Source organism: Felis catus, chromosome C2 (assembly GCF_018350175.1).
Source record: "Felis catus isolate Fca126 chromosome C2, F.catus_Fca126_mat1.0, whole genome shotgun sequence".
Lineage (NCBI taxonomy): Eukaryota > Metazoa > Chordata > Mammalia > Carnivora > Felidae > Felis > Felis catus.
This window is the reverse complement of record NC_058376.1, coordinates 39,622,442-39,887,303: the sequence shown is the minus strand read 5'-3', so window position 1 is coordinate 39,887,303 and position 264,862 is coordinate 39,622,442. Positions and strand designations below refer to the sequence as shown.

General features: G+C 36.5%; 1 protein-coding gene and 3 long non-coding RNA genes across 10 annotated transcripts; 3 read left to right on the top strand and 1 right to left on the bottom strand.

The window, feature by feature from the left end:
* Positions 1–22,194: 22,194 nt before the first annotated feature.
* On the bottom strand, positions 22,195–163,036 carry LOC111556365. Of its 3 annotated transcripts, none has more exons than XR_002735842.2 (6): positions 162,703–163,036; positions 101,536–101,614; positions 88,559–88,713; positions 64,596–64,728; positions 59,663–59,831; positions 22,195–24,971 (listed from the first exon to the last, which is right to left on the bottom strand). It is a non-coding gene; the product is annotated as an uncharacterized LOC111556365 (long non-coding RNA). The 3 variants fall into 3 exon arrangements; XR_006584955.1 differs by lacking the exon at positions 162,703–163,036 and adding an exon at positions 107,328–107,872; XR_006584956.1 differs by lacking the exons at positions 59,663–59,831; positions 162,703–163,036 and adding an exon at positions 107,328–107,869.
* Positions 95,298–103,206, top strand: LOC123379915. Its single transcript, XR_006584957.1, has 3 exons — positions 95,298–95,454; positions 98,700–98,804; positions 102,720–103,206. It is a non-coding gene; the product is annotated as an uncharacterized LOC123379915 (long non-coding RNA).
* An 8,099-nt stretch (positions 163,037–171,135) lies between the features above and the next one.
* Positions 171,136–183,229, top strand: LOC123379916. The gene is made up of 2 exons (XR_006584958.1): positions 171,136–171,171; positions 182,598–183,229. It is a non-coding gene; the product is annotated as an uncharacterized LOC123379916 (long non-coding RNA).
* A 20,448-nt stretch (positions 183,230–203,677) lies between these two features.
* VGLL3 (vestigial like family member 3) lies at positions 203,678–252,325 on the top strand. Of its 5 annotated transcripts, XR_006584954.1 has the most exons (5): positions 203,678–204,178; positions 217,747–218,032; positions 226,580–227,113; positions 234,661–234,776; positions 246,226–252,325. XR_006584954.1 is itself a non-coding variant. In XM_045036762.1 (4 exons), the coding sequence occupies exons 1-4, from the start codon at positions 204,053–204,055 to the stop codon at positions 246,267–246,269; spliced, it is 987 nt and encodes a 328-aa protein (XP_044892697.1). In that variant the 5' UTR covers positions 203,682–204,052; the 3' UTR covers positions 246,270–252,325. The 5 variants fall into 5 exon arrangements, 4 of the variants coding, with proteins under 4 accessions (XP_044892697.1, XP_023094635.2, XP_044892699.1 ...); XM_045036762.1 differs by lacking the exon at positions 234,661–234,776 and having other exon boundaries at positions 203,682–204,178; positions 217,750–218,032; XM_023238867.2 differs by lacking the exon at positions 234,661–234,776 and having other exon boundaries at positions 203,683–204,178.
* The last annotated feature ends 12,537 nt before the right edge of the window (positions 252,326–264,862 follow it).

The window sequence follows — 264,862 nt, the reverse complement described above, 5'->3', positions numbered from 1 at the left end:
TCAACTTAATATATTATTTTACTGTTTAGAATATTAATTTTGCTGTGAACTTTTTTCCTTCCAGTCTGTTAGTGCTTTAAGCAACACTGCCTTCCATAGGATAAAAATGATAGTAGCCTTTGTTTCATGTCAATTCTGTCAGGGAAAACACTCCAGGAATAGTGTCAATACTATTAGTCATCTCTGGATTTATGAATCATGTCTCAAGGATTTTTAAGTGTTTGTGGGAGTCAGACTTCACTTCCCCATTTTTTTCTCTCTCATATCAAAATCCTCAGTGCCACTGAGAATCCTGCTGTTGTTGCTAAAATTTAGCTAAGAGACTGCTCAAGAAACTTTCTCAGAATGGCATGGTAATATGCAAACTGTAATTGTCTTACTCCTTCAAATTATTCTAGATTTTATAGGAAAATGGAGAAGTAAGGAAACGGGGAAAAAATGTAAACAAGAACACTTAGTCCCTGCGCCCAAAGCCTGGCCTTTCTGGTGTAAACTCTGTGGCAAAAGGCAGTTTACCCTGGCTGCCTGTTGTAATGAATGGCATTGAGCTGTGCTTGAATGCATGAGGCAATAAGCTGTTATGTGTGTAGTAATCGTACTCCTCCCTGCTGCAGTCACCCTTGTTTTATTACTCCTATACAATCCCCCCCACTGACCCAATTGTAACAGTTGGGAAAATGCCAAAATACTTAGCAGCAACCATATGGAAGATCCTCCAAAAGTGCACAGCAGGAGCTAAAGACAGGGCTTGTTCATTACAATAAAGACAAAATAAAAATATGTAGTATTTAAACTCACCACTCTAATAGCTTGATTCTCCCATAGTTTGAGCAGGCAGATATTTAGCTGATACACACCAGACTGGCTGGCATCCATTCTGATTAGTTGGTGACCAAACTGTACCAGTATGTTTTGTATTTGCTCCTTATTTAAAGGGAATGTACACTTATATATAGCTGAGAAGCTGAGATACCAAGGAGCTAAAAAACTAGAATACATAGGTATTTTCCATTTATTTAAAACCACTATCATGAAAAAACACACCATCGTCATAAACAAACTCACTGAATCGGTAAGACACATATATAAGCATGGTGGATAGAGGAAACATTTTAATTTGATTCTTTTGAAATCTCATTAAGAAATGATGAACTAATACCCTATGGTCATATCATTATGACCCAATGCTCTTCTTCCAAATTGCCCAGATAGCAAAGAATATTTATTACAAACCTAATGCCACATACCATGCTTGAAGTGAAGAAACAAATACAGTTCCTCCCCACTTTTCTTTATCCACCTTCCTACCAGGTTTTTCATCTTTTTTCATTCAGTTGTAACAATTCTGACACTAATTCCAATGTGTGTGTATTTTTCCCCCACACCAAGCAATTCTCAGACACCACCTAGGTGTTCTATAATTCAACTCAGTTCTGATACTATTTGGAGATAGTGATACTATTTGGAGATTCCACAGGTTAAAGGTTCAGTCTTGTAGATTGCCCCCACTTCAGATGGCAACCATAAGTCCAGGTTGTTACTTGTTCTCCTGACTGAGAAGCTGTAAATCAGAGATTCCCATCCTCCCCACCCTCCTCCTTGGGTTTGATTAATTTGCTAGATAGGCTCATAGAACTCAGGAACACTGTTTATTCACTAGATTGTTGGTTTATTGCAAAATATATTAAAGGATACAAATCAACAGCCAGAAGAAGATATAACCAGGGCAAGGCTCTGAATGCAGGAGTTTCTGTTCCCTTTGGAGTTTGAAACCCGGGGCACAGCGGCACATAGAGGCATTCTGATACACCAGCCCAGAAGCTCCCTCAACCTTGTCCTTTTGGGTTTTCACAGATGCTTCATTACATTGCATGATTAATTAAATCACCAGCCAGTGGTGACTGAACTCCAGCTCCAACCCCTCTCTACTCCCCAGAGGTTGCAGGGATGGGACTGAAAGTTCCAACACCCAAACTACAATATTGGTTTCCCTAGTGACCATCCCCACCCTTAAGTGCTTTCCAAAAGTCACCTCATTAACATAAAGTCAGGTGGGTTTAAAAAGGCTTTGTCATGAATATCAAGATACCTTATCTCACTCTTATCCCTTAGAAAAATCCAAGGGTTTTAGGAGCTCTATGCCAAAAACAGGATGAAGATCAAATATATATATTTCTTATTATAAAACACACTATCACATTTGTTCATCATGGAGAAGTAGGCTTTGGCTCCTTGTAAGAAAAAGAGTGCTTAAAACCAGAGCTATTCCAAAATGGGTGCTGTGTGAGTTAGTAAATTCCTCGTCAAGGAAGTGTTCAAGGAGCAGGAGCATGTTGTAGACAGGATTCCTTTAAAGAATCAAAGTCTTGATTAGAAAGTTTCTAAGGTTTCTTTAAAATCTGGAATTTTATTTGAATAACATATAGCTCGGGCCAAAGTACCTTGGCATATGATGTTTCACACCCTGCAGATAATACTACCAAACTACCAAATCCTATTGGCTTCACCTTTAAAGTTATGCTAAAGCCAAAAAGACATAGTATTTCATCATTTTGAATCATCCCGATTCAGGTAACCTCTATCTCTCATCTGGATCATTACTGCCTATGTTATTTCCTTGCATCTATCCTTACGTCACTCCATTTTTGTCACAGCCGAGCAGACAGAGTGGTCCTGTTAAAACGTGGATCAGATCATGCTGGCCTGTTTCTCAAAAAGAGATCAACATACTCCCAATACTTAGTCTGGAACACACATGCATGTGGGCACACACATGCACACACACATCTGTTCTACAGACTAAACTTCCGTTGTTTATTCATTAAGCATCCAAATTTTTACCATCCAGGTTGCTCTCCTATTTCCCTTCATTATGTGTCACTCAGGTGGAACATAACTGTTTAGAAGTGATCTTAGAATTATACCATCCATTCATTACCTCTGTTGTTCTGATACCATATTTCTGATAGCGCTCCCCTTGAGTGCATTAGCATTTTTGACTACCATTCTTTGAATCATATCAAACTTTTAGTTAAGTAAAGCTTTTGCACTTTTTTAAAAATATAAATTCCTACTTAGTCCTCCCCATCCTGTATTTGATTGATGGATAATTTTAACCTAAAAACCCCAAAACGAAACTTTTCATGCGTCACTAAAGACATCCACTCATCTTTGTATTTATTCACTTACAAGCACTTTTGAGGCATTGTAGTTATGTCTGAATCCATTTATACTAAACCATCAAGATTTTATTTAACTTTCAGTTTTAAGATGATTTTGAAGATTTTTGTGATTTTTAATAAGACAGAAAGACATTTCTGCTAAAATCAAGGTACATTATACCTGTCTTATTTATATTCATGCTTTATAGTTACAGTAACCATAAAGGTAAAAGAGATGAGTTTGGCATAATTCATACCCGAGGATTAAAATACTCACTTCAATGATTAAAATACTCAAATCAATGATTTCTTTTCCAAATATTAACAAAACATAATTTAATAATCTGTTTAATATTGTTTTTTTACAGTATTTCATAAAATAGTTTCCTCTTCTTTGAAAATCGGATATTTGCCATTACTGGCTTTTTGTATCTTAGGTTATAATTTGAATGGATGCCCACTTCTACTCTGTTGGCTCTTGAGGTGTACAATGTCAAGGTTGAGGGTGCTGACTCTGGACACAAACTACCTGGGTCTGTAACCAACTGTGCCATTTTCCAGCTAGTAGACCTGGGGCAAATCACTGAACCTCTCCATGTCCATTTCATGCATATAGAATCAGGATAATATCACCTTAATTTGGCTGTGGAAAGAATTAAATGAGCCAATACATATAAAACACCCAGAATAGGCCTAAACACATAATAAGCAGTAACAAGGTATTGCTTACCTATATTATTGTTCCCAGCTAACCTTTCCATTTTCTCGAGTAATGTCTTTACTTTGAAATTCACTCAATCCTAGATACCTTCACTCTATCAACCTCCCCACCTTTAGTCTATTTCTTTATCCTTACTCTAAAAAAGAAATCTGTTTTTCTTGTCCTTGATTCCATTATTTTTATAACAGACTTGTTATAGGAATGTGTATCTAACATTGGTTTTTATTATCTAAGAAGATACCTTGCAGGTTTCTTTGTGCAACAGATCCTAAGCTCCTTGGGTTCAGAAAGGATGTGTTGTCATACTCTTCAATCATTTCCCTATTGAAAGATACATATATTTTTTAAACTTGACAATGCAATAACATCTTTATATTATTCTATATTTTAATATTTTTAATGCCAAAGTGACATGTGTATTTAGTATATTTGTACTGACTTGACATACTCAATTTCAAGCCCCCCTATATGTGAAGGGCACCCAACATTATCTATCTCCATAAACAACATACACGTAAAGAGCCTGGTTCAAAACCAATAAATAATTCTATCTTAGGTCTAAGTAAGGATTTTGTGTGGATATCCCCATTTTTGTTTCTTGTTACACTTTGGTTTAAATTGGGGCATACTGCATGATATTTTGCCATTTCATTCTCTACCTTACACTTTATTTTGTTTTACATTCAATAATGCTACAGTACAAAGTATGACTACTTATAAACAAAATTATAAGTAACATGCCAACTTAGGTGGCATTTAAAAATTTAGAGACATAAGTGTAGGACAGAAATAATCATTGGCAAAGTCTAAAAATCTCCTATTTCATATAAAAGGTAGATAACCAACAGAGAAATGAAATGGATTTTCAAAATCCTTTAGTTAGTAAGATATTGAGCCAGAATATATAAGGACAGACTCTTTTAGCGTGCTTAAACTTTATAGGCAATGCTGTAGGGTCTGCTTGTCAATTCCCTTGTGACCGTGACTAGACAGGTTGTATGAGCTCAGGGGGCAGGATAGCCAAGAGCGTGGACTGTCTAAGGTTGCTCTTTCCAACATTTACTCACAGAGGAATATAAGGTTTGATCAGAGAAGGGTAAGCTACAGAAGGATCTCCTGTTGTACTTCCCTTCCTGGCTCCCATCTCTTTTCAGTGTTCAACATCCCCACAAGGATCCCCATCTATCAACTTCTCCAAATTCACAGCAGTTAGGCAGCTTCTTCTACTTGACTAAACAACAACACTCAAATGAGAGTATCTCAAAACATATGGATAAGCTTTGTACATTTATAGCCAAACAATACGTGCAACAATTCCCTATGTTTCAGAGTGTTCGCTATGTTTTAACGTTAAAATGTAGAATTTTTTCTATAATTTCTGAACCCATGCTTTATAGTTCCAGAAATTCACCTCATTTCTCTCTTTGTCAAATCTTGCTTTTAAAAATATATGCCATAAAGAATGAGTCAGACTAGTCAGACATTTAGTCAATGAAAAAGCTAAATGAGTACCCTAAATGTGTATGGCTGCACATCATTGGTTTTATAGTCTAAGAGAGTTCATGTGTTATTTGGAATATGTAACAACATGATCTTTTTTGAAAAATAAAATAAACTTTGCCCTGAATTCCTCACAATGTTAATAGTAGTTGCACATGAGTAAATCAAGACAGAATTTGTGCCCCCTGGCACAACAGAACATATGTATATATTTGCTCTTCAATCCAATAAGGACTCTAGAGTGCAGAACTACTACCAAGCAAAATAGAAATGAACTTCAATATAGGGGTAATGGGTTTGGTTCTTCAATAAAATAAACCTTAATAGCTATTTCACTTTCTATTTCAAATGGATAGAAATTAAGAGAGGTTCTGGATGTTAGAATTTGGTAAATTAGTAAGTATAAATAATTTACTAAAACAAAGGCATTGTGTTTTCTATACAAACAAGGTGGCCTTTTTGTAAGGCCTATTTCAAGCTACATTTAAGTGGCCTTCTCTTCATTGTTTTATTCAGTCTTGAAAAAAACACCTCTAGAGCAGTTACTATATAAAATACGTAATGCTGGTGAGTAACTCTGAGGGATGTGAAAATAAAGTAGACATGAATTTTGTTCTAACGAAGTTATAAGTCCAATAAAGATATTAGAGGTACATCAAGAATTAGATGACAATGAACAATGTGTGGCTGAAAAACTTTGGGCCACTAATAAAATTATGTAATTAATTGAATTTATGACTGTAAATTTATGCTTGGTAATCTTTCGGAAAGCTGGAATATAATTAATATATTGAATTTAGAAATTTATCTTCATTGGGGCACCTGGGTGGCTCAGCTCAGCTGAGCTTCCGACTTCAGCTCAGGTCATGATCTCACAGTTCGTGAGGTCGAGCCCCACATTGGGCTCTGTGCTGATGGCTCAGAGCCTGGAGCCTGCTTTGGATTCTGTGTCTCCCTCTCTCTCTGCCCCTCCCCAACTTGTGCTTTGTCTCTCTCTGTCTCTCAAAAATAAATAAATGTAAAAAAAAATTTTTTTAAGAAATTTATCTTCATTTAAAAATATGTTACATATATATTAAAATACATATCTCCTTATACATCTGTTTCTCTTATGTTCAAGGAGGTAATTTGGAAGTTCAAAGATGCCTAAAAGCAGATGAAATATTAAAACAATTTTGAAAATAATTTTAGACATTTCTGATGCAAAGACGTACAAGAATGTCCAAACTGTCTGAGTCTGAACTTATTGATAGACACAACAGAAATGATACACAGTACCCGAATATACATAATGTTCAGACTCCTAGAGAATACTATATTGTTTTTATATGGTTTAATAGGAGAATTGCTAATCCTCGCCTTCTCTACTTCTACTGTAATTGTGAGAATTACAATTTAGGTTACAAGCCACTATTTCAAAACATGAAATAAAAATAAAAATTTTAATATTATGTTTATATTGTAAAATTTTAAAATAACCATTCATAAACAAAGACCTGGACATCGTTTGATGAAATCTTCTTAATATGTATCCACACCCAGTTTGGGGATTACTCTCTACCTAAGACTATTATGAGGTTCTTATGATAACACAATCAATAATCATATTTAGTGATGGCCTACTCTATATACAGCATAAAGAGATATAAAGAAGTATTAAAATGGGGTCTCTGCCTAATTAAGAATAATCTATTTTGGATGATGACAACTAACCCCACAAGCAAAGTCACTAGTACTAAGAGGGTTAAGGCACATTGGTTTGTCACATCAGAAGAGACTTTATAGGTTACAACAGTTTTTATGATAATAGTTGTTGCCTCTGGAGATGCAGAGTCTCATGTACTATGCAGAGATTAGTGGGCACAAGCTATTGTCTTATAAGGGAGCCTGTTCAGAAGCTATTTTCTCCTCATCTCTCTACTGAATGCTTACCTTTGGTTTTACTATCAGAAGGATGCGTATGAGTTTGCCTTTGTTGCTGTCATGAATTATCACAAATTTAGTGGCTTAAAACAGCTCAAATGTATTATTGTATAGTTATGGAGGCAAGAAGTCCGAAATGATCTCACTGGACTAAAATCAAAGTTTGATCAGGGCTGTGTTCCTTCTGGAAGCTCAAGGGGCAAATCTGCCTCCTGCCTTCCCAATTTTTAGAGGCTGCTTGAATTCTTTGGCTACTTGCCCCTTCCTCCATCTTCAAAGCCAGCAGGGTAGCATCTTTAAATCTGTCTCTGACTCTGACTCTTCTGCCCTTCTTCCACATTTAAGGTCACTTGTGATTACATTGGGCCCACCCAGATATTCCCAAATTGTGTCCTTATTTTATTTTATTTTATTTTATTTTATTTTATTTTATTTTATTTTATTTTTAATATTTTATTTATTTTTGAGACAGAGAGAGACAGAGCATGACCAGGGGAGGGGCAGAGAGAGAGAGAGAGAGAGAGAGAGAGAGAGACACAGAATCTGAAGCAGGCTCCAGGCTCTGAGCTGTCAGCACAGAGCCCGACGCGGGGCTCGAACTCATGAACCGCGAGATCATGACCTGAGCTGAAGTTGGACGTTCAAGCGACTGAGCCACCCAGTTGCCCCAGTCTCCTTATTTTAAAGTCAGTTAATTAGCAAACTTAATTCCATCTGCAACTTTAATTCCCCCTCGCTATTTAACAACACATAGTCACAGGTTCTAGGCAGTAGGATGTGGACATCTTGAAGGGACAGCATTTTACTTACCAAAGGTGAGACTAATTTTTAAATCAAGTATGAATCATTGGTTCCACATAACGTTGTTGGGCTATTCTAGTTGGAGACTGTTTTTTCAATGGTACCTCCCTAACACCTCTAACATTATAAAGAGCACTGTTGACCTTACTGATATGAATGTGCTATGCTCTTCCTTGTTATTACTATGTCATGGTTAGATGTGTACAAAATGTTAATCTATCTAGCCTTCATCTGGCAGGAGTATTTTTGATGCTTTCTCATATCAGCCCTGGCAGATTCCTAGGAGAGGCAGTAAAAGATATCTGGACAAATTCTGACATGAAATTTCTCATTGAAACAGACCTGGTTTAATACTTTGTTCTAAATTCTGCCCTAGGGATATAGCACATTAGTATTTAATCAAAGTTTTATGTAATTGATATTTAATTTTGGACTCAAGCTGCATCCATAGTATTAACCACTGACATATTTAAATGTTTAAGTAACAGATTGCGTTTTCTTTTATCTTTCATATATCTAGCACATATGGGTCCAATAAATATTGCAATATTGAGTCAACAATATCCAATCAAAAGTTAGCTTACAATGAAATACATTTTAAAAATGCATATTTAAATATATCACCCAATTTTATTGTAAGAAAGATAAACTAGGTGGAACTAGATCAAAATGTTCAAGAAGTTTATTCTGTCATTCATTTCTTCACTTGTTCATTCACTTATGCTCAAATTTTATTTTTATTAAGTGTTTATTTTTGAGACAGTGAGAGAGTACACATGCACGCGTGGGGGAAAGACAGAGAGGGGGAGACAGAGGATCTGAAGCGGGATCTGCACTGACAGCAGAGAGCCCAATGCAGGGCTCAAAATCATGAACCACGAGAGATCATGACCTCAGCTGAAGTCAGATACCTAACTGACTGAGCCACCCAGGCTTCCCTATGCTAAAATTTTAGAGGCAAAAGAGATCTTATAGGTCTATTATCAGCTCTTCACTTTGCAAATAAATATATCAAGACCCATAGCAAAGAATTGCTGAACTTCACTGTTGGCCAGTGAAAGGTCTACAGTGAGAAACTCAGATAACCCAACTCTCAAGCCAATACTTGACCTGTCTCATAGATTTGTCTTAATAAGGAAGCAAAGAATATACAAGAAGAGAGAAGATCTGGAAGGTAGTCTCTGAGAAATCTGCAGTAGTTGTTGATACATTTAAATATCTTAACTTATAAAGAAATGACAGGATGTTCCCACCACCTTCAGTGCCCAGGATATAATTTATGTTCATTGAAGCTGGTTGTGTAGATATGAGGAGCCAGCCCTTAAGGTAAACTTCTCATTCTCTTAAGTATTTTGAGCTAGGAATTTTTTTTTCTTTCAAAGAATAATCTCTGCTATTCAATATAGAGATTCGGTAGAGTACTCATTAATATTTTTATAGAGACACTCTAATTTTCATGAAGACAAAATTATTCTAGGTCAGAAGCATAAATGGGCAGAGATTAGATTATTCCCTAAAAGGAATGATGCAGAAATGGGATTGGGATTATGGAGATGGGATTTTTTGAAGCTCTATTCACAATCTGCTAAGGAGATTAGAAAGTGATGAAGACAATTCCCATGAACAAGTCAGGATATAAACTTGTACCCAGATCATCATTAATGTCTAAGCCATCAGAGACTGTTCTTAATTCTCACATTTTTCTCAAACCCAGCCTAAGGTTATCCTGGTTGAGGAGTTGGGGTAAGGGTTGAGCGAAAGTACTAGTATTTCCATGGGACATATTCTGCATTGCAGAAGCAAAAAGCACAGAAATAAAAAGGGTAGACATTATAACTCAACATTACAAAGATTCAGTATATTCTGAGTATGTTTTTACCCTGGAAAAATAAATTACAACAGGTTTTATGTCAAGAGAATGCCTAATGATAAACTAGACTTTTCCAAGATAGAATAAGAAATGTTGATCAGTTATATTAAAACAAATATAAATTATGGTTAATATTAGTCATTTAGTAATATCTGACATTACAAGAGAGGGCAGTTTCTTTTTCTACATTTCGCTCATAATCCATTACATAGTAAAGCAGATCTAAGCACAGGATTGTGTTACCAAAGGAGGTTGGAGACTCTCTCCTTGGGGGTCATAAATATAGTTTTCCATCTGCTGGAGACTGTTTAGGTGAAACATGCCTGAAGTCAGGGGCTGGATCAGATGATCTCTGGGGGTCTCTTCTAGCCTTTTGAGTCTTTGAGAGAAATTTCTAATCAGCATGTTAATGAGTACTTTAAATTTGTATTCTGGTTTCCTTGAAGATAATTACCAGAAATGCTAAGTGGAGAACAGCATTTCTAAATGCCCGTTTAAAAGAAGAAGACAGAAAGAAAGAAAGAAAAAACAAAACAAAACAAAACACAGCATTCTGCTTAAAAAGAAAAAAAAAAAGAGGTAATGTGACCCGCTTGATATCAAAGAAGGCAATTACCTGAGAAGGTAGTATGGTTCAGCGGTCTTGGTAACGTCTGAAAAAGTCCAAGGCTACTGGATCTTTTCCCCATTCTTATGATGTCTTGCTGTGTGACCCAGGGCAAGTCACTTGACCTTAGTTTCCTCATCTGAAAACACAAGACCCCAGGAGTTGTGCTTGATTACCTGACTAATATCAAGCTACAGGAATTAAATGAAGAATGGAATTTCATTTTGGGCTTCGTCACCGCTGTGGCGATGACAGATGGGAATCATATGAATTAGGTTAGCCCCTGCGCTTCATTAACCGACAGAAAGAGAGTCTGAATGACATGGAATAGATGGTAAACTTAACTTTGAAAACCCTTTAAGAAACCTTAAGTTAGATATTATATAGGTGATAGATACAGCAAAGATTTATTTCTATTTCTGCATTATGGAAAATCAATTGTAATATTATCCTATGTGTTTCGTTAATCTAGTTACTCCAAAACTGGCTCTGGGAAAAACATGTACTAGGTTAGCCCAATATCTCTTCTTTTTGTACTTAGTTTTTCAAGAGGAAAACAATTTTTTTGATTAATATTGACATACAGCTTCTTTAGAAGTAAAACAAAAGTGTAAGTCCAAATTATTTTTCTCCCTCTGTCCTTTCCTTCTCTACCTACCTATAGTAAAATAAGTTTAATCTGAATTTTTAGATTTCTTGTCATAAAATATGATTTTCTCTGGGTCACTAAACTGGTAGTCTTCCAAAACTGGCACATAGGGTTAAAGACTTAGCCGTGTGCTATTTTCTTTCAGCTTCTTTTTTTTTTTTTCTACCAGAGATCACTGCTTGTTTTAATAAACATACCCTAAAGAAGAAATCAAATAAGGTAAGAATTAAACAAACATATGCTTGACACACTCTTTAGAGAAGACAAATAACAAATTAAAAAAAACAAAAAACAAACCTAAGATGATATAAAGATGAATTGATGTTATATTTGTGACCAAGTTTGGAAAACTGAAACATTTATACAAGATTAGATGCCTGAGTACCACTGATAGCCATGATCTACATTTCCATAAACTATATATTTCCATTAAAGTGAAAGAGCCAGATCCATCCTGAAAAAGTAGTTGGCATTTTGTTAGAGACTGCAATTATATGCAGCCTTTTGTTCACAAACACTAAAGAGAGGGCAGGGATAGCACTGGAAATACTGCTCTACATAAAGGTTTAGGGAATCATAAATTCTGGTTCCGACTCTGCTATTCAGCTTTTAGATGGCATTATACCTTAGTCCCACCATCTGTACAGTATGAATAATCATATTTTGCTAACTCACAGGTGTGTTGTAAAATATAGACAATAAAAAGTAACTCTGAACATACAACCATTCTCAGAGCCCTCATAATAAGGAAAACAAATGGTTAAGAGATACAAAACAAATGGGTTGAACTTTACAATAAAATTCTGAGAATCACATTTAACTTGATATAAAAAAATTATCTAACAATGTTTACCTACCAAAATTCTCATATAACTTAACTTTATTTGCAAAATATACATGATTTGGACTTTGGAATGAAATTCCAAATAAAGTGAAATTCCAAATCCAAATCATGTATACTTTGTGAATAAAATTTTATTCCAAAGTCTTTAAGGGACAGGAAAGGAGAAAACACATCCTGAACCTACAGAGTTGTTTTTTTTTTTTTTTTTTTAATCTCTCTGTTGAGGGATCAGCTAATGGTAGATTCTCACTATAGGTCTATGCAGTATTTAATATGAAATTATACCTTTAACTGAAAAACTGAACAGTATACTTTATCAGAAGAGCATGGACCAGGGCAACTATTAAGAGTAGAAGGAACACAGGGTGCCTGAGTGACTCAGTCTGTTAAGCATCTGACTTCAGCTCAGGTCATGATCTCATGGTTTGTGGGTTCAGGTTCAAGTCCCACATCGAGCTCTGTGGTGACAGCTCGGAGCCTGGAGCCTGCTTTGGATTCTGTGTCTCCCTCTCTCTCTGCCCCTCCCCTTCTCATGCTCTGTCTCTCTCTGTCTCTCAAAAATAACATAAAAAAAAATAAATAAATAAAACAAAATAAAAAAAGAAGAAGAGTAGAAGGAACACATTTTCATTCCAGGTGTTGACATTTATTACAACACACAGGTAAAATGCCCAGACAGCCTTTGTGTCTCTCCCTTCTAAATTTTGAATTCCAAGGATACCAAATCTACATGCCCAATTTGATCAGCTAACCCCAGATATTCAGAGTACACATATGTTCCCTAAGCTCCCACTTTTGCTTATTAATGGCCTATTCCCAAAATAGGAAAAATTATTGTGAACCAGGAAATCACCCCAGGTGGTGACTTTTAAAAAGCAGAGGGGAAGTTAGGGCGCCTGGGTGGCTTAGTCAGTTAAGCGTCTGACTTAGGCTCAGGTCATGATCTCATGGGTTGTGAGTTTGAGCCCCGCGTCGGGCTCTGTGCTGACAGCTTGGAGCCTGGAGCCTGCTTCGGATTCTGTGTCTCCTTCTCTCTCCACCCCTCCCCAACTTGTGCTCTGTCTCTCTATGTCTCTCAAAACATAAATAAATGTTAAAAAAAGAAAAATTTTAAAAGCAGAGGGGAGGTGGGTGGGGGGATGAGTTAAATTGGTGAGGGGGATTAAGGAGTGCACTTGTCATGAGCACCGAGTGTTGTATGGAAGTGTTAAATCATTGTACTGTACACCTGAAATGAATATCACACTGTATATTAACTAACTGGAATTTATTTTTTTTTAATTTTAATGTGTATTTATTTTTGAGAGAGAGAGTGAGAGACAGAGTGTGAGTGGGGAATGGCAGACAGAGAAGGAGACAAAGAATCTGAGGCAGGCTCTAGGCTCTGAGCTGTCATCACAGAGCTCCACACGGGGTTTGAATCCACAAACTGGGAGATCATGACCTGAGCCGAAGTTGAACACTCAACCAACTGAGTCACCCAGGTGCCCCACTAACCGGAATTTAAATGAAAACTTTAGGGGAGCCTGGGTGTCTCAGTTGGTTAAGCGACCAATCCTTGGTTTTGGTTCAGGTCATGATCTCAGATTTCATGAGTTTAAGCCCTGAGTCAGGCTCTGTACCAGCAGCACGGTTCCTGTTTGGGATTCTCTCTCTCCCTCTCTCTCTGCCCCTCCCCCACTTGCTCTGTCTCTGTCTCTCTCAAAATAAATAAATAAACTTAAAAATCCTTTAAAAAAAAAAGCATATTACTGAATGTTAGTAAGCCTTTGGTATATGGGAGAAAGACAACACTCTCACTTCCTTTTCTTCATGCTTGAGAGGACATTTGCCACCATCTGTAGCCCAACAATTTTTGCCTTAACCCCTTTACCCTCCATGGGAGAAAATCAGAGTTAAGACATGCAGAGATGAAAGTTGTGTTTACAAATCCCTTTCCTTATATGACTTTCTGGGAGGATTTTGCCCTCAATATACCTCTTTCTTTTACCAACCTCCCTTGGCTTCTTCCTTTTGTGAAATTTGCACTTGTCTTTTTTACCTTTATTTTATTTTTTAATTTGTGAGAGACAGGGAGAGAGAGAGAGGTACAGGGAAAGAGAGAATCCGTTTTTCTTTTTTAAGGAGGGTGTCACATCTCTCCCCTGTTTTATTATCATTTTTATTATTATTTATTTTGAGAGAGAGTGAAACAGAGCACATGAGCGGGGGAGGCACAGAGAGAGGGAGAGAGAGAGAGAATCCCAAGCAGGCTCCTCACTGTCAGCACAGAGCCTGAGGTGGGGCTCGATTTCATGAACTGTGAAATTATGACCTCAGCTGAAGAGCTGGACACTTAACTGACCAAGCCACTCAGGTGTCCCTGAGAAGGAGAGAATCTTAAGCAGGCTTGACATTCAGCGTGGAGCAACCTGGGGCTTGATCCCACAACACTGGGATCCTGACCTGAGCCCAAATCAAGAATCAGACACACAACCAACTGAGCCATCCAGGTGCCCTGAAATTTGAGCTTCTTAAAAGAAAAATGAGATAAGTAACACAATTAAATATGTTGAAAAACCCTGCTTTAAGTGTTAGGAAAGTAGGAAGAAAAGATAATGTCAAGTATGGGTAGTCAAAATTGTGAAAATCATGAATAGTGAATGAAAAGCATGGGTCAGAGAAAAGGGCCATTTTGTTTTGTGATTCCCATCAGTGACCTTCCCACCTGCCATTTCATTAGTGTAGTGCAGAAGGTCACAGTACTTTGAGGTAAAGAGCAAGTGATGGTGAGAAAGAAAGCAAAGTCAGCAGGTATAAAATACACTTCAAAATTTTGAGAGTTCTCCAAGTAGGGTAGGAAGTGATGTCATCTATTGAGAAAGAAGTAAATGGATAGAATTGTGAGTGGAGAAAAAAAACAGAGAAGTTCTAGAAGGGTCACTGTGCTGAGTTCCCTTGGAATCAACAATATTTTGTTGTTTATAAGGAACAAATTTTTTCCCTAACATTTTAACAACTGATGGCAACTAAGCATCACTGCTGGCTCAGTCTTGATGTAACTGCTGTTTCTAGCACATATGGGAACTCCATCATGGCTATTCATATTGTCACTTAAATTGAGTTATGTGCATTGCTGAAAATGTCATCAAAAAGATTACTTACTTTGTGATTCAGTATTGAAACAATAAGTTATTTTGTACTCAGAAAGGCATGTACTCAGAGCAGTGGAGCATGAATTAGATATTAATGAAGCAAATATTCATGGGGGGGGGGGAAGATGAACACAACTCTATAAATTTCTTGTAAAGAACAACCAAAAGCTCTAATGAGATCCAAGAATGTAAGACACATATATTTATTACCGAGTTGTTTATAAAAAGGTTGGCTGTCGCACACCAAGCAACACAACTGAAGGAAAGGAAAATTGCATACACCTCAGAACAGATGAATGCACTTTTACATCAATGAGAAATTGGTGTGACCAATCCAATTGTAGCCCAGGATTATCTTTAAGGTCCTTCACATCCGCTGGTCAGAAACTTCCAGCTAATTGCTGGTCAGTTCACTTCCAGCAACATGTGATTCAACTGAAGAAAACTGAATAAATATATGTTGAGTCAAATAGGATAAGCTGATGAATACTGGAGCTCTTTGACATGCTGTAAAATTATAGTGTCAATACCAAAGCACTAAATGAAGGTCGTGAGCATTGATAAAGAAAGGCAATGTATCACCATGACGCTGTGCATAACTGCCAATGACCAAATGTTTCCTCCATGGTGAATTTTAACTTCAAGCTATTTCTGAAAAATATCTCCTCAAAAATGCTACTCTGTATTTGCAAACATATGCATGGGTACACACTTGTGCACACGCACGCACACATGCAGATGGCTGGTGAATGGCTAAGCTGATAAACGAGATAAATGCTTTCTGAAAGAGGTAACTAGGAAGCTTTCTTCACAAGTGTTAATATTTTATTTCATTTATATATTTTTTAATGTTTGTTTATTTTTGAGAGAGAGAGAGAGACAGAGCATGAGCAGGGGTGGGGCAGACAGAGAGGGAGACACAGAATCCGAAGCAGGCTCCAGGCTCTGAGCTGCTAGAACAAAGCCCAACGCGGGGCTGGGACTCACAAACCATGAGATCATGACCTCAGCCGAAGTCAGATGTTTAACCGACTGAGCCACCCAGGCACCCCAATATTTTATTTCTTGATTTTAGTTTGTTAGTGTACATCCACTGGACTAGTTTAAAAATAAGCTTACTGAAACTATAATGACTTGTCATTATTCCTGCCAATGTGAGTGAACAACCGCAACCTCATGATTTTCAATCAGCTAACCATGTAGTCACCATCTGAAGCAGGTCCTTGTTTTGAAAGAAAACTCTCTATTAACACATTGTAGTAAGACTTATAAAGTGTCAGATATCAAAAACTGCCAAATGGGGAATACCAGAGGGGCTCAGTCGGTTGAGCGTCCAGCTTTGGCTCAGGTCATGATCTTACAGTTTCTGAGTTTGAGCCCTGCATCAGGCTCTGTGTTAATAGCTCTGAGCCTGCAGCCTGCTTCGGATTCTGTGTCTCCCTCTCTCTCTGCCCCTCTCCTGCTCGCACTCTGTCTCTCTCTCTCTCTTTCAAAATATGAATAAACATTAAAAAAATGTAGAAGAACTGCCAAAAGGAAGTCAAGAGTCTAGATGAAAATTTTGAAGAAAATAGTGAAGATGGAAGAAGTAACTTCATCCACAACATACTTAGCAGCCCAGGGAATGACAATTGGTATGAAAACATGCTCATTGATGAATAAGTCAAAAAGAGATTCAAAAGAGTGGAATCTGAAAGCGAATATACTTTAGAAATTCCAAAAGCAATTGGGATTGAGATTCAGAAAAGTTATATAACCTGCCCAAAACGATACAGTTTGCTTATAAATTACATTTCAAAACTTTTGCACATCTAAATAAGCCTAAAATAGCTCATGCGATAACTATAAAATTTTTGAAAATAAAAGTTTCAAGAAGGTATTACATCACAGCTTAATTGGCTGAATTGCTTCCTTCTCAATTGCAAATAAAATAACGGCACTTCTAAGAATTGATGGCATCTTAAATGAAGTAGTGTAACAGGAATTTTTGTGATGTTATTTGCCATTTTTCTATGTACTCTCATTCATTGATCTGTGCAACCCATAATAAGTAGCAACTTTGTTCTAGGAATTCCACTAAAAACTAAGGATAAAAAGGCTAATGAGGCATAGTCTTTTGATGCATGTGTTCTCAGTCTAGCATAAATAACTATAAGGTGATAAGGTGTATGTAATAATGCTATTATTGGAGTGTTTATAAGGAAGTCACTGGCTCTCTGCCTGGGAGATTTTGAGAAAATTTAACAGAAGAGAAAATAGAGATTAAATCATGAATAAGAGTTCATTGGACAAATAATAATAAAAAAAACAAGGAACTTATATTGAGCAGAGAGAACAATATATGCCAAAGGCCCAGTGGTAGTAAAGGGTCCTAGGATGTTCAACAGGTAGGGTGAAGATAACAATCACAGAAACATTAGCAGCAACTTACAGGGGTAAATTGGAACCAGGTTTTGAAATATCCTCTGTAGTAATGGGAAATACTAAAGAATTTTTCCCAGCATTTTATTTTTATTTTTTTTTTATTGCGGTAAAATATACATGACAAAATATATAGCATTTTAACTACTCTTTTTTTTTTTCAACGTTTATTTATTTTTGGGACAGAGAGAGACAGAGCATGAACGGGGGAGGGGCAGAGAGAGAGTGAGACACAGAATCGGAAACAGGCTCCAGGCTCTGAGCCATCAGCCCAGAGCCTGACGCGGGGCTCGAACTCACGGACCGTGAGATCGTGACCTGGCTGAAGTCGGACGCTTAACCGACTGTGCCACCCAGGTGCCCCGCATTTTAACTACTCTTAAGTGTACAGTTCAGTACTGTTACATATGTTTACATGGTGGTGCTGACATTTGATGTTTCAGATAATTTTGTGGTGGATGAACTGTAAATTCAAAGCCAATAAATAAAAGATGAATTCAACATTTCAATTGAGATATGATCGGATTGAAGTTAGAATTGGAGACTACTGTTAAGAGGGAGACAATTAAAACAAAGTTTGCAGGAAGAGGATTATTTGAGGGGAATACCAATGAGTTCCATTGCAGACATTTTATTTTGATATGTCTATGAAACATCTGTGGGAAGCCCTTCAGTATACAATTGGAAGTAAAGTTTCAGAGGTCGGGGAAGATGTGGAACTAGAGTCATTAGCCTTGTTGAAATGAATTATCTTAAGGAACCTGCATGAAAGTGAAGGAAATAAAATCAAGGATGAAATCTTGATGAAACTCAGCCTTTAAGAGCTCACTAAGAATAAGGAGTCAATAAGGGATACTGTGTGGGAATAGCAGAGAAAAGAACTAAGAAAGACATTGTAAACCTCAAATAAGGAAAGTATTTCAAGTGGCAAAGGCATCTAAGAAGCATCATATATTAACATTCCAAGAGAATAAAGCTTTTATTTTTTTTAATTTTTTTTAGCGTTTATTTATTTTTGAGACAGAGAGAGGCAGAGCATGAAGGGGGAAGGGGCAGAGAGAGAAGGAGACACAGATTCGGAAGCAGGCTCCAGGCTCTGAGCCATCAGCCCAGAGCCTGACGCGGGGCTGGAACTCACGGACCACAAGATCGTGACCTGAGCTGAGGTCGGACGCTTAACCGACTGCGCCACCCAGGCGCCCCGAGAATAAAGCTTTTAAAATTGTTCATTGGATTTGACAATTGAGAGGTCATTGATGCCTCTGGCCAGGAAGAGGTTATGGGCAGAAGTGGACAGAAGAACAATAACAGAAATAATAGGAATAAAAATATAAAAGCACATGAATAATAATAGGTAATATTTATGGAACATTTACACATAACACTTATATAGTGCCAGGCATTGTACAAATGTTATATAACATTATGCCTTTCAATTCCTCTACCAACTTTTTCATGGTAGGTATGAAAATTGTATAGGCTTAGAAGAATTCTATAACTTGCCCAAAGACAGATAGCTTTCTACAAATACTAATGCTGAGTTTACACTAGTATATACACCATCGACAAGGAATAAATGGAAACTTTGGATATTTACAAAAGTAAGTATAAAGCATTCTTTCGAGACATTTGACCACAAATGGAGGAAGGGAGATAAGTCAGTACCTCCTGGAAGAGGGAGTAATATTGAGGCAAATTATGGGGGCGGCGAGGGTTGAGTTTTTGTTCTTTTGTTTTTGTTTTTGTTTTTTTGGAGGGGTGGTAGGAGGCAGAGTTGTTTTTAGGTTGAAGAAGACTTAAACTATTTGAATTAGATAAGTGAAACAGAATTTCAATAATGCAAAAGAGAAAGAGAATAATTAGTGAAATGAGAGCCCAAAGAAGGAAAGAAAATAAACTTTTTAGTTCATGGGTCAAAGGCTTACTCTCTGAGAATAGGATAAATCTGATCTTAGACACAGAAGAAAAGGAAAAAGGAATGGGTGGCATTACATATAGATAACTGAATATGGTAGTGAAGTTATGGAGTTTTTTACTGAGATTCATCCTTTCTAACTGTGGAGTATGGTTGGGGATTTAAAGAGTGTAGTAAATATTTATAATAAATGTCTCAAAGAATTGGAAAAGAAGAATTTCTTTGAATTCTTTGAATATTATAATTTTGTTGAATTATAATAGCAAGCACGTTAATGGTTCAATTTAAAGTAGAAACCATAACTTTGTGTGAATATCAATAAACATCGCTATGTGGTTCACCTTTCCCAGTGTGTAAGGCATTGATGATAAAAGAGAATAGAAGCTGGTACTTGTATTGATCCATGGACAGTGATTGGTTCAGAGAATGTACTAGAGAGATGAGAAAGGGAGAGTGTTCAGGAAAGTGGTGAAAATATCATAATGGGGAAATATACCAGTATGAGACTGCTAAGCAGGGTGGGGTTGACTACAGAACGGCTGGTTGGGATCAAAGAAGAAATGTGGCCTAGGGAAAGAGACTCAGAGAGAGGAGGTGAGCAATGGGTGTTTGAGAACACCAGAATTTCAGAATTTAAGCTTACAGAAGTACTCCTGAGAGTTGACTAGTTCACATGTTCCATCTTTTGCTAAAGAAGGAGGGATGAGAGATCCCCCAATTAAAATCATGTCCAGAAAATGTAATTTAAAAGTAAATAAGAGTTTGGGGGCACCTGGTTGGCTTAGTCTGTTGAGCTTCCGACTCTCAATTTCAGCTCAGATCATAGTCCCAGGCGTGTGTTACTGAGCCCTGTGTGGCTCCACACTGAGGATGAAACCTGCTTGGGAATCTCTCTCTCCCTCTTTCCTTCTGTCTCTCTCTGCTCATGCTCATGCTCATGCTCATGCTCATGCTCTTGCTCTGTCTCTATCTCTTTCTCATACATACATACATACATACATACATACATAAATGTAAGTAGGGGTTTTAAATAATTTGAAATTTTACTCCTGGTTGAGTGATTCAATGTTATTATTCAACAGTAGTTTTGACAGAGAAAATTCTCAAGCATACAATTCCAACAAAAATATAGAAATTCCTAGGCCTAACTGCTAAGTTTGTGAAAACTGATCCTTTTCCTCACCACACTCAGAAACAGACGCTCTGTGAGTACACAGGGCAGTTCCTTTTTGACCCTCAGTCCTGGTTAAATGTGGCTACTACTGCTATTCTATTTCTAGAAGCCAGCATTTCCCTCAAGGTTAAAACTTGGACCTGTGAGAACAGAACCATTATTCTTCCTCAAGGGTTAGTTTTTGTGTTGTAATCAGTCACTGATGATTGGCAATCCTTTTTGAGGAAATTTACTCGTGTTTTCACATCTCTTTATCACTAAGACTGTTCTCAAGTACTTGCATAGTATCGATTTGCATAATGTACTCCATCAGCATTTATGTGACATTTTATTATTTCATCTTTTCTATTGCTTTTATACCCTTTGCCCTTAGCTGTTATATGATTAAGAAGAAGAAGAAGAAGAAGAAGAAGAAGAAGAAGAAGAAGAAGAAGAAGAAGAAGAAGAAGAAGAAGAAATTCTTTTAATGACAAAGGCATCCAAAGATGGAGCATAAACAAGTATCTATGCCTATTATTTTATTATTTTACTTTAGAGATCATTTTTTTTTTAATTTTTTTTTTAACGTTTATTTATTTTTGGGACAGAGAGAGACAGAGCATGAACGGGGGAGGGGCAGAGAGAGGGGGAGACACAGAATCGGAAACAGGCTCCAGGCTCCGAGCCATCAGCCCAGAGCCCGACGTGGGGCTCGAACCCACGGACCGCGAGATCGCGACCTGGCTGAAGTCGGACGCTTAACCGACTGCGCCACCCAGGCGCCCCATTTAGAGATCATTTTTAATAGTAAATTAGGCAAGGGACTTCTTGCTGAGTTGCGCTTTACCCATGATTACCTTGTTTTTTCAAGAATATAGAAGCTATCTGAAACTGAAATCTATACACAATTAGCCAACCTGTATTTACATCTTTTCTTTAAAGCTAACTTACTTTTCAATAATTAGTATGTGGCAAAATGGGCTCTTACATGCTACCTGATCTTGTTCAAATGCCATTTGTCATAAAATCTTTCCTGATTTCTCCAGGCACAGTTAATTACTTCCTTATCCGTGTTCTCAGGAACTCTGCTCATATATGTCATTTATCACTTATCGCATTGCATTGTGCAATCTGCTTACACATATAAATCTTTCTTTAGACTTTGACCCATTTGAGGGTTGGGGCTATCTTATTTATCTTTGAATCCACAAAAGCAATAAATGTGTGATTTGAATTCTATGTAATTCAAAACAAAATTTTAAATGTTTTTGTTGTAGTATCAACTATACGAAGAAAGTTATACAAATCCTAAGTGCACAACTTGATGAATCATAATGTGTATTCAACTTTGGTCATAAAATGATCCCCTCAGGGACACCTGGGTGGCTCAGTAGGTTAAGTGTCAGACTTTGGCTCGGGTCATGATCTTGTGGTTCATGAGTTCGAGCCCCACATCAGGCTCTGTACTGACAGCCTGCTTCAGTTAGCATCTCCCTGTCTCTTTGCCCCTCCCCATACTCTGTCTCTCTCTTTCAAAAATAAATAAACATTTAAGAAAATTATAAATAAATAAATAAATAAATAAATAAATAAATAATCCCCCTAGAATCACTCTCAGTCACTCCTCACTCAGGGGGACTTCTCAGACCTACCCTTCTACACCCCCTTAGAGTCACTATCCCTTCCCCTTGTCCCAAAGTAACCACATCCAGTCATTTCACGTCATAGATTAGTTTTATAATAAATAGTAAGAAGCTGTTTTACATAGTTTTTGTGATGCCATGTGATTTTTGGGTAAATGAATTTGTACCTTTTCTTTTTATCTCTTTATTTTATGTACACATGAATAAAACACAAACTGATGACAGGTTCAAGACCCAGAATAATTCAGATTTAACTATACCAATAAAAGTGTCAGCTAGTATTGATAATGTGCATCTAATTTGAACATAGTGCATGTGTGTACAAATATACTAAAAAGTAACTGACAGTAATCATTTCTCTGACTTTCCAGGAAAAGAGAAACAGATACTTTTTACTTCTTATCTCAACAAACATGTCATTTCTAAGCTAGGAATTTAATTGTTGTTATGGACTGAATGTTTATGTTCTCCTAAAATTCATATACTGAAGTTCTACCCTCCAGGGTGACGGCATTTAGAGATGGGGCCTTCAGGAGGTAGTAAGGTTTAGATGAGATCTGAAGGATTCATTTCTCACATGGGATTAGTGCCCTGACAGGAAGAGACACCAGCAAACTCGCTTTCTCTTTCACCTTGAACACACAAAGAAGTCATGTAAGTACACACCAAGAAAGCAGCCATCCACAAGCTGGGGAAAGAGCTTTCATCAGAACTGTAAGGCTGCGCTCAGACTTACAGCCTCTATAACGATGAGAAATACATTTCGGTTGTTTAAGCCACCATGTCTATGGTATTTTGCTACAGCAGCCCAAGCAGACGAAGACAGTGGTATTTATCAATTTTAGTATTTGGTATTTGGATCCCAAACTTCTCATCTATTTGTAACAATATTTCATTTTCCCAGGAAGTATATAGGAAATATAGGTGAAGCCCAGCTGTGTCTTATTTCAGCTAGTATGTGTATTATCTTCTTAAAACAAATTGAATTTTGCGAGTGAGAATTTGATGATAGCTTCTTTTCCCATGTTAATGTTGTAATAAAACATTGCCGGATTTCGACTAGGTCTTCCACTTAAGAGGGATTGTGATCATTGAACAGTTTGTTACAACGAAGCATTGTACCCCTCTGTCAATAATGCCAAGGTTGAAAACAACTGAATTAAAAGAAATGTCCATAGATTCTTGTTATTCGTTAGATATTTTGCTGCCTAAGCTTTAATAAATTTTGAGTTACATGCTTGTGTCATTTTTGTTTTGCTCTGCATTGTTAATTTCCAAATTATTAATATCAATTTAAGGGAAATTAAGCTAGAAATGCTAGGAGAAATATACGTACTAAAAATGTTCGAATATCACTTCTGGTACATTCTGTCTTACATGTTTCAAGAAAAGAAAAGGCTGCCTTGGTTTAAATGTGCTTTGGACCATACTCAGTTCCAGGCGGACATTATTATTTACATTAATAATTACTGGTACTCTGAATCATCCAGATACATTCTTCAACTCTTGTTAACACTACTGCATTTTATTTCATGAATTATTCGATACTAGTTCTAAGCAATTATTTTCTTCAACTTGACTAAATTCGCATTCCTCATTTGTGAAAATTAGCAACATGTGAAAACTTTTCTAGTGCAAATACTAGATACAGTTGACTTTCTAGAGCATGGGTCATGGAAAATTTCTATGCTTGAATGTTGTGTTTGGCTTTTTAAAAATGGTTACATTTAAGCAGTGATTCTTTATATGACTTTGCCGAAGGTAAAACTCCAACTAATGGTGTCACTTCAGTAGAAAAATGCAGCTGTTTACTTACCGTGCTTTATAATAAGCCATGTATATTAGTAAAGAAGGAGAGGAGGAGAGAGGCAAAGAGCAGCAGAGGAGACAGATTACAGGGGGCTGTATATATTATCACCCCGAAGTCAGTAGGGAAGGCTGCTAAATGCTCTTACAACTCTAATAGCCTATCTCATGTTAATTCTAGCCTGAAGCTTCCTGACACTTCTTGTTCAGAGATAATGGGGACAAACTACTCTTTTTTTTTTTTTTTTTCCTGGTTGAGCAGATTTTTTTTTTTTTTTCCCAAGGACATCAAATAAATTAAGCAGTCTTTGCAAACAGCAATACAAAAGCCTTTTGCTTTGTAGGAATTCCCAGTAATAACATGCAAGAGTTATTACCCTTGATACTTGGTAGATTTTTTAATGGCTAGCAATAATCGTTTTGATTGAATATTGGCTTATAATAGGCTTGTAAAGGAATTCAAGCACCCTTAACTGCTTTCAACCTTAGCTTCATGTGCCTCGGGAAAATCTCTCAAACAATAGATCTTGGAGTCATTAACGTGGACATATTTTATAAAAATGAAAGTTAATACCTATTAACCTCAAAATTGAAGCCAATTAAAATTGACTCTTTATATTAATTTTTAATAATTCAATATATTATTCATTGTCTTCTTTGAAAGAGGAGATTATTTTATGGCAACTTGCAGTTTAATTTCCTTAGACATTCAACTTTCTTTTAAGCCAAGACGTTTCATAGTTTTCATCATTCCTGGTAGGCAAATCAAGTGGAACTCTCTGTACTGAATGCTTCATCTAAATATTCCAGTTTCTCCAACCAGCTGGGGAAAAAAAAAGGATTTTTTTTGTTTGTTATAAGGAATATAAGAAAACACATTGTTTGAAATACCGGAAATCAAGGTTGTTTTAATATTTTGTTTGATATTTATGTCTCCTCAGTGAGAATGCTTCTAGGCTATACTGTTTTACTAGACTTTGAGAGTAAGAAAGAAATACTCCAGAGGCTAATCTGCTGAAAAATATGTGAAGTGATTCCACTCTGAGCCTGTGGAATCCACTAAAAACTCAGCTTCCACAGCATGAAGGACTGCAAGAGAAGCAGGTTTGAAGGCTAAATTGGACTCCGAAGGATTATGAAAAATGATTTCTTACTTGTTGTTTTATCACTTCCTGGCTATCAAGACAGGGTAGTATCAGTAATTGAAAAACACACCAGTGGAGACTTTGGAGTATTTCTGCCCAAAGGACACTACAGCATAGAGCTATGGGGGAGATGGTTACACATTGAAAGGTCTGCATCAACCACTCTTTTTCTCCTTTGAAGCCATCAGTGGTAAAAATGACAGAATCTCATAGATTGCCAAGGAATTTCCACTACTATCAGCTTTTTTTCAGCCACCAAATAAAGCATTTCTGGACTTCTCTTGCTATTTCCCCACATAGATTTTAATATTTCTTTAGCTTTCATTGGTTGATGATTTTGCTTCAATTCTGTATGTGGAGTATTGAAATGTTTATTATGCCTTTACTACACGGAAAGAGTCCATTGCCTTCTTGAATATATGCAATTTCACCACTCCCTAAGCGTCATTAGGTTGGGAACCCATATAATAGGCCTTCATTTAATAGTTACTGAATTAGTAATGTTATGCTCACATATTCTTACACATTTAAAAGACCACTTGACTGAAACAGTACTGGAAAAGAAATTGATTAAAAACCAATTGGTCATAATTTTAGGATATACTTTTTGACTTATATGCACAGAATTAATGGTGATGACCCATAGTCAGTAGAATACATTTGTTAAATGATGCCCCAGTACTGGTGTTGGGTTATGCCAATTCCTCTACTGATCACAAGGGCATATTTGTAATATTGACTTCTAGGGCTGATGATAGGAGCTGTCACCTTAAAATATAACCAATGGGGGTAGGGAAAATTAACTGTTCATGGTATAATTGAAACATATGACTTTAGATTAAATTAGTATCATATTCTAAGCAGGCATTTAAATATAACAGTAAACTCTGGATTATTCACAACATTCACATTAATGAGTAATCATCTGTCTTAACGTTTCTCCCTCACCAGTTTTGGTTCCCCCACCCCTCCTCGGTATCTTTTTCCTACCACTCTATAACTATCTTGGGACTACAAGCCTCCCTTCTCCCCTCCACACACCCCCTACAATGATGTCTCAGGCCAGACTCTTTGCTGACACCTGCACTAATAGCAGGGTAGATTATCTACTGTTCTTAATTATCTCTCCCACAGCTTGCCTCCATTAGCTTGGATAATTGACTGTATATATAACATTCATAAGCAGAACAATGTGCTATAGAAAAAAATTAAGGGAGAGAAAAACTGAATCTTCAGTTTATATAAGATTAGCTATGTGTGGTGTCAGACGTTGTATAGCATCTGGAGTTTTGGGGGCTACATCTGGTTTTCTTTTGTTGGGAAAGTCATTAAGACTTTGGAATGTGCTTTTCAAAGGGTAGGAGGAAGTGCTGTATAAATTCTTCATTGAGAAGGTATTCAAGAAAGAGAATTTCAAGAGAGAAAGTCACACTCTCACTCATAAGAGGACTGGAAACAGAAAATGATGAGAGCTGATGAAGAAGAAACAGATTGGCCATGAGTTACAGTGCTGTTTCTGAGGCCTAGAGGGGGTGAGGATATGAGTTCAGTGGAAATTGGTCATCAACAGAATTATAGAGGAAGAAGAAAAATATATTTCCTTTATTCTTTGAGTCAGTCCTATTGATTGCCCTGTAATTTGTGTCTCTGTGAAATGGGTAGTGATCCCTACTACATGACTAGTAAATTCAAGTGTTGAATAGATTTAACAATCTTCCCAAGTTGACAAATGACGACACTGGCATTTAAACTCAGAGAGTATGATGCTTGAGGACGCACTGTGATGCAGCATGCTATTTGTACCATTTGTACTATTTCAAAAATTATAACTCAAAGTTGTATTGCTTTAAAAGCAAACAAATGGCAACACAAATAAAAATAATGTGGAATTATTACTACGAGTCTACATTGCCTTAAATTTGTAAATAGTAAATGTACGTAGGGAGAGTGAGAATGAAAATAAATTTGTGATTTAGTTGTCAGAGTACTTCCTTAAAAGAAAGGAATCTCAGGAATTTTAGATAAAAGCAGGATTAGAGAATTGTTCACCAGGAAAGTAATAATTCAACATTTCATCTCTCTTTGTGTTAGATTAAATAATAATGCAAAGTTCTTTAATTTTACACATTTTAAAATTAATTTTCATAATAAAAATAAAGGTCATTTATATACTTATCTGTTATAGGCACTTTAGATTACCTACTATGACTTCCTGATACATCATTATTGAGGTTCCAGGGGAAAAAAAGACAGAGGGGCGCCTGGGTGGCTCAGTCGGTTAAGCGGCCTCACGATCTCGCGGTCCATGAGTTCAAGCCCCGCGTCGGGCTCTGGGCTGATGGCTCACAGTCTGGAGCCTGCTTCCGATTCTGTGTCTCCCTCTCCCTCTGCCCCTCCCCTGTTCATGCTCTGTCTCTCTCTGTCTCAAAAATAAATAAAATGTTAAAAAAAAAAAAAAAGACAGAATTTTGCTCTCATGTCTCTTATGGGTTTGAGTGTGCAGAAGAGGAAATGTACTTTGAAGGGATTTGTTCTTAGGTCTGGTGTGAGGTATAGTTGCTTAAAGCTTCTTCTCCTTCTTTTTTTTTAATGCAGATTTCATCTTGCTTTGTTTTACATGCTGCTAGAAGTGTTTGAAGCTGAAAGGTTTCCATTTGTGTTTCTGCTGACTTGCACATTTCACACAATAGGCCTTGTTATTAAGGGTCTTATCATGGTCAGTGCAATTTGCAGTGTTAGCTAATTTTTGAAACTAGTAGTGAATTTGAAATTAATTCCAGACTATTTTGGGTTCATTAGTGTCCATGAAGTGTTTTATGCCTGTTTGTTGGTTTTTAATTGATTAAAAGGGACAAAAACAACAAATGCTGTTTTTGCCCGTATGCAGAAAAGAAGTGGTGAAATCTTCAACTGAAACCGTGAGGGTAGTAGCAGCAGAGACAATATAATCAACTGATTTGGCAATAAGAGAACATACGCATCTATCCTATCTGCCATTTGTGCATCCCAAAGCACGGAATAAGAGGGACAGTGTTAAAATAATTAAGTGACAAAAACCAAGAAAACAACACAAGTTTTGCAATTTCATGCATATTTACCAAAAGGGGTCAAAGTGCTAAGCATTCCATATAATCAAATAATTTATTAGGTTTGTGAGGGTAACTGCTTACAGCTAAACAACTTGTAGCTTAATTGCTTCTCATACTAGAGTAGAGTTAGAAATGTCTTTCTGCCCCCTATCCCCAAAGCAGGAAACCTAGCCTCAGGCACTGAAAGTGCTATACAGGAAACAGTAGGTAGCATAATTCAGCCATGTCAAATTAATGTTGCTATCCTGGGAACATAGATAGCATAATGAAGGAAGAATAAGGACATTTAGGAGAAAGAGTCCTTCAGTAGGACATCCCTTCTGGTTTCCATTTATGTGCATAAAATAATGATTTATATCTCATTATAAATAACATTCTGGAAATTAATTTTAAGAGACTAGATATACAGTTTAGATTCATCCATTCATTTGTCTTCTTCTTTTTAATATTTGGTAATTCTCTATCATAACTATCAAAGTCTCTAGAAGGGATAGGGAGTGGAGCATTGTGTAAAACTTGAGAAGAAAATACTGAATTGAATGTATTTTTGTGTGTGTTCTATGTATAAATCTCCTTGTAAGCCAAGTCCATGACTGCTCTTTGCTCCTGTGGTTTAAAGTCATCCTCGCTCTTGTTAGATGATAGATTATCAGCAAAGAGAAACAGCAGGTTTGAATTCACAATGATAGATAATGGGCTGAAAAAAAGTGTGTTCTTGAACTTGGTTGAACAGCCAGCCTCATCACTTGAGACATTTAAAAATACACTGGATAAAGGAAAAGAAAATGCCCTTCAGGGAAAATCATTTTCTATATGCATAGATAATCTGTCTTTTCAAGATTTTGTTCTCTATGAAAAGTGGAACTAATGATATACCAACAGGAGTCTGAGAAATCTCCTTGAAACTCACACGCACACACACAAAAGCTGACAACTGCTATGTGAGGGTGGCAAAAAGGCAGCTTGTCCTCTAACACTGGGTGAAGGGTGACACATCTGGGATGGGTTCTGCTCTGCCCATTGTGTACCCCTGAGCTGAGCCTCTAGTTCCATGCTCTAGGCCATCCTTTAAATACCGTTTGTGTAATTCACAGAGAAAGAACAGGGGGGAACAAGGAGTCATTCATACAAGTGATTAGAAAATTATGTAAGACGGTTTGCACTTTTCCGTAACTCAAGAGGTCGTATTTTGGCGCATTATGATGACCTGTGTAGAAATTACCTCCTTGGAATATTCAACAAAATACACAAAGTACCAATACAGGAGAGTTCTTAAATCATCACTAGAAAAAAATGCTCAAAGACACAGTTCTCACACTAAGTTCTAATGATGAATACAATTTAGAAAATTATATCTATTCAAGGATTAAAGTATTAGCTTTATTTCCAAAACAATCTTGGACGCAAGTGCAGTGGTGATTAAAAAAAGAGAGAGAGAAAGACAGAGAGAGACTGAAAGTCATCTTACTCCATTATTTGTTTTAATCAGCAATAGCAAATGAGATATGACCTGTTCCAGATATCTGGATTTCTTAATGTGTTGTAGTAAATAGATTGTTATTCATATTATAATAGATTGGACTCATTGCCTGGGGAGTGGCACTGCATTATAATTAAAATGTTACCAGAGGGGTTACCAGTGAATATTTCCCAGGTTCTAAACTCCTTTAACCAGAGAATTCATTGTGTTTTATAAACACTTATGTGTTACCATTGAGTAAACTTCCCAGGTTTTGATTTTTATTGCTCTGAGAGAAGCATGAAGGAGTTTTATGTTATCTCTTCAAATACATAGTCCATCTGTGGCTAAGAGGAGGTTAGTTTTAGAAAGAACCAAATACTGCAAAGCTAGGTTATCAGATTTTTATGTATTTCTCAACACTGCAGATAAAAATGTGCTCTAGAAAGCTTTCCAATCAGTTTCTAGGAAAGAAAGTTTGCATAAAGAAAAGTTGTGTTATCTTTTTGTGATCCCCAAGCGTCCTTTATTTCCCATTTTAATTTTTCACAATACTAATTCCGGTTTCTTCGCCAGGGGCAAGGAATGTTTACCCAGGGCAAGGATCACCTTGCTGTTTTCCCTTTATCCCCAATTCATCCCTGGGCTGCTCTGTTCCCTTTATGGGTTACTGACTAGAACCAGGGAGATGTGAGAAATAGGAAAAGAGCTTTTTGATAGGCACAGTAGGACTCCAAGAACCTTGCTCTGTGAATGTGGTCGTTTTGCCAATACGGATACTCCCTGGTGGATAGTTTCCTGGGTTTCTCAGGTACAGACCTTGCTGGGGACCTCTGACTGAAGTGCTTCTGAGGTGGGCAATACTGATCTCAGATAGTCCATTCTACTGATGATCCCTCTTTCAGACCCCTCTGGGGCATCCAGAGGTCCATCCTTCTGCCCAAGTCACAGCAACCTACCTACCAGGCAGTCATTTACATGACATTTAAAAAGGGCTTCAGCCTGCACGTGGTACACATCTTGTCCGCAAGTCAGAATATAACACATACCTTTCTTCTGCTTTCAGTGAAATTTGCTTCTGTTGTGGCCTCTTTACTCTGCTAACCAGTAATTTTTTTTTTTTTTCAATTCTCAAAGTCCTTTATTTTACAATGTCATCCATTTGGGGGAAGGGCACCGAAGGACTAACGGGTAAACGGCGGAGTAGATAAATATTTATAAACAAGAAAGCATACATTAATTACATAAAAATAGTTTTCGAGAGTAGCTTAACTCAATATGTTGTCATCAGTGGCAGCAAAGGAGGAAACCCCAACAGTGATCAAACACTTAGCCTCCACGGACATTTTAAGATAAAGTTCTGGTATCCCTTTCTGTGACTAACAAATTTCAAGGGCCAAGTGTTTCTCTACATGATCCTTACACTTGGTTTAGATCAAGAGAGGGAAAATTACCTTTCCTTCAGCCAATGTTTGGACGTGCATGCGCAGGAGGAGGGTGGATATTAAAGCACTCCAGAATTTTCTCAACAACGTCAGCCTGGAAGTGGGTAATAGGTTAAGAGTTGCAAATCAGGTTTTGCCACTCTCTTAGTAACTCTACCTACAAAGTGCATTACCTCATTTGAGGAATGTGGCAACATACAGCACCTATTGTTTTGTTCTTGACCTTGTGGTTAATTAGTTAATTGAATAAGTTAAAATCCTTTTTTATGTAGATGTGAGTTTGAATTTTATTCTGAAGGCCACACAGAGTCATGATATAATTTTAGGGGAATGAAATAAGTAAATTATATTGTAGGGACTTTGTTTCAGCAGCAGGATAGGCAACAGATGCGAGGAAATGAAATGTATTTTAAGGAGATGTGTAGTAATCTAAATAAAACTTAAAGGAAATAGAATCTGTATGACTTGATTATTCATTACAGACAGGGAGTGAGAATGAGAGGAGACATCAAGCAAGGTATCTGGCTTAAAAAAGAAAAAAACAGAAAGAAATGGGTCAGTTATGTAACAGCAGCTGTGTGTTTTCACACGTATATGCATGTTATCTGTGCTAACATTAATGTATACCATGTGCATTCTTCTCCATGAATCCTTTTGCCACCTTTATTTAAAAATTCACGTTGGAAGGCTCAGAAAGATTCAGGTGACCTCCACTGTAAGCTTCAGGCAAGATTCTGGTGCTTGGGACAGCAAAACAAATAATAAGCATCATTTGTTATGTTTCCACAGGCATGATTAGAGCCCTTTAGATTATACATACATACTTTCAGCTAGAGATCATAGGCATGTAACTGAAATACTAACTTTACACTACACTATTATGCTGGAGTTTGGGAGGCCAATTCAGGAAGGTTTTTGTTTTTGTTTTTGTTTTTCAATGAATAAAAACTTTGTTTACTTCTGCAATGGCTACTCCCATTCCCCCAGTTTAAAGTAAAGAAAGAATAGGGATTTGACTTGCTCACATGGAATCAAGGAGCTTTAGCCTGGAAATGTTTTCTTGTGAATCAACAATCAAATAAGTTAGCTGAGTGATGGATAAAATATCTCAGGGCTTTCTGAAGCCAAGTGGACTGGCTGCTCTTTTCATGCTTCCACCTCCTTGCTGACAGTATTTAGAGAAGACCTCAAAACCCAAAAACAAAGTCAGTTTGTCAATTATAGGGCTCATGACGTGCACCCTGTACTTAGATTAGGCCTCAGCTCAGTTAAAAAACATAACTTATTTCTAAATCAGCCACAGTGACTGTGGTAAATTACAGATGTGGCCATAATTCCTTTCAGTTACTCTTTGTTAAGAAGTGGAGTCTTTTCCTCCATTCCTTGATTCTGGGCTGGTCTTATAACTTGCTTCGGCCAACAGAATTTGGCAGAAGTGATGTACTGATTCTGAGCCCAAGCATCAAGAGGACTATGTTATTTCCTCACTTTCTCACTCTTGACAGCTTTGTGAAGAAGCCTAGATTTAACTGCTGCATGACGAGAGAATGATGCAGTTATCTTTGTTGTCCCCAGACATCAGTTGACCAATACCCAAACATGAGTGCCAGGCTGTCCCAGATGGCCAGTACCCACCTATCCCACCAGCTGAGTGCAGATATATGGATGGACCCACCTAAGATCAACCCAGTCTGCCCCAGCTCAGTCTGACCCATAAATGGTTGTTGTTTTGAGCTCCTGAATTTTGGGGTTGTTTGTGACCTAGGAAAAGCTAACTGATAGAGAAGCTACTCTTAATAAATTATTGACAAGCTCAATTTGCTCAAATCGCCTACTTTCTGAGATGTTTACTAAAGTCTGACTGAAGGTATTTAGTGGCAGCCTGACAAGCCAGTTACCAAAATAGGAACAAAGTACCAGTTGTCACTCACATAAACAAAATATCCACATTTTGATGATAACTATAGCTTTTCATTTGTGTTTTATTTATATTTATTATACACTATGTAACTACAACATTGATTGAGGTGTTATTTTCTAACTTTCAAATTCCAGATTATTCAACTATTAAGGAATATTAGTGGTATTAATATTTTTAAAACAGGAAACAAGTTAGTTTCCTTCATTTCTTGCCTTTTATTTAGAATTTATATCAAAAATAGACAAGAGGTAAGTACTTTTATGTCCCTACTCCATCATTATTTTACTGCTAATTAACAGCATTAGGATAAAATCTTCTATCCTAGAATTAAAGATGTTCTGACCAAGATACAGGAAAACATTTATGTATTTTAAAAACACATTTTAAAAAAGGAAGATGTCAGCAAATAGACAGTAATAGGGCCACTATTTACTCTCAGGTCATACTGTCCATCATTAGTGGTTTAGATTTAGTTAATTTCTATTGGGATCTGCAAAGAGCACACTGTGACTAATTATCTCATCTATACCTCCAGGGTTTTAGTTATGTTCTCTTGTTCAGCTAAAAATACTCACATGCAATACAAGATTTTCTGTAGCTTTTAAAAAGAATTTTTGGTACATTGACTAGTAAGCACCGTTGGCTATTATATTAATTGACATTAGTCTTATTTGGAACACTTCCAACAAGCAATGGTCAGTATGAAAATAGATACCCTATTTTTCAAATGGAAACATATTTTATTCATAATAAGTGTGGATAGAAGTCAACTGAATTCATTCTATCATGATATTACTGATATTTAATAAGATTATCTTTAAAAGAATAACATGAGAACAATAAGAATTCTGTGATTAATTAGCCACAAGCACATTTTTGAGCTTCGTTCATAGTTTCAACATTAAAATGAACAAAGATGAGATAAGCATAGAGTGTTTATTTTTTCTTTATCCATTTAACAACCACATATAATTTAGTCTGTGGCAGACATTGTTATAAGTGTTTATGAATATTAGCATAATAATCCTCATAACAACCCTAGAGATACAATTATTTTGCTCATTTTACTAATGGAAAAATTGAGACAAAGAGAAAAATTGAGGCAAAGAGAGGTAAAGAAACTTGATCAAGGTTACATGGCTAATAAAGAGCTGATTATGGATTTCAACCCAGGGAGTCTGATTCTTAGCATCCATGTTTTAATGACTATACTATAAAGTTTGTTTCCTGAGTTCATCACATTCATATCATTAAATAGTTGGTCTTGTGTTCCCAAAAAAGCACAATATTTCTTTTCTTAACATGAGAAAATTTCCCTGGTACGGACTATGTTCAGCTATCCTATGTAATCTTTTATATGATATTGCACTCATAATGCTCAGAGTTGATTTTACCATTTTTTCAAGATCTAAAGTGATGTTAGATATCTAGATGAAGGTTGAAGATGTTTTTCAAATATCTGACATGTAGTCTAACCAATGCTAGATAGAGAAAAGTTCTTGAGTCCTTGAGTCACTAATATTATTAATTGTATTATATAATCTTCTACACTTACCTGTATGTATATATTTAAAACTAAAATTCATAGCACCGAGAAACATTCTAAATACTCAATATTTTAGTTGCCTAAAACCCAAAGTGAAGCAACAGATGGAGGGGAGGATACAGAGAGTTGCCAGGGGTGATTGCTAATTATCATGTACTACTGTAGGCACCAGAACTGTATGTAAATTGTCAGTTGTATGTTATATTTATCACCAATGTCATCGTTTATCTGCAGGCTATTTTCAGAAGCTAAGTACTCTGCCCAAACTATTAACCACTTCATTTAGTCCAAAGTGGAAAGGGGGCTTTTATGAGTAGGAATGTATGGAGGTAGCAGTCGAATTCATAATTTAGTAATGCATCATGAATCCTTAACTTTCCCATTTAAATATTCTACTATGTGGGCAAATATAGATGCTCTTTCAACAGTATGGCCATAAAATATTATCTCCAGGAAATAAAAAATTATTCTAATGTGGCATAACACCAAGATATTATTTCTCAGTCAACTTTTAGCTATATTATTCCTTAGGGCAACATTTAATGCTACCATTATAAAATATTTTGACAGAACATAATTTCTGTAAACCTAAATGCTGCAAGGGATTTTTTTTTGAGATAAACTCAACCTTATTGTGGAAAAATTAGATAAGCTTTTTTAAACATGGGAGGTTATGTTCTACAGAAGGAAATATGACTAATATCTAGACAAGACAATACAATGTCAGTTGAAACAATATGACACCTGCAATAATCTATTAAGAATGCATCCAAATTTTATATGTTAAAGTGAAAAATGTAAATGGATGATGACTAGAAATTTAAGTGTAGGCATCACTTAGAAACAATTTTTAGAGCTAAGAGAATGCAATTAGATAGCAAAAGAGTCTTATAAAATAGCAGGTATCCTGACAAGTGTTTGAAGACCCAAATGGCTAAAAGAGCACTAAGAAGCAAATTTGGGGGACACAATAACAGTGAGTGAAGGTATCCATGTCTATCCTGTGTCTTTTCCTGTGACTTTTCTCCTGACTTACACCTTTGAGAACAGAATGAGGAAAAAAAATGTGAAAAGAAGCTTACCTTGAGGTAAACATTAGGGAGGTTATGTATTACAAACTCTCAGAGAGAAGTTAAACAGATCATTAGTGTTTCAAGACAGTTTCTTTTCCTGAAACTGTCTGTAGGGCACACATGGATCAACTCTGGCATATATGAAGTCAGGTAGACTTATTCTGAGGGCTTATGAGCTTAAAGTCTGCCCGAACAGTTGATAACGAGTAACATAAATTTGCATCAGCATGCTGGAAAGAAAATGAAAAGCAAAGTTGTGTTATTGTCAACATTTCAAGTGAAAATGTGAAGAGATTTTGAATTGGACAATTAGGAAAAGTGAAAGACAAAAAAATTAAAATGAGAAGATCATAAGAGGGAAAATACTAATAATGATCCAAATAAATGCAAGTTTTTTAAAAAGTTTTTATTATTTACTTTTGAGAGCGAGAGGGAGAAAGAGAGGTAGAGAGAGGGAGAGAGAGAATCCCAAGCAAGTCTCCCGTGCTGTCAGCACAGAGCCCAATGTGGGGCTTGATCTCATGAACTGTGAGATCATGATCTGAGCTGAAATCAAAAGTCAGACACTTAATGAGACACTCAGGTTCCCCCAAATGGATGTGAATTAAAACAAGAATGATGTATTATTGTTTGTCCATCAACATGAAAGGATTTTTAAATGATAAATTAAAATACTAAGCACACCGTAGTACAGTGGTTCTCAAAGAGTTATTATCTAGGCACCCCAGGAATCAGCATGGACTCTTCACAGAAACCACATTCTCAAAAGTATTTTCATAACACCATGACATCATTTGTCTTTTTCACTCTCAGTCCCTCACAGGAGTACTGTAGAGTTTTCTAGAGCTTATTGAATGTGTGATGAGTCATCACTCTGATAGCTAATGAAATGTTTATGTGTTTACAATTTTTTTCTAATTTTCATGTCCAATATGGTAAGTACAGATAGCACTGAATCACATAAATGAAAGCTCTTTGGGATCTTCAATAAGTTTTCAGAATCTAAATGGGTCCCAAGAGGGGCATCTGGGTGGCTCAGTTGGTTAAGCATCTGACTTCAGCTCAGGTCATGATCTCATGGCTCATGAGTTCAAGGCCCGCATCGGGCTCTATGCTGACAGCTCAGAGCCTGGAGTCTGCTTCAAATTCTATTTTCGTATCTTTCTGCTCTCTCTCAAATATAAATAAACATTAAAAAAAAATTAAAGGAGTCCCAACACCAAAAAGATCAAGGGCTGCTTATGCAGTTGTAATGAGCCCATCAGCAATCTTTCAGAGGGTAGAAACTACTTAGTTTGAATCAGGAAACTTATAAATAATAATTTCTTTGATCTAGTACTTCAACTGATAGCAATCAAATCTCAAGTAATCATCAGAATGCAGACCACATATCGTTTCTAATGATAAAATCAAATTAATTTAACAACATATTAGAATCACCCAAAAAAAATGGAAATGTTTTAGTAAATGCTACTAAATCCAGGAAATCAAACACTTAGAGATTTAAGAAATGGATTACAAACAAAAGTGGTTTTAAAATAATAAATCCTAATAAAATGATGGTTTATCTGCCTTTTAGGGGGCAGAATTGTGTGGTGGTTAGAAGTATGCCCGCTATTGGCAACGTGCCTGGGAGCCTGCCACAGCTTAAACTGTTGTCTATTATGTGAAATTTTACAGGCCACATCGTCTGTTTCAAGTTCAGACTCCAGATTTGCCAACTGAACACTATGGTGGTTCCTCCAAACACAGTTGTTGTATTAAATGAGATGTTGTATGGAACATTTAGCATGAAGCTTGGCATATTGATCAATACATGTTAGCTATTAAAAATAACTATGTAGAATACTGAAAATCACGTTAAAATATTTTTATTTAACAAAATGTTTGCTAAACACCAACCATATACCCTGCACTGTTCTAGGCACTTGGGTCAGATTGGTGAAAAAACAAACAAAAAAACCCCAAAATGCCATTGTGGAACACACATTACAGATGGTTCTCTTTGGATGGTAGGGTTGTAAGTAATTTCTTCCTGTAGATGTTATCATATTTTTCCAAATTTTCTATCATGAACATATTAATTTTAGCAAAAACTAGAAACATATGTTAAACACAGAAGAAGTAAACAATTTCTATGCTTGATGGATTTTTCCACTTTTATTAAATTTAGAAAAACTTAAATTTGCAAAGAAATTACGTGATTTATTTTAGGAAAAAGAAAACACATTTTCCAAGGAACTATAATTAGCAATAACCCAATCTCTAGCTAATTTTTACACCAGCGGAATTAAAATAATTGTACAATATCTAACAAACAGAATTTAAAGATAGGTTAAATATATTAAATGAAGGTCAAATAATTAATGGTCAATCAATAAGTAACAAGATGTTTCAAGCTTTCTGAAAAAAAATTCAATACTCATACAATATCAGGAATGTTTATCACCTCTGATAAAGTAATTCCATTTCTAGGAATCTATGACAAATAAATTATCAGAAAAATCTGAAAAAAACTTAGGTGAAATGATATTTATCAAGGCACTGACTTCTATACAGAAAAAAAAAAGAAAGAGAAAAAGGAAGAAAAAGAAAGAAAAAGGAAAGAACTTAAATATTAAAAGAGAGGGAAAAAGTTAAATTAAGCCAGACAGTTAGGAAATAGAATCCAATATAGCCATTAAAAATGAACTTCAATGACTCTGAGGAACAATTTCTAATGATGGTGTTATGGACTGAATGCCATGTCCCCCCAAATTCATATGTTGAAATCCTAATCCCCACCATATGATGGTGTTAGGAAGTAGGCACTTTAGGAAGTAATTAGGTTATGAAGGTAGAGCCCTCAGAAATGGGATTAGTGCCCTTTTAATTCTCTGGGAGACTCTAGAGAGTTCCCTCACTCTATTAACCATGCACAGACAGAAAGAGAAGATGGCTATCTATGAACCAGGAAGCAAGCTTTCACCAAACGCTAAATCTGCTGACTTTGGACTTTCTAGCCTGCCGAACTGTAAAAAATAAATGTTTGTTGTTTAAGCTACCCAGTCTATGACATTTTTGTTATAGCAGCTCAAACAGATGAAAACAGATGGGAAAATGTCCATGATATAATATTAAATGGAAACTCAGGCTGCAGCATGGTATGAAAGTTGGGTCTTCACCATTCAGCCATAAACATACACATTCACTCACTGCTCCTCCCCATATTCTCAGAAAAAGAGCCTGAAAGGAAATACTCTCAAATATCACATCAGTTATATCTGAAAATATAATTGTATAAAATATAATGTATTTTTATTTTTATAATCTGAATAAATAGGCATAAGAATGAAATAGGCATAAGAATGAATATACTATGAATATACCACTTATCCTGAAGACTATTCCTTTTTCTGATTTTAAAAATAAGACCATGCAATGATCTCAGACCCTTTGAAACAAAAACACTATTGGGGTACTAGTTTCTATGACAAAGCTGTTGTCTTCAGACCCTCTTTGATCCTAGGCATCCATAGTCAACATGTCACCAAGTCCTGTCATAACTTACAAATATCTTTAAATAGAGCCCCAACTTGGTTCCCTCCCTACCCTATCTTCTCCTGTTTATCATACATCTAAATCCTCAAACTTCTTTACCTGTTGTATTGCCCCTGACTGCTCACCTTACCACTTTCTCACCCTCCACAGACTTCCCAGGTGACCCTTCTAAAAGAACTATCCAGTCAGATCACTTCCCTGCCTAAAATCTTACAAAGATTATGTTGTTCATATAAAAAACAAGGCTCTCATAATCTGATCCCTGATTACTTTTCCAGCTTCATGTTTTACCAATCCTACCTGCAGCCTACCAAATCATTTGCTTTTCCAAACAACCTCCATATTCTTTCACACTTCCATGCCTTTATACTGATTATTAACCCTCTTGGAATGTACATCACCATCTATGACTCAATTAATTATATTAAATTTCCAATATTTAGGTAAAAACTCTCCTTTCCATTAATCCTTCTCTGACATCTCCTACAAGAACTTTGGGTGTTCTTTTTCTATGCTCCTGGGGAACACCTAACTTTTTCCCTGTGGATTGTGACTGTTAACTTAGCAATCTCCCTTACAGCACATTTAAACTTGTTCATCCCCAGAAGTTGGAAAAGTATCTGGTACTTTGATGGTTCTCATAAAATATTTTGCCTTCATAAACATATCCCTTCTCTCAACTTCATTTCTCTTCTGAATTTCTCCCTCTGCACAGGTATCTCTTTCAGAATGCACCAAGAGTGGGGTTTTACGGTTAAACAAGGGAGCTTCCTTTAAATATCAGTACTGCTTGGGAAGGGCCTTAGTAACCTAATCTCCTGATTGCCATTTCCATTGGACTGTTAAACAAATTGTTAACCTAGTATTACTTAAAGTAGTCCACGAATCTCTAGGTTCACAGGGAAAAAAAAAGAAAAGAAAAGAGGACCTTCTGTGGTCAATGTGTATAGTCAATATACTGAATATCCTGTTGTCTCTTTGGAGAATGACAATGCATAGAAGTTTGCAAAAAGTGTTAAGAAGTCCTGTAGGAAAGAAACATTTAGTTTTAACTCAGGATTTCCCAAAATCATTTACCATGGATTTCCCTTCTAATTCAGAAAGAAATGAAATGGAGCAGGATAGGATAGGATGGGATGGGATGGGATGGGATGGGATGGGATGGAGTGGAGTGGAAGGGAAGGGAAGGGAAGGGAAGGGAAGGGAAGGGAAGGGAAGGGAAGGGAAGGGAAGGGAAGGGAAGGGAAAGGAAGGGAAGGGAAGGGAAGGGAAGGAAATAAAATAGCACCCATGAACATTTCAGGGAACTACTGTTCTGAAGAATAGTGAAATTTCCTTTAGGCTCCAGATACTGACAATGCCTTATAGATTTCCAAAGTTTTCCAGGATATTTTTGAAAAGAGCTCATCCCCAAAATAATAGAGTTTATTGTAGAGAAAGGTCAAATTCTCCTTTCAAAGGATTAGATACTTTTTACAAAGTACTTAGCACAGTGCCCGATACACAGAAAGGACTTAGTAGAACTTAGCTGTTGTTATTACATGTGTTATTGTGTATAGCTTACCATAAACCTATTGATAGCACCATCAGCTTAAAATAATTTTGTTCATAAATCCTGTTTTTAGGGGCATCTGGGTGGCCAAGTCAGTTAAGCATCCAACTCTTGATTTCTGCTCAGGTCATATTCTCATGTTTTGTGAGTTCGAGTCCCACGTCTGTCAGTGCAGAGCCTGCTTGGATTTTCTCTCTTTCTTTCTCTCTCTGCCCCTCCCCTGTTTGTCCTCTTTCTCTCAAAATAAAAAATAAACATTAAAAAATGCTGGTTTTTCTTCCAAATTATTTTTGGCTGTAACATTTGAACTACATATTTTATTTATTAATAATTTATGTATTGCTTATGTTATAATGCCAGAACTTGACATTTTATCATTGAACTATATTATTTTTAAAAATAATGGGTTTATCATTAAAAATGTTATATTTTATAAATGGCATTAAGTAAAATATCATGTTATATGGTTTTAAAACTGTTTTATATACATTAAGCTTTAAATGTATAACAATCGAATTAGAGAAGTCTACACTAAAGAGGCAACTTCTACATACAGAATAATATTTATAGGACATATGATGAAGATTTAATGTATTTGATTTTAAAAGTACATACACCTTAGAAGAATATAGAACAGCAAGGTCCTAATAAGTGGTAAATGCCATGACAATTTGCATAGGAGAAAATGAATTGCTAAACATATGGAAATATGTGGACCCTAACTAGTAATAAAAAAAATACGAAATTTTAAAAATAATACATTTTTGGTAATACAAAAAAAATATAAAATAATTAAAATGCTCTTTGCTCACGAGAATAGTTTGGAATTTTTAAGTAATGCATTTGAAATTAATAGAAACTTTTGGCAAAGCAGTTTAGTTTTGTGTTTAAATTTTTTTTTTTTTAATTTTTTTTTCAACTTTTTATTTTTTTATTTTTGGGACAGAGAGAGAGAGAGAGCATGAACGAGGGAGGGGCAGAGAGAGAGGGAGACACAGAATCGGAAGCAGGCTCCAGGCTCTGAGCCATCAGCCCAGAGCCTGACGCGGGGCTCGAACTCACAGACCGCCAGATCGTGACCTGGCTGAAGTCGGAGGCTTAACGGACTGCGCCACCCAGGCGCCCCTGTGTTTAAATTTTTTAAAGAAATTTTACTCTTTTTATCCCATATTCTTAATCTTTACAAATTTCTTGCTTGAGAAGGAAAAAAACAAATGAATTTCAATATACATATATTAAGCACTCTAATTAAAGATGCTTAGAGCAATTATGCATTTTGCATAGGTCAAATGGCAAGAGAACATTCTATTTCAGCCTGTTTTACTCATTTAACTTGTAACTATTTCAAGTTAATATTCAAGTCAATTAATTTAGCTTTTCCAATAAATTGAAGATGAAAATGATAATTATATTCATTTTTTGGTTTTAAAAATACACAAATTTCAATTTGAAGACTACACTATTATTATCTGAATTTCTTTTTTGTGGCTTTTTCTTTTAAATCCTCAGACTTGCATTTCCAGACTAGATTGTGAACTCATTGCCAGATATACTTCCTGGAGGACAGGGGTTCTCACTTATCCTTAAACCCTCTGTGACTAGCTGGATATCTGACATGGAGAACACATTTAATACGTGTTTGTTGACTGAATGTATAAAGGAACAACTTCTAAATATTATCTCTCCTATTTGGAAGCTTTGCTTTCTATTTTCTTCAAGGATGTCTTCTTTGTAGTTTAGATTGGTTGTTTCTATTTAAATATATTCAGACCCTAAGGGATTGTCTCCATCTAATTTTATTCAGATGGTTCCAATCTTAAAAACAAACACAATCTTTCAAATCATCTACCGTTACTAATTTTTGGCCATTTTCCATATTTCCTTTCCTTTGTCTCAACTTCTGGGATATTTTATGGCCTAATTTTTTAAAGCTAAGCCATAGTGTTTGTGGTAGAATGAAGAGTTGTAAAGGGTTTTAGAGACCTAGTGATCCAAACTTAGAGATGTAATAACTGGGTTTCAAATAATTTGCTATTATAAAAATAACTAATGGCAAAGTCAGCACTAGAACCCAGATCCAGATTGCACTGCCCAGGCTTCTTTCAATTATAATCCTAAATTTTAAGTTTTCTCTTTCTCTGATATTGTTTTCTTTTGAGTTTTCATTCATTCAAAAACAATATATTGAAGGCATACTTTTTCCAGGCCCTGGGAGGGTCATCATTAGTCCTCAAGAACAAGTGGAAAGGTCATCATTTGATATGAATACGTGCACTTGGCAGTTAGGGATGTGGAAATGGTCTCTCCCTCATGTATAATACTTCTACAGTTTTTTCAGTCTGTTGTTTTGTGTCTTAAACAAGCTGATTCAGCCTTGTGCTTAACACTGAATTTCTTTACTACTTTTTAAATTATAGCCTTCCCTTGAGAAACTTGATTAATTCATATTGCTGAAATTATCACTTTAGTGCAAATGACATATGGTTTCATTCTGTTTCTAGTCTCTCTGGTTTGGAACACATTTTTGAAACACTAATAGATTTCTTATCCTGGAATCCTCTTAATGCTTTGACATTAAACATAGGCATTAAAAAATGTAGCAGTGTTAATTGAGAATGGTAATCAGGATGTGACCACTGGGTCCTATTTCGTGTGAGTTAATGTAACTCAATTATGTCTGGTATCCTTAGCATGGAACTTTAACAATGAGCTATTGTTTTAATTTTATATTATTCTATATAGAACTGTGCTCTTTCTAAAATAACAGTATTTAAAGTTTTCAAAGTATAAGAAATACTTAATTGCTACTATAGTTAATGCTAGTGTTTACCAACATTCTTGAGGTCCCTTTGTTCAAGTTCAGTCTTTTGAAAAGGATATTTTGATATTTTAAATGTACACATTCCTTATAATACTAGTAGTTTTCTATTATTTTTTAAAAAGCCTCCTGTCCTTAAGTTTGAGAATTCAATTAAATATTGAAAAAATATTGCCATCCAGGAGGAATAAGCCATGATAATAACAGCTGGCTATCCTAAAATGTCTATTTTAAAATTGAGATTTAAATCCAAGACTTTTCTATACCAAATTCATTTTTTCCTGCCCTACACTGACTCTACCTTCGTATTAATATCTCCCAGAGCATAAAACGAGCCCAGTGGAGAAACAGAAGAGCAGTGCAAGGGCTGTTCACAGGAGATAATGAATTCATTGTAATGAAAATTATCAAGATCAATGCTATTTGACTCTGACTGGATACTCTACGACCCCTACCTTTAAAACCAATATAGACAAACAGAAATGGTGGGCACTAAATCTGCTCCGGAAATTCTGGGAAAAGTAAATTTTATTCCCAAAAATATTTTGGGAAGGCAACTTGCTGGCTGACTCTAGTTCTTTCCCTTATACTTTTGTTTTGTTTTGTTTTTAGAGAACTTTCACATCTCATGCTGGGCTTTTTTATCGGCCATTTTCTTTGTATCCTTTCAATGCTACTCTTCTATCTGTTACAATTTGGATTCCATCTCTCTCTTCACCTGCCCTATCCCAACCTAGACAATACTCTTTGACTATGTCTCTTCAAAGGCCTGTCTTATGTACTAAAATTAGCCTACACGACAGATACTTTGATTCAGCTCTTGGTCTGTGTAACGAGTTGGCAAATTTTAACTACAAATTATAGAACAAACCAAATTTATAATAGCTTACACATTAAAGAGTCAAGAAATGATTTCGCATAACTGCAGTCTGTTAACAGAACAGGTTGTAGAATAGTCTGACCAGATGCTAAATAATGTCATCAGGGACCCATGCTTCCCACACCATTGTCATCCTCGGTCAACTGCACACTGAGCTATGTTGCTTTGTGCTCACATTATGAAAGGGAAGGATCATAATTTTTTTGGAAAGAAAAACTTTTTCAAATGTCCTCAGCTGAGGACATATCTCACAAATCTATATTGGACATGAGATTTGCACAATTGGTTTAGAAACCCATTTGGGCATCAACTACTAGTATATGGACTCTGTGAGAATAGACACCAACTAGTTCGTGACTATTCCCAGTGCCTAGATATTTTCTGGCATGTAATAGAATTTCACCTTACAATCTTGAGTAGATACCAAAACCCCCATGACTACTCCATGTGGTAGGTGACTACAAGACTTATAGATGAGAATGCTGCCAGGAAGTCAGCTGAATGACCTTCTGTCCATTAAGCTCACTGTGCTTTCCTCAGCTCTTTCAGATCCCTCTCCATGTAATCAACCCTGCCTTAACTCCTAGAACAATCTTGACTTAAGAGTTTAAGCCAGACTCTTTTTTGCCTTTAATTCCTTTATCACCATAATGGAATTAATGCTGCCTACCTTAAAGAGTGGTATGCAAAGCATCTGATACTGGGCCAGACATATAGAAGGAATCTGATAAATGGTAGCATCTTTTTCTGGTGTCTTGATTAGCACTAAACTAATCCAGATCACAATGTGGGATCTGTACTGTGCCACTAGTCATATTTGTGGCAAATCTGACCTGAGACCTTGGGTCACAGGTGGTTGACCCTTGAGCCTCACAGTTTTGAACCCTCTCTGGTGTCCTCACTTTGAAAATGTTTTTGATACCAGAATGTCTGTGCTCAAAGTCCTAACTGTGCTTTTCACTGGCCTCAGCTTCCGATTTGGTTTCCACTTTAATTCATGTTCTCATTGCCTGTCTAATCCCTTAGTTGTCCCTGGGATGAGTGAACCTTGCTTTGCTCTGATTTACTCCCTTATGTGGGAGCCGGGACTACCTCAGAATTCAGTTGGTGACTTAGAGTCCCATATCCAAAGACTGAGTTCCTCAAAGCCAGTGTCTTCCTGCTGAAGTGGATATCCATGGGTCATCTAACTACATTGTCCATGTTTATGCTTATCTGTCTTACTGATGCACCTTACTTTAAAGCTTCAAACCTAAAACCCAGGTCTTTACTAAAAACCATCACACTTTGTAACTCTATGACTATGTACCCTGCAGAATGGCTAGTAACAGCCAAAACCACTTATAACAACCATTCTGCTATCTGGGATAATTTATTTTTGTTTATTTTTTTAAATATTTATTTATGTATCTTGAGAGAGAGAGGGAGAGAGAGAGAGAGGTAGAGAAAGGAAAGAGAGAGAATTCCAAGCTGGCCTGGCTCCTTGCTGTCAGCACAAAGCCTGACAGAGAGCTCGGTCTCATAAATTGTGAGTTCATGACCTAAGCCTAATTCAAGAGTTAGATGCTTAACTGACTGAGCCACCCAGGTGCCCCTGGAATATTTTAAGTGTCAGTCTTTGGTTTCTATTTCCACACGGGCTATTAGTCGGTCGTTCATAGTCTTGTCTTCTTCCCAACTTTACACTTGACCCACTGTCTTCTCAAATACACACAGATTTAAGGAGTTATAGAATTTTCTTCTCATTGCTTATTGTTTAAGAAAAAACGTAAGACTGGGTGTGGAAGAAAGATATATTGGAAGTGATAGAGGAAGGAGAAGGAAGGAGGAAAAGAGAAGAAACTTATTAAAGCACAGTTTTTAATATCAACAATCATAATTGCTAATTTCTTACTTAAAAGAGTTGTTTTTTTAATTTTTTTTAAGTTTTTGTTTAAACTCCAGTTAGTTAACATGCAGCATAGTATTAGTTTCAGGTATACAACACAATGATTCAGCACTTCCATACAATACCCAGAGCTTATCACAAGTGCCCTCTTTAATCTCCATCACCTATGTAACACAAGTCCTTACCCACCTCCCCTCTGGTAATGATCAGTTTGTTCTCTATAGTTAAGAGTCTGTTTCTTGGTTTCCTTCTCTTTCTTTCCCCTCTATGTTCAATTGTCAACATGGTTTTTAATTATTCCTTTCATCAGTGCTCATCTTGCAGATTTTTTTTTTTTTTGGAAGGGAAGACAATGGTGAAAGAAAGTCTCTGCTTATCTTAATTAATCCCAAATAGGTGAGCTCTTCCAAATGAGCAAATTTAGAGTATGTCCAGTGGTGAATATCTGATAACTAAATGGCACATCATCAGCTACAGTACTTTCTACAGTAGCTCAGGGAGCTACGCTCAGTCCTGACAATGGGAACAATTTATACATTATCCCCACTCATGGTAGGTAATGATGTACTGATTTACATTTTTTGTACCCTTCTCCATCTACTTTTATTTTTCTTCATCATTTTGTGAGGCATTTATTTCTGTGGCCCAGCTCAAATTATTTTTTTGTATTGAAATGTGTTATAAGGGTTATGGGTAAGTTTTAGAAAAATCCTCTACATATGTTATGAGAAGATTTTCTATGCCTATACCATGCTTTTTCCTTATTATGGAAAGCAGATTAAATTGACAAGCCAAAACTCTGTTCTCAAACAAAATACCCTGAAGTCTGGATGGATTCTATGTAGAAGCCATACATGTCTGTTAGGATAGCTGCATGTATGCATATATGTAAATGAGTTTATTTTGAATTGGTATGTGTGTGTGTGTGTGTGTGTGTGTGTGTGTATCATATAAATGTTAGTTCTCCAAGGAGGACACTTGTGTTGAGTACTGGGTGTTGTATATAAGTGATGAATCACTGAATTCTACTTCTGAAACCAATATTGCACTGTGTATTAACTAAAATTTAAATTAAAAAAGTTGAAAAAATGCTATTTCTCTATTTAGATATCCTTATATATTTATATATCCATATTCATATCTAATTCTAAATTTATATCATCTTTGATGCTTTATGGAGGTGCTTTATGGAGACCAAGGAGTCTTTCTGTATTTGCTGATTAATGAATCCCAAATACCTAGATAAGGGACTGTTTTGAATGAAGGAAGGAATGTTGTTAAAATATGTTTTGTAAAGTATTGGGAAAGCTTGTCCATCAGTGTTCTAATATTAAAAAAAAAAAAAGGAGATTTTGATTGATATATTTGTACCCTTAGTGAAATAGTAATTGTGTTTAGAACATCTCCTCTAGCCTGGAGATCCAAGTTTGCCTATAGAGGCTTAGCTATAAGTCTAGGAAAAACCCACTGCTGTCCACCTTCAGTGCTCTTTAAACCCCCTAGGATCAAGGATCCTGCGATTCTTTGAAAAGCGACTGACTCTTATTTTCAGAGAGAAATCTGACAGCAGTGTGGGCACATGAGACAGTCCCAGTGTTGTTAAATTTATCAAGAAATAAACTAGCGTATAAAAACAAAAGGTCTCCATTTTTGAGTGGGTGATAGAGTATCCATGTATTTCCTAACAATGGCTCTAGGCTTTAGAATATACCAGGTCTAATTGTGAGAAAAAATGAAATAAAATAAAATCCATGTCAAAAGTCTAAGAACATTAGTAAAGCACAGTTAACAAAAATCCTAAATGCAAGAAGTTCCTGGGGCTTCTGTGTCAGTTGAAAAGACAAGTGGGTAAACATATGGTTGGTATAGTTGGCTGCTTTTTATTCAATATTATCTTTAAAAAAACTTTAATATACAAATGTATTTCAATCAGACTACAGAATTAAAGGGTTTGATTTTGTAGTTGAGACATTTTAGGTCACTCCCATTGGTGGGAATTTAATTGATAATCTCATGTCTACTTTTTCATCCTTAGTATAGGAATCCGGACTACATAAATAACCCCTGTCCTTGCACCACATTGCTGTTATTAATTTTATTTGCAGAAATCAATCCATTTCTGGTTCTGGAGATAGCAAATGGTACACAGCACTGCCTGCACGCCTACATTCCTGACATGTAGTGACTGCACCCTCTTCCTTTCACAGATGAGGACATCCCTGGCATTCTACAAAAATTTCAACTGGAATCAATCCTCAGTTGGCTCTCTATACTCCACTTTAGTAATACACCCTGATTTCAAAGAAATGCTGACATGTGGAAGATTAGCATGAAGGTGAGAGGGAGGAAAGAAATCATGCCAGTAAGCCCTAAACTTATGTATGTGTTGAATATTTCATGGGTAACTGCATATGGGATTGTGTTTTTTTTAAGTATGTGTAACATCTGGTTCTTTTTTTCACTGAAATCGTGTGCAGTGCTTTTTTTTCTACTTAAGAGCAGATTTTCTATTGTTTCATAAATAATTTTGCTATTGTACCAAAGGCATTTGTATTAATTCAATATGGTGCATTAGAAGTGTTGTGTGGAATGGATCTGACCATATTGTTTATTGATCTCTCCACTTACTGGCTTTATGTTCATCTTCAGCCTGCTATCACATCATCTGGATGTGATATTCATCTATGATCGGTATTCATCTGGATGCAGAAATTAGATATAGAAGGAAATCTTTCCTCCTTTCTTTCTTTTCTTTTTCTTTCTTTCTTTCTTTCTTTCTTTCTCTCTCTCTCCTTCCTTCCTTCCTTCCTTCCTTCCTTCCTTCCTTCCTTCCTTCCTTCCCTTTCCATCCTTCCTTCTTTTCCTTTTTTTGGAAGGCTGGAGGGGACGGGAAATAAAGATTTTAAGGCTGCTACATTCTGCAAGAAAGAAATATTTATATGTAAATTTTCTGCTGCTGCTCTCCACTTAACAAAGTAACAGCATTGGTGTGAGGATCTGAGACTTGCCAGTAAGTTCCACTGTGGTTTGCATTTTGCCACACAGATAGACGTAAAACACACCTGAAATCTTTCTGAGCATGTGGGAAGAAAAGCAGATTTAAAGCTCAACTTGTCAGTTTTACAAACCAGAAAGATCTAAAATTTTCTTCAATTTTGTGATAACTGTGACTTCTTTTTATAATCCCAGTCTTAACCTCCATTATGATGCAGGATGAAGACCTCACACCATGCTCAATGATCAAGCTGAAGGCACCCAGGAGATACCATTCTCTCTCTACCTGTAGGTGGAGACTGGAATGTGTCAGTCTTATATGCCAACCTTTATGCTAAATTTCTGTCTTGCCCCACTGTTAACTCAAAATAAGCATGCCTAAGGGCACCGGGGTGGCTCAATTGGTTGGGTATCTGATTCTTGATTTCAGCATGATCTCTCAGTTCATGAGATCGAGCCCCATGTTGGGCCCTGTGCTGATAGCGTGAAGACTGTTTGGAATTCTCTCTCTCTGCCCTTCCCCTGCATATTTGCTTCCTCTCTCTCTCTCTTTCTCAAAATAAATAAACATTAAAAAAAAAGCATGCCCAAAACTGAAATTAATGGGCGTCCCCCCCCCCCCACTAAAGTAGTATTTTCTTCAGCCTCTCTTTAACAATGGACCCATCATTTCAATATTTCTGCTGCCACCACACTTTGTCTAAAGCACACGCCTTATAGTTTGACAGATTCAATAGTTTCTTCATTGATCTGCCTGCTCATGTCTTCTAATTGGATCTGATAACTGGTATATTGACTGTGAGATTTTAATATATAGTATCTGCATATATATTTTTTATACACATTTTGCCTCCTTAATTTTTTTCAGTGATTCTTTGTCTCTTGGAGGATGATGCATAAACCTTTAAGCCTGGCATGAATAGTCCTACCCAATCCAGGCATAATGTACCCAATAGCACACCTGCTACCACTATAAAGTGGTTTTATAGAAGCTTCATGGTTGTGAAAGCAATTGCCACATTTGAGTTAAGTGATAGTCTAGTCTCTTCCAAATTTATGACCCTATAATTCACAACTCTTTGTCTTTAATTCTCACTTAGTCCCACTATTCTTGACACAAACCTTGTGTCTGTTTAATTATGCATGTTGGAGATAACAAATCTTTGGGGGTGTATTTTGTACATATCCAAGATCAGCTCACCAATTAAAGACCATTTTAAATTCCACCTCATGCATGCATTCCTTCTTGGCCAGCTAATCCCACTCTTCTGACTTTATGTTACACTTGCTGTCAGAATCTCTTATTTAGCATTATAATCTGTTGGGATGGATTGCTATTTATTTTTCTATTGATGTGTTTCTTATTAGATTGTGAAACCCTGAGTAAAAAGTGTGTATCTTATATTACTTTGTTTCCCCACATCTTGTACAATCACATTGCACTGTGCATATTACAGACACCCACTGAATATTAGTCGATGGTGTTAATGATCCTTTACCCAGGACTCCAAGTCAGTGCCCAGCTCCAATTTGCCTGCTGCACCAAACCTCACCTGACTATGAAGCCAAAGTCAGTATTACAATTTCTGAGAGTTCTTTCATACTTTTAGCCAGTTTCTCCTTTTCCTATCACCAAAATTAGGCTTATAAACAATCTTCTCTTTCTTCCCCACCCACTCCCTCTCCTCTTCGTTTAAAGATTCTGGGCACATAGTAAGCTCTTATGATAAATACTTATGATTGACCAGTAACTCCTCTGAAAACACCTGAAGCTTTTTCCAATTCACAGATCTGTAGACTTATATAAAAGTGTTAGGCTGTTATACAACTGGATCATCAGTATACCTGGAACTTAACAGGAGTGTATATACAACCACAAAGTATTGTCTCTATCTTCCAACAAAGTATATGTGCATAAAAAGCCAAGCTAAAGGACTATGGGAATAGCTCAATGAGAATTTGCTGGCCAGATGGCAGCTTGGGGTGACTTCTATGCATTTTAGTACACTACTTCATACACTCTGCTCTTAAATGCACTGCTTCTGTGCATATAAAGTTTAGCATACATTTATCAGGCCAGCCAAAAACCTGTATAGAGAGGAGATAATTCAGAAACCATAGGACACACTGCCAGATTAGCTGTCTCCATTATCACAGTCCCAGGCATCCCCAATGACTAGCCACACATTTTTGCATGACTTCATTCAGTGGTTTGTGCCAAAGACAGACAACAGAAGGGAAAGGCCGGTGTAGACAGCTATGCCAAATGGAAATGGCGCCACCATACCCAGGAGTGTCAGCCTTAGTAAACCAGGGCTGAGGAGACAGCCAAGGGGTGGGGCAGCCCAATATAAATATAGATAATATTTGTGGTTTAACTCCCACACAGTTATGCAGAAGACATTATGGATTGGCTTACAATTTGATCTGGTATTTTTAAAAACACTAAGGCATAAATAAAAACATGAGCTAAATGCATAAATAGGGGTCTCTGTCTACCATGTGCTAGAAAAATATGTCAGGGTCTTAGGACTAAAATAAACATGATTTCTACCATGTGCTAAAGCTATTAAATTTTTCCCAATTCAGAATGAAGCAAAACATGAGTATTAAGTAGGAAAATTAACTTTTCCTCTCTTTCTCATTATAACTATAGGCAAAGACAGGAAAAATGAGCAATTATACAGTGCTTTGAATTGGTACATAAAGCCTATCAAGATAACTCATTATAGAAAACAAACTTCTCTCTTCTGCCCTGTACTTTTATGTTGAAGGAGTTTGTATATTGGGGATAATCACTTGAACTTTCCTTTATTTTTATTCTATAAAATCAAATCACCAGGCTTTCTTATTGTTTTAAGTACAAAAAAAAATGTTAAATAGAGGAAAAACAAGAAAAACAACTGTTTAAGAAAACAAAAATTCAACCAAATAAATTTGAAGATCGAATTGTCTTTGTGAAGCCATTTATAAATAGGGCAGCAAGTAGAGTAAAGTTCCTCTGAGAAGCTGTCCAGTAAATGGGAGGTTTTTATAGGAAGGAGGGTGGGGCAAGAAGTTATTAGCAAAAGAAGAAAAAGAATTGTTTCAGGTAAGGTCACCTTCCCTTAGGGAGAAAAACAGGAAGTCTTACTGGGTGGAGCACTTCATCTTCCTTTGGGAGGAGTGAAGAAGGCCCAAGTGACAGATTACCTCATTGGTGCTAAACAGAAAATTCCAGACTGATTGGCTTAAAATTCCACCCTGGAGAAGTTGGAACTGCAATTAAGTCTTGTTTTGCTGTCCTGGAGGCAAATGACTCCATCTTGGGCTTGTGGCTTTCTTTTTAACAGAACAAATGTTTCCATGTAGGAACCGATTTCAAAAATTTTAAGTCTTATTATTGTTTAAATGACCACGACTATTTTTTTTTTCCAAAAGAGAAACTAAGAATAAAAAATGGAATAAATTGAGGGATGAGTCATAGGTATTACTTCAGTATGGTTTTCCAATAGACTAAAGATAAGGATATCAGTATTTTTGAGTTTGTTTTGCTCAGAGGGAGTGAATAAATTCCTTTTCAGCAGGGAGAAATTCAAATTATATATGTGATTTCTCTAAAACAAAGTTACCTTTTCCTACAACATGTGTAAGTACTTGGATCGTGTATAATATGTCCATGGTTATTATTTTTCTAAATGAATCCTCATATTTAGATCTTTTCTACCTTAAAGAGATACCACTGTTTCTTTTGTGGTAACTAGTCTTCACACCTTATCTTTTCTAGGGCCTGAAACAGCACAGCTAATGTTGGTATTTTCATGTAACAGATTAATCACTTACCGCAAAATTGGTATAGTGAAAAAAGAACATGCTTTGCACCACAACAGATAAGAGTTCAAATTCAAACCGTATGCTGTACCTGTTGGCTATACTTCATTATGCTGCATTATATTTTCTTTCTAATATACACTTTACATTGAGACAGGGAAACTAAAGGGACCCCATGGAAAAAAACCACTTTTTTGCTCCTTTTCCTGCTTCTATTCTTGCTAGGAACCTGCATCGCCACCTTACACATGGCTTATAATTCAGATAATGTATGTCCTCCTTATACAGGTCAAGGAGTTAATGATTTCTTTGGAGTCTTCCAGGAGCACAATAGATAACATCTAGGGAGTGACCGGATGGGGTCATCGTGAATGTTTTCCAAGCCCACTGACTCACCAAGAACCCTAGCTCCAGGGAATAAGTGACTTATGGAGGACATCTAAACACTCATCTTTGTTCCTGGATGCCTGAGAAGATGCATGCACAGGACCACAATCCTCAGTAAAAACCCCAGACCCCAAGCAAAGATGAGACTCATTCTTCTTACCGTTCCATGTCTTCTAGACGCTCTGTCTGTATCTTCATTCTCTCTGTACGTTCAGTAAACCTTGTTCTCACTTCCTCTTGGCTTGAGTTTGATTTCTGTCCTACACGAAGCCAAGGACCCTCTTGGCAGGTCCTGTGGGATTCCCCACTGGGTCCTTGGACTCAGCCAGCTTGCATCAATATGACTTCATTAATTTCGTCATTTGTAGAATAATGATAATTTGTAGTTTTGTTGAGATGATTTGTAAAGTGCCTGGCACATGGTAGTCCTAAATAACTATGAACTCTTATAATGGCCTTTTAACCAAAGTAACCTTAGTAAAATAACAACAACCCTAATTTCAGTTTTTACAACAACAACAAGAACAGAAAGATATTAATAACACCTGGAATACAAAGCTAATTGTAGCAATTCAGTAGGATTATGTTCAAATTCCCTGGCAAATAATCTTATTAATAATATCCAAAAAGGGAAAGGAAGCTAAATGACAAAAGTAGAAAGAGTAAGAAATCAATTATTAAGTTTAAGGCTAAGAATGCATTCTAGGGAGGGAGTAACCCAGTTTTTATATAATGTAATTGAAATATTGCAGAAAAGCGATCCACTTTTTTCTTCCTTGACTTTTCTACTGGTCTAAGATTCTCTCCTCATTTCTTAAGAAAAACAAAGGTGGGGGGGCAGAGATTAGGATCATGATTATATAAGCAATGCTTGAGAACATTCCTTTCAGAAAAGAAGCAAAGTTTACATCATTGAGAGGAAAAGATGAAGCAGTTTATTTTAAAAAACAATTTTTTTTAATGTTTATTTATTTCTGAGACACAGAGAGACCCAGCATGCGTGGGGGAGGGGCAGAGAGAGGGAGACACAGAATCTGAAGCAAGCTCCAGGCTCTGAGCTGTCAGCGCAGAGCCCGACGCGGGGCCGCGACTCACAAACCTTGAGATCATGACCTGAGCCGAAGTCGGTTGCTCAACCGACTGAGCCACCCAGGCGCCCCAAGATGAAGCAGTTTAGACTATCTGTATTGATTAGGGAGGTTTGGGTTTGCAACATGCTTCACCAAAATAAATTTAGAACCACAAAATCTAAGAGATCCTTATTTGCAGTTTCAGAACCAAAATCCCACAAGCAAAACATTAGAAATACAGGCTTCTCTTTCAAGATGAAAAAGATGACTTGCTTTCCTTTTTTCCCTCCCATTTTTCTCCACCAGATCCTGCCAGTATTTCTCTACTTTTATGTTTTGAAAATAGATTTCCATTGAGGCACACATGAGAAAAAGTCACTTGGTAACAATATTCCTTCTCTGTGTTCAGATAACATGGGGAGAAATATATGAAAATACGGAAAGTGTTCCTAGACTTACAGAGATAAACGGATTGGAACAGTATCCACCCAGCACGAAAGCGCCTCTTAAGCTGAACAGATCATCTTCTAAGGGTGCCTGAGGGAATTCATTCTCCTCAGGACTCAGGCATGCTCTCATACCAATTAAGATGATGGACTGTTTATTTAATAAATTTTCCGATTGTAAAAGAAAGTATATATTATGAGACAACAAATTGCTAGGGCATGTTTTTATTATATTATAAAAACCTTTAAAACACTTAGTGACAATAGGAAATGGCTTTTTGCCATAATTATTTTGAAGTTGTGCTTACTTTATTCTTCTGGCTGGCACACTGCAGTATTTATAAGAGACTTGCCTTAACCTGTGGGCAATTTATCAGCAGGAAGGGGCTTACAACAACAAGTGAGTGCAGCCTTTTACAGGAAGAGATTACCAGCATCATTATTAGCAATACTTACAATATTACTTAGTGTAATAAATACGCTTATTTCCAAACTGATGTGAGCAAAGACAATCCCTGTGCTGAGGATTCAGAGGTAGGATGCTGTTATTCGTTAGAGATCACATTTGCATGTGGTTTGGGCCAAGTCATGCAAATACTTCTTTGCTCATCTTTCTGGTTTTAAGTATTTGGTAGCCAATTACTTGACTGAAGTGAACAAAATCCACTCTTTCTGAATTACCCAAACTCAATAAGAATGAGGGCTAATTCTGATTGTTTCTGAATTACCATAGTTAACCACTCTCTGAAAATTAACCATATGGTTCTTTGTCCAATCGAGGATAATGTTGAGAATGCCTGGGGACCTCAGACAGAATTAACCTGGGAGAACTAAAAGTCAGACTATTTCATGCAAACTAGGCCTTGTCCTTTTTTTTTTTTTTTTTTAATTTGAGAGAGAAAGACAGTGCATGAGAGGTGGGGAGGAGTAGAGGGAAAGAGAGAGAGAATCTTAGGCAGGCTCCACGCTGAGCTTGGAGCTTGATCCCACCACCCTGGGATGATGACCTGAACCGAAATCAAGAGTAGTCCGTTCAACCGACTGAGCCACCCAGGTGCCCCTAGGTCTTTTGTTACTTTTGTTATGTGTGAAGCAACTTCACTTATATTTCCTTAACTGCCTCCTCTACTAGTTGATCATGTGAATAAAAATTAGGAACTTTCATCTCTATCACTTACTGTTTGTGCAACATTAGGCTCTCAAGTCCTCTAAGCATCTCTTTCCTCATCTTTAAAGTGGCCATAGTTTGGGGCGCCTGGGTGGCGCAGTCGGTTGAGCGTCCGACTTCAGCCAGGTCACGATCTCGGTCCGTGAGTTCGAGCCCCGCGTCGGGCTCTGGGCTGATGGCTCAGAGCCTGGAGCCTGTTTCCGATTCTGTGTCTCCCTCTCTCTCTGCCCCTCCCCCGTTCATGCTCTGTCTCTCTCTGTCTCCCAAAAAATAAATAAACGTTGAAAAAAAAATTTTTTAAAGTGGCCATAGTAACACAGTGGGTGTCATATAGAAAGGTCTGCTTGGGGTACCTGGGAAATTGCAAGTACTCTACTGATGACAGAGACTATTATCATCATTTACCTTGAGCATCTTCAATTTGGAGCTGTTGGTGATCTCATTGAGCAAACTAGTTTATGAAGGTTGCAGTCATAGCAGTTGGCAAAAAGGTAGGAGGTAAAATGTGGATTGTGTTACCATAGGAAATGTTCTTATTTTTGTGTAACATTAAAATACTAGAGAAATTAAAAAGAAGAAAACCCTATCGATGCAAATAAAACACTGGGAAATTCCCATTGCTTTTCTTCACAGGCTTACTATCGATGTATTTCCAATACCTGTAGAGAGATGGCCCTTGATAACACAGCAAGACAAGGCAATGCTTCACCATCACCAATACTAACATCTTTTCCCCCACTCCCAGGTGCTCAGCTTAGAGCCTCACTTCAGCCTGCCCTTCTCTTCTGTTCTGAAATTTTTTTATACATTGGCAGTTTTGAATATCACCTTCTATTTTATATATGCTTTTCTTACATTTCCAGCCTCCAACATTGCCAGCTCTAAGGCCATGGACCTTAATATCCCTTCCCTACACCCCGCAAAACAAAAAACAAACAAAACAAAACAAAAGTTCTATTTTAGACTTTTTCTCATTTCTACCCTTTCCTGCTACTTCTACAGTAACAGAAAAATCTGTCAGAAGCAATAGCTTCATGGTTAAGAGCATGACCTCTGGAATCAGAGAGACCTGATTGTTATCTGAATCTAACATAGTCCATATGGTGATGTGGAAATTTATTTAACTCAAGTCTTATTTCTATCCATAAAATGGAGGTGGTTAAAGTGCTTCATGATTAAGTAGAAAATGCATGACTTAACAAAATATGTAGTGTATAATAAATGCTCAGAAAATATTAGCTATTTTTATTGTACCTGCTTTATGCTTTAGCCTACTCGGTTCTCTGCTTAACAAAATGATGCCTATTATATTTCACATAATCAAAGATTCCACCAATTTCAAGATATATCATTACATTATATACTACTGAAGTGAAAAACACTTTCGTTATCTGAAATATGAGACATTATAGATTATAATACATAACCTAATTTTAAAGATGTTAAAATATAATTAAAAATGTACATTTTAGAATCAGTAAATCTAAGGCAAACATGTTCAATGTTTAGATGCGTTAATGGAAGCAAAGTAAAATATCCTTTCTTAAACTTTGACATGCATAAGAATCATTTTAGAATCTTTTTAAAATGCAGATTATGATTCAGAGAAATTAATTTCTGAATTAGATTCTCACTCTTTGATTGAGCCTGGGATTTTACACTTTTAACAAGCGGCCAGGTAATGCTGACGAAACTGGTTTAGGGTCCACACTTGAACAACAAAGAAGTAAAATTCTGGCGTCCTAGCTAAAGGTCATTTTCTGAAGATAATGTTTTCAATCAGAATGATTAAGAAAAGTATTTCCAAACTACTTGCGCCCCATACCAGAAACTTCCCTCATTTTCTACTACTCATTTCTCTTTGTCTGTCTGTCTGTCTGTCTGCCTCTCTCTCTCTCTCTCTCACACACACACACACACACACACACACACACACACATTCATACATGTGAAAACACAGTGAACCACTGTTAACTTTAGTTACAAGATGAACTGTTTTTGTAGATCTCTTGATTTGTGTCAGGGTGCAAACATTCTCCCTTTCTTAGAACACACCGGGAAGGAACAATGCACAGAACAGAAAGGAGAAGTTTATTTGAACAATAGCCTCTTGTTTGGTATTCTAACAGAATGCGAGGTTTATCTGGAACTAGTCCAGTGAGGGTTAGCAAGAGTCCTTAGTGTTTGGGGGAAGATTTTGCTGCTGGTGTTTTATTTGACCAACAGATGGCAGTAGTGGTCTCTCTCTCTCTCTCTCTCTCTCTCTCTCTCTCTCTCTCTCTCTCTTTTATTCCTTGTTGCAGTAATCAGAAAATTGAAGCTAACTTGCTCATAAGATCCTTCTAAGAGCACTCATCAACTTTTTCTAGGTTCCTTGCGTTCTTGGCTGATTTCAAAATGTTATCTCACTTTTTGAGCACTGGACCACTTAATCACTCTTATAAAATGTAACCCTATTTTCAGGAGACATGCTACCTACCAAATCCATATTTGCCTAATTCAAATGGAAAACCAGGAGACCGTGACTGTCTCATTTCCAATATGCATAATTTTTTATTTTACGCATCTGGATATTTTGGCTACACTAAAAATGCATTTATTTAAATTAAAAAAAAGAACTCAGAGTTTTGAAAATTACTTATGTTTGCAAATGAGCCAGAGTAAATCATCTTACCCATCTTCATCAAGATCCAATTTTTAAAGCCGTGCAGTTGTACATGTCAAGGATATCCAACATGTTTCTATCTATAGTGTCACTGAGAATATTTATTTGGTTAGTAAATTTTGACATGATGTGTATCTGCCGAAGCCTGCTCAATACTCCTTTTTACAAACCTTCTATGTACTATTTGGCAGAACTATATTTGAGTATCTTTCTATGGAATTTCAGTTAAAGGATGTGAAAGAAAAATCCCTTGATCCTCATTGTTCTGTAAGAGGGTAAATGTGAAAAAAATTATAGTTTGCTTAGTATTCTTCTTTTTGCTTTTAAAGATTTGATTTTTAAGTAGTCTCTATACCCAACGTGGGGCTTGAACTCACGACCCTGAGACAAAGTCGCCTGCTCTTCTGACTGAGCCAGCCAGGTGTCCCAAGCATTCTAAAATTATAAACATTTATGTATGCATAACTATTTTCTATTTAACAGCTACCATTTAACTACCACATGTCTAGTCATCATAATTTACAGGTTAACCTTAAGTTTAAACTCAGAATATCATTAATACACTTAGATGCATTTTTATCTCTCCCATAAGTAATCAAATGAATCTTTATAATTCACCTTGATACCTTTGCTCCTTGTTACTTGCTGTAATTCCTGGTCAGAATTCAGAGTTAGAAGAATTTTCTTTCTTACATTTTCTATGGGTTCATTTCAGTCATCTGTTTTGCAGTCACATTTGCTTTTAGACTTAACTCAGAAATGCAGATAACAACATAATATTCATAGCCTGTAAATATTTAAAAATGGATGAATTGAAAAACTTAATACTCTTCCCGAAGTTATGACCTGGACAGAATCATGACAGGGGAGGGTGTTGTTACTCATCATTTCTCAATCAGAAAGCTGGTGATTCTGCTAATAGACAGTTTAGAGTTCCTACAGATCTGAAGATTGGATTGCCACTGATGGGGATAGAAAGGTCATTTATCAGCAGCTGTCACTAGAGGCCTCTGTAGTCACTTACAGGGCACCTTCTGGGCACCACACTTTGGAACAGTTCTTCAAGAATGGATCCTCGGCATGTGTGAGCTGAACCTAGCAGACTCTACACTTGTCCCTTCCCTCCTAAGTTTCCCCAAATACGCAATCACACAAAAGGCTTATTCTCTTATTTTCTCCTTCAACAAGGTTAGGTGACCCATAAAGAAGAGCTCTTTTGTTTATCAAATGTAAGCATTCAGTAATCCAAAGCTCTGTATTTAAAAACACAGCTGACTTTTGGTCAAGATGAGGACCAAGAACACAGGAGAAATCTCCTTTCCATTCCTACTCACATATAAAATTGCTAGATGTTAAAAACATTTACAAACTATACAGCAAAACAGTGTGGGGCAGTATTTTCACTTTAAGTTTAATTGCTTTTATATCAAGAAAAAATATGCTAATAGTAATTGGAATGTAAGAAATAACTGCTAAATAAACTTAGATAAGAGGAACAGCCTCCAAAAAGTATATCTATATTAAGTTCCTTTTACAAAGATATCAGACTATTTATTTATTGTTTTAAAAAATTTTTAATGTTTACTTTTGAGAGAGAGAGAGAGACAGACAGAGTGTGAGTGGAGAAGGGGTAGAGAGAGAGAGACACACACAGAATCCAAAGCAGGCTCCAGGCTCTAAGCTGTCAGCACAGACCGCGATGTGGGGCTCGAACTCAAAATCACAAACCCTGAGATCATGACCTGAGCTGAAGTCGGATGCTGAACCAACTGAGCCACCCAGGTGCCCCAGATAGCAGACATTTATTAAGCATTATCATATTGATGTTGTGAACATGCCAAGAAATAAGTATAGAGTAACTCATAGTCAATATAAAGTAACATAAGGAAAAAAAGTTTCTTCAACAAAAAATATCTCTCTACTATCCTGTACCTCTTCTGACAATTTTATCATTCAGTTTATTAGTGTTAACTGTAGCACTGTGTCCTCCCCAAGAAAGTAATGTTCTCAGAAATGTTACTTGTCCCCTAAGTAGCTATCACTTGGGAAGGGTATAAACCAGTATAAACCAGCAATTAATAAGTATTCTCAGAAGAATACTTCTGTATAATAAAAAGAGTAGAATCTTAGAGAAATGATTCATAGGACAGGTAAGTTTGATTCAGAGAAGGAACTAAAAACCATCCATAAAGCAGAAGTGGAATGAACCAATGTGAAGACTTCAGATCTTTGATTCTTAAAATATTTTCCTCGGCTCAAAAAGTTTAAATCTTTTATTTGATTCAGATAGGCCAATAGAGAGAAATTCTATAGAATTGCATTTGTTTGCACTACTAAGGGCAACATAGTTAACTACTCTTAGGGACAATTAAAGGAGACCTGTTCAACTCAACAGAATAATTGCTAGTCTTGAAGGTAGGGTTACCAAATCATTTTGCAAAATGCCTATTACAGATACTCACAGATCTTTGGAATTATTGGTTTTCTAGAACTATACTTTGTCTCATGAATTATTTTGATCTTTAGTTGGCTAGGGTTCCTAATTTCTTATAGTTGTGTGTGTGTGTGTGTGTGTGTGTGTGTGTGTGTGTGTGTGTGATGACATAGACTATTGTAGATTGTTTTAATTTTAACAGTAGAGGGTAAGAGCTGCATAGTAATTAAAATTTAGGACATATACCTTATAGTTAAAATATAAAACATTCATATATCTACTGCTAGGACAAATATATACATCATGTCTTCTTTCCCTACCTCTCTGAATTTGAGTCACTTAACTAAAAATATACTATAAAGCTAGCCAGAATAAAATTCTTGAGTTATTTAAAAAATGTATACAGAACTTCATTTCAAAAAATGAAACCATGTTTGCAAACCCCAATTTTTCCCTTGTAAATTGAATAATTAACTTATTGCAACTTCTTTATTTTTAATTTTATTTTTTCCTGGAAAATGAGAACATGTAGGGTAGACTGATCTCAGGGCCCTTTACTCTCCTTTGTTGAGTGGTGGTCAATCCTTCTGAGACCCCTCCGGTCCCAGGAAACCAGGCAGCAGAACAAAGGTATAAAGACTCAGAGAAATGAAAGACGTCCAAGAGGAAAGTGTGAACACAGTGCAGAAGGAAGGATTACCTAAGGCAAATATGGGTAATCTTCTAATCAGATATGGGGTGACTATGTTCCCCTCATTCTAAAATTTCATAAATTTGTTAGAATCTACATTTCGATTTTATTTAATGTTGCGCTTATGCTTTAGAGTGTCAGATTATCTGTGGATTTAGAGAAAGGAGATTTACAGTTTAGGTCAGGAAAGTTAAAATGGACTTCGATGAAGAGGATGCTGTAAAACACATTTGGGATTGAACTACACAATAACATTAAAAAAAAAAAACTCTGTGCACATATATGTAGGTAGTTCTAAAGCTTTATTTGTATACAGAGAGATGAACAGAATGGATGTTATTGAATGTTTAATTACTAGTTCTAAGAAATGCAGCACATTCTATCTCTGCGTGCATAAGGAAACTGAAGCCAGAAACTACAACATGACTGTTATTGACACCATCAATCCCAGAACTGTATTGCTCAGGGCCACTAAGGACCTCCAGTTCTCAAGTATATTTTACATATAGTTTGACATTTATCTCCCATGGATAGTGAATCCCTTGGGCATGGATTGAGAAAGGAAGCATATGAAGCAAGGATTTTTCTTGTAAAATTCCCATTTGTCAAAGACAGAAACAACTGTGTGTTGTAAAATTTACTTTGCTTTAGAAACTAGTCAACAATGCTCTCATATAAGCATTTTAATATCTGCTGAGTGAAAATATAAGGCTTATTACCTTAATGAACAAGATTCAAAAAAAATCTCTTTAAGTAAACGCTTATAGTATCGAGAAGCTTCTTGCTACAAATAGACTTGAACTTCAAGGCTTCAGCTATAACAAAGAATTTGCAAGAACAGTGCATTTTATTGATGATGTGAGAATTTAACTTTAATGTCAACTTAACATCTATCGTGGTAATTAGAAAATACAAAATGAAGGTAATTATGGAGAAAAAGGCCACACAGAGAAGTGGGTAGGCTGAGGTGAAATTAAATCTTTCCCTGTCATTTTCTACCTTTTTTTTCTTTTTGGGGTAGCGAAAGTGATAGAAAGGAGAAAAGAAAAATTGCAACTCCTTATTCACTGACAGCTAATAGGTACTTTTATTCTAATTGCACATAAACCCAATTAATCTGGAAATATTAAAAGGTTTTTCATTTGTTAGGAGAATTCTAAAACTAAATGATTTCAGAAGAGCAGTTCTTTCAGAAGAACTTGTGTAACAGTTCATTAGGGTTATTATTTGGAAAGGAAGGACTGAAGGGAGGGAAGAAAGGAGAGAAGGAGGGGAGGAGAGGTATGTCTAGTAGGAGACTAGGTGAGTGTGACAGCTTTCCCTGGAGTATTGTTTTCTCTCAGGCATAAATCTCCAGGACTAGAAGTGTGATTTTACACTATTTTGAACATACTACTGAAAAGACTCTCTCTGCATCACAAAATCAGTAAGAGCCAACTTCGAGTAAAGAGCAGGTGAGAGCGTTGTTTAAGGATTTATCTTCAAGAGTGCAGTGCGAAACTGTATTGAGATAGGGGCTTTTATTGTGAGAGTATCTTATCAAAGGGATGTCCTGTTGGAAAGTAATTGATTTTCTCTTCCTCAGGGAAAGAGCACCCTCAGCATGAGCCCAAATGCTTCACCTTTGAGCAGATTATTATGGCCCTTATTAATTATGCCCATCTAGACAGGCAAACTTGCCCTAGAGTAAATTCGTAAAAGGATCTTTTGTTTGCCTTAGCAAACCAGCCTGAAATTATGGTAGTCAGAGCCTTGGGGACGAGGGCACTCAGCTGATATGAGGAACATGAAGATGGGTCCTCCCTCCTTCCCTCTTCCCCATCTCCATGCCCCTCCCCCCATAAACACCCAAAGAAGGCTGAGGGAGATGAGACTTGAGGCTTGGCCCTAGCACCAAATCAGAAGAGGCAGAAGCATGGACTGAACCCTCCTGATACCAGCCTGAATCCCAGAAGTAGCAGGGGCTGGTACCAAAAGTGTTCCTCTTCAGAAAGTTGCACACACAAAGGTGATTCATGACTTCAAGAGTCTTGAGCCAGCTTGACCTAACATAACTTACACACGTTAGCCTCTTTAATGACTACTGCAGCCTGACAAGGGTCTGCCCCTACCCCTCAGGTAGCTCAGACCACACAAGTGTGAGCAGTGGAATAAAAAGGCTTAGAGGACCCTGGCCTCTGGGTGGGAGAGCTCTCCCCACAGAGAGTAGACACAGGGAGCATGCAAGTTCCCCTAGATGGTGTGCTTTTAGGGCCAACATTTTGCCCCGGCCTCTGTACACTGGGAACAGGTTATAAAGAAGAGTGTGATGCTTTACATACCAAACTTAGAGAGAATTTATATCCATTTAGTTAACGTAACTAGAAAAGGCTGGATTGTACTTAGGAGCAACAAGAGATGGAATTGAAAGCCCTTGGGGCTCTGACCTTTCTGCCTCCAGCTCTGCTGCTTCTGTGCGACGGCTTCAGCCTCACTCTCTCCCATGAGGCAGTTCCTTTATTCCATTTTCCAAGCTTTGTCACACAGGGAAACTGAACATCATTCTCCCATCTTTAAAATCTAAAAGACAAATTCAAAACTCTTTTTTTTTTTTGTACGTTAATTTTCCTTTGCTTCATTTAACTCCCTGTTAAATTCAAAACTCTTAAGAAAGAGCTCTGACTGACCTTGCTTGATTTGCTTGATTTGTCCTTGACCTAGGCACGCTGACGTTCTGGGCCAGCAAATGGTGTATTGTAGATAGTTGTCCTGTGTATTCTATGAAGGTCTACCAACTAGGTATCAATAGCACCCCCTGTCCCTGTCCCCCAAATAGGCTGTGCAAACAAAAATGTCTCTAATATCACCAAATGCCCTCTGGTAGACATAAGTGTCCCCAGATTGAGAACCATTGCTTTAATCACCGTGGTCAGAAATATAGGATCACATTATATCAGAGTAAAGCAGTGAGGTAGGGTTGCGAGGGAATATCAAATCCTTGATTTATTGTAAACTAGGCGCCACTCCAATTTGAGTCTCTTGTATACCTCAAGCATCGTTGCCCTGCTTTTATCACGTAGCTTCCTCTGAGCTCCTGTACTAATACATTCCCTAGTCTTTGCTGTCCCTTGGTTATCTCATTACCATGGGCGGCTTTAAAAAATTTGGGTGGAGTGAACACTAACAACTAGGACTAGGCAACAATTTTCATAATATTTACTCAAATTGAAACACGATAGCATGCAAATTCAAGCAATTTATTTCAAATGTAACATACGAAAAATCATTAGCCATAACTGGATTTATGTTTTAATGTTTTCCTTTGATAAGAGGAAGAACAAATTATTCATTGTTTTTCTATTTTCTTTATATCAAGGAAAATAAATTTTTCATTGGTTTAAAAGGGGAGCTTCATAAAGCCTACTACTTCTTATAAATGTGAAGGCTAAGTAAATAATTGTGAATGTTTCATAGAATAAATAACGATATGGGTATCTATAACTAACTAAACATGCTCACATATAGTTTATATGTTATTTTACACATTAGGACATATTTATTAAGTACATTTGCAATATTCTACCTGATTTCTTATTCACAGACACTACAATTGAATCTTAGGAGTCTACACCATATCATTTCACAGTGTCTATTCATTAGGCCTTGTGACTGTGAACATGATAAGGTATAGGACAAGGTAAGCATGAAAAGTCGGGATCACTGACTTTATAGAATCAAAGGGAAAAAAAAAATCTAACCCACCCGAGAAGGACTCAAAAAATGATCAGAGCATGTATTTTGTCCTTGAAATTTCTGCTATTCTTTTGATTTATAAGCAGTCCGAAGAAGAATCCTATAAATTAAAACATATACTCCTGCATCTTAATTTTCATACACACCCCAGAGGGAGATTTACAGTCAGTCAAGACCTACTCCATCATAATTAAATTGTACTTGTCAGCTTTTTATTGCTATTCTTGGAGATAAATCCTTATCTTAGAGGTTCCCACAGTGATTATCATCATGGCCTCTTGCTTTTACCGTGGAGAGGGGATTCTGACAGGACCGTAACTCCTGGAGATTTTGTATGACTTACCTTCAGTTTCATCTCTTCATCACAAGACACTAGTGTTTCATTAACTAAAAAATAATCTGATTGCTTTGGTTCTCCAGAGTTTTTTTTTTTTTTTTCTCACTCTCTTTCCATCCCTCCCTCCCATTCATATTTCTCTCCTTCTTTGTAAGCAATAAAAATCACTGTTATTTCTTTCTTAAAAATAACTTAAGTATAGGGGCGCCTGGGTGGCGCAGTCAGTTAAGCATCCGACTTCAGCCGGGTCACGATCTTGCAGTCCGTGAGTTCGAGCCCCGCGTCAGGCTCTGGGCTGATGGCTCAGAGCCTGGAGCCTGTTTCCGATTCTGTGTCTCCCTCTCTCTCTGCCCCTCCCCCGTTCATGCTTGGTCTCTCTCTGTCCCAAAAATAAATAAACGTTGAAAAAAAATTAAAAAAAATAACTTAAGTATTATTGACCTTGTTTATAATCACATGGCTTCCTGTTCTACTGGAAGTTTAATGGAAGTTTGCCCCCATCTAACCTTATTTGAAAGTAATAAATATTCTTGCTATAAATGTGATGGTCTACAGGGAGGGAAAGCATCCTCAAATCTAACCTGCCCTTCACAGGAATAAAACTACCAATGCAATCCCTTAATTCTCTTGTTTCTCCCAACAGATTGTTCTTTTTAAACATAATTTAGATATAATTTCTTAGAGAATCTCATGAGAGAATTATCAAATGATCCTAATCCCAAAAAAGCTCATGTTCATAGATCCCACGAACGAGGACTTCAGCCTATCTTTTGGGTGGACACAATTTAACCCATAACAAATGTTATCTCATGCTGATAATTTAATAAGGGCTTTCTGTAAATCTCCTTAGCAATACTCTTTCTTCTACTAATTTCTTGTGGGAATCCAGCTTGAGGAAAACAGAAATGTAAATTAAAGTTATTTGCAACATTATTAAAAGGATTATTTAGAAGGGACCTAAAAGTTAAAAAAAAAAAATGAGGACTGATTAAGTACTTTTGGTATTTCCCTAGGATGGAATATTATAAAGTCACTAAAAATGATATTTACCATTTTAAAATGTTCAGAATCATAAAGAGGTTGGGGAACACTAACAAATAGTAATTAGGTTACGTTTTCTACTATGAAATTAGCCCCAAATAAAAGAAAAAAAAACAAACAAACACAAACTGTCAAAAACAAAGCACCATGGTGAGTAAATGAGGAAATGGGCTTTACGCTGCTGAGAAGAATGTCAGGTGCTAAAAAGCTTCATGGAAGGTCACTTGGCAATACATGTTGATGCTCTAGCAATATTCCTGTCTTCAGTTTATCAATTCCATTTCTAAGAATTTATTTTACAGAAATAATCTTGGGTACTCACAAAAAGTTATGCATGAGACTATCTACTGGAGTTAATTGTATTGAAAAATTATGATCTAAATATTTAGCAGCAGGAGATAGGATAAATAAGTAATAAGACATCCAGATAACAAAATACTATGTACTCAATGACATGGGGAGATGTGAGGCATACAATTTGAAGAGAGAAAGAAGCAAATTACATTTCTATAACTGTAAATCCCACCTACAAGGGTCAAAAGGGCTATAAGCTCATCAAGCAAGTATTAAGAGTGGTGATATTGTAGGGCCTACTCAGTGCCCTTGTGGATTAAATAAATTAAAACAACTTTCTGGGCACTTGGGTGGCCCATTTGGGTAAGTGACCGACTTCAGCTCAGGTCATGATCTCACAGTATATGGGTTCGAGCCCTGCATCAAGCTCTGTGCTGATAGCTCAGAGCCTGGAGCCTACCTCTGTTTGTGTGTCTCCCTCTCTCTCTGTCCCACCCCTGCTTGTGCTCTGTCTCTCTGTCTCTCAAAAATAATAAACATTAAAAAAATTAAAAATAAATACAAATAAAAAAGAAAACAACTTTCAGAAGTATATCATTTGCTTTCTTGAAGTAGTTCACTGACTCAAAATGGATCTTGTCACCATTTTAATGTTGGAGATATTTTTAGCATTGGAATAAATACTTGAAATATGTTGATACTCAGAAGTGTGGAGGACCTAGAAGGAAACTTTATTTTCTTTATTTTCTCCTGTGCTCTAAAAGACACATGGAATTCAGTCAGGAAATCAGAAATAGGATTTTTATCAGTTTAGTCTTTACACATAAAAATATATATAATAATACAATTCCAGCTGGCATTTAAAAAAAAAAAAAGAGATTGTTCAGTTGCTAAATATCTGAAAGCGTGAAAAAGGTGTTTTATAAAATAAATGGAATCCGTAACAAAGTAAAAAAAAATTATATTTAAAATATGTGAGTTTAAAAATTGCAAAGGGTTTAGGGTTTGGAGTTTACTTGAGTAAAAAGTTGGTGACATGTGAAAACTGTTAGGATATTTTTCTTAGAAATAACCACAAATTGGGTACTGTGCAATATCATCACAATGTTGGAACTTCTTTTCTTGCTCTGTTGAATTTGTGACTCAATTATTATAATTCCCAATATTCTCTACTTTATTTTTATTCTACAGCCTTTTCTGTGTGGTCACGGTCTTAACACTGCTCTCTCATTCGAAGGCACGTGAGTGCCAAATGAACTTCAAGAACTCCTAAGAAGACACTGTTACACTCTTATTCTCTGTTCCTTGCTCTTAACTAACGCAACCCTTTGTATAAAATCAGGAAGCTGGCCATATATATTTCAGGACAAGCCAGAAAAGATCTCAGCAGATCCCTAATAGATTTTCACACTCACAAAGGTTTATCTTATTTTTTCCAACAATTTTTTTTGTGGGCATTTGCTGTACATTTAATGTGTTTTTTTTTTTTTTTTCATTTGTACATCTCCTTTCATAAAATAAGAACTAGAGGTGAGCCGTTCTCATCGAGCTTGTTAACACTGATTCCTGGCTTAAACTGTCCAGTGAGATTTTTATGCTTACAAGAGGCTTATCGCATTTCTCCCAACCATTTGTCTTATGGCAGTTGGTTCTTTGCCACATGGGCCTTTCCATAGGCTGCCTCACATCACGGCAGATGTGTGCTTCTGAGGTAAAGCAATCCCAAAGAGAAAGTGGGGAGAAACGTTCCAAGGTAGGAGCCACGGTCTTATCATAACTTCATCTCAGAAGTGACATCCCATCACTTCTGCCATTTTCTGTTCATTAGAAGTAAAGCAGCAAGTCCAGCCAACAGTCAATAAGAAGGAATTATACAAATGCGTGAATTCTGGGAGAAAAGAATCATTGGGGCCTGCCTAAAACACCATCCAAAGTTTGAGAGCACTGTTGGGTGGTGTGCAAAAATCAAACAGTCCAGGTAAGTCTCTAAGGAGATATTTATGTGGAAGTATATTTCACTGGATATATGTTAAGACCCAGGTGGGGGACTGGCCCAAACCAAGTGTAACTGGTCACAGAATGGGCATTGGGAAGAAAGGCTCCTGTGTCTGGATGACTAGACGAACACTAAAGAAAATACAAACCTAAGCCCAGGCCTAGAACCAGGCACAGAGAGGAGAAGCTGTGACCCAGAAGCCAGCTTAGAGTCCATTTGGATCTGCAAGGTAATCTTTGTTTTTTGGGGTTTTTTTTTGTTTGTTTTTTTAACGTTTATTTATTGTTGAGACAGAGAGAGACAGAGCATGAATGGGCGAGGGTCAGAGAGAGAGGGAGACATAGAATCTGAAGCAGGCTTCAGGCTCTGAGCTGTCAGCACAGAGCCTGACGCAGGGCTCGAACTCACAGACTGTGAGATCATGATCTGAGCCGAAGTCGGAAGCCCAACCAACTGAGCCACCCAGGCGCTCCTGCAAGGTAATCTTTCTTAAACTCCATTGCTTTAGTTCAGGAGATGAGTGAAAAAGGAGACATGAATCTGGGAAACTTCATGGGCTCAGCTCCGAGAACTAGAAAAAAGCAGGGCTGAAATAAACCACAGAACAGTGGTTCTCAAACTTTGTTTGGTATCACAATCACTTGGTAACTTCACAAAAATGCAAAGACCCAGGCCTGTGTTACTTTAATAAGCCTAGCCTTTGTATTTCCCTTTAATACTCTAGATCCTTCTGGTACATACCAAAGTTTGAGAGCCGCTGCCTTAGAAGGACTACTTGTGTTCCCCAAGGAGTGTGCCATTTACTTATTCATGCTAATTAATTCACTAAATTAACAGACTAGCATTACACTCTGACACAGTTCATGGTGAAAATATGAATGTGCATCCTTGTAGGCAGAAACAGAGAAAAAAGATGGTTATAAATAAAAGCATTCCAAGGAAAAGGCCTGTACTTTTATGCTGGAGGAACAAATCATGGCTGGCACTGATTAATAGATTCTGCTCTCTCAGGCTGACAAAATGCAAAAGAATTTTCTTTGCCAGAAATAACAAAATGGACACCAAAGCCAGCATCTGGAAGTCATTCTTAAAGAAATATGGTACTAGCTAAAATTGGACTGGCGGGTCAATTTCTATTTACCCATTTCACTGGTCCATGCCGACTAAAGGTTAATGCAACCTACACTAAAATCTTTATCCTGTTTTTCTTTCTCTTCCTTTTTCTTGTTACATCATGTTTATTTCCAAATTTGTCTGGCAAACCTATATTGGTGACAGCCTGCAAAGACTTAGATGGACTGTGGACCCCAATTATTCTTTTACGAAATAGTCTTAACTGAAAGTTAAGTGTATATATAATCTTTAAATTTGGAGAGATCTGGTTTTAAATCCAGGTGATGCCATTGACCGGCTATGAAAACTTAAGCAAATGACTTATCTTCTCTGAGGTTCTTTATGTGTACATATATGGATCACATAATAACTTAGAACGATATTGTTAGAAGTGATGTAGGTAAAATGCTCAACCCATAGTAGGTGATCAGTAAACTGAACCACTATTACTATCAATGATTGATACTCTCTAACTCTGTAAATATCAAAAGCATTAGAAAGACAATTTGTCAGGATCACATGCAGTGTGTGCCCATCAAGCTGCATTTCTGATTTTCTGTTTTTAAGTAAAAAACTGCAGTGTAGTAATTAACACAGATTCTGGATTCAGCCTACCAAGTTCAAATCTAGCTTTGAAGTTCACGAGCGATATATCCTTGGATGATTTACTAGAATTCACTTAACCTCTCTCTGCCTTGCTCTCTTCTTCTTTAAAATGTGCACAATCGTGATGCACCAACTGCATAGGAATTTGTAAGGATTAAATCAATATTTATAAAGCACTACAAGAAAAAGCACTGTGTGTGTTAATTATTGTTAATCATAATTCCTTTTTTAAAAAGTCCATTCTTTGTTCCGTTCTTTTTACCGTATCTATCAATTATGGATGTTGTTTATCAAAGAAAATAATGGATTGAATTGCATTTTTGTGCAAGTTTTCTCTTTTTGATGGGTTGATGATACCATATCTCTCTAGAGTTGTTAATAGGCCTTGATTATAGGATCCAGCTCCTACGAGAATGTGCACCGCTCATTAGGTGACAGTTACTTTTGGGAATTGCAATTAATCATCTGAGTTAAGGGAGCTCCATTCATAGAAATACTTTGCTGTCAGTAAGCTAATTAGTATCCATGTGATCTGAACCTGTGAAGGCACTATCCAAAATGCCTGACTGGCTCTCAGGAAGTAGCATTCCTTTCTTTTAAAGATTTTTTTTTTTAATTTTTAAGTGATCTCCACACCCAATATGGGCCTCAAACTCACAACATGAGACCAACAGTCACACGTTTTACCAACTAAACCAGCCAGGTGCTCCAGGAAATAGCATTCCTTATGAGAACTTTGCTCAGAGTTGAAGTAATGGGAGAGTGATGCAATTGTATTTTTCTCTCGATGGTGGCACATAGCAGAATGTTTTGTGCAATGGATCACCAACATATGCTATTAATGATAATAGTAAAAATAGAGCAATATTTTCCCATATGTATAAGAATTTCATATGAACTCACTTTTTTTTCATGTTGTTTAATAGAAGTGTTTAAAGATTGCCTTCTTCTTACAATGAAAGTTGTTATACACATATTGATGGGGAGAAAAGCTTATGGGATAATGACATTTGTTGCCATGGACATTTGGGGAAAAAAAATCTCCTCAGGTGACCTCAGGAGTGTGATTTTTCCTGAGTATACTATTGCTGATGTTCATCCATTCTCTATGCTAGTGGACAAAGAATCTATGCTGCCTTGGGAAATTTCCCTGTGAAGGATTTTCGCCCTGTGTGTTTTTTGAGCATCCACTTCCTGAAACTTTTTAAAGACTCACGTGTAGCACAAATCCAGTTGATATTAAATATCAAAGTTTTTCTGATGTCTGCATAGCCTTAGGGATAGAGAGCCACTTTGATTTCATCTTGTAGCTGTGACCTGAGCATTTCCAATGAACACAGAAGGAAAGTATCATGTATAGAGAATTGTTTGGATTCCCAGGGAGAGGGCAGTTGTATTCTTGGTGGCTCTCAGAATTCAGAGACTTCTTTCCATGAACACGGTTTCCTAAGGTTGAGAACCTCCTGCAACGCACAGTATGAGAAAGTCTGAGCAAGGAAGTTGAACTGTGTGGGACACATAAGTCACCGAGTGGGAACAATACCTGGAGGTTTGCCTACTGGGGGGCACGTGGCCACAGAGAGTGAGGCGTGAGTTAGGGCACAAGGAGGTCAAAGAAAAGTGATGACAGTGTGACAGAGACCAAATATGTGGAAAGAGAAGCTCAAAAGAGAGAAGCAGTAGAAATGTATCACACTGTCCAGATGTGCAGCTGCAGAGAACAGAAACTATAAAAACAAAGGGAAGAGCAAGACACGAAAGTGTAGAACAAGGGAAGAAGCTTCTCTGGATTCACCTCCCAAACTGCAGGACCCTGGTGATATCCTCACTGGATTTTGAGGAAATACAGTGGATTCTTAATTCTCTGGGGCGGGGCGGGGTGGGGGGGCACATGCACAGATTCAATAGGGAAGGAGAGTAGAAGACAGTGTTTCAAAAGCAGGAATGACATGTTGATTGGCGTCATCTCTGGCTAGACAAATATTTACAAGCTCTCTCTGTAAAGCCTTAGTGTTCAAAGCTAAATTCATACTTGCCAGATAGGCTTATAATTATATTTAAATCTTATGTAAAGTAAGTCAACGGTTTATCTTTAGTATATAATTGTCACTTTTTAACAAATCCCGTTTGTTTTAAAGGTCAAATAAACTACTTTATACAAAATGTGTGTCTAATACACCTTGTCTCTTTGTTAGTATGCTTGACCTGGTGGTTGTCAAATGTGCCTATGGTGTGACTAAATGTTAAAGTGTTAGGGTTTGCATGCATCAATCAGCATGAAATATCTGCATTTTTTAAACTTCTGAGGGGAAGTATTTTGAGGTAGAGCTGCTCAATATTACCACAACTGTGGGGGGAAAAATCATCTAGTACACTTAGCACACGGTATTAAATTGGCTATAGAAGACCTTTGGATTATTTGTAGGTTTCCTTTTAATGATTCATCACATCATTTGCATATTGTGAAAAAAGTCCCTACAAAATGTATTATATTCACTATAGAGTCCGTTTTTGAGAGAATATTATTTATGACATTATACACATTCTATTTATTGGAAACATTTTTCTCAGTACCTGGAAAAGTACTGAGCAACCTGTTCAATTCTATCGTGTGGACGTTGAAATCTCATCATTTATTATGTTTCTCCCTTTTCTCGGCTTCTAGAGAGATTTAAGAGGCAAAATTGTGGTTCATCTAGATTAAATTCCCCAAATCCTACTGCGCATATTTCACATACTAACCTCATCTCTGGTTTCACTTTTTTCTGTCCTCATTTTTTTCTTTCTTCTAATTTCCTCTAATTAAAAAAAAAATTGGGGGCGCCTGGGTGGCTCAGTCAGTTAAGCGTCCGACTTCAGCTCAGGTCACGATCTCGCGGTCCGTGAGTTCCAGCCCGGAGTCAGGCTCTGGGCTGATGGCTCAGAGCCTGGAGCCTGCTTCCTATTCTGTGTCTCCCTCTCTCTCTGCCCCGCCCCCGTTCATGCTCTGTCTCTCTCTGTCTCAAAAATAAATAAACGTTAAAAAAAATTAAAAAAAAATTAAAATAAAAAAAAATTTGTTGGGGACCTGTAATTCTTCTTTGAAAGTAAGGTAGGCAATAAAAGGAATTGGTAGATGTTTTTAAGAAGTATTTAATATGCAGGATGCCTGGGTGGCTCAGTCAGGTTGAGCATTGGACTCTTGATTTCAGTAGAGGTCATGAACTCATGGTCTTGTGATCAAGCTCCACTTTAGGTTCCTCTTTAGGCTCAGCGTGGAGCCTACTTAAGATTCTCCCTCTCTCTCTCTCTCTCTCTCTCTCTCTGTCTCTCTGTCTCTGTCTCTGTCTCTGTCTCTCTCTCCCTGTGCCCCTCTTCCCTGCATGCTTTCTCTCTCCTTCTCTAAAAAAAATAAGATAAAATAAAACAAAATGAAATGAAATGAAATGAAATGAAATGAAATGAAATGAAATGAAATGAAATGAAATAAAACAGTATTTCCAATGCTTATTAAAGTCTACATGGGGCCTACCATCCTACCTGAAGGTTTCCTGGTATAGCAGAAGGTAAGGGTTAGGAGCTCAAAAGGGTCAGATCCACACAAATTCTAGTTGTTTTTAGAGCAAATTTTGCTGCTCTCTGGTTACTAGGAGATTGTGCTTCTTTCTAAAGTGAAATATAAGTGTGTTTTGATTAGAGAGGCCCTTGATTTCATAGGCATTTGTTTGTGGAAGAGTTATGAAAAAAAATGAATGCTTCTCTACCCCCATCCTCACAATATATTTAAATACTACCAATGTGAAGTAAGCTTTCTTTTATTGATCAAACCTGAGCATTTAAATTTACCTAAATAGATGTGGATTTGACTTATGTCTTAAGTGAGGAAAAAGCAAAGATTCCTGGGCTTATAGAATAGGTAACTGGAAAAAAATATATCTATATATAGCAATAAAATCTACTGGGTGAAGTTGTCCACAGCAAATTAAATTAATAATATGGAGTTTAGGTACACATAGTTCAGCAAAAGAAAGTTTTACTTAACAGTAATAGATTTAATGGTAGAATTATTCTGAGAACCAAACAAAACTAGGTTGCTAAAGTATATATTTTTAAAGAAAAACAGAATTTCAATGTGTTCAATTTTACCCTACAGAACACTTTTAGGATACTAAGAAAACATGTGCATATGTGTTTCCAGTTCTGGCCTACCACTGAAACTCTACCCTTTTATTTCTAAGACAAGATACAACTTTCTCAATATTAAAATGTGCCTGATGGATTCAAGTCCATGTAGTTTTCTCTTGACAAGAAAAATCCTCTCCAGTTCCTTGAGGATACTTTTGTTGTCTACCGTGGAGGATAGAAAAGATTGAACTGCAAACACACTCACATTTGGGACAGTACTTCCAGTGGCTTTATCAACAGATGTCTATTGTGTCTCTCAATCAAGTTACTCCCCCATGTTTTCTTTCAGCGCCATCTGAAACAGAGAGGCTTTTCTGATCTGGCCATTAACAGCCAGGTAGTTGGGAGCTAGATAAGTAAGTTTTTGTTGAAAGTCTAAGGAAGCAACTTGACACTTATACTCTGATAAGTGTAGACAGGGACATTTTTAATATGGAGTCATAATCACTGATAGAAAAATGCTGGAGTAACAGGGATTGACTTAGGAATTCAGCAAGCTCGACATGAATTTAAGTTTCATATTTGAAAATATCTTTAAATACCAAATAAAACAAAATTCAAAAGTACTGGAAAATCTGGGGTTTTTTTACATCCATGGAAAGAGAGGCAATCTTTGTGGAAAGGAGGAAGAGGAACTTTATCTGAGCCATGTCCAAGTACAAGAATGATGAAGAAATGAAAGTACAAAGCTATTCAAAACTTGGACAAAGCTATTTTTTTTTTTTTTTCAAATTCAAAAACTATCAGGAATCTGATGGAATCTCCTCTGGAGATTTTTTCAGGTTTAATTCTGAGGCCAAGAAAAAAGCATGGATTAAAACCGCCATCTCTTCCCAAAAGCTATGTCCTGCAATAGATATACAGCAGAGGGATTCAGGCCTGGCCTGGATACAGACAGAGATGTCACAGGACAAATCTAAAACCAGGACAGATGTTAGAACCCTTCTTGATTTGATTGAAACTGGGATAAGAGAAAATAAGAACAGAGAAATTACAAGGGAAGGTGTGTATACAAGGAAGTTTGGGATGGTACCAGATTTATTCACTTGTTTTCCCTGGGGCCAATCCATCTTTATTAATTCAACAAATATTTATTGAACCAATACTATATGTCAGGCACAGTTGTAGGTACTTGTATACAACAAGAAAAACAGACTAAGTATCTCCTCTGATGCTGCTTATATGCCAGAAGGGGAGACAAACAATACACAAATAAATGTTATGAAGAAAAACAAAGCAGAGAGGTAGATAGAAAATGAGGCAGTTAAAGTGGGTGTGGCAAGAAAATCTCTAATCAAGTAACTTCTGAGAAGAAATCAAAAGAAGGATCACACCTTGGGGATATGTGGTAGCAAGAATGTCTCAAGTGGGGAGCACGTTACTATCAGGGCACTATCAATCTTTCAGTAAAAACTGAGCACGGAGGTTTTGTTTGTTTGGGTTTTGTTTGTTTGTTCTTTCCTGTGGGATCATATATGGTCATACAGGTGACAAAACAAAACAAAGCAAAACAAAAATCTGAGAAATCTTGCACATATACATATTTGTATAGATTGTCAATCAAAAAATACAGTCAATTTGTTTTGTTTCTTTTTTAAGTGTATTTGTTTGAGTGTGTGTGTGTGTGTGTGTGTGTGTGTGTGTGTGTGTTCATGAGCAGGGGAGGGGCAGAGAGGGAGAGAGTGAATCCTATGCAGGCTCCATACTGTCAGCACAGAGCCTGGTGCAGGGCTCGATCTCACAAACTGTGAGATCATGACCTACCAAGATTGAGAGTTGGATGCTTAACCAACTGAGCCAACCAGGTGCCCCAGCCAATTTGTTTTAAAAATAAAATTTCTTGAAAGACAATCTTATCTAAGATGCCATTTTATCTCTCCAATCAGCCTTTTTAGGTCCTGCATTTCCAAATGTATGAAGTGATAACACAATTTACAAAGATAGGAGCAGTAGGAAAGGAGAACTAGTAAATGCGATATTCATGATTGAACATTCCCATTTTCAAATTCTGAATAAAATTAAAATTCTGAATAAAATTGAAATTCCAAATAGCAACATCACATAATCTCAAAAGTAATCTTCAACTATCTTCATGAACATCAACTCTTTCAGTTGATCCTGGGGAATAGAACAAAGGCCCTATTTTCTTTCAGTGACAATGAACATGCAGAGCAAAGTCACACTGTACATGTTGTATAGAATAATGTAAAATGCAATTCGGTAAATCTAGAATTTATTTCTACAACTCATCTGATTCTTCCATTCTTCTTAAACCTAACTAGTTGAATGGGATTATCTGCAGGGGCAATGCATATATTATAGTTTGCACAGTGCATGCCTGGGGATAGGAAGAGGAAACCAAGCAACAGATATCCTTGTGTCATAACTTACTGACTTTGTTTTTCTGTTTCCAGGAAGACTGATGGCCATGTCTCTTTCATTCCTGAAAGTGGGGCTCCCACATTTCAACAAATCGGATATCCATCTGTCAAACTGAGTTGAAGCAGATTTCCATGATGTGGAAAAAAAAATGCTCAAGAGAATTGTAGATGAAGCCATCAAAATTACGTTCCACCTGTGGCCATAGCCAAGCAAAACCTGCCAATTTTATCCCATGGCAGATCTAGTGACAGCTCTCATCACTTGGCTTCGCCTGCTTAGTTCTGCCTTACTAAATTTCACTCCAAGCTAAGTTTCCTTCAAGACCTTATAGGCTCAAACTTCAGGTGAATCCAAATGATGGGAAATTCACTGAAAATAATCTGAGCCTATTTCACATGCATAATTCACATTTGTGATGGTTTCATTCAAGTGGCTTATTGAATTCTTCTTTTAAATATTTTAGGGTTTTTGTGTGTGCATGCCTTGACAAAATGGATTTATCTTACACTACATAAATACTCTGGATAACTACCAAAAATTGTCTCAAATTGACAAAAATGATTTCTAAAAGATATACTGTTAAGTATTGAGAGAATATAAAATTTTCAACTTGTGAATTTTTCTCTTTAATTTTATCTTTCTAGAGTAAATTTAGAGGTTTCATACTTTTTCTTTCTATCTCTCATACTATATTAATAACAACAGAAAGGTAAGAAAGTTCACTATAGTTGTTTTATAATGTATTGAAAATTATAAGGATTCCAAAACTCTAAGGTTGGAAAATTAATTCAAATGCAGAACTCTTTTTATTAATGAAAGTATGTTATTTTATGTATATGTATTATATACAGAGATAAACATATACTCATATATATATGTATAATGTATATATATTTATGTGTGTGTGTGTGTGTGTGTGTGTGTGTGTGTGTGTGTGTGTGTGAGGTCAGTTTGGTTTGGCATGTGAAAAGGAGACAGACATCTTATCAGTATTTAATTCCATTTCTGTCTTTAACACTAAGCTTGCTATTGACATACCTTAACTGTCAATGCCTTATGTTCTTATTTTGTAAACCAGAAGTAAAGAAATGGAGTGCTATTGTAGGGGACTTAGTAATTTTACATAGGCATAAAAGTTGATAAATATAGATGGGATATTTTACTCACTATATTATTATGTATGAAGTGCCTATTGATTATTCTACTGGTATGAGGCTGAATCTTAAAACTCCCAAGTTGAAGAAAATCCAAATGTCATCATTTGTTATCTTTAGGTAAGCTTCAGCTCACTAATATTGACAGATGCAATCTTAAACTCTGCTGGAACAAGGAAGAAAATAAATAAACACATTCACAGATAGAGATCTTACTGAACTTAAATGAATTTCAGGCAAGAGGCCAACTTGGGAATTGGACTGGAATTGACAATATGTCCCTGATAATGTTAATAACTAACATTTATTGAGCTCTTACTATGTGCCAGACACTGTTCTAAATGCCGCATCATGTTAATTCATTTAATCCAAATAAAAATGCCTATCCCTATTTTATAAATGAAGAAAGTATGGACTTGAGAGATTATGTAACCTAAGTTTGCCTTCCTAGAAAATAGCAGAGCTTGGGTTTAGAACTAGGGAGTCTGGGGCACCTGGGTGGCTCAGTCAGTTAAATGTCTGACTCTTGATTTGTCATGATCTCACAGTTTGCGAGTTTGCCCCCCACATTCTACATCCCTTTTGCTGCCAGCGCAGAGCCTGCTTGGGATTCTCTCTCCCTCTCTCTCTGCTTCCCCTGTTCTCTGTATCTCTCAAAATTAAATAAAAAATAAAAACATTTTAGAACTAGAGAGTCTGAGTTCTAAGTACTATTCCTACTTCCAGGCTAGGTCATCATCTACGGCTAGATTTTAAATCTATATTTTTCTCTGTACTTCTAAGATGTTATACTTTTAGTCAAGCAGTTTGGCATCTAACTCTGAACTGAGTATGAAGATTTTGTGTAATATCCCTGAGGGCATATACTTTTGTTGCTTTTATTTTAACTCTTAAATTTTCAAGGACTGGTGCATAATCAATGCATACTACAATATTTGTCTTATAAAAAGCTACTCACTGTAGTCATGTTTTCTATGCATAAGCTACAGTGTCTGGGTTCTAATCCTGAGCTTACAGCTTATTATACACACAGCCCTGCACAAATCACTTAATCTCTTTAACTTCGTTTTTCTTATCCATAAAATGGAAGGAAATCACAAGTCTTCTCTAAGATTTGAAAGAGATAATAAAGATTTAGGATTCTAAGGATTAAATAATACTTACAACCACTTAGCACAGGAAAAACAGTTTGAAAAATTCCTAATATACGCTTACCATATGACCCGATGATCTCATTTTATGTATTTACCCAAGAGAAATGAAAATATAGCTTAACACAAAAACCTTACCCCAATAAGTGCTTTATTCGTAATCATTTAAAACTGGAAATAACCCAAAAGTGAATTGACAGGTAAATAGAGAAATCATACTATAGTAGTTCTTGTCAGTGAAAGGAACAAGCTATTGATAAATGCACTGATATGGAAGACAATCAAAACTGTTGCATTAAAAGAATTCTGACAGAAAGGCTCCATATGTTGCAGAAAAGTTACACATGCATGAAATTCTAGAAAAACAAAAACCAGTAAGTACAAAAGTCAGATCACTGCTTGCCAGGGTCCAGGTCTATGGTTTGGGGGAGGGAATTGATTACAAATGGGCACAAAGAAGTTTTCTGGTGTGATGGAAATATTCTATACCTTAATTTTAGTGGTGGTAACATGACTATATATATTTCTCAAAACTTAGAACTTTATACCCAAACAGGTTGACTAATGCTCTATATAAATTAAAACTGAGGTTAAAAGAGAATATTTAGCAAAATTCTTAGTATATAATAAGTACAAATATAAATATATATTAATTAGTTTTCTTTTATATTTGACCCTTCTTTTAAAAAATAATATACAAAGACTGGGTCTAACCAGAGTAAAACTGTTTTTTTTTAATGAGTAGCTTTTAAATGGCAATACTTTCTACAGCACTTAGTATACTTTCAACAAGCACAAATTTACTTCTGACTTGATTTCTTGGGAGTTCGGGGCCTTCCCTCAGAATTTTTAACTGTATTGAATGGTCTCATTGCCTGATTTTTATCTTCAAATGATGAAGATGAGTGTTTTCTCAGACTGCACAACACATTGATATTCTTCAGAAAATCCGTCTTAATATTTCATTGAAATACATCTCTCTGTATTCTCTACTTGCTGCCATTGAGATTTTATTAATTCTCACCCATCTTTCAGACCTCCTGTATCAGTCCAGGGACTGGAGAAACTGCTTAGAGCATATAATACAAGGGGAGTAACAGTGGAACAGGACCATCATCACTGCTAGTTTTGAAGGGAGAGGGAGAAAAGTTAGTTCCTGGAACTCAGGGAGGATAGCCTAAGAGCAAATAGCTTGATTGGAGGGAATCTTTGGAAGAATTTCATAGCCATGCCAAATGACCCTGCAAGAAGGGAACTAGGGAACAAATATCTGACCTCACACTCCTTCTTCCTTCTGGTGACTTTTATTGCCAGAGGAAAGAGAACCTGTTGGTGCGATGTATACAGGTAAGCATCCAGGACACAGGGTGAATATAAGTGGAGAATGGAACCAGAAGGGCAAGGGTAGTTAGTGCATCACTCTTCAAATATTCAGAACCAGAAAATTCCTCTTTTTCCAAGGATTCTCTGTTTTGCAGATTAATTCCTCCCACTCCTATACTGTATGTTTCTGAGATTTCTCATTCTCCTTACTGTCTCTCATCAGATCCCTTTGCCAGTCTAAAAATGCAACTTTCTTGCCTAGCTGGCCTAGTCCAGGGCCTTTTCACTTTGGTCAAATGGCCTTAACCAAAGTACAGGTGGATCTAGAATGTTGTATGAGGCTGGCCATGGATTAAACAAGGAGGTTGGCCCTTGGAAAAAGGCACAGGACTTAGAATGAGGTGAATAGGACAAGAGAAGTGGAAATCTATGATGCTGAGAGAAACTAGAGCTTCTGGAGAGGTGGGGAACTGTTTGTCATAGTGGAAAATTTGGGGACTTGGAGTAAACTATGTGGGCTTTGTTCTGCCTTGACAAAGATTTACTATATGGCTTTGTACAAGTTATTTTAACCCAGTGGTCCTTGGCTCTCTTATCTACAAAAGGAGAACTACCCAATGCTCTATAGGGAGACAGTACAGTGTAGAGATTCAGCATGTGTGTACAAAAGACAGTCTGCCTGGATTTAAATCTTGATTCTACAACTTACTAGTCCTGTGACCTTGTGCAAATTACTTAACCTCTCTAAATGTAAGTTGTTATCATAACATATCTATTTTCCATATGGAAAGTACTTTAATAAAGGTGAGTTGTTAATGTTGTAGGCTTAGAGTCCAGTTACAATCATTCTAATCCTTCAAATAATCACCAGCAACATAACTTAGACCAAAAATGCTCAACTACAAGTATTTGGTAAATTACCCTTAAAATTTGGTTATGAACTGTGTTCTACTATAGAGTATTTCTTACAAATAGGATAAAAATTTTCAAATATTCATGCGCTTAGCAATGGGAATTTCTGATCAAATGATGGCCTTTAATCTAAGAAAAAATATTTCCAACTGTCAAGGTTTGAGTGTGCTGTGGCTATTCTGTGAGATCTCTATTAGCAGTGAAGTATTTCCCTTTTATAATGGCATAAAATATTTGCAAATGACTTGCCATGTTTCTCACATATATTATAATAAAAAAGGAATTTATTACAGTACCTGTTTTTCTGAGATGCTAAAGAGCTGAAAAACATGAACGAAGTCAAGAATATATGTTTATAATCTTTATTTTAGGACTTTGTTCCCCCTTAGAAATATGGTCCATAAAAATATCTAAATTATGCTTTAAAAATTTGTATGGTTCATTATATAACTTTTGAATTTCATTTTAGTACTACTTACGTAATTGGCTGTTAACTTTGCTAATTATTAAATTATTAAAGTCTTTAAGTTATTAATTATATACATTCATTTTAAATGACTTAGAAAATTGTTGAAATATTTCCTCTGCTTCTAAATTAAATTATAGGTTAAACTATATTTTATGGAGTTGGCTACATTTGTTTTTTTTAATTAATTAACTAATTAATTAATGATGGAAACAATTCCAATGCACTTATCAGGAAGCATGAGTAAAGTATTTATTTAAAAAAAATTTTTTTTATGCCTATTTATTCTTGAGCGAGAGAGAGTGTGAGTGGGAGAGGGGCAGAGAGAGAGGGAGACACAGATTCTGAAGCAGTCTCCAAGCCCCAAGCCGTCAGCACAAAGCCCTACGTGGGGCTCAAACTCATCAACTGTGAGATCATGACCTGAGCTGAAGTCGGATGCTTAACTGACTGAGTTACCCAGGTGCCCCATGAGTAAAATATTTCTAAGTTTCTTCTTTAACAAAGAAAAATGACTCCTTCTTGAATATCTTCTTACATTTCTCTCAAAATATTTATGGACCAACAAGATCTTCTTTACACATGGGATTGTAAGAGATGCAAAAATTAATCCAGTTAGTATTATACTTTATGGAATTATTATTTATTGGTGCACTTGAATTCCTGGAAGTATTTATTGTTGGTGGTGGTGGTCTTTTTTTAGTTTGACAATTTTAAATTTAGCAATGGGAAGAATCAACAAAACAAAGTAAATCCCATAATTGTCATCTACTAATTTATAGAACAAAAGTTTTTTTGCAAAATCTGATTTCAAAAGAAATATTATGTATTTGTCTTGAATAACAGTCTGAGTATATCTGACTATAAACATTTTTGAATTAACAAGTTTACTTTATTTGTTCTTCTCTTAATACACTAGCCACTGGAGTTTATTATTTTGAAGTTATGATATTAATTTAAAAGACTTTAATGTAGTATTTATAAATACCAATATTTATTTTATTTACATTGGAAATTAAGTTCATTTTGCATGTGTTTTCTAAAATATACACTCAAAAATGTGTTTATAAGTTTCTTTAAATGACAACAGATGATCCACACCTGTTTTGCATTCTCTAAAACAAATTCCAAAAACAAAACAATAAAACTGTCTTTAGAAAACATCTATCTTGTTTTCTGGGTGCAGAAAAAAAAAGATGCAATTTCACATCAAAGATTAGTAAGTGAGATCATACATAAGTTAGAATATCACTTTATTTTTAAAGTAAACTGTTTATTGTAGTGTTTCATGGAATTGTTTCAATTTCATTTATCAGAGTTTAACAACTTTGTTAATTATGAGGAAGAAAAATTTTTAAGCCAATTTATTAATGAACTGAGAATAAAAATATCCATTTGTTCATTCCTTTATTCATTCAATAGGCTTTTTTTTTTTTTTGAGCACCCATTAAATGCCAAATGTTGTGTTAGGCACCGAGGTAAGGAGATGAATGACCTCATACTTGAAGTGTCCATAGTCTAGCGAAGGAGACAGACAAAAATACAGATAGAGCTGTGAACAGGATCATAAGGTTCTCTAAGAAAGGGCATTTATTTCAAACAAAGGAGTTAAGAACTGAGCCAGAATCTTGAAGTATAAAAAGGAAGATATAGTCCAAGAAATGAAACTTAGTATATTTTAGGAACTAGAAATGGGTTTTTCTTTTCTTTCCTTTCCTTCCTTTTTCTTTCTTTCTTTCCTTCCTTTCTTTCTTTCTTTCTTTCTTTCTTTCTTTCTTTCTTTCTTTCTTTCTTTCTTTCTTTTCTTTCTTTTCTTTTCTTTTCTTTCTTCTTTCTTTCTTTCTTTCTTTCTTTCTTTCTTTCTTTCTTTCTTTCTTTCTTTCTTTCTTTCTCTCTTTCTTTCTTTTTTTTCCTACCAAAGTACCTTGTAATGCTCCTTAGCCCAAATACTGAATTCTAGCAACTGCTGTATGGTGTCCCATCTGATTTTCTAAACCCTGCCTTAAGGTTTAATGGCTTTTAACCCAGTCAGCCAAGATGGCCAAGTAGGATAAAAAGCCTTCATCTGGTTCCAGTATATTACCAACAATTAACCTAAAACAGAATTCCTATGAATCTTATGTATCATGTTGACTTCTCAGTATATGATTACAAAACCCCTGATCTTTTCTTTTAGTGTAAATGTTATAGCAAATAACGCCAAAAGCAATTAATGTGAAAGTAACACCTTAATATAAATATTAAAACATATGCCTAATTAATATAAAATCAGTGTGTCAATAAATTAAACGTTATCTCCTTAATCTCATTAAAAATTCAGATATTTGTTCTTTTGCAGGAAAGCTTTCCTCCAAAATATAATGATACCACATTTAAAAATCTGATGCATATTGTATATTGATTGTTAAAAGTAAAATTATCTTTAATAAAATATTTGTATTAGTAATATCACTTAAAGATTATAAGTTGCATATACATATACAGTATTTTTGTTTAGATAGTTGATTCAGCACCCTAAGTGTTAAAGTAAAATAATGTCAAATAAATAGGACACACTATATTCGCGCAAAAAAGTCACCCTACTAAGAAATAATAAAAGCAGTCCCTGACATCTAGGAACCAGTCTGACACTCATAGCAAGTCCTCTGTGTTCTTAGAAGCTGATCTGGCCTGCACAGCTGGGCCATGTTGTTCTCCTTTTGGACATAAACAAATCTCACAGTACACCAACATGAGACAAGTTCACTCTGAAACCATGATAAACTGAGACAAAAACAAGACCATTTCATAATTTTGTCTAAATGCCAACAAAAACGAGGTCATTGTGCAAACCACAAAATACCAAGCGTCTCTCTCTCCTGACTAACTTGAGTGACTGATACTTCTTTGCCAATTACAGCTTTATCATCACTCTAATCTGCACTTCTTATGTATAGGCTTTTTTGACTTACCCAATCATCGATTTGCTCCTGCTTTCTGACAGCATCTAATCTAGAACAAATCCCCACTTCCTTAAGCCATCCTCAAAGTCACCCCACCAAAGCCCAAACACTAAGGCTATTTCTAAAACTCTCTTACAGAGACACCTCATGTTTCCGTGTTACATGTTCTTTAACAGTGCAATGTGTAACATACTCAGCTTCTTCAAGTATAGGTATATTCCTGGTGGTTTTTGGCTGGAGGAAATTGACACTGCTTAAAATTCTGCCCTAAATTCCATTGCAGGGTAACATGACCTTATTACTAGTAACTGAGATACTGTGTCTAAGTACAGGACTTTGTGAGCAACTTTTATATTTAAGAGTATGAACTTTGGATTCATATTCCCTAGGGTCAAGTCACCAGTTATGTGATTCTTAGCAAATTCTTAATCTCTGAATCCTTTCTCTAGTGATAAGTTTACAAAGTTGGAATAATAATTTTATTTATCTTACAGACTTGTTTAGGATTGACAATTTCTGGAACATTGTAAATGCTTAATAAATGGTAGCCATCATTATTTGAAGTGATCATTAATAAAAAAGAGAAAAATTTTTACCTAAAATTCAAATGTTGCAGTAATGGAAATAATGTGAAAACTGATTTACAAACATATTTTTATTAACATATGATCATGAAGATGAAACTCAATGTAGTTGATTATTGTGTATAATAATCTTAGAGACACTGAATGAAATTAGATGTTGACTATCAAATTGGGTCCCGAATCTCTAAATTCTTTAAATTTAAGTATTTTTTACATGTAGTTTCCCTCTGGATTTCCATAGAAAGTTTTAATTTGAGGTCTGGTAACTTATTTTCAAAGGCCCCCAATGAGACATGCCTCCTACAATTTGGGCCATTGTGTGGTTTCTTCCTCTCAAATTTAAGCTCACATTGTGGCTTACTTTTTGAACCAAAGAATATGACAGAAGTGATACCACATGACTTCTGATTTTGGGTCATAAGAAATTTTGTCTCTTATTGTCTGAGTATCATGGGACACTGCTCTTTGGATATTCCATCTTAAAACCAATCTACCAGGCATGAGAAACCCAAATCACATGGAGAGGTGGGTTGGGTCTAAGTGCTAATGTTTACAGTTCCAGCTGAGCTCCCAGCCAACAACTTTCATCAACTGCTAGCCATGAGTGAGCCATCATGATTATCTAGTCAAGTCCAGTCTACAGATGATTCTATCGCTAGCTATTGTGCGACTGTGTGAGGGACTGCAGCTGAGAAGGCTCCGCTGGGCTCAGTTGAGCTAGAGTCCTTAGCTTAATAATAAAACGTAATTTCAAGCCAACAAATTTTGGGGTGTTTTGTTACATAGCAATAAATAACTGGAAACGAGGTATGGTTTTAACACTTTGTGCCCATTTGAATTTTTGAATAGAGTAACATAAAGGAAATTTTTTGCTAGCTAACGTACTTTTGATGTGATCACTAATTTAATAACAATAACAAAAAAGTCAAACACCTTTGAACATACTTCATAAGTATTTCCTCCATGGTCAGTGTTCAAAGAGTTTCATTCTTATTTCTCTTCTACTCTGATATTTTAGGTTCTGGTATTTATCTTTTCCATATGGCAGAAAAGGAGCATATTAGCTGTTGGAGAATAGGGGGAAAAATCCATGAGTTATGCAACACAAGAAGCTGCTTATCGTTCTTGATAGCTCTACAAGAAACAGATGTCACCACAGTGACTTTCTGCCAGAGCAAGTGAGAAGTGAAAGGAATTCTGGGAAATTACGAGCTCGCTGTGTTCACATAAGTGTGCTAATGAGTCAAGTGATAAGCCACATGTCCATTGCTAATAAATGGAAAAAATTCTTACTCTTGTGGAATGATAGCTTTGATTGAGATTGAAATACTTCATGTCTGACAGCCTCAGTCAACTTTACGTGTGTCTTTAAGATATTATGGGGAAATAAGTACTTTGCAGGTTTTTTTTTTTAATGTTTATTTATTTTCGAGAGAGAGACAGAGTGCGAGACAGGGAGGGGCAGAGAGAGGGAAACACAGATTCCAAAGCAGGCTCCAGGCTCTGAGCTGTCAGCACAGAACCCGACGCGGGGCTCGAACTCACAAACTGCGAGATCATGACCTGAGCTGAAGTCGGCCATTCAACCGGCTGACCACCCAGGCACCCAACTTTGCAGATGTTTTTAAACACAACTGGACTTTCTCTGAAAACTACCTCTTAAGTTGTTGGTCTGATTCACTACCAAATTATATGAAATTCATATTGGCATTAGAGTTTACTTAATATTACATAGATGGAAATCTGAATAAAAGCAATACAATACTAAAGAATCTGTAAAACCTCAGAATTTAGACAAAAATGAATCAGTAAAACAAGAAAGAGATATTTAATAGAAGCATATTAGAGGGATTATAAAATATTTTCAGTTATCACCACAAAAGAAATGAACTCTAGGATGCCTCTCTCTCTCTCAATCTCTCTCTCTCTCAAAGAGACTTAATTTTTCACTTAAAGTTGTGATTTTTTACATGTAGACCTTCCCCTCATTTTATTTTCTACATCTTTGTTATATTTATCAAAATTGATGATCACTTCCTCAGTCACTAAGCTTTTTCAAATAAGTAGCTTTTTCAGTATGATTCCATTGTTGCTACTATTTCTTCAAAATATTCCTCTCTCTTAGTATATCATATTGCTTTAATCTAGTTTGGTTCTGCCAGGCCATATATTTATTATATTTTTTGGCTTACCTCTTGGATTTTCTACATCTGTGAAACACTTTCCTGTTTACAAGCCCGGAATATAATTAAAGGAACCATGGGTACTTGCAAGGAATGCAGAGATTCTGGCTTCAGTTTCCAGTCATAGGTTCACTTCACAGTCACACTTGTTATTTGCCATGTTCCTGGAATGTTATATGAGAGTGATATGTTCTTTTAAAATGATCTTGGATTGAGAAATCTTATCGACTTGAAAATCAAGGTAAGGAAAACAATGATAAACTTAACTGCATTTCCTAAGAGCCACACTGGTGTGTTTTCAAATGAATGGCAGTTACTTGTTCTAAGAGCTGACAGCAACGACCCCTCTTTCTTAATTCTTTATTCCTTTAGTATCGCACAGTTGAGCTTGCTCACCTAGTCCCCACTTCCAGGCTATGGGCCACAGAGACAGACAGGACACTGCGTTTTCTAGTCTGTCCTGAATTGCTCTTTCCTGTGGTGAGGAAAATCCCAACCCACACACCACTGGCAATTTGGCCAAGCTTACTGAGGCCTGATCTTTCTGAGTGTTTCAGGTCACACGTGGCCTTAATAATGAAACAATTCCTGGCTTGATACCTGACTTTAAAGATGATAGATTCAGTCTTGCTAGGGTTCATCCCATTTTCAACCCTTCTCCCCTTAATTTATGTCCAATGCCCACCGTATCTTTCAAGGCACGTGTTTATACCGCTTTGCATTTAGAAACTGTTAAGTTTTGTAATTTGCAATCCATACAACACACCGTTGCCTGAGTTATCTTTATAAAGCACAGACCTTATTTTTTTCTGACTATAGCACTTCCCAACTCAAAGTCTTCTGAGTAGTTATACCTCTAACCCTCTCACCTGGGCTGTTACCCCCGACATATTATAGCTATGGTAGATCTCTTTATTGTCCCAACGGGGACACATGTAAGAGAAAAGCAGGCACTATTGATTACTACGGTAGAGCAATGGATGTGAACCTAGAATTACAGGCATGCTGACTAGAGGCCACTCTGCTTCCCATCCTCTAGCACACTGAATTCCTCACTGTTCCACAACCAGGCATTTCCGTTACCCTAATAGTTGTTCTTTCCCTCAGAACAGCAATTATGATTCCTAATATTTATGTAACAACTCATTTCATCCTCACAACGACGCCATGAAAAAAGTGCTCTTATTATTCCAAAGGTACATATGGGAAAACCGAGGCACAAAGAAGTTAGGGGACTCAGCTAGTTAGTGACAGAGCCAGAATTCAAACAGGCACAAGACTGGCTCCAGAGCCCTTGCCTGCAAACACTACTCCATAGTGCTTTTCATTCATTTACTCCCTGAATTCCCATTAGGAAAAAGAGCATAAGAGGTGGGAGAAGAAGCCTTAAAGTCAGACTCCCTGGGTTCTAGCTTGAGCTCCCCCACCTGCTTGGCCGTGGAGAGTGAATTAATTTTTCTGTGACTCAGTTTATTCACTTGTAAAAAATAGATCATTGTAACAACAACTTCAAGGGTCACTGTGATGAGTAAACAAGGAGATTCATGTAGAGATTCTAGCTCATGATGAATAGCTTTCATTAAATGCTACCTCTTCCTCAAAAAACTCTCTTTTCCTCATTGCCATAGCACTTTGCTTTACGGCTGTGAATTCTGGAGAGTCACTCACCTGAGGAACATTAAAGAATTCTGATGCAGCCCACATTTAACAACAGCATTTCTGAGGGTGTGGCTGGCCATCAGCAGGTTTTTTAAACCCTCCAGGTGATTTAAATGTGTAGCCAGTGTTGAGAAAACTACATTAACGCCTTTCTGAAATGAAAACCTCTTTATGTATGTGTTTGTCTCTTTCCACATAGTTCTAGCAACTTGATCGCAGATGCTACACTGAATTCATTTTTGTATTTCCACTGGTAGCTAGCATGGTGCCTGATATGTAGTTGGTATGAGCAATTATTAATTCCTTTGAATTAAGTAGACATTCCTCAAATATGTACATTGTTACAGGATAAAATAGAAAAAAAATTGTCAACATTAGTAAACTCAAAGAGTATCTTACTCAGAGATTGGCAGGATCTAGGTAATAAGGATTGGATGAGAAAGTAGAAGCAATACCTAGTTGCTGATTTTAAACTAATGGTCTGAGAACTTGGCTGTACTTTACAATAACCTGGGTAGATTTTTACCAAAAAAAAAAAAAAAAATCTGAGTGTCTCCATTTCCCAGGAGATTCCAATATGCAATCAAATTTGAGAAATACTGACTGAGATGGATCATGTTACACCCAGGATCTCCCTCCCTCTGCCATAAGATCTGAGAGTACACTTCTGCAGTTTTGCAGTTAGTTACCACTAATGAAAAGAATAGAGAACGTCTCCACATATATGGACATATACAAGAAACAGGATATTAAGACAGAGAAATACATATATATGCATGTGCAGACATATGCACATAGACTTAACTATCTTTTTTAAAAATTTTTAATGTTTATTTTTGAGAGAGAGAGAGAGAGAGAGAGAGAGCAAGTGGAGGAGGGCAAAGAAAGAGGGTGACACAGAATCCAAAGTAGGCTCCAGGCTCTGAGGTGTCAACACAAAGCCCAATGTGAGGCTTGAACTCATGAACCATGAGATCATGACCTGAGCAGACACTGGACACTTAACCAGCTGAGCTACCCAGGTGCCCCCATACACTTTAAATATCTTAAGTTACCCTTCAAAATTATGTAGTGAGAGAGAGAATATAGCATCAGTCTATAACAGTATGTTCTCAGATATTATTTGGGAGATAATTCTTGTTTGGTGAAGAAGTCAAGGAGATATTTTTGCCAACATTGTTACTAAGTAGGAAAAGTCATTTTTAAGAAAAATGTTGAGTCTAAGTGACTCTACAGTGGTCTGGATTGAATTCAGACAATTATAATTTGTCACCAGGCTTTAGAATGACCAAATCCAGTGTTGCTCAGTAGTGGGCACTATCATTACCATGTTTCTTTCACTCATGAGCATTGAACAAGGACAATATAATAATTTCAAATAATGTCGGCCTTAAAACAACATCTTTTGGTAGAGACCAACTGTGCTCTGTATAAGAAGATGATGTTATTGATCCATCTATAGGATAATACAACAACTATAATGTGTTGAGTGCTTATTATCCACCAGATACATTTTACTGCTTTACCTGAATCAATGCCTTGGGTTCTTAAAACAGTCTTGTGAAAAAGATACCACATTAATATCCATTTTACAGGTGAGGAAATTGAGACATAGAGCATTTAAATCATTCACCCAATGCTCAACTAAAAATTAAGGGATCCAAAATTTGAATCTAGGGAAACAGGACCCAGAGATATGAGCCAATGGCGTTGAATCTAAGCTGTATTTGCAAACCCCAACCCCCCACCCCCACCCCCAGTACTTGACTACAGAGGAATGGTTTGACCTACTTGATTCTTATCATTTCAGTAGACCCTCTTTCTGAACATAAGACCTGGTTACATTTAACAGTCTGTGGCCATGAGGCCATTATCTACAGACACAGAGGGAGGGAAATGTCTAGTGCTCTTGTGATAACATCTGGCATTTGGAGTCATGAAGAGATAAATCTTTATCTCCTTCACTTTTCTCCTTTGCTCCCCTTTCTGAAGCTTATTCCAACTTGTCTTGTCCTATTTTGATTTTTTAAAAAAAATACTGTCATACAAAATATAATAGAGGGTTTTGGGTTGAGGTTAGGCTCCAAAATGACTTAAGTGATGGGGATAGAATACAAAAGAAATATTTGAAGTCAGATAATGCTGATCTGTAGTGGAATATTCTTGTCACATTCTCATCACATCATCCATCCATTAAGAACAAAAAAAAAACTGAGTAAAACATGATTCATAATCAACCTCCCAAAGTCATCTGCAATATCTTCTAAAATTTTTATTTAAATTTCAGTAACACAGTGTAATATTAGTTTCAGGTGTACAGTTTAGTGATTCAACACTTACATACAACACCTGGTGCTCATCACCAATGTCAACTGCAATATTTTCAACAAAAAAGTCATTTCAACAAAAAATCACTATTTCTGTTTTTTTTCTTTTCTGTATCCCCAAATACTTTATTTATAATATTTTAGTCCTTATTTAATCTTCCTAGGTGTCCTACTAAGTTATTAAATTATAAACTCCTTGAAAAGAGAAAACATACCTTAATTATTGCTGGATTTCTTGCAGTTCTCAACAGGATGATTTATACATACAATGTGTCCAGTAAATGTTTTACTGAATTAAAGTGTAAAGCAGTTTTAGGGGCACCAGTTTTAGGGGTGGCTCAGTCGCTTAAGCATCCAAATCTTGGTTTTGGCTCAGGTCATGATCTTATGGTTTGTGGGACTGAGCCCTGTGACGGGGTTCCGTGCTGAGACTGCAGAGCCTGCTTGGGATTCTCTCTCTCCTTCTCTCTCTCTACCCCTCCCCTGTGCGTTCTCTCTCTCTCTCTCAAAATAAATAAGCATTAAACAAAACAAAGTGTAAAGCTTTTTAAAAGACTGCCACGTTCTGATCTTTTATTAAAACAATTGTAATCAAAAATGTGGACCTTGGGTGGAAAGTATCTTCATACCTCTGAACTAGTTAGAAACACACGTTCTCAAGTCCTACTCATGGCCTGTTCAATCAGAATCTCTGGGACAGGGCCCAGGAATCTATGTTTAACTAGCTCTTTAGGTGATCTTTATGCCCTCTAAAGCTAGAGAAAGATGGTTTAACAATATATTTCACATTGATTACTTACTATAAAAGGCAATGCATATCAAATCTACAGATGGCCCCAAAGCTAGGAATGATAACCAACAGACACAATATTATTTGAGAAGGAAAAAAATATAATTCTGCAAACTACAACAATTGATGTACCTAACAGAATAATTTTGTTTGTTTGTTTGTTTTCACATTTATTTTTGAGAGATGGAGACAGCATGAACAGGGGCGGGGCGGAGAGAGAGGGAGACACAGGATCTGAGGCAGGCTCCAGGCTCTAAGCTGTCAGCACAGCACCTGACACGGGGCTCGAACTCATGAACTGCGAGATCATGACCTGAGCCAAACTCAGATGCTTAACCGACTGAGCCACCAAGGCACCCCCAGAATCATATTTAACATGGATAAATATAAGGCCATTCTACCTTAACCATGCATTGATTCAACAGCACCTGTATATCAAATGTTATGCGGGATAATGGAATGGATACAAATATATTTCCTGCCTTACAGGAGGAAATTTTAGGCTAAAGAGACAGCTATCTACACAAATAATTGGAAACACAGTAAAATAAGTGTGCCAGTTACTAAGCTATTGTCTCTCAGTTTTAACGCCCACCCTTGTAATGCTTGGGCTGGGACTCTGCAGACCACATTTCTGGTTTGGCAGCTGGCTCCCTGTTAAACGCTTTGAGTGGAATGCTGAAGGAAGGTTGGAAGGCTAGAAAAAGAACGAACATGCTGTTTCCTCCTTGCTCCCATTGGCTTTCTGTTGCTGTCAGTGTCTTCCCATCTTCGTTACTTCACCCTACCGTGGCGGCGCGTTCCAGTAGCCGCAGCTGAATCCACTTTGCAGTTTTTCCAATACTTCTAGAAACAGCCTCTTTTACATCTCTCCAGAAATCTCAAAATCCAGTGGGCTAGTGCCCTCTCCTCAGAGGTCTGAATTCCAGCCCCTCAAGGTCTCTCTCTTGAGCTGAGAGCTGGCACTGAATCAGAGGCCCTCATCAAAGCTTCTATGTTGAATTGACTGGCCTCTCTTCTGTTTCTCTAGCCAGCAGATGGTAGTTTCTTCAAGTAATTGCTACTTCCATGATGACTTTGTGTTCCATATTTGCCTTTATTCCTATATCAGCCTCAGGCCTAGTAACAATTTATTATATTAAGTTACCCCTGTTAAAATAACTGGTGAATATTTTCTCTCCCCACTGGACATTCACCAATCCAATAGTGATAGTAGGATATTGACTATAAAATGGTTAAACAGCAACCCCCTAAATTGTTTAAATAAGGGAGTCTGTGTAACTGAATTGGCCTAAGACTCACAACAATTGAGTTTTGGGCCAGTTGAGAAGACACTTTCAGTTTTGACCTCAGTTTGGAAATTGCTTTTGTTTTCCAAATGTAGAAAACACCCATATGATAGTCAATGTATCACAGGTGAAACAAAGAGGCAGCTATTTGATGTTCTAATACATAAAGGGGAAATAAGAGAAAAAACAGGTTTATCTTGTGTTTTTTCACAGAGCTAACGCTGAATGAATGAGACTGGCTGGTTAGCTAAATTGGTTAGGGTGTGCTACTAATAAACTTGAACTAACAAGTTGAAGTGAGAAGAAAGATCCTTCTAAAAGTCAACCCTATCTAAAGATAAAATGGACTTCTGAGGAAGGAGGAAATTTCTCATCATAAATGTTCCAGTACAGTTTGAGAAACTATTATTTGACACTATTGTATGGCGACATTCTTCAACAGGAAAGGTCACTGAATTGATGGCTTATTATACTAGTGTTCTATGACGGTGTAATTAGTGTATTAGTTTCATTATGCCCTTTGCCAGTAAAAAAAAAAAGTTGCTTAAAATGCATTGAAGATGCAAAAAGAAGTTAGGTAAGAGAGCAGATTGGACTAAATGCTTACTTCACCGTAAAATTCATATGTTGAAACCTAATGTACAATGTCATGGTATTAGGAGGTGGGAACTTTGGGAGGTGATTAGGTCATGAGGGTGGCATCCTCATGAGTGAGATTACTGCCTTATAAAAGAGAGCCCAGAGAACTCACAGCTGTCCTGGAACCAGAAAGTGGGCTCTCATCAGATGCTGAATTTGCTTGCTGGCACCCTAAGCTTGGACTTCTCAGGTTCCAGAACTGTGAGAAATAATATCTGTTCCTTACAAATCATTTAACCTATGGTAATTTTTTATAAAGTAGTCTGAATAGACTAAGACAGGGAGTAAGGTAAGAGAAGGGTTTTGGAACATGTAATTGACTGAAGCCTGCGTTGGTGGTAAGGTACTAGAACAGGGCAATGTATTAGGAAACTAATTATAAAGACTCAGGCAAATAGGCTGGAAAAAAATCATTCCTATCCCTGGCCCCTTTAATACTAGTACTAAGCAAGGTCAAAAACCCCTGCAGCTGAGATTTTGTCCTTGTCTCAGGTTTCATAGACCCTGTTGAAATACTGTTCCAGAACAGCATGTACACATGAAAAGTGCTTATCTGCGAGATGGTTACATTTTCAGTCTCATTTTTTTTAAAGTTTGTTAAGATATTAGCAATAAATTTGAAACTTTGTGTTTTATTGGAACATGATACAAAAGGCTATTGACATTTCTAACAAGAATATTATAAAATTTCCTACAATATCATCATCAGCCATGACAACAGCACAGATTACTGGAATTCATCTCTTTAAAAATTTACCCAAACCTAATAAATAGACAGCAACAAGGGTTCTTTAGTGTTTATGAGATATTAGAAACACATGGATCCAATCTCCGTAAATGATGTAAAAATTACAATTTTATATAAGATTGGCAAGTGGGATGAATTAGAAAAACCTGTTGAAGGTTTTTGACACAGTAATTTTATAGCTTTCATGTGTAAATATAATAGAAAGGGTGGATTCATATTTATGGGAATTGTATTATTATTATTTTGCTTTATCTGGCCAATCCTAAAAAGTGTATATCAAAATGGGAGGGAGGAAATCATATTAACTCTTTGTCTAAGCTATGCAAAATGTTCCATTATTTAGAATACATAGATGTTTAATGTCACTTAGATCCTAATGTTTAATGAACTAAGCTTTCGTTTCATATCTCATATTCATAAATATATATGATCATTGACACAAACATTTAGTTTTTTCAAAATTAGTGTGTATAGGTGGGATCGGATTACTTCTATGTGTAAGAAATAACAAAATACCTATTGAGGCAGGACATAGATATGACAAGGACTCTGTTTTTTAAAATTACATTTAGCATTATTTTTTTTGTAAAAATCTTGTCATCCTGCGATGCCTTTGCCTGTAGGTGGAGATCCGGCATGAACAATTACTTACTTAGATGCACATTTGACTATATTGGTCATTTTACCATATATCATTCCCAATAAAATGATAGAATACAAATACTTTTCCAGACTTGTATAGAGAGCTAAATCATGGTAATAAGTGAGGAGCTTTTTAAATCTCCTATGTCAATGGTTAAAGTAGGCATCACTTGATAAGGTCTGTATACTTCAGTGAATCTTAAAATGTCTATTCTCTTAAGACAATACAAGTACAATAAAAATGGATTGTTTTTCACTTTTTGATGGGTTCTGATTACAAAAGTATCAAACATGTTTACTTCTCAATGGGAGATCCGGTTTCCATGGGGACCAAAGCAACCTCATCTGCTGTTTTGCAGACCATGCTCCATGTACCACCTCCACTTTGGCAGGACTGGAGAGTGGCTGAACACAGCTACCCTGGCAAGTGTGCACAGCCATCTATACAGGTTCTCCTCATGTTCCACCCCCTTCCGACAACAGAACCCAGGAGGGGGCTTCAAGGATGTGCAGCTTTCCTCCCACTTTCAAGTTGCATCACTTGTGATGCTCTTTGAAACTGGAACATTCTACATGATGATGATAAACATCCGCCATGTGTCACAATGTTTCTTCAAGTTAAGTGTCAAATTATCTGGCAATACAAATAGGTGCCTATTATTATTATTTTTTTTTTACTGTTGTAATGCCTTAATTACAGATTCAGCACAGATCAATGGTATTTATTACACGGATTGATCAAATATCTATCACGTACTGGCAATTTTCCCTATTTTGTATATGCCTACTACTGATTCATGTGTTCATAATGCCCTTAATACCAGTTTGCTATATGTCAAGCATTGTACTAAGCATGAGGGGGATAGAAATAAGTAAGACAGAGTTCTTAGTCTCAGAATGTTACTCTCTTATAGCTCAGAATCTAGAGGAGATTAATTAACAGAAGAGGTGTTTGCGAATCACTGTGATAAGTTTAATGGTTTGATACTTGCCATAGAAGGGACCCCAGTCTCATCCTGCAGCATTAAGGAAGCCAAAAGAAGGCTTCCTAAAGAGCTTGCTCAACGAATCAGTATAAATTAACATAGTGAAGAGGCAGCAGCTTGAAGCATCAAATGAAAGTAAGAAGCTGCAGTTGCTGGTTTAGGAGCCAGAATCAATTCTGTGCCTGATGGAAACCTAGGATGGTAATGAATGGCAAAAGCAGTGATATGGAGTCTGGTCATCAGTCCTCCCTATGATATGTTAGAAACTGAAGTTTTATCCAAAGCCATTTAAGAAATATAAAGAGAATACATAAAGAGGACAATTTGTCAGTTTTGTGTTTTTGAGTAATTATTCTTTTTTAAAAATTTTTTTTAATGTTTATTTATTTTTGAGACAGAGAGAGACAGAGCATGAATGGGGGAGGATCAGAGAGAGAGGGAGACACAGAATCCGAAACAGGCTCCAGGCTCTGAGCGGTCAGCACAGAGCCTGACGCGGGGCTCAAACTCACGGGCCGCGAGATCATGACCTGAGCCGAAGTCGGCCGCTTAACCGACTGAGCCACCCAGGCGCCCCAGAGTAATTATTCTTAAGACTTCATGGAATATGTATTTGAAGAAATGAGACAGTTGAATAAATGAATAGTCTTTTTTTTTTTTTCTGGGTCAAAACACAGCCTTGATGAATGTTGGAATCAAAACCTTTAACATCTAAAATTCAGTATTTCACTGACTGCAATTCATGTGCTGTCATTAAGATAGATGGTACATTTTTATTTATTTGTATTTAGCTTAGAAGAGAGAATAGGTGGAGAATGACATACTAGCAAGCCTGCTGATATGTAAAAGTCTCTGGTGTTTCTTGGGTCAGTGGTGGAAACTGAGCCAATGGACAAATGATACAGGGAGTCCAGAACCTTCTCCAAATTTAAGCTTTCCAGTAGATGACCAAAAATATGGTGAGTTACCCACTATTAGAAATAGAAAGTTAGAAAAAAGAAGTAGGAGGGTAGAAACCTGAAGCTTTGAAGGAACTCAGAGATCATTAGTTCATTTCTCTTATTTTACAGAATGCAACTAAAAGTCAAAAAGGTGAAGTGATTTAATTTAAATCAAGCAGGGATCGGCATTACTTTTTGTTCAGAGTGCTCTCCGCATAGTCACACAAAGTATGGGTAAGTACAACAGATGTAAAACGACAATTTTGGGTACTGAGAGTGAATATGAGTTATATGATTTATGTGGTCCTATCTCAAGAATCAATGGTTTTTGTTTTTAAGGAAGTGTTCCATTCTGACTCCTCTCAAGGTGGAGTTAATACATTTGAAATAACCACATTTTTCCCACTACCTTATTCCTGTTACCTTTCTACACTCTACTATTTTTAGCTTATTGGAAGTTTAGAATTCTATTTAGTAAATACTGAGGGCCCATATTAAGATAGTTTCTCTTTTCTAGAGGAAGGTATAGATAAGTAATGTAATCATATATTATTAAAACAACTTAAAAGTTATTCCTCAGGAAATATACTTTAGACCACTCTGCTAGTCATTTACAGCAATATTTTGTAATAGTGCAAGTAACAATGCAAGCAGAACTATTAACTTAAAAACCAAGCCATTCATTAAGAGAATAAAAAAAAAACATGGATGAAAATATTAAGTTTCTTGAAAACTAAAAAAAATACCTGATAAAATGAAAACCAGTGATCATGAGTTGTTTAAGAGAGAACCTTAAGAAGTGTTTTGGCAAATGTTAGAATTTAAATGAAAAAGTAAAGCATTTGTCTTTCATCTGAAATAGTAATAACCATTATTCAATATTTCAAGTTACAAAATGTGTGGACATTTGTGTGTGGGGGGGTGCCATTCAGTTCAGTCTTGGGCAATTGAAATGGCTAAATAACACCCATATGGTAAACAGCTTGGTACGCCCAGGATAAAGGAAAAGGTGTTGGCAGTGAATCTGTGAAGGAGGCATTATTATTTTCACTCATAGAGGTGATGTAAATATCTAGCTTCCAAGGCTTTATTTCTTTTCTCTAGTTTTTTTTTCCCTTCTTTTCTTTCTTTGTGTTAATATGTTAGACCTTGGCCGTGTTTTCATAGAATGAAATATTTTTCAATACTAAATGTTCATGCCCACCCCCCTTGTTTCAAATTAGTTGGCTTGGAGGGTGATGGAAGACAACCTAAATATTTAGTTTTATGTATCAAGAATCATTTGCCATTATAGAAGAGATGAAAAAAACATAAAATCTGATTTCTATCTGACAAAACTTTCCATTCTTTGTAGGGCATCATGATATACGTGAAGCAAAGAGAATTTGATAATAGTAGTTATCATATTAACTGTTAACATATTATGAATATTTATTATCTGCCAGTGCTCCCTTTTAGTAATTTCCATACACTGTTGAATAGATTTTACTTCATTCCCATAATAAATCTATGAAATTAGCATTATGATTATGCTAATCTTACAGATGTAGAAATTGGAGAACAGAGAGTGTAAGTAATTTTAAATCCAAGCAAAATCTTGCTTCACAGCTTGTAACTGCAATGGTATGCCTTTATGTAGTAAGATAGCCATGTTTTTTATATTTTGTTCAACACTTCACAAGCTGTGGGACTAGGAAAGACATTAAAGACCATGATGTCTGTGATGGGCATGAAGAGCTCAGAATTTGGAGTCAGGATGAGTCAGCTTCAAATCTCCTTCTGCCAGTGGTGTGAAGTACATAGCTTCTGTGAGCCTCACTTCATCTATAAAATGACCACCTTACTCCCCAGACAGTGTTATTTTGAGGATTAAAAGAGATTATACATGTAATGCACTTAGCTAATAGCAACCATGTGGTATGCTTTCAATAAATGCGTACTGCTATTTTTTTTTTTACAGCAAAGGTTTAGTGTCTAAAGAGAACATATTTTGACAGACCAATGATCTTCACTTAAACAGAAGGAAGTTTCATGTATCAAATAATTTTTGAGGCTTTCCTTTTGAAGTAAAAGATGAACATTAAAAAATGTTCATTTTGGAATTCAGTTGTATATGTACCTAACTCTGGTGCAATGTAATAATTTCAATTATAAATTTCTTAGGCTAGAGACTTCAGACTGAAGTTTATCAAAAAGAAACAGTGAATTATTTGTCTATGTTATATAAAGCAATGTTTTTGAACACACACCCTCAGACTAACTTGAGGGGCCATAAATATTAAACCTATGTGATATCTGTAACTCTTTTGTGTTTACATGGAACTTATTTGACTTTTCAATGGAACTTTTTTTTTCAATTAGATGTCAATCCTAGAAGAGATTCTTAATAATTTCCCTGTGATAGAAATACTTATGTTTTATTTTTATATACCAGGGATCAAAACTTTAAAAATCTCACAGAAAGTTGAGCTTACCTCTCCATTTTTAACATGTTTTGAAATATAACATGTTAATGTTATACACTTCAAAAGTAATACACTTTTGAAGACAAATAATATTCATTATTGAAAACTACTTAAATCACATGACATAATAACATCTTTAAAACATTGTCTTATATTTTTAATGAATTTTTAGACATTTTAAGAAAGCACATTTAGGGTGTAACAGGTAATGATGTCTGTAATACAGGAATAACTTCTAAAAATGTAACAAAGAAGTAAGCATTATATTTAATGGGAATAGTGTGTCATAGTCAATCTGAACATGAACCGTCTCTAAAAAGATGGTTCATAAATATGTTAAAAAAATAAAAAATTTGAGAGTAGGGCCAATGCATTGCCTAAACATAAAAAAATAAAACATTCCATTTTTGCTTTATTAGAGTATAGGCTTTTTAATACATTTTACATTTACAGAAAATAAGCTATCACTATCGAAACTATATTTAGACTTAAATATTTACCTTAAAAAGTCAGGGGCTTTCAGAATCCTCTTCCTTTCAACATAGATTTGGAAACTTCAGATAAGTTCTAGTTTCAAGTCTGTGGAAATAAGGGAACCATCACCACATGCAGAACTACCAATCTTATTTAACTAATCTTTTGGATGCATATAGGAGCAGCCTAGGATTTGGTTTGAGACAGCTGGATCCCATGTGTCTTGTTTTCAGTATTTACCACTGGGGTAGACAAGTCTCACCTTGAAATGTGGGCCAAATAGTCTCTTCACTCAGTGAGCAGAGAGGCTATGTGGCAGGGCTAAAATCAGTATTTACACATGGCCTGTGAAATCAAATCGGTTTGAAGTTTTCCCTTCATGATATTAGCAATGGTAAAGAATGATTTATCAAGCTCCATAACCACTTGGAATTCGTGAATTTCAAATTAAAATTTGAGTCTTATGTTGCAAACAACTATGTTTGGATTACTATAAAGTTCTCAATCTGGGGTGCATGGAAGGACTTCAGGGGACCAAGGAGCCAGGGACCACAGTGAGATCACCTTCTGTTTCATGTGTATGTGCTTTTTTTTTCTATGAAAAGTGTCCTTAGCTTTCATTACATTCTTAAAGAGATCCAAGAAGACAAAAAGGTAAGAGTCACTACATTGAGGAAGAAGGAATTCTGAATATTCATCACACATTTTAAAGTGGCTTGGAAGAACTGGCCTAAGTTTAAATTTTGTGTGTCAAAAGAAAAAAAAGAAAGATTGTTTTGTAGAGGCTTTCTAAACAGTATTCGGAAATGCCCTGATAAGGTGATCTGGGAACCGTTCTTATTAAAAAAAATAATAATAATAATGTTTATTTATTTTTGACAGAGAGAGAGACAGAGCATGAGCGGAGAAGGGGCACTTAATATAATGCCTTTTTTTAAGAGAGAGTCTCAGAAGATTCTATATTTTAATTCTCTTCTATATTCTAACATGACTTTATCTTGAGATCAGTTATCAGTGTATATTTCTTAGAAATATATTTTATCTACAGATCACTTATTCAATTCATTCATTCATATGAATAATCATTCATACATATGAACATTTGAAAACGTTCCCCCCAAAAATAAAACAAAAGAAGTATCCCTAAATTTATTGATAACCCTGTTATTAAAAAATGAACTGTATGTCTCCTCCTTTTGAATCTTGAAAGGTATGGAAAAACTTCAACCAATAGAGTAAAAATGACATATGATTTATGAGGCTGGATCATAAAAGGGCATACAGCTTCCAACTTGTTTGCTGGAACTCTTCTGGAGCCCTGATACATCCTGTAAAAAGTCCAACAATCCAAGAGCCAGCATACTGTGAGGAAGCCAAGCCACATGGAGATGCCACACATGGACACTCAGTCACAGTCCTGTTCTTCAGAATGTCCTGTCCAGGCACCAGACAAGTAAATGAACAAGCCTCCAGATGATGCCGGCCCCCACTTATGAAATCATCCTAGCCTTCAAAACCTCTCAAATGAGGCTCCAGATATGGTAGAGCAGGAACAAGCCGCTTCCTCTGTTCTCTGTCTGAATTCCTGAGCTACAAAATCCCTAAGAATAATGAAATGGTTCTTTTAAGCTGTAACTAAAGTTTAGATTCATGTGCTATATAGCTATTGTAACTGGAACAACTCCAAACTGGGAGGGAGGGAGGGAAGGAAGGAAGGAAGGAAGGAAGGAAGGAAGGAAGGAAGGAAAGAAGGAAAGAAGGAGGGAAGGAAGGAAGGAAGGAAGGAAGGAAGGAAGGAAGGAAGGAAGGAAGGAAGGAAAGAAGGAAGAAAATGTGAAAAGGAAAGGAAAAGAAATCCCATGTATTGTATATGCCCTGGCTCCCACCTTCCTTCCAGCCTTCTGTCCAACAGTTCCTTGTTCTGTGGAATCATCCCAATCCTTTGGCAATTTCCCTTATTTATACTGCTGTTGTTTATTGGAAAGCTCTTCCTTATTTTCTTCACTCTATTAAGACTCAGTTTTGCATTGCTAACGTGATACTTTATTATTTAATCCTTTCAGTATCTCTAGCTATATAGTATATTCTTCTTCGGAAGTCTGATAGAACTTTTTACAAATTTTTAAAAATTATTTATTTTATTTGAGAGAGAGAGAGAGAGAGTGAGACAGAGCGTGAACATGCACATGCACATACAGGAGTGGAGGGGAGCAGAGGCAGAGGGGAAGACAGAGAATCCCAAGCAGTCTTCAAGCTCAGCACGCAGTCCAATGTGGCTTGATCTCATGATCCTGGGATCATGAGCTGAAATCAAGTTGGTTGCTCAACTGCCTGGGCCACCCAGGTGCCCCTGAATTCTGATAGAACTTTTTAACCCCACTTTGATATTTTATTTTATTTTTTTTAATTTTTTTTTTAACGTTTATTTATTTTTGAGACAGAGACAGAGCATGAACGGGGGAGGGGCAGAGAGAGGGAGACACAGAATCTGAAACAGGCTCCAGGCTCTGAGCTGTCAGAACAGAGCCCGACGCGGGGCTCGAACTCACAGACCGTGAGATCATGACCTGAGCCGAAGTCGGCCGCTTAACCAACTGAGCCACCCAGGCGCCACCCCCCCCCCACTTTGATATTTTAAACATTCACCAAACATACTTGTTCTTGTTTGTGTGCACACTGAATTTTTCCTAAGACAGAACTTACATGTGATTTAATACCTCACCTACAATAACTAATTCTTTGTAGGTGTTCCATGCTTTGCTAATAACCCAGCAATGCTCTAAATTAGTCGTGGCATTGAGGTGCTTGTAGTCTTGAAAAGCTATTAGCAGCTACAATATATATGGAAGTCAAAATTCTCCTCTTGACTATTACCATGTTACTTCCTTTGTCCTTTTATATTTCCTTGTATATCCTTGAATGTTCTCTGCACAAATATTTATTTAATAACATATTAGTTTGTGAGCCACCATTGACCCCAACTCCATTTTGTCCCTAAGTTGTTATTCTCCCAAAGATTCTCTAGCTTAGAACAAGAGTTGATTTGACCACCTACATCACCTGACATCAATGAGATACAATCATCATCAAGTTTTCACATAATGACAACACTATAAAACGGGACCACTCAGGCCCCAAAGAACCATATTCTCTGAGGTACGTATTATGTTTTAAAATCTAAATTTTACTTTATTTTAGATATTATTTATTCCCTTCCTTTCAAAAATATCCAAAGGAACAGAGATCAGTTTAATTTTTTTAAATTACTTATATTGTAGTTACAGTAAGTTTTTCTCCCCTTCCCTAATTGACATACATTTGGCCTTAGGGAGAAATGATAAAAGAGAAGGAAATTTGCATTTACTATATATGCCAGACATTGCTGAGCAAAATCCTATTACTGAATTTATTTGTTTACTGCATTCTTTTAAAGTAACTTTCCTTCAATTGAAAGAAAGGAGATTCTTAGGTAATATCAGATGTTTTTGTGTCTAACCAAAATATATCAAATACTCTTCAAACAGCTGAATCAGTCTATGCATATTACACAAAATGTTGGCTAAATATACGTATTTGATAATTCCATAATTACTGAGAGATAGACACCCTAAGAAAGAAGTCCTATAACGAGTGTGGGATTAGGCCCTTAACAAGAATCCTTGATATTTGCAGACATCCTGCAGCTCTCTGAATTCCCATTATGTTTTTAATCATAATTGCTTCCCTACCACCCATCTGGGCTGCTATCAACAGAGCCTTATGACTTCCAGGGAGGAATAAATACAGAGACAAGTGAATTCTTTGGAAGCTCCAATTCTGCCTTGGTGCAGATTTCTACATAATAAAATAATGGAGTGAAGCATTTAAAAAAAGATTCAACTGAAGCAAGTATCTTTAAATAGATTATTTTCCACAAGGAATCAGTGGGTGCTAATGTTCCCTTGTTGGCTATAAAATCACTGGGGGAGAAATAATAATTATGGCAATCACAGCATAGTTTAACCCTATGAACTTAGAGACAAAGAAAAAATGAAAAAAAAAAAAAACTTTTAAAAGATCATCTTTAAGAAGGCAACACAATTAAGGTGACCATTCACAGGAGGTTTCCAGCCACTTCACTCTCTCTCCAGAAGGGGCTCCATAGCATCTATGGATACCCTTGAAGGCATAACAATATGCGTTTCTGTTCATGGATTTTAGGGATTGAATATGTTATTAATCAAAAGAGTCTCTGTAGTTTCATTGCTTCTAGAATCTCCTGGGGCATTGTATACAGCTGCATTCAAAGAAAATGAACTGTTATAAACTTGATCATATTCATCCCTTGGGCCCATCTGATTACAAAATTGCCCAATGAGCTGTTACAGTGTTTTCAAGTAATTAGTTAACCCATACATTGTGTTTCTTTCCTTTCTTATTTTTTCTTTCTTTTCTTTCTTTTTTCTTTCTTTCTTTCTTTCTTTCTTTCTTTCTTCGTCTTCTTCCTTTTTTTTTTTTTTTTTTGCTTATATTTTACATATTTACTCTTTCTCTAACAGGTTATCTCAGTGTTTGTTGTGCTGCCCCAAACCTCAAATTACATCACTAAAATATGCTTTTTTCTCCTACCACTTTTATTTTTTTATTTTTTATTTTTAAAGTTTTTTTTTAAATGTTCATTTATTTTTGAGAGACAGAATGTGAGTGGGGGAGGAAGAGGCAGAGGGAGACATAGAATTCAAAGCAGACTCCATCCAGGCTCTGAGCTGTCAGCACAGAGCTCAATGCGGGGCTCAAACTCACGACCGTGAGATCATGACCTGAGCCGAAGTCGGACGCTTGAACCGACTGAGCCACCCAGGCGCCCCTCCCTATCACTTTTAATGTGAGGAAAACAAATGGTGCACATTTCTTTTGCCATGTTATTGATTTTAAATCAGAGACATTAAAGAACACCTCTGATTTTAAATCGGAGACATTAAAGTTCCTATTCAGGAACTCAGAAGCGACATTTGACTCTCAGATCATACAATTTCCTAAATCAGTGTGTGAAGATTCAAGGGTCTTTCTGAACAAAGATATACTCAAGAATAAAACAGATACTGGGGTGCCTGGTGGTTTAGTCGGTTAAAAGACCAACTCTCGGTTTTAGCTTAGGTCATGACCTCACGGTTCATGAGTTTGAGCCCTGTATCAGGGTCTATGCTGACCACTTGGAGCCTGCTTAGGTTCTCTTTCACGCTCTCTCTCTGCCCCTCTCCTGACCTCTCTCTCTCTCTCTCTCTCTCTCTCTCTCTCTCTCAAAATAAACAGATAAACATTAAAAAGAGAAACGGATACATTATCAGTAAAAGAGATTGTGTAGAGGATTAAAGTGAATTCTTCAGAAGGTAGATTTCTGCCTTGTTGCTATTTTCTCCATAAAATCATTGAATAACTCATTAAAAAAAAAAAAAAAAGGACAAGAGAAAAAAAAAAAAGTCAAAGAAAAAAAGCCTTTCCATGCTACCCAGGGAGGAGTCCACACAGTGTTGTTCTGGGTTCCCATCACAACACGAAGGGAAATTTCTCGATATCCAAATCCCTGGATGTCCTCAAAAAAAATTATTTTTATTAATATTTATTTTTTAGAGAGAGAGTTCAAGCGGGGAAGGGGCTGAGAGGGGGACACAAGATCGGAGTGGGCTCTGCACTGAGAGCATGGAGCCAGATGTGGGGTTCGAATTCACAACCATGAGATCATGACCTGAGCTGAAGTTGGACGCTCAACCTACTGAGCCACCCAGGCGCCCATGTCCTCAAATTTCTTATAGCAGGATCCCACCTGCGTGGCACCAACCTTGACATCCAAATGGAACAGCACATCTACCAAAGGGAAAGTGGTGGCATTTATATCATAAATCTGAAGAGAACCTGGGAGAAGCTGGTGCTAGCAGCTCCTGCCATGGTTAATTGAACACACAGCCGGTGTCGGTGTGTAACATGCTCCGGGAATACTGGCCTGCGAGCTGTGCTGAAGTTTTCTTTTGCCCCGGAGCCACTCTTGCTGCTGGCTGCTTCACTTCCGGAGCTTTCACTAACCGGCTCCAGGCAGCCTTCCGAGAGCGGAGATCTCCCGTGGTTACTGAGTCCAGGGCTGACCACCAGCCTTTCACAGCGGCGTCTCACATGCACCTGCCTACAACTGCTCTGTATAACACACCCTCCTCTGTGTTTTGTGGACACTGTCACCTCACGCAGGAACAGAGGGTGGGTTCACCGAGCAAATCTGACGTGCTGGACGCCGGCCCCAGGGAAGTTCTGCGCCTGCGCGCCACCATCTTCTGTGAGCAGCCGCAGGAGGTCACGCCCGGGCTCTACTTCTGCAGAGATACTGACGAATTGAAAACCAAAAAAAGAGAGAGAGAGAGAGAGAGAGAGAGAGAGAGAGAGAGCGAGAGCGAGAGCAAGCCTCTGTTGAGAAGGCTGTGACCAAGGAGGAGTTTCAGGGCGAATGGGCTGCTCCAGGTCCTGTGTTCTCTGCTAACGTAATCTGAGGCTGCCGGCCGGTGTAGAGGAGCACAGGTGTCCTCTGTGCTATTCAGCAGTTCCCCGAGGAAGACTGGAGCGAAGGCTGGTCTTCAGCTCCCACTATTCAGCCTACTGAATGGGTAAGAGCAACCACTGGTGGTCTTGAACTGTTTCTCCACAGAGCAGAAAATAAGGGTGCAAATAAGGGTGATGAAAAATAAGCAGTGTCTTAAAAAAAAAAAAAAAGGATTCAACAAACGCAAGTGTTATGGACAGAACACCTTCGTGTCCGGCTTCATATGTTGAAGCCCTGTGTCCCCGATGTGACTGTGTTTGGACACAAGGCCCTGAGGGAGGTAATTGAGGTTACATGAGGTCATAAAGGTGGAGTCCTTGTCTCCTAGGGCTGGCATCCTTATAAAAAGAGGAGGAGACACCAGAACTCACGGCCCTTTCCCACAAGAACAAAGAGAAGACGCCACCTGCAAGCCAGGAAGAGAATCCTCACCAGAAACCAACCCTGATGACACTTGATCTTGGACTTCTGACCTGCAGAACTGTGAGAAAATTAATTTCTGTTGTTTTAAGTCATCCAGTAGGTGGTATTTTGTTCTGTCAGCCCTACCAGAGCGATATAACAGTAGGGGGTGAGGGGTAGAAGAAAATATGTACAGTTAACCCTTGAAAAACAAGGGTTTGAACTGCATGAGTCCACTTACATGGAGATATTTTTTGATACATACAGTGGAGTATTGTAAGTGTATTTTCTCTTCCTTACAATTTTTTTTAATTTATTTTTTTATTTTGAGAGAGAGATTTGCGGGGAGGGGCAGGGAGAGAAGGAGAGAGAGAATCCCAAGCAGGCTCCGCAGTCATCAGCATGTAACCTGACGTGGGGCTCGAACTCACCAACCACAAGATCATGACCTGAGCTGAAATCAAGAGTCCTGCACTTAACTGACTTAGCCACCCATGCGCCCCTCTTCCTTATGATTTCTTAATGACATTTTCTTTTCTCTAGCCTACTTTATTGCAACACTACAGCATATATTACAGATACAAAAATATGTTAATTGACTTGTTACTAAGACTTCTGGTCAACAAGGCTATTAGTAGCTAAGTTTTTTGGAGAGTCAAAAGTTATATCAGAGTTTTGAAGGCATGTTGGGGGAGTTCTGTTGTCCCTAACCCCTGTGTTATTCAAGGGTCAATTCTAATTTAAAAATAAGTGAATAAAAGTGAGGTAAGAGTCATTAAGTCTTTTAAAAATTCCATTCTTGCCAGGATAATAATAAGAGCAGAGTGCTGCATATTACTGTTTGAAACAGATCTGCAGTAAAGCCAAAGGGTTGTGATACTTACGTGTCACAGAATTTTTCAGAACTCGGTAGACCTCTCAGGTGTCTTTTGACTACCTACAAATAACACCCTCTTTTTCTTTAATGGGCTTTGACTGAGATAGTACAATGCACAGTGTGAGAATGGCATAAAAGCTCATGGTACGTATGGCTGTTACTGGTTTGGAGAAACCTTGGTGTCTGGGAAGTCATAAGCCACGCAGGGATGATAGATAGATGGTCACTTCATGATGTCACATGGAACAGCACTATCTTCAATATCTTATCAGATGTTCAAGTGGATTTTTATCGAGAGTTAAAAACATTACAATAAATGTTGAGAGAGTTACAGAACTGTGGAAAAGTTAATAATATGATTGCTAGAGTCTGATTTAATAATATGCAATCCCAATAACATATATTTGAATTCATGGAAAAATGTCTTCTATATAAAGGAGTTTGGACATCAAGTAACAAGTTATGGAAATTCTCTTTGCAAAGTTCCCAAATGGTGATTATCATTGGCACAATTCAGAGAGTGTCTCGGTATTTCTATTTTTTAGTTATATTTGTGTAACCCGAGTGTCCCAAAGCCCCCTCATCTCTTCCTTGACTACACATAAATCTCATTTCATGGGAGATGCAATATACATCACAGTGTTGTGGAAGACTCCTTAAGAGGAAGGCTGTTTGCTTTCTGTGCCTTCCCTACTCCTTCAGATTCTTGCTTCTCTTTCACCATCTCATTTCCTTCAGCTGTTCTTCTCTGTGCATGTGGCTCCAGCTGCTGCCATAAATGGGCGGAAGCCATTTCTCCTATACTCACCAAAGTCGGTCTAACTTGAAACTTTCATGCAACACTGAATTTTTATTAAAAATCTGGAAATAACAGAGGGAAATATCACCAAGAAAAGAAGAAAAACATCCAATCTGATATTTTGTGTTGTCTACGCTTGTATCAGGGAATTTTCACTGGCCTACCCCAAATACTGGGGTGTTTTTTGCAAGTCCTTCCTTCTCCCATCCCCTTTCCAAGTCTTCCAGTGTTTTATTTATGCATCCAGAAGACAATTCCATAATGTCAATTATTTTGTTATACAGAGCAATTTAGCTCTTACTTTGCTTTATTTGCTTCATTTACTTTGTTTGCTGTGAAACATTTTTTAAACTGTTCGGTAAAATTACTTGTTTGTGTACTATGCTATGATTTTTAACACACATTTTTTGTGACTGCTACCATGATCGGGATACAGAACGGTTCTACCACCCGTTTGTAGACATACCCTCCCCCATTCCTAAGCCCTAAGAACTGATCTAGTGTTCTCCATCACTACAGCTTTTTGAGAATGTCATGTGAATGGAATCATAGGATATGTAATTATTTGACGCTGTTTTCTTTTACTTGGCGTAATGTCTTGAAATTTATCCAAGGTGTTGCGTATATCAATAGTTATAGCCTTTTTATTGCTGAATAGTATTCCTTTGTGTGGATTTACTGTAGTTTATTTATCTGTTTATGTGCTAAAGGACATTTGAGTCGTTTCCAGTCTAAGTGGTTATAAACAGAACGGCTGTAACATTTTGTGTAGAGGTTTTTGTATGCATATAAGTTTTTATTTCTCTAAGTTAAATACCCAGTAGTGGGACTAGTAGGTCACATGGTAAGTGCATATTTAACTTAAAAACAAGACCTGCCAAAGTGTTTTCCAAGATGGCTGTACTATTTTTGCATTCCTACCAGCTATATCTGAAAGTTTTAGTTCTCTGCATCCTCAATAACACTTAGTATTATCAGAATATTTTTAGCAATTCTAATAGGTATGTGGTGGCATCTCTTCAGGGTTAAAATGTGTATCTCCCTAATCGCTAATGATATTGAACATTTTTTTTCCATGTAGTTATTAGCCATCCTCGTATCCTCTTTGGTGAAGTATATGTTCAAATTTTAAATTTGTTCATTTTAAATTACATTGTTTGCTTTTGTAGTAAGTTTTGAGAGTTCTTTGCATATTAAAATTTGTACCATCTACAATATTTTCTGAAGATTAATCTCCAAGAGACAGTGTTCTGATATTTTTTCCCATTTTTACTTTTTTTAAAATTCCAGACTTAATAACAATATCCTTCCTCTTTGCCAAGACTAAAATCTGTACCTATGCTCTTTATCCCTTGATTGCTCTACCTCTATCATGCTCCTTTAATTATGGTTCATTTTGGAGTTTGCAAAACCTCTTTTTGCATGATCGATTTTTTTCTTTAATGATAAAGTCTTTATATCTAATTTAAAAAAGAAACTAATTCATGATTCTTCTCTAAATTACTGTCTCCCTGCTTCTCATCACTGCTAGGCTTCTTGAAAAATGTTTTGTATTTGCTACTGTCTTCTACCAAATTTATGCCACTCGAACTCTGCATCATCATCATTCTGAAAATGGTCTTAGAGTAATAACCAATGACCAGTAGTTTTGTCTACTGGTGGCCTCCTTCTGTTTATTTACCTTTTCACAGCACGTGACATTTTTGCCCACCACTTCTTTCTAGATAATGAAAATATCACAAAGAAATCAATCGCTGTGATCACTGAGAAAAGTTAAAGTTAATAAATATTCTTGGAAGCAGAATCTTTTGTATGCTTTCAGGGAAAAAAAGAATTTTTATAGGAAAATTGAGGCAGATAAAGGATGCCGAAATGCTCAGAATTTAGCATATGTGTATAATTTAACTGGGCATGTTTATATGTGAAAGGCATTTGTATTCATAGCATTTTTTTTCACTTTAATTCACTTGTTCTACCATATTGAAACGTATGAACTCAGTTTACTAATGTAATCTTCCAGCATTCTATTTTTCTGATTTGTAAAATGGAGATAAAAATGTAGCTAACCCAAAGTTTTGTCAGTATTATGTGAGATGATGAATGATTTAATAGAGTACCTGAAATATAGAAGGAAGTTAATAGGTAAACTATTTTTTTCTTTTCCCATATTTCTCTAATTCATTTCAAAATGAATTTTCAAGACAAAACAATTCATTCAGCTTGAATTATCATTCAGAATTAATCCTGGCAACCTATAGAATAAATTTTTAGAGTTTTGGACACAGGTTTTTTTTCTTTTCAATTGTGAATGTCTGAACACAGAGAAGATGATGTATATATGCCTTTTACTTAATCTGGGTGAGTAATGTCTGTCTATAGAGAACCTCTACATAAGCCAAATTTGTACAGTTGAACCAAGTCAATAGGAATTCTATCCTATGAATGCACTTGTACTGCTAGGGAATCATGAAGTAGTTCAAACATGATTTTGAGTGCTAGTTAACAGAAAGATAATACAAAATACTTCTGTTTATTTATCTTTCTTAAAAATTAGTTGTAACAAATTATTACATAAGTCTGTGCATATAGTTCAGTTCCCAAGATTTCTTTAATGCTTTTTTTCCATTAGTTCTACAAAACACTCTGCATTAATTTCTTAAGGAATGATTTATTTATTCTCTATAAGATAGTATACACTCAAGGACTTTCATTTTGCCTGTTTTCTTCCATAGACCTTCTTGCTTAAATAATTCAGTTAAGAATCTCTTGTATAAACCATGCTGTCTTTGTTTATTTTTATTGTTGAATCCATCTATGCACTTATAATTCTGGTTTTGCAAAGAAGCAAGGGCTATTAATCAAATTTAACTAAAATGGCTCTTCTTTGGACCATCTCTTTCAGCAATAGCAAAGAAGTAAATCATGTAGAAGGAATCCATTAGAATCATTATACTTAGCAAACAACATGTTTATGGCTAATTATAATAATGTCTCTTGGTAATATCTTGATGTTATACTTGAACACACAGTAGAAAATTGCTCACTGCTCCTATGTCTCTTCATCCACTAAAGGTAGAACAGTTATTTTGAACCAACGTTTGTGTGCATGTGTAGTATGTGGGGGTTGTAATCTACTTTCTTCCTAAAAATATTAAATATTATCTAGCATATATTTATTTTAAAATTGTTTTTAATAAGTTTGGTTTTTCAAAGTTGCATAAGAATCTTTGTGATATAGGGTGTCACCTCTGTGTGATGTCAAAATTTTCAAGTTTTAATTTTTTTATGTTGGTCAAAATTTGCACAATGGAATGTAATTTGTTGTTTCAATGCAAATGTATTTGTTGGTTTATTTAGTTTTAGGCATGCTTGTTATAAAACATTTCAAACAGTACAAAGTAGATGAAGCCAATGGTTTCTCATCACATCCATTGGAGATAACGAAATATGGCTTTATCTATGTCTACTCATTAAAGTTTATGAACTACAATATGACTTTTTTAATAACAATTTATCAACGCCCTTAGATAAAGGAAAGTGAGCTTGGTAATATTAATTTGAAACTGGGTGAGCAAGGTACTTCACTTACAGAGGGGGAATTTCAGGTCAAACCTCCTATAGCCCTCTACCTTTTCCTTCTCAAAGTTTAATATACATACTTGGGGTGCCTGGGTGGCTCAGTCAGTTAAGCGTCCGACTTCGGCTCAGGTCGTGATCTCACGGTCCGTGAGTTTGAGCCCTGCGTCGGGCTCTGTGCTGACAGCTCAGAGCCTGGAGCCTGTTTCAGATTCTGTGTCTCCCTCTCTCTGACCCTCCCCCGTTCATGCTCTGTCTCTCTCTATCTCAAAAATAAATAAATGTTAAAAAAAATTAAAAAAAAACTTTAATATATATACTAATCAAGTATCTTGGTCTACTTGGACAGCTATGATAAAAATACTATAGACTGTGTGGCTTAAACAACAAACATTTATTTCCTACAGTTCTGGAGGCTAGGAAGTCCAATATCAAGGCACTTGATAGAATAGGTTGTCTATTGAGAACCCACTTCCTGGTTCATTGACTTCCAGCTTCTCATTTCCTCACATAGCCAGAGAGCTCTCTGGGGTCTCTTTTATAAGGACATTTGTCCCATTCATAAGGGCTCCACTCTCATGACCTAAACACCTTCCAAAGACCCTACCTCCTAATACCATAACATTGGGGGTCAGAATTTCAACATATGAATTTTGGTAGGACCCAACATTTAGTCCATAACACCTAGGGAATCTTTTTAAATGGCAGACTGTGATTCATTATATTTGGGGTAGGGCCTGAAATTCTGCATTTTCAATAAGCTCCTGGGTAATACTGATACTGCTGGTCCTGGAAGCACACTGCACAGTGAAACAGTCCATTCTTTTCCCCCACTCGCCTCTAGATTGGGCACTATTAAAAAATGATTAAAGAAGATAATTTAGGTTATACAAACAAACTTTTATTTAATACTCTGCTCACCCAGAGAACTGCAAAATGGGGCAGAAGGCAGGAAGCTTTTACAAGATAAAGAACAAGGAAGAGAAAAACAGAACTGTCTGATTGGCTGCGGCCACATAGTCAAGTCTGGGGTGAAAAGGAAAGGAAATGAGTATGGAGTCCAGGATTGGCTTGGTGTTAGATGATTGGCTGACTGGATATACTGTGTGTGTTGTCAGCAGGACATTTAAGTGACACAAATATGTAAGTTTCAGTTTGCTGATGTGGTACCCCAGGAAGGAGCATCTCCATCTTGGGCCTAGAAATTTATTTCAACAGTATTGTTGACTATTCTCCAACTTAAAATTTCTCATGTGGAGTCAAGGCCATCTGGTAATAAGCAGCATACTCTATTACTGATAATGCTTGTTTTTTTTTTCTTTTTCCTTTTGATGTGTAGAATTTGTAAACTTTTTGTTTTGGCCTTGACTATTGATGGCAGAAATTGGGGAGGGAGGAGGTGTAAAGATCTAGGATCCTTTGTACCAGGATGCCAGCAATTCCCAGATCTGTTTGTATAGAACTTTCCTAGTTTATAATGAGTAGGTGCTGCCTGTCTTAAGATGTCAAATGGCCTTTCTGAGGGGGGTGTAAAGAGTTCAGTACTATTCCAATAATACCATTGAGTGGATTCTGGCATCCCTGAAATTCTAGGAAGTCATGATTACCAAAGGACTGAGAAGACACAGTTCTGCTTAAAAAACAAACAAACAGGGGCTCCTGGGTGGCTCAGTCGGTTAAGCGTCCGACTTCTGCTCAGGTCATGATCTCGCGGTCCGTGAGTTTGAGCCCCACGTCGGGCTCTGTGCTGACCGCTCAGAGCCTGGAGCCTGTTTCAGATTCTGTGTCTCCATCTTTCTCTGACCCTCCCCCGTTCATGCTCTGTCTTTCTCTGTCTCAAAAATAAATAAACGTTAAAAACAAAAAGACATAAAAAAGTATTTTAGCATGTGTGGTTTTGATGACTTAAAGGAATATAACAATTCTGAATTTTTTTAGCAAAATATTTTGTTTGATTTTAATAATGTATTGATTTAACAAACATCCTGACATCATTTCTGGTCCCATATGTATTCCTAAATATATAAGTAGTGCAAGGACAGTATGCTTAATTCTTTCACTAACAGCTGGGCCTGGGTTTCCCTGTCACTTCTTTTAAGTTTAAAAAAAGAAACATACAGACAGAATATGAAATGTAATTTACAAGAGATGAGGGAAGGGACTTCCCTGACCTCTAATGAAAAATAAAAAGAAAGCAATTTTGAAAACTCCTAATGTTATTGCTATGTTTAAGATATTTCTTATTGCTATTCCATTTTGCTTTGTTTTCCCAGAATGGCTTGTTATTTGTGGGCAATTGTCTGGAAATGGGAGGAAATTATTTTTAAATTGTAGATATCAATATACTATAAAGCTTTTGCATTAAGTACTGGCTTCTACAAATTTATAGAAAGAATTATATTGAAAAGGAGCTAACCTCAAAGAATTTGAATCATCCAAACATTTTCTATAGTTGGGAACTCAGAGATTCTTGTATTTGTAAACACAAAGACTGGTTTAACAACGGGCTTTGTTTTGCATGAGTTACTGCATAAATTACTCCCTAGAAGAACTCACAGAAGATTGTTGCTCCACCCTTCCCTGCAGGAATATTGTGAAGGAAATCTAATTAACAGTACCTTTCACATACCACAAAGCTGCAGGACATCACAGTGTCATCATCTATGGCAACCATATGGCAACCGTATCCTGAAGTACTTCAGATGTTAAACTTACCTTTGGTTAGGAAAGAATTCAAGGTGCATCCTGCTTGGAATTCTTTGTTAAAAGACTTGTGAGGGTTGTAACTAAACATTTAAAAAAAGAGGAGAAGGAGGCATGTGGGTGGCTCAGTCGGTTTAGTGTGCCACTTCGGCTCAGGTCATGATCTCATGGTTCGCGGGTTTGAGCCCCTTATAGGGCTCTGTGCTGACAGCTTGAACCTGGAGCCTGCTTTCGATTCTGTCTCCCTCTCTCTCTGCTCCTCCCTCGCTCATGCTCTCTCTCTCTCTCTCTCTCTCTGTCAAAAATTTTAAAAAACATTAAAAAAAAAAAAAAAGGTTTGTAAGGGACAACGTATTTGCCTTCCACAGGGCCATAGTTCTTGGGCCTTTGTATTTCAAAGATGAATAAATAGTACAGCAAAAAGAAAAAACAAAACAGGGAAATGAGCACATATTGTATACAACTAATTTAACCAAAATAAATGCTTTAAATAAATCAGTAACTATAAATCACTGTCATTTCTACAATATAAAAATTTTGAGTAGGGAAAATCTCTGAGAAAATATAGTACTAAAGATCAACTAGGACAGCAGCTTTCATTTGTCAGTAAATTGTTCTCATTCTCAGACCATGTAATTGATGTATGTTTTCTCATTGCCTGTTTTTATTTGTGTGTTGTGTTCTCTAAATGGAATACAACTAACTGCAAGCTCATGAAAACTTTATTTCAGGTCATAGGTTAGGGATAACACTGGGAATTTTTCCCTTGTCAGAGTGACTGGCTATGACTTCTTGATTCATCTTGGAATTAAGCCTATAGAAATCCAGTGAACTAGAATTTAGTGGAATTTGTTGTATAGTTTGTGGTTTCATAAAGGAAAGGAGTGACAGATTTTTATTCTTCTTTAAAAAATATGGGTCTCTTCATTATACTATTCTAAATTAATAACAAAAGTTTACATACATAAGATGTATATACAAAGATAGGCTACTATCTTCCTTTGAAACCAAGAGTAACACTTACTTGGAGGATGGTAAGATGTTAGCATTTCTCTAGTTAACCATGTACCTGAATTGCACTATGAAATATTAATGCTAAATCATGTTCTCAATTGCTGTGATACTCTCTCCTTCTTAAAACTTTTGCAGAGGATATAAGCACTTTAAAGAGGGAATAGAAATTGAGTCATTGAAATTTTTTCACTGATAAATGTATTGTATGTATATTTAATTAGTCATCATAATTTGAGATATCTGAAGCAATAATTATGCAATAATGCTTGGTTCATATAACAGTGGATCCCTTGAGAGCTCATAAAATATGATGCAATTTAAAGTATATTAAATATATTCATCTTCCTGGAATAAGAAAACATAATGCAAAATCCAAGCTAAAGCAAAGGCCAGTTCAAGAAATTAGTCTCTGGAATAAAATTCAACTTTATGTGTTCATTTTGAAAGATTACTAGAAATAAAACTTGGGGAAGAGAGATAAACAATATCATTTTCTTATAGCATAATCTACGTTGGGGGAAATAAGTAATATTAAAATATTTTAGATATAATATTATGCTTAAAGCACTCATTAAAAGAATTATAACCCATTTGGTTACATTTAATGAAACCTAAAAAATCAGTACATAACTGAATAAAAATGGGGTGGTGCAATAGCTGTTATTTGGCTGAATTAAGCATCTGGTGCAGTTCTGGGCACTTGGTAATATTTAGTAAATATATGCTTAATGAATGAATGGAATGAATGAATGGATGAAGGAATATAAAGGCAGTTGTCTCATTTGTCTGATAGTGTTCTCATTTGTCTGATAGTGTTCTATTCTCATTTGTCTGATAGTGTTTCTGTGTTTGTGTATTATCTGTGTGTGTGTGTGTGTGTGTGTGTGTGTGTTATGTAAATGACCTGAGATTTAAAGTTTATTTTCAAAGTTTTTTTTTTTTTTTTTTTTTTTTTTTTTAAATTTTTTTTTTTCAACGTTTATTTATTTTTGGGACAGAGAGAGACAGAGCATGAATGGGGGAGGGGCAGAGAGAGAGGGAGACACAGAATTGGAAACAGGCTCCAGGCTCCGAGCCATCAGCCCAGAGCCTGACGCGGGGCTCGAACTCACGGACCGCGAGATCGTGACCTGGCTGAAGTCGGACGCTTAACCGACTGCGCCACCCAGGCGCCCCTATTTTCAAAGTTTAAAGACAAGATGGACATACAGATATATTTACTTATAAGAAAAATAACTATACAAATTTTAAGTGTGGACTTCACAAAGCAGGGATGTAAAGTCAAGTCCATGGTGCACTTTATATGGTAGGAAATGTTATGTTCTATGTTCACCAAGTTCTGTAAGAAAATAGAGTACAAACTTGAAAATTCAGAATTTATTTTAGAAAACTTAACCACAGGATAATTCCACACATCAAATGGGGGCAAAGGAAACAAACTGTGGCAGGAAAAGAAAACAAAAAACAAAAACAAAAAGAAAACAAAAAAACCCCTCCTCTTGTCTTCTTGAGTGCAACAGGAAGTGAATGATTGCCAAAGGAAATATCAGTTGTGACAAGTATGTAATCCCCAGGATATATATTATAGATTGGTTTGCTAAAACAGCAATCATATAAGTCATCTTATGAAGCCCTTTATTATCAATAGTTTTTGCACTGTTGGTGGGAATGCAAACTGGTGCAGCCACTCTGGAAAACAGTGTGGAGGTTCCTCAAAAAATTAAAAATAGACCTACCCTATGACCCAGCAGCAGCACTGCTAGGAATTTACCCAAGGGATACAGGAGTACTGATGCATAGGGGCACTTGTACTCCAATATTTATAGCAGCACTCTCAACAATAGCTAAAGTATGGAAAGAGCCTCAATGTCCATCAACTGACGAATGGATAAAGAAATTGTGGTTTATATACACAATGGAGTACTACGTGGCAATGAGAAAGAATGAAATACGGCCTTTTGTAGCAACGTGGATGGAACTGTAGAGTGTTATGCTAAGTGAAATAAGTCATACAGAGAAAGACAGATACCATATGTTTTCACTCCTATGTGGATCCTGAGAAACTTAACAGAAGACCATGGGGGGGGGGGGAGGAAAAAAAAATGGTTAGAGAGGGAGGGAGCCAAAACATAAGAGACTCCTAAAAACTGAGAACAAACTGAGGGTTTATGGGGGAGTGGGAGGGTGGGGGAGGGTGGGTGATGGGTATTGAGGAGGGCACCTGTTGGGATGAACACTGGGTGTTGTAAGGAAACCGATTTGACAATAAATTTCATATTAAAAAAATAGTTTTTGAATGCAAAATAGGAGATTCTTTTCCATAAGAAAACAATAATTTTATCCTGGACAGCAGTTCCCTTTCCAAAGCAATTTTGTTACAATAATGTATATAGAAGACCGTTTTTCAGAGAACATGAGGGCAGTTTGTCTCAATGTGATGATTTGGATTGATACTGCATTTTGGTGCACAGCCCACTAATGCATAGAATTGTATCTTAAACTTTAATTGGGAGAGAGTGAGCTAGAAATATAGTGGTCAGTTTTATAGAGTATTTCTATATGGCCTAGAGGAATACTGTAATATATGTCAATAATAATAATAGATTTTACGTCAGTTAATATTTTATTTGAAGCAACATTGTTTACTTTCACTTTTTTATTTTAAGTGGCCATGTATCTAATGCCAAATTCTTCAACTAAAGAATCTCTTTTATGCATTACTACTCTAATGGATGTTTCATAAGATTTATAAAACATTTTATTCATGATTATGTACAGCAATCAAATAAGCAGTGTACGTTCACAGGAGATTCTGAAGAGTCAACATATGCTTACTAATTTTGTTTTCAACTAGATCAAAGGTCAGCAAATCTTTTCTGTAAAAGACCAGATAGTAAATATTTTAGGTTTTGTTGCCCAAGAGACAGAATTGAACATTTTTTGAAGGCACTTACATAGCAAGAGAAAAAGCACATTTTTGCTAAATTTTATAGACTGAATTCAAAATATAATAATTAGCATAATTATAGAATTATTTTAATAATGTTTCATCTAAATGAGGTTAAAATTTCGTCTCCCCCATCATAAAAATTGATTGCAAATATTCATCTGTTAATGCTGATCTGAAATGAAATTTTACATATTTCATCTTTGAAAATGATTTTCAACTATAGAGAGAGACACTGCCAAATACTGATATCAGTCCATTAGCATATGATTTTAATTGCACATATGTATCCCTTAAAAAGAAGTTAGAATTCTATCAAATACTTCTCTTGATAATTGTCTCTTATCATGTCATTGTGTTGCAAAGTAATCATTCGCATCAAAAGTTTAGGTGGCAGCTTCTCAATTGTGAGGTTAAATGGATTTTGAAATAAAATTTCCTTTATATTTTCGTTAAGATGAGAAACATACTATTGAAGCTACAGTTTGATCTTGGAAAATATACCTACTTTAAATATCTGTGGGAATGGAAATCTTGTTTTGATTTTTGACAAAGGAATAAATGAATAGAACAACTTGACATTGCTAATGATTCATGTAACATTAGTTAACTGAATGACATAGTTTAAGTTCCACATATAAGCCCAGTTTTGCCTTGTAATCGTAGGTTGAATTCATTAAGAAACATTTTCAAGCCTGCAGCAAAAGCTAATTTCTAAAGCTATTCAGTAATCATTAATATTGTCCAGAGGCAACTCTTCTCATTGAGAAAAGATTCCAATCTCATCTTTAAGGTGAAAAATTACAAAAAAAACCACTCCCAATGTTAACCCATCAAACTGCCAGATAGTAGGACAAGTCAGGGTATTCAGCTTCTATTTCTGACAAAAAAAAAAAAAAATTGCAGAACTACCCACCAGAGTAAATGAAATTTATAGTGATGTTGCTGGTTAATAATGTGGTAGATGAAGGTATTGTGTGGAAAGTACTTGCTGATTAATAATAAATAAATATAGACATAAACACATTATATTTTCATAAGCTTTCTAAATGTATCCAAATTTGCCTTTTTCTGTTTCACATCAGTTGATTTTTTTCCAGCATCAGTTGAAATACATTTTAGCAGATTATACTTCAGATTGTACTGAATTGGCATTTATCAACTTCTTTAAAAATATTGTCACTTACAGTTATTCCAAGCAGATTATTCAGAGAGAATGATTATTCAGTCACTTCAAACTCTTTATTGACCAAGAATTATATAAACCAGGAATTATTAGTAACATCTGTTGATTCATACAAAAACACTGGAAATGATTTACCTTGTTCTTTAGTTCATTATTGATGCTGTTCTCAGATCTCAAACAACTGTTCTTACAGGAAGGATAACTGATTTATAATGGAAGTGTGTAATAGCCATACATTGGTCTCTGGCAGGGCAAAAACAGGTGGCAGGCTAGATTTGGCCCATTTGACATTGATTGTGAACATTTATACTACATGACGATTCTGAGAGATGTCCAATTCTTTTTTTAATTATTTTTTTTTAACATTTATTTATTTTTGAGAGATAGAGACAGAGCACGAGCAGGAGAGGGGCAGAGATAGAGGGAGACACAGAATCCAAATCAGGTTCCAGGCTCTGAGCTGTCAGCCCAGAGCCTGATGTGGGGCTTGAACTCACAAACTGCGAGATCATGACTTGAACCAAAGTTGGATGTTTAACTACTGAGTCACCACCCAGGCGCCCCTGAGAGATGTCCAATTCTTGACACAGAATGGGTCCTTGATAAATGACTATTAATTAAAAGTATGTGTGTGTGTATATGTGTGTGTGTGTGTATATGTTATACACATGTTTATACATTCATGTGATATATACACATACAAAGGTATATATGTGATTAACATGTTAGTGCATGTTAACTTTTTTTTTGTATTTGAGTTACAGAAAATATGGATACAAATGGAAGTATAAATTATAATACCTCTCTTCTTGGGATAGGATTATGTTCTGAAGACAGTTTATACCAGCTAACTAGAGTCACTTGTTCAAATTACTGACATTTTTGAGCCCAAAGTACATTTTACCAGAAAGGTAACATACTGAATTTCATCTCTTCTTAATTATCCTACCACAGTTTTTGGTTTTCCATGTCCTTGAGGTTATTTATGTCTATTATATCTTTATGGTAGAAATACTATGTGAAGATGTGCAACTATGAATTTCTTCCCAAGCCTGTATTCAATGACTATACATTATACATACTAAAACTGGCTGTGATGGGTATTTACACACAAGAATAGGCAAATACTACAGATCAGGACTTGACTTATAGTTCTGTCGATTATCTAGACTTAAGAAATTAATAGAGTAACTGCTAATAATGCAGATTAAATGTAAATGTGTGTTGGGTGTGTAGTTTTTACATTGTCAATAACACACACACACACACACACACACACACACACACACAGATAATACTTGAAAACTGTTATCCAAATCAGCACAGAAGTTGCTCAAGTCATATAGCGAGGTTTAATTTCCTCTTTCTCATTAATGTGTTTGAAAAATATCGGTGATCATTCCCAACTTACCACTGATCTCTGAGGCTGCCTGCTTGTCAGGCTGCTCCTAGCTTGGTCACCCACACACAGCATTTGAAGTCTCCAATGTGATGGGGGGATGAGGGGTGGAACCACAAAGGAGGAGACTTCCCAGAGCTGGCCCTTACTCTTTGTCAGTCTTTATAGAGCAGTGTCCTCTGTAAATGCCAGTGTAACAGAAAGTGACAACAAAGAATTGAATCGCTTGGAGAGTTGAGAGGAACATGCAGTAGGGCTGGTGAAGGTCACGGGGCTTCCTGCACTCAGTCCTGAGGCCCTTGAAGGAAAATGTCTGGCTGTCATCTCTGACACTCCCTGTCCTGGTACAGATTGAGTGTGAAGCCCAGGTCCAAATCCCACTTTTGACCCTGAGGGTGTTCTGCATAGGCCTGGTGGAGCTCAGGAGTGGCTGGGTGAGGATCAGAGCCAGGAAGGAGCCTGCTACAGGCCCCTGGCTCACCCATGCTCCTCAGTTGCAGGTAGAGAAGATTGATAGCTCATGCAGGCTCTGTTGGATAAGTGAAAAGGACATAAACCTCTCTGGCTAATAATTTGTGAAAATATGTAAAGAACTTTAAAAATACTTTTGCACTTGATCCATTCTTTTCAAGGATCTTTCAAAAAAAGTTATATGAAATTCTGATAATACACAAAACTCATCACAGTACTATTTAAAGAAGAAAAAGATGAAAACAATTTAAATCACCTACAACAAAGGACCAGTTAAATCAATTATAGTATGTTCATTTTATGGGACATAGGTTGTCCATAGAAAGGGTGATTAATCTTCCCATAAAAGAAAAGGGAAGAGATAAAACTATGTAAAACAAAACCAAACCAAAAATTCCATGTATAGTAATCACTGAAAATTTTGAAAAACAAGCTTGTAATAGGTTAATTTATATGTGACAAGAGAATCACAGATTTTTTAAAGTGAAACTTAATGGAAAAATTGTTGAAAACATGAATAGAGAATTCTCAGAAAAAAAAATTCAATATATGTAAGAAAAAAGCACCCTCTTTGAAAATGTTAAATTAGGTACTTGTTTATGCTGATCAGATTAATATTAAAAAGTCCTTATATCAATGCTAATAGCACTAATAGCACTCACAAACACTGTGTACATCGTTAAAACCATTCTGGAGGACAATTTGTTAAATTTATTCATGAAACATTTAGTTTTTATTATCCGTCAGGCACTGAGGAGTGCTGTGTATAGGGGTTGGGGGAAGGTCAGAAGGGTTTTGCCATTAACCGCCTAAGAAGATGGCATCTACATTTAGGGTTTTTACAGATGGGGAGAATTGACATTCCTGCTCCATTGCCTTGGACCACACGACTTGCTTTGACTAGTGGAGTATGGGAAGACTAGGATATGCCAGTTCACCTGGAGTAAAGCTTTACAAGTCCTGTTGTGTTTGGGACATCCCCCATGAGGAGAAGGTGTCCATGTAGCTCCTTTACTCTGGGCCTTTGAATAAGAAACTGATCTGACTAAATGGAGCAGACTTAGACTTCGGACTATAACCTAAAGTTATAAATCATTATTTTAACACTTATAATTGTATAAAACTTTCATTTACATCAATGTATAATCACTTAACTAATGACAATAAAACTAAGAGAAAAAAATCAAAATAATTTTAGTAGAAAAGTGTCTTATTATGGTTCTGGATCTCTTAAGTAAGCATACTGGAAGGTAGAATCAACCCGAAAGCTGAAAAATTGGTTTTTAGGTTGAATGGAGAGAAAAACTGAATTCAGTGCTACGTGTAGAAACATTTGTTGCCAGTGAAGAATGCTCTGGGAAGTGGGAGTCCCTTGAAGGAGGAGATTTCTTGGGAGGTTTGTTCTTGCTTTCTAGAAGAGGAGGCAGGCCAGCAATTCTCTTATAACTTAGGAGTTTCCCTTTGGGTTCCCTCTGCAGCAAATGGCTTCTCCTGGTCGGATGAGGTGGGGGATCAGACTGTCCCTTCAGATGAGAGGTTTACGTCAAAGTGAGATCCTTCGTATCTTCCATGCAAGAGCTGCAAGACAGTTTCTGTCTTTGTCTTGTGGAGGAGCTGCTGTATCTCTTTCGCTTGGGGTCCTGACCCCCTGTTGGTGGCATCTGGTTCCTACCAGCTACGAGACCCTGGATCACTGCCCCATACAGCATCATGTACCTCCTTCCTCAGGAGGGACCTGTTCATACAGAGGATTCCCCGGTGGTCTTCTAGGAACTCTGCCAAATGTCTCATTTAGAACATAAGAGACATAAAGATACTTTTAAAACATTCACATTGAATGCTAACCCAACAAAGTTTTGTCTGAAGTCCCCCCCCCCCCGTTTTTTTTTCTTCGAGTCATCAAAGTTACTGTCCAACATCAGCATTCCCCACCTGTTATCATGAACTTTTCTCTCATGGGAAATTCCCTGACATTGATTATTGCCAATGACTATTTCCAATTCTTCTGAAAGATTTTGGCTTCTTTTTTATATGTGTCCAACTCTTCACATGCATGGCTGATCTTTTCAATTGCTTTGGAAAGATTCTCCCCCTTTTTTGTGGGTGTTAAATTTACTCTAAATTGGATATTTCATGAAAATGTATTTCTTGATGCAATTCAGGGAGGACGTAAGGTTTCTGCTGGAACTTTTGCTGTTTTACTTTCTCAGTTTGGAGATCTTTAATATGATCTTTAAGTGGGTTGATTATTTTGCCTTCTTTAGCTAATTTAGTGTATAGTTGGTTTCTTTTTCTTCAGTACTTTTTAAGAAAGTGATTAGTTTCCTATGGCTGCTATCACAGATTCCACAAACTTAGTGGCTTTAAACAACACAAATTTATTATCTTACAGTATGGACATCAGAAGTCCAAAATCAGTTTCATCGAGCTAAGATTAGATGTCAGCAAGGCTACGTTTCCTCTAGAGGCCCTAAGGAAGAGTCCTTTATCTGTCAGCTTCTGGAGGCTCCATATGTTCCTTGGTTTATGGCCACATCGCTTTGACCTCTGCTTCCATCTTATCATTTCCTTTTCTGACTCTGACCCTCTTGCCTCTTTCTTAAAAGGATCTTTGTGATTGCATTGGGCCCACCCAGAAAATCCAGGACACTCTTTTCATTTTAAAATCCTTCACTTAGTCAAATCTATCAAGTCCCTTTTGCCATGTAAGTCTCTGGGGATTAAAATGTAGACACCTTTGGGGTGCCATTATTCAACCTACCGCATCAATCCATTTCTTCTAAACTTCTACTAAGATGTCTCCAGTTTCTGATACGTTTGTTTTATGAATTACCAGTTCCTGCAATCCATGTTGTCTTCTTTAAGACCAGGATCGCCCAGCTTTAGCAAATGGTCCCTTAGTAATTTGATATATATATTTTTTACTTTACAAACTTATCCCATACCACTTTAGAGTTTTATATTATTGCATTTCATTTAATGTTCACCCACCCTTCTTTTTCCATCCTTCTACCTGTGAAAGCAGCTTTATGCTTTCTTCAAGATTGGAGTTTTCATTCAGAGCATTTTTAATGTTGTCTGAACTTATACTTCATTTTTCTGGTGTAAATTGAAGGCCATTTTAGTTGCAGGTACTTGAAATTCTAAGTGTCTTGCACCATTTACCATTTAAAGACTGAATTTTTCTTGTTAAGTTTGTCATTAGCCCATTTTTTCTAAATATTTTGGTAACTCTTCTTTAGTTTTTTTTTTTCTAAGTCTCTTAAGCACAAGTAAAGAGTTGGAGATTATAGGTCCTTGTTTATGGCCTCCAACTTTTGTATTTCTGTTAAATTGTTCTCAAGTCTGGCTTCCATTAAACTTAATTTGATGCCTGGGAATTATTCTTTATGATGCTAAGCATCTAAAAAATGTGCTCTCTTTTCATTAGAAGGGCAGAAACTCCAATGGCCAGGTCTTTGTCTCTAACTGTATAACAGGGTTCTCAAGATTAAAGAATTCTAATATAACTAAAACTTCTGCTCTCCCTACAACAACCTGTAGAGATTTGGGTCTGGTCTGAGGTCCCTTGTCAGCAGTGCCTCTGCCTGCCTCAGTCTCTCAAGGATGAGAGTGATATAGAACTTCACAGCCATCAGCTGACTTATCTTGGCCCCAGAGGCCAAGCTAAGAGACATCATGTTGCCAAGCCAGAGAATTCTGTCACCATTCTTCCTGGAACCACACAAGTGCCTGATAACCAAGACCAAATTTAATGTGGTTGGGAAAGAAGGGGCAAGTACACTAGAAGACAATATCCCAACTTTCCTAATGTGTAACATGGTGACAGACATACATAAGCATAGTATCGCATGATCCCAGGGGATATAAATTAGACCTGAAGGCCAGTGATAATGTTCAAGGGCTCTGGTCATTCCAGCCCTGTCTAGTTCCCAGAGTACCTTGGGAAATACGTGTCTTATCTCACCTATAAACCATTCAAGGGCACTGATTGGGATGCTCCATTCGTTGTGAAGCATGGTTTGGGAAGATTTGCAGGTTGCCAATTCTGACCAATATTTCATCTTCTCTTAAATGAACTTTTTATTCTGTGTCCTGTGGTTCATCTAAGATTGTCAGATTTAGCCAGTAGAAATACAAAGTGTTCAGTTGAATTTGAATTTCATAAGTAATACATAATATTTTAGTATAAATATTTTCCATGCAATAGTTGTGACATACTAATGATAAAAAAGATATTTGTTGTTTATCTTTAATTCATGATTTAATAGGACATTCCTGTATTTATCTGGCAAACTTTTTTTCTTTGGAAGCATCATTCTGCCTACAGTGGTATCAGAAAACTCTCTGCTCTCAGTGCCTCTCCTTGTTTCATGCATGGCTAGCCTTAAATGTGTTTTGAGGGGAAGGTTATGAAGGGCTCAGCAAAGGATTTCAACCAGCAGTGTGCAGAAGCCAGATCCGACTAGCTGGTTAAAGCTGATTGTAAGCATCTTTTGCCCACTCTGTGCTCAGCAACGTCTCATTCATAGCTTGGAACAAGTTGGTATTTACATGAAAGAGAGAAACACTAGGAATGAAAGTTGTCTTTAACCTCTGAATCCTCAGTTTCTAGGATGGGTGGTTGTTTTCACTTACACATGATTGATTATGATCGATCCTTTTTAACCATAAATTTTGTCATTCTTAGAATATGGAAAAATCCCTGAAGTCAGTTTTCTCCCCTTTAGAGTAAGGTGAACAAGAAATACCATTGCCACCAGAGGTCACTCTTAACCTCCTGAATCCAAAAGCACCCACGCTATAAAAGGAATCCCTTGGTGCACAGAATTAGGAAAGACATTTTCTGTACCATAAAATATATGACCTAAAAGTCACTCTACATTTTAACCTATCACTATGGAATTTCCTTGGTTAAAGTACCAGTGTTATGGATATTATTATTTAGTATCACTTTCCCATTGGTTGTCAAACACAAAAATGTTTTTTTCATTTGAGGCTCCTCCTTTCAGTGCTACCAAAAGAAATAAAGAATATTAAGAGAGGAAAGAAACTATCTTTAATTAAGGTTTAGTTTTACATAAACAATCTTGGACATACTGTGAGTTTGTAGTACTAAGGAGAAGGCTTCTATAGAGGTAAAACACCCTGAAGGCCACTTGATCAGTGAAAGGTAATGATTCATATCATTTGACTTAAAACATAACACTACTTAAAGCATAGCTCCATTCGGCATATATTTTCTTAAATATTATTTAACAAAACTAAAAGTTTTTACTGGGCACTGTCTGTAAGTTGTGTGAAATGAATAAAATATTGCCATTTTCTGAGATGAGAATCTAGTGGAGGAATTATATATGTATATATTATTTCCAAATAGTAAACAGTTTAGTAGAGATTTCAACAACATGCTACAAGAATTCAGAAGCAGAGCAAGTCATTGTAACTTGTCTCTTTTCTTTTAAACTTGTTGGCTAATTTGTGGCTTGATATCTTCTTGGTGTGAACAAGAGGCTCGCATTCTATTGGGGGAAAGTATTAGAAAGTAAAGAAGTAAATAAACTATAAGATAACTCCAGATAGTTCCAAGCACTATGAAGAAACTAACCCAGTGTAATGAAATAGGGAGTGACTGGGGTACAATTGCTGCAGTCAGATACGGCTTCCCCTGGGAGGAAACCTTTGGGTCCTGAAAGAGGAGTTCTGTGCAGATCTAAAGGAAGAACAGATCTAGGCAGAAAAGTGGGAATTTAAAAAGCCCTATGATGAGAACTCAGGGATTCTTACAGAGCTAAGAATTAATGGAGTTAATGAAGTGGTTAAACTATAAGATTTGTTGATAGGCATATTTGAAGGAATGCCCTTGCATATGTAATGGATGGACCAATTTAATGAACCTCCCTGAAATCTGAACTGGTTAGGTTACTTTGTTACTAGGTGACGTCCATCTCCTGCAGGCTCTGGGAAGAGCACCCAGACCTGCCACAGAGAGAAAAGGTAAAAACAGCCCTGCAGAGCAGCATGTTCCAAAGCATGCTGACCATCAGGTCTCACCTGGGAAGACTAACTTGTCCTCACACAACATGGAGAGCTTCAAACTGTGACACTCTGCCTAACAACTGGAGGAACGAGTCTAATGTGCTGAAATTGATTGACACCAAGTTAGAAATAGACTTTGTCCAATATTGAACACGATGAAAGATTTTTAAATTTTGAAATCATGGTGAGTGTTGATTATATAAATCTGCAAAACTGATAAGGGAATTTTTTAATGTTTATTTTTGAGAGAGAGAGAGGGAGAAAAAACATGAGTGGGGGAGGGGCAGAGAGAGAGGGAGACAGAGGAAGCAAGCTCCGTGAGAACAGCAGAGAGGCCAATGTGGGGCTCAAACTCACAAGCCGTGAGATCATGATCTGAGCCAGAGTCTGACGCTTAACATGATCTGAGCCAGAGTCCGACGCTTAACCGACTGAGCCACCCAGGTGCCCCTGATAAGGGGATTTTTTAAGGCATTTAAAAAGATGAACTTAAACTTAGCAATCTTGTGAAAGTAGCTTTTAAAAATTTTATTTAAGGATGCATATAAGTGAATTGTTGACTAGATTCAAGAAGCTGAAGGGGATCTTTTTAAAAAGAGGATGCAGTAAAATTTGCTTTTTGTTTACATCAGATTTCATGAATACCGCCTTCTGGAAAAAAAACTTTGTCCTTGTAGTCCCTTCCATGCTGTGTGCATGGAAATGTCACTCATTTCTTCTCCCTAGGTCCTTGGCTGCTAGAATGTGGGCATGAGAGACATAGCCTGCACTGAGCATGTACACCTCAGAGGCAGAGATTAGGGACCATTGTAGGGTTTGAGAATTTCTCCTCTTGTGGATGTGTGGGAATAACTTGACTGAATAGCTCATCTGTTTCATTCATTCAGTCATTCATTTATTCAGTTTGGAGTCAGGTTGACATGGGCTCAAGTTTTCTTTTTGTCATATATTTACTATATTATTCTATACTATTTGGGTTTCTAAAATTTGTCAATATCGAAAGGAAAATGAAAATAAATAAATAATTTATTGAGGTTAAATAAAAATGCATGTGAAATCCTTAACACAATGTGGTTGGCCAGTGCTCTCAGTAAGTGATAAAAAGCTCTTGCTATTGTTTTTATTATTCATTTACTAATTAAAAAACTAGTTATTACCTACATTTATTATTAGGAGAAGTTGTGCTAGATTCTGAGAATAAGGACAACAAATAATAGTTACTTGTCAAATATATACATGTGTCTAATATACTGTCTAATTTATTACAGATGCATATATATATGATTACAAATTAGATGTTGCATAGAACTGTGGGTTGAGAAATAGATATAATAATATCTGTCATGAGGAAACCAAGGCCCAGAGAGAGTAATGAATTTCCCAGATGGTACAGCTCATAGCAGAGCCAGAGTTTCATGGCAGCTCTGCTCAGCCCATCCCTGTTCTCTTAACAAATGTCACCAAAGTGCTTATCTCTTTGGTACAATAAAGAATGGTTAGTTCCTCATGAAATGACTGTTGGTGGGTATTAAGAGAGGTTTAAAGAATAGTGTCTTTTAAGATGGCTTTGGAAAGAAAGGTATAATGTATGTGTTTATCAGATGTGGGGGAAGAGGGCAGATTGGAAGAATTAGAAGTAGAAAGGGAAGTTAGAATGTTCTTTCCATCAGAAGTAGAAAATAAAAAGCCTAGTTCCAGTAGTAGCAATAACATAGTTTTTTAAAAAAATGTTTATTTATTTATTTTGAGGGAGAGGAAGAGACAGTCTCAAGCTGACTCCACAAGTCAGCATGGAGCCCCACTAGGGGATCAATCCCATGACCTTGAAATCATGACCTGAGCTGAAATTAAGTTGGATGCTCAATCGACTGAACCACCCAGGTGCCCCAACATACAATATTTTTTAACAACAGATACTTTTAAATTAAAATCTCCTTAATTAAAGAAAAGCAGATGGGGTGCCTGGATGGCTTAGTTGGTTAAGCGTCCGACACTTGGTTTTGGCTCAGTTCATGATCTCACAGTTTGTGAGTTCAAGCCCCACATTGGGCTCTGCACTGACACTGTGGAACCTGTTTGGGATCCTCTCTCTCTCTCTCCCTCTCTCTCTCTCCCCCCCCTTTCTGCCCGTCCTGCTCGCTCACTCTCTGTCTCTCTCTCCCTCTCAAAATAAGTAAATAAACTTAAGAAAAATAAAGAAAAGCAGAAAATTGTTAACTTTTGAAAGTCCACTCTAAAGTTACTCCTTATACTTTTAAGAACCTTACGGAAGGTACACAATAAATTCTCATAACAAAAGACAAGCTCCTTTTTTTTAGTAACTTAGGAAAGGGAAGAGTTTTTTAAATTAGAATTCACTTAACACATTGGTTAATAAAGACAAAAACAGAGCTCATATTTTGTCCATTCTTAATGAATGCATTTTGTGTTGGTTGGGCTTGCAAAATAGGGGATTGCTGCCTAGTAGGTCAGTGTAACACATTACTGAATACTAATAAGTTATGTGAAAATTTGTAGGAAAAAAGGTGTTGCTGTTCCTGCTGAAAGGCATCAAATGGTTGTTCAAATAATAAGTGCATATGATTGTGGTCCATTTTACAATGTAAAATATTTTGCATCAGAAATAATTTCAGTATTTCTGTAATCTCTAAGTCTATACTTGATTCCAACACAGCTGGAAATCCATGGCCAACTACTTTGATGCTTCCTCTTGTTATTTCCCCTTTGATTTTTCTGGGAACATCTTGAAAATACCAAGTCTGGCCTGCTGCCACCCCATGTCTCTCTCCTTTTGATGATAAATATTACCAGAGAGTACTGAGATATCCCCACAACTATACCTGCTAGTATTTCTTATTCCCTAATCACAGCCAAGTTTTCATTGTTGTCAGTAATTCCGATATATCTCTGCTTAATCCTAACCTGTTTTCCAAATTAATTCTTGCAGATTTGTCCGTTGAACTCAAGCTCCTTATTTCTCTTCTTCCCGTTTCTACTCCAATGTTATTGGTCTTACCCCATTTTATTTACCAAAAACTTTTCAGAGTATGTTTCACCATCAACCACTTCCTCTCTAATGACTTATAATTTTGTTTCCATATATTCTCTAGCAAGTGGAGGGCTGTATGAAATAGAAACTAGACCTAGATGTTAATTGCAGCTACACCCTTTCTGGACCTAAGTTACCTCATGTATGGAATAGTAATAAGTAAAAATGCACCACACAGTTTTGTTGTGCAATCAGATACATCATGTAAAGGATATAGCATATGCTTGCTAGAAACAAGGTACAAAATAAATATTGAATTCTCTTTTTTCCTCTGACTTATTAACACATGTTTTGCCTCTCTCACCATTTCTTTTGTATCTCCCTTGGGGGTTTCAATGTTTTGTTGATAGCTTCCTCTTCATTGTTTCCTATAATTTATTCATGACCAAAACTTTAAGCCTCAAATAGATTTGTCCCAATTATATATTTTGGATTTATAAAAATTTGGATTTGCAAGTAGCCTTATTGATCACCTGACTGAACTTCATTATTACAACAGAGAACGAAGTCTCAGATTAAGTTACTTTTCCAGAAACAGGAATTAATGGTGATAGAATCTCCATCTCCCGATTTTATGACAGTTTACTGCCAGTTCTTTCTCCAAAGCTTCAATGTTTCATTTTTAGTCACCTGATCATCTTACAATAGTCTTGTCTTTCTCACAATTAGCAAAGTGTTTCACACTTACCATCTCATTATCCCAAATTTGCCCTTGAGCACACTGAAGCTCAGTAAATTTAAACTTCCTTGGGTTGCATAACTAGTGGTAGAGCAAGAGCTCCAATATGTCATTTGTAAGAAATCTGGCTCAAGAACCCAGTTCATACTTACTGTTTCTTATACATGGTTTAGCCACTGTTCTCAATGCTGAGGGAGTGATTTCTGAATACCACTCTGCCCAGCTGTAAATTAAAAATCTTAGACCAAAATCACATGTAAATTTATTATTAAAATATTTTAGGAGGCATAGGATTACAACCCATTGTCCACCCTACATACTCATATAAACTTTTTTTTTTTTCCTGTTTCTATTAAGAATCATTTTATATGGGGTCACTGGCTGGCTCAGTTGGAAGAGCACATGACTCTTGATCTTGGGGTCATGAGTTTGAACCCCACATTGGATGGAGAAATTACTAAACAAAATGCATAACCTTAAAAAAAACAATTTTATATAATATAATCATGTCATTTTATTTTAAGTCAAAGGGACCAAGTTATTCTTTTTTTTTTCTTTTGTCAAGATTATTTTGCATTCACTATAAACAATGAAGTGCTATGTGGTAAATTTTCTCAGGGATGATTTAACTACCTCATTCCCAGACACTCTCATGTAGCACTCAGATATATCTTAATGTGAAGCAGTAACAATGATATCTCTACACAGGCTATTATAGGCTGGTGCTAATAAAACATAGCTAACCATGGGGAGTACATTGGGATGTTTTATGACTAGGAGGTGATTGTGTGAATTGTAAGTAGGAGAACCTGGTTACACTGTGATAGACTAACCAACTTCAATAAAAAATTATTTCATATAAATATATACAGTGGGAATGTAACATTCATTAGCATCATGTTCTCCAAATACACCTGCTGTTATATTCAGGATGGAAGTGTAGAGTCATTTTCTTTGAAAACATCTTTATTCTCCACAAACTGAAGTTATATGTACTATATTTTTCAACATCTACATTTCAATAAACATGGTAAAATATTATGTAACTTCAGATTATTTTATCAAGTAGATTATGATATGATATGTATAATATATAAATATTATTAGAATTGTGATGTTAATAGAATGCACTTATACATTAGTAACAGTATAATTTATATGCAATTTATTAAAATTAACTTAATTAGTAACATATTTAATATATAATTTCTATGGTTTATTGTTATATTTTACCTATGAATTCATAAAATATATACTAATTACAATAATAGCATTCACATTAGGAAAATCATTCTAACATGTATTATGGTATTTGCCAAGTAATGGTGTCTAGGTTCAAATATTAATTACATAAACACATATTGTGTCACAGCCAATGAAGCAAATGTGATATTAAACTGCATTAATAAATGCATCACAAGTTTTAAATAAGGCAGATAGTAGTCCTACTACATACGGAGCCTAGTTCATATCTGAAACCACATTTTAAGAGAAATATTTTCAAACTTTAATGATTCTGAGAGAAAGCAATGAGAATATAGACATTTGCCCCTTAAAAATGGTAGATGTAATGGAAGATACTAAGGTTAAGGAAAAAGTAATGCTGAATTGAGTGAGCAGTGAGGAGGCAGAATTGAGAGTTTGATAGTTTTAGTGAGCTTAAGAGATATGGAAGATGTAACTGAAAGAGAAATTAACCTCATTCATACAGCACTGGAAAACAGATTTGGATCATGGGAGTTTAGGGGTTATTTTAGGGAGTCATATTACAGCTCAATCCAAGGAAGAACATTCTGACAACTAATGATGCCTAAAAAGACACTAGATTGTTATGAGATACTTTTTTATTGTTGACTATTTTTGTCAACCATTGTTGACAGAGTTTATACAACATGGATTGAGACCAAGGTACACTGGATCCAAGTATAATGGAGTTTAATAAGGTGCCCGTATATGTTATAATCCCAGTAGGACATACTTAAAGGTAAAGAAAGGATGGTAATAATAAATAGTTTCAGATAGCAGTCTTAAACAGTGACTATATTGGACAAGCTGATCGTCTAAGACAAATTAATAATTCCATGATTCCTCAATGATTCCGTGAATTATGAAATGCATAATCTTGATGATGATGATGATGATGATGATGATGATGATGATGATAGAAATCACTTAAAAACCACTTCTTACAGGCCAGGAGATGTTTTAAGTTATTTTAATACGAGGTAGGGAAAACTTTCTACATTTTGTCGAGAAGGATAACTGAAGTCCAATTTTCTGTATCTGTTTAAGGTCTTACAGCTGGTAAGAGAAGAAACTAGCTAGTAAGAGAAGAAACTAGCTAGTAAGAGGTAAAGCCAGGATTTGAATCTGGACAATCTGTTTCTAGAGCTGATGGACTTAAATTAAGTACTATACTACCTCAGTAGATAAATTTTTTAAACTTTATTCTGAAATAATTATAGATTTACAGGCATTTGTGAAAATAGTGCAGAGAGGTTTTATATTCTCCTCGCCCAATTTTCTCCAATGGTTACATCTTATATAAGTAGAGTATATCAAATCCAGGAAATTGACACTGCTATTGTACCTATGGATAGTTTTTATGTGATATTATCACATGTGTAGATTCATGTAACCATCACTGCAATCAAGATGCAGATATAGTCAGTCCATCACCACAAAGATCTTTCTTTATTACCTCTTTATACCCTCACCTACCCTTCTTCCCCCAACATTTCTACCACCCGGAAACTACTAGCTTGTTCTCCATTTTTGTAATTTATAAACATTTTTGTAAATTACAAAACATTCACAAAATGGAATCACAGAGTAGGTGACCTTTTGTAATTGGCATTTTTTACTCAGCATAATGTTGAATAAATATGTTTGATGGGAAAATTTAAACATGCCAGCTATACAATTTCTGTGGACAAATATCCCTTTGATTTTACAATAAATGACTTGTTTAAATATTTCCATAAATAACATATAATGTAAAAGACGTGAGAATTGATAACCTTTTTGGGATAAATATTTGCAGAACATTGGATGAAAATATAAACATTTAATTGGGTTAATTGTTTAAGAATTGGCATTTTGGTTAGACTTATTTTCTAATGATTGGCTGTTTATTTTGTATAACATCTTAAATGATCTGTTTTGTTGCCTATAAACAGAGAAACAACTTTATGTACTGATGGGAAAGAATAAAAGCCATCAACATTCAAATTTATTTTAAATTACATTCCCAGACATAGGGAAATATTAAAAAGGAATTAAGAATTTTTGTCCATTAGAGTTTTAGTTAGAACCACTTCATTAAATGACAGCTTCAAAGTAAATAGGCAGGCAATTATCTCTACTAATCACACTGGCTGGTAAAATTATTTCCTTGCTTCTTATTTCCAGTTAGCTCCACAAATGTTATCTATAAGATAATGCTTCTGATTGAAGAAAACAAGGAAGGAAAATAAGCAAACTAATTGCCAATAACATTTACATCTAAAACATTCTATTATAAAACAGCTTAAAAACTCAACAGCTAGCAGGATGAACACTGGTTTCATTTTCATTTCATTTCATTTATTTATGTTTGGTAGAAGGAATTGCTAATGCATTTAATGCTTTCATGCACATGTATGTGAAAATCAGTCAACCTACCTTTGGAAAGGCAGTTGAATAGACTGGAATGTGAGTGTTGCTCTGTAAAATGGAACAATGTAGTTTGTGCTCAGGGCATATTTGGACAACAGAATAGGCCAAAACACACAAGGAAAAAAATACACAATTAACATTTCAGCTGAACATTTCATCTAAATTCCATAAATGAAAATTTAGCTACCTAGTTCTGGTACTAGGAATTCTGTTCCCCTCCCTAAATACACCAGAATGTAATCCATTTATACCCCCTGGCCTTCAGTGGGGCAAATTTTTCTTTAATTTCTAAATGAAATAATTTAAATTCCAATCACACTTTAGACTTCAAGAGATTCCCATTCCTTTCAAATATTTCTGAGAATTCCTGGAGATTGTGCTTACATGTCTGAGTGGTTATTTCTTGTCTTTTGTGCCAAATGTCTGGTTTTGGCTGGCTTCTCCCTGATCATTCTGGCCATCTCTCTCCACCTCCATATATTCCTTTACTCTTTGTGGTTGGTTTCACCTAAAATGTAAGTGTAGATTTTATTCCCCAAATAGGGGGAAGAGACATCATTACTAAGTTAACAAAGCTGTATTAAAGATTTTGGAGACCTGGGGTTAAGAAAATTATAGCATAGAATAGGAAACTGCCCTTTTTACACGTATTAATCACACACTATCTCAGGGAATGTTTAAATAATAGCCTTGTTTTTCATTTGGACTTGATCTGTACCTATACTGTTGGGGCCTATTCTCTCTTTACAGTCTTTTCTAATTATTCTTCTATATTCTCTATTGCTGACTACTCCATCTCTTCTCCATCTTCTAAAATCCCTACCCCCACCAAAACTGTAAAAACAAAACAAAACAGCAAACCAACTCTATCCCCCAAACACACACAAAATTCCTACCTTTGAGGTTATCTTTTCAAAGCTAAACTTTATCTTTTTTTTTTTAATGTTTATTTATTTTTGAGAGAGACAGAGACAGAATGCGAGTGGGTTACGGGCAGAGAGAGAGGGAGACACAGAATCTGAATCAGGCTCCAGGCTCTGAGCTGTCAGCACAGAGCCTGACACAGGGCTTGAACTCACAAGCTGTGAGATCATGAACTGAAGTCAGACGCTCAACCGACTGAGCCACCCAGGCGCCCCAAGCTAAAATTTATCTTAAAAATTTTTTTAATGTTTATTTATTGTTGAGAAAGAAAGAGCATGAGTGGGGGAAGGGCAGAAAGAGAGGGAGACACAGAATCTGAAGCAGACTCCAGGCTCTGAGCTGTCAGCACAGAGCAGACGTGGGGCTAAAACTCACCAGCTGTAAGATCATGACCTGAGTCAAAGTTGATGCTTAACTGACTGAGCCACCCGGGCTCCTCCAAAGCTCAACTTTATCTTAAAATTAACTCTCTATAGCAACAAGAGCAAATATTAACATTATTATGCAAAGCAATTAATTATGTTTCTTTATGTTTTCTTATTCCAGCTCTACCCTATGTCTTACCTTTCACAATGAAAAACATCTATATATTTTTTCAATGGAAAGAAGCCATTTTGCATCTAAGAGGATTTATTCAGGTTCCCACATAGAAAAGCCAGCAGTGTTTTTCTTTAAAATAGCAATATTTCCTTACACTCAGAAATCAATGGTATATGCTCTTTCTTTTAACTCAGATTGTACCAGGAGTGAAGCAAAGAAACTGATATAGAAATGTGAGCACAGTATTTTCAATGATCCAGTTTAGGTTCCTTCAACACACTTTCAGAATTCAGAAAAATTCTCACTATTGGTTTCTCATGAGAATCACCTGGGAGCTTTTAAGAAATCCCAATGTTTGAGCCTTAAGCCAGACATGTTAAACAGAATCTCTGGAGGTGGGACATAGACATCAGTAGTTTCAAAAGCTTCCGCGGATGATCCCAGTGTGCAGCTAAAGTTGAGAATGACTAGTCTAGAAAAAACTGGGATACTTAAAAGGATGGTTAGTTAGTGGCCAAGTGCCATCTTGTCAACCGCCTGTTACAAACTATACTAAAAGTAATTGAATAAGATGAGTAAGTTAGATGAGCTTTGCCCATCCATGTTCTTTGGAAAAAGAAGTTATTTCTGAAAGAATATCTACTTATTTATGCAGTTTATAATATAAAAGAATAAGAATTCAGCAAGCCCATATAGTCAAAGTTGGACTGTAGAAGTTTGGTAGGAGTCAAGTGGGTAGCTGAACCATGTCAACATTTTCAAAGAATTTGATAAATAATGCTATTGCTTGTTTGGTTGTTTCCTTCCTTCCTGCCCATATACCTTCTTCCTTCCTTCCATCCTTCCTTCCTTCCTTCCTTCCTTTTTTTTTTTTTTTAAATTGAGGAGGAAGTCAAAATTATTTGATCTTAGATATCAATTCTGGAAAAGGCTGTCTCTATTAACTTGCCAATTCCTTCGTTTTGTAATAGTATGGAAATAGAATTTTAGCATATAAATGAAACTCTGTGCTAATATAATTCAACATTCCCACTTAACAGATGGATAAAATAAATAACTTTGCTCATATTAATACAAGTTAAAAATATAACTAGGATTAGAACCAGACTTGTTGGCTTGAGTATAATGTTCTATAACACATTCTTTCACTTTAAAATAACTTTTTGCCTTTCTCGGACTTAGACAGTCAATATAAATATCTGGTGAGTTTATACCAAGCCCTCTAAAATTATCTTTTCAACTCTGGCTTAATAATTTCCCATTATGATTATTATATAGAACTAGAAAGACTGTTAAGATTAATGCACCACAAGCTCTTTACCTCAATACCTGGCTGAGCAAGTATTAATCAAATCATTGGAAAGCAGAGTCATTTTCTGATTTTATTATGAATATGTAATGAAAAATAATGTTAAAAAGGAGAAGGATGTGTTGAGTCAATTATAACTGTATTTAGCTTTCTTGTTGGTCAATGTGCATTTCACCAGTAATATGGTATCCATAAAAGCTTATGCTTAATAATCCACAAATGGTAGAATCATTGATATCTATGTGGATAGGCTTAGGACAAAAGGACAAGGTTTTTGTTGAGGGCTTTCTTGTGGCAGATAGAGAATGGAATCACAAAAATTGTTATTCAACTGGCCTAATAAAAGAAGAAATGGGGTAATGAGAGACACTAGAGAGAAGAGGAAGAGGAAGATTGTGACAGTACAGGATAAGGATCAAAGTTCTGTAATATGATTCTAGCCTAAAAGTATTTGGGTTTGCATAAAGGATTTGCAACTTACTAGCTCTACAACTGTGGGTAAATTGCCCTCTCTCTCCGTGAAGGTTTCCTCCTTCTCTGTAAAACAGGGGTAAATTAACCCCTACTTTACAAGAGCTGATGTGATATTTAAATGAGGCTAAATATAAAAATCTCTTTTTATCTATCTATCTATCTATCTATCTATCATGCCAACAAGTTTAATAAATACTCAACTGACATTAGCTATTATTATAGGGTGATGAATTTGAGGTTGGATAGAATGATGCAAGGTAGTTAATAATATAGAGAAATTATCATGTCCATGTAAATAAAAATTTCATAATGTAGGTAGTAGAATATGATATGTATTTGCATATTAAATTTGAAATTTAGATGTGACAAAGTGCTGCTGCTGGTCATGTTACTGAAGCCTGGTGTTCAGGTTGTAGTTTGACATTTAAAATGGTACTTGGGTTTCTGTATTCTCTCTGTGACTCTTGTTCTCTCCTTTTCAAGAGCTTTAGTTTGGGAGTGAAGAATATGTATGTGGAAATAGAGCTTATTGTCTGCATGTTATGTATCCAAGCAATCATATGGAATTAGGTGCCAAGACCACTGGAGGTTTGTAGGGAATATCAGGAAAGAAGGATGACTAGTAGGACTATGTTTCTCACTTTTGAATCACCCTGAATCATAAATCTCCAAGGGGATGATTCTTTGGAAACTTTTATCAGCAAGCCTCTTTGGGGTTGTCTATATCTATATATCTATATGATTGATCTATATCTATGTCTATATGTCTATATCTCTATGTCTGTATCTATATCTATCTGCCACAAGACAAAATCATTCCAACCAGAAAATAACTGAGAGTTTGAGTACTACTGGCAAAGAATTTAGCTGACTCTATTAGACCGCTATCTCAGAGCTTCACTTCCTATAACAATGGATGTGTGGCCCAACGTGAATCCTATTATTATTCCCAACAGTCTTGAAAGGCCACAGTGTGGAAGCTGAAGATAAAGGAAAGTAACTAAAAAAATGCTGACATAATAATGATAAGAACTGGAGAAAAGCACAATGAATTTATGGAAGATATTTCCCATAATTGCAAAATAGGAAAATATTTTTCCCATTTTTGACTGTGCTCCCACAGAAAATTAATATTTATGCTGCTAATGGTGTGTGTGTGTGTGTGTGTGTGTGTGTGTGTGTGTAAAGAACAGTCCAGTACCCTTATGGCTTCATCTCAAATTTCTTCTCAGTTTCTGCTCAAAGTGAGCTTATCATAAAGATCTTGTGTCTTCCCTTTTTAAGAGAGCTTCCCTATTGCTCCCTATTTTTCTTTACTTTACTTCATATTATTTAGCACTACTTGAAATGTATATGCATTTATTTTTAATACCTTTAGTATTATTTCTAGAACCATATGACTTCATAAAATTGTCAGAAAACTTTTTTAGTTCATTTACTTTGAAACTGAAGCAACTAGCGGTGTTTTTCTAAGTTTGAAGTGATGTACCGATCAAGCATAATATTAATATGTAATACTGTAAAATGGTTTCATAGTTTAACATAATAATTAAGTGTTGTAGCTATAGTCATGTATTGAGGATTTTCCTGATGTTTATCTCAGTTCTCCTACTTCCTTGGATTCATTCATTGATTTAAAAAATAAGTAACTGTGTACTTGTCATGTACTAGAAAATATGCCAAGCACTGCATTGGAAGTGAAAACAAGACAATCATGGACTGCTGTCAAGTTGCTTATAACCTAGTATGGCAGACAAAGGTTAAATAAGTAATTATGCAAGCAGGTTTAATTGCAATTGCACTAAGTACTCAGAAGTAGAGAATTTTGGTAAGTGTATGTGGGGAGATAAAATCTGTTTTGTGAGATTAGGGAAGGTTTCTCTGACTAAGCAACATGGAAAAAACTGACTCATCAACCAGCAGTAGAGATGTAGAAATTTAGCAGATTTGTACCATTGACTTTCCTAGTATCTCAAGAACCAGTCTATCCAGGTCTCATGCAAGTAGGGACAAAGAATGAGGGGGTAAATTCAGGTGAATGGGTTGCAACCATAAAAATCCTAGAAGAGAGTACAGAGAATAATTTCTCTGACATTAGCTATAGGAACATTTTTCTTGATATGTCTCCTAAGGCAAGGGAAACAAAAGCAAAAAGAACAATTGGGAATGCATCAGAAGAAAGAAAAATGCACAGTGAAGGAAACAATCAACAAAACTAAAAGACAACATAATGAATAGGAGAAGAGACTTGCAAATTTTATATTTGATAAGGGGTTAATATCCAAAATACATAAAAAAGAACTGATACAACTCAACACCTCAAAAAACAGTAATCCAATTAAAAATGGACAAAGAATCTGCATAGACATTTTCCCAAAGAAGACATACAGATGGCCAACAGAAACATGAAAAGATGCTCAATATCACTCATCATCAGGGAAATGCAAATCAAAACTATATTGAGATATTACATCATACCTGTCAAAATGGCGAAAATAAAAAAAATATATATAAGAAACAACAAGTGTTGGCAAGGATGTGGAGAAAAAGGAGCCCTTGTGCACTTTTGGTAGGAATGCAAACTGGTGTAGCCACTGTAGAAAACAGTATGAAGGGTCCTCAAAAAATTAAAAATAGAATTACCATATGATCCAATAATTCCACTACTGGGTATTTAACCAAAGGATATGAAAGCATTAATTTGAAAAGATATATGCACCCCTATATTTATTGCAACATTATTTACAATAGCCAAGAGAGGGAAGCAACCCAAGTGTCCATTGATAGATAAATGCATAAAAAAGATGTGGTATATATGTACAATGGAATATTACTCATCCATAAAAAAGAATGAAATGTTGCCATTCGCAACAACATGGATGGACCTAGAGGGTATAATGCTAAGTGAAATAAGTCAGACAGAGAAAGACAAATATTGTATGATATCACTCCTATGTGGAATTTAATAAACAAAACAAAGAAAAGGGAGACAAGACAATAGACTCTTAAGTACAGAGAACTGTTGATTCCCAGATGTGAGGTACATGGGGGGAATGTGTGAAATAGATGAAGGAGATTAAGAGTACACTTATCATGATGAGTACTGAGTAATGTATAGACTATATGTTAATTATACTGGAATAAAAATAAAAATAGATCTAGAAGAATTTTTTAAAAAATAAATTTAAAAAATAAAAATAAAGTCCTATAAAAATAAAAAATAAAAACCATGATTAAAACTTGAGAGATGAAAAGATATATAAACATGAAACAAGAACAGGATACTATTAAAGAATAACAAAAATATTAAAGAATACAAAAAACAAAAGAACTTGTAATATTAAAAGTAAAAGCAGAGCATAAATGAAAAACTTTAGTGTGTTTGGAAGGTAACTTAGGGTATATACTGCAGATAGTAAAGCAAAATGGGTTATATTTCAGATAATGGAGCAAAAATATAAAAAAATATATATAAGAAAATTAGAAGATAAGCCCATGAAGGCCAGCCAATATTCAAATATTGCCATTCCAGAGAGGGAGAAGAGGGAAAATAAAAACAGCATAAATGGAAAAATTTTACATTTTTCAAAGTCAGAAGAACATAAATTTTCATACTGCATATTCCACTAGTTGCCGCCAAAGTACACCATTATGAAATTTCAGAGGGCCAAAATTAAGAACCTACAAACTTCCAGAAAGAATAGAAAACAAAAACTAAAAACAAACAAAAAAAACCCAAATAATGAAAAAAGTACATATATATATAATACTGGCATCAAACTAAAGTTCTCAGTGACAACCCTGGATACTTAGCAGACAATGGCACGATGCTTTCCAATTCTGAAGGACAGCCATTTTCAATGTATGATATACTAGAGTCTGCCACTATCAATTAATTGCTAGAGTAATATAAAATGTACTGAGACATGAAAGATGCAGAAACTTACTTCCTAGTCAGGATTTCTCAGGAGACTACTATAGGAGGTGGTCTACTAAAACAAGGGAATAAACCAAGACATTGAAAGCCATGGAATATAAAAAACACAAAACACAGCAAATTGAAAGGAATCCCCAAGAGGATTTTGAAAGGAGATGATAACTGGGTATGGAAATCAACCAATCAGACCAGAGCAACTCAACAGGCTCTGAGAAATGGTCCAAGAATCAGAAACTGAAATAATACCTGATACGTTGAACAACTTTAGATATAGACAGCAACTGGCAAAGATTTTAGATTAAATAGAAAAGTAATCAAATAGTAAAACAAAAAAAATTAGACAATTATAAGCCCCAGGGAATGTAAAATGTTATGGAACAAATTAATGTTTCGCTTTGAATCAAGAAGTGAGAGCATCTGTTTATTTTGTAGAGTTTTAGTGGTAAATGCTAAAAGAATTAGCTAATAGAATTGACAATGGTCAGAGATGGGAAATGAGGAAGATTCCAGGATACCATGTGTTTGTGTATGTGAGTATATGTATATATGTGTGTGTATGTGTGTGTGTGTGTGTGTGTGTGTCTATGCTGCAAGCCTTGTATGTAGAACTATTTGACTATTTGATTCATGAAGAATTTATGCATGCATATATAAATTTGGAAAACAACAACAACAACAACAACAACAACAACAAGTGACTATTGAATTAATCCAAGCAAGATGTCCTGGTGGTTTGGACTAGGGCAGTGATAGCAGAGATGGAAGAGAGTGGATAGATTTGATAAGGAGGATGAGGGATACTGAATTGTCAAGTTCAGCTTTTAGATTTCTTCATGAGCAACAGTGTGATAAACATCACCAGAATAAAAAGAGCAAAAAGAAGCATACATTAAAAAAACCGTAGCCAGAGGTGACATGAATATATTGAATAATGACAGTATAAGCATCTGAAACTCAAAGGAAAGTTTAATCTGGAGATAAAAACCAGGAGTTCTGGGCACTAATGTAACTCATTAATTATGCCTTTAGCATCTGGAATGGTGCACATAGTCAATTACCAGAAAAAAAAAATAAACAGCAAATAAAGAGTCTTTCCATTAGCTGTTCATGAACACATATGGTCTCTCTCCATTTTCTCCTTTCCTCTCACATTTCACCTGGTCTTTCTAAACCTCTGGCCTCTTCTCCAGGGCCCAGTTGTCTGCGGTCCTTAAAGTTAAAAAAAAAAAAAAAAAGTGAATCCTGGCAACATCATAATGGTATAATCTTGCTGTCTTCACTATAAGAGAACACTTAGGTCTATGTTTCTTCAGCCTCCTGCATTATGGATTTAATAAGTTCTCTTGTCTCTTTACTCAGTTTTATTACATTCCCTTCCCACCAAAATGTCTATGGGATGGGATTGTGGGGACTCTCCCATGTTAAAATGACATGTTAATATGACATTAAAGGCTGCCAGTTAACCTGAGACAAGACTGTACAGTGATAACTGAAGAGGGCATAAAAATGAGTCCTGACTCACTCCAACATTAAAATGTTGCACAGAACAGAAGCAGGAAAATTTTGAAATAGTGGCCAAGGAAGAAAAGAGAGAATCCAGGAGGATTTAGTGTCACAGAAGCCAAGGTAAGAGAGTTTCTAGGAAGGAGAAACCAACTATGTGGAAAGTTCATGGATGTTGTTTTTACAGTGAGTCGCTAAGAGGGTCCATTAGATTTGACAAAACTGTGGTTAATTGGTGATTTTTTAGCATAAATTCAGTGGAGTGATTGGTGAAAGTGAAAAGTTGTTAGATGGAAACTGTGACTTCTCAGTTTCTCTTTAGACATTTTAAAGTCTTGAAAAAATATTTCGTTAAAGCTTAGGATATCCAGGGGTCATGGTGAAGATTTGGCTTAAAATAAGTGATAACACTTTCATTTGAATTTTTTCCCTTTTGAAATTAAAGATATCTACCTTTTTCTGTGCCTTCATTTTAAATATATAAACATTCACATATGGAGATATGTGAAATACTTATAAAAATGAAATGCTTATTAAAAAAACAGACAAAAAGCTGCATTTTAAAAATATTTGACCAAATAAGTTTGCTTCATTTACACTTTGCTAGTGAAATGTCTGCTTTGCCCTGTGGCACTTAATATAGCACAGTAAACACAAGTTTAACTTAAGAATGATACAGCAATATATTTTGGTATAATAAAAATTGAATATTTCTTAAATTGCAGTATCTTACTATTTATTAACCTTCCTCTTTATGTAAGAACATTTGCCTTCAGTTATCTAACTTTATTTATGTAATAATGGTATAAATGCAAAATAGAATGTATTTATGAATGGAACTAGGGGAAAATGAAGTGGAATTGTTTTTGAATTTGAAGAGACCATTGCATAACATTTTGATTTGTAAGCCAACAATGGCAGAACCCATTCCTATTAGGGTCTGGAAGCATTCAGGTCACGTTGCTTTCAGGATCATTTGAGATCCTTCTATTTGAATAGTCTTGGCTTGTGTTAAAAGTCTTTATTCTTGCCTTGTGTACATTAGAGGGATGCTTAGCAACCTTGTGGTTGTAATATTTCTGAAACTCTTGGGTCACTTTCAGTGAATATCAATTCAAACAGCATTGGTCTTGAAAAGGTTGATTTACAGCTTTGCATTTAGAATAAGAACAGCACATGCCTTCTTGGGCTCAGGGAAGTCATCTCAATTCCTTATGTCTCTGTTTTTCCTATTGTACTTCCTCCTGTCATATCTATCTAGAGTACTGGAGCAAAGGTAAGCAGCCTCAGAGTCCTGGAATATCATACCTTTCTCAATGGTCTGAAAGAGCCTTGCATCTTATTCTATTTGGAGCATCCCTGGAGATATTTTTATCTAGTCCTCTCAGCTGATTTAGAGGAGTCAAAGAGCCAATCTTTTATTCAGGGTCCTCACTTAACTATTGCCAACTCAGGCTTTACCACTACAGCATATAATAAATAAAAAGACTTGGGAAAAGGAGAGAGACATTGCCAAAATTTTGTTTGACTCAGTCAAAAACTGGAGTGTAATTTTTTACTCACAGCAGAATTGGAAGAAACAAAAATACTAACAGTATTAGACCAACTAAAACTGTGGTCCACAACCTCTACATCTTTATTTAAACCCAGGCTAAAGGGAAGGAGTGGTGGTAGAGTAGAAGCAGCAATGTGTTAGTGAAAGGCCAAATTTGTTATGATTTTTGTGTGATCTTGGACAAATCACCTCTCTGTTGTGAGGTTTCCTAGTCAATAAAATGAGAAGGTTCTACCAAATGACTCCAAAGGATCTGTTGTGTTCTTATATACAAATATTCATTCCTACCCTCTGGACAAGCCTTACGGGTGAGCTCTGAATATCTATTTGGTGAAAATATTACTCATAATTTCAGTGACTTACTGATGTAGGCCTAAAGAATAGATTTTCAAAAACAGCTCTCCATGGTGTTTCAAGGTAGCACTATACTCATGACTCAACGTTTCTTTATTGAATGTTTGCACAGATAGGCAGAAAGATAAAATAATTTGTTTTCCTTTCTGGAATATAATCATTTCAGTTATGTGTCACATATCTCATGCTTTTAAAAAGGTGAAGGACATTTGCTTCCCTTCCACAAATGTCATTTACTTTTCTGTCAAATATCACTGAATTTTAATAGTAGACACAAAGATACTCCTCCTTTAAATGTTAAGGTTTTAGGATTAAGCTGCAAATAATTGATTATGTAAAAAATGTTTTAAAAAGTTTTATTAAGTATCTATGTGAGACAAAAGAAATTTTTTTAGTGAAACACAAAATGGTTGAATTTCTCATTTATAATATGTTAATGCTATGTGAGACACAGTGTCTTATATAAGTCTTTCCAAACAGGGCTGTAGTAAAAATGTGTACAATGTGATTTCTTAAAAAGAAAAGTCTATATGTAATTGGTTCATGAAATTTACTCAGATATGTATGCAGCCTACACATTAATGAAATACTGTTTTTTTAGGCATTTTCAAAGATGATGGGCTAATAATCTCCCATTTGCAGCACCATGGATGGATTTGAGCACATTATGCTGAGAGATAAATGAGAGAAAAACAAATACTGTATGACATCACTTATATGTGGAATCTAAAAGAGTTAAACCTGTAAAAAAGCAGAGTAAAATTGTGGTTACCTGGGGACGTGGTAGGGGGATAAGAGTGATGGTGTTTAAGGCTACAAATTTGTAACAAGTAGTAAATAAGCCATAGAAACCTAATGCATGGTATAATAAACGTAGACATGAATATTGTACCACAATTAGATAAATATTGCTGTATCAGTAACCATATTGCAATGTATAAATGTATCAAAGTGACATGTACATCTTAAATTCACTCAATGTTATACGTCAAAATTATTCAGTGTAAAACAGTGATGGGATGGAGCTATATATAATGGTTGCTTCATAATATTATCTGCTGAAAAGCTGTTGTTTTGAGAGCTCTCCTGCTGTGTTGTTAATAATAGTAGGATCTTAAATGGAGCTATTACCTCCACTCTATAAATCATAATTGTTTTTTTTAACCTTATTTTTTATTTTTTAAAATTAACATCCAAATTACTTAGCATATAGTGCAACAATGATTTCAGGAGTAGATTCCTTGGTGCCCCTTACCCATTTAGTCCATCCCCCCTCCCACAACCCCTCTAGCAACCCTCAGTTTGTTCTCCATATTTATGAGTCTCTTCTGTTTTGTGCCCCTCCCTGTTTTTATATTAGTTTTGTTTCCCTTCCGTTATGTTCATCTGTTTGTCTCTTAAAGTCCTCATATGAGTGAAGTCATATAATTTTTGTCTTTCTCTAATTTCACTTAGCATAATACCCTCCAGTTCCATCCACATAGTTGCAAATGGCAAGATTTCATTCTTTTTGATTGCCAAGTAATACTCCATTGTATATATATACCACATTTTCTTTATCCATTCATCTATATAAATCACACTTGTTTTTATTTTTAAAAAAATTTTTTTTAACGTTTATTTATGTTTGAGACAGAGAGAGAGACAGAGCATGAACGGGGGAGGGTCAGAGAGAGATGGCGACACAGAATCTGAAACAGGCTCCAGGCTCTGAGCTGTCAGCACAGAGCCCGACGCGGGGCTCGAACTCACCGACCACGAGATCATGACCTGAGCCGAAGTCGGCCGCTTAACCGACTGAGCCACCCAGGCACCCCAAAATCACACTTGTTTTTAATCAAAGAACATTAACATGAGTTAGTTGCCACTGAGGGATTATTCAGGTTAAAAGGACCTACTTTGAGCACTTAGATTTAGGGTAGAAACACACTTTTTTTTTTTTTAGGCAAAGATTTGGTTCATAAATCATATTGGGGAAAAGTAATTCCATTAGCCAAGTAAAAGAGAATGATTCTATTGGTATAGAAGGAGGAGAAAACACAATCTTGAGTGGAATATAGGTCCCATCGCTGCACTTGTACCAAGGGCACCCGCTTTATGAAGTTCAGTTCTGCTGCCCAGAATCCTGGGAAAAGAGTTCTGGGGAGGAAGATATTATCACCTAGTTACCAATTATACCTTTGAAGATTTCTATTACTTTCAGCTACCTGACTTTTTTTTTTTAAACCTCAAAACATTTCACCAACTTTCATGGATGGTAATTGTGTGTTTAGTGTCCATTACTTGTAAAAACGCAGAAGGTCAAAAATCTATCATGAATTCAGAAACTCTGAAATGAAAACAGCACTTACATACTGAAATGTTGTAAACATTTGTGAGATATATGTGTGAGACAGAGTTTATTCTGTCTGTAAGCAATCCCTGGAGCATTTACGGATTTGCACTCATTGATGAGGCTTAGCCCTCAGATTTCTGAAGCCTGTGGTTCTCATACTTCCTGCAATGCAGTAGACACAGTGGATGAAATTCCTATGTGTCATATGCTGTGGAGTGTTAGACATATGAAATTGTGCCAGAGTTGTTTTAGGTGAGTCATTCTAAGAGCAGTTAATGATTATGTCAATAATTAACGCCCCTATTTAAAGATTTCACCAATATTATGAGTTATGCACAATCTTGGCTCAGTTAGTATATAACACCACCCCTTTTCTCTGGCTGAAGATGCAACCCATGCAAGCCTATGAAACTGATGCATTGTAGCCACTCTTGAATCTGCCATAATTTTTAAGTGTTAATCATACATTTTGTCCATTTTTATTTTTGAAAAATGACCCCAAATTTGGCTCACAACTGTAGCTATCTCCCACTTGAAAACCGCTAATAGAGAATTGCTTTGCTTTTGATGCTATAGATAACCATACATTCACATGCATGGGGCCTGGGTCAGGCTGCACCCAAAATTTCCTGCAGCTTCTATGAATCTCATGAAATTCTGTTAAGCAAAATATAAATATAACTTTTCTCTATATGACTGCATAGATAAAAATGACAGTATTCAGCCAAAGACTTAAAAGATTCGGTTGCATCTGATTGACCTAACTGAAAAATGCTGGCATGAACTGCAAAGATACGCTCATCGATCAGCTCTTGCTCAGGGGGCATTTAGGAAAAGACATATGCTTATGTAGCAGCAGTTCAATTCTCAGCATGCTGCTATAATTACATGCTTCCGTGTGTGTGCTTAATGGCAAGTGGCATGAAAACCAGAACTGCCTTAGTGAACACAAGGCTGATGGTTTAAAGATCTACACTTTCCTAGGTACTAAAGACTTGATCATTTTTAGAATAAGATGATACTTTTCTAAAAGATGTTTTCACGAATACAATCACTGTTTCCTATCTCAGCATAGTCTTTATTTACTGAAAATCTACGTTTATTTATTTTCAAGACGTATTTCATTGGGTTATTTGATTTTTTTCGTCCTTAATTGTTGGGGCTAGAAATGCTAAGTTGACAGGCAACTGAAGAGCATCATTTTCTTTCTTTATGGCACCAATAATGAAGAGGCCCTAAAAGTAAAGGGGTAAATAATAAACTCTGAGTGAGGTTTGTCATTGATAACACCACCCCCTCCCCCAGTTGCCAGTGTTTTCTGCTCAACATGTTATGCTGAAAATCTCATTATTCACAAAAACTCAATTTTTCCATCTTTTGTTTCAAAAATGCTCTTTGAGGGGTGCCTGGGTGGCTCAGTCAGTTGAGCATTTGACTTTGGCTCGGGTCATAATCTTGTGGTTTGCAGGTTCATGCACTGCATCGGGCTCTGCATTGACAGCTCGGAGCTTGAAGCCTGCTTTGGGTTCTGTGTCTCCCTCTCTCTCTGCCCTTCTCCCGTTTATGTTCTGTCTCTGTGTCTCAAAAAATAAAAAAATGTTAAAATTTTTTTTTTTAATTTAAAAAAGTAAACAAAAATGCTCTTTGGAAAAGAGGTGAATTTACTAGTTAGTTCATGAAGTTTAAGCATCAGGTCACTTATGTTGCACAGCAACCCCAAATCCTGTACCTAATTTTTATTCATAATAGTGTATTATTTTTTTTTTAAAGAGAGTTTCAGTATCACAAAACTTGAATCAGCCCCAACTCATGCAGTTCAGTCCAGAGTTTCTTCCAAAGGCCTGGCATTTACACAGAGCCCAAAGCCTTAAAATAGAGACGAGGCTGTCACCAGTGAATTTCAGGTACACACCAATGAGGAACAAAAAAAACCTTTCCAGAATTTGGAATCAAGTATTTCTGCATTGATACATAAGATATCTCCGTGGAGTATGGGGGTGCTCTGATTCATTCTCTCTTGTTTCGTGTGACATGGCTAGGCCTTCTTTTATTTGTGAAAAATTTGCAAATAATAACGGTAACAGAAAGAATAGTTAGTTATTATTGAATACTTGGTAATTCCTTTGCAAAACTGTGGCTTCCACTATAAACTTTGAATAAACTTAGTGAAGAACTTTCCTAAATATCAGATATGAATCAGAAAGTAAGGATAATTCAGGTTTTGGAGGTAGCTTTTGGGTTCAGGAAATGTAAGAGCAGTTTGTTTATTGCTTGTTCTTTAAGTCCCTGGAAAATTTAGTCAATGTTTTGAGCTAAATTTTTTTAAATTTCCTTTTAAATATGTAATAAAAAAAATCTTTCATCACCTTAAACTACCCCATTTCAGATAAAGAACAAAAAATCAGTCTCTTCTAATTGGAAGTCATCTTGGATTACACATTTCAGTCTCATCTAATTTGTGAAGATCCTCTCTACCCATTTTAACAGACCATGTAGCTTCAGTTCCATTGTTTGTAAACATCTCCAGTTTTCAGCCAAATCTCTCTCTACAGCAAGAGGCAGCAAACTGTATCCCTTGAGCCAAAGTCTACCCTGTGGCTTATTTTTCTATGACCCACAAGCTAAGAATGGATATTACTTTTGTATTTAATTAACTAATTATTATTATTTTTAATTTTAAACTTTTTATTGGTAATGACAGTGGGTTCTTGATGATTTTGAATTTAGGATAATTGTCTTCCTAGCTTTTTTTGTTTGTTTTTTTCAGAGTAACTACACTAGAATTGAATAAGGATTTTTAAAACTCATCTTAAACCTAGGATGGATTATTTCATTAAAATAGAATTTACTGCATACAGTTATATTTTATTTTTTTTATATTAACCATATTTTCTTTTTTAACTTTATTTTTTACTTTTTAAAATTTACATCCAAATCAGTTGGTATATAGTGAAACAATGATTTCAGTAGATTCCTTAATGCCCCTTACCCATTTAGCCCATCCCTGCTCCCACAACCCCTCCAGTAACCCTCAGTTTGTTCTCCATATTTATGAGTCTCTTTTGTCCCCCTCCCTGTTTTCATATTATTTTTGTTTCCCTTCCCTTATGTTCATCTGTTTTGTCTCTTAAAGTCCTCATATGAGTAAAGTCATATGATTTTTGTCTTTCTCTGACTAATTTCACTTAGCATAACACCCTCCAGTTCCATCCATGTAGTTGCAAATAGCAAGATTTCATTCTTTTTGAGTGCCGAGTAATACTCCATTGTATATATATACCACTTCTTCTTTATCCATTCATCCATCGATGGACATTTGGGCTCTTTCCATACTTTGCCAATTTTGATAGTGCTGCTATAAACATGGGGGTGCATGTGTCCCTTCGAAACAGCACACCTGTATCCCTTGGATAAATGCCTAGTAGTGCAATTGCTGGGTCATAGGGTACTTCTATTTTTAGTTTTTTTTATTTTTTATTTTTTTTATTTAAAAAAAAATTTTTTTTTCAACGTTTATTTATTTTTTGGGACAGAGAGAGAGCATGAATGGGGGAGGGGCAGAGAGAGAGGGAGACACAGAATCGGAAACAGGCTCCAGGCTCCCGAGCCATCAGCCCAGAGCCCGACGCGGGGCTCGAACCCATGGACCGCGAGACCGTGACCTGGCCGAAGTCGGACGCTTAACCGACTATGCCACCCAGGCGGCCCTATTTTTAGTTTTTTGAGGAACCTCCATACTATTTTCCAGAGTGGCTGCACCAGCTTGCATTCCCACCAACAATGCAAAAGAGATCCTCTTTCTTCACATCCTCGCCAACATCTGTTGTTGCCTGAGTTGTTAATGTTAGCCATTCTGACAGGTGTCAGGTGGTATCTCATCGTGGTTTTGATTTGTATTTCCCTGATGATGAGTGATGTTGAGCATTTTTTCATGTGTTGGTTGGTGACATGTTGAGTAAGAAATTGCTGCAGGCAAGATCAAAGAGGTTTTTGCCTGCTTTCTCCTTGAGGATTTTAATGGCTTCCTGTCTTACATTGAAGTCTTTCATCCACTTTGAGTTTATTTGTGTGTATGGTATAAGAAAGTGGTCCAGGTTCATTCTTCTGCATATCACTGTCCAGTTTTCCCAGCACCACTTGCTGAAGAGACTGTCTTTATTCCATTGGATATTCTTTCCTGCTTTGTCAAAGCTTAGTTGGCCATAAGTTTGTGGGCCCATTTCTGGGTTCTCTATTCTGTTGCATTGATCTGAGTGTCTGTTCTTGTGCCAGTATCATACTGTCTTGATGATTACAGCTTTGTAGCATAGCTTGAAGTCTGGGATTGTGATGCCTCCTGCTTTGGTTTTCTTTTTCAAGATTGCTTTCGCTCTTCGGGGTCTTTTGTGGTTCCATACAAATTTTAGGATTATTTGTTGTAGCTCGGTGAAGAATGCTGCTGTTACTTTGATAGGGATCGCCTTGAATATGTAGATTGCTTTGGGTAGTATTGACATTATAACAGTATTTGTTCTTCCTATCCAGGAGCATGGAATCTTTTTCCATTTCTTTGTTTCTTCTTCAATTTCTTCCATAAGCTTTCTATAGTTTTCAGTGTATAGATTTTTTACCTCTTTGATTAGATTTATTCCTAGGTATTTTATGGTTTTTGGTGCAATTGTAAATGGGATTGATTCCTTGATTTCTCTTTCTGTTGCTTCATTGTTAGTGTATAGGAATGCAAACAATTACTGTGCATTGATTTTATATCCTGCAACTTTGCTGAAATCATGAATCAGTTCTAGCAGTTTTTTGGTGGAATCTTTTGGGTTTTTCATACAGAGTATCATGTCATCTGCAAAGAGTGAAAGTTTGACCTCCTCCTGGCTGATTTGGATGCCTTTTATTTCTTTGTGTTGTCTGATTGCTGAGGCTAAGACTTCCAATACTTATGTTGAATAACAGTGGCAAGAGTGGACATCCCTGTTGTGTTCCTGACCTTTGTGGGGAAGCTCTCAGTTTTTCCCCATTGAGGATGATATTAGAGTTGGGTCTTTTGTATATGCCTTTTATGATCTTGAGGTATGACCCTTCTATCCCTACTTTCTTGAGGGTTTTTATCAAGGAAGGATGCTGTATTTTGTCAAATGCTTTCCCTGCATCTATTGAGAGGATCATATGGTTCTTGTCCTTTCTTTTATTGATGTGATGAATCACATCGTTTTTTTTTTTTTTGCAGATATTGAACCAGCCCTGCATCCCAGGTATAAATCCCACTTGGTCGTGGTGAGTAATTTTTTTAATGTATTGTTGGATCTGGTTGGCTAATATCTTGTTGAGGATTTTTGCATCCGTGTTCATCAGGGAAATTGGTTTATATTTCTCCTTTTTAGTGGGGTCTCTGTCTGGTTTTGGAATCAGGGTAATGCTGGCTTCATAGAAAGAGTTTGGAAGTTTTCCTTCCATTTCTATTTTTTGAACAGCTTCAAGAGCATAGGTGTTAACTCTTTCTTAAATGTTTGGTAGAATTTCCCTGGAAAACCATCTGGCCCTGGACTCTTGTTTTTTGGGAGATTTTTGATTACTAATTTGATTTCTTTACTGGTTATGGGTCTGTTCAAATGTTGTATTTCTTCCTGTTTCAGTTTTGGTAGTGTATATGTTTCTAGGAATTTGTCCATTTCTTCCAGATTGCCCATTTTATTGGCATAAAATTGTTCATAATATTCTCTTATTATTGTTTTTATTTCTGCTCTGTTGGTTGTGATCTCTCCTCTTTCATTCTTGATTTTATTTATTTGGGTCCTTTCATTTTTCTTCTTGATCAAACTGGCTAGTGGTTTATCACTTTTGTTAATTCTTTCAAAGAACCAGTTTCTGGTTTCATTGATCTGTAATACTGTTTCTTTCATTTCGATACCATTAATTTCTGCTCTAATCTTTATTATTTCCTATCTTCTGCTGGTTTTGGGTTTTATTTGCTGTTCTTTTTCCAGCTCCTTATGGCGTAAAGTTAGGTTGTGTATCTGAGATCTTTCTTCCTTCTTTAGGAAGGCCTGGATTGCTATATATTTTCCTCTTATGACCGCCTTTGCTGCATCCCAGAGGTTTTGGGTTGTGGTGCTATCATTTCATTTACTTCCATATACTTTTTAATTTCTTCTTTAACTGCTTTGGTTAGCCCATTCATTCTTTAGTAGGATGTTCTTCGTTCTCCAAGTATTTGTTACCTTTCCAAACTTGTTCTTGTGGTTGATTTAGAGTTTCATAGCATTGTGGTCTGAAAATATGCATAGTATGATCTTGATCTTTTTGTACTTACTTATGGCTGATTTGTGTCCCAGTATATGGTCTATTCTGGAGAACGTTCTATGTGCACTGGCGAAGAATGTATATTCTGCTGCTTTAGAATGAAATGTTCTGAATATATCTGTTAAGTCTATCTGGTCCAATGTGTTATTCAAAGCCATTGTTTTCTTGTTGATTTTTTTTTATTAGAAGGTCTGTCCATTGCTGTGAGTGGGGTGTTGAAGTCTCCTACTATTATGGTATTACTATTGATGAGTTTCTTGATGTTTGTGAGTAATTGATTTATATATTTGGGTTCTCCCACATTTGGCACATAAATGTTTACAATTGTTAGGTCTTCTTGGTCTATAGACCCCTTGATTATGATATAATGCCCTCTGCATCTCTTGATACAGTCTTTATTTTAAAGTCTAGATTGTCTGATATAAGTATGGCTACTCCGGCTTTCTTTTGTTGATCATTAGCATGATAGATGGTTCTCCATCCTCTTATTTTCAATCTGTAGGTGTCTTTAGGTCTAAAGTGGGTCTCTTGTAAACAGCATATAAATAAGTCTTATTTTCTTATCCATTCTTTTACCCTATGTCTTTTGATTGGAGCATTGAGTCCATTGATGTTTAGAATGACTACTGAAAGATAAGAATTTATTGCCATTATGATGCTTGTAGAGTTGGAGTTTCTGGCTGTGTTCTCTGGTCCTTTCTAATCTTTTGTTGCTTTTGGTATATATATATATATATATATATATATATATATATATTTTTTTTTTTTTTTCATCTTTTCTCCCCTCAGAGGCTCCCCCTTAAATTTCTTGCAGAGCTGGTTTAGTGGTCACAAAATCCTTTAATTTTTGTTTGGGAAACTTTTGATCTCTCCTTCTATTTTGAATGACAGCCTTGCTGGATAGTTCTTGGCTGCATATTTTTCTGATTCAGCACACTGACTATATCCCGCCACTCCTTTCTGGCCTGCCAAGTTTCTGTGGATAGGTCTGCTGCAAATCTGATCTGTCTTCCCTTGCATGTTAGGGACTTTTTTTCCCTTGCTGCTTTCATGATTCTCTCCTTGCCTGAGTATTTTACCACATACAATTTTAAAAGTTTTCAATGAATTTGATTATTTCCTTAATGTTGCAGAACTGTAATTATGCTCATATGCCTTGCTTTTAGCACAATTAAAGAAATTTTTTAAAATTTTTAATTGAAGTATAGTTGACACACAATATTATATTAGTTTCAGGGGTATAACATAGTGATTCAATAATTATAAACTTTATGAATTGCTTACCATGGTAAATGTAGTTATCATCTGTCACCAAACAATGGTATTATAATTTTATTAATTATATTCCCTTTGCTGTACTTTTTATCTCCATGACTTGTTTATTTTATTTTTAATAATTTTTAAAATAATATTTTTAAAGTTTATTTAGTTTGAAAGCAGTGGAGGAAAGAGAGAGAAGAAGAGAGAGAATCCCAAGTGGGCTCTATGCTGTCAGGAGAGTGTCCTCTCCTCTTATAATTTCCCAAAAGCTTTGCATAATATCATATTGTATCTTCCTTAAATGCCTTATATAATTCATCAGTGAAGCTCTGTGTCTGGAAATTTTTTGTATTCTTCTTGACTAAAAAAAATTCAACAACAGATATAAGGCTACTTTGATTTTCTTTTTTGTATTCCAATTTGGTAAGTTGTGATTTTTTAAGGAATATATGCATTTCACCAGTCAGTTTCATTGGCGCAATGTTGTTATAACATTTTAAATATTAATATCATCTGTAGTGATATTCTCTCTTATCATGATATTGGTACTGTGTGTATTTCTCTCTTTTTTTATTTTTCATGATCAAACTTCCTAGGAATTTAACAATTTTATTAACCACATCAAAGAACTGATTTTGACTATTGATTTTAGCTACTGTTGCCGATCTATTTTGTATTTCATTGATTCCCACTATTATCTTTAATAGTGTATTTCTTTTATTAATTTCCTTTATAATTTTGCTTTTTGTAAAATGTATTTTAATGTGACAGCATAGATTTTGTATCTTTCCCTTAAAAAAATTTATTTCTATTCATTTTTGAGAGAGAGAGAGTACAGGGGAGGGGCAGAGAGAGAGGGAGAGAGAGATCTCAAGCAGGCTCTGTGCTGTCAGTGCAGAGTCTGACTTGGGGCTTGATCTTATGAACTGAGAGATCATGCTGGAGCTGAAATCAAGAGTCAGCTCTTGAAAGTGAAATCTTGAAGCATGAAATCATGCTTAACTGAATGAACCACCTAGTGCCCCTTATTTATTTTATAACTGGAAGTTTGTATCTCTTTTAATTCCCTTCACTGATTTGCCCATCCACCCTCCCACACCCTTTCCTCTGGCAACTGCTAGGTTTTTTGGGGTTTTTTGGGGTTTTTTTTGTATTTATGAGTCTGTTTCTGTTTTTGTCTTGTTGTTATTTGTTTTATTTTTATATTCCACATGTAAGTGAAATTATATGGTATTTGTTTTTTCTGACTTATTTCATTTAATGTAATACTCTCTATATCCATCCATGTTGTCGCAAATGTCAAGATTCATTCTTTTTTATGGCTGAGTAATATTCCATTGTGTATATATACCACACCATCTGTATCCATTTATCTATTGATGGACACAGGTTGCTTTTATATCTTGGGTATTGTAAATAATGCTGCAATAAACATAGGGGAACATATGTCTTTTCAAATTAGTGTTTTCATTTTCTTTGGGTAAATATCTAGAAGTGGAATTGCTAGGTCATATGGTATTTCTACTTTTAATTTTTTGAGCAAACTACATACTGTTTTCTATAATGGCTACACCAATTTACATTCCCACAAACAATGCATGAGAGTTCCCTCTTCTCCACATTCTCGTCAAAACTTGTTATTTTTTATCTCTTGTCTTTTTGATACTAGCCATTCTGATAGGTGTGAGGTGGTACTTTTTTGTTAATGTTTATTTTTGAGAGAGAGAGAGAGAGAAAGAGAGAATCCGAAGCAGGCTCCAGGCTTCGAGCTGTTAGCACAGAGCCTCACGGGGGGCTCAAACCCACAAACTGTGAGATCATGACCTGAGCTGAAGTTGGATGCTCAACCAAGCCACCCAGGCGCCCCTGGTGTGAGGTGGTATTGATTTGCATTTCCCTAATGATTAGTGATGTTGAACATCTTTTCATGTGCCTGTTGGCTTTCTGTATGTCTTCTTTGAAAAAAATGTGCAGGTCCTCTGCCCATTTTTATTTATTTATTTTTTTTATTTATTAATTTTTTTTTTAATTTTTTTTTTCAACGTTTATTTATTTTTGGGACAGAGAGAGACAGAGCATGAGCGGGGGAGGGGCAGAGAGAGAGGGAGACACAGAATCGGAAACAGGCTCCAGGCTCTGAGCCATCAGCCCAGAGCCCGACACGGGGCTCGAACTCACGGACCGCGAGATCGTGACCTGGCTGAAGTCGGACGCTTAACCGACTGCGCCACCCAGGCGCCCCTCCTCTGCCCATTTTTAAATCAGTTTGTTTTTTTGGTGTTGAGTTGTATGAGTTCTTTATATATTCTGGGTAATTAACCCTTCATTGAATATATAATTTGCAAATATCTTCTACCATTCACTAGGTTGTCTTTTTGTTTCGTTATTTCTTTCTCTATGCAAAAACCTTTTTATTTTGATGTAGTCCCAGTAGTTTATTTTTTCTTTTGTTTCCATTGCCTGAGGAGACACATCCAGAAAAATGTTGCTATGGTCGATGTTCATGAGTTTATTGCCTGTGTTTTCTTTGAAGAGTTTTATAACTTCAGGTCTTACTTTTAGCTTTTTAATCCATTGTGCTTTTATTTGTTTATTTATTTATTTATTTAGGTATGGTATGATATAAGAAAGTGGTGCAGTTTCATTCTTCTGCATATAGCTGTCCAGTCTTCCTACACCATTTATTGAAGATACTGTCTCTTCTCTTCTTCATTGTATATTCTTGCTTCCTTTGTTGTAGATCAGTTGACCGTATAAATATGGCTTTATTTCTGGACTCTTTTTTTTGTTCCATTGATACATACATAGGTCTATTTCTATGCCTATGACATATTATTTTCAGTACTATAGCTTTGTAGTTAGTTTGAAATATGGGTTTGTGTTACCTCCAGCTTTATTCCTCTTTCTCAAGATTGCTTTAGCTATTCAGTCTTTTGTGGTTCCATACAAATTTGGGGATTTTTTTGCTCTAGTTCTGTGAAGAATACTATTGGTATTTTGATGGGGATTGTGTTGAACCTATAGATGACTTTGAGTAGTATGAACATTTTAAGAATATTCATTCTAACAATTCATGAACATGCTGTATCTTTCCATTTAGTTATATCATCTTCTATTTCTTTCATCAGCATCTTATAGTTTTTAGAGTAGGTATTACTTACATTTTATTTTATTTTATTTTATTTTATTTTATTTTATTTTGAGGGAGAGAGAGAGTGTGTGTGTGAGCAGGGGAGGGGCAGAAAGAGAGAGAATCCCAAGTAGGTTCTGTGCAGGGCCGGATCCCACAGACCCTGAGATCATGACCTGAACCAAAACCGAGTCGGATGCTTAACTGACTGAGTCACCCAGGTGCCCCACAGAATAGATATTACATTTTTAAATGATTGAGAAAAATCAAAGGAAGACTAATATTTAATTACATAGGACAATTAAACAAATTCAAATTAAGTGTCTATAAATACAGTTTTACTGGGACACAGCTATGCTCGTTATATTTATTCACAATGGCTGCTTTTTTGACACAGGCAGAGATGAGTAGTAACAGATAACCTATGGCCCACAAAGCCTAAAATATTTGCAGTCTGGCCTTTTATAGAAAAAAAATTCTTGACCAGGAAACACACAAAATAGATTTATTTTCTTTTCATTTCAGACTCCTCTCTCTGGCTCTCTGGCTCTCTTTTAAAATTGGAGAATATCTTTATTTTGCTTTCACATTTTTTTCTTAATTGAGGTAACTATAGATTCATATGAAATTGTATGAAATAAAATGAGATATTCTTTGTATATTTTTCCCAGTTTCCCCCAATGGTAATATTTTGCAAAACTACAGTATAATATTACAATCAAAATATTGGCAGTGATAACCATCTATTGATTTCATTTAGATTGCCCCAGTTTTAGTTGTACTCATTATGCATATATATGTGCTATACAATTTTTCTCACCTGGGTATATCCATGTATGCAACAACATAGTCTGAACAGAGTCTTTTATTCTTAAGCTTTCGTGCTTTTATTCATTCTTACGTGGCATAGTTTGGAAGTTCTGTCCATCTTTACTAATTTCTGATAGCTTTGCAGTTTATCAATATCCCCTTTAAAGTATCTATGTTGCATTCAAGTAGTTGCAGTTTTCAAAAGAATTTAGAAAATATTACTAATGAAGGTTAAAGCAAGATAGGAGATACATAACTTTGGCAAATGTCAGAAGCTATTATGATATTCTTTAGGGACAAACAATTGTGATGTGCCTGAGCAAAGTTGAAAAGTAACACAGTAGTCAAAATATCAATAGCCAAATCAAAATATACTTTATGCATTAGATATTCAGTCAAAGAATGTAAACAATCCAAATCATTAATAAAGAAAAAATTATAAAATCTTCTAGAATTTAGAAACTAGAATGGCAAAGGTTGGGGGGGATAGACAAAGGAGGAAAGGACAGAAAAAAAGAAAGAAAAAAAGAAGGAAGGAAGAAAGTAAGGAGGGGTCATGTATTACTAGATCTGAAGAATAGAGGACATAGATCGAACATATAAATGTTTCTAAAGAATAAACCAGGACAAACAAAACATGAGCAACCATAGTGTTTATGGAATGAAACTTCACTATGATAAATAAAAGCATGTATCTAGAGATTAAAAGTATTCATTATTAATATGTCCCAAGTAACATTAATAATAATAATAATAATATAATAACAATAGTAAGAAGAGACATATACTAGATATATACTAGTAACATTTTAAATCTCTATGACCTAGATAGAATTCCAAAAGTTTATTGGCAAGAAAAAATAAATTAGGTAACTAAAAACAAACTTCAAAAATTTGAGGAAAATATGTTTCAACTGATAATTATAAATTGATTTAGATATTTACTTACAAAGACAAGAATAATTAATTTTCACGTAATTACAAGTTCAGAAAACATACTATCTACATGTATTTTCTAACAGAAAAAAATTAGATATCGGCACTAACTGAGCAATAATTCAAAATATAAAGAAAAATTACAGTATTATCAAATTATGTGATGAAAGGTCTATGTGAAGCATACCCATATTACTTTGTTTTCTTTGATTAATTATTTTTGTTTCAATGGGCCAAACCAGCAGTTGTGATCCCTACTAAGGCTACACCTTAAATTAATAGAAAAAAAAGATCATGTTCTGCAGGATTTAAAAAACATACCCTAAGCATTTTCTAGCATCTCAGTTCTTGAGTCTTTCTTACTTTTCAGTACTTAGTACTCCTGATAATTATTTTTTCTAATTTATTCACTTTAACTCTGGAACATTGATTTTTAAAAACTTTTTTTATTTTTAAATAGTTATAGACTTACAAAAACTTGCAAAAGCAGTAGAGTTCCGGGACGCTTGGGTGACTCAGTCAGTTGAGAGTCTGTCTTTGATCCAGGTTATGATCTCGCAGTTTGTGAGTTTAAGCCCCACGTCAGGCTCGCTGCTGTCAAACTGTCAGTTCTGGGCCTGGTTCAAATCCTCTGTCCCCTTCTGTCTGCCCCTCCCCTCTTGGCTCTCCCCCAAAATAAAAATACATTAAAAAAAATAGTGGACTTCCTTCATATTTGTCATCTCACTTCTATTAATAATAACCTCACATAACCATGATATAATGATCAAAACCAGGAAGTTGGTATCACTATAATATTATTAACGAAGATACAGACATTCAGTTTCAGCTGTTGTCCTACTGTCTTTTTGTCTGCTCTAAGATTGGATCCAGGCTTTCACATTATCTTTAATTGTTATTTAGTTTACCCTTAGTTACAGTAGGAACAGTTCCTCAATTTTTTTTTTCTTTTTTGGGCATTTGATTTGTGACCTTGGCCCTTTTGAAGAGTACTGGTTGGGTATTGTTTTTAACTCCAACAGGTAGCTCTCTGAGGTCAACTGGAATGAATACAGAAAAATAGGTGTCTTATTTTGAAAAATATGAAAGTGAGACCCATCTAGTGGACAAAATATTGTATCACACAATAACCAAATGCTACTTTATCTTTCTGTATAAATATAGGCACAATACAAATATAGTTATATATAGATACAGATATAGATATAGGTATATACATATGTAAAGTGTAAGCCAATCAAATAATTTCTTCTTGAATTATTTGCTGAAATAAAAATGGCAATAACCAATTTTATAATCCAAATTAGCTATTTTGTGAAATCAAGTGCATATCTAGAAAACTCTAAAAATGGTTTTGAAAATGCTAATTTGAACTCTTAGGAAAATTTAGATCTGGCATTTACTTATCTATATATATCCCTAGTATCTTTCAGATAATGGACTTTCACAATTTTGGAAATTATACTGAGTAAGGGCCGTGGCATGTGTATGTATTTTGATAACTTTCATCACTCTGTGGCAAATATAATCTCTGCCTATTGGTCAGTGTCAAAAAATGAAGGAAAACTACCAGGAATAAATCAGGTTCTTTTTTTTTTTTTTTATTACAGGTAACTAGTTTTCTGAATGAATGGAATTTACTCATAATTTAATTTGTAAAGGGATTTAAATTCTCTTAAAGGTGGCAAGTAGATCAAGTTAATGCCTTTCTTAAGTGTGGACATGTTTTTGTCTTTTGAATTAAGAAGCTTATGGTAGACAAGCAATGAACCAAAGGAAGAGAACATTTAATTATCTTAAGACATGGGGTTCTGAAAGTTTTCAGTAGATGCACTACCTTAGCCATAAGTTAAAGGAAGGAAACCACAAAGCCTAGACAAAGTAGGCAACTGGAATTGGAAGCTATTCAAGTCAAAATCAGATGAGAATAAAAAATGAATTTTACAAATAGATAAGATATTCCCTTTAACTAAACACTGAAGTGCACCTTCTGGTTTTATTTCTATTTCTATTTACCAAAAGTAGTATTCTGTGATGAAAAACAACTTTTCCCCTTCCAGTGAAATCTGTAAAATGTAAACTGTTAGATATCTGTAGGCTCTTCTAGAATGCACAGCTGGAAAAACAAGGATATTTAAACCCTGAGATGGTTTGGGTCTATTTCAAGGTTTTGTTCTTGGCCTTATGCATGAACCAAAAAGTTGCCCTTGGCTTCTAAATTTGGGAATGACAATTTAAAACTTTCAAATATGTGTTTCATTGGTGCATATTACGTATAGAAATTGTCCATTTAAAAATATTTAATATTTACCAAGTGTAATAAAGGACTAGAAATATGTATTTAATAATAATAATAATAATAATAATAATAATAATAATAATAATTTGGCTTTTCTATGAAAGTGACATTTTTTCCTAAGCCTGAGCATTATCTACAATCATCTTTAGGCACATTATTTTTTCTAAAAGTTGGTAATTTTTGGCTTAATATGCCCAGTATGGTTAAAAAGTAATGTTTTTATATATTTAGCATGTTTCATTGTACCCTGATAGTGTAAAAACTCCTTATGCATAAACACTCATATGGGAATAATAAAAAAAATATATTATCCTTTGTAACCATGTAAATCAAACCTGGCAGCTGGTGCTTGGCATATAGAGAAGACCCACAAAATTATTGTTCCAAATTATGATGAGTAAGTGAACCCAAAGTGACCCCTGGCACAACTAGATAACAAGTTGGTCAAAAAAAGAATTACTAGCAATTATGCTTTCTGATTGCCTACAAGCAGACAACGAAATTTGTGGCTGGTGTAATCTCATGTATGTCTGTTTTCATAGCTAGCTTCTTGGTCTGGCCCCTTGTGCACCATGGACAAAAGAGAAAGGATTTGTTTTTTCCTTCAGAATCAGAGTATATATTCTTTCTTAACTCTCTCCCTGCCCCTCCCCACATTAGCTTATGCATGTAACTTCTGTAATGTGTATGAGATAACATGCAAAAATCAACTGTTGTGAATTTACTACTATTAAAGCTTTTATAATTAGTAGTAAATCACTGCTGAATGAGCCTTTCATGGAAGCATATTTTGGTGGATTCAGGAGGAAACCAGCAAACCAAAATGAGAGGAGAGTTTATTGATGAGATGATGGAAGAGATACGATGTCCCAAGACCAATTTCTTCCACTTCACAGTTTGTCCTGAAACAGCTTTGATAGAAATTAGTGGATTTGGACCCTGCCACTTGTCACTGTTTCATATCTTAGTTGTGCTGTTGAGCAGAATACTATTGTAAAGATAATTATGTTTCCTTTTGTGTTTCCCACCTGGATTTATTCCCACCTGGATTATTTCTGCTTGCAGAGTCAGCAGAAAGACTTTGTTGTCTTCATCACTTCCTGGAGGGGAGTGTCAAAACAAAAACACAATGACCACAATAGGCACAACAACCAAAACAAAAATAATTTTAAAAGGAGAAAATGTTTGAGCTTCTTCTTAGCTTTGGTTTTCAGATACTTAAGGCCTTGAGGGTTATGGAGAAGATTTGAGATATAGATAAAAATATGTGAAGGGAAAATGATTCCCTTTTCCATGATTTCTCCCAAAAGGAGAGAAGGGAGATGGAGAAGATGTTATAAGAACAAAGGTTGGAAGGGTTGTGGAAATGGATAAAGAGATTGATCATGTACCTCTCGTCTATGGTTAGAGTTTTGGGATTATGACCTCTGGCCTAGAAACCATAGAAAAGGTTGCAGCAATTTATGTGATCTTAACATGTCATGGGAACAATTTATATTAATAGGCAATAACAAACTGATTTGCAAGGACTACAAGAGTAGGAATTTCAGCGTTGAGCTGAATGGTCTGATGACTAAGGATTACACGCAGCAATGCACGGATGGAAGAGTTAAAAATGTGGTTCCCCACCCCTAAGTACTTGGAATTATTTAACCTAAAACTTAAAACAACCCCAGGAAAGAGGCAGGGAGCCTGAACTGACTTAAAACAATTTTCTCCTACATTGACAAAATGAGTGCTGAAAATAAAATTAAATTGTGTTACAAAAAAGTAATATATATTTCTTGCACACTGAGTTCTTGCGTACTTAAATAAGATTCATACCAGTTATTAACACACACGTTACAAACATCTTGCAATAAGGGAAGACTCAGGCTATTTGCAAAGGTGGCAACATTTAACACCGTCTGAAAGATGAATAAGAATGTGCCAGATGTATAATGGATGATGAGCACTTAGGAAAAGGGAGAGTAAATGCAGTCCTGTAAAATAATGAGAAAGAATTGTATGTTTGAGTAAGATCAAGAGATAATTTAGAGTACAGTCACCTAAGAATTAGCAGACAGAGAGCCATGAGGATGAAAAAGTAGACACAGCTGGAATAATAAAATCCTAAGAAGTGCTAATATTAAAAGCTAAGAAGTGTTGGGTTAGTCCTGCAGTTGATGTGGATCTGTTAAAGTAGTTTAACCAGAGGAGCGGTGTGAACAAATTTGATTTTTATAAAGATAACTCAGGTAGAGTGTGTAGGATTCTTTCAAACGTGTTGAGAATACAGGCAGACCGACCAGTTAGGAAGCTGGTGAGAAACTATTATGGTTTAAACCATGGGAGTGCAGATAGAGGCAATTGAGATTTGCTTGGCATGTGCATTGATGAGACTTGGCAGGTTAGGCATTAGTTATGAGGGAGCGGTTGATGATATCTCCCAGTTTCTGAATGGAATGTTAGTGCAATTAATCAAGCAAGATAAGGAATACAGGGAGGAGATTGGTAGAGATGAACAGTTGACTATTGGAAAGAGATTCTTGGATTTCTGGAAGATTTCTGGACTAAAAGCAGATTAGGGAAATTCCATGACCACAAAACATGATTTGGATAAATTTGTATAGATTTTCAAATATTTGCCTTCCCTACTTCTCTGTCACTTTCCTTCTTCATTCAGGCAACAAAATCTGGTATTTTCAATGCTGCTCAAAGTTGACATCTCCTATGCCTCTGACTTCATATTTGATTTCAATTTGACTTTTATTGTACTTTTTCTTTGTTGATTTAATTTTGAGATCTTGAATATACTCCTCTTGCCTCAGGAAGATTTAAAATAACTTTGCCCTGCTTTGTGGCAGGATATAGGCCATGAACCATTCCAATAAAACTGGAAAATAATAAACTAGGAGGCAATGTATTTCTATACTCTGTAGACAGAAAATCATCTTGCAGATGGACCAAGCAGGAATTCACTCACCTACTGAGCAGGTGGCAGCTACATAGAATCAACTTACTACTACATATACCAATCGCTCCAATTATTATAATAATTAATAATACACAGTGATTTTTCATTCTAAACTCATATTTTAGGTGCTTTACATATATTAGTTCATTTAGTTCCTGCTTTAACCCTATGAAGTAGTTACTATCATTATTCCCATTCTACAGACGAAGAAACTGAGATACGTAAAAATTAAAATTAAATTGGTCAATGTTGCACAGTAATGTGGTTTCAAATGTAAGCTATGTAGCTCCAGAGATGCTCTCACTCAATATATAATGTTCATTTGCACTATTTTCCTATGCTGTTGTAACAAATTGCTACAGACCTAATGGCTTAAAACCACACAAATTTACTTTCTTCCAGTTCTGAAGTCCAGAAGCTCAAAAAGGATGAAAATGCATTAAAATCAAGGACTATGCTCCTGGAGGTTCTAGGGAAGAGTCCATTTGTTACCTTTTCCAGCTTCTAGAGGCACCCTGAATCTCTTGGCTTGTACCTCTTTCTTTCATCTTTGAAGTCAGCAATATAGCATCTTCAAATCTTTTTAAGTCCGTTACCATTGTCGCATCTCCTTCTCTGACTTTGATCCTCCTGAATCTCCCTTATAAGAATACCTGTGATTCAGTTGGGCCCACCCAATAATCCAGAATAATCTCCCTACGTCAAGATTCTAATCTTAATCATGTCTGCAAAGTTACTTTTGCCACATAAGGCAACATATTCACAGGTTTCAAGGATATTTCAGAGGACTATTCTGTCTACAACACCATTCTTGATATTTTCACTGATAGGGAGGATATCTTCTCCCTGGAAGACCTCAATATTAGCCTTCTGTGTTTCTACATTTCTGCAATTATTTTATTCGAAAATAACATCTTACTCCCTCATATAAATGTGTGCTCACCTGCACACGTGCACACACACACACACACACACACACACACACACACACACACACTTGCCCACTCCTGTAACATAATTTTCCAATGTGGAAAAAGAAGGTTGCATTAAACACATGAAATGACATGGATAAGACCTGGTACTATGATGGTTAAGACCTATACTCTTGCCTAGACACTCAAAGAGCACCAGAAAATTCAGTCATCAAGAAGTATGGAGCACCAACTTCTTCAACTGTGTATGTACATATATTCACCACACAAAATCCTTTGAAGATGTTTTGGTTTATTTGTTGATTTTACACCACTCTGTTTTCCAAAGAATTTAAAGCCCCCATTGAAGCTGGGCCAGGATTATAATTTTCAATTATTCAGTGCTAATATATTCTCACCAAACATGTAGGAAGATACCAAATATGTAATGGTTTGGAGTGGCCTATGCTTCATTCCAGAATTCCTACACTTGAGTCAAGGGTAGGTTAACAAAACAAAACAATATATACAGTTATATATTTATTTATATATATGTATATATATGTACATATATGTGTGTGTGTGTGTGTGTGTGTGTGTGTATATATATATATGTCAGGAATCACTCCATGATTCTTTCAGATGGCATAAGGTTATATTCTCTGGAGGGAGAATTGTTGATAGGAGATCAAGGTCAAGGATTTCTTGGTCTTTGTTGTATAATAGACTAAGCCTTTAGCTGTCATTCACTTTAATAACTCTTCCATAGTCTTTTACATTCCCAGGTGAACACAACATAGAATTATATATTTAAATAATGTGAGTAAAACTCCAATGTTGCAGTAGCATTGTTTTAAACTTTGCCTCTATTTTGGGAATAAAGAAGATTCAAGTGCTAAATCTTTTTGTCTTTTTCATATAAAGTGGGTGAATCTACCTTTGAGCTATTGTTCTATTTGGAGACAGCCCTGGATTATGGTTAGCTTTAAGTGGTCTTTAGCCCTGAGATTTTTTTTAATGTTTATTAATTTTTGAGAGAGAGAGAGCATGAGCAGGGGAAGGACAGAGATGGCCGGTGGGGGGGGGGGTGACAGAGGACCTGAAGCAGGTTCTGTGCTGACAGCAGACAGCACAATACAGGACTCGATCTCCCAAACAGTGAGATCATCAACTAAGCCAAGATCAAGGATCAGATAGATGCTTAACAGACTGAACCACCCAGGCATCCCAGTCCTAAGCCTTCTATTTATCAGTCTATAGGATTTTTATTCTTCCCACAAATATATTACCTGCAATCTTCAGAAACAAGTAGAAACTATCTCTTTTCTTTTTCTTTTTATTCTTTGTGCTATTAGGATAAAAACAGTGAGTTTTTATAAATGAGTTGTATCTTGTTCATGTCTATTAAACTGGCAAATTGGCACAGTTCCACATTATTTTTAACTTCTTTTCCTAGAATCTATTTACCTATTTTGAAATATTTAGAAAATTATTCTTTTTTATGGATTAAAAATTCTGTTACATATTCATTTGCTAAGTACTTAGAAAAGTAAAATGTCAAATTTGAAACTTTTGTATTGTGTGGTACAGCCAGTTTTCCACATTCAGGGGAAAAACAGGTCATACCTACTAACTCAAAGAACACCTTCCCAGATTTTCATTTGATATAAAATACTTGGTTAATAAGCAAAGCATCTTTCTCTTTTCCCCCAAACTGCTTAGATTTAAAGGTATATCTTAAATACAGCTTTGAAAAATCATTGAAGTTACTTTCTTTTTAGCAGAAGAATGTACCAGGGACTGTATTGATGTTTGAAGTCTGGAATTACAGGATAAGGCAAGTTGACTATTAAAACTGGCAGAAATGACTCTCTTAAATTCTTGCTCTTCTTCCAAGAGGTAACAAAACCTAATCCTAGAAATACAACATATTTGTTTTAGTTGAAAGTATGGTCTGGAGTTTCCTGGCCTTTTATAAACTTCCTCACCCAACTTGCCCAGACTCCAATGTGTGAACAGGAAGGATTGTGAACACTGCAAATTAGTGCACATGTGACCAGATTCTCATTAAATGCTTGTTGACTGAGTTGCTAGCTCCAGTAAGAACTGGTACTGGAAGTGTGGTCTGGGAAAGGACTGGGGGAGGGGCGGGTGGTAAGGGAGCAAATACAGGCAGCCATTGGAAAGTATGCTGCTTACAGCCTAAGGAAACCTCAGGTCCAAATGATCCTGGATTTATAGTCTAAGTGGGAGGAAGAACAGAAGAGCCTTGTGAGTTACTATAATCCCCCCTCCTCCACAGTTTTGCTCTTCATGATTTCAGTTTCCCACAGTCAAGCAGATTGCAGAAGCAGAGATCCTCCTTCTGAGCGTTGTCAGAAGGTCAGCAGTAGCCTAATGTTGTATCCCAATACCTGTGTCATCCACTTGATTCCACCTCATCATGCAGGCATTTTATCATCCCTCATGATCCCAAGAAGAAGAAGGCTGAATATAGTATAATAAAATATTCTGAGAGAGAGAGAGAGAGAAAGAGAGAGAGAGAGAAAGAGAGAGAGAGAGGGAGAAACTACATTTACATAACTTCTATTACAGTTAGTGCTATAATTACTCTATTTTATTATTGTTGTTAATCTCTTACTGTGCCTGTTTTATAAATTAAATTTTACCATAAATATGTATCAATAGGAAAAAAAAAAAAACAAAACATACAGGATTCAGTCCTATCCACTTTTTCAGGTGTTCACTGGGAGGCTTGGAATGCATCCCCCACAGGTAAGGGGCGACCAATGTATTTTTTTTCAAGAGGAATTTCGTATTGCAAAACCGGACCACAATTGGCACTAAAAGAAATTAACTGACCTGAGCATCAAGAGAACTGGATTTTAACAATTCTGAAACATGTGATATAATCTGGAGTAAAATTCTTCACCAGTGCTGTATCTGGCTTATACTTTGTACACTTGGGCATGTAGGTCAGGTTCTCTGGAATACCATCTCCAGATCCTTCAGGACCGTGTTGATATTGGTCCCTTTGAGGATAAGTAGCTGACACTGCACTTTTCTGGGCATCAAATTCTCCATATTTAAAATGAAAAGGATGAAGCTGATGTGTTCTAAAGTTGTTCACAATCTGTTGGGAAACTGAGTAACTATAAATTAATCCTGATATCCTATTTAATCAATTTACCAGAGAATGTGTTCTTCCAGTTATTTATTTCATAAATATTCATCAAGCAACTATTGTGCGCCAGACATTTCAGTGGGCAGTGGGAAATATCCATGGGCCAAAAACAAAGAGTTCCTCTCATTTGTTGTAAAAATCAAAACCTTACATTCTAACATGTTTTAGTAAGACTCTGAGAATTTTAGCAAACATGTGTGTAACATCCCTGTTTTCCTGCTTCAGGCAGCCAGACTCCAGACACTGTCCCTACCCTGAAGAGTGACTTTATTGCTTTTGGGCCAGGTAACCAGGAACAATAAAGTTTGTAATAATTTAGAAGTATGGACCTGTTAAAACAATGTATACACTTTTCCTAAAGAAATTCTGGACTAGAATGAGCTGACATCCTTTATGCTTCTTACCTATAATTCTTCAGTATGTTGCTATGGATTTTGCTAGTTAATTTATGGGGGAGGGAGAGGTGGGGGCAGAATGTGTTTCTTCACGTAAGTTGTAAAAGTCCTTTATGGGACTAATTTCAAAGTAGCTGTTGCATCCCAGCTGGGACTTACCTCTATTTTTAAAAGGAAATGACAGTTTCTCTCTTTAGTAGCAAACATAGATATCCAGGTACTGCCACACTGGCAAATACTTCTAGAATAGCATAAAATGATAACATATTAGTGCAAAAATGTAGAATATTTGAGGAGATATGTATGGTGACAACAAATATATATGTTGTTTTATTCCTTTACTCTTTCCTTCAAGATTAGTGGACATAATTTTAGTAATCATTTGGGTTTAGGAGGGATTTTACCACAGCCACAGGTTTCTGGGTTTGTCTTGCATCCCAAAAATTGCCTTTGCTCTGCTATCCTCATTTAGCGTGACCCAGGAGGGAATTCAAAGTTCTTCTCATTACTTTTTTGGCTCATTACGGAACTTCATAGGGATAGCAAAATTCCTGAGCCAGGAATCCCAATCTACTGAAGAGCTCAACTCCAGGAGGGGTGTGGTATTCCGTGTTTTAAGTCTTTATAGTCCACAAGTGAAATGGTCAACACTGTGAGGCAAAAACCAAGTGTGGTTATATGCTGATGCCTTTTCCATGGCATGATCTTGTCAAACTCATCCCTAGCCTCTAGAAAGGTGGTTTTAAGAGGAGGAAGAGACTGTGTTTATGTTCATGTGCTGAGTGTTTGGAGATGTAGTTGAGGAGCATTTAGTAAAGTGGTAGGAAAGTGAAGAAAGGAAAAGAAATCTGGACAATATGGGTCTTACAACATCTTACACAAAATAAACTCTAATTATCAGACTTTAGATTTTCATTACCGTCAGTAGAATGAACATATCTTAAGTGAATCGAATCCCGAAAGATGGTGAAAGTAAAGAATACTGAAAAGAATGAATGACTTTTCATCAGAGCTATGTAAGGATTTTTCTTTGTAGTAGTCTAGGATCTTAGGCCATAGCATTTGATTTATTAACATTATAAAAAATCAATCAAAACATTTTCTTAAAAGAGCCAAACCACAAAATCTTGGGTGAGTGTAAGGGTAAAAGTAGAGAGTGTATCTTGGAATAGTAATAATGATTACAACGATTTATAAAACTTATTCAATATATTGTATATTATGTAAAGTTCTTTATTCAGTCATTGATCCATTGTATTCATCTTCAGTCATTGACTCAACAAACATTATACAAACCTCCTCTGTTTAAGGCACGGTGGGCACTGGAACTATAGAATAAACAAAACAAAATGGCTTTCTGGAACCCATAGTTCTGGAACTAAATGTCATATTCCATTTATCTCTCATACGAATCTATGAAGCAGATAATTGTCAATACCTACATTTGTAAACATGGAATCAGAGGCTTCTAGAAGGGAGGTAATTCTCCAAGGATACCAGCTGGTTGGCTGACTACTAGGAGTTTGAACTCAATTTGTCAAATCACAAATCTGTTCTTAATGGTCTCAGGGCTTTTTAAACCTTGGTATATGATTAAGGAGCATGATTCAGATTTCAGTATGAAAATAGGACTGCTTTATTATTAGTTAGCATGAATAAAAGTGGAGATCCGAAGTGTTTTGGATAAGTATTATAAATCAAAAACTAATAGCATCTTCATTCTCTGCCAACACAGAGTCTAGTTAGAAAAAGCAAAAGTTTTATAACTAATGGCAAGAGAGGATGTGATTTATTGATAAGCAACTAAAGAATTTTCCCATAGAAAATGTATTTTTCAAATTTGACATTATAAAACTTTCTGAATAAAATTAAAAAATATCAGCCATCTTTTGATTTTTCAATCTATTCAAATGACTGGTCTCTCAAATTAGAAACATATGGATGCCTGAATTTTTAAAATATTTATTTGGATTGTTTTGACATTTGTCTAACTTTCTGATGATAGCTTTAAAGTTGGAAAATATATTTTAAAAATTTCTCTAATATTAAAAAAATTACCATATAACTCATGAAATCGTGAAGATATATTACAGCAGAGAAGGGAAAAATTAGCCACATTTCATGGAAAGAGGAATGACTTGGAAAATAATATATACAAACACTGCATTTTTAGTAAAATTAAGTCCATGTGCAACACTGTTTTCCAAAATATAGAAACTAAACCATCTTTTCTGACTATAAATTAAATGCAGAAGAGGAAAATAGTTCCCATTCTACCCCATTTCTCTTTATGGTTTACATAAAACTAATTTTGAAGTCTTTTTATTTTATTGTAATTGCTTACTGACATTAAATAGAAGCACATTTTAATGCTTCAAATGTTGTTGATAGTTTTAAAATAACTCTTATATAGTACATATTAATGTAATAGATTTTTGGAAACCGTAACTTTTATGACCAGACTTTAGACTTGTATTCAAGTGTGTATCTTCTATTAAATAAAATAGAATCATGAAATGTGAAGGTTGAACTTCAGAAAGACTATGTTATACTGTGGTACAACTCCAAAGTCTGAGAAAAAAGTTTTTCACTCCTGTTACTTATCCAATATAGGCCATCATAGTGCACAGTTTTATTTCAACCACTGCTTTTAGTCATTACAAGGAAGGGATGGAGAAGAAAGAAGCAGGCAGTGCAGGGTCTCACTTTGGTAAGGAGCATGTGTCATTTCCTCTAAAGTCACTTGACCATGCCATACTTCAGCCCAACATAGGTCTGATAGGTGAAGGATGAGAATATTCACTGAATATGAACAGCCCTAATGACTCTAGTAGCTACCATAGAAAGAATCTTTGAGATCATCTAGTTTATACCCATTTTATAGATGTAGAAACTTATTCCTAGCAAAATGAAGAAATCTGCTCAAAATCATAACCTAATTAATTAAAAACTGGTTATAAACAAATTTCTTGTATTCCATTCTAAAAAACGTATGTATCAAATAGCTTCTATGTGCAGCTTTGAGCAAGGATTTTGGAATTAAAGGAAAGTAAGGATGTGTTATTGAAACCATTTTTACATAAGAAGTAACTTCAGAATCACATCTTAGAGAAAAAGTGAAGTTTCAGAAGGTAAACAGGAGAGAAAAAGACCCTTTACATGGGCTTAGAGAATTAGAAGAGAAGCGTGAAAGAGCATTGTGTTTTCATTGAGCTACAGATAGGTTAGTATGGATGGATCATAAGGTACAAATGAGGATCTGATCAACCAGAAAATAAGAAGGAACCTGATGGGAGAGAAATACGAAGGAGTTGGAATGTATGCAGTGATCTACTAGGAGGGAGGAGGGTCTTCTGACTTCTGACTTCTGAACATTATTTCCAAACTTCATTTTGCTACTGGTACAGCGTATAAGTTAATGACCCCATTCTTCCCAAGGGAGAAGTCTCTTTCAAGGGCTGTGTTTTGGGGTCATCTGCCTGTGTTTGAGATGAGAGAGGTGGGGTTAAATTACAATCTTCCACAATTAGATTTTCCGGTGTTTCATAGCCTAGAAGAGTTAATAAATGCTTCAGGTCAACAAAGATCAATCCAAATTCCCAGTCCCCAAGTAGGATTCAGCAGCACAGGAATAGACATCCTCGAGATTATGCTACAGGCTTTGCAGGCTCTACTGCATTCCAGAGCCAGAGGAAATGCATACATGCACTTAATGTGTGCTTAGGAGGTTTCTCTCTCCCAACAGGGCAGCCAGTGCTTGATGACAAGTGAGGAGTTGGGTTTGATTTTCCTCAGCAGCGACTGACCCCAGTTGGATTAGAGAATGTAGTAGCACACTGAAAGGAAACCCTCTCCATTTTACCTTGTATGCCTGGAGAGATGTCATTGATTTTCTTGACCAACAAGGGAAATAAGTACACAGAAAAATATTAAGTCAGAGAAGCAGGAAAATTGGTTTAAAGGATAGCATGAGTGAATCTAACTGTACAAATCAATATGTAGAAAAGTATTGCCCATGTCTTTGTTTTCTTTCATACCTGCAACTTTCCTTATGGTAGGCAATTTTATGCATTTGATGATAAACTACTAATAAGCATGGTTGAAAACTTAAAAAAAAAAAGAAAACTTTCTGCAGAAGCCAAAACACCCCAGACTAAAACAAACTTTAGCTCTGACCACACGCGGAGTATGTTGCTTAGAAACCCAAAGCAGAGAGTTCGCCCAGCAACTGTAGATTCTACAAACTGCCCCTGTCTAGAAACTGGCATTGGTGACTATAGCTTAAAGAAGTATGGAAATATAAGTCATCTGTAAAAGATAAAAACAGGAACATAAATAGGCCTAAACATTTTAGCTTTCTTGTGATGTTTAAGAAATATAAAACCTGAAACCCTGATTTTTATTGTTTGGGTTTCAGATCAAAATCCATGCTGGTTATGAGGGTGATATCCCATGAGCTATGGCTTCCTGCTTCTCTGGTCAAAAACTGTTCACCCATGATGTTAATTTATAGTCAAGTTGTTGCTATGCTTAAATATTTTCGGTTTAAAACAATCTGACAATCCTATATGTATTAAATTTCCCTGTTCTTTCCCATTAGGAATAACTACCATAGATGTAATAATTCCAGATTATGGATTATGTAGCTAATAATCTCTTAACTAGATTATTGCTCTAGTTGTCTTCCTGTTTGTTTTCTGCTCAGTCCTCATATAGTTCACACTAACAGCAGAGAAGAATTTTTTTAAAAAATTTTAATGTTTATTTTTGAGAGAGAGAGAGAGAGAGAGAGAGAGAGAGAGAGAGAGAACAAGGAGGGGCAGAGAGAGAGGGAGACACAGAATCTGAAGCAAGCTTCAGGCTCCAAGCTGTCAGCACAGAGCCTGACGTGGGGCTTGAACTCACCAACTGCGAGATCATGACCTGAGCCGAAGTCGGATGCTCAGCCTACTGAACCACCCAGGTGCCCCGCAGAGAAGAATTTCTAAAAAGTAAATCTGATCTTGTCACAGTGCTACATGAAAACCACTGCTGGTTCACCACTGAAAACAATGGAATCTAAACTCTTTAGTATGATATACAACAATGCCACTACTGTTTCCTAATAATCCATTCTATTTTTTTTTTCTGTCCTCTGAACATGCAGTGCTCTTTAATACCTTCATGGGTTTATTCCAGTTGTTCCATAGCCCTGGAATGTTCATTTGCCTCCTCTCAATCTGATGAGCATCTATTCACACTTGAAAACCTGGCAAAAACATTCTTTGGGGAAACCTTCCTGATTTCCCCCAGAGAAGTCACTATTATGATAAACTCAAAGCCCTGGATCTAGCCCAAATGAAGAATTTAGTAACATTTTGTTGAGTTATGAATTAGAGTTCTTTTCCATTACACATTTGGCTTTCCTATATAAGTAATCTTCTGCTCATAACTTCAACTTCATTACATCTGAGTTACAGTCCTAAAGCAGTAGTATTCAAAGAAACTTAACGTGATAGCACTATATAAAATCATATCTGTTCATTAACTCGCGTTTAAGTTTTGGAACTCTGATCTTCCTAAAGAAGTTACATAATACTCCCCCTCCCTCCCCCCCCCCCCCCACCAATTGGTGAAAACAGTAGATTTCAGAATATACATTTTTCCTTCAAGGAGAATTCTGTTTTAATCCAGGCATAATATAGATAACTACAATTTTCCACAATTTTATATGAGAGGCTAATCAAATAAACACACATGGGAAATTCATTTTTAGTTAAAAATATAACAGACCAAATGATTATCTAGTAATTTTTATTTTATTTGAAGTAGCAATGCTAGGTTTTTAGATTTTTTTTTTTTTGATTCATCCTCATTCCCCATTCAGTCTAATGCACATTGATAGGACCAACTAAACCTTCTTTAAAGAATTGCATAAATGAAAATAATGGTTACTTAGTTAATATGTATCTTCTTTAGAATGCAAAATGCATGAAAATAGGAACCTGGATCCTTAGGGTTTGCCCAAAGTTTGAACTGTAGTAGTTTTTTAACAAATATTTATCAAAGGAATGAATTTAAGAATTGAATGCTTCATACACATATTAGTGTTTTCCATTTTTCCAAGTATTCAGCACAGAGTTTTTGCATAAGGGGTCCTATGGATATTTATTTTAATTAAAAAAAGATATAACTTAACAATGACTAGTGCCACCCTCTCAAACACTATTTTCCTACAAAAGAGAGTTTCAAGCACTAATTATTTGTTAACAACATTTATAGTAGAGAATATACCAACATGGAGATATTGTTGCAATTACCATAAGCAGCTACTTGTGGATCCATAATCAGTTTTGCAGATCATGAAGACTTCCAAAGTTTATTTTGTGGCAAAATATCTGCTGCTTCAAGCACTGACACAATTTTAAAGATGCAGACATAGGAAACTCTACCTAATGAGAATGCAAATAGGGGCTTTTACAAGTCTCCCTGGTGTGGAGATACATGGATGTCTCCCATGTCTACACACTACTACTACTACTACTATTACTACTACTACTAGGAAGGGAAAATTAGTTTTTGTGTCCTAAGAAAATGATGCATTATGCACAATGAGGTCTGAGGACAGAGAAAGTGAGAAAGAAAGAGAGAGAGAGAGAGAGAGAGAGAGAGAGAGAGAGAGAGAGAGATATTGTTTTGATCTGAGTAATTTATCCCAGGTCTGATGCAATTTCTATTGAGATATGAATGAATAAACAATATTCCCGTCAGATTGAAAAAAAATGGTAGGCAGGCTGGTGGTGTGGCATTCAACCAGGAAGAAAGAGAATTAATCTATTTCTCACTGGGGAGCACTGAAGTTCTACCATACTTTGCAGAACCCAATGATAATGGTATGAACAAAATGAAAAATATTTGCTCCAATTCTCTATTCTAAATCAGGAGAGAATTTTATACTAGGAGAGTATACTTTTGATAATTTAAGCAAATGAATACATTTATTTTACTTTTTGGAAGCTGTACTCAAGGACAAGTCCAGTCCAGTTAGAGTACTGACATGTGGGGGATGGGTAGAAGTGAGCAAAGTTGGCAATATGTGCTGCTCTGTGTTTTTCACTGATATTGCCAAATTTAATAGCTTTCCTTTGGTGTATTTTGAAATCTAAAAAGAATACCAGTTTATTGGTAGGAAAATTGAGAGGAGAGATTTGAGTGTAGTCTAATAGACACAAACTGGGACTTTTGTTTACGAAGTATGTTATTCACATTTTGCTGCCATGAAATGATAATAACAATGATTGCTTAACATTTTGACTCCTTACTCTCTACCTATGATCTTCATGCATTATCCACTTAATTTGCAACAACCCTAAGAGGTTGGTGCTACTATTATTGTGGGTTTTCAAGTGAATACATTGAAAGAGAGAATGATTAAATACTTAGCTCTAGTCACACAGCTAATAAATAGATCTGGAATTTAAACTCGAGTCTGTCTGACTCAAGAGCCTGTATACTGTCTTTGTATTATTGTCACCACATCAGAGAAAGAGGCAGCTTATCCCTGGGTGTACTGAGTGACAAGATCTCATGGGAGTGATGTGAAGAGGGTCAGAAAGAATGAGGGAGCTGAGTTAAATAAACCAGGGAGAGAACATGTATAGGCTCGGTGTGGGACATAGCCATTTTAAGTCTGTGTCTAAGACCCACAGCTTGGCGAAAGTTATCTAGTGATGAAGGAACAGAGATTTACTTTGTATGAAACCTGAGGAGTCTCATTTTCTTGAAATAATATGGTAAAAAAGGATGATTGAATGCACAACACCTTTAAGGATCAACATTCTTGATATATGATATTCTTTGAAATTTCTTCCTTACCATCTTTGAAGCTAATATTTAAACTCTGCACAAGAATCACTTAATCCATCAATTTGCTCAAGTTGCCTTTTGGATAGAACTCAGGAACTATTTTAAGTTACCTCACAGTTCAATTTAAAGAGAGGCAAATTGGAATTAATACTTACAAAAGAGATACAAAAGTAGAAGCATTAAAAAAAAACTGGACCCATTTACATAGTAAAAAACAGTGACTATAGTGCAAATCTTTATAAATCTTCAAAAAAAAAACTTGATTTTTGGAGATGTTTTGTCACCAGGAGAGGTATCCATTACATTGACCTTAGGACATGAACATTATATCTAGATTTTTCTCTATGTCATAGAAAACTCTTTAAAAGTTAACTCATGGGCAATAATAGACCCAATGTAATAGGTTACAGAGACAGTGATATGTAGCACATTCATGTAAATTCAGAATCCATATAGTGGCTGAAATTTCTTAGACGATGTCAGAAATTCATTTGCTGTTTCACAAATCTAATTCTGGGTCTTATGTTGGGATCTTTGGATTACCATAGTTATAAAATACTCAGAGTACTCAATGACAAAAGTTTGTTGTCTCTGAAGTTGCCTGGTATATGTTCAATAGCTTAGATAATGTAAGATGATGTGGCGTATTACAGTGACTGTGAGTATAGACTTCGAGTTCTTAAATACCTTGAGAGATATATCTATAAGACTTGCCATTTAATAGTTGTGTAACTCTGAGCAAGGTCTTTATTCTGTGCCTTAGTTTCTCCATGTGTTCAAAATGAATGTTCATAGGACTTACTCATTTGGTTGTAAAGATGAAATAAAATCATCAATAGACAGCACTTGATGCTCTGTGTGATTAACAATCAGCACTCAATGGAAAACAACAATTATCATTTCAAGGAGTATCATTGTTAGGGTTGCCAGACTAAGCAAATAAAAATCCTGAGCTTTAGATAAACCACAGATTACTTTTAGTATAATTCTGCCCTCTACAATATTGGGGACATACAATAAAAAAATTATTCATGTTTGAAATTTTATCTGGCAACCTTAATTATGGTGCTGATGATAGTAGGCATTCAGTGGTTTTATTTAAACAGTTTTGTTTGAATATGTAAATGAACTGGACTAAAATTTTTGGAAGTGGCTGCATCTTGATAGTAATTTTGCTACATCGACTGACCTTCAATCTAATAGTATTTATATTTGAGAGTAACCAGAGATTATTCATTTATTCAACTAACAGCATAGAACTCACTAAGTGTCTGTGTCTGTTGGTACAGTGATGAGACATGCAAACAAGAAGAAATGCCAATACAGAGTGATACAGATCTAAATTACAAATTAATGCAAGACTACAAATCAGTATAGTAGAGATATTGAGTGAAGACTCCACGTACCATGGGCTGCTAGACTTTGAGGAACATCCAGCAAAAAATACACAAATTTTGTTCCATGGGTGATATGAGTCTATAATGCTGAAGCCCAAACAGGTAGATGATGTAATAATCACACAAATAAATGTAAAATTTTAAGTGTGGTAAGTAGGTTGAGGCGGGGTAGGTAAATGGTACTATAAAAGCATATATTAAGAAGTTTGGACCTCCTTGGAGAAGTCAGGGAAGGCTTCTCTGAAAAAGTAATAACAGGGCTGAGATCTGAAGGATAGGAAGGAGTTAACTAGAAAAGGGAGATGAAAGAATAACATTCTAGGCAGAGAGAATAGCAAGCCCAAAGATCCCACAGTGGGAGGGAGCACCATGTTCAGTGGAACAAAAAAGAGAACCCAAACAGTCAGAATGCTAGAGAGGGAAGGGCAGAGGCTGAAAGGTAGGGAGGGACAATCCCTCTAGTTCTAAAGATTTCAGTATTTATCCTAACTGCCAGTGAAATAATTTTAAGTAGGGTAGAGAGAAGGGAAGATAAATATGTGCTTTTAAAGTTCCTTTTGGCTGTTTGGTGGAGCATGGCTTAGAGGACCTAATGGTAACTGAGTGGAATTAGTAGAAAGTTTTTCTACAATAATGGAATTTAAGATGTCCTGGAGAATTTTGAATGATGGGGGAAAAATAGGGCACAAAATAGATAGAAATAATCTGCTGTAAATCCTGGAGCAAGGGGTATACCTATATGATTGGAAGAGAGATTCATTCAGTAGAGTATCAGAAGATGTTTGTAATGGTAAAAGTGACAGAGGAGGGAGTTCAAGAGCCAACAAAAAGTACCTTGTAAGCAAAGGTGAGATGGTCAGATTAACCCTACAATTAGTGAGTAGTCACTGGAGGTTTTTAGACAAAACATAATATTAGGAGAGTTTTATTGTTTTTTTTAAGGTTCATATAGTTATGAATACATCATCTAGGTTAGGAGATTATAAATTCAAAACTGTGAGACTAGTTGAACATCTGCTATAGCACATTAGTATGAAGATGTAGATTTGCGATTTAAAGACTCGGTTTTGGAGGGAATGGCAGCAGGAAGACAACCCAATCAAAATAATAATGACGAAGTAAAGAAGTTGGAAATGAAAGGCAGTCCTGTATCAGGCTCAAGGGAGTGAAGACAGAAGTTCAAGGAAATAGATTTCAAATGTTAGATGAAGTTAAGCAAGGTAGAAAGAAGCAGTTTCTGAGGTTTAGCAGTCAGTTTGTCCTAGCTTATGCTGAGGTAACAAACTCAAAACTTCCATTTCATACAACAGCAAATGTTCATTTCTCACTCAGGTAGACTGCGGGTTGACTGAGACTCTGCTTCATGTGTCTTCTTTCTAGATCTCGGCTGAAGGGGCAGCCCTATTGGGGACATGCATTTTTCATGGTGGAGGGAAAAACATGAAGAAGAATCATGAATTGTTCCTTAAAGCTTTTATTCAGAAGCTGTACAAGTACTTCTGCTCACATTTTATTGAAGAACCCTGATATCAAAGGGAGAAAAATATAATCTTCTTTTAGGGAGAGGCAGTAAATAAATATCTATTGACAATGATCCTCAAGAATGGAAACAATCCAAATGTGTATCAACTGGTGAATGGAAAAACATATTGTGGTACATCCATACAATAAAATAATAGGAATAAAAAAATCAGCGAACTACTAACGTTACATGCAACAACATGGATGAATATCAAAGACATTATGCTAAGAAGCCAGATTTGAATGGTTACATACCATATTATTTCATTTATAAGACATTCTGCAAAGGACAAAACTTAGAAAACAAAGTGGTGGTTGGTAGAGACTGGTGTTGGGAGGGGGCACTGACCACAAATGCAAATCAGGGAATTTGGGAAGGATGACAAGAATATTCTCTATATTAAGTGTGATGGTGGTTACATAGCTGTATATGTTTCTCAAACGTATCTATCCCTAAAAAAAAAAGGGTATGTACATAAATCATGCCTTAATAAATTATAACCTCATACTTAAATTACTTAATACACACACTTAAAAAACTAATTGACGGATAAAAATATGTAACCAAATTAATAGACTAGGCATATTAAGTATTTATTTATATATAGTCTTTGGGGGGACAGTAGTTCATAATTGTAAATACAACTTCTGATAATTACAACTATATATTAAATTTTACAAATAACAAATTTTATTTTTATTTTAAGGAAATAACCCTCAGAATATAATGCCTATCTTGGAGTTTATGGCTTGCATGTTTTACAAGAGAAGTAGGCCTTAGTAAATAACTATAAAATGTTTTTAAGTCATTCCCATTCCCTAAGAAATACTGCATAATCTAAATAAGGAATGTACATTTTAATGGGCATAATATTTTAATTTGTTAGTTGCACAAAACTGTGTATTGGCAGTTATAAATTATGTAAACATGTGCAAATTCAACTGACATGCATTATTCAAGAATGAATAATTATCCAGAAAGATGAGTATAGAAAAAAGAACGAAATACAAGCTCTCTTCTCTTCTCTGTCTCTCTCTGTTTCTCTCTTTTTCTCCAAGATAGCAAAGTACAGAAAAAGAAGGAAAGGATTATTTCATTATTTCCACTAATGATCCAGTAAATAGTAAAAAAAAAAAAAAAAATAAGCTAAAATAGCATGGGGGAAAAGAATTTAAATTGTCTCTGTCTAAAATAGTCTTGCGTGATTAAATAATTTAGCTGAAGAACTGGTGAATTAAGAGAAATATCCAGATTAATTTTTAACTAAATATTTTAAAATAAAGCTAAACCAAATCACATTGATTGCTTATGAGTATTTTCTGGGAGGGTGATGGGAGGTTAAACTTACCAAGGACTAATATGTGTTATACACTTCCACATTCTCATCTACTAAAGATCTTTTTTTTACATAAATAGCTTATTGTTAATCACTTTTCTTAATCTCTCCTTGTGAACCCCAAGATACCAGAGTAAAACTTCAGCTCTGTCCTCTTGATTGCTGATGACTGTAGACAGTCAGAGGGGATGCATTTTATGCTCTGGCTTCCCTATCTGGTGTCTATAATCTTGTGTAAAAGATTTTGGTGGGAAGAGTCTTGTTCTGTTTGAAAACTGAATCTAAATTAGATTTGCTATCAGTGCAGCATCATGACACTTCCTGTCTATTCCTTAAGTAGCATTAATAAACAATTGCCAGCTACTTCTCACCTAATAGTGTGTACCTTACAAAGCACTATAGCCTTTTATTTCTCACTTCCTAAATCATAGACCCTTTGAGGACCAAAGGAATTGATAAAAAAAAATAGAGAGTCATCAAAAATATACTTTTATCCAAGTATTCATCTATCTTCTCAGAAAAAATGATAGCAAAAAAAGATCAACTTTTACAGAAAGTGAGTAATGAGATTTATGTCTCCAGTCTTGTTTGGTATATTCCATTCTGCCCTCAAATACAGATTCACATTTCTCCTCAGTAATAAGTGATTGATAATCCATCAGCATACAGATATCCTGGGAATTTGTGGGCAATCAGCAGTGGAGCAACCAAATAACGTTACCTGGGAAGACTGGAGTGATGTGTGCCTCACTGGTCTCAGTCACAAGTTAGCAGGCAAAGGAAGTATTTCCATCATATAATGACACAGATGGCTGAAGATGGGTTTCTTGCCTAGCTCAGCTCCTGAGTATTAGAATAGCCTTCCTGTAAAGTCTTTGTCCCTACCTCCTTGCCCCAGGAATTTCTGAAAGCAGGTCCATTTAGGGCTTATGCTTAGCATTTGACCTTTGGTTTCTGCACTCCTCTGACTCATCTTCCCAACTTTCCAGTATTCCCAAGAATTTTCACCCACACTCTTTCACTCCCTCATAAATAAATGCACAAATTGTTTTTTTGCTCCTTTTTCTCTCCTAATACGACTATCAGACTCTTGGAGAAGAGCACAATCATCTGTTAGAACAGAGCCTAGATCCATTAGAATTAAAAACAATTAGTTAGCTTTCCTTAAGGACAGACAGGACTTTGCCTTAAGAAGCCCAAAAAGTTTGTGGCTGGCATAATTCCCAACCGGGAAAAGGAGATGCACCATTTTGTCTTGAGAACCAGGACCCCCAAAGGAGAGATTGAATGGCTCCTGTCAATGTAATGCAATGTTTTGAATTTTCATATAAAAAAACACAAATTGAAGCTTTATATATTGTTACACATTAAGGAAGAAAGATTTAATTCATTGAATTTTCTTTTAAATTATTGTATTCTATTTTCCTTTACTCCTCTTCTTTTCCCATCCTGTTCTGTATTTACATAAAGTGCATTCATAAAGCAGTTCAGAAAAAATATTAAAGTCCCAGGTCAAAAGGAAAAAATAAAGAAAAACATTTACTAATTTCATCATTCCTCCAAAAAGATGAAAGACTGTAGAAGTTTTCAACAGCTGCTATAAAATGTCCCAATGCTCACCCTGGAATGGAGGCAGCGAGCTAGAACTGAAAGGACATTGGATTAGAAATATACGATTTTTATGACTTGCTCAAGTTTCTCAGTTTATTTAGTCCTCAGCTCCTTTATCTGAAAATGAAAATGAAATAACTATACTAGATTTTACAGTTACAACAATCTATGAACCTACCTCATCCCCAGCTTTTTCTTACCCTTAAGCATTATAGCAGTCTAATGATATATATATAAATCACTCCTATTTATTGACTTCAGACAACAAAAATGTCGTGCTAATGAGAGCCACACCTGTTCCCTTTTACCCAGCCAACTACTACACACATGCTTATACTTGGAAAGGATTCTTTTTCTTTCTTTTTTTTTTTTTTTGAGAGGGAGAGAGAGAGAGGAAGAGGGAGGGAGTTTGCATGTGCACACACACAAGCACGCGTGGATGGAGAAGGGGCACAGGGAGAGAGAGAGAATCTTAGGCAGGCTCCATGTCAAGCTCAACTGGGAGCCAGATCCCCCAACCCTAGGATCATGACCTGAGCCAAAATCAAGAGTTGGACACTTTACTGAGCCATCCAGATGCCCGGGACAGAATTCTTTAATGCCAGATAATCCCATAGCAGATATTCATAGTAACGATGAAATATGCAATCTCACACACATGCGCGCGCACGCACGCGCGCACACACACACACACACACACACACACACACATGAACTTAACCTGCACTTTATGCATAGGATAGTGTGTTCACCATTGGCCTCCTGCTTTCTTCTTCTACCCTATCAAGCCTTTTTCTTATTTATTCTTTAAAATGTGTGGATGATTATAGGTTTGCAAGATATTAGTATTATAGTGGTATGTGCATTTTAAAGGAGAACACAGATGGAACTTTAATCTTGAAATGTCAACTATCAGTTATGGATAAGGAGATTTCAGAAGCATCACTCTATACTACCTCTGAAGTCATTTAGTGATAATTCTGCTGGCAGAAATGTCAGTGTATTAAATGTGACTCTTGCACGAAACAAGAGCAGAACAGGGTCCAAAGGCAGCATGCAGAAGTCCAGGGGAAATATCACTGAAAGAATAGACTTGTGCAAAATATAGAGGAAAAATTGATCTGTCAAGATGTTTATTATATTATTTGCTAAAAACAGGGAAAGAAAAAGAAAAGACACCAAGAACATACAACAACCACAGAAAAATAGTTTGTCATTAGCTATTCAGGTACCAAAGAGTAACTTGAGTAAATGTTCATATGTTTAAAAAGTAGTTTTCAAAATTTGCTGTATACTGTCTGAAAAGCCGTCTCTAGAATGTGCAGGAGGAATATTTGTCTGTATCATTTTGTATATCTCTTTATCTCTGGTGTCTTAAACTGTATCTGGCACATAGCAGGTGCTCAAAAAATATTGTGTGAATTTATTGATTAATTATTTAAAGTAAACATTGGAAAAATATACAGATTAGTGTGGTAATGATTTCATGTTGCGGTGTTGAATTATGGGTACATTTTTCCTAATTTTCTGAACTTTTCCCTCCCTTCTCCTACCTTGCTGTCCACATATATATCCTGTTGATATGCAGTAATACGTATTTTCAATCTCCTTCTACCCCAGTACATGCTAATTTATGTTTACAGATGGACAAAAGAGATAATTATGTAAAGAGAAAGATTAGAAATAAACAGATTGCATTTTTTGAAAAACAAAAGTCAAGACATAGTGTGTATATACTTTGTGTAGCTACAGTTTTGTCTACATCCAGAGATAGTGACATAGCACAGAAATGACTTCTCTCTGTTTCAGTCATGAGCTAGTTTTTCCACTGTACTATTCCACAGCTAATAAAACAGAGCAATTCTGCTTGTTTTTAATGTTCTGCCAGTGAACATACTGCTAGGAACAATAAGTATGAAATAAATTCTCATATTTTTTTCAGAGAGAATTAGTCTTTTACCATGAAATTTGGCCAAGCCAGGCAAATTAAACCTAGACAACAAAGCTTCAATTAGACATGCTACAGCACAGACTTACATGAAGAGTCTCTGAGTTGATTATAGTTCCAGAAATCAACAGATACTATAACAATATGCATTAGCCTCTGATTTTACTCTGGTTTTAGTAATATGTGAGGTCTGGGACAGAACTGCACTGTATTCAAACTCAAAACTGAAATCTGGTACATAGTTCAACGCATATAAATTGCAGATGCTTCATTTCTGTTCCAGACTTATTTATCCATCTATTCATTCAATTCACTTCTTCAAGAAATGCATATTTAAGTCCCACCACTTATTAGATGAGTTGCTTATTAGTTGGGGTAACTATTATTTAATCGAACATCTTATGTTTTTGTAGAGAACAACCTTAGAAGAGAGAGGTATGTCTCCTTCCAGAGCAGAGAGCAGGTTTGTTTGTTGTCCATTATATTAAAAAATAATAATGTCTCTCTGGGACAAAGTGTGGGCAGGGTTGCTTAGAGCCAATTCTGAAAGACTGACATTTTCTAAATTTGGGATTCCTTTTCTCTAATGTAACCCGTTGCATGCCCATATGTCACCTGGACCTCATCATTCTTCCTTGAAGGAACTGAGATTCAGGCAAATGTTGATATTTTGGCTGCAGCTATTGCTGTGAATAATAAACTGTCCTTTGTTTCTGATCCAGGAGTGTTTTGCCTTCTGCTAGCATCCAAGCTGACTTAATGTGCAATTCAGATAAAATCTCAAATTCTTCACAATTCCTAACAATCGTTAGGTGAATGATCAGAAATGTAAAGCACATCTGCATAAACACAAAAAGTACATATACACATACAAACATGTTCTTCTCGTGTATATAGAAAAAATGAGAATGGCTAGATATTATAGGAACATTAAGGAGTAGGATGTGGCGGTAGCAGTATTCTATTATAAATTGACACTAAAAACCTTAGAATGGGAAACAAACGTGGAAATCACCTAATCAAAACTACTAGCCAATACTGATAGGTGATACTGATGTTATCTACCACTTTTTCTCCAGTGCACGACAGAATAACTGGGGCACAGTATCCACTCACTGAATATATTGCTTAATAAATGTGTAAGTGCTTTATGAATACATTTGTTAAAAGAATGTATATTCCTTACTGCCTGACAATCTCCATAATAGGGTAGGCACTTCTGCGTGGGAAATTCGGTCCTTTGCTGAACTCTTTTCTTTGGAAGTTCTTCCTTACTGTATTAATCAAGCTAGAAGAGACTGTGCTGTGAGAATGTAAAAACCACAAAATATTAGGGAATGGCATTAAATAATAAAAAGTTTATTTCTTTCTCACATCGTCATTCAATATGGGTCAGCAAGCTTGCCTTTCTAGTGACTTTCTCTTTTAAGTGATATGTCAGGAATTGGGGCTCTTCTGTACTGTTGCTCTATGCAGGAGTAAAATAAAAATGGCAGAATTATCTCTGGTGTACTTAACTGAACTAAAATTTGAGTTTTTGAACTTAATTCATTGATTCTAAGTCTTCCATTAGAGCAAAACCCAACAACAACAACAACAACAACAACAACAACAACAACAACAGCGTGTTTACTCTTTTCAGCATGATATTGTAGACAATCAAATACTTATTTCCCTTTAGTCTTTATTTTTCCTAGGCTAAATAATCATAATTCCTATAATCAGGTCACGCACTATATCATTCTCAGGTACCTTACCACTTTGATTATTTTCCTTTGGGCATCCCTTGCATTGTCAATAACATTTCAAGAGAACCACTAAAAACTGAATATAGTACCTCAGATGTTGTCAGACAAACATAGATGAAGTGAGCCTAATTTCCCATGATTTAAATTCTAGAGAGTCCAACACCTCTAGCCTTACATATTATCTTGTGAGAATTATGGAACACCAGGAAGGACAGTATTTTTAAGTATTGACTGATGCTCGCCATACTTCATTCCATTTTAGCCTGTCACCTCTCCTCCATTTAGGTCACTAGACTTTACACAGGCATTGCCTCAAGGAGGAGTGGCAACTATGGAAATTCCTGGCTTTTAAGCTTAAAAAGAAAAAAAAAAGCCACACAAGAATACTTGAAGATCAAGTTTTTCCTGCCTTTAAAGAGATAATAATTCTCTGGGCTAGAAGAAATAGGGAAGAATTACAGAGGAAGCTAGAGAGTTAGACACTCAGGAAGGCATAGGAAAGCAGTTTTCTGTGCCCTGTCCTGTCCACTTCCACCATCACCTTTGGAGTTGGTCCTGAAAAGGAGCAATAAAAGTCAGTCAGAACTAAAATTTGAAAGGATACGATACCTGTGTCTCTGCCCTTTGTTTAGCATGCTGAGAGGCAGCAGCCTGCCGAGAATGTTACCATAGCATGAGAAATGAGTAGAGGTGGCTTTGTGGGGAGTCAGAACTAAGAACTGAAGCAACCATGTTCTCCCTCCCCACCCCCCACCCTAGCCCCACAATTAGCCAAATGCCATTTCAGGAGAAGGGAAAAATCTGAAATGTCCAGTTTAACCTGAAATCATGAGTGTACCCAGAAAAAGTTGAGAAAATCCATCAGTGACTGAGTTTACTTGTACTTGACTAAGATTACCTTTTCTGCCTTTAGGAGCACTGAATGCTATATGCTGTAACAGGGAATAAGTTATGTTTTAGAAAAATACTGTCAACTTTTTAGCACTTCCAAGGACAGAACTTAAAAATATTCTGACAGCTACAGCTGGTTTGTTTGTGAATGAAAAAGGTATTGGATTTGGATTTAGAAGATCTAAGTGTAAATTACCACCTCTACATATTTGGCCACGTGTATCGTTTCTCTTTTAGCAATAGTTTCATCAGGAAAAACACATATTCTGACTTTCTCATAGCGGAATGAGATATTAGGTGAGCTAAATTCCTGCAAAATAGTTTTGTAATATTTAAATTGCCAAAAGTATATTAGCATTACTCTATTTCTACCAGGTAGTTGTGGTCTTAAAATTATGCTAGGTTGAATATAAGTAACTTGATATTACATTTTGATATTGAGTATAAGGAGACACTCTGGTTTGCTGCTTTTCAGATTTTAATGTGCATAGGAATCCCCTGGAAGATCTTATCAAAATGTAAATTCAGATTCAGCAGGTTTGGCCCGGGACCTGAGATTTTCTACTTCTAATTTTCTACTTTCTACTTCTAAGTAGATTTTCTACTTTCTATTATCTACTTTGTAGATAATAATTGTGCTGGACTATAGACCACACTTGGAGGAACAGTGCTGTAGTTAACAACTAGTTTTTGTACATTTCCTGAGCTTGAAGTAACAATTAAAATTTAATATTGCACCTCACATTGCCTCAGCAATAGCTCCCACATTTCTTTATCTCTCCCATCTGTTCATATCAAGTTCTTCATATTCTCAGCATATCTGATATGGATGATGTCATGACCTGATTATCAAATGCTCTGAAATTACTTTTAGAGTTTTTTTTTTATATTTGTTATTATCCATAAAGAACATGGTGTGCTTCCAGGGAAAGTATAAACAAACAGTTCAGTCCTTGAGAATTTATGAGATTTAATCCCACAATTTGGCAGCAGACATACCGTTATTTCAGTTATTCACTTTTAAGAAATGAACAAAATTTATATTTGGATATTATAAGTAAGAAAGTGAAACAAGTATTAAGGCAATAGAGGTACTGTTTTATTTTGTTTGTACTGTCTCTGTCTTTTTGAGATTCCAGGAAGGTGGTGTCTGTGGTGGAACAGGTTGTTGTCACTCATGCTTCTGTCCCTCTGGTGGGCACCACTGCTGTCTAGGGTACAGAACATCATGGCAGACATTAGAAATGATGTCATTTATTCAGCTGCTAAGAAAACGTTGTACACAAGAGACTGTGGCTTGCTTCTAGGATAGAATGGGTAGAAGCATCCAGAATTGCCAAATTTACACATCAACTTCTCTCACCATCCCTTTTTAGATATGGTATGCACACTGGGTAAGAACTGGACTGTGGAAACAGATTACCTGAGTGGATAATGTTGAGGAAATCACTTAATCACTTGGTACCTTGATTTCCCATCTGTATAATGGAGATAATTATTGTATTTAGCTCATGAAGCTTTTTTGAGGATTAAGTGAGTTAATATATGTAAAGTGCCAGGCACATAGCAGGTACTATATAAAAGTTGACTATTATCATTATTATTATCTTTATCACCATTATTACTGTTACTTCATTTCCTTATCCTGATCAAGTTTCTGTTGTGGTTAGATAACTTCAGGCGGTATGTCTCTACCTATACTGCCAGGGTGGACATGATTTTCTTAATCTTTTTGGACACTAACATATGAAGGATGAATGGCGATAATTTATTGTCATGGGAGATGATATGAATCTGCTGAAATTGCGATGGATTTTATATTTTTCAGTTGTGCTACAGTCGTACTATATTAAAGAAAGTACTGATTAAAAACCTTAGAAAATGAAAGAAAAAGTATTTTCAAAGGTATTGAAAATACTCACCACATCTAACATTTTATCATTATTCTATAGACAATATGAGAAGAGACGTGTTTGAAGACAATTTACTCGCCAAAAAGGGAATGAAAATTAGGCTAAAAAGTAATTAAAGTATATTTTCTGGATAAAGTTCACATAAAATATTCTTAGCATCTGTGTTCTTCCTATTTGGTGTTGAAAGAGACCAAAACAAAAACATTATAGATTAACAATTCCACAACATTTACAGATCACAGACAGAGTCGTTCAATTCAAATTAACTTCAGCAGGTTTACACTGTACTTACATTTGGTACTGTGTGAGTCACCAAAGAAATATCTAACTCTGCCTTTTCCCCCATGGAATTTATTGTTTTATCTTTTCATAAGGGAGGCAGTTATGATAATTGAAATGATCAAGGCAAAGTAACGAACAACAATAATAATAATTGCATACAATCAAGTCACAAAATATAAGGTGCAGGCAGTACAAATGATAATGGTATAAAAGAAATCAATTTTAAAATGTTAAGATCTGCTTCCTAGAAGAGGTGCCACTTATAATGGGCCTTGGAAGTAAGTGGGATTTTGAATATATTCCAGGCATCTAAAGCCACAGGGATAATAATGTTAAGACATCCTCTCCAGTAATCTATTTATATAATAAGAATGAAATAGGCAGTTGGGAGGCAAATAAATCACTTTCAGGATTTGAAGATACATGCATACCTCATTTTTGGATCAAACACAGTGCATGAAAATTTGGCAAAACCAAACAAACAACAGACAATGGAGTAATTTTTTTTGTTTGTTTCATAAGTTATTGGCATTCAAAGTGGTCCAGAAAGGTTTCCTTAAATGCAAAACCTCTTTTGTGTTTATTAAACATAAATTACTTTCAAAAATTGTTATTTACTCTCAATGTTCTAGGTTGACACCTCTTGTACAAAGTGACATCACAGCCCTTAATACCATTTTGTGCCTGGTGATCATAGGAAGTTATGTGGCATAGTTTTTCCTCTCTTTCTCTCTTCTGAATGACAGCAACATGGGCCTTTGGCTTCATTAATCCTAAAATATTTAAATCAAATTATAAAACTAATGTATTAAAAATGAGAAACAAATTCAAACCACATTGTTCTGGCTGCTGTGATTTATTACTCCAATTGGTCTTTGTCTGTGGCTAGTTAGCCCGGTGGGTTAGAACAGAGTGTTAATGATGCCAAGATCAAGAGTTTAATCCTCCCTGGCCTACTTAGCTTTGTTCCATTTCATGGATAGAACCATACCCCCACCCAGACCAGACTTCATGTGATTGTATTCCACTTGTCAAAGGCTGACAAAGACAATGGACTTAAATTGGCCCAGGTCTACCATTACTACCAGGAAAACCAGCGAAGAAACAGACAAGGAACTCAAGGTACATAATGAACTAATGGTCTGTCATTATCTTCCATGAAGACAAATGATTCTATCTCATGGTTAAGTACATATTCTTCGGTGATGTTTTAATTCAGGCTAAGGAGTGTCCTGACATCTCTTCATCTCATCTCATTGTTTCCCAACTTAGAGACTTTTATTATTAAATCTCTATAAAATACACTATATCAGGAATACTATGAAATCCTACAATACCAGCCAAAATTAATTCTTGAAAACAGACCTCTACAGAGAGAGCAAGTGGACTGTTTTAGGAATACATTCTAGGTGGTAAATAGAGGTACTAAGAGAGGGTCATGGCCAACTTTCCACAAGTCAGAACTAGGGAAGCAGGTGCTGCCAGTTTGCTATGTGTCTCTTCTGGATCAGTGGGAGATATTTAAAACCTCACTATACATTAAGCAAACCAAACTATGAGGATTAGAAGTAGCCTCATTATTAATTGTAGATAGGTGAAACTTTATCCTCCGAGTCTTTAAGTGAGGTCTTCAACTTGTAACTTGCACTGTGTACGCTAACCTAAAGATGTTATAAAAGGAGTAAATATGTCACAGAAGGGACCACTTTACTAGATGTTGAAAACCATTAGAAAAAAAAGTGCCACCTTGAATCAGAGTACAAAAAAAACCTCTGTAAGAAGCCCTAAGAAATTCTTGCATGGGTGTTTTTAAAATACTCGACAAAGAGAACATGCTATTATGAGCTTACCCGTTAAATGTTACAGGTTGAAAGTGAATAAAATAATGCAAAACATAACAGGCATGTGCCATGCATAACTCTCACATGTGTTACACCCTAGATTGTCCTTGAATTCATGGGACTGGATGGATGCTTGCTTTGTGTGTTTTTAGGTCAGAACTCATAAAAAGACCTGCAAATTATGTGGGTTTTTAAATAAGTTTATTTATTTATATTTGGGGGAGAGAGAGAGAGAGAGAGAGAGAGAGAGAGAGAGAGAGAGAGAGGAAGTGGGGGAGGGGCAGAGGGAAAGGGAGAGGGAGAGAGAGAATCCCAGGCAGGATCCCTACTGTCAGTGTGGAGCATGACGTAGGGCTCCATCTCACCAAATGAACCTGTGAGGTCATGACCTGAGCCCAAATCAAGAGTCCAACCACTTAACTGACTGAGCGCCCCATGGTTGTTTGTTTGTTTTTTTTTTTTAATTTTTGATTGTTCTATGATAAATCTTGTTCTTGATTTTTGTCTGTTCCACAACTTGCCAAGGTAGGTTTGTAACAGGGAAATGCATTAACATTTTGAAGTTCAGCATGGGTCAGGTGGTGCCTTATGAGATTTATGTACATTATTTATCCTCATAGAAGTCCTATATATCTGATTATCTTTACTAGATATGAGAAAACTGACATTTTTTTCTGAAGGCAGTGTTTATGCTCTTTTAATTCTTCATGTGAATATCTGAGAGCCCGATGGTGACCCTGCATTTTATTGTCACCCCACAGCCTGGCCAGCTCTGCCCTCCTTGTAAGGAGGTCTGTTACCAGGGACTTCTCTAATCACCCTCTCTTATGCAGCTTGCTGTCCTGGCCACCTGCCTACTCTGGCCACTCTTCTTTACTCCATTTAAAGTCCTTGTTTCCTGAAACCAAGGCCATGTTTCTGGTGGTATCATATGCTATTCAATTTTTAACAGATTATGAAGGAAACAAAGAAAAATTAACCAGAAAAGTACTTTTGAGATAAAAACTCACAATTCAACCCAAAAAGAAAAATTTTAAGCTGCTTCTATAATCCCTTGCAGTTATTTTTCCTGTTGAACTTGGGAATTTTCAGGAGTTCCTTGTTTAGTTATTTCCAAACCAATTCTTAAAGCTAGAAACCCAGAAATTATGGAAAGAACTTAAATGTCCATCAATTGATGAATGGATAAAGAAGATGTGGTTTATATATACAATGGAATACTACTTGGCAATGAGAAAGAATGAAATCCTGCCATTGACAGCAATGTGGATGGAACTGGAGGGTATTATGTTACATGAAATAAGTCAGTCAGAGAAAGACAGATACCATATGTTTTCACTCATATATGGATCTTCAGAAACTTAGCAGGAGACCATGGGGGAAGGGAAGGGGATAAAAAAAGTTACAAACAGAGAGGGAGGGAGGCAAACCATAAGAGACTCTTAAATACAGAGAACAAACTGAGGGTTGGTGGGGGTTGGGGGAGAGGGGAAAGTGGGTGATGGGCATGGAAGAGGGCACTTGTTGGGATGAGCCCTGGGTGTTGTATGTAAGTGATGAGCCATGGGAATCTGCCTCCAAAACCAAGAGCACACTGTACACACAATTTGACAATAAATTATATTTTAAAAAAAGAAAAGAAACCCGGGCTTAGCAGAAATTTTAATTCAACTGACCCATTAGACAAATAATTGATCTATGAAGTTTTCTCTTGAGGCTTGTCAATTCTTTGGTAAATCTAGCCTCTTGCCTCCTCCATACATATATGTGAAGTTAGATGTGTATGCAGTTAATTAGACCTAGTGCCCATTTATTATTAAGTGATACGGTTTTTTGGAAGTGTTTTGGAATCAAACACTGTGGTCAGATCCTGGTTCAGTCACTCATGAGCTAGGTGATTTTAAAGTATTTAATTTTTCTGATCTTTAGTTCTTCCGTATCTGAAATGGTGATAGCAACTACTGCATAGGATTATTATAAGAATCACATGAGGGAGATGAAAGCATTTTTAACACAAATGCCTGGTCCATTGCAGATCCTCATAAAGTGTGAGTTCCCTTTATCACCATTTTCTTCATGAAAGTACAAAAATCATAAATACCTGATGTATATAAACTCCCTCCATTTTTTGTCATTCTCTTACAAGAGCACATGCATTAAATCATCTAGTCTATAACCTACATTTCAAGTGGTGAAAATATACTTTTAAATTAAGCCTATCCCTACAACTGTGACTATGTTGAACCCCAAAGGATATTATCCCTTAATAAAGCATAATATCATTATCTCATTCGATAAATATTTAATGAATGTTTATAAGGTACCATAATAGTGAATGAAATATATATGTTTTATGCCTATATGAATAATAATGAAGAGACAAGAGGAAAAAAAGGTTGAGAAAAAGCATGTATTTCAAAAGGAAGAGAAGTGTTGAGAAGGCAGTTATTGGAGAGAATAGTGGAGATGGGATGGGTGTACTTTAGATTAGGAAGTGTCTTTGAGAAAGCACATTGAAGCTACAAACTACATGGCAACTAGACCAAGTGTGGGGGGAAGAATTATCCAAGTAAATAATGCATGCAAAGACTAAATGAAAGAGAGAGTTCATTGTGCTGGAACAAATGAATGGATGGCATGTGTTATTGCAAAGTCTCATAGTGGGCAGGAGGAAATGGATAGGAGGCTATGGAGGTAAGTTGGCAGAGGAAGAGAGAGAGAAGAAATGAGAAAGACAGAGACAGAGAAAGAGACAGAGAGACACAGAGAGAGAGGGAGAGAGATGGAAAGATAATTTATAATAAAGTGGCACTATATTCACCATCCAACTCAGTGGACATTGACCTAGCCCAGAGTAAGAGTAAGATGGGATGCATGAATCTTTCATTTCTTGAGTTGGTCTAAATTCCCAATGCTCCTCTCCCATTATGCGTGTATATTGCCAATTTGAGTAAGATTTTAGCATTTAAAAATTAGCATAATTCTTAAAAGACATGATTCCTTAAACATTGACCATACTTCATCTGGTGTTCAATCCAAAAAAAAGGTAGTCTTTTCAATGCTAAAGGTCAAATTGTCTGTGTTGAACTTATTAAGACTCAGTACATATTGAAGAAATTTTCAGTAATAATTTGAGCTGCATATGGTTTCATTTGCTTTATTTATTGACTTTAGAACTCCATGTACGATGTATCTCCACTCTGTAAGTCTTGGGTTCTGAGGAGTGCTCTGGGTTGGAGGTTAATTTTTGTGAGTTATTCATATATTCAGTATAGGTGATTTGAAGATGGATGAGATCTTTTAGGATGAGAGGCTAGAGTAAGATAACTAAAAGGTCTAGGACAAAGCAACCAATAAACTCAATATTTAGAGTTTAAGTAGAGGAGGATTTGGCAGAGGAAACTGAGAATAGCCAAAGTGTAAGTAGAAAGTTTAAGATGGGGGGAGGGGGTGTCATGGAAGGATGTCAAGAGAAAAGAGAATTTTAAGGAGTGATTAATCCTTAATGTCAAAATTAATGAAGCATCAATTAGGATGCAGTTTGAAAATGAACTTTGAACTTGCTATCATGATCATTATTGGTGATTTTAATAAATTTTAGTGGGGTAATGGGACAGAAATCTGACTGTAAGTGGACTAAATAGAGAATGGAAAGGGAGAATAAGGAGAAAGTGAATTTGAGGGCTTTGAGAACGATAGAGAACATGGATAAATGTGCTAGAGAAATACAGTAAAGTTGTTGAGCATTGAAGAAGGCCCATTTAAGGCAGGTGATCCTAGAGGACAACTGAATAAAGTGGCTTATTGCTTAACATGTGAGATTTGACCTTCTGTTCTTACAACTATTCTACTGGTATTACTGGCACCAGCCCTAGATCCAGGCAAACAGAGCCCCTTCCTGGCCTCTGAGTTTTAGAGTAGTCCTCACTGGCCCTCTTCCTGTTGTGCCTCTCTGTAGGGCAAAGGGGACATGCTTACCCAAAACTTCCTTCTTGTACCCCTTTCCCCATTAAACTATTGCATTAGTTTCCTATTGCTGCTGTAACAAATTGCCACAAACTCAGTGGCTTAAAACTATGTAGATTGATTATCTTACAGTTATGGAGGTCAGAAGTCCAAAATGATGTTGGCAAGGCTGTGTTCCTTCTGGTGGCTCTACGACACTCCAGTTGCTTGCCTTTTTTGTCTTCTAGAGGTTCCCTCTGTTCCTTAGCTCATTGCTCCCTTTCATCATCACAGTTATCTATGGTCTGTAGAGTCCTTCTCACTTCAGATCAATGTGACACTGACTCTTCTGCCTCCTGACTCCTTCTTAAAAGGACCCTTGTGATTACACTGGGCCCAGTCAGATAATCCAGGATAATTTTCCTGTCTTAAAATCTACTCGTTAATAAACTTAATTCCATCAGCAGTCTCGCTCCCTTTTGCTATGTGAGATAGGCATGTTCATAAATTCTAGGGATTAGAGTACAACATTTTTGAGGGTTGGACAGGCATCATTCTGCCTAGAACAACCACGTTTCTTAAGACCTAGGAAATTCCTGTGCAGATGACCCAAACCTGCTTCCTCAGAGCCATGATTGTAGAGTGGGCTGCATTATCAGGGACTCAGCTTAGGCCAGACAGCTGGTCAAGGATCTGCTGTTTGGTGAATTGGGAGGGGAGTAGCTAGATACACAGGTTGAGAAATCCATGTGTGTGTACAGAAGGTTCCATGTTTCTTACACTGGCACCCCAATTAAAGACAAGCCTGGCTGTCATCACTCAGAAAAACAAAACAAAACAAAACAAAAAACTGCTTTCTTTTTTGCCCTATCTTATCCCAGGAGATATTGGGAAACCTACTTCATGTTACCCTCTCTAATTAAAACTGGTTTGGGGACTTCACCACACCAAATTCCAGCCGTAAAATTGGGAACATTCTGGGAAATTTGGTGAGTGAGGCAAAAATATAGGGACTGCAAACCCCTGGCTCAGAAGAGTTGGGAACATTTAAGGTAATTTTAATATTCTGTTGGAATTATAGTGGCTGGGTAGAAAAGAGTAAGAGGATCAACACCAATGGGTAGGATCTGGTTCCACATCTGAGCCAGAAGGGAGGTGGGATGGTTTCAGAGAAGGAAGAGAAAAGATAAAAGGGTAAATTTCAGGAACTTTAGCTCAAAAGTGCAAATAATCAAGTTTCATCTCATTTATTTCATCTCAATTATTCCAAATAATTGTGACACCTCCACATAATTAACATGACAGTGAGTACACCAGTGATCAGATCACATTCTCTGATATGTGTGACTCACAACTGTTAAATGCAGTTGGCCTACATTTCTATGCCACCTCTTTTCTAAAACATCAAGGTAACCAAAGGATGATCTAATCTAAAACCTCTTCTTTTGTATACATATATGCTTAAATGGATATCTATGAATATACATGCATGCATACATGTGTGTATAGGCATAAATAGATTCTCTCTCTCTCTCTCTCTCTATATATATATATATATATTATATATATATATATATATATATATATATATAATATATATATATATGCTTGTTTGTATATCCTTATCATGGGGTGATAGAGAACTGAGCCAAGAGTGAAAAGATTTGGGATTTTGGTTAGAGTGTGCCAAAAGGAGACATTAATTCTGTAGGAGACATTAACCAGACCATGTGTTTGCTTATTGTTGAAAGATGTTGAAAGATGTTAGACTAGATGATCTTTTTTGATTCTTTTTCACCCTAAAACTCTAAATATCTACCTGGAAGTCAGAGCTCCAACTTAGCTTTCCTTAACAGGAATTGTTTCTTCTAGAATTCTTCTAATTCTGGACAGAATTTATCTTTAGTCTTTCATTTTTTTCCCCCTATCAGTACAATACAGAAATGAAGGAAGGTATCAAAACAAAGATACTGCAGGGGTGTCTGGGTGGCTCAGTCAGTTGAGCATACAACTCTTGATTTTGGCTCAGGTCATGTTCCCGGGGTCGTGGGATCGAGCCCCACATTGGGCTCCATGCTGAGCTTGGAGCCTGATTGGGATTCTCTCTCTCTCCACTTGCATGCTCTCACTCTCTCTCTAAAACAAACAAACAAACAAACAAACAAACAAATAAATAAACAAACAGAAAACCAAAAATACTGCAGTATAGAAAGATTTTGCCAAATAACTCCAGACTTTTGAGTCCATGACTTACTGGTATCCAAGAACTACATCTTTGTCATATAATAAATATTTGTACCATAGTAGAGGCCATATGGGGGAATAAGGAAGATGCAGAAATTGGGAGTATGGACATTCTGGATTTAGTTCTGGATTTTTTTTCTAAGTCAACAAATATATACTGAACATCTTCTAAATGTTAAATAACAAGATATAAGTGCTCTCTGCAAGTCTAGTAGAGGAGATATATTGAACATGTAATTATACCAATAATAATGAGCTATAGATACATTAAGTTATTTGAAGATACAGTTGGAAGATACAGGGCTTCAAACAGGGGGCTTGCTGTAGAGGAAAGGGGGCCCTTGCAAACTAGCTTTGTGGTCTAATTCATCACTTTACACTCTAGGTCCAAAGTTCCTCACATAACAAGGAACTTCTCATTCTAACATACAGTGGAGATCCTGACACAGACTCTAAAACCATGTTCCATGTTCTGAGCTGAACTGATTTCAGATATGCTTGGATCCCCTACGAGTTTGTAAGTTCCTTGAAGAGTTTTCTTTTCCCCTTTTTAGAATACTTTATACAATAAATGTTTATTAAGCCAGGCATTATATGATTTAGATTACAGATAAAAAAATCACAGTCCCTGCTCTTAAGTGGCCATCGTCATACTGGGGAAAAAAGCAAATGGGAAATTTCAAATCAAGTAGTTGGTATGGTGAGAGCAGTGTTCATAGGGTGCCGGAGTTGCCAAGAGTAGAGGCATCAAAGCTGGTCTTCAGTGGATGTTCTGGAAGATGGTTCCCTAAAGAACAAAAAGGAGGTAGCAAGTGAAGAAGGTAAAGGGTGTTGGTGCAGATGTTCTGGTAATATATAATAAGACAAGGTCATAGGAGTTAGCAAACTCTTTCCTGGAAAGGGAGGTCTAAACTCAGGTGGCTGAATGGACAGTTATAGGAGATGGTGACATAGACAGGGACCAGAATTTGAAGATTAAAGAGTTGGGACTATACACTGTAGGGAGCTATTATAAAATATTTTTTAAAGAGGGACAAAACATTATTACTCTCTTGGATCTGCAGTGGCTGGAACAGAAAACAGTAAGAGGATAAACTGTGTGAAGAATGGATCAGAAGAGGGTTAAGGTTGGGGCCTAGAAATCAGGTAGAAGCCTCCTGCAGGAGTCTGGGTGAAAGATGCCAAGTGAACTAAGGATTATAGCCACCGAGATAAAAGATGAAGGCACAGAGTCAGAAGTGTAAAAGTTGGGATCAAGTGGACTTAGACCAGAAGCAGGGACCATAAGAAGAAGAAAGAAGTGTCTGATGATTCTCAGATTTCTAACTCAGCAACTGGTAGGTGGGAGTTTCAATACCTGAGCTGGAAGTTAAAAGAGGAGGATCAGGTTGGGGCTATGGGGAAATATTAGTGCTATTATGACTGAGGTTCCTATGGAACATCTATGTGGAAACATCTAGACAGAAGCCAGATAGATGAACCTGGAACACAGGAAAGGAGTATGGCCAGAGGATGTCAATTTTTAAAAAGACAGTGATAAACATTTCAAATAAGTTTGCATATGTCTTATTGATAGGAATACTTCTTCATGACAAAAAGCACAAGATCCAAGCTGTGAAAGCCTGTCATAAATATATTTTTAATATTTAGTAGATGAAAGAATGAATGAGTGAATAAGAGTTGTTATAATAGCAAAGAGTTCCTGTCAAATTATTACAGTTTGTGTATTTGGGTGTATAGTGTGTGCACGTGTGAATATATATGTATTGATGTATGTATATCTATGTAGTTATGTATGCACACATACACATTCATATCAAGATTAGCAATAAATTAATACTGTGCATCTGTATTAGTCAGCTAGGGCTGCCATAACAAAAAGGACTGGTTGCCTTAAGCAACAGAAATTTACTTTCTCACAGTTTTGAAGTCTGAAAGTCCAAGATCAAGCTGCCCTCAAGGTGAGTTTTTGGTGAGCCCTCTCCTCCTGGCTTGTAGACTGCACCTTCGCACTGAGTTTCACAAGTCCTTTCCTCTGTGCCAGTGCAGAGAGCAATCCCTGGTGTCCCTTCCTCTTCTTATAAAGACACCAGTTAGTAATCTTAATTACCTCCTGATAGGCCCTGTCTCCAAACATAGTCACAATGAGCGTTAGACTTCATTGAATTTTGGGGGGACACGATTCAGTCCATAACAACATCAGTGCATTTGACGTCCACATCAATTTTTTTTTTCTCAGAGAAAGGGTAGTCTCTGGGAAAACAAAGAAACTGTTCTGTGTCATAAAAGAGGATACCTATATTTAAAGGGAGAGATATGCTTGGTAAAGGTCAAAGAGTTTACTGATTTGTAAATAATTATAATTATTTTCCACTTTACTTGGTTATATCAAAATGCAATCATATTCCTACAGATTTTTTTTTTTCTTTTTCATTTTGGAGAGGATTATAAGCTACTTGCAAGTAGATAAACCTGTCATAGCTGAATGGGTTTAATTGGTTGTTATTGCCTATTGCTCTATGGAAACCAGGCAGGAAAAGCCAGAAAAGGTTGACGTCCCACAAGAATGTCATACCATGAAGGTGTAAACTTAAAGCGGAGATCACTTGTAGAAAACTGTGTTGCATTCTTGGCATGTGTGCATTTGGCAATAAAGTTAACTTTCACTTACTGTTAGATTTAATGGAGGGGCTAATGCCAGTTTATTTTGCGCCTGTTCTGTTTTACCTCTTTGCACACTTGGCCTTCGTTTAGCTCTGGCCCCGTGTTGCTGCTCCCCCTAAATGCTCCCCCAGGGGTGGGAAGACCCCGCCCTGACAGCCAGGTGACAGAGACAGGGTGGGAAGCCCGAGCTCTGAGGGCGCGGAGCCTCACGCATACCGTTCCCCTCCCACCATCATCCGGCTGCTGGGAGGCGGAGAGGGCTTCAAACTTAGCTCCAATCCGCAGCCGGCCTTCCCCGGGGTCCCCTGCTAGGCGACCCGCCCGCAGCGGACCCAGTTGGAAGAACTTTGCGGAGCTCGGCGTCAGAGCCTGGAGCGGCTAAGTGCTCCCCCTCCTCCCCAGCGGCCCCCTCCCTCTGCCCCCGCCTCCCGGTCCTCGCCCAGGCTCGAGCTCCGGTGATAGGACGAGCTCCGGGCGTGCATTGTGTATATGCAAACCAGAGCCCCGGCTCCCCGGGGCTGCCCTACCCGGCCGGGGCTGAGGCTGCGGCTGGAGCTGCGGTGGGTGCTGCTGTCCTCGCCGGAGCCCGGCGCTGTCATGCCCCCGCCGCGAGGCGGGCCGCTGAGTCCCGGAGCCGCTATATAAGCGCAGGCAAGGGGACATTCGGAGGGGCTGAAGATGAAGGTGCCCGCGCATGGGCCCCCACTGATTGCCAACCCCTCCCGAGCCCGCGCCCAGCGCGGAGCCCGCGGCCGCCCAGGACCCGCCTTCGCCGCAGTAGCAGCTGGAGCAGCGACAGAGGAGGCAGCTACGGCGGTGGCGGCGGCGCCCGTCGCCGGAGCGCGTAGATCGGCGGCGGCAGCTCGGGGGCCGCCGCTGCCCCGGCTGCCATGAGTTGTGCGGAGGTGATGTATCACCCCCAGCCGTATGGAGCGCCCCAGTATCTGCCCAACCCTGTGGCAGCTGCAACCTGCCCCACAGCCTACTACCACCCGGCGCCCCAACCTGGCCAGCAGGTGAGTCACCGACCGGGCAGCCCGCCGGGGGCGGGGGCGGGGGCGAGGGGCACCGAGAGTATCTGTCTGGGACTGGGGCGACGTCCCGCCGGGACGGGTGGCGCGGAGGATGCTCTGGGACCTGCGGGAGCGCCCTTGAGCCGAAAGCCATTAGTAGGGAAGAGGAGAGGCTTCGGGAAGGGACGAACACAGCAGCCTGGTGGACGGGTGGGGATTCATTACCTGGCTGGGGGCTTCACTGGCTGTTGTCGCCGGAGCTCAGAGGCTGGTCCTCATAGGCACCTTAGCTCTTTGGGCTCAGTTTTCTGAAACTCACCAAGGGCATCTGTCTTAGGAGTATGTGAGTAAACTTCCTTTAAATCAAATATCTTGTTTCCTTTGGAAAGGTGGAGTGTTTCAGGGTTTTGTGGATTAAGAGGATGAAATGTGTCACTGACATAGGGGAGGCTACCTGGACAATGAGCTCATGGAATGACCTTTCTGGAACTTTTATGGTGGAATATCGATCTCGTGTAACGCCTGTCAAATGTTACTAGAATTTCTCTGTAGAGTCTGTCTTCTCATGACTGTGACTTAGAGGGCAGGAATTGATCCCAAAGTTCCTCATTCATTTTTAATTCTATCAAAGTGCAGAGGTGTTATAGTTCAGTCCGCTGGGAGTGTGTCGGTCTTCAAGAAGTAACTTTGGATCTCGGGATGTTGGATCTTCACCATGCTGGCGAGAGTGACTGAGAATGCTGTGGCTAAAAAGGGTTCTAGAACCAGGGAGATGATATAGTTCCTTTAGAAGGGAGGATAGGGTGTGGAGAATTTGGCACTAGGTACCCCTGGACATTCCTCTCTGGACACCAACAGAGTGTGTGTCAAGACTTAGTGCTACAGAGAACACATATGTGAGTATGTGGCACTAGCTTGTACCAAAGTAGAGTCCTCAGACTTTGGGAATTAGGGGGGGTTGATTTGGTGAGATTTAAAAAAATACAATTTACACACTCTGAGGTGGAGACACTTATCAGGGAACTAGATATGGTTTGGAGATTACCATCCACAGAATTTATTGATTGGGTTTTTTAAATTTCTTTGGAACCGTATGTTTTATTATGGTCTTAAGGGTTTGGCTCTTTAATTTATTATTATTGATATAGTTAGGTAATATTTTAATTTTAATTTCTGTATTCCCTTTACGTCTGTTTCTTTGCTATACTTGTAGTGCTACTCTTTGGAAAGAAATCCTAATTTCTGCTTAGAATTTAGGGGCTGTAAAATTCAGCTGATTCTGGAACAGGGTACGTGCTAAACAATATTTACCTAGTAAACAATATAAGGTTAACAGGGCCAAGTAGGGCAAGAGAGGAAGGAGCCCCACTTTCTTGCTGTCTTTTTTTTTTTTTTTTTTTTTTTTTAATATTCAGCAGCTTCAGCATTGAAAGCAAGATATAAAGAGGAGATGGGAAAGCATTTTGTAATTTATGGTCAAGGGTGATGGGTTGAAAACATTTTGGCTATACTGTTTGCTTTTCTTTGGGTTTAAATAGAAAAGACATAGGTAACCACTTAGGTACACATTAGGCAAGCAAGGCACAGAGATGCTAGATATGTTTTATGTGTTTTATAAACACTCAGTCCAAGCTAAACCAACCTATTTCCTCCTCTCCTTTCTTCCATCTTGGAGACTGTAGAACCTTTCAATTGTCAGTTGGAATGTGGACAAGCAACAGACTCAAAATTACTAACCATACAAAAAATGTATTTTCCCCTTAAAAAATAACTTGAGCTATAGAAGTTATGAATAGGGTTTTGTTTTATAGAATTATGAAAATAATTTCATTAATATATGAATATATGGTGGAGCTTAGGATTGTGAGACTCTTGAACTAGAAAATAAAATTCAGCATGAGAAAAATTCTAAGTTACTCATCATAAAATACAGTTTTTGGTAAGAAGTAACTCCAGTACTCTCACTTTTGCAATAGCGCTACAACTCAATCCCCAAATTTCATTCTTTTGCTAAGACCATCAACAAAATGAAGAATGAGCTTTCTTTTTTCCCTGAGTAGTCCACATTGATTAGTGGCACATATTATTAAGTATCAACTTTACTACACATTAGGGTTCTGTGGCTATCATTCAAGTAGATAATTAGGCTAAGTTGACTTTAAGAACTAAGTTGAGAGGTGTGCTTGGAAATTTTCATGTCACTCTTAGTAAAATGACTTGTTTGAGGTTACTTTTTGTTGTTGTTAAGTAAAGAAACTATTTGACTATAACTGACTAGCGAACTGAAGAGACTTGATAGTCTAACTACTGTTCTTTTACTGTCAGGAGTTTATTTTGATGACCTATATTTTCTGTTGGAAAAAAGAGCAAATCAGGAAATTCTTATCAGGCTGACAGCATTTTTAGACTATGTGGTGCGTGGGTGAAGTGGGACTAATATTGACTTGGCCCTAATGCAGTCATCCGAGAATACATATTTTCGTTGTTTTTGCATTCCATAAGGTTTTATCATTATTATCCATGAAGATTGTTTTCTCCGTACATGGGAAGTGACCCCTAATAGCATCTTGCCTTGGAGACAAAAATAAGGGCTACAACTCCTACTGCATTTGAAAAATTGATTTGTTAAGCAGAAAAAAGAAAAGCCGAAAAAGTGATAGAGTTATAAAGAAAGTTGAATGGTCATTTATAAAATATTAGAAGAGAAAGCATTTAAATTTTGTATTACTTCTGTAATTGATTGTAATAGTGTAACTTTGAATTTATTTTTTCTCAAAGCTGTGTAGCTCAGAAGTCCTTGTAAATTAATATATCATAATGGTTTATTATGGATTTCATACATAGGTGTATTTTTTCCTCTTAGTGTATGATCATGTAGCTGAAAATCAGTTTTGAAGTAATAGGATATCATACTATAGGCATGTATACTCTGCTTTTCTCATAAAAGCACAAACATGCACCTGAAATTTTAAGTTCAGATTTCTTGTCAAGCATGTCATGCATTGTAGGTGGGTAATAGGTTAATGTCTTAAAAACATAGTTGCCTGCATTCACATCAGGCTGCACTATGATATGTTACTTAGGCATACAGTAGGCTACATGAATTAAAATAATTTGTAAATATGTGTGCAGAGTAAATTTTGTAGTGCCTGACATAAATTACTAGAAATTGCATGGCTGTTAGTAAATCTCGTAGTGTGCTTTATCCAGCCAGGAATTGCTGAGAGATGCTAAGCTCCCTGGTCCTCATGCCCACCATCTCTTTAACATCTCCTCAAGGGAACTCTTGACTCAGTCTCTCAGCACGTACTCCAAAGGCATGATGACGCTGCAGAACATGTACAGAAAGGAATGTGCTTGTATTCTTAACAGTGACAGTAGGAACTAAGACAAAAAATTTCCAAATATGTGTCAGGAAAAATTGAGGGAAGTGATATGAAATCATAGATTCCCTTCATACCCAGTGGATGTCGCATCTTAAACGTAGACAGTCTGTTACTGTCTAAATCTGCCCCCTACCCCGTTTATTTATAATGTGTACATTAGAAAGATACTTAAAGCTTTCAGAAATGTGTAGTTTATAGACGAGGTGATGAAAGCAGAAAAAAGTCGTCGCCATTTTCTTGTGTGTAGGAGTTTTTAACAATTACACTTCGAGCTTCATATAAGTTCGAGCATATTTACTCCGTCCTCTTCAAGGGTGACAGCTGGGGGAATCTGCATGCATGCTTTCACTTAAAAGAATTAAATGCTCTTAGGAGGCAGAAGTCCAGTTATAAGTTTATGAGGAGATTTTTTTTTTTCAAACTCTTTCTCTGGACTTTGCTACCTTGCTTAGGTCATAAAAACCCCTCAAAGATTCTTTTTGTCAGAAGACACCCTGAAAAACCATACTTCAACCCGTCCTTTTGCAAATGGGAAAATGTATGTTAATAGGGTTGAAATGCCTAGCTAAAAATTCAAAACTGTTTGGTGACAAAATTAAGACCACCAGATGCCCTGCTCCCCAAAGTAGCATCTTTCCACCACGCCATCCCCGTCTCCTAGGCTCTTCTTTTCATTCTTTTTTTTTTTTTTTTTTTTTTTTTTTTGCCATTGCACAATAGGCTTATTTTTGTCTTTACTGCTCCAAATCAACTTTTTGATAAAGAAGATTAATATGCAGTAGATTCTTTGGCCTTGGAACTTGAAATTCTTTCCAAGTCCTTGGTAGTGTACTTTTTTAGTTTAGGCATTCCAAAGTCCTTTTGAAAGCATTTGTATTATGCTAATGACTTTTGCTATCCATTCTGCATCCTTTGTTGATGGGGCAGAATATCCACTTAGTAAATGAACGTTTATTTATTTTAAAATAATCTTCAGGAAGTGGTATTAGCAGTCAGCTTTAAGTGCCTCATATATTACTGTTATTCCAATATAAGTTTAGATTCATTAAAAGGAAAGAATACGATTATATCCTAAATAGTTTCAATACACAGCCAACTTATTTAAGGTGGAGCATCCAATTTTCTTGCAACTGTAAGCAAGGACGTAAGTGGATTTATAAGAATTCATACAGGACTTATTTGAGAAAGAACAGTCCCTATAATTCCGCCCTACACAAATTAACTTGCCTGCAGAGACTTAGAAGCTTAAAGTGCCCCATGGTTTTATGCTCCCAATAACTTTCCGCCAGAAAATTCAAAGCTAGAGAAAAAAAATTAAACTTTAAAATAACCAAACTTAACTGTTGTCTCTGGCAGTCAACCAGAATAGAGATTACAATAACGATAGTAAAGGAAGGCTTGGAATCTGTAAAATCGCGTGTGGTGAAGATATGTTCACCAGGAAACCAAATGCCAGGATGAGATGACATTCTTTGGAAAGGAAAGGGTATTTTGGATAGATGCAAGGAAGTCCTGCTTTACCTAGCACTTAACGTCCCCCATCTCACAAAGCTGGGGATGGCAGGGACATGTGCCATGCCAAAGTAAATGAGGGTGTTCACAAGGTAAAACCTTGCTATCCTCAGTGTCACTCTTTGGGCTATTACAGCAAAGATGCTGAGCTGACCCCTTTGGGTAGTATATATGTTTCTGTCTTGTATCTTTCTGTGCAAAGGGTATGTTCAACAAGACTGTAAATTTTATGCTCAGGATGCTTAGGGCAGATCTGAGAGCAAACTTGTACATCATACTTTTTGTCTGTCATTCTAAAACCTGGGCACTGAACTTGAATCCAATTCCCATAGGCCCTGTTTCCAGCTAGCTTAAAAAAAAAAATCCCAAACTAATTCATCCAGTAATAGATAATAACTTAAGGTATTATCTCCAGAGAAATGTTTTTATTCAAGAAACAAAAGCAGTCTAACATTTGAATTTCAAGCTCTGGGAGAGACAGTGAAGGAAATAATTTTGGGCAAAACTCTGCCCTGAATCTTTCAAAAAGCACCTCTTTAAGCAGCTGATTTTCTGCTTTAACTATTCATTTAGGAAGACCCAACAATGCCTTGAACCATTAGATCCAAACATCTGCTGCTAAAAATGAGTCATATATGCCATATTTATAGATATTTCAGTGGACACCAGATTTATGCCAGTAATTTACAAGTGTGGTTTGAACTGGGGTAGCTGAACTATTTTTCACTTGTCTTATGCTTTAGTAGAGGGGATGAAAAAGAAAGAACAGAAAGGAAGAATGACCTAAAGTGAACAGGTGTCCTTTCCTCTTAAAACTGTATGGTTTTGGTATGCCAAAACACTTGTCCTTGCGGGATGGAGTGGTGGAGGTCGGGGGGGGGGGGGGGGGGGGGGGGGGGGGAGGGGGGCGCGGCGCGGCACGGGGATGTGGAAGGATGCATCCTTTCTTGTTACTATGAAGTTACATAAAGGAGATACCAAAACTAATTCCTAGGAATTGGGCTAGATGACCCGTGTCTAGAAATTAGTTAGTCTTCGATGGTCTGTAGGGTTTTTTTGGCTAGTGTCCTGAAAAATCAGAAGAGGCGGCCAATGTAAGAAACAAAATTAAGTGTGAATTTGTCTAGAGCTCCAGCATGTTGCTTATTAGGATACAGAATAGGACAAGACCTCTGAGATAATCAAGTCTCAAAATTCCTCATTTTCAAAAGAGGAAGCTAAGGGCTAGAGGGCTCGGTGACTTACCTAGATTCATGGACTGATTTTAGTCAAATCCCCCTTCCTATTCCAGTTCTCTTTCTATTATGTGCTCTTCCCGTCTTGACTTCATTGGCACAAGAAAACAATTAGTAATTTGCCTCTTACCTTCTTACTTTTCTTATTTAAAAATTTTAAAATATTAGCTCCTTGGAGAAATTAGACAATTAGCCTTATGGACAAATGGTGAGGTTCTCTTTATTTACCATTGCCCTTCCCATGCTCTGCCAACTAACTATAAGCAGCCTGAGTTTACGGATAGGCTATGACTTTCACCTAGTGGCTCCATGTCTTTGCACAATTACTGAGAGGAAGCAGAAGTTAATTGGCAATTTGATAAATAACAGATACATTTTTAAAAATGAAGTCCTACCCTATGTCTAGTAAATAGGCTTATAAAAACATATCAGAAATTCACACACTGAAAACTTGTTTCATTCAAAGTAGTCAGTTTGAGAGAGAACACATACCTCTAAGATGTGATCATTGCTTAAAGTATTTTGGGAATGCAAATTTTGAAATTCTCTGTAAGCATGTGGTACATTTTTTTTCTTTTTGAAAATCCTCAAAACTGGAAAATTTTCATCCTTGGAGGAGAAGGTTTTGATTTTTGATAATGACCAGAATCATTGAGAGGCAAGTATGCTCAAAAATAGCTGGTCAAGTTAATATTATTTTTGGTTTGCTCCTCCCTACTGTTAAGAAAAATAAAAACAAGACAAAACAAACACAGAATCTTGAGTTGTGACTGTATCTCACAAAATAGGCTCTGCTCACATTTTCAAAATAGGATTTCCAGAAAAATGGTAGGCAATTGTATTATGTATCTGATTTGCCAAGGGGACAGTACATTTTTAGATACAGAATTCAGTTTTATCTAGATGCACATATATTTTGAAGAGTGCTGCATGTTTTAGTAGCCAAAACTCTGATAGATGTTTACATTTCTATTTTTTTAAGTTTATTTATTTATTTTGAGAGAGACAGAGAGAATGTGTGCATGTGTGTGTGGGAGGGGCAGAAAGAGAGGGAGAGAGAGAATCTGAAGCAGGCTCTACACCGTCAGCATAGAGTCCAGCGTGGGGCTTGAACTCACAAACTGTGAGATCATGACCTCAGCAGAAATCAAGAGTCTGATGCCTAACTGACTGAGCCACCCAGGTGCTCCCACATTTCAGTTTTTTTTTTTTTTTTAATACTACAAGTAACTTTGACTCTCCTTCGTTATGTGATGCCATTTGATGCCTTGCTGGTCTGGGGCTTCTGTTTACTTATTCAATTAGAATAAGTATATAGAGACCCTTTTCGTTCAGTCCACAGTCTTGGCACATGCTTTGGAGTCAGACAGAAATGAGTTCTAATCCTATCTCCGCCATTTACTAGTTAGATGATCCTAGCCAAGCAAATCAGTTTCTGCATATGTAAATTGGAAATAATTATTTGGACAATATTTGTATGTGAATGTTTGAGAGAGGTGCGCGAAATAATATATATAGAAGGTCTGTGGCATAGCTTCTTTATCCTAACCCACCCTCCCTTAACCTGATTCCTCCTCCTTTTCCAAACAGGCTAAGGACCAAAATTTCAAATCTCTCTGAGATATTTTTAAAAATCTGTTGCCAAGTGAATTCAGAAAAAAATATGATCAAGGAGCAATTACCTGCTTTTATGGCACTTTACCCTTTCAGACATGCAAACATTTTGAAACATTTACTCCAGGCTCATGGTCCTTTCTTATAGGCTCAAACCTTGTTTTTGAACATAAAAGAAGCATTGCCTTTGGAGAAGAGAGCCAGTAGAAATTGAAAAAAGAAAAGAAAAAGAAAATAGAATGAAAAAAAAAAAAAGTAAAAGCTGTTTCCAAATATCCAATGATTCATTAAAATACTTTTGTTTTTTTAGGAAAAGAAGTTTCCACATATGCACAGTAATCATTTGGCATTTTGTAAGCTTAAGCCTTGGGGAGTTAGTGGTATTTGGCTCCTGACATGGAAGTCTCTCTTGTCAGACAAATCCTTTCCCCTGCACATTCCTGTGAGAGTTTGTTCCTGCTGTGCCTTATGGCAGGCTGTAAAGTGGTTGGGTATGGCTTACACTGCCTGGGCCTACTCCTTCATACTGTGGCTTTAACCTCTTTTTGTGAGTTAGTTTTAACTTTGTGGCTGCTCACTTAGCCGTTGTTGCACGTAACCTGAGGGTCATTTCGCCTGGGGGAAATTCGGCATGACTCTGAAATGGAGATGAGCCAGTTAATGTGCTCTAAGTAAACCAGCTTGTAGGTGTTGAGGTCCCTTTTGATGACGTCTTTATTTAGTTAAGGATTCTGATTCTTCGGTCTCTGAAGAAAAGCCTCAACATTTCTGAGATTTGAATATTTTTAGGAAGTGATTGTGCCTCTTGAGAAAAATATCAACTAGATTGCCTTTTGACCTCGATTCAGGAAATCTAGGTTCTGATGACTTGAGATTTATTCTTACCGTTTTGAATGTTATATATTATTCTCAAGAAAGAATGTGACACCAGGCAAGTTTCGTTCCAAGGAGCAAACACCAAGTGAATACAGAATAGGCAAAAGTGTACATGAATAATTTACTTAGTTAAAAATAGGCAAAGAATTGATTTACAGTCACCAAAGCACAGATACCAGAAAGTAGTTAAGGCTTAAGAGCCTGTAGAGAAGAATATTAAGATGGTGTGATTGTCAGCATATGAGTCAATTGCTGTTTAAATTCTGTCCCTGTTTTCTTTGTGTTCACACTTCATATTTTTTAAATGTATGCAAATTGCTCAACATCATTAGTCATTAGGGAAATGTAAATCAAAACCACAATGTACCACTTCATACCCACTAGGATGGTTATAACTGTAATAATAATTCTTTTAAGAATCCAGAAAATAACAAGTGTTATTTTTCTGCCAAAGAAGTAGACAAATTGGACCCATAGTACATTGCTGGTGGGAATCTAAAATGGTTCAGCTGCTGTGGAAATAGTTTGGCAGTTCCCTAATAAGTTAAGCATCATGTTATCATATGACCCAGCTATCATATATACCTATCTAAAAGAACTGAAAAGAGGAATGCAACCAAATACATGTACACACATATTCGTAACAGCACTATCTGCAATAGCCAGAAGGTGGATATGACTCAAATGTCCATCCGTGGATACGAGGATAAACAGATCGTGGTATATACATATAATGAAATATTATTTGGCTATAAAAAGAATGAAGTACTGGTACAATGTGAATGAACCTTAAAAACATTATGCTAAGAGAAAAAAGCTAGAAGCAAACAAGTCACATATGAATGATTTCATTTATATGAAATATCCAGAATAGATAAACTCATAGAGACAGAATGCACATTGGTGGCTATCATGGACTGATGGAGAGGAGTCAAAGAATGTGGAGTTAATACTTAACAGGTACAGAATTTCCTTTTGGGGTGATGAAATGTTTTGGACTAGATAGAGATGGTGACTGCACAAAATTCTCAATGTACTAAATGCCCCAGAATCATTCACTTTTAAAAGGTTAATTTTAGGGGCGCCTGGGTGGTTCAGTCAGTTAAGCATCCGACTTCAGCTCAGGTCATGATCTCACAGTTTGTGAGTTCAAGCCTTGCATCGGGCTCTGTGCTGATAGCTGAGAGCCTGGAGCCTGCTTCAGATTCTGTGCCTCCCTCTCTCTCTCTGCCTCTCCCCCGCTCGTGCTCTGTCTCTGTCTCTCAAAAATAAATGTTAAAAAAAATTTAAGAGGTTAATTTATATGTGAATTTCACCTCAATGAAAAAAAAGTTTAAGAAAATTGGGATATCTATCAGGAGAGCAAAACTGGAAAAAAAAAAGATATACAGTACCAAGTGTTGACAGGGATATGGAACAACAGGAACTCTCATAAACTGGCATTGGATGTGTAAATTGGTTAAAATAAGCCCTATCTGCTAGGGCTGAACGTCTAAAACTGCATGCAACGATATGCATGAATCTCATGAACATGATGTGGGGTGAAAGAGGCCAGACACAAAAGGGTACGTGCTGTATGATTTCATTTATATAAAGCACAAAAGACAGTTATGGCTAATGTACATTGATGGAGTCTGGATAGTGGTTGCTGTTGAGGAGGTAGTGGCTTGAAGGAAGTAAGTGCCTCCTGGGTCCTGATGATGTTCTAGTCCTTGATCTCTAGTTAGTTTCATTGGTATGCTCATGCTTTATGAAGTTTATGAACTATACATTTGTGATATGTAGCCTTTCCTGTTTATACCATTCCTCAATAAATATTTAAAAAGTATGCAAATTCAATGTTAGCATTTTAGGAAGTTTTCAGGTCATTTGGATACTTTAGAATTCTTTAATATTTAGTGGTATTGATGGTGAAGCTAAAAGAGAGAGAGAGAGAGTGTTTGTGTGGTAAATGTAAATATTTAAGTTGGTTCACTATATTTGTGAAAGTTGACTCAACTTTATCTGAAAAGCGAGAATGATAGATGTGATTTATGTCCTGCCTATTGGGAACTGGACCATAGGCCCCCTTTCCATTTTATGTTTTTGATGTGTTTTTTAAAAATTTATTTCCTTAAATTTATTTTTACTTCATAGAAAACCTGTCTTAAAGAGCTGGGGGAGAAAAACAAAAAGTGTATTTTAAATTCATTCCAAAAAATTGTATTTAAGTAGAGTCTCTACATATATTTTTATAAAATCACAGGTGTTTGCCTATTAAGAGGAATAATATATAAGTGTGTATTTATATAAATACACATGTGTAAATACAGACATATGTTACATGTGTATGAAATATTAATGATAGGGGATATATGCATCCATAAACAGAGAAATGATTTTTAGAAAATAAGCTAATGAAAGGTATTTTGATCCAGTGGCAGATTTTGTTCACATTTTCCCCATTCCATATTAAATTTTTCATATGTAAATATCAAGTTAATTCATTTGTATACAACCATTCAACAATTGGTCAAAAAAGAATAACATGAAATTATGTAACATTTAGAAAATTGGATAGTCTTAAATAAACTAAATATCTATAGATTAAATTCCACTGCCATCAATTAATAAAGACATTTTATTATTGCTATTATTGGTTATAATAATATGCTACCTTTCTATCAGGATTTGCACTTGACAATCTTTTACATATATATAATGCTCTAATTAATTTTATTTCTTCTAAGAAATATTTGCTCCTTGAGATAGAATGAAACACTGCCTTTCTTTGGATCATTAGCCCAGCCCAGGGCTCTTTCACTTAAAGAATAAATGTAAATTTAAAAAAATGAAACAATTAGATGAAAAATCTTACTCTCACACACTGATGCTGAACTGGACATTGGCAGGAATAAAAAACCAGTTCCATAGATAATAATAAACACCAGTGGACAGTGAAGTCACTCTCTAGATGAGTTTTAAACTCCTTTCCTTTATAAAAACAGTGCTTCTTAATATGCCGGAGTACTCAGCAGAGAGGGTGTATGTATGCTTTAATGGTATAACTTCAGATAAATACACATGCACACAGAGACATAGCACTGTGATTTGATTAATAAATTGTAATATTTGTTTATTTTATAATAGAATTTAAAGTCAGGAGTAACTTTCAAGGCCATTTAGTTCAATCCCCTTATTTTATACATAACCTTTGTTACTGTGGTGTTTTTACTATTGAAGTTAAGTTTAAACATGTTCAAACCTGTGCAAAACAGATTGGAAGAAATATCACCACACAGTCATTACAATCGCCTATTCATCAGCAAGGCATATTCACTCACAGGAATGAATTATTTATTCATCAACCAGCGATAACCCTATTGACACAGATTTTAAATAAAAAGTAATACATATATTTATAAATAACAGCTCCTAAATAATAACCAACAGCTCATAATATACATTTCAGGGCCCACTTCACACAAGAACAGCATATTCATTGCTCGGGGAAAGGGTTCAATTTATTGAATGATGCATTTATAATTTGGGGCTATAGGTTTTTGAAGCTAGTAATTACATTAGAAACATGAGTCTAGGTTATGTGTTTTGATAACATTTGCAAAACTGTGTGCTTACTGAGTATTCTAAAATGATTTTTTTTCTACTCACATTTATTGTCCAGCATATATTTTTTTTTCTGAAATAAAAATGGTATAACAAAGAATCAGATTTTAGAGGTATACAATGATTAGGGTAATAAATTTTATAATCTTTAGCAGTGTTTTCTTATATATGATTCACAATGAAGTTGCTGCTTATAAAAATAATATGTGCTCAGTGGAAAACATTTGGAAATATTGAAAAGCAGGACCAACAAATACAAAACTTACTAACCGGAAAACAATAACATATCATGTTGGTGATTCCCCCCCCCCCACACACACCAAATACGCCTCCCCTGCCTTTCTACAACACGCATAAATATACCTGCGTGTTTTTATTGTGCATTCAGGCTCTACCATTCTCATGCTCTGTGACCTTTAGCAAGTTACCTCAATTCTCTGTGCCTTTGTCCTTCATCTTTAAAATATGGATAGTGGTAGTAACCATGATACAGAATTATAAAAATTAAGTGATGTAATAAATTCAAAGTTTTATAAGAGTGCCTGGCATAATATGTATTAACTATTATTATAGCTATGATGATATGTTTTAAAAATACTTTAAAATCATCAAAAATTTCTCATTTTTATTTGAAAGCCACCCCAGTCATTGGTAGCATATTGTATTATTTTCAGTAAGCCATAATATTATCTTTTTCCCCCCTCCATGATAATGGTGGCAAGTGGGACATCTGCAAAATATGTTCCATGAAAAATGGATCTTCACACAGACTTATGTTGTCATTTTAGTTTGATTTTTGAGAAATGAGTTTGGCACATCTGCCAAATCCTTTCATAAGATGCTACATTCCTGTTTTTATTTTAGTTTATTTCATTTATGGAAAGTTCTTTTCTTCTCCACTCCTCCCACAGGCACCCCCTCTTAGCCCCCATTCCTCTCTGTCCCAAACTATAATGTTGATGTACATTTAAAACTTTAAAATAAAAAAAAAATGGATCAGAAACTGGAAGGAATCTGTCACTTTTTAAAAGTCATTCTCCTTTTGATATATTTAGATTACCAAAAAACAAAAACAAAACCAAAAAACAAAAACATAAAACAAAACCAAAAAACCAAACCTGTCTTTTACACTGTGAAAATGTACTGTCTGATAATAAGTGACCTTTCTTTCAGGGTGGGAAGGAGAAGACTGGTTTGGGGAGGGGAAAGAATGGAGGAAAACAGACGAAGAATCAGTTTGCAAACATGTGTTAATATTTAGATTTTTTTAAGTGAAAAGTTAAGTAGTTAATGCTTTTTTACAAACTGTCTTTGATACCGTGTTTTGTTTATTCCATCCCAGAAGAAGTTAGCGGTATACAGCAAGATGCAGGACTCTCTGGAAGTCACCCTTCCCAGCAAACAAGAGGAGGAGGAGGATGAGGAGGAGGAGGAGGAGGAGGAGGAGAAAGACCAGCCTGCCGAGATGGAGTACCTTAACTCTCGCTGTGTCCTTTTCACTTATTTCCAGGGAGACATTGGGTCAGTAGTGGATGAACACTTCTCAAGAGCTTTGGGCCAAGCCAGCACCCTCCATCCAGAATCTGCCATTTCAAAAAGCAAGATGGGGCTAACCCCACTATGGCGAGGTAAGAATTCAAAAGCAGATGCTCTCCAGGGCACTGTCTCTGTTTCGCAACTGCCTGTACCAGGTTCCAGCTGGAGACTTGCCCCTGGAGGACGGATATCCACTTGCTTTTTAATTTTTAAGGACAGCAAGGAATTTCTTTCAGACAAACAGCTGGATCAATTTTGTCACATGTGGAATGCAGGGTCGGAAAGGATGCAGTCACACCCCTTAAATTCCTCATGGAAAGTAGTGATGCAACCAGCCTGAGTTTATAGTGGCAGGACGGAGCTGTGAAGCACCATTCCTTAAGCCCCAGTGGCCCAATTTGGATCTCCAAATAATAGGCGTGCCTGGATCAGCTTTTAGAAATTAGCTCTTGCTCATTCCACTAGGTGCTACGTGGTGACATAGCAGAAATCTGAGTCTGACCCAGGAGTACAAACTTTAAAAGCCTTCAGTGTTTTCTTGATAGTTTTCTCTGCCCTGCTTTGTTGTGGTATGAACTCTTTCAGTTTACAGTCCAGACATTATTGACTGTGTCTACATGGTTTAGGCTGTTGTTCTTGCCTTGGTCAAGGTAAAGCAGTACATGGGGCATCCTCTTCTCTATTTCCTTCTCTGTAGAGGTCACAGAGGTGTGTTTGAACTGATTACTGGCTCACAGAAGATCATTGGATGACATCTAATTGGGCAATGACAAGATTAGGGGAAAATTACGCATCATTTAATGCTAGTTGTAGAGAAATGCGTTATGGATGTTTCTTTTGAACTCACCTGGTTATAAGAAGCCTCTAGTAAAATCATTCTCAAAGTGTGGTTTCCTGTACCAGGAACATGAGCATCACATGGGAGCTTGTTAGAAATGCAGGGGGGATTTTCAGTCCGCACCCGAGAATCTCAGACCTACTGAATCAGAACAAACTGTGTTTTAGCCAGCCCTCCTGGTGATTCTAATACAGGCTCGAGTTTGAAAATCCTTAATCTAGTGCTGTTAAAAACAAAGATTGCAGGCCCCTAACTCAGACCTATTAAATCAGAGTCTTCAGAGGGAGACTCTGGGAATCACATCTTAACAAGTGCCCCAAGTGATCCTATGGTGAGGAAAGGCTGGCCACCTGTGGTAGAGGGCAGGGAAGAGGGCAGGTGGTACATGGTCATTTCCTGTCAGCATCAGAGGAATGGTTCTGCTCCACTGTAGGGGAGGTTGTGCTGGATGAAATTGCCAGGCCTGACCTATTTGCCGGCTTGCCTTCCTTCCTTCCTCTTTTCTTCCTTTTAGTACGTATGAAGAACACTAAGATCGTAGTGACTGTAGAGAGGAAGGTGGAATGCACATTCAATAAATGGTAGACCTCGATAGAAATGATTCGGGAAGCATAATTGCTTTATTTGATTAGTAAATGTTACAGATTTCCCACAAAATTGAGAACTGAGTCCTTCTTGGAGGCCTAAGATGTTTGTGGAATCAACCAATATCCTGTTTGGTAGCATGTGGTAAATACTTTTAATATGTGTGGAAGGTAAAAACAGGAAAACTTCAGTAAATTGGCTGACTTTCATAAATAGTCTGTATCTCAATAATAAATCATGTCAGGATAATCTGTCATTGGAGAGTATTAAATACAATGCCTACTTTTCTTTTCTTTTTTTTTTTTTTTTTAAACGTAGTGGTATACACAGCCTAGGAATCATTTAATCTGGAATATAGAAACAAGAGTCCCAAATTATAGTTAGATGTGAGTGATTAGTAAGTATTAAAATCAGGATAGTTTTAAGTGAGGTATAGTATATATGCAAAAACTCTATAATAATCCAGTGTTTTCCCATTATCCATGTGACTAAATAGAAATCTTTGGACTGATTTCAAATTTCCATATAGAAAGGATAGAGAATGGTAATGTTTCAGCAACTATTATTACAATTTTCTTGGGATTATTTTATATTTGGTCTTCAAATCTGCCTCCTGTTTCATTCCTTGACATACACAGCAAATGTTAAAGATACTGCTATGTAGTGGAAATATATCAGTGAACAGGAGAGCCTAAGCCTCTGTGTTCATGGAGCTTTTTAGTGAAAGAGAAAGGTACGAAGTATAGAATGAAATGCTAGGTGTGGATTTACTTAGGGTGACAATAGATGCTGTCTCTGAGACCGTTACATGTGATAAGAGTGGTCTTCATCATGTGAATATCTATGGGGAAGTTATTTGAGGCTGCGGGAACAGCCGGTACAAAAGCCCTATGGAAGGACTGAGCTTAGAGTGTCCGATGAGAAGCAATAGTGCTGCCATGAGTGGAATGAGAAGCAGAGTGACAGGCAGAGACTAGAATTTTTAGGGCTTTGTGTGTCAGTTTAGTGTATCAGGGTAGTGCAGGCAAATGCAGCCGATACTTTAATTTCCATCTCTTCCTCCCCCACTAAGACTAGGTATATCGTATCTAGTTTTCTCACCTCATTTTCCCTCAACATAATGCATTTCTACCTGGAAAATAAAGAATAAATATGAATTGAATGATTATGACTGAATTAGATGAATCAAGTTGATACCATTTATCCCAGATTAGAAAATAAAAAAGTTGTCAATGTAGAATTTATTAGCATTGAGTATGAAATTTTTGGTTGTAGTTTCCTTGTGTGTAAAATAAGGGGGATGAATGAAATGATTGCTAAAATCTTGTCTCTGCAAGCTTCTGTGATTTCAAGTGTATTTTTTACTTTCCATTTGTGGTACAACTTTTCCATAGTTGTTTAGTTGTGAATTAGTCGATTTTTAATAAACGGAAATAACTTGGATGTGATTTAAAGGGAGATCCACAAAAATATAAATAAAGATTTAGAAAATAATATCTTTAAGAGAGGTGTAATAAATTGAGATTCCCATGTTTACTGAAGAGAGTTACCAGTAATTTTGTGTTAATTGCCAAAGTAACACAGGTTTGGATAATGCGGTCATTGGATTCTCCTTGTTTTGGGGTTCTACTTGTTTTGGGGTAGTGTGGGCCTTACAATGTCTGATGGCAACATGATCTTGGATTAATTAGTTAACATTGCTCTGAACTCAATTTAAATTACAGTATGTGTTTATTGATATGTTTCCTTGAGTTATTGTAAGGATTCTATGATAATGCATATGAATGATTTGTGACACACGGCTTTATGCAAGGTGCTAAACAATGATGCCTTTTCTCTCTTCCTTAAGTAAGTTTCCACTCATTTGGCATATAGAAAACCAACCTTGGGTTTTTACCCAGAAATATTCTTTGAATTTCTGGCAAAAACACAGTGTCTTGGACAAAGTAGCTACTCAACACTATTGACAATGTTGATGGCCATAGCAGTGATAGTTTATGCAGGAGCACTAGCCAGCTGTACTAAATTAACGGGTCTAATTTATGGCATGAAGTTTTTACAGTGCTACACAAGTGGTATAGTGCTACGAAGGAATTTAAAACTGAGTTATGTTTGGTTGCAGAATATATTTCCACAGTAAATCTTTAGACAAGGATAGAGTGTCAGCTAATAATGGAATAATGGTCATACTTTGAGTGTGTGTCTTGATGGAGTTAGGAAAGTCCTCTTTAGGTGTTTTGCAGCTTTTAGGCAAATAGTTGATAGGAAATATTTGTACTCTATTTGACACAACATCACATCGATGACCTCTTATCCCAGTGTACATTCTTACTAATAGGGCTTCTCAGTTGAGAAAACCTAATGAATCTAATGGCCCTGTTATCCCCATCTAAATAGAAACACTGGCTTCAAATATGTCTGTGTATTGATCTCAGTGCCCAAGTGTTATTACAGAAAGTGCGTGTGTGTGTGTGTGTGTGTGTGTGTGTGTGTGTGTGTCTATGTCTATGTAGGAAAGCCGAGTAGTAGTTGACGCTTAGCAAAATATGTCATTAACTTAAAAACCATGCTAAATGGTGAGAACTTGATATTTTGTTGTTGTTGTTGTTGTTGCAAAGTAAAAATTTATTGCTAATTGATTTACATAGTGTCTGCTTAGAGCAACTCATTCTCATAGGAAAGACCTCTCAGAATGAGTACTAGCCTAAAATAACAAAAGAGGAGTATGGGAAAGAGGGTGGGTCTCTTAAGCTGGGTGAGACTAGAAAAGACAGCTGGGCTCCACCTCCAGGAGGCACTGGAGGTTATTGCTGATGGCAAGTTTCGGACAAACACATGGAAGGAAAGAGTGGTCTGACTTCATCATCCTGCCTCCTTGAAACTCATTGTAGAGTCACAATGTCCATTTTGAGCGACTCTAGAGCAAAGTAGAGGACAATCTTTGGACATGATGGAAATGACTAATTCCTGAGTGACAGAAAACATAGGAAAATGTAGCCTTTCACCTCTGACCCAACACTTTATTTTCATGGGAAGCAGAATAAGAGGATGGGAATTAAATTACAGCAAGGACACTTTGGGTTAAGAATTGAGTGGCATTTTTTTTTTCACTGAAGTTAATAAAAAGGTAAATGTTACCTTTTAACATTAATGTTTTGAATCACTACTCTAAGAATGTGTTTTCTGGAGACTTTTAAGATGACTTAAGATAGAGGTTTTACAACATTTTACTGTCCCATTTTCCTTTTAATATAGTTTTTATTTTTTTTTAATTAAGTAGTAAAATGTTAAAGGTTGAAATTGAATGTTGAATTTTCTCTGGCTTAAGTTGTTTGCCCTTAGATTTTTTTTTTTTCAGAAATATTTACAGTTAATACAAAAGATATCCCGGCTATTATGAAATTGAAAGAACAACTTCATGTTCCATGCTAACTCTTCTGTGTCCTTAAGATATATTTCTGTATAATTCACATAGTGAGATTACTGGGTATGCCTTGGGTGGGTTGTATCAGACAGCATATCAATTTTGTCATTTTTATCATTTAGAAATAAGGTGTGTGTGTGTGTGTGTGTGTGTGTGTGTGTGTGTGTGATATTTTTAAATTCCAAATGCAAATTGAACCAAAGTATATTCAGATTTTTTTATGTGCCAGAATGTCAGTGTTAACATCATCCAAATGCTGAGTAACATTAAGCCCAACATCACCATAGAGTGTTAACATTTGACAATTGTGAATTGCCTCTACTAACCTGAAAAGTAATATGGCATGGGAATAGTTTGTGCACAAGTTTTTCATATGTTTTTTCATCAAACAAATGTGGCTGTGATTAAGTACTCTTAGGCAAAGAGTCATGTAATGAAAAAAATTTACATACATATGAAATAAGCACATTGATTCCCAGGCATGAAACAAAGCATATCATCTGTTTCTTTGTATTAAGATTATTTTTTAACAAGATACCAAATAGTGGTTTTGAAGTGTAGACTTGTCCATAAACATATTTTCTCTTCAATATTGTTTCATTTACTTGTAAAATGCAACATTGTCTTTGAAAAAGGCTGCATAGATCTCTGCAAACTTTATATTAATCTCAGGAGACATAGCAGGACTAGGAAAATATTAAGTTGCTTCTAATTTTATTTTTCCCTGAGGTATTTTAAAGCTTTGTTCAGCACGTTTAGAGCACGTTTTAAAAAATAAGTTTCCACTTTCATTGATAATGTGCTCACTAATTATAATACAATAATTCATAAATAAGGTAGTATTTTGGGTAAGGAATTTGTTCATTGTCCACATTTGTGCATGCATATGCAAAATGCTTAAACATCTATAAAATTGGGTCCAAATGTATATAAATGAAAGGAAATAAAAGCACACAGGAAAATGACATAGTTTTGATATCTTAACGGGGGATTTTCATTAGGGAACTCAGTTTCTCTGACACACACCTCTGGGTTGGATTTAGCAATTTTCATAATGGGTTTGTGGCCCCACCAGGAGATGAAAGTTATGAGCAGAATGAAGGGTTTGCTACCAAAGATTGAGTCTATGACAGCAAAGTGGCAGAAAAGTGGCACCCTGAGGTGGCAAAGCTGCACTGTATAATATAAGGAGCCTCTATACACTTTTTGTATGGGTTTTAATTTTAAACATTGACAGCTAGCACTGTGGGTGTTGACAGAATATTCTACAAATGGCCATCATTTAAGGCAAATTGAATTTTCTTCTCACAGCTTACATAACTTTCTTTGTTGGTCATTAGCACCCACTCTTCATATGTCAAAGGAAGACAGTTCTGAAATAAAATATATTTGCCCCGATGCCAGCAGGTTTGACTTTAAGTGCTATTTTCTGATAGGTGTGATAGTGACAAAACAAAGTCATTCAATTAAAAGTTCACCTGGACTGTTTGAAGACTCGAAGAACAATGTGTGCTTCTGTCCTTTCCCGTTAGGAGAATATGATTATTTGTTTTATTTCCCCAAGGGCTTTGAGATCCTTGGAGATTCTGTGGGGACAGACTTAAATGCGAGATACCAAATAGCTGTCTGTCCGTAGAATGGATGGGGTGAATGATGATAGCCCTGCTGTAGGGCTGATGGACAGAGAAGCGACGTTTGCAATGCTAGTGGCACCGTCCTTTGGGTTGTTAGGGAGTTAGGGAAAGGAAACATTTGAACACCATGTTGATACCCTAATGATGTTCAAGTTACATATACTGTGGTTGGTTCAAGTTACAGAAGCTTTCCTCTGAGGTAAGGAAATTATGTCCTGGACATTTATGAAGTGAGAACATGGCTATGTCAGAGTTGTGAATACTTTTATTTCAGAGTACTTCTCAGGATATTCTTCATTCAATGAAAAGATCTAGCCAGGCTCTTTTCTCTAGAACCCTGTATGAAAATAGTATTACACATGCATGACTAATGTGCTAGGCAACCTTATCTTCATCTATAGATAGACATCGTAGGCCACTTCACAGAATGATAGAAGTATAGAGCCAGAAGATATTTGGCATTTTCATTCAAATACCTCATATGGAAGAAAGTGAGCCACAGAGAGATCAACAGATCCATGTGAGGTCATAAAGTCAGATAAGGTAATTGCTAGGTGCTAGCTCTCTGGCTGAGCTCTCTAGACTCCCTGTCTGGTGCTTGCTCTTTTACACCACACAGTACAGAGCAGGCTATGGCTGGAGGTAGGGATGTTTACAGTCACAGATCTGACTGTATCATTCCCTAGATTAAAACCCTCCAAAGCTCACTGGCACCTTCTCAGGACAGCACCCACATTCATTACGTAGCTTGCAAGGCCATACCCATCTGGGTCTCTCTTGGACCCAGTCTGACTTTTTAGTCTAATTTTTTTGCCACCTTCTACCCACAGAATTCTTGTTCCCCATATGCTATTTTGTGTGTGTGTGTGTGTGTGTGTGTGTGTGTGTGTGTGTGTGTGTTCGGGTCTGTGCAATTTTTGGCCTTCTTTTCATGTACTTTTTTGCCTAAACCACTCTTCCCTACCTTTTCACAAAGCTAGCCCTCCCCACCTTTCCAATTGATCTTTTCTTAGGCTGCTTCTGTGCCCTCTCTCTGTGCTTCCCCTTATGAGAGCCCTACCAGGTCACACATTGCATGTGTTTATTTATTTATATGTCCCCTGCTCGATTCTGATTAAGAATGATGTCTCTTTGCTCATCCCTGACCTCTCTCTATTTGGTACATAGTAGGTCATCTATAAATAAGTTAGGATGTTAGGATGATTGATTGGAGAAATTTAACTGAAGGCAACAGTTGGGGAGGGTTTTCCCTCTTTATTTATCTCTAAGTGCTATTTTTTTATATCCCCCCCCCGCCCCCAAACCCTTCCTCAAATCTATTGTCCCTGCTTGAATCTCCTCCAATCATGATTTCCACAGAACGATGACCAAATTCTAGATGTTCATGTTATGGTTGCAATTGTGCCCTCTTGTGGCACAGTTATGAAGAGTGCCAGCCACTGGGGCAGGCTACCTGTCTTCAAAACCCAGTCTCCTACTTGCTAGCTGTGAAGTCTTAGGCTTCTTCCCTGCCTCAATTTCCATATCTCTAAAATGGGGATAATAACAGTAACTCATAGGGTTGGAGTGAGGCTCCAATAAGATCATCTATGAAAAGCCCTGGACTAGGATTGGCTTTTGGTCACTGTCATTAAATATTAGCAACTGTTATCTTCTTGAAGGAAGATGAGTGTTGGTGAACATAATTAAGTGTGATCTTCCATTTATTACTTTCAGCCTTAAAATGTTCAGTTCGAGTGAAAATTATATTTGCATTTGTAAGAAGTTTGGTAAACATCATCATTTCCAGCCACCTGAATCACACCTGTGGCATAAGCTTTCTTTACCTGCGACACATGTACCTGCAACCTCTGCTCAGACCTGGTGGCAGCGATCTGCCCAGTAGGAAATGAAGCTTTCGAATCTCATACTTGCAAACTTCAGCATAGGCTGTGACTGCATAAGCTAAGCAAACAAGGGGTGGGGGGCACTCATTCAGCACCTTGAACCGTGTGCACTGACTTGGTATGGGAGCTCAGAGGCTTACTTGGTATCAATTTACCTCTGTGTGCGGAGAAAAGAGTGCATGGTAATTAGCCCGCCTGTAAAATGTTGGACAAGTAGAGGCAAGTCTATCCTAGAACTGAATCTTATGTAAATAATTTTTCTGTCTTCTCAGACAGCTCAGCTCTCTCAAGCCAGCGGAATAGTTTCCCGACTTCCTTTTGGACCAGCTCTTACCAGCCCCCACCTGCACCCTGCTTGGGGGGTGTTCATCCTGACTTCCAGGTCACTGCACCCCCTGGCACCTTTACTGCGGCCGACCCCAGCCCCTGGCCAGGACACGGCCTGCATCAGACTGGCCCAGCCCCTCCCCCGCCCGCATCCGAGTCCTGGCACTATCCTTTGGCATCTCAGGTGAGCCCATCCTACAGCCACATGCATGATGTGTACATGCGGCACCACCACCCCCACGCCCACATGCACCACCGCCACCACCACCACCACCACCACCACCACCCTTCTGCTGGCTCTGCCCTGGATCCGTCCTATGGGCCCCTGCTGATGCCATCAGTGCGTGCAGCCAGGATTCCTGCTCCCCAGTGTGACATCACAAAGACAGACCCGACTACAGTCACCACTGCTACCTCAGCGTGGGCCGGAGCCTTTCATGGAACCATGGACTTAGTGCCAAGTGTGGGGTTTGAAACAGGTGAGCTGGAGAATCTCTTCCTGTCTAAAAAAAAGAAGGGAAAGCAAGGAAAAAAGTATAAAAATATGGGCGATGTTTTGTGAATGCTGTGCAGTATTTTTCTCTTCTGTGTAATGTTAAGCTTTGCCGATATGTTTATGGAGCTAACTACTTTGCAGTAATCTCTCCACTCCTGCAGGAACCGGTATGACTGGCCTGAGAGAGGTCTCCAAACTTTTCTCCCATTTCTTAAACTAGTGATCTTCCTTTGAACTGGAATCTCTCATACCCTATGTTTACAAAGAGTTGAGCACATTCTGTAAGTCTCCCCTGTCTCTGTGCTCCATACCATGTGGAATGCCTGATAGAATTCAGAGAGAGTGTGCTTTGGTGACTTTTCCTTCTGTCCTTTTTGTCAGGCCTTGTGATTTGTAGAACAAACTGCCTTCTGGATTATAACCCATGGAATATAATCATGGTCTTTTGAAAAGAGTTAGGGAACATATTTTAAAGGAATGGATTTCCCTTCCTTCCTTTGCCTTCTCCTCTTCCTCCTCCCTCTCTTTCTCTCTCTCTGTTTTAAATAACACGGGACTTAAAAGACTGCTATAAAGTTTATATTCAACAGATTTCAATAAAATTGCTAAGGAACATTTAGCTCCTCTCTGGAATTCACTAGTTCTTAAGGAAGTGTGTGAAGTTTGGTCTTAGTTTTTAGACCAGATGACTCATATTAATAGTATTAATAGTTCTGAGTTCACAAAAATCACAGGTATCAGAGGCTAAAAATACAAACCAAGTCATTGATTGCATCCCCAGAGTTTACATCCCAAAGTCACCCACCTCCACCTCCAGTGCCAGGTGCTTGTCCTAGACTGTCCAGACATTTAAAGGAACTCACTCTTTTCTTAGTTTTTCTAGTTTTTCTTCTATTCTTAGTGTGCAAGATCTTTCACCTGAATGCTGGTTCCCAGCAGAGAAGTCCCCAGAGTAATAAATGCTTACCATCAAGTTGCATTCACTCTGACATAAGTGACCATTCTTATCTTGGTTAAGTGGTTCTCTCTGGTGAGCTTTCAAGTGTTGGTCATTGCTTAAACACACCCAGTTCAGCTTCTTATTAAGTCCCTGGGTTCAAGCTGCTTTTCTTTTCTTTTTTTTATTGTAGAGAAAGAGAGAGTGTGTGCAAGTGGGGAAGGGGGCAGAGGGAGAGAGAAAGAATCTTTCTTTGTTTAATTTTTTTAATGTTTATTTACTTTTGAAGAGACAGATGAGCATGTGCGGGGGAGGGGCAGAGAGAGAGGGAGACACAGAGTCGGAAGCAGGCTCCAGGCTCCGTGCTGGGCTGTCAGTACAGAGTCTGATGCAGGGCTCAAACTCACCAGTGGTAAGATCATAACCTGAGCCAAAGTGGGATGCTTAACCTACTGAGCCACCCAGGCACCCTGAGAGACACAGGGAGAGAGGGAGATGGGGAGAGAGAGAGAGAGAGAGAGAGAGAGAGAGAGAGAGAGAGAGAGAGAATGAGAATCTTAAGTAGGCCCTGCGCTGAGCATGGAGCCCCATGCAGAGCTCAATCTGATCCCACAACCCTGGGATCATGACCTGAACTGAAACCAAGAGTCAGACAGTCAACCACCTGAGCCACCTAGGCACCCCTCAAGTTGCTTTTCTAAAAAAGTATCAGGAGACTTGATTCTCTCTCTCTAGGAGAAGAGAATATGGTGGGGCTAATCACCACATACTTTCTTTCTTTGCCACATACTAACAGAATGAAGGCAGCTCTTAAGTGACTTGATGCATGGGGCCAGGTCTGATTAGAGTCCCAGTCTGGTAACTGCCATCACGGTCAGCCAGTCTGTGGAGGCTCTTCTCTATCTCATTTCTGGGATACTGTGTGGCCAAAGCTAACAGTGCTCTTCAAAGGCATAGAATCTTAGTAAGTCTGGGCTGCTGTAACAGAATACCATATACTGGGTGGCTCAAACAGCAAACATTTACTTCTCATAGTTCTGAAGGCTGATAAGTCTGAGATCAAGGTGTCAACTCATTCAGTGTCTGGTGAGGGCCTGTATCCTGGTTCATAGACACTATCTTCTCAGTGTGTCCTCACACGGTAGAAGAGACAAGGGAATTCTCTGAGATCTCATTTATAAGGACACTAATCCCATTAAAGAAGGCTCTGCCTTCATGACATAATCACTTCCCTAAAAATGTCCGCCTCCTCATACCATCACTTGGGGGTTAGGATGTGACATATGAACTTTGGGAGGGTCACAAACATTCAGGCTATATACCATCCTCTCTGTGCATTCCATAACATAAAGGAGAAAATGGACGTGATTGCCTGTTGCTCTGTTTCTAATTCTCTGTCACCTGTTACCTACTTTTGCTTATTTTTGGTATGAGCTTTATTCACCTACTCATTGTTCAGAATTTTGACTTTGAAACAGTCTCCTTGGGATAAAAAGTCATGCTATCTTTTGGAAGTGAAGGAGAGAGTATTTTTTTTTTTTAATTTTTTTTTCAACGTTTTTTATTTATTTTTGGGACAGAGAGAGACAGAGCATGAACAGGGGAGGGGCAGAGAGAGAGGGAGACACAGAATCGGAAACAGGCTCCAGGCTCTGAGCCATCAGCCCAGAGCCCGACGCGGGGCTCGAACTCCCGGACCGCGAGATCGTGACCTGGCTGAAGTCGGATGCTTAACCGACTGCGCCACCCAGGCGCCCCAGGAGAGAGTATTTTTATTTTTTTCTGAAAAACCTACAGCAGACCCATTTGGGTATAATATATAATAGTTCTTAGTACTTACTGGGTTGTGAATTAACATTTATTGAATACCTACTTTATAAGGTCTTGTCAGAAGCACTTTATTTGTGTTGTTGCTTTTAATTCTTAAACTAAATCATAGTTGGTAGTTCCCAGATTCATTAATAATAAGGAAACAAGGCTTAGTTTTCCTATTTGAAAACTGCTTTTAAGTCTAAAATGTTCAACCTAGATTTAAACTAAAACCGTCCCCAAATCTAAGGAGTTGCTGCAGTAGCATCTCTGTAAATATAGGTAAATTAGATTATTAAGTAAGACTGTTAAGTCAGACTGTTAATAGTTACTAATGAGAAATGAAGATTTACCTATTGAAAGTACATGGTGCTATTCTTTTCAGTGTGGTTTAGGATAATGCTCATGATTCATATCTGTCCCATAGTTTTGAAAACAAAGGCAAAGGAATAAAGCCGATAAAGATCACATCATTGATATAATTATTGACAAATTGGAGATCCTCAATTAGGTTTATTTCCACAATTGGACTTCTAGTATCCTCACCAAAGTTTAGATTCTGGGAGGTAGAATCCTAGGAAAAGTAGACTTCAGAGAAGATTCCCTTAGACCTACCTCTTCATTGTCACATAGTTTTAAGCCTCATTACTCTGAAAAGAGACTGGTAGCTGCTCGTATTTGCTTTGAAAAGCATAGTCTGTGGCATGAAGCTGGGTGATTGCCCTGCAAAGGACAGTGGCAGGAAGGGCACGCACCTGTCTGCATGGATGTTGGCCCAGAAAATGAGACGGTGGGAGGGGCTGAGCTATGTGTACTCACTGTATTCTCCTAAACTCAGGAGTCATATCAAATATCACATCTGTCTTCCTTTGGGAAGAGTTATAGAGGAGTGTTTTAGGTCAGTTTCCCCGAGAAACAGACTCTAAGATGCAGATTTGATTGGAGACAATTTGTGTGGTAGTGTTCTCAGGAATGCATCTCTGTGCAATGAGTGAGTTGGGCAAGAGAAATCTCACTGTGATTAAATTCAGCGAGACTTAGTGGATTGTGTAAGGAGCTCTGGAGTTGGGGTGATACTTTTTAATTGCACTACCTTAAGTTGAAGTGAATGGGCTTTTATACAACTACATTGACCAGTTATTGGATGTGTTTGTCTCTGAAAAGGGGACATGACTTTAGGCAAGGTGGCTTTGTACTACTGAAGGCAATTCCCCAGTCTCAACATGGAATGGGGAGGGATCTGATGGCCCACAACAGTATCCAGTGCAGGGGGACAAGTACAGGAGGTAGCTACCTTTCCACTTTTCTAACACTTAAAAAGAACAAATGTTTCCATGTGATAGGTCCAAGCTAAGAAGATAAGACAATTGAAAAGAATGCAAAGTGGGTCCCTCTAAAGTTGATTGGACCAGGTAGCCCAAAGGAATGGCTTAGCTCAGAACTCAGCATCAATGCTGGGTGGCTACTAAGAAGTTGGGGGAAGAACTTGTATTCAGGTGAGACAGGTATGAAACTTCTTGAAATGCTGGTACCCAGGCCACCAAAATGGAGGTCATTTTCATGTTCTGTTAGGAGGGAAATAAATTAATACCACTATTTTGAGAGCAATTTGGTGAAGGACATGACATTTTCATCAGGGGAAAGGTTTGATAATTTCAGGTGCATTTTTATTTTGCAGCCATTTAAAGAAATTAAGGAAATCTGGAATGTTGAAAATGACATAATGTTTAGAGACAAATATTAGAGTATCATGTATGGTATAATCCAAGAGTCTGCAAAACTTTTCTATAGAAGGCCTGATACAAATATTCAATGCTTTGCAGGGTCATACTATGTCTGTTACTACTCAACTCTGTCTTGATAGTGTAGAAGCAGCCACAGACTTACTTAGATAAAGGAAGATGGCTGTGTCCCAATAAAACTTCATTGATGGGCACTGAAATTTGAATTTTATGTGTCATGAAATGCTTTTCATGTATAATGAAATGCTACTCTTCTTTTTTTTAATTCCCTTCTTTCTCCAAAATGTAAACGTATAAATCCCATTTCCATTCTTAGCTCATGGGCTACATAGGTAACACACAGTGAGACTGATTTGGCCCATGGGCTATAGTTTGCTGACCTCTAGTATAGTTCCATGTGTATAGTTTTTATCCGTCTGCACCCACACATATGCATATGTGTACCTCCATTCCCTAAATAAAAATTATCTGGAAGTATATATCACAACTTTTAATGGTCATTGGTCCTGGTAATTAGTGTGTGGCCTGAGCTTTGAAGCCAGACTGCCTGGTTTTATAAGCAGAGCTCCATCACTTAATTAGCTACAGGACTTTATGCAAAGTACTGAACCTCCTTGGTGCCTCAACTTATCTTTAAAAGTTGCTTCATTGGGCTGTTTTGAGGATTAAATGAATTAATGAACGAAAACATTTACAAATGTGCTCTGATAATAGGTACTATATACATTTTAGCTATACAAGAGAAGGTGATCAGGGACTCACATTTTGTAGCTTTAAAAAAAAATATTGGCGGGGTGCCTGGCTGGCTCAGCCAGTGGAGCGTGTGACTCTTGGTCTCAGGGTTGAGTTTGAGCCCCATTTGGGTGTAGAGACTACTTAAAAAGTAAAATCTTAAAAAAAAAACCATATTATTGAGCTGTATTTCACATATCATACACTTTACCATTTGAAAGTACAGTTTAATGGTTTTAGTATGTTCATGATGTTGTGAAGCCATCCCCAGTATCTAAATCCAGAACATTTCCATCACCTCAACAAAAAATCTGTATATCTCAGGGATATAAAATATATCCCCAACATACATTCTTTCTTCCCCTTATGCCTGGGCAACTACTAATCTACTTTCTGCCTCCATGGATTTTTCTAGTTTGGACATTTCATATAAATGGAATCATATGGTATGTGGCCTTTTGTGTCTGCCTTCTTTCACTTAACCTGTGTTTTCTAGATTCATTTGTGTAGCACAAATCAGAAGTTCATTTCCTTTTTAGGAGTAGATGTTATTCCATTGTATAGATATAGCACATTTGGTTTATTCTTCGCTCGTTGGTTTGTTTCTACTTTTTGAATAATATGACTCATGCTGCTACGAACACTCACATACCAGTTTTTGTGTGAACGGATAGTCTCAGTTCTCTTAGGTATGTACCGAGGGGTGAAATTATGGGGTTGAGAGAACTTCACTTTTTATGTTCCATACTTCTGTATTTCTTGGTTTTATCTTATTGTGATACAACATGTTATTTGGTATGTACATATAAATAAAAGGATATATCTCTATGCTCAGATGGATATATAACCATGCTCAGATTGTTTTATGATGATATTAAGTAAATTCTGTTCTAGTATTCACCTTCCAGTAGCCAGAGCCATACAATTCATTTCACTGAAGTGGTGTCATTCGCATTTCCTGTTATTGCCAATAATTGACTTAATGTAAAATATACAATGTAAGGCATTCCAGCCAATTTGAATTAATTTTTCAAGTAAAGTTTTTCTCATGAGGCCTTTTTACTGAAATACAAAGTTGACTTTATTTATACGTTCCACTTCATCCACTAGATTTAAATTTACCAAAAGGAGCAAGTGTCATGTTTGTGGTATGACTTCTTCTCTATAAACACAAGCTGCTCATGGCTTGAGATTGTTTTCATCTGCAGATCCACAGATTTATTTTTCTTAGGATCCCTCATGTTATTTTAGCTACAATTTTGTTACAAATTTATTTTTTTACTTTGAGGAATGCCATAATAACTCAATATAAAATATACATAAACAGCATTTTGCTAAAATACATTTAAGTAGCCTAACAAAATAAAACAACAATTCTGTGCTGTAACACAGATTTGGGAAATCTGGCTCTAAAAGGGAATTAATATGTGTTGATGTGTCTTCTGGCTTCTTAAAAAATGTGTTATGTAAAGCATTAGCCATACATTTGCGCAAATAATAGATGTGATGAGGAGATCATGATACGATTCTGCCCCAAACTATGATTATAGCCAGATATCTAACAGTGTCTGGTTTATCTCTCACTAATGAGCATATCTTCAGATATCAAGTGAAATCAAGATTATGTATTATAGGATGGGACATTGGCTCTTGCAAGACAGAAAAACAAACTACAAAGGCTACTAATTCTAAAAACAAATTTCTGGTTACAGGCTGTGATATTTTCCATAAGCACAAGAAGCTATATTTCTAGTATTCTCTCAGATGTTAGAGAAACTGAATTATTTCTGAAAATACTTTAATAATAATGGCTTTGATAAACCTGTAAGGAAAGTGACTCTGTCAAGGACTCTGGAAAAAATTCTTTGAGAACTTAAATTTTGATAACAGATAGGGAGCAATGGGTACCAATGGGAAAGTTAGGAATATACAAATGTCCTTTTTATCTATTTTTTTTTCTTTCCATGGACACTTGGTGTCTGATAATATTATAAAAGAATCAGCATATTCTTTTATTTTTTTCATTGTATAAGTTCTGTGTACTACAGTTTTTTAAAAATTAGGTTTTATTTGAATCTTCTAATCTGAATATTTTGTGAAAGGACCTCATTCACAAATGGCAAAAATTATATCTTAAAGCAATTTAAGTTATTATTGCTCAAGATTGTTATACAGTGATCCCTTTGAAATAGACTAGTCAAATGACTGGTTGTTAAGACAATGATGGTCAGTCTTGTTCAATACTGTGTGGATGCTTTACATTGAAATCCATTAGTAGAAGCCTACATATCTTTGTTTTATCAAATACAGGAAATAAAAGGCAAGATGAAAAGTAGCTAGAGAACTAGAGCAGCAAATGGAGAGGCAGTTTATCTCCATGAAAGAGAGATGGACATCAAGTTACCACTTGCTTTGCTGTTCAACCTGTAAGTTTGCCACCTCTCTAGATCCCATCTCAAGACCTGTGCTTTCTTGTAAGTGGTCTGGTGCTGAGAAGCCTGGGCAAATAAGATTGTGATTGCATGAAAGTCCTCAAAATAACCATGCTAAACTATTTTAACATCCCCTTGTAAAATGTTGCCAAATTTTGAATTTCACTGGGGATATCAAAGGGTTAACATCATGGAGCTTTATATCCATTGCCCTTTTGGAAATTATTATAAAAATAGACAATTAAAAAAAAAGACTATAGGAAACCAGTAGTTACCAACTCTGTGCATTTGGATATTTACTTGATATCATAATGCTCCAATTCCAGGCTTTACAATAAGACAGAAATGTGGTAAGCTTGGGCAGAAATCAACAGGAAGCTTCAGCAATAATTGACAGGATAGTATGATTTATATAAAATATTAAATCACTAAAGTAATTTTTATTCTAGAGAAGAGGGGGCATCAAAGTAACATATACATATATGGTGGTGCTCAACTAAAAACAATTTCCTTCTTTTCCTCTTCATGTCTTCTTATGGAGCATATATATGCTAAATTATGAAAGCTATGGGGTTAGTGATTCATTGCAGCCTTTCCTGACATTATTAGTAATTTTTATAAGTGATGAAGAAATTAGGAAATTTGCTTTAATGGTGTTTTATTTTTTAAATATTTTTTAATGTTTTATTTATTTTTGACAGAGAGAGAGAGAGAGAGAGAGAGGGAGACAGAGCATGAGTGGGGGAGGGGCAGAGAGAGACGGAGACACAGAATCCAAAGCAGGCTCCAGACTCTGAGCTGTCAGCACAGAGACCAACGCAGGGCTCGAACTCACAGACCGCGAGATCATGACCTGAGCTGAAGTCAGACGCTCAACCAGCTGAGCCACCCAGGCACCCCAACTTTAATGGTTTTTTTTTTAATTTGTTTTTTCAGCGTTTATTTATTTTTGGGACAGAGAGAGACCAAGCATGAACGGGGGAGGGGCAGAGAGAGAGGGAGACACAGAATCGGAAACAGGCTCCAGGCTCTGAGCCATCAGCCCAGAGCCTGACGTGGGGCTCGAACCCACGGACCGCGAGATCGTGACCTGGCTGAAGTCGGACGCTTAACCGACTGCGCCACCCAGGTGCCCCAATGGTGTTTTAAAATAGAATAGGCACAGAACCTTACTTCTAATCATATGATTTCAGCAGGTAGACATAGTAAATGGAATATTATATAGAAGCCAGCCCATAGGATTATGTGATTTGTCATTGGCAATTGTGCTATTCAATAAAGATTTATAGATTTCTGGATACTTATCTTGAAGGCATTATCTCAATTAGGATAGTTAAGATGTCACAAAGCAATAGTTGCAGATTAAAAAAAATATGTGGGGATGTTTTTTGAACTAATACTTTTCTCTGGACTTTTAAAAGTTTATTATGATTTGGTAATAATAAAGACTCTAGTACTTAACAACCAACTGCTTAACGCTTTCTGCAAACTTTTTTCTTTGGCATAAGTCATAATCCTATTTTCCACTGAGAGAAAAAAAAACCATCAAAGGTATGTTAAAATATTTACGCACTCTTGAATGGTGTTAGTTGTATAGGGCACATGTCCAGAATGACAATTTCGTGACCAGAAGGGTAATGGAAACCATCTTTGAGATGCATGCAAAATGCCAGGAGATCCTAGCCAGAGAGTGAGATCTGCATGAAAAGTAACTGGATGGTGAATCAGAGGGAGAAATGCATTCCAGAACACTGCTGTCAGTTTCAAGTATGCATGGCTGGATTCTGTAGAGCCTTAATGAATTTCCCCTGCTCTCCCAGAGCCATATAGATCTTGCCCATGCTGTCTTCTGGGCCTTCATCCATAGAATGGTTCCATAATGTCACAATGTCCGAAGCATGGGGATTTTGTCTCATGGATCTTCCTCCTACTTTATAGAACAAGTGCAGGAGCCTTCTGAGAAGATTCCAAATGTTTCAGGATCATTTACATAATAATACAAATAATGGTGTGTGTGTGTGTGTGTGTGTGTGTGTGTGTGTGTGTGTGTGTGAAAGAGAAAGAGTCAAGGGTAGATGAGAGATATTGATCTTATTAATAATTTACTTGCACCCCTAATCACTTAGGGGATCATAACAATAATGGTCAGTACAGAGAACGAGAACTTTAATCTTCACAGAGATGTAGAGATGTGTATGAGAAAAGCAGAGGACCAAAAAAGAAATTCCAAGACACATGTCACCACTTAGCTGTATTATGTTGAACAAGTTTCATAACCTGTATGTTCCTCCTCTCCCTTAGATTGAAAATGGAGATAATACTTCCTACTGTGCTGTCCCTGGGAGATTCCAATGAACTATTGCACATGGTTGTGTTTTCTAGTTGGTACACTTGAGGGAGAACTAAAGCTCTCATTATTCTTATTAAATACATACATGCATGTAAAACAGAAAAAGAAAATCACACTGGAGATGTGAGACATCATGAATAATTGAGATGCAAGCCTTGAATGCCTCTGTCACTTCCTGACTTTATCTGCCTTAATTTGTTTCTGTTCTTGAAGAATAGCTGTGGTATTTGCTGGAGCTAAATTTCGTAATACTGTTGTTCGCTGCTATTTGCCATATGATGAAAACTGGGTGCTTTTGTACTGGTTGGGCAGATAATTGGAGAGATGTGGTAAAGAATCAAGAAGAGGGGCACCTGGGTGGCTCAGTCGGTTAAGTGTCCGACTTCAGCTCAGGTCCTGATCTCACGGTTTGTGAGTTCGAGCCCCGCATCAGGCTCTGTGCTGATGGCTCAGAGCCTGGAGCCTGCTTCGGAATCTGTGTCTCCTTCTCTCTCTGGCCCTCCCCAACTTGTGCTCTGTCTCTCTCTGTCTCTCAAAAATAAATAAATGTAAAAAATAAAAATAAATTAAAAAAAGAATCAAGAAGAAAGAATTTGAAAGAGTATCAGGATGTGCATCTCCAAGACAGTTTTAAACATAGTTTTTTTTTTCTTTTTTCTGTTTAAAACACTCTGCCATGTAGGATGAGAGGACACCAAAAAATAGATCCTATCTCTTTGGGTTTAAGTACTGTTGAGATATTTATCCTCATCACTCATATAGATGAAAAGGAAATTTTATGTGTAGAATGAGACAGACCAAGTATAATTAGACTCACCAAAACTCCATTAATACATGCTAATCTTTAAAAGCTGTGTGCTAAAAATTGATTCATTTTCCATTCCAGTATTAATTTTGTCAGCAAGTTTCTATGTATTGCTGTATAAATTGGGTAGCATCTCTTGCTTTCTGAAATATTTTCCTAAAAACTGAAAGCAAAATTAGGCAATGACATCATTTTTTGACTGTTGTCTTAAAGGAGCCTTCATCAACTAGCTATAATTAGGAGTTGGATACTTTTTCAATCTACACCATATCTTCCCTTGGGAAACTTAGGTGCTCATCTGACAGGGGAGCTATAGAGGTTGAAAAAACTCCCGGGATAATCTAGTGTGACTCTGAATGGAGAAGATGGAGAATCACTCAAAGCATTAAAAGTCCTGTTTCAGGGTCAGTGTATTTGTATTGTGAGTTATCTTTTCACTAATGCTTTACTGTTTCTCATATCACATATAGGGGTACATATAAAAGAAACAGCTCGAATGAAGAAATCTGTTTCAGAACTTGTTCTCAGAGTTTCACATCAGTTTTCAAATAGGCTGCAAAGACTGTATACAAAAATTCTATATGGCCTATGGAATTTACAGATTCTTTTTATTCCCTTCCAGGCTGTCTAACTCTTTTCTTATTGTTCTATTTATCAACAGTATAAGGTTTCACAAACATTTGTCTGTAGCCAACATGTTGTGAATTCCTTGGCAAAGATATGACCAAGGAAAGTCTTAGGAGAGACTGCAGTTAAGAGGCAAAATGTGCTGTTTAGAAATAGCCTGATATATTATGTTATTTACCTTCATAATTTTTGTCAAGTATAAAGCATGTGTTACAATGCTTATTTTCATGTTTGCTTTGCATGAGCAATATCAGGCAGTGTTTATTATCTTCATAATCTTTGAAGGCCTATTTATGTTTGCTTGGATTGGACAGTCTTTTCTGGAAAATGTCAGAACAAGCTTGTGTTTATATCACATATAAGTGAGATGAAAAATTATTGATGTCAGTGTAGAATTGATTGATATGCAACATATCTTATTCTTACCAAATATTTTCCAATATGTTTTGCTTTAATGGAGAGATTGATTATGTAAATCAAATGGGCATAAAAATACATTGGTATTTCTGTAGTTCTCAAGTAATTTTTTAATTTTTGCAGTCTTTAAATAACTCCTAATCCTAGGTACAGGGTTTTCTGTGTTGGTGTTGTGTCCCTAATTATGTTTTTATGGGTAAGCAATGGATCCAGATTAGCTCTTCCTCTGGTTGGATTATCTATTTTCTGGATCATAAAGCTGTCACTGCATAACCTAGAAACCTCTTTAAAGATGCATGTTTGGCTGCATTTGTTATCCAACAGATGTCTGGATAGTTAGAATCTCTAGAGTATTATAACTTGTGGTTTCAGTTACAATAAGTGATCCAAGCATTTTTTGGTCTTGCTCCTCTCTAGTTCTGGGAGAAAATCTGTAGAAGAAATTACAAAGGGTATTCCATTTCACTATTCCCCACTCTGCTTTTCCTTTATTCTTTGTCTCTTGTCTTCAAAGTTTGTGTGTGTGTGTGTGTGTGTGTGTGTGTGTGTGTGTGTGTGTGTGTTTTAATATCTGCTTTTGGAATTGGTGAGCTGTGTCTATTACATATTGCATCTCCTAGTTGGTTTCTCGCCTAAGTTTCTCTCACCTGGTTTCTCTCACCTAAGAGGTTACCAAATTCATATTCAAATTTGGCACATAGTAAATTGCCACCGTGATGGAAAACTACCTAACTCTGTAATTTATATTTTATATTTGTCCACAAGGTCAATTTTAAAATGACTGGTTCAGACACGAAAGACCATATCCTGATGGTTTCAGTACTTGCCAAGTTTCCTTCCAGCTGGACATTTTAACCTACACAAGTCTGAGGAAGTGGATGTCACTAAAGGCAAAGGCTGGAGATTCTGTGCACAGAAGAGTTGGTGGTTTTTGGAGGGAGGGAGGTTCTGAGAGGGCAGCCAGGCTAGCGGGGCTTGCAGTCTGTGTCTGGGAAAACAGGGTGGTGGGAAACACCTGGGCACTGAACTGCTTGTCAACCTGCAATGATTGCCTCCGGTGTGCAGGTGCTGTGTTTCTTACAAAAACGCAGTAAATTATGGTCTGCTAGGTTCCGTGGGTTTTATGTTTCTACTCCTCTTTTGAATCTGAACTTAAAGATATTTTGGCAAGTTTAGACAGTTTTCACCTCATTGTTTCTGACAGTACTACTACATGGAAATTTTTAAGTCAGTTCTAAATGTGTCTTGAGAAAACATCTTTATGCACAGGAAAACATCCCTCTGCTAATAAATTATTTCACTACCATAGTTAAGTATCTTTTACCATTGTTTTCGTGTGCAAGGGTTGTAATAATAAGAAGATAATTGTAATTCATGTGTCATAATAAATTTAATCTTTGGTCTGGTTCAAGAATACATTTTGCTTGTGATGACTTTAAAAAGAATTATTGTCCAACATTGAAGTACTAACTATGAAGATATTTAGTGCTCATCAAACTGGCAAAAATATTTGTAAAATATGAGAAAAATTATTCTTATATACATACAATACAAAAAGCATTTAGAAATAAATACACCGCTTTCTTAAATGCATAGAAAGTTGGCCAAAGACAAAACACAGAGAAAAGAATGCTATATTTGCATAATGTTTACCTTCACTAATATGAAAAGAAATGCAAATTAAATAGATACTTTTAATCTGTAATAATGATAATTAGTAGTAAAAAATAATGTGAATATTGGTACAAACTTGCTGAAATATTTAGCACCCACAATGAAATATGTAAGTGTATATATATGCTTAGGTTCAACAAATTATCTAAACATATTTTTAGGAATTTATCTTAGGAATGATCACGTAAGTAACAAGTATATTTGTACACATGTCTGTGTATCCAAATGTTGTACATCTATAGAGAATTGGGTAATTTATATTACAGGGTAGAATGAATATTAAAAATCCCTCCAGAGGGGTTAATCTACATATACTGACACGGAAGGGTTTTCCAAGATAATATTGCTAGTGAAGTAAGCATGTTTTAGCACAGTATAAATAGTGATGTGAGTATGTATATACATCCAAAGTGTACTTGGTGAATTTTTTTGGTTACAAGGGATATTATGTAGAACTTACACTTTCTAAATATTCTGCAACTTAGCATTAAACAAGAAATCTGTGATGTTTTGAAATTTGAAAAGAGGAGGTTTTTGAAAAGAAAGAAGGGAGGTTTTTATGTGGTTAAACATGATCTAAATATTTACCTGAAATGAAATTACAGTTCCTGAGTTGGATGGCTCCAACTCTTATTTTTCCCCCCACTTTGTGTTTCCTCTACTTTGTGTTTCCCGTACTTAGTGTTGAGGTGCTATCTCCACGTAGATCTTACTTAGAAATTCTTAACTAGCATTTAAAATGATTGCCCTGGGGCTCAGACAAACAAATGCAGTTGTATGATCATTACCAGTGATAATGTTATAAAGTAGGAGAAGATAGTAGGACTGTCTCTCGCATCGGTTTGTGATCATTTGTCACTGTGTCAGTGTTACATGTCACGTTGTTGGTAAAGGTTGGATATTTTGATACAGTATCCAACACAAGATATATTTATATTTGTATTTATAATAAATATGACTTACCTTTATTAAAGCAGGGATAAAGCAGGGGATTCATTTTTTTAATGTAGGAATAAGCTACCAACTTCTTTTAGTCTAATGGCAAGAATTCTGATCCAAAAGAGTATCTAGACTCTTAGTACCTGTGAAATGAAAAGTTTATTTTTATGCATCTAAGCAATTCTTGACTTTCAGGTCATAAAACATTCTACCCACACTTCCAGGTTTTACATTCCTATTTTTCATCTTCTCTTTTTATCAGGATCATGTTCCCCAGTATATGGTTACCACATTACATCTTATCTATAGCAATAAAATTAATTGGAAGCATGTTCAACTTACTTAAGAGCTATGGTAGATGGTGTTGGCAAGTGATTGTGCTTTCTTAGAAGTAGGACATGCTTTCATAGTGGATGTGACTCTGACAATCAAACATTCCATAAAACTCAGGTGTGCTGGAGTGTAGCTTTTCAGTAACTTGATTATTCATTTCTACACAATAGCAGAAAACCTAACCTAATTAATTCTGAGTATTCTTAGTCTAATGATATCTCTGCTGCTCTCAGTTTATTGCAATGTCCAATTTAGAGTTGACACCTCCTCTCAGATTCTTTCCTCACCCTCTCCCTGAGTTTGCCTCTGTATTCCTAGAATCAGTTGTTTCACAAAAACTGTCAATTAAGAGGTTGCTGATTGCTGCTTGGTTTTGTCATTTCCTTCCTATCCTGGCCTGTGTTTCCAAACATATTCCCTCCCCCTACTCTGTTTCTCAGGGCATTCTCTGTACAGTGCCCCCCCACCCCCCGCCCAACTAAGTAATGACCTATTTAAGTCCAGTTCATCTCCTAGTCATTGTGATTCTTCCAAGATTCTCAGTTGGGGTTTCTTGGGCCATGTCTTCTGCTGCAGGGTACCCATATCATAGCTTTTGGATATACTGGGGTCACATGGAAACTTAGGATCTTTTCATAAGACACCCAGGAGTTGAGGGAAACTAGAGAGGGGGAAGTCTCCAGGCTTTTGCCCTTAGACACACCTTGTTGCTATCTATACTTTCGTATTCCTGGAGTCTGTTGTAAGACGTGAGCCTCTGAAGCTGTTGCCTCCCAAAAACCTCAGCTAGAAAGTGAGAAAATGAGTTATGATGCCTTGTTATATAATCAAATACTTCAGATTTTAAAGGGAGATTCTATTACAATCTTTCTTCCTTGACCAAGACTTCTCTCCTGCTTCTAATTATTCTACACTTCTTTTCTGTGTTCATATTTCCTTTGCTGTCTTAAGTCTGGATTTTTTTTCGTTTTTTCCTTTTCTTTTGGTGGTCAGGTGTTAGTGGTGTTGGAACTGAATTGAGGAGTTGGGTCTGTGGGCTTGCATTTCCATTCAGGCTTTTTTCCTAACTGAATCCCAGATTCTCAAACTCTGAAACCAACAATCGAATGTATTTGTTCTCTGGTCCCATTTCTGAAAACCACCGAATGACCACCCTGTGTTTTCAGTGTTCACACTGGGGAAGGTTTCTTTTAGTTATGGGGGGGGGGGGATGGGGAGGAGGTTATATATCAAAAAAATCATATCAGTTAATGTGGAATATCCTGTTACACAATTGAAGTAGTCTTCATCTGAAGTGTATAGTAAACTGTGTAATCAGTTACTGCATCTTAGGAAAAACATTGAAGATTTATAGTTTAAAAAGATTATTAACAGAGCTATATTGTTAACTGATATTGATTCTATTAAATCAGAGTATTTTTAAACAGTGCAAAAAGAAGTATAAAACTTTATTATTTTTTCCTCATATTGATTTAAAGAAAGGATTTTGACTTGCAGAGTTGTGGTATAGGCTAGTGACATAGTCTATGACAAATATAATCCATATGGGGGGAGACATATACATTGTGACTAAGAAAGACCTTAGACTCTTGACATCAGACCACCTTGTTTTAAATCCTAGCTCTACCATTTAATAGTTTCATAATTTCTCCTAATCTCAATTTTCTCATTCATTAAATAAATATTGTAGCATAGTTGAGAGCATTAAATGAGATATTTCATATAAGTACTTCACACAGTGCCTGTCATATTCAGCCCGAAGAAGATGTTCACTGACATTTTTATTATGTTTATTTTCCCTCCTACTAAAAATGTCACAGACTAAACAATAAAATTAAAACTGAGTTACTGGTATCAAGAAGAAAAACACGGGTGATTTCAGGCAGCCAGTGGGGAGATTTCAGGATATGTTATGAACCAATATCCCATAGATTTGAGTTAGGAAAGTGAGAGGCAAAACATGCCTGAATAGAAGCAAAATTACAGCAGAGTAGATTTCGTGTTCTGGTAAGAAGTTGGGGAAACCCCAAATGTATGTAGATCACGTAAGGGTTCTGGAGACCACGTAAGGATAATAGGTTAATGATTTTGTCCCCTTTAACTCTTGTTGAGAAAACTAAATGTACTAGCTGACTCTTAAATATCCTGATCTATCTTCATCAACTGTTTAAGAAGAAAAATCATAGCACCACTTCTCTGTCTGTTGCAACTTATTAGTAGTAGGGTCTTTTGTTTGTGGTTGTTCACTTTCTTGTGTTTTACTTATGCTTATTGTTGAATGTTATGGATATTTTCAAAATACCTGGTAGTTAAAACAAAGGTCTGATTTAATGTACCATCACCAAGAAGAGGCTAAACCATAGGGACCACATCAGATATTTAATACATTTTAGGTCACAGATGAATTGACTTTTTTAAGGTTTGCATTAGAGTAATACAAAGACTTGGAAACAAAAGAATTGAAGAGATGAAGTTTTAATATGAGAAAATATCCTCTGTTATTCTGGTTGGAAAATGCAGAGCTATGTTAAGTAATGCAATACTTGTCCACAGAAAAAGACAAACATGATTTTGAAGGACTCATGTGTCTTTGCAAAGCAAACTAGGGATTGCCTTTGTTTAAGACAAAAAAAGACACTGAAACCGCTTGATGATTCCAACACTATTCATGACTTGCCGTGCTGACATTCTATAGATTGATGGAGTCTTCAAGTGTGGAAATACTGAGTCATACAGAAGATGAGACGTTTCAATAATGAAAAAAATATTTATGCAGTCAGCAGATTGTCAGTTAAGGTGGTTTAGATTATAAGAGTCACCAAACAGAGACTGTGTCAGGTTGCAAATTATTCCGACCACAAGATCATTTGAAAACAAGTAAAGCAAATTTAGAGTGAATTGGTATACTCCAAAGTCCTTTTCTTTCTTCCCCCCTTTTTCTCCCGTCTTCTCTTTCTCCTCTTTTTTTTTTTGAAAGGAAAACTATTGACTCTCTATCTAAACATAATACTAGTCACATGAGAAAAAAAAAATTAAGATGGAACTAACCTTTTTTCAGCCAGTGTTGCTTTTTCCCCAGTATGCAAGTGCTGTAGAATTTAGGTAGTGACTTGTGGTTCTGTGAGGTGCTTCTTTGACTTTTTCTGTTTGTTCTCCCTTTATGTAGTATTTTTTGTAGATTGTCTTAATGTCTGCCATCACTGACTGTTTTGTAATGGCACTCATTGTTTTGTGAAATTCTTTGACAAATTGGAGGGACAAGAAATGAAATCACTGCAGCTGTTTTAGTAACAATCACAATTTAGAGCCATACTGGCTCATTTAACCATTCCATGTATGACAACCAGCCCAGACTTAACACAATTTTAGATCAAGGATCAAGAAAAAATCCTGTGATCTGAGCACTCTCCCAGCAGCAGTGCTGTTGCATTTCTGCCCACTTAGTCCATAGCCTTCCTTTAAGTTTTAGTATTTGGTTTTAAACAACTTAAGAGCAGTCAGTTCCCTCTCTTATTCTTCCAAATCATTATGCCAAAAATAAAGGAAACTGAGGTAAGTGACTTCAAATGGGTATAAGCTGAAGGTGCTATGCTAATTGCCCATATCAGAAATTAGTCAACTGACTCCATTAGAACGAAATCAGTCACGTTTTCTGTTTCTTGCTTGATAGACTTCTTCCTACTCATTTTAGTTTTCAGTTGGAAGCTATACATGTTCGCTTATTTTCCTTTTGTTATTACTTTTAGAAACTTATCTGTAAATCATATTTTCTTGCTATGAAGTATAGATTTTTATAAGCCATGTTAAATATTTTCTGGAGAAAAAAATAAGTAAACTTATAAAACAATATAGGTGTGTGCTATTAGCTGGGAACCAACTATGTCTATTTTACTGGCAATATTAGATCCAGCTTTTAACCGTGTCTAATTGCTCACCATATTTTGTAGCAATACAAAATATGTGGAGTACATTTCAAAATAGCACCAGAATTTACTATTTTAGTTCAAAAGTATCATTATGATTCCTGAAAAGTATTAACTGAGATGCTACCTAAATTCCCCCAAAGATTAGTTACATTGTTTTTTCCAAATTTCAGCTCCTTTTGACATTAGAAGTAAAAAGGTTTCATTTACATTATTTTATCTTATTGATTATTCATTTATACTCCAAGAAAATGAAAACCACAGTAAAGAATTTATACTGCACAAATAGCACTGCTCTGGTCTAGCAGATTAGGCCCAGTTTTGAGTGATTCCTGTTCTAATGCTTTTCGTTTTTCTCACTGTCACCTTTTCTAGGTCTACAGCATCAAGACAAGAGCAAGGAATCACCCTGGTACTGAAACACAGTATTAGCAAGTCAGGTTGAAGTGTGAATCCATGGGCCCACTGGGAAAGAGGCTGCCAGGATTTCCCATTCTGCAGTGGGACACAATAGACATGGAAGAAGAAGAGGAAATGTCAGCCAGCTAACTTTGGTTTGGAGCCTTTTCTTGAGAAAGCAGAGTGGGTCCTAGACATTGAAGAAAAGCATTTTTATTTGTTTTTTTTTTTTGTCCCCCTCATCTGAGCCTTTGTCAACTGTGCAAATCTTTTTTTTTTTTTTTTTTGTCTCGCTTTTATCAATACATGATTTAATTTTTGTTTCATTCTGATTTTTTTTCTCTTTCCTTTTTGAACCAACCATCTTGTCAGGAAAAGATGAACCAGACATGAAAATGCTCATCCTTTCAGGAATACAATTTTGTAGCTCTGTGTGTATCTATTTTTGTAGAATACAGAAAGTTTGATTTAGCATCGATGGGCTATTTTTGAGGGATGTATTTTTTTTAATATTGTAAAAATTGGTAAGTTCTGTTTAAAGAACTTGCTCTCAGAGAAGCACTGGCAAAAATGTTAAAAATGCTTGTCTTTAAAATGTCTGTGATATGCTCTGTGCTTTCTAGGTTACCTCAAGTGTTTGATAGTTCCTCCTTTTTACAAAAGTAGCAGCATAGCCAAGCCAAGATAGTATTGTTTTACATTAAATCTCAGCGAAGATTTAATTCCATGTTAGCTCACTTAGCTTTGAGTTATGTGTATAGATTGAAAAGGAAGTTTTTTAATGACCATACTAAAGAAAGGATATTTCATTACTTTGATTTGTCCCAAAGAGTACTTGGAGTTTGACTAAGAAGAAAGTTTGCATCAACTTTCAGTCAGAAGGAGAGACTGCCTGGAGTATATGTCTTTTTAGCCCATCCAACTTTGATAAATGGAACCAGTTTGTATCCAACCACTGGAAAAAAAAATGCATTAACCCATGCTACCTTTGATTGCCAGTGACTTAGTTTCCTTGTTTCTAACTATTCAATCATGGCAATTTTTAAGGTCATATTTTAAGTGGATGTTTTTGTTTGTTTGTTTGTTTTCGTTTTTATTTTCTGAGATATTTTGAATGGAAAATATTTGGGAGGGTACTAGACACAGCACAAGGCTTTAATTCAGTGGCTATTTCTGACATTACTCATCATTATATATTGAAAAATAATATATTGTATATGTGATTTTAAACATAGGTTTTTTTCAAGTCTTTTTTTGGTTGTTTAAATCTGGTCTTAGTTGATTGAACTCTTTTTAAGAAAATGATTTAGGGTAAAATGAAATTTAAATTAGAACATGCCACAATTACTTAAATTGGGGTAATAAATTAGCCATTTATTATTTGAAATTTATTCATGAAAACTCAGGATTCAACTTGACGTGGCCCTCAGGACCCAAATAAGGTGAAGTTGGAATTATCATTAAGACCCTATTGGGAAAAGATTAGGGTTATAAAAGTAGCAGTTAGTAATATTTTAAGGATTTTTGATTCAAGTTCATTCTCTCAAAGCTGCTTCCAGAGATGGATCACATTAAAGAGTTAGGGCTATATAGAAGTTTTAGTTTGGTAAAAGTTTCTCAAATGTCCCCCATCCTTGTCTTCACCAATATGAAATACAGTGTTTAGTGAAGTACCACTTTCCATTTTCAATTGTGTATATCTTGTGTGTAAAGATTTTAGCTATAAGAACAACACAACCTTTGCTCAGCTAGGCAGGGTTCTTACAGATAATTTTAAAGTAGTTCCCTTATCTCTGTTTTTTACATTGGTTGTCTTTCCTGGTGCCTCCTGTGAGTTATAAATCTATACACTCTCTTGTATTCTTATCACTCCATAAATTGCTTCTTCTTACCTAGACTCTCCTTAACACAATATGCATATTTTTACCTAATGTGAGGTTGAAACTTAAGGAATTTTCCACTTACTAATGACACGAACTTTGAGTTCTAGGGAGTGGCTTGGTTAAATTATCTATATTTTGATCTATAATTTGATTTGTTATGGTTGTATGTACTTTGTCCAATCTGTGGAGCATGAAGTTGATTGAATCTATAAAATTGGTTTCCTCTTGTGTCCTCCTGAGTTTTCAAAGACAAGTATTCAGCAGTTCCCATGGGATGACTCATTGGGGATTATTTATTTCCTTCCTCTTCCTTTGGAACCTATTAACTTCCTTTGCAGTTTCTCTTAGAACAGTGTTGTACTCCAACTCATTCAGATCATGCAATTGGATTTTCCCAATTAAGGGAGAAGAAAAGTATTAACTCTCTGCTCCGTTCCTTCTTCTCCACTGAATTGAATTCAAAAGGAGAGCAGACAATTGGATAGCTTCACCCTGAATTTGTACTGTGTTCTGTGCCACTGTAGGATGGTACATTGTGCACAGTAGAATGTAGGATGAAACATTCCTTGGCTCTGGGGCCCAAGAAAAGTTGGGGACCTGAATTCTGCTGTATCTAGGAAAGATTTACAAGTGAGGTCTCTTGTTGAGAAAAGACATCATTGACATATTGCAAGGGTTAGATCCTTGCAAGATAAGGAATAGATCAAAGTCTAAATAAAAAGAGAGTGCATGTCTCTATAATTGCCTGGCATCCCCTTGTTATGATCATTGTACCTTTACCACCAGAAGTTATAAAAGAGAATGGGTTGTAATTTAGCATGATATTCTGACCTTAAGTTTAAAATGCTATCACTCTCTGGTTCTGCTTTCCTCACATCAAAACGATGCTGTTGAACTTATGGGCTTCTAACCTGCTTTAAAGAGGCTACCAGCTTCCTCCCTAAATCATTTGAAACCACTTCACCTTTGACTATTTTAAAAATTAGACTTTATTCAAGGTTTTGGAAGATGTGAGCTAAACCATATAAAATCATCTCATTTATTTGACATCTAATCCAGGCTTTGGCCACTACACTATCATAAGTTAATGAACAACTCATGAGTTGGATCTCAACAGGCTACTTTGTCCCTCATCGTTTATTTGAAAGAGCCTCTAAATATTTTAAAAATCAATGTTTCTTAAGAAGGTTAATCATCCCCTTCCTAACTTTCATCTGTAATTTTTCTTCTTTCTCTTTCTTCTTAAAATTATTTACATTGTCATTTAAGCAAAAATGCCCAGGGTTGCTCCAAATGTTGCAAATAAGAACCAGTGGTTTGCAAATAATTGAGGAATTAGTTCTTTGAACTTTATAACAAACCTAAAAAAAAAAACAAAAAAAAACCAAAAAAAAAACAAATTCTAGGCACTGGTGTAAAACATGCCCTTGAGGAGCTCATTATTCATTTTGCAAACCATATTTCCTATTCCTATTCTAAGACTTGCAGAATAGGACTGGATCTATCTAGTTTTTGCATTTGTTCTGTGGTTTAGTGTTACATGTGTCATTTAAAGTTGCAGTCAGAAACTATATTTTAAGAAACTAAATTCTATTTCTTACTGGGTGTCCCTCCCTTTGTTACACTGTATTTGCCAAATTAAGTCAATGAGGCATTAAGTGGTGGTAAAGGAAAGTATACATGCTGGAGTTTTGACTGGAGGATGAATAGAGAAGTAGAATGAATTAATGGAAAAGATCATTGGTTTGTATATTAGGTCATTCTCTGAATTCTGCCTTGGCCACAGTTAGATATGTGTGATTTGGGGTTTATCTTATGAAGAAAGTGAGATAATAATACCTAACTGGCAGGCTGTGAAGTGTGGAAATCATATCTATATGATATATGTGTGTATATATATATATATATATATATATATATATATATATATATGATCAATCATATCTGTCTCATTATAGCTATTTAATAAATGACAGGCACCACAAATGTCTATCAATTTTCTAAGTAGGTCATAAAACTGAGCTCCCAAATGTCCCTTCTCTATACTTTCCATATCTATTTCTGCAGCAATCCAATAGATATATGACTACTTTTTCATGACAAATTGTTGCAAGAGAATCTTTGCCCACTACTATTTGTTGAAGATAAAATGTAAATTTCTTAATTATTTCTGTTACTTTAGTGTGTCATTTATGAAAGAAAATAACCTTTTAGTGGTATGTAGCCCCAACTGTGAGTTTTCTTACATATTCCAAAGTTTTATTCATCCAGGATCCCAAATCAAGGCAACATCTTTATTAAATCACCAAAGTTTATATTTTTCAATTACATTTTGGGCTTCCTTAGCACCTGGAATAAAAACATCTCTTTTGAAGTTATCCATTTTTTTTTCTTTTACTTGCCTTGGAGGAAAAATTGCAGAATATGGTGGAAAAAGATCGTTTGCATGAAAAGGGGAGGGGAAAGAAAACCCTTTACGATCTCAGCAGATTTACTCTGCTTGAGAAAAAAAGAAACAATTTTATTGGAAGCAGATGTTGACACTGTGTCAGTTATTGAAGATGGAAAGAGTTCGCTTGAGCCATTGCAGTTACAAAGGGGTATTGATGGCAGTTAGAATCCCTGTGATGGATCACCTTCACAGCAGACATAAGGACAGCAGAAAAGCAGAAACTGTATGAGACCACTGAAATCAGCCTGCTGATTTTAACGTACAGGATCCTAAGGATCCAGTTTCATTTTGTTTTGTTTTGTTTTTTCTTTCCTCCAGGATGAAAGACACATCTGTCAGAAAATTTAAGGCTTCTTTGAGAAATTTACTTTTATTCTCTAAAAACATGGCCTAAGAGCCCTTTAAATCTCTTATTTTTAAAGTACTAAAAGTATTATTAAAGTCATTTTAGAAAAATCAGGTTATAGTTTTATCTCAGTGATGTATGTTGAAAATAAATACATAAACTACACAAAAATGGATGATTGAAGATTGGGGTATGGGTGGGCCCTTCCAGGAAACCTTGGTCTCAATAGCTTTAATTACCTTAGTAACTTGGTCATGGACATTGGTCACAGAACAGACTTTCAGGCTTTTCTCTTTTAGTGCTCTCTTGGAATTTACTCCTATATACTTTCCCAAAGTATAGAAATAGCCATTATTATTAAAATATCTTGATTTTCTTATTTCCTTTATTGTCCATTATGCTTTTTTATTTGTTTGAAAAATTTTTATAGTTTCAAATAATTAATCAAACTAATGTTCAGTCAAAATTGCAAATTAACTTGATCCAATAATATGTAAATGTCCTTTTAAAGGTCCAAGGCATACTATTGAATTAAGTGTAATTATGTAAGTAAACAATGATACCTTCTAGAAAAGGGACAGTCACCATCAAGTAGCTTCCTTTTTAACAATTTCTGGACTACTAAATTTTGACTTAAGAATAACTCTTTTAGAATATAAGATTCTTTAGGGTTTTTTCTTTTTTTGGTGTATGCATAAGATGTGAACTTTTCTAATGATATCTCTTTATACTAGTAGAGATGTACATTTTTTTTCTATGCTGTGGCTAGGGCAAAAATGAATAATTATTTACACACATGATTTAATTTCTTAGGATATTTACAATCTTGGATATTATATATGATTTTAAAATACTATTCCATTCATTTTTCTGGATGTACAATATAGGGAAGAGTTTTCATGTGAATTCTTTGTTCATTTTAAAATGCATATATTGAAAGAGAAAACGTGGATTAATTTGTTTTTATCATATACATCTAGGTAAGGTGAAATACTTTTATAAAAAAATAGTGTAGAAGACTATATTTGTCACTTGGTTAGGTAAACTGAAAATAATAATAGAAATATTATCTTACAACATTGAAATACAATGAAATTCCAGACTTGTGAGTTTTATGAGCAATTTTATGCTATCTTAATTTTACATTTCCAGAAAGACAAATTAACTAATCTTACCTAGTTGTCAGTCTTTAATTCATAAAACTTTTGGGTTTACAAGCTCATTATGAAATCATAATTTTTGTTTTTCTTGGGATTGTGGAAAGAGACATTTTCATATTTCTATTCACTCTTCAAATGCAGGTCACATAACTATGTGTCAGTGATATAAGATGATGGAGGACTTTGTAGTAAAAACTGTCACCTTCAATTTGTTCAATAAATAATTTAATGTGAATTTAATGTTTATATTTTAATGTAGCATTTTCGTTTGGTCTGCCTTTCTTGAAAATGAACTCAAGCTCACTGTTTTCTTCTTCTCCAGTTAAGGAGTTTATAAATATCTTTGAAAACTAAAGCTAAATATTAGAAGTTAATTTCTAAGGCCAAGTTAATTTCTAAGGCCAAGTTGTTAATAGTGAAGAGTGGGTTATAAAACAAGTGTTCATAATGGAAGAACAAGTGAAATGTATTAAATTACATAACAACAGGAAGCTTCTGAAGTTTTTTCAATGTTTATTTATTTGGGAGAGAAAGAGAGAGAGGGAGAGAGAGAGAATGCCAAGCAGGCTCTATGCTGCCAGCCTGGAACCCAAGGCAGGGCTTGATCCCATGAACCAACCAAACCAACCGTGAAATCATGACCTGCGCCAGGATCAAGAGTTGGACACAACCAACTGAGCCACCCAGGCACACCGTGAATTTTTTAATACAATGCTTCTAAAGCTATCAATTGACTCTTTCCACAAAGTACATTTTGTTGTTTTGTTTTTACTCTTATTGATACAGAACTTGCTGTAAGTAGTATGGAAAATCACACACACACACACACACAAACACACACACACACACGACCAAAAACTGACAATTCATTGACAGTGAAGAACTACACCTAGAAAGGAAAATTCCAAGACTGTATTTTTGAAGGAAGTTAGAGTTTTCCTACAATGGTGTCTACTTTCTTATTAAATGAATTTTTAATGTGGAAGTGCAAAAGTCTAGAAATAAGTGTTTAAATCAGTAGACCCTCCAACATTATAGGTGAAATAATTTGGCATTCTTAATTGTTGCTATATTTAGACTAGACTAGTGTTATGAGTTTTCTATGGCTGCTGTAAAAATTACCACAATCTTAACATCTTCAAACAAATTTATTATCTTAACCACTTGGTAGGTCAGACATTTGGCACTGCTCTCAGGCTAAAATCAGTGTCAGCTGCATTCCTTCTGGATGCCCTAAGGGAGAATCTCTTTCTTTGCTGTTCCAAGTTTCTAGAGTCCTTGACTAAAGGCCCCCTTCTTCATCTTGTAAGCCATTAGCCATCAAGTCCTTCTCACAAGGCATCATTCTGACCCTCTCTTTCACCTCTCTCTTACATGTTTAAAGAAATTTGTAGTTACATTGGCTCTACCATGATAATCTCCTCAACTCAGAGTTCTTAATTTAATTACATCTGTAAAGTCCTTAAATATAAGGTAACATATTCACAGGTTCTAAGGATTAGGATGTGAGTATTTTTGGGGGGGGGGCACTATTCTACTACCACAATTATTATTAGATTTAAGTTTATTTATTTTTTTTTTACCAGCCTTATAATCTGGGAGTATTTAATACATCACTGAAACTAGCAAGGCTTGTTCCATGTTCGCAATGGTCGTTTGTGTAGGATTCGTCTTCATTCACTTAAATAATTGCATACAAAGGGAATTTCTGTTCTTATTTCAAACATTTCACGTGGTTGTTATAGTGCCTTGGAATCTAAAGGGCTATGTGGTATTTATGTCAGACAAACACTCAGGGGGTGGGGGGGGGGGTGGAGAGAAGGACATCTGGTGCAGATTCTTCCTAGCTGAAGTGTGTTTTCTCTGGGGACAATCAACTACCATTTAATTGTTTTGCTTCCTTTTTTTGGGAACATGATCATCCTGTGATGTCCTAAGTCTCCAAGCATCTCATTTGACCTGCTTATACACATTTGACAAAGTATCTATATATGACCACATTGACATGGTAAAGCTTTTACATTTTTGTCCAGATTGAATCATTACATCTGTTATCAGTTAAGCAGTGGAAAAACTGTTATGGAAAGCAAACATATTTTGATACATTTAATGTGTAAAGTAGGTTCCTGTGCTTTGGAATGCTGTTGATCAATAAATGAGCTAGACTGTCTTAGAAACAACACTCAAACACAACTGTTTTACTTTCCACACCAAGTTTGGCTGTGGCTGAATGAAGAACACCAGCATTGATCTTTGCTTCTCACTTGTAAAAGAGACTATTTGCAGGGAGCCAAATATAGCAACAGAGGATTTATTATCTTGCCAAAAAATACAAAATCTGTTCCCCTTTAAACACGATACTCTATCCTTTTCTTGTGGATCTTGCTAAAAGGAAAATATAGCTCTAAACTACCCCATTCCTTCTGCTGAAAGTTTCCTACGTTTTTTCAAATGGGCTATGTGTGGTTTTGTGTTTTATGTTTCCTAAAGAAAATGGCTGTATGCGAAATCCATCCAGTATTAATCATGTTCCTTGCCAAAACAAACAAACAAACAAACAAACAAACAAAACCGAAAATGTTTCTAAATCAAAGAAGAGAGTCAACAGCAATTAAGAAAGTCACACTTTGCTAGTTTCAATACTAACTATGTATCACTGGGTGATGTTCTGTGTTTCATTTTGCATTGAACCAAAAAAAAATTTTTTTTTTAAATCGGCTTCAACCAACAGGTGCTTTCTTTAAAGGCCTTAGAACATGGGTGTTTTGCTCTGAATGTCGTCTGACTAGTCTAGATTATAATGTTGGTAATGACAGTTAACTCTTCTGCTTGGTTTATGATGTATATACAGAATTTTAAAAACAGTTTTGCAAACACCACCAAGAAAATAAGCTTTCCAGTGACAGCTTTACCAGACATCTTCGTGTGGGATTTTAAAACAAACACAAGGCTGTTTGGAAATACTTGGTATATGTAAATATGCAAAATATGCTGAACAGTGCTAACAGCTGTAGGGTGTATGTACTCCCTCATCCTTGAGCAGAATATTTTGGTGGCAGTGATGGTTGTTTTTTCCATCTTAGCTTCTCATCTCCCTCACCGTCCTACCCCTGTCTCCACCCACTCACCCATCCACATACAAAAACACATACTTAACACCACCGCCCCCCCCCCCCATTTCCATGCTGCTTCCAAGAGAATCATTTCAACAGATTCCCCCTGGAAAAGGTGGGTGGTGCCTTGAAGGACTGTTTGAGTTACAGGATGTTGTAAAGGCTGAGCTCCATGAACTTGCTTGCACTTGCTCTGACACCAGCCTTGCACACAGCCCAGACACTCTGCAGACCAGATTCCATTAAGGCTTGTCCTTGCAAGGAGAGGGAATGTCTGGTTGAGACTGGCCTTCCTATGATGATCCTAAAGAACACAGAGTAATCATTTTAAATGTGTGCTATCAGTTTCCGTAAAATCAAGGCACTCATTCATTTATGAAAATAAGCACATACGGCTTTCTGCCTACAGCCTAAAAGAGGAAGGGAGGACCCAAGAAAAGTTAAAAATGAAGGTCTCTTCTCGTAATACATCATTTTAACAGGATGGAGATGAGAAGATGACAAATATGAAATGAGAAACCCTGGGTCCTCGGAGCAGTTCTACTGGTAATTTGTTGATAGCATTTGGTCAGTTTCCTTATCAGTAATGTAAAGATCAGATGAAATAAATGTAAACTGCTTTGAGAAAACTAAAAGTACTGCACAGATACAAAGAGGAACTGATATTTATTAAAACTCTTCTATATACCATGAACATTACATGAATTTATGTTAAGGAAATATCACAAATAGCAATATGTAGAGAGTATTATTTGAGAGGAAGTTTGCAGTATAAAAAAACATGAGGATTTAATGTTTAGTGATGCAACTCAGAAGCTGATGTCCTTGGACAATTTCCTTAACCCCTTTAAGTCTCAGTGTATTCGTCTGTAAAATGAAGATATGCAAAGTAACTACTTCATAGAATTGTTAAAGGAATTAAATAAAGTCTATAAATCATTTACCACTAAGTAAATACTATGGCTTTTCTTTTTATTAAGCTTATTTTTTAGTAATTTAGTAAATTTAGTAATTTTTTAGTAATTCCTAAACTTAGGAATTTAGGAAATCAGTTAAGACAGCCCAAGAGCACTTGACTTCAAGTGACAGAGTGAGGATTCAAACCTGGATTAATTTTTTTTTTTTGTAATGTTTATTTACTTTTGAGAGAGAGGGAGAGACAGAATCCAAAACAGCTCCGAGCTCTGAGCTATCAGCACAGACCCCAACATGGGGCTTGAACCCACAAACCATGAGATCATGACCTGAGGTGAAGTCAGATGCTTAACCGACTGAACCACCCAGGTGCCCCTCAAACTCAGATTTAGCCAAAAAAGAAAAAAAGAATCTTACACCACCACACTACCCTCTAAGGTTTTTGCTATTGTCACATCTATGAATGCATTTGCTGTGAGCATATTTTAATAATTTCTTAGCCAACTTCTTTCTACAAATCCTATGAAAATGGAGTAGTAGAAATCTTTCCACTCCTGGAACCCCAGAACTTAATGTGTGTATGTGTATGTGTATGTAACATATTTTTTTCTTCATTTACTTTTTCTACAGGGTCAACTAAATATGCTAATAATATTCATACAAGTAAAGTGAAGTAATGATTTCAATTCCTGGGAGCCCTTGTCTGAAGTCATATGGATGTTAAATCTCTTAACCTAGATAGTTGATAGTAGATATAGTGTGTCTGTATTGACTATTTGAAATAGGCCAATTACCTTCCTATTAGGCAGTGCCCATTCATAAAAACAAGTCTTGGGGCACCTGAGTGCCTCAGTCAATTAAGTGTCTGACTCTTGGTTTTGGCTGGGGACATGATCTCATGGTTCATGGGATCGAGCCTCACATCAGGCTCTGCACTGACAACATGGAGTCTGCTTGGGATTCCCTCTCTCCCTCTCCCTCTGACCCTCGCCCACTTGCTCACTCTCTCTCAAAATAAATAAATATTAAAAGAAAAAACTAGTTTTAAAACCAGCTTTTTCATGGACACATTCTTAGATGCAACCACTGCTGCTTGCTCTCTGCTGTATGTCTAGGCCTGTGAGGCTTCTGAACTTGTCTATGTTTCCTGGCTCCATGATGATCCCCTTAGATTTGTCAATAGAATTCAAATTCTCTGATGTTGATCTTTATTGCACTTCCCAGAAGTTTTTACCTGTTTTGACTTCTTTGGTTGCTTATAATAGATCTCTCCTGCCCTAGCCCCACTGAATTTTATCTTCTGGAGTGAGCCAGGATCAGGCTATTCTGAAGGCAGAATGGATTAACTTTGGCAAGTTAATCACCCAAGGGCTGATCTAGGATCTGAAACCTATAAAAGGTTTATACAGAGGGGAGCTTTTTAAGAAGATACAAAGGCATAATAAATCATGAAAGTATTTATTTAGAATGAGAAATGACAATGAACTTTGAAAATCTAATGAATACCATAAACACAAAATTCAGAAACATCATGTAAATTTGTATTAACTACCCGCTTAGGTACATGTATAACGTAACATGCTACTCCTCCAACAACACATTTACCTTCATTTTAACTTCAGTACATTTCAAACATGTGTCTTTACTTTCTTATATTTAGTGGTAGAAAAGATAGGTTCTGTTCATAGAGTAATATGTTCTTAGCCCCTCTTGAAACAACGTAGTAGGGGTCTGTAGTATTTCTAGACACCGTTTGCTCACTGGGACATGATTTCTTAAGTATACCTAGAAGTGTTTGGGAATGGTATAAACATATCCCACTAAATCCAAATCCAACCTATATGTATCTACCAACTCAATTTTCCCTTAGCTTGATCCTTACAACCCCACAGAACAGCTCAGAAGGGACACCTGAGTGAAAGAGAGAGTGATTTTATATGATTGTGGTTAAAATAGCTTATTTTTTTTCAATTTGCATAACTTATGTCAATATGAATGCTAGGATTAAATCTCAGAGTTTTGGAAGGTGGCCTATGCCAATAAGAGGCTCAGAAGCTTTATCCTCATTAGCTTAGGGCAAATTTGCCTATGCACAGGCCTCTTCAACTTGTCTCCCATGGTAAAAAAAAAAAAAAAAAAAAAAAAGGAAAAGAAACAACAACAAAAAAAGTCCTACTTACAAGAGCACTGATATGTGGCTTCACTTTGTTAATTTTCTGATTCCTATCTATTACAGTACATTAAACTATGATAAGATGATAAGAGTTCCATACTGAATAACCAAGATTTAAAAAGGCTTCAGTTTGAAAGAGAGAGACAGAATAAAAGGCTGAATTTTTTGGAAGTTATTCAACATAGACAAACAAGGAGAAAATGGTTTAGAAGATGACTGGACTGAAGAATTTATGTGCAAATAACCTGAAGCTGAGAACAGTGAGGAATGAGTTACCTCCTGGAAAAAACAGTCTTGTTTCTTAAGGATAAAAAAAGACTATATGATGTTTGCAACTATTCATGACCATGAACCAGAACTATATAACATTTTCTTACTACATAATGAAGCAAAGAATGCTTTCTTAGATTACCTGGGGGTGGGGGAGGGGGAAAGATTTCTGACATAGTTCTGTCATTAACAAGCTATGTGTTTCTGGAAAAATCACTAAATGTCCTTGGTGTGTTTTCTCATCTGTAAAACAAAGACATTAAAACTAGACAGTCTTTAAGGCTTCTTCTAGTTCTAAAAGTTCTGTGATTCTCCATGTATTTTCTTTAAATATAATACTTTAACCTATTTAGGCATCAGAATTAAAATTTTCCTGGAGCTGAAATACTTTGGAAAGAATAACCTAATTGGAAAAGATTATTTGACAACTTCTTCAGATGTCAATGTAAGTCTGAGCTATAAAAAAATTTGATCATGATATTATCGTACAGAGTGGAACAAAAATTCCAAAGAATCTCTTTGTAACAAATGCCATTGGCATTTATATAATCTGAAGATTAAAAAAAAAAAAAAGAGAGAGAGACACAACTCCTTTAGAAATTAGACATTCTGGAATTTGTATTTCTAACACAATTTATTCCTCAAGGAGCCAATGTTCAAACCTGTGTATAATTTAGACTTTTTGCTCGTCCCATGTGTTCCACGTCCTGGTTTGAATTAGTCAGCTGTGGAAAATAGAAATGTAGAAATCAAAAAAAATTCGCTTACAGCATTCTTATTACTAATTATGTCCAACACAGTAGACAAAGTTACAGACATATATTATTAAAGACGTAACAGGTTATCTCTCCTTACCCCCCCTACTCAGTTAGCTCTGACTGGTTTAAAAAACAAAATCCTTGCAATGTGTCCAGTTTAATTTTAACAAACCACCTTAGCTTCTATGATTTCCACTGGAAGACTAATGATTGAATATATTTCAATATCAATAAACATTCATTGATGGAATTTCCTTGTGTCCAATACCTATAGCCACTCACACGTCATCAAGAAGAAAAATTTATCATCATAATCTGAATCTCCTCAGGGAGCCATCTCTCATGTTGGATAAAATGAGTTAAATGGACTCAGTCCCTGTGCCCTAAAAATATGTTCAACCTCATTAGTCTGGGGGTACCATGTATTTGGATCTCAATCACATTGCCTTCTAGCAATAATTTTGCCATATTAATCTTATTTCATGTCCTTCATCTGTAAGTAAATACTGGTTTATCCTCAATTTCTTACCCCTAGTAAATATCCTAACATATCCTCGGCCAATTTTCACCCCCCTACTAAACATATTATATATGGGTTGCATACATGGGACCTGATGTGCTCTTCACTGGGCAGTGGTTTTTGCTCTGTGTGGTCAGCACAGTCAGTCCACCCTGAGGTGGAAGAAAGTATAGTTTCTCCTTCTACGCAAATCACTCATTTCTAGAAAGGGCAACCACATTTATTTTTTTGCATGTCTGTTTGCTCTCAGATCTCTTCCTAGACCCTTCAATATTCCACTCGATGTCATAGGAGTATTGACGTTGGCACTGACAGGAGATTGAAACATGAAACCAGTAGGTAGAGAGAAGCTAGGATATTTTGCCGCCTCCTTCTCTATGCACTTTTTTTTTTTTTTGAGACAGAGAGAGCATAAACGGGGGAGGGGCATAGAGAGAAAGGGAGACACAGAATCTGAAGCAGACTCCAGGCTCTGAACTGTCAGCACAGAGCCCCATGCGGGGCTCCAACCCACGAACTGTGAGATCATGACCTGAGCCAAAGTTGGACACTTAACCCACTGAGCCACCCAGGCTCCCCTCTAGCACAATTTTGACAACATCTCGTAGCAGCTGTGTCTCCAGAAATGACTATGGTTCCTCTGTAGCTTCAGCTCCTGCTATATTCCTAGCTCCTGCCAGGTACCCAGGCTCCTGACTCGCTTAATATTTCTTCTACTTTTTGCCTCTCTGCATGGAAGTGACTTCCTGATATTGCTATTCTCTGGTTTGCTTCACCATCTCCTTAGCTTTTCCATTACTGTGTAACCATGTTCCAAAATTGAATTTGCGATTTTAAGTACTCAGAATGGTTTTTATTGACCTGGTTGGAATGTGGCAGTAACGTTTTTGCCTATAAAGAATGGTCCCAGAAAACAAATACTCTACAAAGGATTGTGGCATAGAGTTTACATGTTAGAGCATGAGTGTAGAAATGGCCCCCATCTAGGCAGAAAGAGGGATTTTAATAATCCATGGTATTCAGTAACATCACAACCACCTGAAGTATCAGGGCTCTAAGAAATTAAGTCTACTAAACCTGGCCACTATGACTGTGTCGATGTTTGCAAGTATTGCAGAGGTTAGAAAAGTATTTGAGGTTTCACTTGAAGGGCTTGGAAGGAAAGGAAAGGAAAGGAAAGGAAAGGAAAGGAAAGGAAAGGAAAGGAAAGGAAAGGAAAGGAAAGGAAAGGAAAGGAAAGGAAAGGAAAGGAAAGGAAAGGAAAGGAAAGGAAAGGAAAGGAAAGGAAAGGAAAGGAAAGGAAAGGAAAGGAAAGGAAAGGAAAGGAAAGGAAAGGAAAGGAAAGGAAAGGAAAGGAAAGGAAAGGAAAGGAAAGGAAAGGAGGAAAGGAAAGGGAGGGAGGGACAAGAAAACAACTCAAGGTTTTGGGCTTTAGGCTAAAACACAGGGAGAAAACTTCATGACAGCTTTAAGTGAGTGTTTTTATTCATTATAGACAAAGGTTAAGCATGGCTGATGACCAAGACTGAAGTCTAAAGGTGCAGTTTGGAGATTTAGTGAGGAAGGAATGATTCCCTTTTAGACATTAGCAGAAACATTTAGGTGTTCTCAAATGAAGCTGAAAACTCTGGACTCCCATTATTAAATAAATTCCATAATTGAATCCCAAAATTCATTTACCACTGAAACAACTCACTTCTTCTTTCTTTTTGAATTTTAATTGTTTTAAATGTTTATTTTTGAGAGAGAGACACACATAGTGCAAGCAGGGAAGGTGAATAGAGAGGGAGACACAGAATCTGAAGCAGATTCCAGGCTCCAAGCTGTCAGCACAGAGCCCAGCGTGGGGCTTGAACCCATGAACTGCAAGATTATGACCTGAGCCAAAGTCAGATGCCCAACCAACTGAGCCATCCAGGTTCTCCCACTCCTTTCCTCTTTCTGAGGATGCTAGCTTTCTTGCAAGATCTACTCATATCACACTTCATTGCCTCTAGACAAAACTAGAGTCAGATTCCAATAAGACCCAGGGGAGAACCACTAGTTATCTTGGGAGAAGAGAGTCTACATGTCACAGGGATTGAAAGAATTTGCTCATGTGTACCATTTGGAAACTGAGAAGCATGTACATGGATGGATCCTGATGGAATAGAAAGCTTATGGAAGTTGGCTGGTGAATAGTTTTGGCTCCAGTCTATCTCAAAGGGAGCCTAGGGAATCCATGGCCCATCTTTGGTTATTGTCCAAGTTCCTGATCACATAGTTGAGTAAAGTAGATTAAGAAAATGACAGAATCCCTGCAGTGGCTGTTATGATAAGAAAGGCTATATATTAGTTCCTGGAAGCATCCATCCATATTTAAATAGTAAATCAAGATGATGGAATAGAAAGTTAGGTTGGCTGTATCTGTTGGATACTGGATAATGTACTAACTTGACTGGCTGGCTCTAACAATTTGCTTGGTTGACTGACTAAAGCATGGATTCCCAAGGAGCTAGGTTTAATGAAGTCAGGATGCCAGAACTTTCCTGCAATTATTTAAAGGAAGGAACCCAACAGAATTACAAATTTGATAATGCTAGAATAAAATTATTATGTGCAACTTACTTTCTCTCCTTTTGACAATGTTGCCTGAAAGTTACAGAAAACACTTCTATCCCTGGGACATTGAGAAATGTGTTATGAGGGAAATAGCAGAATCCTTGAAAACTTGGTGCTGGCTGTCATTGGTAGATTGGGGATAATGGTGGGAGTTGCCACCCTTGACGTAGTCTACATGATTTTAAGGGGAATTCTGGGATCCCAGAACAACAAAGGCCAGGTGGCAATACTTAACCATCAGAGATAAGAACAGTCCAATTACCATAACTGGCTGTACGGATGGACTGCCTTTCAGAGTGTTTTAACTGCTAGGGATCTGGGACATGGCTAATAGATTACAGAGTCCCAGGAACAAAATAAATAATCATAAAATACCACTTGACCTATATTACAGGAAAGTTGTGGAGTGGAAATCTTATGTGAGTCACTGCCTTAAGTCATGGCCTCTTACCCAACTCCTCCACCCAAGGTACTCTGTAAACCTGAGCCACTTGATTGAAGGAAAGACCGGGTCCCCCTTGAGAAAGGCCTTGCAACACTGTCATGTAAACAGACTTTAAATATTTCTCTATTTTCCCCTGATATGGTAGTTAGCCATTTTTCCTGTCACTCTTCACTAGAGAAAGGGAGAAATCCCGGGCACAGACTCCTGAGTTGACACTAATCCCCACAGACTTCCAGTCTGTCTCAAAGTGAGCCTAGGGAATCCATGGTCCATCCTTTGGTTATTGTCCCAGTTCCTGATCACATAGTTGGGTAAAGTAGATTAAGAATATGACAGAATCCCTGCAGTGGCTGTTATGATAAGAAGGGCTATATATTAGTTCCTGGAAGCAGGAACGTTTATTCTTTTTCTTCTCCATAATAATTTGCAAGGATTAACAGAATTTCACCTGTCAGGGACATCAGTACACTGGATGTATAAATACATAAAATACAGACACTACTGTGTCTTAAAGCTTTTTAATTTTCCTGTTTTCTGTTTATAATAAAGTCTTCAAGACCTTGATCAGGATATTCCTCAGAATATTCTGCTAGTCCATGGCATCGATACAGATTGAGTCTGGTAAGGAAGGAGTAGCAAGAATAACCTAAAAACCTAGGATGTTATTTGTGTATAGGGAGTAGGAAATCAAGGAGATGGAAATCCCAGCTTCTGCCCTATCAGTGACATTTCTAAAAGCATGTTGGAATATTCTCTCTAAGGTGAAAGGCAGGTTGCTGTAATTGGCACAATGTATCTCTCAGAAGAAGAAATGACTCTTGGGGAGCAAAAGTTATTTTCATAAAAATAGATGCATATTTCACAAGTGGATTTGCCCTAGCCATGCACCTTGCTTCTTCCTCCAGCACAAACATCCATGCAATTACAGATTGCATCCACGCAATTCTTAGGATGTATCTTACAGCATCCCACACCTCACTGCTTCTAACTGAGAAACCCATTTCACAGTCAGAGAAGAGGACAATAATCCACATCCATCTTAACTCAAGTACCGACCGACCTAGTAGAATAGTGGAATGGCTAAAGATTCCATCTTGGGGCCACCTGGACAACATCATCTGAGGTTGGTTTCACTGTCTTACAAAGTTTGCTGAACTTTCTTTGAAACACTGACTAATATGTGGTCCTATCTTTTCCACAGTCAGATGACACTAGTGTGAGAACTAAAGGAAGTAGGAGTAACCCTTCTCACTAGTACATTTATAAACCTGATAAGAGATAAATCTAGATGAACCAGAGGCTCCTTTTCTCTCCCTTTTTGGTATCTTAGCAGAGAGCTGACTGAGTAGTACTAAAAGCCTACAGAGAAACAAGAAGGGTTTTAATTTATGTATGCATTCCTGGCATGCAAGACTTTCTCAGGGTACTCAGTATGCAGACTGGAGTCATTTTAATGAATTCTCTATGGCATTGTACTTGGGCCCAGAGATAACTTTACATATTTTTTGTTTCTTAGTCTAGTTTGGTTTTTCCTATTTCTTCTTAGTCTAACCTGTGAATGTGCAATGCAGTGTGGGCTTGGGACTCATTTGCTGACTTGGCATGATCTCGGTTGCTCTTCTAGCCTTCTATCTTGGCAGATCCCCTTTGGTGGATCAGTAATCAGGATACATTCAGGCCATCTCTACCCTGCCTAAGATGTGGAGTTCAGAAGAAGCTCCTAAGTTCTGGAGGCAGTGTATGCTGGTACCACTTCTCCATTGTGAGCTATCCCCCAATAAATGCTATATGCTTCTCTAATAAACTCTCTATGTACACTATAAGCACATGCATCCCTCACGGTGTGTTGTTGTGACTCCTTTGCAACAAACAATCCACATTGCAAGTTTTGGCTTTACCTTCCTGCAGATTTGAGTGCTGCTTTGCTGTAATCTCAGTCCCTAATGATGGAACAGTTTTACCAAGGGATATAAGTTG

Coding starts and splice junctions, on each gene's coding strand:
- VGLL3 (XM_023238867.2), top strand. CDS start 204,053: ATGAGTTGTGCGGAGGTGATGTATCACCCCCAGCCGTATGGAGCGCCC. Junction 204,179..217,746: donor CGCCCCAACCTGGCCAGCAG/GTGAGTCACCGA, acceptor ATTCCATCCCAG/AAGAAGTTAGCGGTATACAG. Junction 227,114..246,225: donor AAGTGTGGGGTTTGAAACAG/GTGAGCTGGAGA, acceptor CACCTTTTCTAG/GTCTACAGCATCAAGACAAG.